This window comes from Polyodon spathula, chromosome 23 (genome assembly GCF_017654505.1).
Source record: "Polyodon spathula isolate WHYD16114869_AA chromosome 23, ASM1765450v1, whole genome shotgun sequence".
NCBI classification, from domain to species: domain Eukaryota; kingdom Metazoa; phylum Chordata; class Actinopteri; order Acipenseriformes; family Polyodontidae; genus Polyodon; species Polyodon spathula.
In genome coordinates, this window is record NC_054556.1 from 21,548,983 (window position 1) to 21,835,272 (window position 286,290).

Here is a 286,290-nt window from a genome sequence, read left to right on the forward strand (position 1 = left end):
GTGACCATGAACAACTCACTCATCAGACTGCCAATTTTAATAAAGAGCCTCAATTAGCTGGATTGAACTGTATTATAATTACTCTAGCATATCGGTGGGGAAGGAAAGCAGATCTGTGCAGTGCTCCTGAGCTCATTCTCGGGAAGGTGCCTAAACAACTCAGGCCCACTGACACAGACACTCCCTCTTAATGTAATCTGCAGTGTGTGCTCAATAATGCATCAAAATGCTTGATTTGATTTGATTTGTCAGAAGAAAACAGCCTAGTGACACTTTCTAAATGTAGCAATTATTTTCATAAATAAGAACTTCTCAGAACCCTAAGATATTGAAAGCAGTGTCTACACACGAAGACAAGAATGAAACTGTATTTTTAAGTGAAAATGTCCTTTTTATAATAATATTATAAGGCTGTGTTTCAGGCCCATTATGGTATATAGAATGACATGGTTTAGCAATATGGTCAGGCAGAGACTATTATTAACCCCAGTTCAGACCGCTTCAGTAAAGAAGCTGGCATTCAAAACGGTTACAATAATGAGCTTTGCAGGTTCAGTTCACAAACACAACAATACTCGGTTTAAAGTTAAAGGAACAACATTGTGCCGTTGACCCCCTCATCGTCATGGGAACCACTAGACTCGGCCTCATTTGTAACACTGGGCTTCCAAGATGTCACGCCTGGGGGATGTCTTCTATTTTTATACTCAACCCTCAAACACCTGGTGAGATCAGTGTCTGCAGGTTAAAAGCTATTTTATCAGCTAAAAGTAACCAACTACATCACAGGCCTGTTATAAAATGACATGCTCCTTTACCCAGTTTAAACTTGTGGTATAACAAAGCCTAGCTAATATTTAGCTTGCATTTCGTAGTACAATTTGTCCTGCTGTCAATTTCAAAGCCAGAGTAATTCCTTCTAAAGTCCTTTATCAGGGATATTGCTTTAAGACCTATTCAGATCATGACTGCCATTGTGTCTGCTCAATAGGGATTTCACTGGCTGCCATGTTGTGGGTAGGGCTGATATTGAAAGTCGTGGTTTAGAGCAAGGGGTCAGGGGGATTGGAGCTTGATTGAGCTGCTTGATATCGTTCCCTAATTCTCTGTGAGCCACATAGAACACACACCTTGCTAAGAGGGATGTGTTATGTTATGGTGTTGATTTTCTATTAGGATATCCCTTAACATACTAACACTGTAGCTGCAGCATCTTAAACTCAGTGACTTTGTCATAGTATTTCAGTATATCCAGACTGGTCATAATTAAGTAGTATCATTGCATTGTACTGTCCAAAAATGTCATTATGCTTTTTTTTTAATTTTTCGCACACTGGCAAGGCAAAGAGCTGCTATACCCAAAATATGCTTGCAGATAAAATAAATTAAAAAAAAAAACTATGTAATTTCACTTTCAGTGAAAAATACAGTTCATATTCCACTGTACAATATTTGTTTTTATTTTTCATCAAATGTTTTGCCTTATGTGGTCTGTTCTACCATCTGGGCCTCCCTCTTTTGGGGGGCATACACCATCCCCCTTCTGCTCGCCTCTCTTGCAATGACTGGCTTTGTGTTTATACTGCAACCATAAGGCTTTCCCTTCTCCACCTGTCGCAGCATGGGGACTGGCTGGCTCACAAGTGTTCCTTTCAGCTGGCATTATAGATTTAACAGAGCTTTGCCAGTGGTGTTGAAGCATGCCAAAGACTGGGTTCACAGAACAATTAGATAACAGACAGGGTGCTCTTGCCTTGATGATGTCAACAGCATTTCTCATTCCTAACAGCTCCTATGTTTTAATGCTTCAATTTGTACAAAAGGAGCTGCAGTTATCTTTGCAGATTGATTGTATTGCTGTTGTTTGGTTATGGACACACAACTTTGTAAAACATGGTGGCCAATTCAACCAGGGGTTAAATCCTGTGGGAAGATTCCCACTTTGAAACTCCTTAACAATCTGAAATGTGAAACCTTTTATTTCTCCAATGCTCTATTATCGAACTGGAAAGGCAACAGAGAGACAGAGAGAGCAAATCAGTAAACAGAACAGCGTGGCTGATAACGAAGGCCAGACCTCAGAAGCACTCGGAGGAGACAGCGAGCCACGGAGACCATGAAGTGTGCCGAGGTGGGCATTGACTACAAGCACAACCCTCCCTGGAGTGCTGACTAGGACATATGACTTAGCTCTCAGCTGGCACGTCTCCAGAGACTTGGCAAACACTGCCAAACCCATGCTGACTTTCACTTAAAGCATCAGCCAGAGTATACAGTACTTCAATAATGTCATTCTGGTAACTACTGCCAAACTACACACAGATAATGAAACCATAATGGCATTGCTATTAATGTTCCAGAAGGACCTGACAAAATGAGAAACAAATGTATTGAATTTGTTATGTGTGTTACACCGAAACCACTGCCTAAGGTTTGGGAAGGGGTGGGGGGAGGGGTTAGCTGCAAGGGCTTAGATGGAGCAGGCTTAATAAGCATTAAAGTAAGGAATGATAAGCAACTGGGTTATACAGTGGAAAATTACCACCAAAAGAAGGAGGCATTGTTACTTTTGTAGAAATACTAAAAAGAAGACTTTTCAGCTAGGACCTTTTATTAATGTCTGATTAAGAGTTACAGTGCACTAAAATGCAAAAACATCTGTTAGCCCATACACCCAGTATAACAGTAAACACTGAGGTAAAATATAAGAAACATAACAATGAAGGTATTAGCCTTTGTCTACTTGACTTTTAAAAACAAGTTTTATTTGGTTATTAGTTTGCGTCAGCTCACATTACTATCTGCTTACAGAGGGGGAGCGCAGAACTCAAGAGTACAATATTTGTGAATTGAACAGAGGCACGTCACTGCCACCAGGGGGAAAATGGGAACAAATGGGCTGGTAAACACAGGACGGCAAATTGCTTTCAATCAAAAGGTGGCAGTCCCATTGTAAATCTTGGCAGTCTTACAGTTGTGTCTCAGCTAATTTGTCCTGGAGATTCCAAAGCATGGGAAAGTGGAGTTCCTTAACAGATTAGGCAACTGGGGACTCAAATCCCAGAGGCAGGCAGGCAGGCAGGCAAAATCCCCCGTCTTTCTCAGAGATCTGCTCTCACGGGCTGTCTCCCCTCTGTCCCTTCCCTCAAGGCCATGAAGACGTGGTGTGAAATAGTTGCACGCAATTACCTGTTGCTTCAGTGACGGAAGCTTGGCTGCTGCCCTGTACTGGCTGGGAGAGAGGGGTGGGAGTGGGAAGTTGTCACAATTCACAGCTCAAGGTTATTCCCTTAATAGCTTGTTTTCTGCCACGGCACATAACCTTCTGTAAAACATCAGCAGCATTAGAGGTCAGGCACACAGACACCACACACACACACACACACACACACACACACACACACACACACACACACACACAGAGCCTTGTTAGTCCCCAAAAGTTATTTTCAAGTTCACACAGTTTAACAACTCCCTTTTGAAGTGAACACTGCTCAGCACATCCCAGAAAAGGATTGACAGCCATGATTTCAATTCTTCTGCTGGATTGCTTGTTTAAAGCCTGCTTCTCGATGGTGGTGACACACAAGGGACTGAGTGCCACTTTAAAGAAAACTTTTGTTTTAAACATGTGCTTCAATTTACATCCTATTCTGTAGGTCAGCCTGACTTCTATGGTCAACCACAGTGAGGCTGAGACCATGGTGGTGAGATAGACCAGCAATTTTTCCTTGACATGTCCTGGGAACAGAGACTTGTTTTACTTCTCTTTACCATGGAACAATCTTTAAAAACTTCTTTTGCCAAAGAAGATTCCCCCCTCAGTATTTTTACAATGTATTTTTTATCTTAACACACCACTTCAGTGTTGTAATTTTTGCATTCTGAATCCTAGGTTTTAGTAACAGTATATAAATGATAACCTTGGATTCAATAGTTGTAGCATGCATCTGCCAGCACTCCACTGCAATAAGAAACACTTGGCACTTAGTAACACAAATACCTGCCCCTTCTGTCACTGTGAATGGTTAACCACTCCATAACTATCTCATGGCACTCTCCACAATACAGCATTACATTTAAGATCAAATTGGGGGGGGGGGGGGGACAGGCTGTTTCTCTTGATCAGACTTCCCTATCTCATTAGGATTTTGAGTCACTGCCCCAGAGATATGTGGTACTCCCAAGGCTGAGAAACGCATCACGCTGGTAATAACATGACACGGCCATGCTGCCTGTAAATGATACCTTGTTTTCTACAGCTTCAGGCTAGCAAGGATTACAGCAGAAACACTAACCTTTTGTCCGGTACCACTGACAGATAAAGTCAACCCTAATGTGCTGTATCTTCAATCAAAGATTTCAGATGTTTCAGATTTTCCACAGTAGTTTGAGTTTCAATGTCAGCAAAGCCATCCACTGATGGAAGTTCTTGGTGACAACCAGAAAGACTAAGACTAAGGGAATGGCTTCCCTTCGCATATGGAAATGTTATTTAATGGCGATAAATCGAGAACAGCGGAATGCAATCACACCTTTTTCAAGTCAAAATCAAACAGTGTCAAAATATTCAACAGTGTCAAAATATTCAATGCAGAATGCCACAACACGATCTACACAGCTGTAATTCTAATTAAAAACTGCATTGCATAAAACAAAAGCGATTCCAACAATAATATGTTAACTGATGAAAGAGCCTTTGGGTTACAGAAAACTATTTTTTTCCACTGTTTTTACTCTTTCGGTGGACTGGGTTATTCTAGAAAGAGACATATGGTAGCAATGAACAGAAATGACTTTTAAATTCAGCGTTCTGTAATTAAGATTTACTTTGGTCTGTGTGGTAACTTCGCACATCATCACAGTTTAATAGTCTTCATGCCCAGTACAAGGTTTCCTTGTAAAAATCCTTTGTTTGGGGGTTGGTGTGTAGGTTGGAACTGTGTGTATACTGTGTTTGGAAGACTGTAGTGAAGGCGAATGCCCAGCCTACGGTCGCTTATTGTATTGTATTGTTTTCTTTAAACCTTTTACTTTGGCCCTTGTGCCTGTTTATTTGTACTTTAGACTGTAGCTTAGTCTCTCCTCTTCCTGCTATTAACATCTTGGGCCGCAGTAGTATCCTGTTACACAGTGTCTCAATGACAGACAGTAGAGCAGTGTTCAGTTCTGATTGAAAACCACTGAAAGTAAATCATAATAATCGTGAGCACCCCATAGAGAAAGCTCAAATATCATATGATGCATGGGTTTGGCAGTGGCCTATGGCAGCAGTGCCCACATAAAAATAGAACTTGAAACGCAGTATCCTACTGAAATATATTTAACAAAATAGTCATTTGGAAATGAGTTTCAGCATTCCAACTAGAAAATCTTGATGCTGGCCACTCTTGACCCAGTAAGTCTCATAGTGGGAGCTGTATATTAAATGACCCCCAAAAGCCTTTCAACCAAATCCCAGTCAGCTGTATCTTTTAAACAGCTACACAGTGGTTTCTGACTCCTCTGAATGTTATTTTGTAAGTCTAACCACAGTTATCTTAATGTTTTTTGTTTTTTTTATCTTTATGCAAACCTGGTGGAGTTTTTGTTATTAAAAACGGTATAAAAACGTAGTATATTTAAAGTTACAAGTTGCTGTCCAGCTTCAATGACACTCAATATTTCAGCAGCTTTGTGGTGATTATACTGATGAAGGCACTAGCTGAAACGACTTGGCTTGTACAGCTGCCTGCAATATGGGCTGTGCTGGCTCATAAACGGCTGTATTTTGCTCACTGTTTCTATTGCTCTGTGATTTTGCAACCAGTCTTGCGTGCCCAGAGAGGTGGGTGTTCAAGCTCCTAGGCTGAGCTCACAAAGGAGGGTTCTGGCTTTTAAAACATTCCGAATGGAACCAGGCCAAAAGAAACGCCCACCTTTGAGGTCACACACCACAGGCAGAATAAGAAGAAGTCTTACTGAGGCATGAGCCACCTGTGTGTATTATATATATATATATATATATATATATATATATATATATATATATATATCTAATATATAATTTATCAGATGTCACGTAATCGTTATAGATATATAAGAAGAAATATTATTGGATGGACTAGATATATACTGAGGTATATATATATCTATAAGGTGACATCTATTATATATAGGTACGCCCCAGTGCAAAGTACATGGCTACACAGAGTAGCTATTCCACTGTACTAATCCACTTATCTGCTCAGTACTATACTCAGTGCCCTGTGGTTGTTTTTAAACACATAACTAGAAAATGGAAAAAAAAAAGGAAAAATGACGAGTTATTTAGATGTTACTCACATGAAATTGTTTTCAAATCTTTTTAAATTCCATATGAATTTGAGGCTATTGTCATCTATACTAATTAGTGCCTGGCTGCTCTGGATCAATGCCTCTGTCATGGTTTTCGGGTATGACATCACTAGCTGCCACAGCAGTGTATCACATTACAAGCCTCTTGGGAAAAGTGCAGCTGATTGGCTCGGCACCTCCCTGTGGTAGTGTCTGCTGCACACGAGCTGGATTGACCTCCCACACTGAAACACTCCACCTTTACTTTCTAAAGATTTTTACTGCAGTTGTACAACCAAGTTTATAATAAAACACATCTGCCTCTGCTGAGCATCTATTGCTCTGCACTGGGGGAGTATAACTCCAGCTGTGTTTTGAAAGCTTCTGGCCAACAGAGAAGTTATTACCACACATAGTCATCTTTCAAAACTGAGACACAGCGTGGGATTCGTTTACACCAGAATGTGCCCCGCAATCCAAAAATTAAACCAACAGCTTTTAAGCACCACAAACAGAATTATCGGCATTCGAACACATCTCACTTAGACAGCTGAATAATTATCTAATCTGCGTCAAAATGCTTGTGTTAATAATGGAATGTTATGCTGCCCTATTAAGACCCATTACAGCTCTGCTTTACAAGCTTGTTTTCCTCCAGTGAGCCAGAAGCACTGGGACATGAGCAGTTCACAAAGGCACCGATGAAATAGCAGGAGGGGCGATCACTGTGAAAGTATAATAAGTAGCAGTGTTTGCAAATTGTGAAGAGAGGAGCTCTTAAAAGAACTGGGAGACCCTGTGCTTCAGCAACTTTGTGACAGCTCTGAAGTGTACATAACCAAGGCTTCAAAAAGCTTACATTGAATAGCAACTTTGACTTGATGAAGTTCCACCATGCTATAGGTTCACTCCCTGTGCATGAAGTATTGGGGCCCACCTGAAGCCCTATGTGCACCAAAAAGAATGTGGGGCTCAGTGGAGACTCTGTGATAGGGTACCTGAGAGTTCATGCAGGCTAGCATGTATCACAATCAACACTTTCAGTATGACACTTTTCACAACTCTTCTGCCAGTACTAGAACAGCCAACTACAGACAGCCAGTGAGTGCGGGTGAATGAACCATACATATATAACAAGCTGTATTTGCATATGTTTTATAGCATGTGCAAACATAAGCTTTCTCATAAAGGCCTTTTCCAATAAAAGTGTCTAAAACATTTCGAAACAGATGTCAAACCCTTGATCTCTCTGGAAACTGCTAACTACCTGTTTGTTACAAAAATTGTATCCTTTTGCTTCTTTGAACATCACACACTTCCTCTGTTTATAAAGCCCTGAACAGTTTTTACTGTTCATAAATACGGTGTCATGCTCTAAATAAAGGAGACTAATCTGGTTTGCCTAATACATAAGCTGTTTGTTCTCCTTGAATCATTCATGGATGACACAATTGTTTGTTGTCTCAACTGATATATATAATGTGAAGCCATAGTAATTTTGCCATGTAGCACTTCTGTGAGGATTCCTCTGTTGTGGTGCAGCTATGATTGCTGACTGCTAACAGCTTTGTTTTGAGGGTGAGGATGGTGGTTTGCAGAAATGGGTTTATGATGAAAAAGAAAGTATATTGAATCCTAAATTAAACAGCTGAATCCGTAGAATCAATCTCTGCACCTGCTGAGCAATGCAGCATTATTTGAAGCAGTGCGATCCATCCAATTATTCTGTCAGTAGATTTGGTAGATTCTTAAGCTATGGCTATAAGTTTTGCCTTTTTCTAGACAGAAAAAAACATAATTTAAATATTTTATCTAACATCATGTAATCAAATAACCTACAAAATTGTATCTCAAAAGTCTACCGGAAGCCATAACAGTATTTCATGTTAGATTTCAAAATGTCTAATTTTCCAATTTTTGTCAGTTTTACATTAAGTATACAGAAAACTACAAAGCGGTATGTAATTCAATATGTTAACATTATTCAGCAGATTTCATTCGACTTTATGAAGCAAAGTTAGTTAATTCTATCGGGTGATAGAAAATCTTTGGGCAGAGTCGTACAGATGTACAAAAAAAAAAAAAGATTCACTCAGGAGGGTACAAAAAATTTCTTCAATCCTAAATCAACATTGTAAAAATATATATGAAAAATATACCTCAATCTCCCTTGACTGCACTGGTGAACTGTGGGAGCTGTATGTTGTTGTCGGGCTGTACCTACCTTCCAGGATGACCTCCTTGCCCGTCTTCTTCAGGGCCTGCACAGCCTCATCGTGGGTGGCCTCCCGCAGGTCGGAGCTGTTCACAGACAGGATGGCGTCTCCCACGTACAGCGCCTCTGTCTGGTCCGCTGCCAGTCCTTTGAAAATCTTCGAAATCAGGATGGGCATCTTGTTCTCCTTCCCACCTGGGAAGACATTGCAATACTGCTGTCAGCCTTGTATGTGAGAGGTCTGGTAATAAAACTAACGAAATTCACTTCACTCTGCACATACGTCAGTATGGAGTCCCGTCAGACACATTCTTCCTGTTAAATCACACACACACGTTTTTTTTTTTTTTTTTTTTTTAAAGAGCTGGACATCTGAAGACAGCAACTTATATTTGCCCTTGCTAGTACCAGTGATTAGGCCTTTGCTGTTTAATTGGTGCTCAAAAAAACTTGTTATGGAAATAAAAGTGAGATTTTCTGGTAAGTGTCAAATAAAGTAAAGCTTTATATTAGGCTAACAGAATTCCATCAATTGTTTGGTTTAAAAAAAAAAGTTTATCGAGTAAGAATTGTGGTTTTAGAAAGATTACACTGTAAGCAACCTCATTCGGACCAGTATTTGCAAAATGCTTATTCACAGCAGTTCACTTTTTTGCAACCTGCTCAATAAGGCCCCACCCTTAAATGTATTTTGGTCAGCTTCGCTTTCACTTCCACTTCATTCTCAACTGTGAATTTGAAAACTATTTCTGTATGTCCCTAAGTCATGTAATTACATACTGCAATTAATTGTAGTAACTGTTCTGACTGTCCCCTTTGCCTTCAAACAGTATCATTCAGAGGCTGTTAACAGCCCAGGTTTAGTTTTACTACAACCTTAAAAATATGTATTTTTTTTATATTGATTTATAGCTTTATGTTTTATAGTTATTAAGTCTTATACGACCTGTGGAATCTCTCTGTCAATCACTTTCACTGGGTTTACAAAACTGCAATAAAACATGAAGGTGTAGCTTAGATAATCAAACATCGTACAGGTCCATTGACAGCATAGTAACAGCAGCCTGCCACTCAACTGAATTACTGAAGTCAAACTCAGGGCAGGACCTTAAATAACGGGAAAAACCAAAGCACAGGTCATATACTAGCTATAAATTGAGGACACAGTGATTGTACTTCGAGACAACAGTCTCCCTTGCTAGTAGAACATCCTCAACTTTTCTTTTTCACTGGGAAGACAGTTCTCCTTGTACACTTGATCCACCCTGCAGTCACTGCCTAAATATAGAATTCTGGGTACTTGAGTGTAGTGCAAAGTTGTGTTTTACCAAAAGGAAGTTATCTAAACTGGTCCTTTAAACCCCTAGCCGTCCACATTGCCAGACTTTGCCAGCCAAACCCCCACATTTGACCTGTAGCACACATGTATTGCTGATTAACATTTAATAGACCATCATTAGTCAAGTATGTATATATACATATATATATATATATATATATAGCATTCTCAGTTAACGCAGGCAGGCGCATCACTCAAGGGAAGGCAATCCACGCACAGGCGGAGAGCGGGCATGAACCCGGGACCTCTCGCACTAAAGCATAGCGCCAATACTGCAGTACAAAAGAGCCGGCTCCTTTGCAAGGAGCGTATATCGGGCTTATGTCTTAGTGTGTGATTATGTCACCTACCAGCCATGCTGCTGCCTTCCTCCATGCATGCTACACTTACGATGTGATATATATATATATATATATACTATAATATTATATATTATAATATATATATATATATATATAATCTGTGGGACCCTACAATGCCGGGATGTGTAAAAAACGAATACCAATTAAGGCAGAATATCTTTTGCCTTCACATACAGTGCTTCCAAGTCCTAGAGATCTATCCCTTCTTCTTAAAGCCAGTAACACTGTTTAGAGCAATAAGATAAAATGATCTTAACCCCAAAAAGTCCAAGCATTTTTAACACAGCTGTCTGTCCAAAACCTAGTGTCAACAGTTCAATATTATCAGTAACAGTGGTTTTAAAGAGCCCATAACTCCTAAAGCAGGGAAGCACACAAAATTGATTCTCTACCAACTACAGCCATTAATGAAAGAGAAAAACCATAATGAGACTAAGACGGAACATGTATTGATAGCAACAGTAAATCACATTCACCACTCAAGAGCCAGCTGAAAGCAGGGCTTTTTTGTAAGCCAAAAAGAGAGTACACTTTAAAAACTGTTCACAGCTGCAGCAATGCAACTAATACTAGTGCAATGCATAGAAGTCAATCAAACATGGAATACCAGTTTTACTAGATTTTGTTTATTTTCTTAGGACTATGCAATGCTTCTAGAAGCATCATAACTCCCCAGCCCTTTAATCTCTGTCTCTCCCAGCATCAGCTCCATGCCAGGTGCAGCTCTGTTGGTGCCAGTGTGAGACCCCAGTCTCTGTGCCAGTGAGCACTCACTAAAATAAATACAACCAGACCAATCGCTCTCATTAACAGCTTTCATCCCTGGCCAGGAATGGCTGTGTTACAGGAGCCACGTGTCAACATTTGTGAAGGCACTGGCAGACGTTCCCCCCACGCCCCACCCCCCAGTATTGTTTCTATTTGTGTTTAGCTGGCATCTTTTAGACATCAGGTTTTGTCATTATCTGACATCATGTACAGTATGTTAGGCATGTTTATATTCTTTTTAAGTGTTCTGGCAGCTACCAGTCCTTAAACATAAACCCCATCACATCAGTTATTTTGGTGACTTTCTACAAAATCATTACCCTCCACACTCCAGATGTTTTTGTTCATTCATTTATTTATTTATTTATTTATTTATTATTTGCATAAGCCTGTTATAAAACTGTTGCTTTTTTATGATTGTTTTTGAGGACTTTTTAATAAAACATAACCACAACAGAAGACAGGAACAAAAATAAATGCATTTAAACGCAAATATTTATATCCTGTGGTTTGTGGTCCAAAGTGTAAGTCAACTTCCCTTAATTGGATAGATTACCACTGTTTGTGCTTCTTCAAACCAACCTACTGTATAGCTTACACAATAACATTACAAAATCAAAGTCCTGCTTAATAATGCCACTAATACAGAAATAAACTACTTTTTCAATAAACTAAAGCATCTAAACTTTGGTCCCAGCATCAAGAAACAGTGACACACAATCCTATAATAATAACACAGTGACTGAGAGGTTTGAAATATTTGTTATCATATTACAAGAAGTATACCTAAATGCAAGCCTAAAGATTTCTAGTAATCTATGATAAAAGTTTGGAGAAGATTGGAAATTCAAGGCAGATATCGAGTTTGAGGATCTTAACTATAATTTCAGCTCATGACAGCATTGGTATTCCCCTCAACAGGTATTACCTACTCACTAATTCATCTTTTGTTAATTACCCAGCTTGGGACACTAACCTTTATTGCATGAGATTTGTGAAGAAAGATTTTACTCTAAATCAGATTGAAAAATGAAGAACAAAATCTGACACTGTCCTTTGATTCATTGCCAGATTGATATAATTTATTGGTGAGGCAAACAGATTATCAGAAAGTATTGAATAAACCAACAGTGTAATCCCATTAGAAAAGTCTGCAGTGATTGCACAGGGCACTTCACTGAGCTGCAAAGGTTCTTGTACCATGAACTGGTCTATTCTAACGTGTGAATATTTTCAAATAACAACATCAGTTAGAAAAATTTAATTAACAGCAATTACTGTTAGCAAAACTGTTAGAACTTTAAGAAAAAGGAAGATTATTAAAAAAAAAACCTGGAATGAAATTAATCAAACTTTTAGTGAAACCACTCTAGCTTTGAGCAGATGCAACTGAGTTCCCGCTGTATACTGCAGAGTGCATGCAAATGTAGCCAGCTTTGTGATTTCTAGTTTAGGCCAAAGTTAGGTGCACCACTGCTGGGATCAAATCTTGTTCAAACCTCCTGGCCCATCAGCATTCACAACTGGAGACCTAGATTCACACGGATGCTACAATCACAGTTCAGTTCTGAAAGAATTTGTATTGGCCTCACTCACATCATCTTCCCAACACCTTGAGCCTGTGAGTTCTGTTTTTTTTTTTTGTAGTCCTTCAAGACTCCAACGGCTTTTATGTTTAATTTTAAACAGACCGATGCTGGCGACTCTTTGAAATAGCTCCTGGTTTGGAAATTTTGAAGAGAAGCCAGTTGTGCATTGCTACCCAGAGGCATGAACCACCCATTGCAGACCTCTTCCAGATGCCCTGTGGATGTGGAGCATATAGTGTTGCTTTTTATTATGTAAGGTGGGCTGAAAGAATCTCTTGCCCACTGAATATCAGAAGCATAGGAAGCAATTCTCTGAATGCTGTTAACACCCCCTCACTCTTACTCTCCACCTCATCTCAAACGTTTTATTGTACATAGATTTCAGTGAGCCTAGTGTGAAAAGGACTGAAGCACCCGGAGCCCCTCACAATGCTTAGTTTAAAATGTGAAGTCTGTGTGAGTAACTGGCAAATCAAAGAAAAAGTATTTCGTTAAAGTACACTGTTTTTATATATATATATATATATATATATATATATTATATTATATATATAATATATATATATATCTATATATATATATATATATATTTAAGAAAAACCGTGTATCTAACAAAATGATTAGATGCTTAGTACTGTGTGCATTTCACGGTGAAATACAGCTTGGTTAGCACTTTGCATGCAGTTGTTATTAATTGGGGTCAAGAGGTCACAGCACCTAGCCGTACATTTTCCACCCCCGTGTAAAGTTGGGTCGGGCACGATTTTAAGAACTGTCACTGGCGACAACCGACAAAAGTTTTCCAGACTGAAACTCTGGGTCATCAACTCTCAATATATCGACAGCCAACTTACTGAGAAAAAACTTAAACAAGAATAACAAAAAAAAGAAAAAAAAAATTCTTCAAAACACCACGGCTCCAACAAGCGAGTTAACCATTGCTTTGACTGGAATGCGTTTTAACGCTTTCTAGTGCGGTGGATTTTTTCTATTGGCTCAGTTTTCAGCAGTAGAGAACAGTCGGCAGAATAATTATGAATTTCAGCTGGTGATTTAAAGTTGTCCATGGGGCACAGACTTTAAGTTTAACATAAACAACCCATGCATTCGCTGATTTGGATTGTGGTATAGATTACTGTTTTTCAGTTAGTGTTTTTCTTGCCTTCGTGTAAAATTAAAATTAGAGATGTTATTATTTTTGGCATGGTATTTTCATAACCTGGTACCGAGAGCTGCAGCTGTCAACCTCAGTCATAGTCCATTTGACTACTTTCCTAAACGTTTAAACCTGTTTTCACCTTTGGAAACAATAATAATAATTGAAAAAAAATAAAAAGTTACAAAAACGTACCGTTAATTACCTTATTCGTGTTATACTATACAATAGTCCTTTAAACGATGTATTTTGTATTTTTTTTTTCTTCGTAGTTGAATATAAAAAGTACTTGTTTAAAGCGTTTACACACGTCTGCAAAGTTTTTCCACCCATACCTTTAATGCTGATTCCCAGTCCTCCAACATCTTGCTTGGTGATTCGCACGGTGCGCTTTATGTTGGTGATTGATTCGGGGACTGGAGAGCTCGAACTTGGGTTATTGGGCTCTCCATTCACCGTCCCGCCAAGGCTAGAACTGGGGCTGTGGCTCACTGGTTCCACCGCGCCGTCCCCGGGACTCACCGCCAGGGTCTCCTCCGTGAGACATGCAAGGACCTTGATCCAGCGATCAACGGAGGTTCGGAGCTCCAACAGTCCGGTCTTCTGAGCTTTCATCCCAGCAGCCATGTTCAACACATTCCTGGAATAACTGCACTCTCTCGGCTGGCAGAAGTGCTGTACGGAGATGGGGGTGGGGGGCTGGGATGCCCAGAGTGAGACATAGACCCTCCCCTATCTCTCTCTCTCTCTCTCTCTGTCCCTCTCTGGCTGTGTCGGGGGGCTGGTGATTATCCTTCCAGAGAAATGATTGTTTTAATAAAGCACTTTTTTCTCTGATTCTTAATTAGAAACCACCACAAGTCTAACTTCAGACGTGACATTATTGCTCTTTCAAAAACTTTATAATTGTTAGGCAGTGCCGTTGCGAACTTTCAGAATATTGGGAGTTCGCACTTTTGAGCACACGTGGGTAAGTGTATGTAGTTTGCATGTAATGCGTATTGTATGTAGCCCATGGATTTCGATCCTGGTGTCTCAAGGTTTCATTAAGCAGTGAATGTATTGTTTTTAGAAGTGTACTTTGAAGTTATAAACACTAAGCTTAAAGCGCAATAACTCGTGTTGTGCATCCGTGTAATCGCATATGTCGACATTATTATTATTGTCAATGTGTACATGCAATTACTAAATAAAGAAAATGCATCGCAACAAATGAATAGCTTATCCTGTTATTAATCAAATGCATAGCGTAACTTAAACAGACCCCCTTTATGGGGCTTGTCTTTACTTTCCTTAGTGTGACCAAATAATGGAATTGTGCGGTTATTTTTAAAAGGGAATATTATTTTTTCTTTTATTTGCATTTGGGATAATTCCCCAATATACTACTGTATTTAGAACACAATAAACTAATACACGGTACAATGTTACAACAACAACAACAAGGTCTAGCTTCAGTTGGACTAACTTTGTAATGAAAGGGACAGCGGGTGTGTAATCTAATCATTAAGTCGTAATGTAAAAGGTCCAAATAGATGACAGGGGTTAGCTTTAATGAACTGAGCACAGGCTCATTGCTACCCACCCTATTAAGGAGTTTGACCTCCTCAACCTTTGATTTTTAAGCATAGCATGGTCTCCTGCAGAGCGCTGTAACCGGGGTGTAGTGTGCCAGAATGTATGACAGGAAGGCTGTGTGCAATGCCCGGCATGTAAGGAACAGCGGATTCCTGAAAGGTAAAGGAAGACTCCCCTCCTAGAAGGGTTCACTGGTAGAGCAGGTGAAAAATCAGGCTGTGGCTGGACCATATATAGATTCCCGGGACCCCTGAGTATCCCTTTCCCTGTCTCTTTATAAGACCTGCCAGTGGCTGCCATGGAAAAGTATGGTGAAATACAAAATGGCTGTGCAAATGTATCATCATGATTAAACTTGTATAAGACTGGTGTCTTCAGACTATTGGTTTTTTGATAAACTAGTAGTTATAGGTATAAAAATAATATAGATTAATACATTTAAAATCTGTATGTTATACAGTAACCTTTTCTAGTTGTGGGAGCTCTACCACCATCTGCTGGCCAGTTTTTTACATCACCTCTTTTAAATTCAGCCAAATGGATAATACTTTGGTAAAGTGAAGTGATCAAAGTGTCTTTTGCACTACATATATAGCATTTTTTATAACTGAACTAAACCTTAAAATACATTTCTGCGTCTAATTAGCCTCATTATGCCTTTCCCAGCCCTCACTGTTTTGTTCAGCTTTTATTTCTAATTAACTTTGAAACATCTATGATGGTAAACCACGTTGCCTCACAGGCATTATAGTCCTCGCAATAAACTCCGTATTTAGCTCAGTGATAAACCGGGCAGTGAAAATCGAAATGCATGTTTGTGCCTTTACTTTTTGCTATTGCTTTTGATAGTGGTGATTTTCAGAATTAAACAGTCTTAAGACCTACTGTCATGGAAATATCGTATGAAGTATTGTTTAAAATGTGGAAAGGATTACAGATTTATCAGCAATCATTTTGAATATCAGATATTTAGCCCTTAATGGAACCCCTTACTGTTTTTTTGTATAGTTTAACAATCGGCCCACGAATAGGCCTGGTTAAGTGGCAGGTTTTAAATAAATAAAAACAGCAGATTGCCGTTGTGATCAGTGTAATATAATCAGAAGGGGGCGCTGTTGCTCTCTTTTTTAAGAATTGGATTTTGTAGACATTACGAAATAACCATATCCACTGATATATTATTATATCAGCCAAAGGTCTTTATTTTTAGGGTTTATAGGTATTATTAAATCACTAGAGTGTCAACATACAGAAAATTAGTATGTGTTTTTGTGGTTGTGGGTTCTTTTTTTCTTTGTATGTTTATGGTGAAGAAAGCGGATATGTTGGTATATTTTATGATGCACTGTGTTTGTTGGTATATTTCATTTGAATAATGTCACGACTCGCATAAATCACTAGAGTGTCAACATACAGAAAATTAGTATGTGTTTTTGTGGTTGTGGGTTCTTTTTTTCTTTGTATGTTTATGGTGAAGAAAGCGGATATGTTGGTATATTTTATGATGCACTGTGTTTGTTGGTATATTTCATTTGAATAATGTCACGACTCGCATAAATCACTAGAGTGTCAACATACAGAAAATTAGTATGTGTTTTTGTGGTTGTGGGTTCTTTTTTTCTTTGTATGTTTATGGTGAAGAAAGCGGATATGTTGGTATATTTTATGATGCACTGTGTATGTTGGTATATTTCATTTGAATAATGTCACGACTCGCACTAACACAAAAAAAAGAGCTCTAATTTCGGAATATCTCTTTCGTGGGATACCTTAGAACTGAACAAATGATGTGTCCAAGCTGTACCTATTAAAATGTCTGCATAGATTTGGAGTTTTAAGTATATCCACTAGATGGCAGCATATGCACACCATGTACTGATGTAATTGACCTCCAGGTTGACAGGTGTCAGGTAACTAATTTTCCTAAAATGCTAATCACCGTTTTTGATTAATATGTAAATGCATAGTGTGCCAATTATCATTTTACAATATTAGTTCTAAGATTCGCATCATAGCTCTGCCCTTGAGATTACCAAACACATTTAATATTAACCCTTTCTTTACTGCACACGTTAAGGTTTTTCCCCCTCTTTATTGTCATAATGGCAAAATGCAGTATATTATCACATAGGAATCATCACTGTATCATCCTGTTTTCTATTGTCCCATTTACAACTCAAAACCACCTAAACCACCATCTAGGTAACCATGAAAAGAAATCAGCAAACAACCATACCAAATTAGACTGTTCCCTGCTGTAGGAATCAATATGAACAGCTTTCATTACTTTCTTCCCAATGCATTCCTCAGACTAAGTATAAAAAGCAGGCCATTCAATCTAGAAGTGACTTCGTTATAGCTGTGGTGGCTCTCAGGTTGATATTGAAAGGGTTGGTCTGTTCAAAGCATGTGATTGCAGTACTGGCCTCAAATAACACCTTTGCCAGGACCCTTATAAGTTTACTGGGGTAAAGCATACAAGAAAGATAAGTCATAGATAAAGCATGGTGAACAAAAGCATGGTTAATGTTGACCTAATCTTATCCTGGGCTAATTAGTACATTTTTTAAATCAATATTTAAAATTGCAAATGTGTTTTCCCTAAAAGGCGTGTCCTGGGTTACTGTGGTGCTCAACTCATATTTAGCATCCTGTGCATCATGTTGTTTCAGCTGCAGGCACTCAAGCTGCCACCCTCTTTAGGTCCTCTAGCCACTAGACCTCTGAACTAAACAGGACTGGTCCTGTTCAATGTCAGCTGGAAACATCTCTGCACATCAGGAAAGCAAAACTATAATGTAACCATATACAGAAGATAACATAGCGTAAGCAGGAAACAAGCTGCATGTAGCAAACTGTAATTAAAAGCAATAGGATGAAGGAATTCGGTCAACTGGAGAACGCAAACGGCGCAACAGAAAAAGCATTATCTGAAGAATTGGTTCCATACTTTCCATCGCTAGCATTACCAGAGAAATCCAATGTTTCAAATCAAAACTGTCTGCCTACTTTAATGACGATGCCAAGAAGAAGATTACAGTGTGTGTGTGTGTGTGTGTGTGTGTGTGTGTGTGTGTGTGTGTGTGTGTGTGTGTGTGTGTGTGTGTATATGTATATACACACATAGGGTGCAGGTCTACTTGGCTGTTGCGCCACCAAAAAATTACAGAAAATTAAAATAACTGTTAATGTAAAAAAGTGGGGCACAATATTCCTAATCTTGTATTCCAGGATTTAACAGTGATCTATTCTGAAGTTTTATATAACATTTGTTATTACATTTTTGGAGGAAAAAGGCAAAATGCTTAGGAAATGTGGCACTTAGAGCCCCATCCTTGTCCAATTCATAACAGCTGCACCTCAAGAACTACAAATGTATTCCATCTGGTCCTAACATAATACTTAAAGAGGCTGTACGAATTAATTAAAAAAAAAAAAGGGATTTTGATTGCTTCCCTTACAAGACGCATCCAGATTGGGGCCATTCCCCCAAGACGGGACAGTTGGGAAGGTCTGGTGATTAATTTCAAACTCCCTCAGAGCTCTCCTCCAAACCCCCTGAGCTGCCATATGGGCTCTGTGTGTCTGAGAGTCCCCCTTCATTGCAGCTTCCTGCTTGGGCTCAGCCTGCTTAGACCAGGCAACATGTGGCAGTGTTGTGACTGTTAGCCATCCCCACCTGTTTCCCAGTCAGATGGAAAGTGGTCCCCCCTCTGCACCTCGCTCTCTCAGGCCAGGGCTGTTCCCAGCCATGACCCTGCCATGCATCCAATAACCCCCCAGCTCCTAGCCAGCTGCTCCCCGGGCACCTTTGCTTGTTGGGATGAATGGAGGGGGAGGTTGCATGATCAAACAGGCCAGTCAACCCATCTGGTCAATTATTATTCCCTTGTCTGGGTCCCCCCTTTCCCTGGTGTAGTAATGACATTAACCATTGGAGATAGCTCCTCAACTGTCATCAGGGGCTCCCGAGACTTACCAAAATGCCTGTCACGTTGGAACCCCCTCTGTTGCTTGATATATATATAATATATATATATATATATATATATATATATATATATATAATATATATAAAATCTGAAAGAATATTGTTTTAAGGGTTGCCCTTTGTTGCATTGTGTTCAGCAGGTTTCAATTAGGTGGTCCAGATGGTGTATTATTTTGGAGTTTTACAAGTTCTTACCTTTTTATCGTTTGTTTTTCATGTTCAGCAGATTTCAGGATGTTTTCAGGATATATATTTTCCTTTGGAAGACGAAACATGATCTTGATAGTTTAGTCTTACAAATGATGTGCAATACCACGACTCAGCAGCAAAGTACCATGTAAAAGACCCTATTAGTTTAATAAAGTTTCTGGATTTATAGGTCTTGGAGATTAAACTAAATGCCTGAAAAAGTGGTTCCATGTCCCTGCAGTAATTATGGGCTTCCAGTTACAACTGATCTAATTCCAATGGACAGGGAAGCCTACAATTATTGAAGACAGAGGCTACATCCGTTCCACTTCAACTGGTTTATGTTAATAAGGAATTTGCTTGCTTGCAGGACCGTGGAGATACCAGAACCAGTGTATTACCCTGAATAAACTACAGGATGTTTTTGTTTAGTCTGGAGACAAATGTTTTAGTGTGTCCCTGTTTCAGGTGCGGCAGATGATCGCAGATCTGAACCCTGTTCATCTGTATTGACCTATAATCTGAACCACTCAAATGCATGCTGATAGAAGCTGTAGAAACCAAACTTTTATCTCATAAATCTATGAAAAGTATGCACAGCATTTACAGCTGTCTCTGTGTCTTTCCTGATATATAGGTATCAAAATCATATAGCAAAGACTAGACAAGACATTTTTAGTATGGTTCATTACGATCAGTACTCCGAGAGAATTGTTAATCTTAAAAGGTTCCAGTCCCAACTGGTTTGGTTTAATGAGAGTCTACTGTTTTCGAATTATAAAAGCCTGATTGAATTGCTTGTTAAAAAACAGCTGGAATCATTTGCCTTTTAAGCTTTAACATGTCAGTGATGACTGGTTAGTTTGTCAAAAAAGTGCAATTATAATGTGTGCATGTCAGGGTATTGTTATAGAGGAAATCAATGAACTGTGACATTTTTGTGTCCAAGACAAATTGCAGCAACAATAAATTCCACAATCAGCATGATGTTGTCTTTAGCTTTATTTCCAGAAAGGTTAACTGAAAACACAACTCAAGACACAACCATTTAATTTACATGCATTTTAAGTGTAACTGTAAAACAATTCAAGGAATTATTTACTTTTCTTGATTAGTACAGTAGCAACCTCTTGATGTGATCAACTGAAAACCCTGCATAACCAGCTAAGACCAGTTTAAACCAATACTGGTCATTATATGTATATTTTCAGTAGAACTGAATACAAAGTCTTAAGCAGCTCCAAATGTGCATTCTCTTTCATAAGCAGTTTATTCACATTTCACTAACCAACAATGTTGTTTTTTTGTGGTTTGGTAACTTTATTGGTTTTAAACGCTTTGAGAATAAAGCTCTAAATGTCTTTATATGCCACTTTTGTATCATTATTAATAATAACTTTTTAAAAGTGCATTGAGTGTAGTCTTTTTTTGTGCACACACTATTTTTAACTAACTAAATTCCCTTTTTACTTCACATCTATATAACTGTTTATAAATGCATATTCTCTGACCACTGACAAAGTCACACACTTTTGCCCTGGGTGGCTACTGGACCACAGGGGGGAAGATAAGGAGATCAATTTTGCAACCGTTCCACCTCTTGCAATGAACAGGGATGCAAATGCAGAGATGGGTTAATGACAGCTTCTGAGGCTCAGAGTGAGTGATGATCAGAGCTCAGTCCACAGAGCCTGTCATGCAGGGTTGTGTTGACTAGTCAATATTAGGTTTACTCCATCATTCCCGGTAAGTAATAGGCCCTGTTAGTGGGTGTTAATTTGTTATTGTAGCTCAGCAGCTGTGCATTGGGCTTGGGAGGGCATGTGGCAGCCTGGCAGTAGAGATGTGTGCGTGTGTGTGTGTGTGTGTGGATGGGGGCGGGAGGGGGCGGGGGGGGGTGAGAGTTACTCAAAGGATCCACATACCCGGTTCGCAAAGGACAACATGTGAGGGCTGGACCCAATCCAACGGCGTCATTCTTATTCAATGGATCATTGTATTTAGGAATGCAGTCACTGGTGGGAATCAGAGGTAGTGTAAATGCGTTCCTGTCTGTGAACTTTTAAAGCAGTTGCTTGTACAGAAGAAGCTCACATGGAAAGCGAATGTAGGTTAGTAACATATATTATGTAAAATGTATGCCATATATTTTGCCTCCTATGAAATAAGACTCAGATCAAGTATGAAAGAGTGTTTTTACTTTGATTACAAGATATGCATATCACAAACCTCCAGCATCAGATAATCCAGACACATTTTACAGATGATAAATTTGGAGAAATATTAATTGGAGAGTTATAATTATAAATACTATAGAAAAGGCAAAGTGAGATACTGGGGCTTAATTCCACAGTGCAAAAATGATAACCTTTATAAAATATTCTCATAGTAAAGGGATAGCAAAGTGAAAGCATGGTAAAGAAGAGGTAAGCATTGTAAAGAATAACGAGGTACAGTATGCATATAAACATGGCAAACCAGGGTAAACTATAGTAATGCAGTGCAGGACCATGAAAAAAGCAAAATTGCTGTGGTACACTTTTTGCTGTGGTCTTTTTAAACTTAATTTCACCTTTTTCATACGAAAGAAACATGACAAATATTGTTTAAATAAAGGTACAACGTACAGATAACATTGCATTATAACTTGAGTTTACTTGTCAGAAGAAAATTTCTTTTGAATAATTGACCTTCCCCCTTTAGGCCGGAAACAGGTATTCCTCCTGGTCTTAAGGAGGTATAAGTTAGGACATGTACACAAAAAATATAACATACTCTACATACAGTCAGACTGTAATTTCCAACACTATATATTAAGCACGGTATGGTAGAACATAAAGTCAGGTATACAGTACAAAGGTATACCCTGAGTTCGTAATATCTGTACCGAATGAATGTACGTCTAATGACACTTCTGTACGTAGAGAGGTAATAGAAACGGACTACAGTAAACCGTGATTTACTAAAAATAGAGATTTCCAGATTGGACTTTTGTCATTTGAAAATTTAGTTTATTTTATTTCTTTATTATTACGTATGTCACCTCTGGTTACAAAAATAAATAAAGAAATAATAATGCTTACAGTGGAGACTGACTCTGTATTTTATGACTCTGTAATAAAAAGACATATTATATATATAATATATATTATATTATATATATATATTGCATTATATCTAGAAAATCAGTATATCGAAATTTATGTAGAGTTTCATTGATAGTACATTTTCATTGATGTTTTAATATAGAGTTTTCAGGATGGACTTCGGTATTATCATCATGTCATATCAATAAGTTTTACAGTGTAATAACTAGTTAAAAACAGTCAAACAGCAATACGTAAGCTAACATTTTCAGCTTTTTGTCAGTTTGTCGTTATGCATATCGAAAACTACAAAGCGGTATGTAATTCAATATGTTAATGTAACATTATTCAGCAGGTTTGATTTGACTGAAGCAAAATGTGTTAATTCTATAGGGTGACGCAAAATGTTTGGCCATAGCTGGAGATTAATTAAATATAAATTCATATGAATAATTAGCTTTGTTTGTTAAACATCAATACTTTGTATTATACATTTATGACAGCCCTTCCCTTTCAAAACAAAACAAACAACAGAGGTGGTATATGGCAAGCTCAATCCCTGGCCATTGAATTATAAAGTGATTGCCCTGGAGCATGCCGGCCATCTGTCATATGTTAGTTTGGTCTAAATGATGTCTGTATCACACAGCACCTGCCAAGCAGACTGTTTGTACATCTTGTTAATTTATCTGTACAAGTGCAGGTGATGGGTCTGCTGTCTGGAACACATGGGGGGCAAACATGTATTTTATTACTGCATTTCATCCTGCTGTCCAATTAAATAAGAAACACCATCTCTTAACCTGTATTGTTCAGAGTTAACCCCTAGTCTCATTACTTCATGTCTGCTATCTATTCGAGGGAACCATCCTGCATGCCCAGCCCCCAACCCCGTAACTGAAAATACTTGACACTGGTCTATTTAAAACTACTGCAGCTAATTCAAAACTCACTTGGTGAGGCCTTGAGATTTTGTGATATTGCATTGCCATTGTTATGGAAATAAGAATGACAGTAAAACTAAACCATTGGTGTGTTTGAAAGGTGCACTGTAGTACAAGGTGTTCACAGAACAGGATATCAGAGGAAATGAAAAATGTACACATTGTATAGAACGATATCCTTTAAGAACAAACAGTGTAATAGCAAATATTATAAAGCACAGTAAATGCAGGTCATACTTTTCAGTCGGACTGTTTATCTTGTGGGCTGCAGCATGCATGTTTTTGGGGAGTGACTGTGTGCACACACCCCTTCAATCAAATATCATAACTAAGAGATGATCTATTATTTAATACAATTATTTAGACATGACCATAAGGTGCGTGTTAAAATGTTTCACAGGGGAGCATGTTTAAAAGAAACAACGTAGGTGGCTGGAGATACATTACCATTCTGTTATCGATTTCTAGCCTTGAAACAGGCATTTGCAGTATAAGCAGAAAGACAGCACTCAGGAAGGGAGACATCACCCAGGTAAAGCAGACACCTGATTCATCCTTTTTGGAAGTGGTATAAATTTTATAAAATGATCGCAATGATGATTGGTTTGAAATTAGGGTGTATGCTACAGAGTAAAATCCACACAATACCAAAATGATTTTAACATTCCATTTAAAAGAAACGCTTGCAAAACCTATTAAATGTAATTTCGCTCCATGGCACATTCTTATACAACTGTTTTTATCAATTTTTCATCATCTAATTGGCACGCTGGTACGTGTATTATGGCATGAGGAGTGCTATCAGTTTTATTAATAATGTGTTTTTGTATGGTCGCCATACAGCGATTATGTCCATAACAAAATAATACTTTGCTATCTGACTTGTCCTCCAAACTGTTTTGCGTGTTTGAAAAATTAAGGATTTGCTTTACATGCTATCATAACACAGCACATGCCAGTCCAGTTCATTATTCACTATGGAAATGAGGGAGAAATTGCAAATGTATATTCCGTATGAAATCAGACGCCTGCGCTTTATAGTACTGGATACAATGTTACAAATAGATATCATATCGGGCGCTGTAACGTACAAGCTGAGATCCACCCCCAAAATAAAATGCTATCTTCATTGTTAGGGTATATAAATAAGAATAATTGAACAGTATGTGACATCGTTTTCTGTAATCCATTGATACAAACTATGTGAAACAATATCAATGTCTACAATATGCACACTGCAGCTTTTAAAAACCTGTAGAGCTAGTTGTACAATACCCTGAATGTTTACTATGTGCTGTATATGCCTTGGAAATAGCTGCCCATATAACTGCTAAATGCAGAGACACAAAAGAATTAATGGGCTTGCTTTTTTTAATAGTTATAAAAATGGATGTTTTCTACCTTAAAAAAATATGTTTATTAGGTTAATAGTCACAAGAGCTGATATAAAGCACAATGTATAACAAATACTGTTGCCTGTGTATTGGGCCATCCTCAAAGCATACAGAAAATACAAATACTACTATATTAATTCGGTATGGATTTAAGGACATCAACACGGACGCATAAAACAAGCCAGCTGTTAATATAGACGCATCTCTTACACTGTATTTGAATACAAGTGACTGCTGCTTCAAGCATTTATTCCTTTCTTCTGTTGCGAGGTCAGGTTAAAGATCCCCTCCCCCATCCACGTTGTGTTGAACCAGTTTCTTGGGGGCTGGGCCGACTTCTGTTGTTGGTTTCCTTCATTGAAATCCAAGGTCTTCAGCTGAAACTGGCAGCACATTGCTCGATAACAGCAGCGAAGCCAGAGATATCGACTGCTACCTTCGAATAGTGTTTACCGTCGCTGGATTCCCCCCCAACACCACGACTTCATTGTTCAGAATCGTACAGGAATAACATGGTCGGGATCCCAGGCACCTATCAATGTAAGCTTTTTTTTTTTTTTCTTCCACAGTACTTTGTATTGCCACTATCGTTTTGCAGTGGGTGTTTGCACAGCTTGGGAATGGGAATGGGAAAGGGAATGGGAATTTTCGTGAGAACACCTGCTGTTGATTTCAAGGACTTTTTGTCTAGCTAATAGAACAAATACGTTTATTATTATTTATTTATTTATTTATTTATTTATTTTAGGGATCACATAATTCATAGTAGACGAATACATCTCTGGCTCTAAATAGTTTAAATTATTATTAATGTTAGTGTCAATATTAATATTATATCGCTGCAATGCATTGTTGGCAATTATTTAGTAGAAATGATTGAATATATTTGTATCAAAGAAATGACAACAGGTTGTATAACAAAGTAACTAAACATAAAAGTGAGGAGGGGTTATTATTGCAACTGTAATATCCATCAACGCATTAAAACATCGGAAACAAACATTAAAGTTTAGTGATTCAATTGTTATGTTTGTAACATGTTGCGTTCCAGCGCTGTTTCATGCTGTAACTCCAGAAGATTATTCATTCCTCTCGCTGTGTAAACAAGGGACTGGTACAAAGATGTATTATGACATTTGTTTACTTGTATAATTTGGCCAAGAGCATTCTTATTGTTCAAGCATTGTGTCTTAAGTGCAGTCTCATATGTGGGGTTTTCTTGTGATTTGTTACATTTTCGTTTTCTGGCTTAAAAACGCATTTGCAATGTTGTTTGTATTCTGCATTCTGGTTGGCTAGATTATCCAAACAGTTCTTGAATCATTAACGTTTGTTCCCAAGTAGGGGCATAACTTGTTCTGGTGCCCCGTGAGCCAGTAAATTCTAATTGGCACATTAAGAGCACCTGAATGTCAGCTTGTGCAAGATCATTTGTGCTTTGGGGTCTCAAGTACACCTATTTAAGTCAACTGATAGCTTGAAATGCCCGGGATCTTGTTTTAGGGCTGCTGCTTAAATATGTTTGGAAGAACCCAACCAAATTCACGAAGGGCTGGCTGAAAGAACCTTGTGGTTATTTTCTCCTCTTGAAAGAACCGAATCCCCCCCTGAATGAGATTAATTGAAACTCTGTGATTCTTTTGACGGTCGATGGTTGTGGATTTTTTAAATGTAGCCCATGGAACCTTTTGTTATGTAAAAGCTCAGAAAGAACCGTTGCCTAAAGGCTTTTGGAAAGACGTTTGTTTTGTTTTGTTTTGTTTTTTCAATTGAAGGATTAATAATCTTAGACACAGCCTAGCACCATCTGGCGTTTACAGCTCTTCTACACAATAACACCAGGCAAACCAAAGCTGGCCATAGAAACCCCCACTTGTCTACTTGCCCAGGAGGGCTAACACACATTCAGGCATGGCTAGTGGGGGTGTCTGAAGCCTGAGGGCATGATTGTATTATTAGAGATTTACATTGTCTCCTGGGCCCATTCACCAGGAAAATGCTATCCTTTACATGACCAGGGTATCGGTGATCATTTGAATTATGGCCAGGGGTCATCATCAGCAAAACAGACCAGTGCCTACCCTATACACCCCCTTAAATACCAAGCTAATATTTATGTATGTTTTGCTCAAAATCACCAGTCTTACTGTAAAATAAAGCATTCTTCATCCCCAAACTGTATTATGTTTCATATAATACATTTACACATTCCTGGTCTAATCTGGTTTGCTGTATCTGAGTTTTTCTCCTTAAATAAGAAGGACAGACAGTGTGCATTTTAGGGGTGTTAGTTTTCATTTAATATCCTAAACTTTTTAGGTTTATTCTTAAAGGTTTTAATGAGAACATACTGGGAATGCCTGAAACCAATCAGAAAAGCCATCGTAAGATGTCCTCCATCACTGTTTATATGGAAAAGACAGTGAAGAAGAATATGCACTTTGACAAACATTTAAATTTGGTCTGCATATTTACAGTTTAATGTTTACACTTGGATAACATTTAAATGTTTCAATTGTAAACTAATAACACCCCCTTGCATTTTTTATATCCAGTTGTTTTTATACCACATTTTAAACAGCAACTTATCCAACCAGAAGGGTTCCTTCAGTTTGCCTTGCTGGCACATTCGTGTGCGGTAAATCGTTTTCACAGGCATTTGACTTCTCTTGGAGTGTTTTTTTTTTTTTTTTTTTAAATGAGACTGCTTCCAAAAGCCTGGGTTTTGGAAAAAGAGGAAATTACAAGGTCCTGCAGGATCACATTAACACGCTAATTGGGTTTGGCTCCACTGTGTCTTCTCAGAGTTGCCAGAAAGCCCCTTTGTCGTGTGTGAGAATTTCATCATGTGTTGGGAACGGTTGCCTTCAAGCGCTGAAGGTTTCGTGACTAACCATACAGCTCATTCGTAACTCCTGCTGGAGATTAATTTTTTTTTTCAAGGGTCATTCAGGTTGAATAGATAGCTGAATGAGTGGATAATTTATTAAAAAGAAGGATCCATACTATTTAAATAATTTGAAATAGTTTTTATATTGCTGGCTGTAATTAATTTGACTTAAAAAAAAAAAAAAAAAAAAAGTGTTAGTAGAAGCTGGTACCTAATTGCAATATTTTATAAAATGCATACCACTTCCAAAATAGCTGAATCAGGTGTCTGTTTTCCCTGGGTGCTGTCTCCCTCCCTGGGTGCTGTCTCCCTCCCTGGGTGCTGTCTCCTTTCCTGGATGCTGTCTCTCTGCTTACACTGCAACTCTAATACGGTTTTGACAGTCCTTTAGCTGTTTGTATTCGCTGACCCAGTCAAAGGTCGATTCCATGGTTATGGTCGTGCTATATTGGGACCTCAGCACACATCAGCAAAGTGTAGCAGGAGTACTGACACAGCCTCACCTCCCACCAGTCCTGTATTAAGAGGATTCACCTGTCCAAGCAACACTGAGACCAGGCCCTGTTGGAAACCTACAGGCAGGAGGTAGCTCCCATTAGAAAGTGATGGAGCAGGTGGATATTCTCAGCATTCTGTGAGAACTTGAAAGAAATCAGAAGGAGAATGTATTGTCCCCGGTGTGCTGATTAGAATCAAACCTTGAAGCAATTGACTGCAGGCCTGCACAGCTGGTTTGTGTTGTTGTCTGCACAGTAGTGGAGGGAGGTGAGAGCATATCCAGATGTGCCACCCTTCCTCTCTCAATCGCCTGTCCACAGGCATGTATTATTGTAGTTACATTCTAGGGGAACTGTGTGGGTCTTGCTCCCTTGTCCCATCGGCTACGCAATCTTGCTACCACGTCTTAGAAAGGAGTTATGCCATTTAACATTAAAGTACTACACTGGGATTAAACTTGAGGAACCAAAGGAAATTCCCTTGATAGACTTTACCATCATAATAAAAATATAGCAAAGTGCAATTATTGCACAGTGAAAGCATGGTGAATCCTATATAAGCATTATAAAGCATATTAAAAAAAAAAGTGGTAAACCTTAGTTAAATTTGGTAAATGCATGGTGTAACCTAAGGAAGACTTATACATACTTTATATGTAATACAAGCTGCATTTTTACAAAGCAGTGATTGAGCTTTATTTGGAACTAGAAGCAAGACCATTGCATTTCTGGGGTTGAATTTCACTCTGTTTGTAGAAAGTGGGAATGCGAACAAAAGAACCAGTCAACAGCCCAAAGCTAAATATAATCTTTTGCAAGCCTGAAAAGACATACTTGAAGACTTCTTCAAAAGAAAACAGAAAGGGGATTAGTAATACACCCATCCCTCCCCCACTCTCCATTTAAAGGTACTTTTTCCTCTGTTTTCAAACAAAGACAATAGTTTTGAATTGCATCTCAGTCCTTTTCCAAAGCTTTCTCATGGTTGTCCTCACTGTGATGGTCAGGATCGCAGCTTCAGGACACTTGTCAAAGGCCAGTGTTTTATGTGAGGTATATATATGTGTGCTGCCTTGTTTAGACTAGAAAGTGCGCTGAAAATGGCCCAGCTGAGGGATCTGAGTTTAAGAAACATCACTACTTTAAATATACTTGTAACATAACTGCATTCTTCATTGTAATAATTTGAGATTGATAACCCTGGTGTGTAAACTGACCTGGGTTGTTTGACTCAATTTAAAGAAATATGGGTTAGGAGAGGTGTTGCAGGGTTTGAAAATGTTTCTTGGAACTGCAGTAAATTGATCAGGGAAAGGGGACTAGACCACTTCTACATACGCCACATGTTTGGCTCCTGGTGCTCAGTAATTCACATTACAATGCCAACTCCACGTTGAAACCACAATGGTGTAAATTTCAAACCCCTCTGATTTATAAACCCTTGGTTTGTATTGGTGACTGGCCCTCAGCGTGGCAATATGGTAACATATTTATACAGCATGCTTGTGTCCGGTGTGGCTTAGTCACAGTAGGGACAGTTCTCCACATTAAAGCACAAAGGGAGAAGTGGGGGTTCTTGGTTATGACCCTCTGGTCCCAAGGCAAGTGCTCTTTTGAAGGAACAGAACAACTGGCTTAGCAAGAAGCAATGATACACAAACTGCATGCTGTCACTGGGTTCATGGTGGCTTTTCACCATGACATCACTGTTCTGGAAATGTAGTGTAAGGTCAGAAGCTTTAAGATCGCCATGGCAGCAAGAATGTGGCTCACACATGAAAATGTTTTATGTTCAGAAAATATCATTATATTGGGAGAGGAATACTGAGATATTCAAAAACAAACGATTTTGTAAATTGCTCAAAATTCCTAGTTCCCTTGATTTGAAGAAGCAATTGTTGTGAACATTATTAAGTGCTTCCAGAAGTTTGACACAGGATCCATTTTTTTCCTCTCTTACTCCAGTCTAGCTGTTGATAAAATGAGAGTATCAGAGCAGGAATAAAGAGATGAAACAAGACAAAATGTTGCTGAACATGGGATAGATACTTGAGTCACAAAATTGCTTTGCCAGAAAGAGCAGCCTTATCTGGAAACCTCTCACTGAGTCCTTGAACAGACCTACAGGCTGTGTCTTGCCACCCAGGTGTTCTCAGTGTAAACTGTAAAGGAGACATCTGTAAAAACAGGTGTGGCTCGCCACAGAACTGCCAGCAGCACAACACAGCTGTGATGGCTTAAGGGATAAAGATCTGCGTTTGTACTCTTGTCACCTGGAACAGAAAAAATAAAAAAAAAAAGCATTGAAAATTGAACTGTGGTGAAATTAAGTTGTCTTTCTGTAGGTGTCAGCCCTTTTTAAAGACTTTTTTATTTATTTATTTATTTAAGTAAAAAACGTTAATATATTCTTGTCATCTCACTAACACTGTAGGCCTTAAAAACATGTTAGGTCCCAATAATAAATCATACATACAGTTCACGTTTTGTGCTTGCAGTGTATTAGGATGTTATGATTAATAGTTTATTAGGAATTGATTATCAATCAGTAAGAATATTTGCTATAATTATGATTTTAACTCCCACCACTTACAGTTTTGTATTATGTCATCATAGTCTAATTATAGATGTAGATTGGTATTTTCTTTTAAGAAACGTCAGTAACAGTCAGTTGAGTACTTCTTTGAAAAGCCTTTTTACCAGCTAAATCCTATGAGAATTCCTTGGTGTCTTTTTTTTTCTACATTCATCCAATGTTTAGCATTCTGAGTGCAGTCAATCAGAAAGTAGGCCTTGTTGTTTACATTCCCTAAAGTTAGCTTCAGTTTTAGGCTACTACCTCCTTGCTGCATCTGTGGGGCTGAGCAGTGAACTTCTAAAGGTTCAGTGGTTACTATAACCAGTTTGAGCCGTCAAGCTGAGTGTATCCCAGTGGTGATAACCTCCTAATCAGAATCCACTAAGACCATGTCTTGACAGCTCCATGCTTTAGTCTTATGCTAGCTGTCGGTCCAGTCCTGCAGTTCAAAAGCTTTTTGTTTTTCTGTTTGCCTGTAAAATAATTATGTAAACACAATACCAGTGACCAAATTGTAAGGAAATATTGGCAAAGCTATGAAAATAAGTCTTCTGCTCTTTCAAAGCAGGAAAGCAAATATGTTTAGTTGCATATTAAAAAGCTTGTTCACCGAACTTTGAGGTTACAGCCTTTGATGCTCTGAGATTGAATAGTAGGGATGAAAGTTTCTGTACCTTGGTCTGAACGTTACTTTCACAAAAAGTTATTTATCGACTTTGCTCACATTACAAGAAACTTGATTGACTTGTGCTGGTATGCAGGATTCTTATTTTAGGAGGAGGGGCTGTATTTACTGGTATCAGTTTCTTTAAATGGAAAAATAAGGAAAGATTTAGCATCCTTTATTTGTTTTTTATTCATTAAACTGAAGAGGAGGGGGAGAACAGCCATGGACTTGGCTTTTGCTAGTGGAAAAAATTAGCAAAACAACCAAGTGAGTGTGTGACCCTCTTTGGGTCTATTAAATACTCAAACTCTCTCCTTCTTTCTCTCTTATACACACACACACACACACACACACACACACACAAACCCCATCCATTCCCTCAAGTGTAACAAGAGATCTGACGGTTTTCCATGGTTGAGTAGGCGGGTCAGATCTTACTTAAACTAATCGCTCCCAGCAGTGCTAGATAGCCAGACTCACTGGAGCCATGGGCTGGGGGGTTTGGAATGCCAGCACAGGCTCAATGCATGCCTTTCATCCAGAGGGAAGGAAAAGGAGGAGGGAATGGGGGCGAGGGGAGCTTCATTTGTTACGGAACTGATGGGGCGATTGACAAGCAATGCACAATGAAATTCATAAGGTTTCTATTGCATTGAGGAGCCCCAGTAGGTGTTTAATGACTGGAAGATAGATTTTGAATGAGAGGAAATAAAAGGCAGCCGGGGCACAGAGGGCAATGGGAGAGTTGGAGGGGCTTTCTATTGAAGTTCAGAAGCCGTATGATGAAGAAATCTCAGTTGTGTTAATTATACGCTCCTAAGACCCAGCTAGTGTTACGACCGACCGGCTAAACTAATATTCCAATGGGAATCATTCATTGTAATTTGCAATAGCAATACAAAGAACACATCAAATGCATAAGCAATTCAGATTTTTTCCCCACAAATAATTGAAACCACTGCAGTGAAAGTGTACTGTCTTTTATTTAGTTTATAGTCCAGCTTCATTGAAGTTCAACATCTCGCCTCAGCTGTTTGTACCAGTTTAGAGTATATTCCCTGCAGTTGTTTTCATGTATGGGCTTGAGGGGCTACAGAACTACTTCCACTGGAAGTCTGTAGGCTTGAAAAATAAATTCTTCTCACCACAAACGACCCGCCGATTAGGAAATGTTTGCCAACATTCTAATTATCCTACTTTAGTCATGCAAATGGGTTCATTCAAATTAAGCGGCAGTCCTTAGCAAATTCGTGTTTTAGGCAGCTAAGGTGGTATCTACAAAGACCCATTGTTGTCGAAACTGATTTTCATGGTGTTGCTGTAATGCTTATTTTGTAATCTATATCGCACCCCCAGCCTGTCTTATGGGACTAACCATTTAAAACATGTAACTGTGTTTAATTGCTGTGTGATTCCTTATGCATGTTAATTAAACCTTCTGGAGATGCATTTCTGAGCTATAGCATCGTCTCATAGGCCAGGACATCCAAAAGCAATAAACAAATGTCTGAGTGCTTAAGTAACACTATATTGAACAGTGTATGAAATCAATCAAGACCCTGCACCAACATTCAGACTCATTCAGCAGCAATCATTACAAACTATTAGCTGCGGCCAGCTTTACACCAAACATACACAAAAATGTGAAACTGTGACAACAGATTTGTCATGTAGGGTGCAATTAAGCAACAATGCACACAGAGGACCAAGATTCAACCACCTGAGAAGTTGGTTGTTGTTGTACATTGTACATCTCACTTGGCATTCAGTAGCATTTAGCTAAGTATTGGTTGGTTGGTGATCTTTGGATCATGTGTACACAGTGCCATTAAGATTGCTCTGTAACATCGGAGTAAAATCTATGTGACATCGTGGTGTGATAGGCTTTCTCATGTTTCTTTGGGGAGACAGTGTCTGTACTTGATATTATGAAGTTGACCAGGCTGAACTGAGAATGAATAAGAGCCCCCCCCCCCCCATTGCAGCTGGATGGACAGCTGCATCCTGGGTAGCTTTAGTCTGATGAACTGCTTTGGAGTGTCAGATTGTGACACTTTCCAAAGACGTCCCTTCTCCAGAGCGGAAGAAGCAATGATGGGGTTCTGTTGTGTTTCTTCATCTGGAAAGCACCACCATCCTGGTCTGTTTTCAATAAGCACAGCAGACCTGGTTGTTTCGACCCAAGAGCAGTCATTTTCTGTTTATTTTTCTAAAAGTAGACGCTCTGAGAGGGAGCATGAATGGAAACAGATGTGCTGGCTTTGTTGGTATACCTCATTTTCTGGACCAGAGGTTTGCTTGCTTTTGTTGTTTAATTCCATACAGCTTGCATTGTATTATGTATTAAAAAAAAAAAGGCAAAGTACTCCAGATTTAGTTGAAGTTTTAAAGGAGGCTCACTAATTTTACAGCTTGATCCTGCTAGTTCTCAGTTTCATAGATGGGTGGCACTAGGAGGTCAATTGATTTGCTTCTTCTGGGTAATCTAGTAGTAACTGAGCTGGGGTTAGTGCTAGTCTATATTTACACTATAGACAATATTGTTTTTGCTAGTAGTTTATGATACTGGGGTTTATTATCAAGATCTGCACAGTAGTGGATCTTAACACCTATACTCTTTGATCCATAAAGTGTTTTCCAATTATTTGCCCACTTTTCAACATTACATACAATAAAAATACAGTGGAATGAAGCCTGTGATAAATCAGATCTATAATTTAGGATGGGGGTATTTAGATCTGCCACTGTTTAGATTATTAAAATAGACCCTACTCTGATATTCACTGCTTTGTTCAGAAACAGCTGGTAACAAAGTTATGGACTTAATTTGAAACCAGTATAGCAAATGACAGAATTAATTAATAGAAATTCAGTTAAGTACATAACATGATAAAGCCATCAGTTAATGCATTTTTCAGTCTCTAGCAACTAAGCAGCTTTGCAGTGTTTAGCTCATTTGGAGCCCTCTTTACAAAAAGGCTAATTAACATTAAGTTATTAATATAGCTATAGCGCAGCAATCTAGAAAATGCTATGTGGCGAGCCCTTTCTTAGACTGCTATAGCTTTCTGCAGTGCTGAAATAGTTAATAAAGGGCTCTTTGATCAGTGGGCTTGGAATTCTGGGATAGAATTGATTTTTAGCTGCAGATGTGTGTCAGCCCCTTCTGGGATGGGGGAAGAAAAACAGCATTGGGGAATCGGTGAAGGCAATGCAACCTCCCCCTACAAATAATGACACCGAGCCTCTCTTTGCATGAACACAAAACCTAGCGCCACGCTCCTCTATTCCCATTAATGCCAGTGGCTCCTCCAACATTAGGAAGTGTCTCTTTGTTTAAGACTATCTATAAAATGATCTTTGTCTCGGCTGTTTTTCTAATTTGCAACACTTCATTATAAAAGCTACCCTCGTAGGAAATCCCAGCTCGAGTATGTCAGGAATAGCAGTGTCACTGCCTCCGGCTTCGAGAGAAGCCCCGAACGAAGGGACTCAAGTGCTGTCAAGTGCGTTTGGGGCAATCGGAGTATGCAGTGCCCTGATTGCACTGTAGACAGAGGAGATCACAGGCATAGAAACAGAAAATGACACTCTGCCCGAGCTGTCTGTGTGTGCAGTATCGGTGTGTTTCTGTGCAATCCAGGTCCAGCAGATGCAATGGGTCTCCCTGGCACAGATGTCAGGCAGAAGCTATGGGATCAAGTGGTCAACCCTGCTTCTTGTGTCTCTAGGATACACCTCCTCCCTGGATGGCCAACCACACAGCCTTTCAAAAACATCACTATTTTAATCTATTTTATCTCCCCTGCATTATGCTGAACAGATTCAGAACTTGGGGCAGTAAATGCAGATAGATGCTGTTTTAATGTGGATAAATTGGTGTTTTGGGGGCTTAAAACACACACTAAATTATTAACACCCAATGGTTATCCTTTATCGATCTGTGTACAGTACAGGCAATATATCTTTGTAATGTGTAGGTACAGTTAACATACCAAACATTGGCTTAACCCATTATATAATAGTATTCAAGCCATTACCCAATGCTTACAATATTAAATCAGTATAATCAACGTATTCCATGATTCATAATCTAGCTTAAAGACCTATTGTGTGAAACATCCTAGATAATTATGTGATGATATTGTAAAGATTAGCTGTGTTGGCTCTCTTGCTAGCAAATCACACGTGCACAGGTTTGTTAATATACTATGCTGCAGGGGTTTATCTGTACTTTGTGCAATGCGTACAAAAGCCATATTTCACACAATCCTCCTCAAGCTGCACCTTGCATCTTGATTGTAAGATTCGGAGTACGATTATCCCAAACCCGACTGGATCAGGATAACCCACAACTTCAGCAAGATACTAGAATCCCAGTCCATGGTGGGCTTTTTCAATGTGTCAAGTGAGAAAAATATAACCCCCTAACAATGAAGTGGTGTCACTTTATTACAGTGGGGGGGGGGGGGGGGGTATCACTGCTGGAATTCCCTGCTATTGGTACCAGTTATTCATCTGTGACTTTAAACACGGTTAGGTCTTCAGTAATGCTAAAAGAAACAAAGTTAAGGTAGACTTAACAACAAAGCTTTCTTAGCTCCAAGACCTCATCATTGAATAAAGAGATTAATAGTGCTGATGCGTACATATTGTATGGAGCAAAACCACCAAGCTAACAAGCAAGTTAAATAACAATAAGGGTTGCTTTTAATCCAGAGTAAAAACAAGCTGGGCTATAGTAGTGCCAGAGTTATGGATGAGATGAAAAAGCCTTTCGAGGCAAACTGTATCACATTGAATAAACTCAGGTTTAACCAGCAGGGTTACAAGAGATCATCAAGATAAGATTCTGCAAGTAAAGAACTGATGCCATGTTCAAAAACCACAGCAGGCCATTTAGATTCCAGAATCCAAGTTGCATGATGCAATAGCTCAATGTTAATATTTTATTACCAAGTACGAAGAAAAAAATATATATATACTGCACCTTGAAATGACATGATTGCTTGGGGGGGGGGGGGTTGTCAGCTTAAATGTACTATGATTTTTTCAAATGTGGTGCAACTTTCATGTCTCAGTATCTTGATAACTTGTATTTCCCACTGAAATATAGTAACATTGTATCCACTGTAAGTAAATAATAAAAGACTCCAAAGCCCTCAATTACATGTCGTGCTTGAGGCACACACGATTTCTAAGGAGGGATTTCAAACCGATTTCTATTCAAAAATAAATAAATAAATGACCACGGGTGTTGGTGATGATTGGAACGAATTTGGCTGGGCTTTTGTTTTGTTTGTGTGTGCCAGAGCAATTAGTTATGTTAATTACCAGGCTGTCGGTAAATACATTAAACAGATTAGCAGCAGATTGGCTGAGATCCATAGAGGGGGGTGTGGCTTGGGTGACATCAGCCTGAGAGAGAGAGAGAGAGAGTGAGAGAGAGTGAGTCTGCTTGGATATCCCTTTCCATCTGGGACCCATCTGTGTTTCTCTGGATTCGGACAAGACGCTCAGACAGTGAGGAGCTTGCATATGTGGGAGAGCAAGCACATGTCTGACATATGAAGGTGTGGGAAGAGAGAGAAAAGAAGCAAGAACCGGCTGGATTATAGTAATACTAGGAGAGGTTAGAAGGAGAGGTGCATCTATTCCCATCTGAACAGAAAACCATTATAGCAGAAATATATTTCAAGATTGTTCACTTTTGTTTTTCTTTGCTTTGACATTCAGGTAAGGGCTTTTTTTTCTAACAAGACTATGTTATTAACAGCTCCATAAGCTCAGCATATGCTTGTTCAATTGGTTTTAGGATCTATTTCTATTCCAAAAAGGATCAGTCCATGTCATTTCAACAAAAATGGTTTTATATTTGGTTTTATATGATGGTGACAATTGCCTATGCTAACATTGCTGTGGCTTTTGTTTTTTTTTCTTCTATTAAGCTCATCATCAAAGTAGATCCATCTGTGTCTTTTAAATCAAACCCATAATGAATATACCCAGGTGAGAACCATGATGTCAGATTCACATTTGCATGATTGCGTTATTGTCAGTCAAGTTTGAATTGCCTTGTTTATTAGTCTCCACTGTGCCAGTTTAAACCCTGTTGGTTTCCTCTGAAGCAGTTTTAATGAACAAAGATATTGTCAAAAAATGACACTGATGGAAGAGTGAGACTTAAATGTCTAAATGACACATAATAATGAGCCCCATTTAGCATCTGCTAAATGACTCATTTAATAACAATAATGAATTTGAACAATAATATATAAATTGCTCTGCGTTAGCACATTGATATCCAGGCCAGCTGGGCTGAATCTAATCTGATCTGCCAGCATCAACTCATAAACTACTGGGATGCTGAGCTAGTTGTCATTTTAATGCTTACTGCTATATCCTTGCTATCGGACCATGGTCATCAATGGACCAGCCAACTTTATTATTGATGGTAAGTGGCACAAGAATGACAGCTTGTAGCTTTATGTTGTAGTGGTAGTAGATTGTTCATCATAGTTAAACCACACCAAAATGTAGAAAGTATGTAGAGAAGCTCAATTAGATGAGAACTGGTGGTATCTGCTTATCTCGGGCTAATGTTATTTGCACTGTTTATTAAATCACACAATATGTTATTAGCAATAGAGGCATTTTAGGCTAGTATTTTATATTATCTGAGGCCTTCTGTGATGCTCAAAACTTCAACCAGGTTCCACCCAGCTAATTCACCCTAATGGGCTGTTATTACTTGTGGTTATGGGACAGAGGGGAGAGCTGTTTCTGTAAGTTTGCTCAGCAGATGTAATAATGGTCTGACTGCTACATTAAATGTGTCAAGATTCAGTCACTGAAGGTTCTCTGTAAGCCTACCTGGTAGTGTCCTTCCTCACTGGCTGTATGACCCCTGCAGCCAGGCTCTTTGTGGTATAACAGCAGTGAAGTCAATTATCAGATATGACCACTGTGGTGAATATTCATCTTGGCTATGACACTTGGGATAATATAGCTGCCAGCGTCGCCTGAAGCAAAATTCCAAGGCAAACCCCTTCCCTCCCAGTCTCTAAGTATTTAACCAGTGAAAGTCAGGGAACTTCCCTGTCCTTAATTATAAATACGTATTAAGGTGTTTCAACCCATTTTACCATATTAGATATATATTTTTATTCAGTTCCATTGTGAGGTTAGAACATACTGTAATGGTTTTTGTTATTCCTATTAGCCCTTATGGCAACTTCTAATGGCTTGACAAAGCATCCAGTAATGACTGCCTCCCACAGCTCTGCTCTATATCGAGGGTTTCACTGTTGTCTGTATCTATTTCTAGTAATTCAGTACAGGATAAGCCCTTTTCAGGTTTTCAGTGGCTTTACCTGCATTGAAAAACTGTGCAAAACAATGTTACATTATTGCAATAGGCATTAGATATTCAGATCAATTATATTTTTCAAAGCAAATTTTGATGTCTTGCGCAATTGAGTTGGTCGCCTGCAGGAATTAACCCTTTAACCTCCTACGGTGCGTGACATTTTATTTCCAGGTGCAAGCAACAACAGTGAAATGTAATCACGCTGCAAAGCCTCCTACATTTACCGCGACAAATTGTGCACGAATGAACGATGGCATGCATTAGCAACAACAGTTGAGACCAGTGTACTGTATCTGAAACAGATGGGGGACTAGGTGGAAAGAGTTTGTTCTGAGGATCATAAAGTAGTACATTATAATAAGCACCAAACATTCAGTAAAATGGCTGAGTGCGCCATCATCTGTCTTCAAGAGGCTGGTTTCTGAGTCTCCATGTGGGCTGGTTTATATGGCCTTGGTGTTAATCGCCATGACAACGGCCTCCTACAGAGCTCTCATTATCTAATGCACTCCTTTGTTAGTTCTCATTGTCTGCCACTTTACTCTGAAGCTGTTCTTGCTCACCTGGCCGTTGCTTAAGCTACTGACCCTTAGCCGTTAATCACCTTTAGCACATTAAAAGAGAAGCGTGCATCCCTGACTTGGGTCAGGCTTTGAGTATGTTTGTAATGCTTTAACAATTATTCGATTGTAATCCTGTACCATATGAACTAAAATAGAGGACAGCAGAGTATCTTAACTCACATGTACACAATGTAAAAAAAGAACATTTTCTAAACACTCTAACCTTTAAAAAATATTTTGAAAACTATTTCAATAGTGTGAGCTGAAGAACAACACATTGCTTGTGGAGCCTTTGTTATAAAATGTTTTGCTCCTTGGTCTGTTATACATCTGTGGTTTTTCTATTGTACATTTGCGACAATACCAAAGGGGGTAATCTGGTCATTAGGTAGGGAAGGTGTTTATCTTGGGATCTAGTCCCATTGGGATGTTCTAGCCTAAAGCAAAGCCAGTGACTATAGCCAAGATAAATATCCACCCTGAAAGTCACATTGATAAATGATTCAAGGCAACAAGTCCTTGTGGTTTGAGCTTAGGAGACGAAGCTAAAACACCTTGATTTTACTCTGACCAGCTGTGCAGCCTGGGTGCAAATTCATTTCTCTTCCTGGTGTACCAGTTAGAGAAAATATGTTCTGACCACAAAATCGTGCTGTAGTGCCTTGCTGAGTGTATTCAAACACCATATAGTCTTATTTATTGGCATACTTCATGCTACTCAGAATAAGTAGCTGTACTTAATAGAGAAGAATTGAATGGTGACTCTTTAAACAAACATTGAGCCAATAAGCAGCACAACATTAAGCCAGACAAGGCTGTATTCAGAAGGCATTAGCACCTGATTAATGCACTTATACCACATTACTTTGTGAATACGTTTCCACAGTGCTGAAAGTGCTGGTGAATAATACAAAGGGCTTCTAACTTCTAAAATGTTGCAGATCATTTTTATTTTAAACTGGGATGAAACTGCTGTTCAGCTTTATGGTGAATAGATTAGAACAATTGGCAGACAGAGATAACTTCAGGTTTTCTTATATATTTTTCAGCAACAGCTCATCTTCTTGCAAAGTGCACACCCACAGACAATGGCAGTGGAATTAGTTGAATATTTCCTTGCAGGAATAACGACTCATTGTAAGTGCTTGACCCATAGTTAATCCCTGCAGTCTGATTCGCAGTGACTATAGGCTACCTGTTCAAAGTGGACAGCGCTGGTTAAAATTAATTTCATTCACCTGCAATGAAAGACAATCTATAGAAAGATTTTGTTTGCTGTTTTGAAAGCCTAATGTAATTCATTCAACTAAGACAACCTTGACACATTTAGGGAAGAGTTGACAAGAGAAGAAAAAATGGGTAAAGTAAACTGATTCTACTGTAGCCTGTTGCTGTGCTGTAAGCCAGTGAAGTAGAATTGTTTGTACTGAAGCGGGGGAGGGGTGGGTTAGGAACAGATGTTTTGTATTGTCAGTACATGTGGACAGACAGAGACCAGGTGCACTTATTGTTAGTGCCGGACTCAATTCTCTCTGCCTTGTACTGTGTCATGTGTACCCTGCCCCCCTTCTCCTTTCTTCCCCCTGACACATTGTCTCTCCCCTGGATAAGAATTTGAAGCCTTCTGTCCCTTTTCTCTGTCACAGGTGACTGTTGGATACCCCAGCTGGCAAGCTTTTGCCCGATTACATCCATATGGTAGAGAGCACAGGGAGTGGGGTGGGGGTGTATCGACAGTACTGACTAAAGAAGAGCGGTTGATTACTTAACCCATTACTGACCCTGGTCTTGGAGAGCAATTGTACTATTAGAATAATAGTAATAAGAAGAATTGGATTATGACTGGTTTTACAAAACCTCTGCTTAATCTAATAAACCCAAAAAGATACAGACGCATTTGTTTTTATATAACCATGTACTTAAAATACACAACCTCAGCAAAGGAAAATAATTCTGCTCCTTTTCCTATAGCTGATAACACTGGTCAATGATATACAGCCATTTCTCTAACGCATGAGTAGCATCGATTCCTTAAGGTCACTGGCATTTACTTGTACGCTTTTTATAGTTTGGTCAGGTTGCGGATAAGGTCAGCCAGATGCTTGGAAGGAGCCGTGTTTTTTGCTGACAGATCCACAAGCTGCTACTCAGCTTGACTGATAACCAAGGGCAATGGGACCCCGAGGTCGGAGATATCCATCTCGGATTGTTCTTTTCCACCAAGTAAATCAGAACAGACTTGCGAGCTGTGCACCAATTCCCGTGCTTCTTTTCATGGTCGTGTTTAAACGATGGGAGTTTAAAACCAACATTGTTTGATCCCTTTTCTGTGTGTGGCATTGGTGCTGACAGGGGCAAAGCAGGGTTCGTACTGGAGCGAGGGGGGGGGGGGGGGAAACAGGGAGCTGACTTCTGCTTTGTGTCTTACCTGAGCAGTCTCCCAGCTGTGTGTCAACAGACTCATTCCACACAGCTATTGGAACCACATGCTACTCGGGAGCCATCCCTGGGGGTTGCTGCCAAATATACACACAGCACAGCTTTACTATGCCCTCTGAAAATGTATCTTTTTAAACACAATTTACCTTCTGCTTTTGTGCTGTGCGGAATAACATAATAGCAACTCTTACAACAACCAACGGATAAAGTATGCCTGTACCCCAAGATTCAATTGTAATTGTTAGAATGCTGGCATTACCTTTAAAGGTAGCAGTGCCATAATTACAATATAATAGGGTACTGCCATAATTCTGTTAAATAAAGAATAGCACAAACTTGTTTTAGCCTGACTCATCTTTTACCATTGATCAACAGCAATTGAAGTCTTAAGCTGTGGTTTTGCAATGCGGGATTTCAGCCAGTAGCAGGCCATGTTTGATTTATTTTTGAATTGCTAAGCCTTGTCTCTTTTTCCCCTCCACATTGATGTTTACACTGCATTAATCAGAAACAGCTGGTGTGCAGAGGAGCTGGCTAGATTGGTAAACATGCTATTCTAAATCAATATTTATCCAAGGTGGACCCAGTTAGTCTCTCATAGTTGGCAGCATTTATTTAAATCATACTCATGGATATTATTCCATTTCAGCGTAATGACAGCGTTCATGGATTGCTAGAGAATACTTCCCTTTAGTAATTCTACTGTTTGCACTCCTTGTTATTGCTGTTGAGTACACTCTGAAGTCAACTTCAGTCATGTACCCAAACAGTCAGTTGTGTATGAAAACTGACACGGCAGACTCTGCAGCACTGCCCTATCTGAAATGCAAAGCAGGTGGGAAGATGGGAGGAAACCCTCTGGCTCCAGTGCAGTACACTCCACATGACTGTGAAAAGGCAAGAGCCAGCAATTGCAAACGAGCTGGGATGCAGATGGACGAGCCGGAAAGCTGTCAAAATTCTCCTCGTGCCACGCAGAGGCACAATGTCCACCGCCACTCAACTTTTGAAACGCACGGGCAGACAACCCCCTCCGAGACAGGCCAGCACGAGGAACAAGCGGCTCTCGCCAGCGAGAGGGAGCGAATGCAGAACGTTCCCCGTAGAGGGTCAAGGAGACCTGAAGGACAGGTGCAGTGGGGCACTTCTATTGTGAAGGAACATTTGAATCGTGTAATGGGCAGTTGAGCCTGTAATGCCAAGAGAAAAAAGTTAAAATAATAATCTGTTGTGACATTGGGGTCCTTTTTAATGACCTAATCACCTGGGTAGATTTCGCTATCTAGAGATTTACAAGCCAAGTGGACCATATTGCATTGGATTTTATTGTGTGCAGAATTAATATATAGGTAAAGGATGACTGTAGCTGGATCTGATTAGATCATTGCATTGTTTTTTAATCTTAGTGATTCATCTATGTGAAGAGAAGAGGAGAGAACCACTAGGATGCAAACCTTTACCATTTTTCAGTGGCTGAATTGAAATGGCAGACCATCTGTGTGAAGCTTATGTGTTTTAAAATGTACCTGTAAAAGGTCTGTGCAAATGCTGTGCATGTCTTGTGCTGTCAGCTTCTCCTCAATACCTAATGATTTTTTCGAACCGTATGTCACTGAATTCTGAATTGCTTAGTAGGAAGGATAAGATCTGCGTATCTGCAACAGTGTGGTGGAAATGCTGTAGTGCATCTGTTACTTCATATTCAATCAGTTGTTTAGAAAAGGATATTAAAGGAAGGATTGCGTTTCTGTAAGATAATGTGCTGCTAAGAAAAGTGTATTCCTAGTATTTTTAGTGTATCAGTCGCAGTATTTTTAAACCAAGACCAGACTGACTGCCCTGTTATTAACCCCTCATCTTAAGCAATACTCTATAGAGGCCTGTATTCATACAATGGGTCACTTCATTAGCACTTATCTAAGAACATTTGCAGTGCATTTCTTGTGTACAGGGCAAGACAGCATCTGGCTGTTTCAGAAAGCAGGTGTATTTTACACAATCACTGCTACATGAAGGGTCTTGATTTTGACTATAAGGGGCTTCTGCTGCAAAAAGGATGAGGCAGTCTTTATGGGACAATAGCTGGAGCTCCTTCAAGCTGATTGTTTTAGTGCCACTGTTTGCTCGCTGCCTGTTACATGATTCACTAAACTCAGAGCAGCATTTCTTCATTGCCAGTCTGGACTCGGTCTTCACCTGTCTTTGCTGCAACCCTGTTGTAGACATGTGACATTTCTGGCCCCTTCAATTTCAGTGTGTTGAGATTTCAGTGTTTGCATTGAGTGTGTGTTTGTGTGAGAAATTACACCAAGGTGGCAAACCAAATGATCATATTGTGCCTAATAATGCTGTAATTATCCTATGGGCAAAACGTTTGTTTTGATTGTTATGATTGTTTTTCACTGTCTGTAAATGAATGTGTCCTATATAGAAATGTAAAATACTGTATTGTGAATTAATTCACACAAGCGTTGGATATAATAGAATAAAATCGCACAGATGAATAATATTTCGATGTTGGTTTGAATAAAATAACCAGTGTAGTGCAGAGGTCAGGGCTAGTTTACAGTCTGCTTGTGTGTCTCCTGCTTTGATTTCAAAGATTGATACCAGGGTTAACCAGAGCCCTTGCTCTGCTCTCTCACAGACAGTGGAGAGAAAAAGAACCCTGCAATGCCTGGTTCTCCTGTGGAGGTCAAAGTCCACTCCAGATCCATACCCTCCGCAATGCCACCCCTACCACCCATTAACCCCAGTGGGCCCAGGCCAGCGTCCTTCTCCTCAACAGCACGTAAGTATTTCAGGGACTGATCGTGTGGTGCTCTGCAAAGGGTTATTTTACTACTTGGTGCCCTTTCAGTTAACAATGAAAGTATTGCAGCGGAATTCTACAGGGCATTGATTAAAAAAACATAATTAAAGAAATGCTATATTTAATGTAGTCTTGCTACAAATGTAAATGTGATCTAGCCACAAGGCATGACATTCATTTTTGGTTTGAGTTTAAATGTATTTTTCAATATGGAAATATGTAAAAACCAGTGTATAGCTGAAACCCATTGCAGACTTCCTTATCGAGATGATAAATAAATATTTTTTTGTGTTTTGCATGGTTGAATTCTATATTCGTTCACCATTTGCTTTGTTCCTGGCAGTGACCAATGGGATCAACCACTCCCCTCCCACGCTGAACGGAGTCCCCTCCCCTCCTCAGAGATTCAGTAATGGACCTTCATCCTCTTCCTCCTCCTCCCTGGCCAATCAACAGCTCCCTGCCACCTGCGGAGCCCGGCAGCTGAGCAAGCTGAAACGCTTCCTCACCACGCTGCAGCAGTTTGGCAACGACATCTCACCAGAGATCGGCGAGAGCGTCCGTAACCTGGTGCTGGCACTCGTGGTGAGCACAGGCCTTCCAGCCCCCTGGATGGGCACTTCTGTTCAACAATAGTAATGAGTAGAAACTGGTCAAATAGTTTTTGTCCAGTGCAACGTTTACACCAAACTGCTAAATCATTAAAGAATGCAAATTGAATAACTGCAGTTAATGTTATGTGTTTAATTTTGATTTTTAATATTGGAGCTGTATTATTTGAATTCCACACAAGTTTTGTACAGACCTGTGTTAGAAAAATGTATGTTGCTTGCAGTTTTGTAATGAATGTTACTCAGGACTTGCCTTAAACAGCAAACAAATACTATTACTAAGGTTATTATATCCCACATAATGATTCTTTTGATTTAAAATAAACAAAAAACAAGAAAAAGAAGTACTGCCAGTGGGACAGTATAATTATCTAAGATTATTATTTTTTCATTTTATCTAAAACAAGGCTGCTGTGTTGTGTTTACTTCTTCAGCAGTGCTTCATCTGATCGTGTTTGTCGGCTAACGCATACTAATCCAAGGCATATTGTTTAGTTTGTAGAAATGTGTCACATTACACTGAACGTTGTTTTTGTGCCGCCTCCCTGTAGAATTCCACGGTTACGATAGAAGAATTCCACGGCAGACTTCAAGAAGCAACCAATTTTCCACTCCGGCCCTTTGTGATCCCCTTTTTAAAGGTACAGCTCTGCTCTATAGGGGGGACCTTGAAGCCAAACTAACAGAACAAAACCAGCAGCTAAAAAGAAATGCACCGATTGGGTTACAAGCCCAAGGAATGGTAGTTAGTAAATGTTAAACCCACCAAGGATATAATATTCTCAGAGATGCACAGATTAATGGCTATCTGTTAAATTCAGCTACTTGCTCAGATACATGGAAACATAGCTCAATATTTATATTTAGGACTGATGCCACGAAACCCACACTGGTTAGACTGTCTGCTGCACTGATGTACACTGTCTTTTGATTCAGTGCGTTATTTATTAGAATCCTGCTCTGCATTCCAGTGTGAAGCCCCTTCTCAGCGGCTTGCTCCAAAAGCTCGGAAGTGTGAAACATTACTATAAAGCTGTTGTTTTCTTTAAGAGGGCACAACGCCATGTGGGATCCATATTGCATTAATGCATGCATTCAGCTCCGAGGGCGCCTTAAAACTTTCTTCCGCCCGCGGATGATGGCTAAATGACAGGCGGCATATGCAAGGAGGCATTAACTGGAGAGCGAGGAAGTGGGTGTAATTATGCACACTGGGGCCTGCTTTTCATTATGCCAGCATCCGTATCCTCTCAGCTCAAGCCTGCAGTATGTCAAGTTGAAGCTGGAAGAGAATAAAAAAAACAACAACCCACCAATGATACTTTATGTGAACAGAATTAATGAGTTGCTTGAAAGCACAGTGGCTGTTCCCTCAGGAATCTTGCATGCAGTGTGGTTTATGGATTCATAATTTAACCTAAAACATTGTGGAGGCGTGAAGAGAAAAGCACGCCATCTAAATCGTCCAGAACCAAACCTTTTAATAATCCTATCTGCAATGTGCCAGAGGAAAGAACTGTAAGCACTTTATTTTAGAGATCAGACAGATGTGGTTTTAGATGTGAATCATACATTTAATTTACAGTAATCTGTCACATATCAGACTGTGGTGGGACCAGAGTAAGGGCGTATATGTAAAAAGGCGGATAAATTAATCCTGTTTTAAATCCCATTATACACAGCTGGAGCAATTACTATATTCACACAAGTATTGTTCTGAGATTGAGCTTTTATTATGGAGTTCCCCTAAATCCCTTGTTTAGATAGATACAGGGTATTAATGTGACAGAGTAGCAGTCTGCCGCGTGGGTGCGTGCATTCACTGCTGAATGACAGGCAGGAGATCGAGACCGAGGTTAAAGTTGATGCACCCCCCCTCCGCAGGCAAACAGGATTTTTTTACACATCAACACATTGAACAGCTCATGTGACACTAACAGCAATGGGAGCGCACGGAGCACATACAACGCGAAAACGTTGTTGGGATCTCAATCTCTGAAACTAATCTTCTCTGTTCAATAATAAACTAACGTTGCTGAAGAGCTTGATCATGGCGGATAAACGGTGAGGGTGGATATGTGACTTAAATTTAGCAGATCCCTAAACATAATTATTTCCTTTATAAATTGGATGTTGCTGGTATTACTAACAATATTCATTTTTCTTACAATTTCTTCGGGGTGCAGTAAACTAAGCCTAGTGTCATACACCGCTGGAATGAATGCAGAATCCGATTTGGCTGGCATGATCCAAGAGATTCACTCCTGTGTGTTTCCACCTGCAGGCTAACCTGCCCCTCCTGCAGAGGGAGCTCCTGCACTGTGCCCGGGCTGCCAAACAGACCCCAGCACAGTACTTGTCCCAGCACGAGCACCTGCTGCTCAGCACCACTATGGCCTCCCCCCCTGACTCCTCGGAGCTGCTGCTGGAGACCAACGAGAATGGCAAGAGACGCAGCCCTGACAGGTGAGACCAGATCCCACTGCTCCACTGGATATTACTGCCATTAGAAACAGCCGTTTTAAAATCGTGTAAGGAATTAAATCTCGTGTCAGGTGAAGCCTGGTGTTAACAGTGGGTTTTTGTTTCTTGTTCAGAGGTAAAGAGAACGGGTTTCATGAGCGAGTACCTGTTGCCATGGAGCCCCCAGCCAAACGCATCTGCACAATCAGCCCTGCCCCCCGCCACAGCCCTGCCCTGCCAGTGTCCCTCCCACTGAGCACTCAGCACCACCCCACCCCTCCCCCCCTACAGCACTACGCCCTGGAGGATGTCACTGGCCCACACAACTACCGGGACCCCCAGCGCCTCCTAGAAGTCAGAGACGCCAAAGAGCGGCCACGGCATCTGGGTAAGAGGGAAGGGGAATGTGGGATTTCAAGCCCTGAAAAAGGGGATCTTGCTTCAGAGCCTTTAGGAGTGGTTGCAGTAGTTAAAGTATATTTAGTTAGTAAGCCTAGTAAGTCATTACTGAAGTTGATAAATCAAGGGATGGATATTTTATAAATCTCATGCGTCCAAACAAAATGAGAACATATTTAATTTCTACTCTGGCTCGTAGAAAAACAGCTTCACAGTAGGTGAATGGGTAGTAACGCATTTACTAGTTTTAAAAAAGGGCTTTGTGATCGAAAGCATTCGAGTCTGCTGCCGTTAGAAACCTCATCTCGGGAATGAGTGGACGAAACCCAGATTTCAGCTGTTTTCATTAAAAATCTTCAAGCATAGCGTCGCATCCACTTATCAGCCCAGGCTGCTGCTTAGACTTGGCTGCCATTCTCCAGCCCTGGCGACTCCCTGACGCAATGTCGTCCAGGCTGCTGCTTTCAAAAGGAAATTATGCCAGCTGACTTCCAGATGTTAATAGTCCAACACATTCTGTGCTGTTCAACGTCTGTCCTTCATCAAGACCTCCTGGAAAGCTGCAGTCCTTGTGTGGGTCCATAATTGAGTTATACTGTGCAGGGTAATTGGCTGCACTGTGCAGCCACAGTAGCAGACAGTATAGCCGAGCAGTTTTGAGCCCAGACCCAGGGGGGGCCGACACAGATATCGTGAATCAGCATCACTCCTCCTGAGGGTGCAGAGTTTTCTGGTTATTTAACTGAGTTTTAACACTTTTTTTTCCACATTTTCTTGTTTTTATTCAGGCACAAACGGGGGCTATCGCGAAGAGCCAATGGACCACAGGCTGACAGAGCGAGAGTGGGCGGACGAGTGGAGACACCTCGATCATGTAAGGCCTGTTGTTTTCACCAAGGGCAGGACAGGAGGAGGAGTGCAAAATTTAATTTAACCCCTTAATGACTGCTTGTTTTTTCACTTGTTACCATGCAACCTTGCATGTTTTTTTTTGTTGTTGTTTTTTCCCACATGCTGTGTTAAACACGCACTTGAGTTTTGCAAACTAGTTTTTGTAACAAATACTTGCTGAAGGGTAGGTTACAGTATCTTGTACGTTAACGCAAAGCTATTTCACGTTATCTAATGCTATCTGTGTCTATTACTAACTTCATCTGTTCTTAGTTTCTGTGTCTACAATTTTGACCAGATTTTTTTTTTCAAAGGTCGTGAAGGTGTCAAAGACTGTGGAAAGCTTTGAGTTATATTATCCGTACAAACACAAAACCTGTATCACAAAAATAAATAAATTAAAGACCATTTTGAACTCCTAATGGCGGGAGGGGGGGGGGGGGATTCTCTCAAAGCACAGCTCCAGAACACATCAGTATAGCTTTAAAAATCAGACTCCACATCTTTCTTGCTGTGATTAATGTCTTGTGTGTTTTGCTTTAGGCTGTCTGCCAGTCACTGTGTATCTTCCTGTGACTGACGGCCCTCGCTGTGTCACTCATATACAGGTGCTGAACTGCATCGTTGACATGGTGGAGAAGACGCGACGCTCCATCGCAGTGCTGCGCCGCTGCCAGGAGGCGGACCGCGAGGAGATGCACTACTGGAGGAGGCGTTCCAGTGAGCACGAGGAGGCGAGGAAGAGCGCCCCCTCCAAGCAGAGCAGCCCCCGCGGGGGGGGAGACAGCGGTAAGGTCCACAAAAACACTGTCCTATTTCAGGGCTGTCCCAAGCTGAACCTTCCACTCCTGGTCTGTGTTCCAAATTCTTTAATTGAACCAATTAAACCTCAATCCAGACCCTGAAGTTGTTAATTGTATCATTTTACCTGTTAAACCTGGAGTGAAATGGGCCTCCAGGATCCTGATTGGACATCCCCTCTTCGGTGTGCAATTTGTCCCACGGTGGCCCCTTGCAAAGCTTGATTCTGAGGCCCCTATTTTTACCAGTAATATTGCGCTATGATACCATGAGTTTCAAACAGGGCAACAGTGACGCTTTAAAATTATTGCATTTTATTAAACCAATCGCAAAAACAAACAAAAAAAAAAAGTCAGAGACAGTTAGAAAGGAAACGTTCCTGCTTTCTGAGCGACAGCCTTCAATTCTAGCCGAACATACCTGCAGCATTGTAGAACGTAAATAGTTTTTTTGTTTTTTTTGTTTTTATTTTTAAATTAATTTCATGTTCAGGCAAGAAAAGCTTCTCTCCCCTGACACTACTGCGACAGGCACAGTCAAAAGCTGGCGCAAGTCAGTAATGTTGAGGTTAGGATTCAGGTTCAGAAGATTTCAATCGTAGATCTAGTCAAGCATCGCAAGAGGGGAGGGCGATACATCGACTGGAAAGGCATTTATTTTAATGTATGTCCAGGTTCATTCAAACACGCAACCCTACGCGTGTGTTCCCCTCACATTTGCAGCACTGCCAGTGCGCGCAAGCAAACTTTTTCAGCGTGTCAAAATTAGTTCATGTTTAAATGTCATACCATTGTTCGCTTAAATTGTGAGTAATGACGCAGCACATACTGACAAACTTGCGCACTGCTTTAAACCCTTACACAATGTGTAGATAAAAAAGAACGGTGAATGAGAAGTCATTCATTCTGGTGCAGACTTGAGGTGAATATACATTTAATACTGAGCCACGACAACGAACTCCATGCTGCCTGGGGCCCCATGCAATTGCATGGGCTAAGTGTTCCTAAAACTGCCTCTATTTCTATTTAATTATAAATTAAATTCTACATCCTTCATTTCTTTTAAAAAAAAATAGTTCATCATTAAATACCTTGATACAGATCCACGTTTATTGTTTTGTAAAAAAAAAAAAAAAAAATGGTTTTGTTAAAATGATTGACTTCCATCCTCTGCTGCCTCCAGCTCAAGACAGGATGGGCCCTCTAGTGGTCATCATGGAGAAGTGATTAATAATGTGCAATGTAACACGACACAAATATTCAAGACTAACAAAATAGTGTTTTTCAAAAAAAGGTGTTGCAACAGGACTAAAGAGCAAGAACAGGAATGTGCAGTCTGTCTAAAGTGTGTGTTCTCTCTTCACAGATTCTCAGCTCACACCCCGGTCTGGTTACGTTCCAGATGAGATCTGGAGAAAAGCTGGTAAGAATGTAAATTGCGGCATATAGCTGCTGTATTGTTCAGGATTAACATTCCCAGAAAAGAGAAATAATACAAATAAATCAGACATGGATTAGTCAACTGCCGTGGCTCCCTGCCGAGTGCCTCTGACCGCTAAAGCCCTTTTCAAGCCAAACTCAGAAAGGGGCCTTTGTATAATAAAATGAGAGTGTCTACATCTCCTATAATAAAAAACATGACAGAAGGAGACTTAATTAAAATAGGCAACCAGGACTAAAATTCCCTGGGATTATATCAGATGCTTTGAGTGCACAGGGTTTGTCTATGAAATAACTAAAGCAGGGTAGACAAGTGTGAACTCCTGCTTATTTAAAACTGGAAAGAAGCGACTAAAAATGAATGTGTTATTTTGAGTTTTATTCCACAGTTGTTATTTTTTTTAAATCAAGCAAAAGTTTTCTAAATCTGGCCAAAATGTCATGGGGAGGGGAATAAGCTCAGTGTATCGCACCAGCTGGTCCTGACGGTAGTTTCTCCCTGTGTAGAGGAGGCGGTGAATGAGGTGAAGAGGCAGGCCATGGGCGAGGTGCAGAAAGCCGTGGCAGAGGCAGAGCAGAAGGCCCTCGAGCTGGTCACGGTGGAGAGAGCCAGGATGGAGAAGACCCTGGCAGAGGCCAAGCGCCAGGCCACCAAGGACGCCATCCAGGTCATCAACGAGCAGGAAGACTCCAGCGAGGTGGGTGTTCTGTCTGAACTAGATTTTCGTGCTGCACTGTGAAAAAAAATGCACTAACTAGCCCTCTGTCTCTATATGGTGAGTAAGAGTAAAGGTTTTTTAAACTTTCCTGAAAGGGGTACAGACTGACATAGTTTTCGTTGTTGTGTTTTCAGAGCTGCTGGAACTGCGGTCGCAAAGCCAGTGAAACCTGCAGCGGCTGCAACGCGGCCCGCTACTGCGGCTCGTTCTGTCAGCACAAGGACTGGGAGAGGCACCACCTGATCTGCCGCCCAGGACTCCAGGCACAACCCAAACCCCCATCCGCAGTGCCAGGCAGGGCAGCGGGCAAGTTCCCAGACAGCGTGGCTACAGCCAGCCCAGCACTGGAGAAGATCACCACGACCGCCTCCAGGTCATCGACACCAGCCTCTGTCTCAGCCGTGGAGACCAATGGACACTAAGACCCTCCGTGGAGAACTGGAGGGTGTTTTTCAAAGCCATTAACTTTTCAACTGTATATTGTCAATGACACAGACAGAATCCCTTTGAAGCAACCAATCATCCACACCTAAAAAGAGAGACACTTTCTTGGGTTTTAGTTGGGACATATTGAAAGGTTTCCATTCCCTCTATTGTAGTATTGTAATACTAAAAAAAAAAAAAAAAAACATGGACCTTCTTTCCTTCAATTCCCAATCCCATGTTAAATAATCATAGCTGATGTGGAATTGGAGGTGAAATGGACAATCCCTTCTAATTTGGAATAGTTGGTTCTCTACCTTCCGTCTGGACTCCGGATTGAAGCAGAGTTAGGAGTTGCAAGCCTCTGCTGGTGAGAATCCAGATTGGCTGTTGATGTCTTCTAAGAATTAGTCCAGAACTGCTGCACTGCAATTCCTTCTTGAAGCCGCTGGCTTATTATTTGTTGTTTTTCTTTTCTTTCACTGTCCTACAGTTCTGTTGGCATCTCAGGAGTATATTGTATATGTTAAATCATTTAAATAAATGAAAAAAGAAATGTTTTGTGTGTGTATGTGGGAGCTTGAATACTTAAACTAAGATTCTCAAGGTGTGTGTGTGTGTGTGTTTGATATCTTGCCAAAGCCTACCTTATAAGAACATATGTTTAAACATCTGAAAAAAAAAAACAAAAAAAAAAAAACTTCAAAAATAAACTTTCAATGCAGGAGTATTCTTAGCCCAGACTTCAGAACAATAAATCTACGGTATATTGGCGGCAATGCAAAGTCCTCACAAACCTGTGTGTGTGTTTTGTGTAAAAAGAAAAATAAGAACCCCTTTAGAAGGAACTTGGCAGCCACCGTCTCTTTCTGCTAAGAAGATGAACAATGAGGTGAGATGGAGATCCAGAAGCTCATTGTGTTCTTATTACAGGGACCGAAAGTGTAGCATCTTAAAACCAGACTTCATGTGACATATGGCAGGTTTAGATTAATATCAGTGTGCTGTGATTATCTGGCTGACAAAGATAGATAACATTTTAATCAACTCTCTGCTGGGTGCAAAGAAGCATTCGGTACATAAGCCAACACTTTTGATGGCGGAGCCAACAGATAGACTTAATGTGTTAATAGGCACATCATCCATAACTCTCAGTAGAGCTGAGTTCAAAACACTAAGAGAAACCTAATAAAATAGATGAATTCCTTTTCTTTCTGTGTTTGTAAGCTTGTATAGGTTACCGTTGCAACTACCTGTGGAAAGAGACAGCAGGTAAGGCAAGTTTTTATAAACAAGTGCAAGAAGATGCACTAATTTGTAGTCAGTTGCTAAATTTACACTTCCAGTAAATACCTAACGTGCAGTTTCTCTGCATGATCAGTTGAAAATCACCACAGTCAGCTCCAGCCTGCATTGCTCTGGCCAGGTGTATGATAAAAGTGAACATGGATTAGAAGAGACAAAGGGACATATTTCCAAAGCATTTAATTAACTCCATTTTTTTTTGAAAGGTAGAAAAAATATGTAAAAGTTACAAACTGAGAAACAAACACCTTGAGAGTTCTTAGGAGAACTGGGGTAGTATTACTTAGTTGATGGGTTCTAGTTTTGTAAAATCAGCATGACATTTTCTAGATAAAGTCAACCCAAGACACTGTTATTAGTTTGTTTAGCAGACTCCTTTATCCAAGGCAACTTACAGAGACTAAGGTGGGTGAACTATGCATCAGCTGGAGTCATTTACAACAGCATGTCACCTGAAAGAAATAAGACAAGGAGATTAAGTGTCACACTGTGCTTAGGGTCACACAGTGAGTGAACCAGGATTTAAACCAGGGACCCTCTGGTTACAAGCCCCTTTGCTTTAACCACTGGACCACACAGTCTCATTTACACAATCTCACATTTAGTACAAAGAGAAGAACAAGAAGATACAAGTGGAAGCTGAGTAAAAGCAAGTTTGCTGGGATTGGAAGCTGGGCTGCCCATCTGTTAATATGTTGCCAGACTGAAGACTGGCAATAATGTATTGAAAAGGAGCTGCTTCATTAGTTGAGCTTTTGATCAGGGATAGTGGATTAATCACACCAATAAAAAACAGATTTAGTTAAACCCGGAGGCAACTGTCTGATTAAATTAATTTAATTAAAACAAAACAAAAATAATAATAATAATAATGGGTTATTCCCTTCACCATCCTGCTATTAAAATCTTCAGAAATGTCCTGCTGGCCTCTGTCCATCTGGGTCCTGTTAATGACCTGTTAATTACTCCTCTTTTAAAGCATTTTAACATCATTACTGAAAACAGACTCCTGGGAACTGAATAAGTGATGTCTACAAATTGAATGAACGCATTTTCAGCAATTCCGTTATTGTGTTTCAAGAAGGTCCAGGCTGCTGCTTGAGTAGTCTCTTACGACTGTTTTCATTGGTTTCTAGCTGGTCATACGCAGTAGTTATTGAGGTTTACATTATAAAGTTTTGTAGTTGGTCAGAACTAGAAGTTGCTGTCATTTTCAGCTGTCTTGGTTTAATGCAACTGTTTTCATTAACATGTTTGTGCATAATTGTATAATATAATATTATATATATATATATATATATATATATATATATATATATATATATATATATATATATAGTACATAGAGATACTAAAATAAAATTACATTCAATTAAGTTTCCTTTAGTATGTCTGAGTTCAGTGCATTGTTGTTTGTTTAATATTTATAGGTCATAGTATATGTATAATGCAAAACCATTTTTATGAGTATTAATGTAGTTACGGTACAGTATAGTTACAATTATGCATCTAGAATATTTGAATGTCTGAGTAATGAGTGTAGTTACCATGGCAGCAAAAGCCTCTAGAACCTTAATTGTTTGTTTTCAAACACACTTTCCCTTGACAAAGGTATGTTAAACATACCAAAACCCTGGGAAGTTGGAACTGTTAAGGGATAGAAGATATTAACAGAAATGAACTTGTCTGTTGCCACGTTCTTATTTTTTCCTTGTGAATCGAATCATGTGCATCGAATTTCGCTCATTATAAATTTTTTCCAACATTGCATCCACTCTTTAATGTGATTGCCATCATTAAACATTATCACCTTGTAATATTTCATTTGTGAAATTGCTCTCTCTCTCTCTCTCTCCCCCTCTCGCTCTCTCTCTCTCTCTCTCTCCCTCTCGCTCTCTCTCTCTCTCTCTCTCCCTCTCTCTCTCTCTCTCTCTCTCTCTCGCTCTCTCTCTCTCTCTCTCTCTCTCTCTCTCTCTCTCTCTCTCTCTCTCTCTCTATATATATATATATATATATATATATATATATATATATATATATATATATATATATATATATATTATATGGCTTCTCGATAACTTTGCAGAATGTAAGACATTTAGCTTCTAACATGTCTCCTCTGCATCTACCGCATCTGCTGCATTCTCCATTTGAATCTATTTGAAATTGATGTTTATATGTGAAATACGTAGGATGGGAACTCGGCTGAATGCCATTGTCCCATTTGTTGCAATTTCAGTCATGTATTATTAACTGGCATATGCATGTCACAGTCTGTTGCACTTGAATTGGTTTGTTTGTAAATGTGCAAAATGAATACAAACACATAGTTGTGCTTTGAAATAGGTGTAGATGTAACTTGATCATCCTGCTGTAATTGGAGAGTACAAATGTGTTCGCAGATTCTCCCCTGCTGCAACAATGCTTTATAGCATTCTATAGACTAGGCCTGGATTCAATCAAAACTATGGCACTACCATAGCCATTGTAATGTAGAACTATGGGGGTGACGTAAACTTTAATTTAATTGAGGCCCTATGAATGATAGATGATACAATTTGTGCTGCTTTTTCACAATCACATCATTTTGATCCTGTTTATTTTTTGTTTGATAACAGGACTAAGAATTAGTTGTGTGTCATTACTGGGGTTTCAACACATTCGAAATTGGATCAAACCCAACATGGTTTGCATTGCCACTTATACAGGTCCCTACTGCCCATAGTGAGGGGTCTTGCAGCTAAATTACACTTCCTGCATCCTGATTGGCTGGAAAACCACCAATGCTTGAATACTTTCAATATCTTTGGAGGTTTACACTGTGTTTTTAGGTTTTATTATCAGTACATTTTCGGACCCTTTTGAAAATTATAATTGCTACCTTCACCCAGTATTCCTGTATTACAAAGTAAACAGTGTGTTTATATCATGAAGGATAATGCAACTGCTCTCCTCTGTGTGTCACAACATGTTCCAAAAACACGTTATTAACGCCAGAATGGAAATCAACACACAAAAAGGAAATTCTGAAAAATAAGCTAGTGAAATACTTTAAAGCCATCTCCCTGCAGTATTTCATTCTGTGATCCTATCCTATTCTTAACCCACGCGTTATTTACAGGCTGTTTGTATGCACTCTCTGTGATTAGACTGTGTTTGGGAACACAATACTACATTATGATCTTTAGAAAGAAGACCAGAAAGGGCAAACTCACAGACCAGAAAGGGCACACTCACAGTTGCTTCACTTAAAAGTTGATAATAAAGGTCCAACAAAACATAATCTATCAACGTTGAATATTGTCTTTAATTGTTACCTGTTGTTACCACACCTCATGTTTCAGACACTGAATATAAATAGAATAATATATATGGGTCAGAATATATTATCACACAGTTGTATTTGTCTCTTGGGTTAGTTTTGGTCAGTAATGTACGATTGGCACAGGTGTCATTTATAACCACCTATTGCTGCAGATAGTATTCTGAGCATGACTCTTTTTCTCGAAGTCACATAGGACTGCATACTTTCAGCATAGTTTTAATAGTCAGCCAAAGGCACATTTTTAAATAATGTAATAAACAGACATGGTTTTAAACTGAAATTAGTTGTGGAATACAGCAGCTTTAAGTGCTAGACACTATTGTCAGTTTGACTTAACAAAGTCATGGGCTTTACCACGCTTGGTGGCACTTGCTGGAGTGTTACATTAACTTTTTAAGCAGATCAAGGACTACATCAGGTTACTGTAATCAGCATCCATGCAGCACTGATGGGTGCTATAAATCATCAATGTTACATTAATATATGATCAGTAATGATGTAAGTCTCCAATAGGTGGCAGCATTGTGCAAGATTTAGAATAGTGTTATCGAAATTTAATGGAATATCTTTTCAAGATATTCCACTTTGGTCCTGAAAAAAAAAAAAAAAAGCATTGTGCTATTTGCTGAAGGCACTCGCTAGAATCTTGTACAATGCATACACAAGCATATATTAGGGACAACCTGCCATATGCTGCACACACTTTTTCTTTCACATGATTCATGCATTTGGACTGTAAAGATGTTAATTAGGGAACAAACCTGAGATGGAAGATCCTAGCGCTGGCCTTGCTGTCACATACTGTCACTTAACAAGCAATATCAGTAACAGGCAGCGCTGCAATGAAATACGCAAGCTGTTATTTGAATACGTTATATTTACTGATATAAAACAGATTATTACTTTCCCAGAGCATCACGAATACTGTTTCACTTCAATCTCAGCTGAAGACTCTGAAGATCAAATCGTCTGTATTGATGTTATCAACAGTCTTCAATCCTGGAGAGTCACTGGAATTCAAAATCCATATTTGAACATAATGTGCTTCATAAGGACTGCACTAGGCAGAATGGTGTCACATACGTAATTATTGACTCTTGATTCAAAGATTTAACTCAGGGGTAAAAATGACTCAGTTTTGCTAAACTGTCATTAGCTGGTAAGTTAGTCTTGAGAATAATAATCCTAATAAATGAATCCTAATATATATATATATATATATATATATATATATATATATATATATATATATATATATATACAACCTTTAGAGACTTGAGACTGGGTAAATGTAGTGACATACCAAGAACAATTTGTGTGACCTAAAGTGACGTACGATTTCCATAAATACTAAATGATTTGACTAAATACGTGGTGGACGAAAAAAAAATAGTATGGCTGTAATAACAAAATGTTACTTTCACTTTGCTATATTCGTGGCTACGCTCATGCTAACAAATCCATTAACAGTTGTTTCACGTACACTTTTCTTCGTTCATTTTTCGAAGTAACAGTCAAAACAAATGTGCTGACTCTACTGCCAATCAAAACACAAGTCCACAGTACAGTATAGAAATCTAGAAACAGGAATTGAAAACTAGTTAATATAGTATACCCTGCAGATTTGAAATTCACCATGACTGCTGTGCCGTGGGGAGTTCTGTATGGATTAGGTGTGTCTGATAACAAAACTAGGAGAGACCAGGTGTATGCAAAAGCTGTATATCAAGATATCCGTTTTTTTAAAATAAACAACTTGATGTGATCCTGAATTCCCAGTGACACAGGCTGTACTTTACACCCCTGCTGGATTTGTCAGCAGTCTCTTACTCCAATAGACTAGGACAGCACGTACTACTCAAATAATGCAAGACAGCTTGGATGCCCACTGCTTACATACTAATGAAAGATGTCTTAGACAGCAGGTTGTGCTGACTTAACACTTGGCAAGCAATTGCATTTATTCAGAAAATGTCTCAATCAGATAGTATTTAAATAAGGGCTAGTGAGCTGGAAAGATGGTTTGATTTATATAATAGTCTTGCATCTGAACTGTGTAACAGTTCTCCCCGCTAGCTGCTGCGCACTGGCTTTCATTATTGATCTCTGTTATCCTGCATTGCCTGTGATTTAAGGCTGCTTCACCTTGGCTGGCGACTGCTGCACCCGCTATCATGGACCCCCTTCATTAGGATGCATGCTTTGATAACGCACTTTGAATAACATATGCAAAATGTTACCTTATTAAAAGACAAATTAAAAAATGCCTAATTACTACTACTGGTACAACACAGATTTAATGTATAAGAGACACAGCAGAATGGATTTTTTTTAGTTTTGTATTCTGAACTGCTTGTCACTTTCAACTGCACATCTTTTATATTTAGCATTTTCAAACAGCAGCGACATGTAATTATGACGTTATAATGACGTCTTTCGAAGCCAGACGTTTAAATTCTTCTTAGCGGTGACCTCTGAAGTGCTTTACGCTGATTTCGAAACTGATCTGGGTTACCGGCGGTGAAGATGCTGTGCTGTATGGGCTTGTTTTGTGCGTATTTGAAAACGTAAATAAATCCAAGCGAGCTTTTAAACTGCAGCATTCTGGTCTCTGAGTCTCCTTGCCAACGCTACTGCGTCACTGGGCCGTATTCTCATAGTGTAATTATCATATTAATTTCTGACATTCAAACAGTGCTCAGCGATAATGTTGCTGTTGCTAAAAAGAGAGAATAATTTTTTTTTTTTTAAAAAAAAGGATATATCGCGCCTTTAAAAGGTTTCACTGTTGAATTTTAAAATCCCATTGGTCCTGGCATGAAACACATTGAATTTTTTTATAGTCAATGTATAGTCACAGTACAGAGTTTGCTTGTAAGTTGCTGTGTAAAGCTACGGGCTTATTTGATTTTGTTAAAACTAAATCACGTTTTAAACCATTCATGATATTAAAGTCAAACCGAAACCATTTTACCAAAACCGTTAGACCGCGTCAGAGGTGTCACAAGGTCAAATGAAAGAGGACGTTGAACCCGACCATTACCAAGAAAAACAAACGTTCACTACTACGTGGCAAAATGAATTACCAAATGGAAGCTGACAAGCGAGTCATGATCACAGACAATTGGAAACTATACAAGAGTGATTTGTATTTCATACAGCCAATAAAAAGAATCTCTTTACATGTATTTACATTTTAGAACTTATTTTCTAATTGAAAAAAACAAACAAAAAAAAAAAAACATTTCTATGACCAAGGACGCTGGAAGTAGGGGAGCTGGGGGTGCTGAAGCACCCCCTCGGCTTTGCATGGCTTCCATCTATACAGGGGTTACAGTTTTGCTCAATGGCTTTCAGCACCCCCACTTTAAAAATGGTTCCAGTGCCACTGTCTATGACTCACAGTAATGCTTTTGACATTAATATAACTGCAAATCTGAGACTTTGTATCCTTATGTGATTAAGAGCATCAAACCTTTTTATAAAGTTGTTATAAAAGTGAACCTGTTTTTATTTAATCACAGACACTATGCCCTAAAAGCCTGGTAAAGTGCAGCAGTAAACTAATGCAGAAAGATCAAATGGATAAACAATTCTTGGAAATAGCATGGTGCTAATGGAAACCTAATGGGTTTTAAATAAATACAAACATGATGGCACATTGTTACAGTACTAAATGCAAACTGTGGTTATTTCAATGTAAGTACATCACTGTTTCAGAATAGTTTTTAATTGCTAATTCAGTTCCTGTAAGGGCCTGTTGACTGTATTCTGGCTGTCATGTTATGACCCAAGAGGTTATAGTAGACTCTAATGGTGTTCAGCATCCAGTTAGGGGATTGAGAGTGGTGCCCTTTCCCTTACCAAGTGATGATCAATGAGATTGTAATGGTGCTGCAATGTTTCGGTTCTTGGGGGCATGCATACAGCAAGGGCAGCTTCAATGGTATAAATGTTATGATATTGCATCAAGACCATTCTGCAATTGCTCAAAATCCTCTGTTGTTACTGCTGGAAAGTGGCCTGCTAATACCCTGGGACTATATATTGTATACAGCATAATACATGGCTTAGGGTGACAGTTTCTTCCAATATAAACCATGAAGATTGCCTTTGGGAAAGTTTTGAAATTTAGGCATTAACTTCTGACACAAACTTCGTAAACAAATTAATGTATTTAATACCTGCCAATAACTACGTCTTAAAAGCAAGTAAGAGCAGGAGTAGAGGACTGGCTGAAACGATCACTGAGGTAGTTTCTAACTGGAATAAACATTATAGACTTGGAATGTTGCATTATAAGGGATCATGCTTACTTTATAATGGTATGCCAATGGTACTGGTTTCTGTAAAGGCTGTGCTGTAAATGGCAGCACCATGCCGCAGAGATTTGAATGACCCTCTCTCTTGATAAGCTCTGGGCAGTACATAATTCACTGCTGCGGCACCAGTCATCTCTATAAGATTGCATTGGGAAAACGTCTGCCAGTGTGACAGATGCAAGTACAGGCCTGCCAATGTAAAATGCATTATTGTGCCAGTGAATAAAAACTTTGCCCCCGTCACAGGCAATACTTTCAAATTATTTTTAATAAACAGTTAGAGCGAGTATTGATTTTCTGTAAGAAGAAATAAACCTTGAGTAACAACAAGACAGCTGAATGGAGAAGCTGAAGCCTTTTAAAAAGCTGTGGAATGGCTGCGCCCCAGTTGGGTTTGTGCTTTAGCTATGTAAATATGCTGCTTGTTATATTGAGAAAAATATATTTCAATCATTTTTTGTAAGGGCTGCATACAAAAATGTCTTGGCATCAGTTCCAGTCCTCAAGCAGGAATGTCCCCTGCATCTGATACTAATACTGAGTACATGTTTACACACATGAACCATTACAGAGCAGGAGTCCAGTACAGTATCATAATCACAGTGTGTTACTGCAGGGTTATCCAAACTGTACTGCTTCATGACATTAGGCATCCTACCGTAGGATCCCTGCCGAATTAATCAAAATAAGGAGGTAGCATTTAGTTCTTACAATTCCCCACTTTTTTTGTTGTATAATGGTACAGAGTGGGCACTGAAAATTAAGATTATAAATGTACAATAGAGCTGACTTCAAGGTAGTAAGTATTGCATTTGAACCCTGAGCACCTAACAGTAGTGTTCCTGTAAATAACATGATTCCTCAGACCTGTGCAGCATTGCTATGCCATTTGGGAATTTGAGTGTTTCTGTATGTACCGCACCCCAGAAAGAGTGTTCTAGAGTCTCGACCACGGTGCACTGTTACAAATCTATTGTCTTACCATTGCTAGCAACTTTTTCATTTGTTTCTGACACAATTTCCTCAGTTAATAGTATTTCCTGTTGTTTTTATGTAATGCTGGGCGTACTGGTGGCACTAAGCACAAGGTCTTACCCAGAGTGAACACAAAAACGAATTAGAGAATTGAATTACAGAGCATTATTGTTTAATCTAGTTTGCCACTTCAGTTTTTCACAGTTTATGTTGGTGGTGCTAACTCTGTATTTATTCTCACATCTGAATGACTACGGTCAGCACTGACAGAAAGAATAGAGATGCACTACACAATTACAATCGCCTCAACTGAACCTGGGGACACATAAATCCCCCATTGTATATCTTCAAGCTAATTAACAAGGTCTATTCAGTATTCATGTTTTCCCATCTCTGTTCCAGCAAACAGTCGTTTTCATTCTTATTGCCTATTTTGTTCATAGCCTCAATTATATCTACAGCCAATCAGTGCATGGATATGGAAAGAGAAGCAGTGGATGGCTGGCATTCGCCCTCATCAACATTTATAGCTGCATAATTGGAAAGATATTTGAAAGCAGCTAGCAATATTTTAAAACACTGTTTCACCAGTTACTGTTATTTGGATTTTCTGGTATTATTCTATCCTTTGCTAGAAATCGAGCACACGGCATGTCAGTGTTAATTAATCCCAGCAGTTAATGCTTAGACACACACACAGTCTCTATGAGTTTGTTTTTGTTATTTTTAAAAGTGTATTGAACATCTTTTAAAATATATATGCCTCTAAAGCCCTTGACTGCCACTTCAGACTTATTGTTTCTTGTTGGGTTTAATTATATACAATTACACTCCATGATTAAATTCATGTTTTAATCTCTTACACACAGTTTGTTCACACATTGATAGGTACTGATTCACTCATCATTGCAGTTTATTAGCAGGTACGGGTGGGGGGGGGGGTGGCAGTTGCACTATAGAAATGCACCCTGAGGTAATCTATGGAAAGCACATAAAAAAAGGGGGGGAGTTGTCGTGCTAAGGCTTGGATGAAATCAGAATTATGGCTGTATCTTAGCAATTGTAAAGTACAGCTACAATATGGCAGCGCCATAAATTTTGTTTGAATTTAGGCCATAACTGATTGCTTGGCCAGCGTGTTTGTTGTTTTAATTTAATCTTAAAGCACTGTTTTAATATAGATCTGTGCTATCACTGGTTGTTTCAAGTGCCCATTAAAAGAAAAGTATTGATCTTATGAACTGGACTGGTTCCACCTGTCACCCTCATTTTTTTAAAAATAAAATCCAATGCTAATGATAGTGCTAGAAGGGAGGGGCTGTAGTTAAATTGGAACCTGGAGATCGTTGACAGGGCCTGGAGAGCCTGCATCTCAAGGAAATCCAGAGGTTAGGCACCCTCGCTGCCTTTATGAATAATGCTTTTCTGTTATAAATGTACTGACGGTACACCTTTAGTCTTAAAAACAATATGGAAGTCTGCATTTTTCTTTATTGGTTCTCATGCGTACCTGCGTACCAGTTATAAGGGTTGCTCACACACAACAACAGAGTAATGGAAGTTGGCAGGTGAAGGCACCAAAGAGAAGGTTTGTATACAGTTCCAGTTTTTTTTTCAAATAGATTTTTTTTTTCCCCATCTGGGGAAAAGTTACAATGTTATCTTGATGGACCGTTCAGCTTGATGAATTCTCTTTTTTTTTTTTTGTATTAAAAATCAATATGAGTAGGATATACTACTGCTATCAAGGCACACTGTAAGAGTTTGTCTTTTTGGAAGGAAATCCTCCATTTGTTTTCATTTGTTTGTTCATCTGCATTTTTGTCTTCAATTAAAATAAACTTTGGCCTGAAAAATTTGGATTTCTGACCCCTTTTGAAACACAACTGGGGAGTAGAGTGACATAGTGTTTCCACGTTTATCTTCACACAATATTTTAGTTTAGTAATCAGCGAGTAGCTTGAAATACTTACTTTGGCAAAAGATGGGAAGTGGTAAGAAGACTGCTACGACTACCCCTGTACATGGCAACAGATTCAATTCTAATGTCAAGTGATGGTTGTCCAAACTAATACCTTAATCTCACTGCTCTAAACCTGTGTTGGGTTTTATATTCTAGATGGATATCCAGTTAGAATCATGCACTTCTGTTTTTCAGTTCCTGAATCTTGTTGGTCAGCACTCAACAGTGGTTTCTGAATTTCTTTCTGTAACAATAAAAAAGACAATGCAATACCATTTGGATAAAATCAAGTTCAATTTTATTAAGCACAAACCAAACCTTAAATCCTGGAAGCTGAAATAGGCTTTTTTTTTACATTATTAAGAGATACTGTACAGCACACAAACACAATTTGTCAAGAGAACATAGCAAAGCAGTTCAGTTTTAAGCATTACAATTTCAAACCTTTATAACTAGAATAGCAATGAGAATGCAGCTATTGAATTCTGAATGGAAAAGACACCATTTTAGAGAGGAATAAAACAATTGTAATGGTATAAAACTAGCAAGAGATTACTCAGAACAGTAAATGAACAGCTCTTTTTTTCAATTAAGTTGTTTCTTGATGGTTTTACACTGCATTGTACCTCTTTGAAAACGTGACTTTGCTTTTGCACGTACTTGGTTTAAATAGGGCAGAAACAGCTCTATTTAAAATCTAACCATATGTTATAGTCCCCACCCTCACTTTAGTGAACATAACGGCACAGTCCAAGAAAGAGGGACTCATTTTACGTCAAAAATTGCATGTGTCCAATATATACCCTGCTTCAGCAAGTTCCTTTTAAATTCACACAATAAACACAAACTGTGTATCTACAGGAGCTTACAGCCTCGCCCTTCAATCCACTAGCCATGCCTAATATGCTAGTAGGGTACATGCACGTTATTTATATAGCTTCAGTATACTTTAGTTGCACTGCACTAAAGATGGTAACTTTGTAAATCAGTTTCTACATCCTTGTGTTCTTTAATAGACATACATTTTGACCTGTATCCAAAACCTGATCCATAGATCTTTCTTTTGTGACAGTTTTTGTATGATTCAAGGAATATAGCACACTGTTTTAGCTGTTGGTAGAATTGTGTAGAATTAGCCATTTTTTTTTTTTGGGGGGGGGGGGGGGGGGTTAATGAAAAAGGTTTCTATGGTGGCTTTGAAACTTTTTTATAGCAATACTGAAGATAAAATAAATGATTTTCAAAACCAGAGATAAATCTTTAAATACAGGAGGATTCTAATAGAAAATGATCAGAAGATGATCATTCAAGAATCAAAACTATACTAAGCAAACACTTTCCACTGTTACAAAATAAACATGAATTAAACGCTCAATTGCTGAAACCCGTGAGGAGTACATATTAGATTCCTACCTCCCTGCTTCTTATTCAGTAAGTCAAAGCATTTGCTAACTTTAAGAGGTCGGACTCTCACAAAACATTCAGAGATAGTCAGGCTTTTCGATTATGCTGATTAAACATTTACTGCAATTAGAGAAAGCTTGCTCAAATTGTAGTATTCACCTGTGGCTGTATTTTGAGCTGTAGAACATGCAGAAGATCCTACCCTTCTAGAATGTTACCATGATAAATTTCCAAGGTTATTTTGCCATTTTCCCATGCTTTTGCCACCGGTATGCTAAGGGTACTGTTGCATATTTTTTTGAGAAAATATATATAAACTAAATATAAGCTAGTACGAAAACCCTGTTAAGTAACCTGTTTTTTTTCCCTACAGGTTACAGATATCACTGATAAGCCTCTTTTTTTTTAATCTATCATAATGCAAATATTTTCAGTTTTATCCTTGGGGGGAGGGGGGGAGTCCAGCGCTAATATTAGATTTTGACTGTTGCAAAGCTAAAAAAAAATTTCTTCTTTAAAAATAACTAAAACAAAAATGAAAATTCAAAGTAAGTTTAACATGTAAATATATATTTTTTTGTATTTCTGCTTACAGATTTTACATAGAAAGTATTCATTAGAAGTATAGTGGTGGCCTTAGCGCTCTCTAGGGGTGCTGCACACATGTTATTCTTTGAATCATTTCAAAACGGGGATTTCAGACTGGAATTTCATTTTCAGGAGCTGTGTGGGTACAGACAGCACAGTCAGTTGTTATTCAGAATCCACCAGGAGGCTGAAATGGAACGAGAGATTATTAAAGTCAAAATCCTTTTGTGTCTCTCTCTGATATACAGGCTCTGTGTCTGATGCTGCATACAAGCTCCATTTTTTTTCCTGTGCAGCTCCAACACTGAATACATGTTTTGCCTATTATGTGTGTTCTCTATCATTCTCTTTTACCGTGCTTTCTAAATAAACAAATAAATATGGGTCCGCTTCTGAAAAGACTCCTAAAAGATTAATTTCTGACATGAGGTAGAGTGAAAAATGGCCACTCAGGGTGTTCAGCTGCTCCCTCTGTAACTGTGGTTTTGTGCAGAGGGGGAACACTTCTAAAACCGCCTGGTGGATAAGAGTCCTACAAGAAAATGATTTTGTTTTAAGATGAAAGAAAATGTTTTATAAAGCCTTGTTTTTTCCACTGCTTCTCATAGCCTACGTTCTTCAGGCTTGTGTGGGTGTACATTGTTGTTTCTTTTACCCTGTTGCTCGAATTGGATAGATCTCATCTATATGTCCCATCGTCTTGTGATTGAGAAACTCACCTGGAAGCAGCATGGTGGTGACAAGCTCAGGGCTCTCCAGGAAGTCAATGACACTGCGCTGGAACATCTTACTAGCATTCGACTGGAGATAGCTGGGAAAGAAGCACAGCCAAGAGGTGGATCAGCACAGTCACAGCCACAGCTTCACTTTGCCGTCATCAATCTTTATTATGAATGCGGTAGGTCAGCTGCAAAGCTATTAATTCCACTATTTAACTGCAGACAGTCAATTGCTTGTGTAATTACACATGTGTTTTATTCAGTAATTACATTTTAATAACACAAAGAGTTAAATAGTGGTTACACTAATCACACAATAAATCACAGAGTTATTTCAATCTAACGAATCACACAAAAGCCAGGTTATTCATTTACCCATACGAGGGCTTGTCCAACACTATCGGGAACACCCCCCAGTCCTTCAGAACTGGCCCTTTCTGTGATGCCAAGGCAGCCTATCAGAAGCAGCATCATTTTGTTGTAGAATTTATTAAAATTCAATCAAAATTCTTAAGTTAAATTAAGAAACAATTGGAGACAAATGTTTTGGCTAGGGCCTTCTGGTACTAAAGAACACACTGACAAAACCATTTGTCTACTTGACTTAGTTACTTATATGTTTAACCTTCTTTGCTATGACTGAATACCCCAGGCTTGTTATGTGGGATTCAAATCAAGATACACTTCATGTATATACTCTACAGAAGGCACTCTTACAGTAGTGCAGTATGACAGCCCACTCCTTTTGACTGATCGGAGAACAACAAGGGATACAATGGAAATATAAGCATCTGCTTGAGAAGGATGTATCACAATGAGTGTCCAACAACCAACAGATCTATCATAAGCTGTGTGTTTAAACAGCCTGTCTCACCATGTCCATGAGTTTCTGTCTTGCCAGAATTCATACATTATGAAGCAAGACTCTTCAGGCAGCTTCTGCACCGAAATACTGGATAGGAGAAGAAGAAATGAGGTTAGGATATTCTCTGGAGGTTTATTACACACTGGAATGGGTAAATGGGTTTGAAATGAGCAGTCTTAAAGAATAACTATGAGCATCTTAAAGAATATATATATATATATAATATATATATATATATATATATATATATATATATATATATATATATATATATATATATATATATATATTTCAGTAGAATTAATAGTCGTTGCGTTATAATATAATGCCAGACAGCAATATACGCCAACGTGGCAGACATCTTAGTCTCTGACTATTTTTAAAGACTCACTGCAAGCTGCTGCTCTGACTGGCTGTGGTGTCAGTGTAGCATTTGAGAGCCTTCCGGAACTCTTCCAGCTCCTCCTCCATTACAGGCATCTGTCTCTGCACCACCAGGATGTTCTGCGAGCAAGTGGAACGGGAGTGGGGATTGTCAGCTTGCACATTGTGCTTTCAGGTAGATTAACTAGTGCGCACGATCATGCACAACTATGCAAGGACTGTGCACCGTTACTGAACCTTTAGCAGTCACACTTCAGTTTAAAGATTTGTTTATAAAACATCAATTGTACAAAGATGTCCTTCAGGATTGTGATGGTGGAACAACAGTTTATTACATAAATAATCTGTACAGTCGAAGGATTTCACATGTAAAAAGTATTTATAATCTTTCTTATAATATCCTAGTTGCATAGTTTATAACTATTTAATAAGATTTATAACACCCTCTATACCCGATTTACAGATATCCTACTAATTATTTGTTATTGATCCTTAAATTAAACTTTTACTGAATTTGCATCAGTGCAAATGTTACTTACATTTTTTGCTTGCAGTGAAGAAAAACATTAATATGTTAAAGACATAAATAGTTTAGGTACAGGTAGGACCAGTCAGGGGCAAATAATCACTCTTCTTATTTATATCTAAATATGTTGCTGTTTTTTTCCATGGAAAAAAAAAAAACCTGAGCGACAATAGTTTAAAATGTTCAATATTTAGGCTAATTAAAAATGGCAGGAAAAGGCACAGAAGCACCGTGACAACTCTCAGCTTTGTAAGAGCCCAAAATGGTGTATTCTACAGACACAGAAGCACCATGACAACTCACAGCTTTATAAGGGCCAGCGATGGTTTCTTCTTTGAGAGGCTCCAGCTTGGGGCTCTGAAGGAAGAAAATAGGAAAGCGGTCAATAGAAAAGTGTTGCTCTTAGCCCTGTGTACCAGTGGTCCTGCATTTTAAAAACATCTTCTAAAAGTCTCAATCACTACTTTTGTGTGCAAAAAGTAAAAAAAAAAAGCAAAAGGGTTCTGCAAAAATAGTACGTTGAATGATTACCAAACATGAAGAGCACAGGAGTCAGTACCAGTAAGTGATGACAAAGAGTCGTGCAGTGTTCACCAACCCTTTAATATAATGTGCTTCAAAGCAAACATACTGCAGCATAACATTGCTTAGATGCATACCTAGCACTGTACTGCAATGGTAGTAGCTGTGTGTGTGTGTGTGTGTGTGTGTGTGTGTGTGTGTGTGTGTGTGTGTGTGTGTGTGTGTGTGTGTTTTGATCATTTCGAATTCACTGCAGTATCAGTGCTTTGGCAGTCCTCCCCTCTAAACAGATGGCCTGTCCTCCTACCTTACACTCCAGCTTGTCAATGAGCTGCTGGAGTCTGGAGATCTGTGACGCCCAATGGTTGTCTGGCTCAACAGAAATCCCTACAAAAAACACAATATCCCTGTGAAAAACTGGTATCTAACCAATAAAAAAAAAGATCATAGAAACATTTGGCTGGAAGCCACAATAACCAATTTGATATGTAGAAAGAAAACTGCATTAAATGTAATATTCAGTTACCTATGCTCTCAAGGGCAAAATTCCTTTAGAAACGCCTCCCCACATTAGTTCTGGACTCCCTCTACAGCAATGCAGCTCCTGAACCAGATATTTTATGAATTGGGTTCCCCTTTGATACAAAAAGCAGCTTCTGGAAAGTCAAGTGATGGAGATCCTTCTTCTAACAGGACCTGGAACATTCCGTTTTTCATGATGGACCAAAACTTATTTCCATAGAAATGGGTAGGTTAATAAAAATAGTTGGATACTGTTTCCCTGCTTTTAGTGAAGAACTTTCTAAGTACTGCTTTCTAAGCGCTGCTAATCCTCTGATCTGAAATGTCATCAGTCTTACAAAAAGGAAATTGCAAGAAAAGAGTTGAAACCCAGCTAAAGAAAAACAAAAACTAAAAGAAAGAAGACGATGAGGGGTTTTCAGCCATGCCGGCTTATGCTTTGCTAGCTGAACACCACAAAATTTAAAACCTCTTACCCATCATCCATTTGATGCTTCACCTGTCCGCATACAGGAATGATTCCAAAAGAATTACAATTGCTTATCCTTCTCTGTAACTTCTCATGTGTTTCAGGGAACATTAGCGTGCTGCTCTGGCCTCAGCGACTCTACACTGTGGGGTACCTGAGGTGAGCATGCCTGAGTAGGGGTCTGTAGGGGACAGGCACACGTTCTTCTGGGTCCTTCGGCCACATCGCCGTCCAGTCCGCTGCACAGAGAGAGCCTCGGTCTTCTTCATGACCGTCCTGCAAGCAACACAAGTAACTGCTCAAAGCACAGTAGGGGTTATCTGATAATGAATAACATGTGGTTCGTTCTCATAGATTCTAATACCCAGGTGTCATCGGATGTTACTCATGTACTACATACCTGAGAGAAAAAAAGAAACTTCAAGCCGTCAAGTATATCTTATTGCATGCTATTGTAATTACAAGGCTTAAACTCCTTCTGAGCAGTGCTTATGAGATTGTGTAAGAACCTGTGCATTCCTTTTGCTGTGGAACCGGAATACAGTTTACCTATGCTTTAGTAACACAGCAGCAGAGCCAGCTCACCTTCCTTTGCAGCTCTGCTCCTCCACCGCCTCCATAGCGCACTCTAGTGAGCCCTGAAGGGACTGTAACTGGCTGGACGTCTCCCGCAGAAGAAACCGCGTCACAAACTGTCTCAGCTGAGAGGAGCTCTGATATTCCTGGGGGGAGGGGGGAGATCACAATTAGTGCTAACCCTCAGATTTGTGATTCTGAGATGATTTAAGTTGACATTGAGAAGAATGACAAGAGGTTACAGAGTTCAATGTGGTGGGTTCTGTGCTAAATCTGGAATACCAGTTTATTCAGTGCATCCCAGAGAAGTATATACCTGCTTGAAACGCACATTTGATAAAAGCATGCGAAAGCACTTTAAGCCCCTCAGCTGATGAGTCCCATCAAAATATTTGAATTAGAACAGAAGGTTTGGCAAAATTATCATTGCACTTTTTGTCAATTCATTTAAATAAAACTGAGCCAAATTCAATAATAGAGCCTATTCTTGATTACGCCATCTCAACCCCATCCCACTGCACGAAATTACAGAAACGCAGTTAACCACATCAAACTCTGCTCCGAAAAGTTTGTGAAACGTTCAGTCATCTAACCTCCTGGATTGAGCCAGCACAGTGCTTTAGAACACGTTGCAGTTTATTAAAACATTAATATAGGACACAGAGAGAAAGCCTCCAAGCCTTACCGTCCCAATTGGTGTGTGTTTCTGGGTCACATTTTTCTTTTCATTATTTGTTGTTCACATACCTGCATATGTTATTTTTGGTTGTCATTTGTCCTAATTAGCCAGCACAAGCACAAACTGGGAGTTAGTTGCGCAGGTTTTTGCACGAGAAAATTACTCAATTTGGAAGAGTAGTATGAATCCTTAATTGACTGGTCTATAACCTGGGGGTGCAAACATTATGCAGCTATGAGACATTGCTGGAATTGCTGCAGCCTGAATGGATAACTTTACATAATTACTACATGATACAGTGTCTCTAGTAAAGCTTTTGAAACAGTTTAACTGTATTAAAAGTGCATTCGTTTGGGGTGTACAGCTAGATTGCAGTAAGACAACAGCCGCAGCTAGAATGCAAGTACAGAGTGGTGTTAATCGCTAGCTTAGCTCTTTAACCTGTTGAAAAACATCTAAACAGCAGCTATAGTCCAATGAATGTGCAACAGGGCTAGTTAAAGTCTGCAGCTCGGTGCTCTGCTGTTTTCTCTTACACAAGAGTCAAGAGTGTTATAAATATATACTATTGCCAGCTGTTTTCCAATGTTTCCGCTCTGTTTTCAATCAGTCTGCGGCTAACACTCTTCAGTTATGTCCCCTAACTTTCCGCTCCTGGAATGCTAAATGATTCTCAGCACAGGCAAATGCACAAAACCAAATAACAAAGGGTTGCTCCTAATTTACCTGTTGCTACGGACGATTAATTCTGCCTAACCTCACCCAGCCTTCAACCAGAAGACCTGAGGCCAGTTGACTTCTGGATTAACCCTGTAACAGGTCACTATTTTCTAAGCCGCCGTTGCTAAATCATTTGTTCTGACCCTTACCCTCCCAAAGATGAGTCTTGCTGTGTCAGAGATTGTATATCACAGCTTGAATAATAGTTGTACACGTTATTGGTTTTCAGTATGCAGTACAAGCCTCCCTGAAACCTGCTTTCTTCTAACTCCTCCCAGCCCATGTATTGAGCGTTCTTGTACATTTCACAAAACAAAAACCTTTCCAACTGCATGCCCCTGCTTCTGTTTTTGAGATTCTCAAGACAACCTCAAAGCCAGCCATTCAAGTGACTTTTTTTTTTTGTTTATTTTGGGGGAACCAGAAAAAAAACAACAGCACACTTATTGGTGCCATTCTATTTTTACTGTACCCTGCTAATGTAATGTTTTGTACAGATTAATGGTGGTACTGCATTATCTCCAGTCTTTTTAAAGGCACCAGATCACAAGTATTCCTAATGAGGTAATAAGGTTAACTACAAACATGAGGTTCCTGCTAATCTGATTATTTTATTTAATTACATCACAGTGCACTGACCTATAATCCGGAGCACGCTGTCATACTGAAATGCATGCTGATAGCAGATGCTAAAACCAAACTTGAACATTTACAGCTGCAGCTGTACGAAACTCAATTACCTTACAAGCCAGTCTCTGCCTTTATAGAGTTTTATAAAATTGTATTTGCTGTGCTGTTCTTTTTAATTAGAAAACATTGTATTTATTTACAATCCAATGGTGCAATGAACACAGCACTATATAGGCCTTTAACTTTTACAAGGAACTAAGAATGTACAAGAAAACTTACCACTGAGATACAATGAATCCCAGTGTAATATCCATTCGTAGGATACTGGTACTGATGGTATTGAAATGTGTTTATTACATTGTGATAATGTTGCTATGTTAAACGATTCAAGAGATTTACACCTCTCTCTCTCTCTCTCTCTCTCTCTCTCTCTCACTCTCTCCTCCAGTCACACCTTACGTGTTTTCCAGCAATCTTTCTGTTCTGAACTGTGGTACGATCATTAACAAGAACACTGCGTCCACTGCTGCTCTTTCCTCATATTAACTACAGATGGTTGAACAAGTACTATTTTTGGTTGCTTTCCAATTTAATCCAGCTATTTTTTTTCTTGCATGTCACTAAAGGCGTAAAAGCGTGAGTGTTCACATTTTTGTCAACTTAACTTTTGGTTAATGCCTTCTGTTGCTTAATGTTTTATAGTTATTGCCACAGAGTTTATGCTTCATTAATTACAAGTTTCATATTCATTCTAAAAGTAAAAAGAAAGTGAAGAGAAAGCTGATCTATTAGTCGGACTGAGGTAAACTACAAAAGTAAACATTACTCCTTCAATCTCCTTTTAAAATCTGGTTACCATGGCAGCTTGACAGATATGGCGTCTCTTGTTTTCAATGTGTGTTTGTAAGACTACAAGCCCCAATTCCGCATTATCACTGTCTAGAATGATGCTTTGATAGCCCCCTCCCTCTGCCAGCTGCTGCATATCAATCTGGAGAAACTGAAGTAAAAGCAAACCAGACAGGCTTTGCAATGAAATCTTACTGGTAAAAAAAAAAAAAAAAAAAAAACCAAGCACCCTCTTTTGTAAACAGCCAGCCACTCTCATCAAGAAGCATTAATGAACATGTTTCACTACATTTTCATAAAAGTTTGACATGCATTATCATGGGATATGTTATTCCTGGGCCCAGCGTTTCAGATGCACATTTTAAAAATGAATGGCGCTGTGTATCCGTTTTGTACTAATGGTTTTTGGAAGAGATGAGTAAAAGCTTTTAGGTTCAAGACAGCTGTTGAAAAATGACTGTAAGGGAGCGGAAACAGAAGATGATTCTGCACAGTTTTTTTGGACAATACTTTGCTTTGATCATATTACAATACATATCAAGAGCGCTAACTATAGCTTCATTGAAAGTATTTTGATAAATCTGCAAGTGTACCTTTAGAGAAGCACTATTTGAAGTACATATACATAACAAAAATAATTCCAGTAAATCCTCCATACCTAATATCTATTGCCATCGATACTCAGAGCAGGTGGGGCTCGCAGTTTTGAAAGGTCATATTGTAACATGATGTGAATGGAATTGGTAAGGCTGTTTAGTCCTGGCACTTAGGAATCTACAGGCAAGCTCAAAAGAAAGCCAGGTAAAGGTAGATTTAGGGAAAAATGATCAGGAGCAACATCAAGGAGAGCCACTCATAAGGACTGCAAACTGTATCAGATATAATGATGTAAAATCGCAATTAAAATGCCATTTGAGCTCTCGGTGGCAGGTGTACAGGATACACTGCAACAGTGCTGCAAAGCCAGCTAGGATTTCTGCTTGGAGGGAACTCAAAGGTGAGAGAAGTGCTTTCTAATTAAAGCTTGGTTGATAACTACAAAGTAGAAACAGCCTATGAATATGGATCAGCAGAAGCAAGGCTGATAAATGGATTTCTGCAGCGCACTTAATGTTTTGAAACACCGACTGTAACAATTGAAGGGTGTTTATACTACAGCTGGAGTCGCGATCAATTAAACGAGAGGCATTTGAGATGACCTTAGTCACATTTTACTGTTTCTAAATGAAAAGAAAAAGAAAGAAATCACATCACATTATGATTAAATGTTAAATACATAATTTAAAAGTCAATTTTTTTTATTCTTAAGAAAATGAATTGCAGTTTTTTTTGTTATTTCTACATGAAATGAAAAAAGAATGAAATCCCATCTTATCACAAGGTTGCGATGTCGACACGCCAACTTTGTTTGCAACAGCAGCCCATGAAAGCAGAGGAGACTCCATCAGCTCCTTCAAGAGTTCAACGTGGTTTACGGAGTTTACACAAAGTCACAGTGTAATCATGTACTCACATACTCGCTGCACTGCACTACTTGAACCTTGCTCTGAAAAGCGATCTCCATTCATCATTTGTATATATACTGTACCTCAATTAAGCACAGTGGTGTCCCAATTAAACTGCATAAATATCACTGGGAAGAACTGTCTCCCAGTTGTATCCCACTTAAGCAGAAATCCTGTTTATCAGTATCCAGATTAGGTCGTGCCGACTGTACCATGATGTAAGCAGTACAATATTCTTAGGAGATCTTTTTCACTCTTGTACAATACTACAATGCACCACTTGTTCCCAATTGTACAACCTTATCAAAAAGCATCCCAATATAAAATAATGAGTGATGCTGGACCGTTAGTTCTCATCCAGTCTTTGCTGTAGCATGGCACATCACCACATTTTCACAGCTATTGTTACTCACACCTCTACTCATCAATATCAACAACACAGGCTTCTACACACTTTACAATGAGAGACAAGCTTTGGAGGGTTTATAAGCTATGAAGGAACAATTTCACAGTATCCTTCAAAAGCAATTTCAAATCTCTGACACTTTTGGCAGGCAGAACAGATGTAAGACCTAGGATGAATAGGTTAAAAAAAAGAGACATCCAACACAAAAACAGATCCGTATAGGAGAAGTATAGAATCGGGCATGAAGGCAATTTAAGACTAAAGCTCCTTTTACAAAACTACAGGGGCTACAGCTGTTGAACTCTTATCAAAGCATGAAGTGTCAACATCAAGATGTGTGCTGCCTAGCTTCAGTCCATGCATCAAAGCTACAATGTAAATGTGGATAAAACAAGCCGGTCCTTTTTCTCAATGGCCATGCCATTGCATTTTCCTTTTCAGATTTATTTTCCTTGACAGTTTCCTGATGCAATCCACTTACTGTTACCATAGTAGCTCTACAAAGGTGCTTTGTCTCATCAGATTTATCACTGCAGCTTTACCAACTTCATAAATAACACTAGGTGTGCTTTTTTAATTCAAATCTGACATGGCTCACTAATCCCAGAGACAGCATTATAAATGAACACACAACAAGGATGCCAACATTATTCTAACATTGTGAATCCAATTTAAGAGCAAAGTGTCTCAGGTAGCAATAAGCACATTGCATTTTGTTCTTTATATTCCATTACTTGGGAGGTTTTGTATTGGCACTAAAACATTCGAAATCGGCTCAGCTAGTGTTACTGTTGTTCTGGCCCAAAGACTCAATGAACATCTATCCTTGCTGAAAGAAATATTCCATTTAAAATGTCTTAATAATGTCATGATAAAGTAAACAGATTTTTTAATTGATCCTTCTACTTATTGGGATCTATTCAATTGATCTAAAACCGTGGTTTGTCTCACTACCATCAATGTGTACCATGGTTATTAATATCAAACATGCATGCAAGTCTCTATAGTTAATTTCAGTCTGTAAAAATACTGAAAATGTCAGTGACAGTCTTTTTAGTGATTCAAAGGAACTATATTCACCGTCGCTTAGATGCCACCTTGAGTCCCATTAATAAGCAAGCCGAAATGTAGCGTTCATAACACTGTTATAACTGGTAACACATACACAAAACATGTTATTAAAAATGCTGCTCTGAAATTAAATAAACCCAATTTCCACTTACCTCTTTGGTTTTGTCCAGAGCTTTTAAGATTGCGATATTCAACTTCTCCAAAGCAGACAGAACATCGAGGTACTCCCCAAGGTGTTCAGAGAAGTAATCTGAAATAGAAGCAGCATGCTCGATTTCTTTTGATTGGTTTGATTGCCATGTACACAGAATTAAAGCTTGCAAATAACAGCTCTGTAAAACGAGCAGCTGCTTAAACAAGAAGACCCAGCAGCAAAAAGGTTTCTTCGTTTCAAAAACTTTTCAGCTACGTGAGGCTGGAGCCTTAGGAAAATAAATAAACAATATCCACAAGGAAATGTTCTTTAGGCTACACACTGGGGAATAAGAGTGACATTGGGAATTAATGTTTTCTCTGACACAAAGCCCTGAACCTGAGCAGCTCTGAGCTGGTAGCTGCATGGTTTTTTTTCTTAATTTGGTTTAGCTGTTTACCCACACTGAAAGAAATTGTACTCTATCTGTACCAAGAATGAATGTGCTGGTGGAATTGTATTTTGCCATGAGCATTTATAACTGGTTCAACCGTACAAGGACTGCTTTATACAGGTAAATGAGGAACACTGTATATACATATTCTCAATCGACTAGCCTAGTGTTACTTGCCCACTGTTACTGAAGGAAATGTCATAAAAATAACAATGTTTTACTAATATATTATACAAACATTTATCAGTATTGAAATAAAAGGGAGCTGTGAATGTATACATACTGGACATACAATGCTTCAAACAGAAATGCATAAAAAGGAAATATGGACTCTGTTAGGTCAAATAGGTTAAAAAAAGGGATTAGCTTGGAGATTGCAGCCATCCTGATGCAAAGAGAAGCATCAAGTAGCTTAGAGTCAAGAGCAGAGTAAAGCCAGGACTGAAATCAACTTGAAATCAACCAGCCTCAGCAAGGGGTGATCCTGCCTGGATAATCAGCCTGTCAAGGCATAGCACCATCTCTGGAGAGCAAGGCCTACAGTAATGCCATCTTCAGAAATTGTCGCAGGTGTAGGCCTGCCACTTAATAAATACGTTTGCTGCTTGGTCTAACATGGTCAGACAGCCACCAGACAATCTTTGACAGCCACTACTGGCATCCATAACTATTAGAAATACCAAAACAAACTAAGAAAAACGAATGATAAACATTAGTAAAAAAAAGTGTTTTTCCTTCCTTCTAAGTTCCAAGTGGTAAAGTGGTCATTTAGCAGTGCCAAATAGTACAATAACTGTCATGTTACTATAACCCTTGTCCACGATTAGCAGCAGCAGCTTTGTAGCTTTACTAGTTAGTTCCTTACACAGTGTTCCCCTGATGAGAGTGTCCCGTTGACCTGCTGAGCCATCAAGCTACTGGGTACATTTATCTATATCTCATTCAAAGGAATGACTCATTCAGTGCTGAGACCGAAAAGAAAAGGTGTGTTTCAGATTAATTAGTTCTGAGGCTCAGGCTCGTTTACAGTTAGAAATTGATTGCACAAAAATCAGCGCTAATTGGATTGGTATTACAAGTGGACTAATTGACTGCAGGTGGTACTAATTAATTGGCTTGTGTAGACATGTAGAAAAAAATAAGATTAATAATTTTTTGAGGCCAAAATAGAAATGGGTTTAATTTATGCATAATTTTTTTTAATATTTTTTTTATTAATCAGACACAACTTCAAAACACTCATATAGGACAGTCTAAGAAAAAACTTACAAGAAACTAAGGGGTTGATTTGATCGATCTATACACTGTCAGAATAAACCCTAGATAGAGACCAACTATCCTTGTTTATCCTGAGATTAAACATTGATGCCACACCAGAGTACTCGCTGGATTATAAAATACTCCAAAAATCGCAGTGGGGTATAAACTGATCAATACAACCCATAAGTCAAATAGACAAATATTATTGCTAATGGTGCTTTGTTAAGAAGGCCTGGGACTCAGCTGGTGTGACTCTGATAAGCAGGGCTTGTATGTTTGCTTTTATATTGACCAGTTTCTCCCTGCTACAGCGACTTCAGTGAAACGAAGAGAAGGCAGAAAATGGGTCAAAACATCACAAAGGAAAATAGTGCACACTTACCACACAGCTTCTCCGTGTCCAGATTGCTGAAAAGGAAACAGACATTAAAAGAAAAATTTAATGAATTGAATCTGTGGATTTTTTAAGGACTCAAGTCTGCTACCAGCTTTCCGAAGGTAACCTTACTTTGAAAGGAAGGCCAAGAAGTCTGTGTGTAAAATCCTCCTGAGGGGCCCTAATGAGTTCCAGAGATGGCAAATCAAGATTTCAGGTGGTAATGCTTGGTGGTGTAAGGTATTAACATAACAGCTTTTGTCTTTTATCAGCCAAAGGGGAAGGAAAGTACTGACTTTGTACCCAAACTGTTTTATATACCCTGGGACAACTTGTGGTCTAAATGGGAATATGTCGAATAACAGAAGAATGTTCTTTGACATTTGTTTTATACTATCAGAATACTCCCTTTCATAGTGTTCACACACATTGATTGCTTTCTTGGTGGAAACCTGTTTACAGCTGAACTGACCTATAGCACTTAGATCAGTTCAGCTGTAAACTGAAATCAGTCTGGGGTCAAAGTTAGGACTTCCACATAAGCCTATTGTTATGTTGAGATACAAAACACTTACGTGTTCAAACCAGGGCTTTCTGAAGTTTTTTTTTTTTTTTTTTTTTTTTTTTTAGACAACCTAGAAAACTCACTTTTTGAGTTCAAAGCATGGAAACTGTATATGGAAACTACAGAGCAGGTACACAAAACAGGAGGCAGAGGTGGAAGCAAGCAGGAGAAAACTATTAAACCTTTGGAGCCTCCTACTCCTGGATTACAGCTGCCAAGAGTGGGGTGGGCTGACTGACAAAGGTTAAATTGACTTTTGTTTCTGATTGTCTTAATTGTAATGCAGGATGCAACCACTGTCTGACTCCTTGTCACTAAGTATTGCTGATCCTCAGAATGTCTTGCTCACAGGGGACGCCTAAGAGCCAACCCCTGCCAGGCTCTGGTACAGCGCGTGCTGGCAGCAGAGAGGAATGTCAGCATCTTTTCTGTCTTTGAAGGGCAATGACTTTAATACTTGTAGAAGGTTATATTTATCTTGAACTTGTGTTAGGCCTTAGACTAGTAGGCTCTTCTACACAGAATATGAAAGTTAAAATAAATACAATCACTTGTATGTAAAAGTATTTTGTTCTCAGAAAAATACACAAATAAATATGCTCAAGATATATTTGGTTTTCTGAGGGAATTGCCTCACATATTGTACTGTGTCCAACGCTGATTTGTAGCCAGGGTGCTAGGGTCAATCATTGGTTTTCTTTCAAGCATGCTTGAAGCTCACAGGACCTCAGTTCTAAATCTCACTGGAGCCCATTTATTGGTCACCCATGCTTTTATGAACAATAAAAGTACCCTGGTCATCCGTGCATCGTTTTAAATCAGTGTTTTGTGCAAATAAGTCAACGTTTAGTGTATTGTGCATAGACGTGATCTCCCAAGCAACACCACATTGAATAGCTATCTTAACCAGGATTGCACTTGAAAAACAATGGGCATAATCATAAGGCCTGGGTTGTGAATGGGCTGTATGATAATGGTTTGTCTAAAGTGATAGCAGCAGGAGAAGGATTGCAATCCACAGCACCTCTCACACAATGAGAGAAACTGTACAGGCCAAAAGATGGATGCTTTCTATTTAAAACACCTCTGACAGCTGGCAATGGAGAAATGCAAGTGTTCTCGTAGCTCTGAGCCTGCTGGCTTGTGTGAACGGATGAATGGGGAGATGCCAGTAAGCTCTCAAGCATGTTGTGTAATTAACACCCGAGGAAGGAAGGACAAGATCGCTTGTCAAGACACAGAGATGGTCAGTGAGCAACCTTCCTCTCTCGAAAGACTGTTCTTTTAATTAAAAAAAAAAGGTTTGCAAATCTTTCCTGCAGCGTCGTTTTCATCCTTATATGGTGTTGGGTGTATGTCTTTAACTTGATTTCTGGCATGAAAAACAATAAAAGCAATTCAGTTAGGGTTGGATCAGCACTTACTTGGTATGACGTCTGTCAATTGTGTAGAACAACTCATGCAGTTCCTCAGAGCTGAGGATCCCATCAGAAAAATATGTCTTAAATTCCTCAAAGGACAACTTCCCATCATCTAGAACAAAAAAGCAAATAGATACAGTATATGTATATTTATACATAAGTTGCAATAAATGAAAGAAAATAGTGTATTTGCTTAAATACAGGTTGTATGGTCATACAGGGGTCTAACTATCTCCAGCATGTCGTACTGTATTTACTCAAAAGTTGCACTTTTTAAAGGTTCGCATTTGGGGGGAGCAACTTGGATTTGAGGGCAACTTGGATTCAGGGTTTTTCAATTAGGGGACCAATTTACATTTGCACATGTCAATTATTGTGGCATGCTTGAACAAGAGCTACTGCACAGAGTAATGCACACTACAGTAATTACTCAAGAGCTGCTATAAGGAATAATGCATACTACTGTAATTACTCTTCAAACAGAACCGCTATATTAAAATGGCTAAGGGTTGAACTTCACGATCATTTTAAAATGCAGCTTTAAAAGAAAAGTCATCTTGTTCGCTGAGGGGAAACCGTGCAACAGAACGTGAATTTGAGGCAGAAAGTCACGTTGGCCAAATTAAACAAAGGGAGACAATAAAACTGACTGAAATAAAGTTAAAGGTAATCTACCCTTTTCCAGCTACCATATACTGCAAGGACTGCCGTACATATTTTCTTATCCCATTTGTAATACAGTTGGTGACAAACTCTTTAATATATGGTAATACAGTGTTTGACTTCAGGGGCGACTTAAATCTGAGTACATGCATAATTTGGCTGACAGAGCTCAAATGATAATATTAGTTTCTAGTGCATATCCGGTAAAGACAGTCATCTACATTCATACAGTGTTTTCAAGAACATAATTGTCTATGCAGATGTGATGTCATGAGGTTAAACAATTAAAAATCTAATACTTTGTTAAGTCAGTTCATTTGTATCCAAGTCGATAGCAGCTGCCTGCTTCTTTTTAATATTAGCAGATATACTTTTTTTTTTAATCTCTTAGTTTTAAAACCAACCCAAGCGGTATAAAATTGACCACTCTCCTCCCATTTTATTTCCATGGTAACATATGTTTTCAGAATTACATCAAGCACAAGCTATTTTCTATCATGGTATGAATCAATATGGTGGACGTTCTGCCACCATCTGTTTTTTCCTGTCGCTTTACCAAATACAAATCTCCCAGGAACTATGTTGCTATTGGTAACCAACTCTGGAGAACTACCTTTCTGTGGCTGTGTTCCTGACGTCTAAAAGTTATTTAAAATTATTTAAATAAAAATAATAATCTAATGAAAATCTATTTAAATTTCCAGTGCTCCTAAATCTTGTTCAGTTTTAAATAATGATTTCTTAGTTTTTTTCTATTTCGCCATCGCAGTTTTATCAAAACAAATTTCCTCTCTCTTTGAAACTTACCTACCACCGCAACCTGTCTCCTCTTGAGTAATATCCCTTAACATGCGCAACACGGTATAATTATTTCCACTCATTCAACCAGCCTTATTTTATCCTGCCCAACTACGCGTTGTGATCTTATAAAGTTAACAACACACTCAGTTAGCAGTGATATCATGATCCAGGACCACCACACTTTGGTCCCCAGGAGTTGTGACGCTGACAGCTTATCAGGATGCAGGCTGTCAGCCTGAACATAACAAGGTGGTCATTTGTGTCAGTGAGACTTTCGATGAGTTTGTTGTTTCCAGCGGTTTTGTCGTTAAGCTCTTGACGCAAATGAATCAGTGCTGGAAATGCAGGAGGGAAGTCTTCTCTGTGTGGTGAAAGAAACAACAACGATACTCGTTTTGTCCTACCTGTCACTTGCATGGTGCGAAAAGAGCAATGCTAAAAAAAAAAAAATCAATGCCGTTTCACGGATATTCATTTTCCTCCAGAGAAACTCGGCAACCAGCAGTGATGTGTGCCAGCAGTGACAACGCTGTGGGCTCATGGGGTTCACCTTTTGCAACAACATCAACAAAAAACACTGCCAAAGATCTTGCCCAAAATTTCTGACATATCAGCAATCACAACTGTTAAATTTCAAATACTGTAGCTACTAAATGTAATAAATGCCATGAATGCAAGGTGAAGGATGGCAATGAACTAGCTGTCATTCATGGCCAAGGGAGAGTCTCAACCACTAAAAAGGAGAGCTTGTTTGCACAAGAGAGTTTTTAATCTCACCTCCCCCAACCAGGGTCACACTCAGTGATAACAGTGTATCACACAATAATGGTCATAAAAGAACCACACATCATGAAAGTAATGCAGTGGGAAATATATAAAACGTAATATAAAGCTTGTGATATTTCATGGAGGAAGTCTATAGTATCATTGATAAGTTCCAAGTACATCGCATTTATTAATTGGTCAACTTACAAGCCAATTACCATTATGTTCCCATCAACCTATAAGGTATACAACCCTACTTCGCAAACTTAGTCCTGCCATGCCTTCGAATTACCACCTCCTCCCCATTCACCACTATCTCTTCCCCAACCACCACCAACCCCCCCAACCACCACCACCACCCCATCTTGGAAAACCTACAGAAACAGTTGAAATACACTGCTATTAGCTTGAATGGATGAGATGACAAGAGGCTTCACAATGATATTAAAGAATATCAATGCACTGCCCTTCATGCAAATGCATCCACTGATATTGAATGTGGCACTATTGTATAAATATGTTTATACAGAGCTGTGTTGTATTATTGATTTCTATGTGTTTGTACAGGGCAGGCATTTGGGAGTGCATACTTATTTCTGTACTGTATACTCATTTTCAGAAAAGAATTAAAACATTGTCAAATGAACTTGGCTAAATCAGGTTGAAAAATGATCAAAGCTCTCTAACATCTGCTCAGATGAAATGATTTACCTTTGAAATTGGTGTTCAGACCTTTGATCAATCACCTGAATGCTTGTCTTTCTGCTATGGGCAAAGTAAATGTTTTTATTGTTAGTGGCAAAAAAACAAGTTGCATTGAAAAGCAATTCCCATTCATTCTGTCTCGTGGAGAATTCCATCCTGAGATCCAAGCAGATTTTATAAGGAGAAACCTCTTCTTAACAGAATGTAGAATCAACATGTACCATACAAGAGCAAGCGAATTAACTTGTGTCAATTTGAGGTCCCAGATTTTATTAAACTAATTAGATCTTCTTGTATTGTTCAGCACAGCGCATTCTGTGTAAAGATTTTACACTTTCCTGTTCAATAAGGATGGAGATGAGATTCACGAACGTAGAAAGCTCTGGAAATTGGATACTCAATACTTAAAGATGTCAAATAAGAAAAAATAACAAGAGCAGAAGATTATTCAACATAAAACCGCACTGTGAACCTTCAGTATATAAGTAAATTCAATATTATACATAAAAAGGGATTTAGTGGGTTTCTAGAGTCACCAAATTGAACATGAAGGACTGCACACTGTGTCAGTAGGGGTAAGAAATCTAATCAAAGCCTAGTAAAGGACTCAGTAACCTGCAAAAAACAGCTCTGAATTTGAAAGAAAACTGCTTCTCACTCACTGTTGCTTTACATTAGCTTAGCCTAGTGCTACAGGTTCTGCAAAAAATAGTACATGACTGTTTTGATGTTTATTCACAGAACTGTGAAGCATATTATTAGATGTTGTTTGCTGTCATTCTCAGTGGTTCTGAGTTCTTTTGCTCTGAGATTGAGTTCTCATTGTTCTCTAAATCTGTCTTCACGTGGCTTCCTTTGAGCTCAGAACAGTCGTCCTCGCTTAAAGCAGGTGACAGTTTTAATTGCAGAGCTGTCACATTGTAACTTGAATGACGACACTTGGGATTCACAAGACAAGCTCAAAGGAGCTCAACAGCAGACTGAGAGAAAACTGACAATAACCCAGAACTACTGAGCATGCTTGCAAACACCATAGAAAGAGCATAGGGTAGCGTAAAAACAAAAAAAACAGGTAGTGAACAGTGTTACTGCTCCCAAAAGGCATTCTTCTACCTACTGTATTATTTAGATTGGATAAACTGGGAGTTTGGAAGTACAGAGGTTATATTCTTACACATCTGTCTAAATAAAAGCTCCCTTCAGCCATTTTGCTCTCTGATGTACAGAATTCTATTCTGTATGCAGAATAGTAAGTCATTCTCCAACTGCAAAAACGCGCTTGAAAAATAAATACATACATAAATACCCTCCCATGTAAACACACAAACTTCATTTATTGGAGGAGCAACCTCTACCAAGTTTCTAAAAATCACAAATGAAGTGATAGTTGCCCTTTACGTGTGGATGATGGAAAACTGTTAATGTTATATCCCTGATCTTTGGAATAACAGGGTCAGAGGCATATTGTCACAGTGCAATATGTGAGAATACTATTATTATTGAATCAACTGTGTGGCTGTAATGCAGCAGGCTCTTGTAAACTATTAGTGTCAACGAATTCCCATGTATCTGGCTGCATGTTGCCTAAAAGGGATTGTACTGTACTACCTTTCCTCATTGAAATCATTATCTCAAACATTGGATGTGTACCGAGCTCGTCATTGCCGCTGCCTCCTGAGTTCTACTGTGCATATCCTTGCAATATTTAGTTCAACATAACTGAGTCTGTTTCCTCATTGTTTTCATATGTTCTGGCTCTCGTAATGGGAAATGCGGCTAATAGCCGAATCAGTGACTGTGAGGGGATCCTTTACTGGGATACAGCACCATAGAAATGCTTCTAAAAGGGACCCACTGTGAAAGTCTATGGCTAATATAAGCAGGGTGGGACAAATCACTCCTGGAGGCTATTTTGCCACTTTCAAAACCTGGTGGCCAAGTGAACTTTTATGGTGGCCAACATTTTCAAATGGGGACAATATGAGTATATTTTGCACACATGTTGCTTTTGCATGCTTTGTTTTCATGTAATGGGTGTTTTTTTTTTTTTTTAATTATCTTTCAATTATGGGAGGAGAACTATATACAATCGAGGTGCCAGAGAACTAACTCCATCAAACTCCAGGGAACTATATACAATAAATACCAGGGAACTCTTGACATTAAATGCCAGGGAACTATTTTCTGTGTGCATAAAATGCCAGTGAGGAACGTATATGCATAAAATGCCAGGAAATAGACTTATATTAATCAAATGCCAGGGAAGACAACTATATAAAAAATCCAGGGAAGTGAACACAGTTCTTTATTTTTCAATTACTGGCTAAAATACTAACATTCTTTTAGCTCCTCCTAATCAGCAGCAGCACAGATACCTCAGCATACCTTTCGTCCCTTATTGATGTTGGGGTGAGGGGAGCCTACCTGCTTCTAAAGTTTTTTAGTTTCTTAATTTTGGCAATAGCCGCCTCTTCCGAACTACAGACAGCGCAGAATGAATTTCCGTTCTACCCTAATTTGACTGGCTGGTGGAAACAAGAAAGGGGGTCTGGTTCCACAAAAGGATTAGCTCTGTGAGATCAACAGGGTGATGCAGATTCTGACAGTTAAGCAGAAAGCCTTTATTACAGAACCAAAGTTCTGTTGCATATCCTGTAAATCCTTAGTGGCGACTTAAGATATTTTTTTACCAGTGGCGATGGTAAAATCTACTGGCCATACTAAAATTGAAGGTCGCATTTGGCAACAAGGTTACCTGATTTGAACCACCCTGAATATAGGTAATAACAGAGAAACAGTAAGGGAAGAGCTGAAAATAGAGATGAAATCAGTAACCATTTTTCCAAATTGAATACCGGACAGGTAATAATCAACAATAATTGATGCATTGAAAGAGAACACTTCATCTTCCTCATGCTTGTGCTAATAAGATATGATTATATACATGAAGCATGAGGTTCCAAATAAGGCATCAAGGTGTTTAATCGATCAATGCATAAATAGTTAACCCTCATAAGGTAACCTGGGATCCATTCGGTCCATGTAGTGTATTGACAAGCCTGACCTTCTCACGTGAATATCACAGGCACCGTAATAGCTAGCTTCCTGATTCAAAGCCCGTTTGAAAGAATTAGAGCTTTCCAATGATGTATTGTATGTCCTGAACAGACGTTCCTAAGTGAAACTACAGCAAAACGAAACTAAGGCTTGAGTCATGTGACATGAGTCAGCTCCTAAGCTTCGTTTGTTGCCTATGACTCGGTCACTTCAACAGATAGTGCTCCAGTTTCAACGTCATTTAAAAGTGCAGGCTTTGCGTTTTCCATTGATCAGGCATGCCTGTATGAGTACTTTCTACCAGCCCCTCATTCAGTGACACACAGCAAATCAGTAGTTGTGTTCAAGTGCCTGTAACTAGGAAGAGCTAGGAACACAGTCAATATACCAAATGAAAGAGGACGCTTGGGGCTTTCCAATGATATCTCATGTGGCACATTCCTAGAATAAACTACATCATCCAGAATACAGTGGTACCTTCACTTGCTAGGGGAGACAGCTGTGCTCATTGGGCGTCATCCATTTTGCATTGCATAAACAACAAATTATACCAAATGATGACTAGAAGTAAAGGAAAAGCAAATTAGTGTTCATATACACATTTTCATTCATTCACTTACTCCAGTTGTTAGTTATATATTGTTTTACTGCCAGGTTACCAGGAAAGTCAGTTTTCCGATGTGTCCTTATGAGGGTTAAAAGCCATGATCAATAATCAAATAACTGTAGCTGAAATCAGTTCAACATGCTGTCTAAAAAATATTAAAAATCTTAACAATACAGCTGAACTCTGTGTAAATCCCAGTCAAAATCCTATTATAATGAAGGGCTTCTATACAAACGTGCTCATATTGCAATATGACTGCTAAAGCCCTGTTACAATGAGTTTGGAAGAAAGAAACAATCACACAGGACTGAAGAAACAGTCAAGGTATTAGTTTCTCTGTTCTATCCAAATCAAATAATCCTGCAGAGCGAATGGCATGCTTTCCTCCGGGGGCCTGAACTTCTTAAAGATCAGAGAGTGTGATTGGTACAGTCTCTCCAAAGTGCTTCATAACTGGAATATCCAAAACACTGACACTGGAAATTACATGTTTTGTATTTCACTACAATTTGGTGAAGATCTGCTGCATTGTATTCCCACTAATGTTTCATTCTCTTAGCAAATTAGCAATGCCAGGGGAAATTCCAATCTATACATATCATGCAAGCCTTTCAAAAAGAAAGCTCTGTCTTTCTTAATCTGTGAAATCTATCCCCTACAGTTATCCCCTAGTGTCACTCCTCCACACATTATTTCAGGATGTAAGCATGCAACCCAACAGAGAATTCAAATAAAACAGTGTTTTGAGCTGATTTCACTAGAATCTGCCCAGAAACAGCCCCAGCAGCCAATCCTGAACATGTGTCTTTCTTTCTTTCTTAGTGATTCCTCTTCAGCAGAGGTGTAATGATACAACACAACAGGACAGCCTTGGTAACCTTGGAAACTGAAGGGCATAACACTGAACACTGCTAGGATTCAAATTCTGAATGTATATGATGCTGTATAGATTTCAAACATTAGCATAAGGAATCCATTCAATATGCAGAATGTTTCAATGTAGCATTATTGTAACAAGACAGTAAAAAAATACCAAAAAGTATTGGAGAATTATTTTGATCTTTGGTTTGATTAGGAAACTACATTCGTCAGAGGTTTTAATTACCTCTTCAAATGATATTTTCCTTGCCACATGCCCTCTGTCAAATTTGCTGGCTCAGTTGAACTGGCTCTTCATTCAACCTCACCAAGGACAAACACTGATGTTGGTCTTCACCATTTGATCTGTCACATTGTATCGGCAGCTCTACTGTCAAATTCTTAGACAGGGAATTGCCTCTCTCAAAAGCTGTCAACAGTAGACATGATGCATTGCAGTTATTGTTTTTTCAGTTTCATGACCCCATCTGTAAATTTGTTTCTTGATCTTAGCTGATGGGCTTGTGCAATGCAGGACTTAAAATTAGAAAGAGGGGCTCCCAGCGTTACACATATAATGTAAAACAAAAGCATGTCTCCATGCTTCAGTCAATTGAAAAGCAATAGTTAAAGATGCTGTTTGATTTTTAAGACCCGAACCATTCAACTCAGTATTGAATCATCTATATGTTTCCCTTGCATTTCTTTTCCAAGTTATGGAAAAACACATTCACACCCAACACACTTATTCAGTGAATCTGGGTCAGTTTCTATAGTAACAGTCAATGAACAATCTTTGGTGGAAACTGTACAAGATGTAAAATTGAAAAAGAAAATTAAATGTACAATTCTAAGGCACAACAGGGTCAAAATACAGGATAATGCAATACATAGCACACACAGTAAAGGCTGATTAAACCTGTTTTGTATAAATAGTGTATGCTGTCCCCTATCAAGAGAAGTTTGTAATATATAAAAGATGCATTTCCCTGTATCCGCCTTGCCAGCCTTATACAGCCTACTGACAATGTTATGGCAGGTGATTTTAATGGACTGCTGTACACCACACAAAGTTTAAGATGTTTGTTCATATGCAAAAATATGAATTTAATAGAAGACTGATAATCCGGTTTAACAAAACAGAATGAACCATTATGGTTCCCAGATTACCAATGATTGATTGTCGTTTCTGAATCGATTCCATTCCAGTTGCTGCTGGCTGTAGTTTAAGAGCTCTTTCTTACCTGTTCTCTTCCATAAGAGAAAATCAGTCAGAGTAAAAAAAATAAAGTCACCCAGACTGGAGAGAAAGGGAGAGAATATTTACCCTACTAGAGTAAATATTCTCTTAATTTTAGCAGCAACTGTTTTCAATTGAGACAGGCTATTCCAAAGCTAAAGTTCAACCAGAAATACTGAGACGAAAACTGTAGAACACTTTAGAAAACACACCAATTAACTTGTCAAAGGAACCCTCATTAAAACCTCTTCTGGAATGCCTTGCTCTGCCTCTTTAGTTGTGAAATAAAAAATATTTTTAAATTTGCGATAATGTCTTAGAGTGCTTTAGGTCCCTGCAGAGTGACAGCATAGGTCCGGAACATTCGAAACAGCATCGTTTTGTAATCTGCCAGGCTTGCGCTGCAGTGGTTGAGTGCTGGTTTAATGTATAATGTTATATATCTTAGTTTGGAGCACAGACCTGCTCATATTCCAGCTTCAGCCTCAAGGAGCAATTTAGGGCCTTTAATCCTCCTCAAACACAAGCGCCTCAATTCATAAATCATTCCACTGCAGGTGCACTGTAGTTCCTGATATTTTGACTAGCTTTTATAGTTCATGTCTAATTACAAAAATAATTGACAAGAAAAACTGACTAACATTAGAATAACTGACAGGGATGAAAACAAGACTCCTAGACTCCACAGTGTCTTGGTAACAAGCTATTAAACTCACAGTAAAATCAGGAATGGATGAAACCGCTAAGCAATGGCAGTCCAATTTTCATCCCTACTTGAGTACAATTCATATCGTATTGATTTAGATTTTTTGAAGCAAGCAGGCACAGTACAGATAGAAAATGATGTCATATTACCAGTAATCAGGAATACTGCAATCTCTCTAGTTTATTTAAGCACTGCTGAGTTTAAAATGGGACTCAGTAATACTCATTGGTTTATCCTTGCTTACACCACAACAGCTTTCAATACAATGAATTACTTTTTAAACCAGATCTCATTTTGGAATCTTAATACAGTTGTTTACTTGAGGTTTAAACTTTCTTTTCCATACATTGGGTTTCAACGTTAATGGAGTGCCGTGTGTTTTTTTATTTTTTAACTCACAAGGATGCCGATTATCAATCCGACTGCTTACTGGGACCTCAATATTTGTGGAATAAGAACAGCACCTCATGAATGTTGACTTTCTACATTTTTAAACATGTAAAACGTTGAGTTTTTCTCTCTCAACTAATTTCGCAGGAAAACCCCAGAAAGAACAAACTCTTCAAGCAAAAATTAATCTTACCATTCTTGTCAGCTCGTCGAAAAATCTGAAACAAAAAAAGAAGAAAAATATTATTATTATTATTGTATAATAATAACTAATCAAGATCAATCTTTGTGTTTTATATCAAGAAGCATTGAGCCTTGATGTACAAATTTACTTCAGTTCCTCCTTATGAAATGTGCAATGTAAACCAGATCTGTAATAATCATGTTCTTACCTCTCGTTCAGCTTTCAAGGAATCTACAATATGATGTCAGCCAGAATAGCACCAAACAATCCACAGCAAAACGAGAATGGATTTGCAGGAAAGCAGTTATTATAATGAAAATGTCTGAAAAGGTTTTTTTAAAACCTTGGTAATTACACTTTTAAACTGCACCACCTTCACCATACCAACATTCGCTGTATTTCAACCCAAGCCTCAATTCTTATGAGAGCATGAACTAGATCTCAGTGGAAGCAAGACACAATTAAAAAAGATCAATCAAGTAATCAAAACAAATAAGAAAGAACTGTAACACGCAAACACACAAACGTGGCAAACCCTCGGCAGACTTTTTATTGTGTCTTTAATGGTGTGTGTGATAGTTGAGGTGAAATAACCTGGGAGGGAAGTGCAAATATAACACATTTCATGAGAGTAAAGAACAGACACTGAGATCTTTCTTTAGACTAATGCAGTACCAGATACCGTGGTCCAAAATGAACTTCATTATATAGACTGCACAACTGAGACGTGTGTAGCAAATGGAAACACAAAGATTAATGGAATTATTTTGTTAGCTAAAATCACTTGAAGAAAAAGGCACTAATATGCCTTTTATGTAATAGTATTGTTCCCTGAACTGTCGTTGAAGTGCAGTACATACCATAATAAGATCCCCCGGAAGCTCTGCATTATTGTATCTTCTCATTCACATTCCTCTCAAGGCCCTGGCTAACATAATTTCTCATTATTAAAATTTTACTACAACACCTGAATATCTAAATTACTAAGTGAACCCCTGATTCACTCCCATATCATCAGCATCCCTATTCACAGTGATGAACCATCCTGAGTCAGTAATGAACAATAACCATCAATCACTGCAGAACACAGGGGTTCACAGTGCAAGCGCTTACATGAACGTTTATTTTAAACCAACCAGTCCCATTCATTCTCAAGGATAGCTGCTGTCAGTCCTAGTCTAAACATAAACCTTCCAGTCCTTCTTTTGTATTAACCTTCAATCAAATACATTGTTTAAATATGCACTGTTTTGCAATGTCTAGGAGACCAGGAGAATCAAACCTACCTTCCCTAGTTTCCTGTCATGTTGCGAGTATTCCTGCATATCTTTTTGATATTTTTATGACCATAACAATGGTCATAAAGCAGTCTTGACTAGTTATTTTCATTTCATATTGGTTATGCATCAGGTCTTCCTGTCAAAATGTCTTCTGAATTGAAGATCGGCGGCTTCACTCCAACCTGGTCAACCAGAAGCATTTCATTGGTTCCCGACTCTTGGATCCCCCTTCCGTAGTGTTTATTGCAGTGTAGTTTGGTCTGCTGCTGCTAGCAGTATTTGCAGGTTTGTTTGTTTCTTTACACCCTTTTCTTGGGCGCAATTTTAAATCAAGAATTGCCACCGAAATTTACAGCTTCATTGAACAGTATTATAATTTACTGCCTGTGACATTGGCTGCATACAGTTACATAATCACAAACAACTTACTTGCCTTATTACAATTACCATCCGCTTTCAGCTTACCCTAGCTAAATGCTAGGATCATAGCCTAGAGTAATTAGGGCGTGTTTTGGTACAGCAATTTTATATTGTTAGACGTTAACACAGTTGCATTGTCTTATCGGTATGCTATTGTACAGTTTTGTGAAAACATGTGGGGAGCCACAAAATCAGTGGCCACCAGCTGTACAAACATGGAAAATAACAATGAGTCAGTAATTGCTATAGTAAGCCAGGGACCTTTGCGAATAAACATGATCTGCTTAGCTGAACATTGTAACAATTTTTCTTTATAACACACAAGGCAATGGGTTACATAAGAAGCAATGCCGTTGAATTACACTTAATTACATAGTGTGAAAAAGGGTTAAAAATGCTGAACAGTGAGTTCAGAGCAAATTGGTTATTCTCTTCAACATAATCACAATGTATTCTCAGGTTCTGACTCACTAATCAACTGGGCAATACAACCGTTCTCTTTCAGTACCGAATACTTCCTGGAGCTTGCAGTAACTGTTGAAAAATCTCCAGCTGAGTGGTGATTGCCTGGTCTTGTAACCAAGAAAGAGGCTGGAAAGGGGGAGGTCTTTCTATAACACAGTTCCAGGGAAGTGACATCAAGCTCATTACATTTCCCTGGCTTAAAAGCTCCTCTTTATTGATTACCTAAACAGACCAGAATGTGCAAAAAATATTAAAAACCAATTAAGATTCTGTGTAAAAAAAAAAAAAAAAAAGATATTGCAGGACTATGCATAGCAAAGTGGATCACAATTGCACGTAATGAGTTTTTCTGGATAGTAAAACGATACTGAGGTCATTAGATGCTGTTCAAATAGCTCAAATTAAAGGTTTGTCAGGTCATTAATCACATTTAGCTTCTGTTCTTTACCTTATAAACTAAAACCCATTTCTTACTATTGCAAAAGCAGAGGCAATATGTATGTCTTGAAATGTTATCTTATTATCAGAACAGTTCTTGCCACAAAATGGTTAGGACACCTAGGGTGTAATTTTACACATGAAATAGAGAGCATCAAATTATATTAGCTCTTAGGTATTAAAGCAAGATTAATCTATTATGGATGCAAGAGACATGTGGTGGTGAATATGAACAATTTTGTCCTTGAATTTCCAATAGCCAGCGATAGATTCATCCCATTAGGTCCCCTGTATGCCTCATCATAATGAATCTAATACGCAGTTAGTAGCTATCTCTGGCAATTATGTATGCGTGAAAAACTGTTAAATATTATCTATTTTTAAAGCTAGAAAGGACTTGCTAAACAACGGCCACTCAAACAAGCAGGATATAAAACCAAATTGTCTGATATTACTGAACTGAGCATTTTTGATAATCACCAAAAGACTTAGTGAAGACCTTTACCTTTGTTTGACAAGCCTTTGACAACACAGAAAGAATGAACAGTGCAGACAGCAAGGGTCCAAAAAGGAACCCAAAAGATGTATTACTAAATCCATACATGTGCCCAATATAGTGAAACAGGGCCAATAACCCGTGTCATAGAGCATTATTCCTTCTCTGTGTCTGGGCATCATGACAAAACAGTGACATTTCTGTGCACAGTACCTGAAAGACTACCACCTCTTCACTAGGACCTCTCAGTGTTATTGAACTCAAGATGCTCCTGATGTACAAAGCAAGAAATAAGCTTGACAACTACTCATTCAAACAGATCTTATTTGCACAGTGGTAGAGACAATGTCACACGGACCCTGAGGTAGCCCATTCAAGCCCAGCCTCAGTCAACGACCATGAAGAATTGATTTGTGCATAAGCCGTGCTTGTACACACCTGCCCACTCTCTCTTCCATACTGGTGTAGTTTGAAATGCTCACCATCACACGGCTGTCAGCACAAGCTCCTTCAAAACTCTCACTCCACTGCTCTCATACTGCGATGCCTGTCAGGGAGAGTATGATAAATGGCAGCTTCAACTGATGATGACACCAATTTGTGCTTTTTGGTGTCGCTTTGTTGTACCGTGTTTTTTTGTTATTATGCACCCAACTGTCTATCGAGTACAATGAGGTAAGATTTCAAGATTTCACTTCATTCATGACCATGCGTTACAGTGTAATTAATGATATAAATGATCTTTGAAAACTACAGCATGTCACAACAATTTGAAACCCTGATTTAGCAATGTTAATGTCAATGGCCTGAATTATTAAATGGGTCTCCGTACAGTAAGAGGCTACCATTCCAATATTCTCATTACATCAGTATCTTTGACTCTTTTCCATTAGAAAACCACCTGAGTGTGTCTAACTGATCTTTCATGCATCGTTATAGTAAATTAGGCCTTTACAAGGATTGCAGGCCACATAGCAATGCTATTGGCTACTGAAAACGATAAACTCATGAAAGAAAATATGTTGAGTCACAGCTGTGTTTTGCATCCGTTTTCTTATATCTCCCATCAAACTATGTGAGCTCAGAGCTGTGCTCTTTTCTCTCGCTCACTGATATCAGGACGGATGGCATCTTCCCAAGAGTATACTGCTAAACCCTTCATCTGTATGCATGTAATTTAGGAGGCTGGGGAATTCTTCAATGCAGGCGTTCTCTCTGCCTTCCTGTGTCCTACAGTCTTTATCTCCCCTGCAGCAGCTTATTAACTTTAAACAAATCTCAGCACAAGCTGCTCCTTACTTGTCATTTGTATCCCAAATAGAACACTGCACTCGGGGGGAGGCTGGGGCCGAGGAATTGTTTTAGTCCAAGCAGTTTTAACCCCTGAGATAGCAGATTTCACAAATAGAGGAAGGATTGCCTAAAATGCTTTTAAGATTTACCAGATTAGCGGATTAAAAGTACAGTATATAACACAATGACGGGTGGAGTACCGATTTCTACAGCTCTGCAGATTCACAGTGAGTTAACATCCAGTATTGACATAGGGCTCTGTATCACAATCACAACATGCTTTAACATTGGGTATGATGTAATGTTCATGGTAGCTGAGTCCGTTCAGATTACTTTTAGCAGGTTACCAATTATAAAACAGGCTGCACTTGAGCTCAGATCAGTGGTAGCTTGGTCATATGTGGTTCTACTCTGTTCTGATGCACTGCATCTATGTGACAGCTTGAAAGCTATATAAAGCAACTGCCGATGCTGATGGGAGATAGAAGGGTTAAAGATCAGGAAGCCTCTGCCAGCCTCTGACCTTCTAGATAGCAGTGGAGGGTTCACAATGAGAACGTGTGGAATCTGTCATGGGAGAGGGAAGGTGGTGGAGCCCAGATGACTAACCTGCCACGCAGTAGCAGGACTACTGATGTACTTTGGTGCAGTGTTGAGAAGACGATCACTTAGCATTACCATAGCCTGGTTATAGCCAGTGTCATAGTCCTTTGTATTTCATGAGCACTACAGCCAGAGCAAACACCATCAATACAATGTAAATAAAGTTTTTCAATCAGACATGACTGTTACTATAATGAGACTAAAGCTTATATCTGATTAACAGCATGTGTCATGTGTTGAAACTAAAATGACCAATACAGTCTTATGAACCCTAGGAACTAACAGTGATAATGTTTAGAAATAGATCATTTTTATTATTATTCTGGAATTAAACTACACAGAAGGGCTGTGCAAATAAATATTGTGGTTGTTTTTTTGAATAACACGCAGCTCCACCCGGTGGTCTTGTGTTGTCTACTCAGGTTACTTCTTTTTCCCTCCACAAAGCAGCTTTAGAACTAATAATAATAATAATAATAATAATAATAATAATAATAATAATAATAATAATAATAATAATAAAGCTAAATGTTGAAATAAGAATTATGAACTCAACTCAAAACCAAAGATATGCATAATTGTTTACAAACTGTCTACAAGCTAGCCAATTTACACAACGATAAATTCCAGTAATTACACAGTCAGCTATTTGCGTCACACTGAATAAATCCTGCTTACATCAGGTCCATCATTTAAACTTTTTCGGATGTTCAGATAGTGTTTTTAATCTTTCAGAAGTTTTACTAAAAGCACCACCTCCTTCATTATTCTGCACTTCTACAGAAATAGTCTTTTACCCAACACCTCATTCTAGATGACTGCTTCTACGCCAGCACATCCCCCACCTCAGAATGTGAGCGCTGCAGTCACCTACAGGTTCAAAGCATTTTCACAGTGGGATTTACTTAAACAAACAGAGCCGGCAGCTGCACCTTTAACCACTCTCCATTGTCCTCTTAGAAATGAATTTCGATGGGTTTTGTTTTGTTCTACTGGGGCAGGGTTTTATTATGTCACCAGTGTTAGGAGTTATTTTTGTTATATAATTTGGTAATGCAACAAAAACCAGTAACAGAAATTCAAATCTATTTTTTAATGATCAACACATGATAAATGTCATACTTTTTTATGTGACTGGCATTTGTTTTGTAATAACTTTACAGAATGAATATTAAAGTTGGCAGCTTTTAATTAACAAAAAAAAGCATGGTTTTTTTTTTCTGGTTGTGATGTCTACAGTTGTTTTTTTGGGGAGGTCTGTACCCCTCTTACAGAAATACCGCAAAAGACATTTTGAGTTTTTTTGTTTTGTTTTGTTTTGTTTTGTTTGTTTTTTTTTAATCAATTTTTTGTAATACACTTTCATAGTAAAACAAAACAACAAAAAATAATAACCATACCTTTAAATGCGTTTGTCATTATTTTAAAAGTTTACTTTTGTGCGTAGCCTAAAATCGATAACCAACAATAAAAACAAATGTATCTAAAATTCGCAGTGAGTCGCCTATTTTCATATGGGTAAATCCGTAGGTATGACATTCTGCCTGCAACCTTACAGTACCGATACTACGAGGCTATTACAGCAGTGCGATAATAAAGCACAGTGCATATACTCACATCGTGGAGAATGGAAAGCCCTTGGCTTGGGGTTTTCTTCTGCAGCATTTGTTGCTGCTGCTTGGAGTGCAGGTGCTGCTGTTTTGCAGACTGGAGGCACATCGTGATCATCTCGGTGCATGCCATCATTTTTAAAAAATGTAAAGGGAATAGTTCTTAAATAAACCTTGGGTCACTCCAGCTCCAGTGAGACAGGTTATCTAGTTGACAGTATTCAATGCGTGTTCAGACACCCCGGATACCGCTTTAATCAGATGGGGATCGGAGTCTGCTTCCAAAGGATGCTGAGCTACTGAGCCGATGCCGTTTTTTACAGCCAAGCAACTTTCCTTAGTTAAAAAGGAGCCCCGCCCCCTCCAAGACAGCGCTCTACTCATTGATATACATACAGTACAGAAGAACCGATTCTGCTCCACTTTAACGGCTCCACCTAGTGGTCATTAATGTTGAAACCTATTTAGGTTTTTCAAAAAAATAAAGAAACAGATTTCGAACTTGCATTGAAATAGTGCTTCCTCAGTCAAACAAATCATGGAAAGATGCATAACATAGCAGCAGCTCTATAGATTACCCAACAGAGCTGCCACTTATATTTTAGCAAACTGTGGAAGAGGAGGGTCAGAGAGAGACTGGGAGAATGTGAGGGTGATGATTAAGCTATGAAGAGGCAGTTTGGATCATGCATTTGGATTTGCCTACTTGCCATTACGAAGACAATAATACAAACGTGCTTTGAATGTTTTAAAACGACAAGCTCCTGTGAGTTTTAATATGCATACTGCAACTTTCTGTAGGCCTGTTCAATGTGTTTGCTAGGGCATACTCCAGGATGAGAGTGTTTCAAACACATGGTAACCACATAAGCAAGAGAGGATGAGGTGACGTCTACTGGGACAAGATAGACATAAATACTGGAGTCAAACTATACCAAATATGTTCTTGATCTCCGATCTCAACCTGAGCCTGTGATTTAATGAACCCAGCCTTTGCAATTGAATCCTGAATCAGAAATTCTCTGCCTGAAAACTCTCTCACCTAGTTGACACCACCTGCCCAGTCTGAATGAATTAGTCCTCAAAAAAAGAGGGGACGCCAAATTCTCTGCCTGGAAAATAGTCTAATATATTTTATTTTAAAACATGGAATTGTAGTATTGTCAGTAAAAGTGTATTTATTTCAGTTTGCATCTGCCACACTTGAGAGTTCTTATTCAAGTGAATCTGTATGAGGGTTTAAAACATATTATAATGATGTAATATTATTCTGGTTTGTTTATCATCAGTTGTCAGCGTCAACAAATTGTTTGATCATCCTCCTTTGTTTCCTGCATTCATTTAGACTGGTGATTTAAAAATAAATAAATAAATAAATAGAAATAAAAATCCACTGAATTTTAGATATGACTGCAATCCTAATTGATGTACAATTCTGCATTTCTGAATCCTGTTAGACAAAAAGGAGGTGTGATACCTTTTATTGGACTGACTAAACAATAATTAATCTCAGGCTTTCAAGACCTCAGATATGTTTTGTTCGGGTGAAAGTAGGAAAGAGAGGTTGATGTTTACATTCAAATGTGTCTTCAGAACTTTACAAAAATAATCCATTTTGAATCTCTACAATATTCTAATACTACAAAGAATTTTTTTTGTATCACAACACACCAGGTGTGGCCACACAATAAACAAGCAATGACAATGACAAAGACTAAATAAATAAATAAATACATAAAAATAATTTTATGAATAAAATGCAAATAAGGAAAAAATGGTAACAGTATGTACTAATATATGACAAAAGGAAGAATACAATAAAATAAATACATAAGACAATACATAAATATATAAAAATAAAAACAAAAAGATAAAAAATAAAAGTCTTGTATTTATGTTGTAATTTGTGCACTTTCATTATTACTTTAAAGTTTTCTTTTTGTTTATTTGTAATATTCTAGTGTGCATTGCATTTTGCTTAATACCTTAACACTAACCTATATATATAATATATATAACACTAAATATATATATATATATATATATATATATATATATATATATATATATATATATATATATAGATAGATAGATATATTTTACAAGTTGCAATGAGGTGGTAAACCAGTATGCACACAGTCCTTTGTTTTTTGTCCTGTTGCATACATTTTACTTAGTTCTCCTGTCGTTCTTACAATTGCCCTTTAAAATCTGTCAGATCATGCACAGAACGGTTAGGCATGGTCGCCAATAGGACTGCTTGCAATTTTGTTACTGGTGATAATGTGCCTGTTTAGAGTCATCCTGTTACAAATATATTTTTTTAATCTTGCATCCGTGTACGTCATTCTTACTGATGTCACCTTTGTTCTAAATAATTTAGTTAAATGAATGCCAGTTACCCACAAATCCGCTTGAAATTTCAATACTGTTAACGCCACAATTCATAATTAACACACAACAGCGAATTGCCGCCAGATATTTACACGTTAGTGTATTCAGATGGAACGTACAATCTGTACATTCTAGTCTGTATTTTCCTTTTTTTTTTCCTTAAGTACAAAAACGCCTAATTTTACCTACATCTTTAAGCATACGTCAAATCAAAGGAGTCGAAGGGCCGACTTAACCAAAACCAATAAACAACAGATACAAATTTTCCTCAACCAATCGGAAAACCGACTGCTGGTTTCTGTATCCAATCATTTGGCAGGAATAGCTTGGTGGAGGGTTGGGGGATGAGCTTGCAGTGCGTGCGCCGCACTTCACGTTTGTGACGTGAGAAGGTTGCGAAGATGGTGGAAGTTTCCTCCTTGGGCTGAACTGGAGTGGAAACCAAAACAAATCGGAATATACACGTTAAGCAACTATAAAGGATTCGCGACACTTAATAACATCTCCTGGGACACGGGTAAGCGACACATTTGTGTTTTACAGCATTACAATTCGATGTTCTGCGTTTGTTGACTGCGACAATGGTTTTATGTGTACTAGTTCTAGTACTACCGGTAAGTAACTACGAGTCCGAAGTTCCCAAACCGGATTGGAGACTCGAGTTAAGCTAAGAATACCTCTAAATAAGCGTGTAGCATTTATGACGATTTTAAAACTACGTTAAATTAATAGGTGGTTTTCAAAATAGCTGTCATCCATTGTATTTTACACTTCGGAGTACTGACGTACAATGAAGTACATCACAGGTCTGTGTCCCGGAATCTAGTCAGTATAACTTAGGCGGTTGAGTTTAACGTTATTAAGATACATTACGAGATTGTTGTTTTAAAATGAAAGAACAGTAATTTGTGTGGTACTGACGGCATTCTAATTATTGCATAATTATTTATATTGTTAATCTTGGCTTTTAGTGCAATAAGATAAGACTGAAGTCTGATATTTACAAGTATATAGGTTCAAAATAGTAATACAAACACTGCGTAGCATTGTCTATTAATTCCTGTTCTAATGTTTCAGTTAGAAATAATATTTGCTTGTGTTGCATTGTGCGGTTGGGTTTCTGCATATTCAATGATTTCATTCCCAAAGGAGAAATCAACAACATTTTGCTAGAACAGCATACTGTTCTTGTGTGTGTTACATGTTCTTGTGTTGATATGAAAATAGTGTTTGTTAAACTAGGATCAGTGTATTTGATTGTTATTTTCAGGTTTTATTGTAAGCATAGTTAGACAGTCAAGTGCTGTGTGGATTATTAAACATAGCCTGGTAAAACCTAGAATGGATCAAACTGTTATTGACGCATAACAGTATACCATCGGATACTCATGAATTTTTGTGGAAAAAGAGGGGGGAGAGGTACTGAAACATTAAAATCTTTTCCAGTATAACTCAGTGGTATTAGTCCATGTTGGTTTGTGTCAGCTCAGGAGCTGTTCCTCTGTTTGTTGTTGATGATGCATGACCACATGCAGTGAAGAAAGGCATTCCAGTGTAGAGCTCAGAGACTGGGTGCATAGTGTTCACCACAGTGTAGCAGGACAGTTGTGGTGCAAACTGGTGACCCTGCACAACCACTGTTCAGAATTCTTTCACACAAGCCATTGGTACAATATTATGAAGAAAAAGAAGAAAAAAAAACAACAACTTTGAAGATCATTGCCACCTATTGCTGTGTACAGTTCGTCTGGAGTAAATTGCCCACATTAATTACATACATGGAAAATAAATACATTAATGTCATTTAAAAAGTCAAATAGTTTAAAAGTTTAGATGTATGTATTCCTAACCACAAAGTAGCCTATGTCTACATGTATACAGTGGATATAGGTTGTGCAGAACTGCTTTTGCATGATGTTGATGACTTCACACTATGTAACACAATTTTTGTTCCTGGGTAGTAAGTGTTATTTCCTAATTGTTTATGCCTCAAAAGTATAGAAAATGGCTATTATTCCCCACAAACTTTGATTTTGTGACCAGGACAGTGATATTTCAGGTAAGATTTAGAAGTGAGTAGTTTTTCGAGATTTACGATTATACTGTAAATCCAGTATAATCGTAAATCTCGAAAAAATACTCACTTCTAAATCTTTTGTAGTCATTTTTGTATAACTTTAGTATAAATACATGTTAATTTGGATTCATGTGTTGTTTTTTTCTGACTTTATGTGAATGAAAAGACACACATTTGCCCGTATTCCCATTGGAAATAGTGATATTTTGAAATATCACTGTCCTGGTCACAAAAGCAAAATTTGTGGGGAATAATAGCCATTTTCTATACTTTTGAGGCATAAGCAATTAGGAAATAACACTTACTACCCAGGAACAAAAAAAAAATAAATTGGTTACACGGTGTTATGTTGTTTTACTGGTGATGTATAATATTATGGCAACATCTCATATCTTTATATATGAAATTCTATCACATTAAGCTATTGATTGTATTGTTAATTATCTTAACAAATGAACAAACGTGGCACCCTTATTCATGATTCATTATTCATAGAGGTTCTTAAGACATCCTTATTCCAGGAAATACAAAAAATGGTTCAAATTCCCCAGATGTCTTTAAAATATTCTTTGTTTTGTCATGCTTCCAGGGACTGCTGGTGTCACTTGTACTGTTGTGACCTGGGTATGTGTAATGAGACAACGTGATTTCCCTTGACAGTGCTATAGTACATTTTACATTTAAATCCCACATTTCATAACTCCAAATGTGACACTCAAAGGTCACTAATACTGCAGCTGTATTGTGGCTTATTGAAAGAATATATAAAAAAATATTTCATAGAGATCCAGCGACTGATGTAAGAGTGGAAAAATTGAACAATTGGACAGACAGTTAAGAATATGCGCTTCAGTATTTTACTGTACTTTAGGTGAGTGAGTGGGAGTATTTCCATAGTTCACTTGTTTTCACTGGAGATGGAGATTGAGATTGAAGAAAATCTTTCACTGTAGCCTATATGTAATGGTAAATTATTAAGCTTCCCTGTGAGGGGAACTTATTTGTTTTTAAAAGACAGGTACCGGCTTTTCAACTACGAATATCACATAAACTAAATGACATACAGAAAGACAGTCGGAGTGACAGATAAACGGCCATATACACTGAGATTATGTCATTTATAATAAAGGAGGTCTTTAGCAATTTCTGTAAAAACTGGACAAGCAGTTCTTATTGAAAATGTGAAGTGCTACAGACCACATGCTTTGACGTGACAGCTGGGTTTAGAAGTCATTTATGGATCCACTTAAGTAATGAAAATCTGCCACTGTTCAGAACATTAAAATAGAACCCAGTGTCTTACAATTGGTACACAGCTCTTTTTTTTATGATTACCAGGAGTGAAAATGACACAAAGTTTCCACCTTTGCCCATATGATACTTTTCTTTTTCTTACTATCCATTTTAATAAATGCTTACAGTACAAACAGTGAGCTCAGGTTATCCCACCCCATACTTTATGCCCCAGGTGATGCTTGTTTTTGTTCACTAAACCTCCTTTTTCTAGTTTATTCTAGCCCTAGTGCAAGAAACCCAAGCAGACATGCCACTCCAGTTGAAATAGATTTGGGGTTTTTTATGCACGCTATAAAGAAGAAATTGACGATGATTTTCTTACATGCAACGGTGCACAGAAACTGCAAACATCAGATAAGACATCGCTCTCTATTGTAGCTTTCAGAATAATATTGGTGTAGCACTGTTTAATGTAAAAATGTGCCATGTGGCATGCATCTAACCATTCTGGTCTGTTTGAAATTTCTTGTGAAAACATTTTGAAAAAAGATTGTGCTTTTGGATCATTCTGCACTATAGTGCAGTTTATAGTACTCATTCATATAGTTGGATCAACTTTTGAAAATGTGTCACTATTGTTCGTTTTTATACTTTCAGAGTAGAATGTGAAAGTCAGTATACATGCATGCCTGTTTCTCGGCTAAATAATGACCACACTGTAAGCAAGAGAACTGTGGTGTTGGTTTGCTGTAACATGAGCCAGATCATTTTAACCACTATGACATACTATTTCGTGCACTGTAGAATATACAGGTTTCTTTTTAACTTTTAGTTTACAATCAAAAAAACATCTCGTAACAACAACCCACATAATCCACATACCTGTACTGTATACCCTAACTTTAATTAAATGGAAAAATCAGTACAGGTTTTGTTGCATACATGTTTGTGTGAAGATGCGTCATACATGAGTCATTTACTCTATGGGTACACTGACTCATGAGTAAAGGCGAGGTTTCCTTAAAAATCTTGGTGTCTGTTTATTTTCCTATTTGCTTGGTTTTGGGGAGCAATTTTCCAACATTTCATTAACTGCAACAGGTAGTGAATTCTGTAGTAAACAGTATGGTTTATTGGTCAAATAGTTAAATAAAACCATTTTTTTTTTTTTTTTATAATCTGTAAAATGATACAATTGGAGAAGTTTATCACCTGTCTAAAATACTGTGAGGTATTTCCCATCCCGGTGAGATGGCTACTTACTGGAGATGGACAATAATTACATTTTCAGCTATTGAGTATCATCTGTAAGTTATCACGATAATCATGATTATCAGCAGAAAATATAATATAAAAAAAGATTGTAATTTATCAAATTTATGCTTGAGCAGCATGACAACCGCCAGTCTAAGTCATTGAGTTTAGAAGAAAAAAAAAACTAGAGAGTGTATGCGTCGAGTTTTTAAATTGCTGGTAGTTGCCCAGAACAAAGTGATTATAAAAATATACCTATTGTAATTTGTATATTATTAAATGATATAGTTTTCCTATTAAATAATATATATATATTATTTCATATTTAAACATGTTAATTCGAGAATATTTACTTTCATAATAAACTACCTATCCTTCCATTAAAAGTTAACACTTTGCTATTTATGCATCTACCCTTTTTTACAATAGCAATGCCATGGGAACAGATACACACACATACACACACACGAATGGTGCTGAGCACTCACTTATTTTTCCCCATGCAGGGCATAGGCAGTAGCACTCATGTCTTTACTGTAGTTTAAAATAAAGAAGAAACAGAAGCAACACCTCGTTTAGGCTATAGTACATGTTTGCCATATGTTGTGTTTTTTTTTGTTTTCTTTTTGCAAATACATTCAATTTACGTACAGAAAAAAAACAAAATCCTGTGTAAAAATGTTTAATAGTCAAAAGTTCCACTTTTCTACAGTAACTTTACATGAGCTAGCGTTTTTTTTTTTTTTTTTTTTTTTTTTTTTTACATGCAACACTGTGTTTTTATGTTAGAAAACCGGTTATGCTTTGCCAGTGTACTACTTATTATCAAAATGAAACTGTGACGTAAAGTTAAAAGCTTAAGCATATTGTTTAAAATCAGTACTTAACTTCTCAGTATACGCAGTGCTCACACAGATCACGTTTTACACCTCAGGCAGTCAGTTCTGTGCCACTTACTGCTCAATGCACAGCCTCTTCCTGCTTCATTGGGTCACGGACGATAATTATTTTTCAATGTGATAAAATTATCGCTGCAAAAAAATTACTGTGATTATCGATTTTATTGATACTAACTAAGCTAGTTCTAACCCTACTATTTACAGTATATCTCTGCTCTTATGCATTCCAGTACAGTACTGTATAGGTTACAGTAAGTTACAGGTACAGGGTCTCTTCATTTTATCCTTCAGACTATGGGTTTCTTTTGCAGCATTCTTTCATTTTGCAGTTACATAGTAACATAATTATTGACCTGATTAACCAGTTTTGTGTGGACAGCTATGCTTTTTTTGGCATTCAAGGACCAAGGAAGCATGTACCAGAATTTGTTCTGTGGAATGGTTATAAATAAACTGTGGTGACTTTCCCCTTTCTTGTTTTGTATCACACACTGTGTACATGTCAACACCAGTATCACTTAAGTTCCATTACTTGTGTGTTACAGTAAAAACGATCGGTTTCTTTCTGTCAAGTTCCTTTACCGTTGTTGTCCGGTAAAACCGAATGTCAATGATATATTTCACACACTTATTATTTTAACTTCATGGTTTCCAGACTATTTAATGAGAACTGCCATGCGTTTCCAATCATGACCTCCGATACACAGCTCCGTTTCAGATTGTAAACACAACATGAACTGGGGCTTTTTATTGGAAAACGCCAAAGGAAGAGGACACTACCATTGCCAGCGCCGACTTCATATTTTCATTGTTATGGAAGTCCCTGATAAAATCTAAGCTATATTGTTCATGTGACTTTTTGCCTTCCAGATCTTGAGATAGTGGCCTTGTATGTGGTGCACTATTACATTGTACTTTGCAGAAGCCACCACTAACATATTTCCCTATCTTCCTCTACTTTCTTTCACTTTTTCTCCCTATTCCTACTTGCTTTTCCTTTGCAATGTCTGTGTGACTAGACAACATTTAACAATCTCTGACCTGTTCACACCTGAGCAGATCAACCCTGCACGTTCAACTTCTTTTCTTGGTAGAACTGATTTAAGAAATCTGTAATTCCTTTAATACCCAACCAAATAAAACAATCCTTGAAATTTTGCAAAGAATTTAACAAGTTATCGTTTTGGTATTTGTATAGAATTTTATAAAACATAAGAATTCCTTTCTCAGTTGAGCAGCCGTTCAATATTAGCATCATATTTTAATTAGTTGGTGTACATGTTTGTTTTATCGCCTCACATGGTTTATAGACGCATTTATTGTAATTACTCTTACATGCAACAATACATACATTGATCATTTATTAAACGTGTGTGTTTTCCCCTTCTCTGTGTTTAGGTTCATTACCCAGTCCTGCACTATGGCCTGCAGTGGTTCCAGATCAGGTTCTGTAAATGGGCTTACAATGAAAGCACAGCTTCAGATCACAGGTGGGATTGTAATAATACACAGCAGTTAATGTTTACTAAAGTTATTGTCCTTTTCCATTTTGTAATGCCTTGGTGCACTAGTGCATCAAAAGACTTTGTTTATTATTCATGAATACATTTGAAAAACTCTTAGATGGAGACCTTTTTTCAAAAGTTCCTTACAGTAAAGCAGGTTTTATTGTAATGCCCAAAATTTTAAAACTTAAGAGTTTAACTTAAGTGTCACGAAATAGCCTGAACCAAGTACATCATGGGATATTACTGTAATTACCAAACTACTGTTTTTTTTTTTTTCTTTTTCGTTTAATTAAACAAAGTTTGATACTTTTCCATTGATATGTTAAATGGAAAGAGAGGAACAGTAACTCATTGCAAAGAAAGCATGCATTTGAGAAAAGGTTAGAATACACATTATTAAAATAAGAGCAAGAAGAACCGGTTTTCCACCAGAGTGTATAAATCTTGACAAAATTTGCTGGGCCAATGCACTTTTCTCCAATTAGAGACAAAATTAATACTGTACTAATTTGTTTCGTGTGTTTGTGTATGAACTCTTGCATTTGGATAAATGTCACATGTCGGGGTATCTCAAGCAGTCTCTGAATTCATTTGTTTGCAACCAAATGTTGCACGTGCCCAAATTATTCCAGTTGTCGAATCCAATTCCACCACGGTTATAGCTGTTGTTTAGGCTGCTATTCAAGTCTAGTATTTATGTAAAGTAAACACTTTTGTGCAATGTATTCTCAAACAATTCAGAAACACTTTAGATGCATTTTAAAATTTGTTGTAGGAGCGTTTTAATTTAACATTTTGTTTTACTATGTGGGTGGCTCTGCTAGGAATAATCATTTTGTTTAATTAAAATTGTGGTATTTTTAAAAACATTTTAAACAAATCGATGCAAGTGATTAATAATGAGATACTGTGCTGATTTGATGTATGCTAATTACTGTGTGAAAGCAAATCCAGACTATTACATACATTTCCAGGCTAACTTAACTTTTCATATAAGAAAAGCCATATGAAGACACACACACACACACACACACACACACATATATGTGTGTGTGTGTGTGTATATATATATATATATATATATATATATATATATATATATATATATAGTACTGTGCAAAAGTTTTAGGCAGGTGTGAAAAAATGCTGTAAAGTAAGAATGCTTTCAAAAATAGACATGTTAATAGTTTATATTTATCAATCAACAAAATGCAAAGTGAGTGAACAGAAGAAAAATCTACATCAAATCAATATTTGGGGTGACCACCCTTTGCCTTCAAAACAGCATCAGTTCTTCTAGGTACACTTGCGCACAGTTTTTGAAGGAACTCGGCAGGTAGGTTGACCCAAACATCTTGGAGAACTAACCACAGTTCTTCTGTGGATTTAGGCAGCTTCAGTTGCTTCTCTCTCTTCATGTAATCCCAGACAGACTCGATGATGTTGAGATCAGGGCTCTGTGGGGGCCATACCATCACTTCCAGGACTCCTTGTTCTTCTTTACGCTGAAGATAGTTCTTAATGACTTTCACTATATGTTTGGGGTCGTTGTCATGCTACAGAATAAATTTGGGGCCAATCAGATGCCTCCCTGATGGTATTGCATGATGGATAAGTATCTGCCTGTACTTTTCAGCATTGAGGAGACCATTAATTCTGACCAAATCCCCAACTCCATTTGCAGAAATGCAGCCCTAAACTTGCAAGGAACCTCCACCATGCTTCACTGTTGCCTGCAGACACTTATTCGTGTACCACTCTCCAGCCCTTCGGCGAACAAACTGCCTTCTGCTACAGCCAGATATTTCAAATTTTGACACATCAGTCCAGAGCACCTGCTGCCATTTTTCTGCACCCCAGTTCCTGTGTTTTCGTACATAGTTGAGTCGCTTGGCTTTGTTTCCACGACGGAGGTATGGCTTTTTGGCCGCAAGTCTTCCATGAAGGCCATTTCTGACCAGACTTCTCCAGACAGTAGATTGGTGTACCAGGGCCCCACTGTTTTCTGCCAATTCTGAGCTGATGTGATTGCGAAGGGAAGTAAGCATGATGTGTCTTTCATCTGCTGCAGTAAGTTTCCTTGGCCGACCACTGCGTCTACTGTCCTCAACGTTGCCCGTTTCTTTGTGCTTCTTCAAAAGAGCTTGGACAGCACATCTGGAAACACCTGTCTGCCTTGAAATTTCTGCCTGGGAGAGACCTTGCTGATGCAGTATAACTACCTTGTGTCTTGTTGCTGTGCTCAGTCTTGCCATGGTATATGACTTTTGACAGTAAACTGTCTTCAGCAACCTCACCTTGTTAGCTGAGTTTCGCTGTTCCTCACCCAGTTTTATTCCTCCTACACGACTGTTTCTGTTTCAGTTAATGACTGTGTTTCTGTTTAGTCACTTTGCATTTTGTTAATTGATAAATATAATCTATTAACATGTCTATTTTTGAAAGCATTCTTACTTTACAGCATTTTTTCACACCTGCCTAAAACTTTTGCACGGTACTGTGTGTGTGTGTGCGTCTATCTATCTACCTATCGATCTATCTATCAATCTGCATGAGAAAACACCATCTTGGTTGTATTGTGTAATCAGAATGTAAATCTAACTTTTTCTTCTTTTTCTAATATGTAAATATATACATTATTTCTCAACAGTACTTTCAGCCAAGCTGAAAGAAAACAAAAAGAACTGGTTTGGTCCCAGTCCTTATGTGGAGGTTGTAGTGGATGGGCAGTCGAAAAAAACAGAAAAATGTAACAACACCCACAGCCCCAAATGGAAACAACCTCTCACTGTGTAAGTTTTGTTTTGCAATTTAAAGGAGCCCTTACTACAGAGATTTGCCTTTTGAAAATCAACACGCCTGTCTGTTTACATCTCTTTTATTTTCCCACAGAATTGTAACCCCGTTTAGTAAGTTGTACTTCAAAGTGTGGAGTCATCAAACATTAAAATCCGATGCTTTGTTAGGAATGGCCATCTTGGATATCTGTGAAACTCTGAAGTCCAACAATATGAAAAGTAAGTGTTTTAGATAATATTGCAGAAATGGGGTTAAAAAAAATGCAACCCACAAGAACAATTACAAAAAGTGCAGCAGGGTTGTTTTCCAATTATTTAAGAGAATGGTGTACAGTATTTTATACCACTTGTAGTCCCTTAAGTCATATACAATAAAACCAATACAGAACCCACTAGAAAGCAAATGTTTCTTTACTTGTAAAAGTGTGACAAATGTATAACTGCTGTAGTCTCCATGAGAAGACTATTATCTTTTTAGAAAGTATCACAGTGCTTCATGTAAAAATTGCAGGTTGTTTTAAAATTTTCTGAGCTTTGAGTGTTCCTGCCAAAGTTTAAAATTCTCTCTTGTGGCAATTTTTATAAATTGTGTTATTATTTTATTTATTTTGCAGTTTAGAGCATGAAGTTTAGCTCATGAAGTTAGGAGGCAGGAAAAGGCGGTCAGTATTTAGAAATAAAAGAAACATCACAAAAATATAAATCGATAAATGAATCATTACACTGTCGAAAGCACAAGCCGAAAAGTTTGACTATTTGAGTTAGAAGTTTTACAGTGTAGGTATAAACCTGTATAAAAAGAGGAATAAAGATGTCACAGATTGCTCCTTGCTTCTATGTTTGTTTTTAATGTTCAGTTTCCGAGGTGGTCGAGACACTACAGCTCTGCAGCGACAAGGACCCAGCAGACGTCGTTGGAGATTTGTCTGTTTGCCTTGATGGGATGCAGGTCGATCCAGAAACGTTTACATCTGTGGATATCAGCACCCTAGCCCCAAGTGAGGACATTTCCAAACATCCCGTTGTATTGCATGTTATTTCTAGCATACTTGAAGGCTACTTTTAATATTTTGGTTTATATGTGTGAGGTTCCCTCATATAACTGCTTCAGTTTTTGTTTTAGCCTCATTAACTGTCCTAGACTTATTTCCAAAAACAGATGAATCCCTAAACTAATACTGGTATTTGAGTCTGATGTTTCTGCAGAACATATGCAGACTCAGTGTTCTTTTCCTGTGTGTGGCAGAGCAAGAGCTCTGCCTGCAAATAATATTGGTGTATTTTGGTGGTGGTTGGCAGGGATAGGGTTAATTCCTGTCCCTGCCAAAAGCATGTGAGAATGTGGCTGCTCCTTAATCCTTAGTGGTCCATTTATTCAGCGCTTGTCAGACGCATCAGGTCCAGTTTATTTTCACACACTCTGTTTATTTTACACGCACGGTTTAAAATATACTTTTTTTTCAGAGTAAAACAGGTTTAAAAGGCACTGAATCGTGAAAGGACACTCAGTACTGTATCTCCAGCCAAGCCCCGTACCTCTTTACAGACAAGCATACGATAAATCCTCTCCTCATCAATTGTTTTATCACCAAACTCCTCAATAATGCGATCCAAGTCATTATTTTATTACTATAACATCTCAAAAAGCTCTGTAAATGTCTGTGATATTCTTTGAGCGCTGGATGCAGAAGCAGCTACCTCCTTTGTTTATGTCCATGTTATCTCTGTGGTGCATGGGGCTATCAGATACACCCTTTTTTATTTTATTTTTTATTTTTTTCGGCTTCGTTCGGTTCCTGTCGGTCTTGCTTGGCCATTGAAAGGTTTTCCGGCAGTTGCTTTTGCCGGCGAGAAACATGACTAGAAACCTGTGCTTTACGTCTTTTGGTGATGTCGGACAGAGTCCGACATCGGACTGGAAAGGGAAAATTGGAATGTTGGACCTGGTCCGACACAGGACCGCAAATGGGATATTTGTTGATAATTGGAAGCAGCCACATCCTATAAAAGGAGAGCCCAGGGCTCCATAAGAGAGAGGAGTTTGTGAGTTAGTTTGTGTGTTGTGGTTGTGTTAAGTAGTGAAGGCGAATGCCCAGCCTATGTTTTTGTATTTTGTTTTTGGCCTGTTTGTTTGTTCTTGTGTTTTGTTTGTATTATTTTGTTTATTAAAAGTGAATGTTAGCGTTTTCACTGCAGTTTATAAGTCTTTGAGTCTCTTACCCTGTTGCACTGTGGTTTAAGAAGACAGAGGTTTTGTAGCCAGTCCCAGGTAGCTTGCTAGAGTGTCTTGTTCAGCTGATATTGTGGTAATTTAACACCAGCATATAAACTCATGAAATGCAAATTGACAAAGAACATGCACATAATGGAAACGCTTTTGTGAAACAGAATTATTTGCCCAACACTGAGATGTAGATTTTGCTGTGTACTAAAAGTAAATTACCTTGTATTTTTCTAGGAGTGCTTTTCTTGGTTAGAGATTAGAGCTTTATTTTGTTTGCATTCTTTAAATTCTTTATATGTCCTTTTCTTTGTGTTGTGTGTGTTGTTTGTTTTTTTTTTTTTGTTTGTTTTTTAGGTACAATGCAGAATGGGGATTCACAAAGAAACAGTGGTGTTTTTAGGTAAGACATTGTTTCTGCGATAATTTATATCGAATTATGTTTAAATAACAATACATTACTGAAATCAAAAGATGATAGGCAGCAGTGTGACCTATATGATTCCATGTCAGGAATCCTAGAACCTAGTTCGAATCAGGTTCTGGACGGAAAACAACTTGAAGAGTCATCAGTGAATTACCACTAATGATTCAAATGTTGTTTTGGATTGGTCCAATTAAATAAACTCCCCCACCCCCCCGAAGAAACTTTAACAAGCTTACAGATACCCCTGGAAAGTTCTTGAGCTGAGTCGGGTGTTAGTTGAACAATCAGAATTCTGGTGGTATGTGTAATGATAAAGTGCACTGAGGGAGGGAGGGGGTGGGGGGGGAGTATGCTTTTTCCAGTTTGTCCTCCTTTTTCTGAAATGTGCACTAAAGTGACCAAAAGCATTTTGTGTATTCTAGGACAAGCAGAGACGCTTCTCCCTCAACTGAAAGCATTGAAGACATGGTTGCCATAAACGATGGGGCAGTGAATGGCACAGATTCTCCATCTCTCTCAGTAGGAGGTTCCAGACCTCTGCGCCCCCCCAGACCTTCTCGTCCTCCACCACCAACACCACGGAGACCTGCCTCGTCAGGTACCTACCTGCTGACACGCTGCGTGGAGCCGGTTTTATTAACAACGGAAAATACTGTACTGCTACAGTTTAAAGATCAACAGTAAACATAATATTAATCAATTTTAACTGTTTGTTTTTCATTAAAAAAAAAAAAAAAAAAATGCTTGAATGAATTCTTAGTGAACTTGGCTTATTGTACCTAAATTCTGTATGTGCCAAGATAGATAGATAGATAGATATGTGTATGTTTAATTCCTTTATATTGATTGTAAATGTATGTTAATTTTTCTTCCAGTCTCTACCAATGGGACTTTGTCCATCACACCTGAGAATTTGTCTTCCAGTGATCTCTACAGCTCAGAACCTTCTGTGAGTCTTGTGGTGCCCTCACCTGGAGCTCCCGAGTTACCACCACGTAGCTCTACATTACCTGACTATGCGACACCGGGTGCTGGACCACCCAAGAACTCCACTACAAGAGTCAGCCCAGTCAGTACGGGACCTCTCCCTCCTGGGTAAGGGCTTAAACTCTCATGTGGAGAGACGACACAGGCCTGAATCATTATTGTTGTGATGCAAAAAACATTTTCCTGTTTACTTTTTGTAGATTTTCTCTAGATGTTTATCTTTTTATAGCGAGAGAATTATCCACATACTCCTGTCATAATTTGTTTTCCCCAAGTTAGTGCCGAATTGTTTGGCTTCTGTGTACTGAATTTTGCATGTAATATAAACAAGAATTCTAATGAACACACTGTGAAAGGCACTTACTGCGCAGTTCCAAATGAATATTTATGAGTTGTGATGTCATTATCAGTCACTTTCTTGCTGCTCTTTTGTTGGCAGTTGGGACAATTGAGTCCTTTTTCACAGTTAGATGTAGTGTCATTTGAAGGAGGTGGTCAGATAAATATGTAAACTTGTAATGTGTATTTAGTCATTGTTGCTATAGAAACGACTTTCCATTATGGGTTATTTGTGGGGGAAATAACATTCTGTTTATTTAGTGTTTTTGTTTTTAAAAGATGGGAGCAGAGAGTAGACCAGAATGGCCGTGTTTATTTTGTAGATCACATTGAAAAGAGGACAACCTGGGAAAGGCCTGAGCCCCTGCCTCCTGGGTAAGCAATGGAATGTCAGATTCTGCTTTTGGGGTATTCTGAAATGGATACCATTTATACCAAACTACACAATGATATCTTGGTCACAATTCTTTCTTAATAAAGGGGCCACAAGCTTGTGTTCATATTTAAGAGTATACCCTTTTAATGTCATCATACAGTATCTATTCAATCATATTTCTTTGTTTCAAAACACTTTAGGGGTGAAAGGGGCAGTGTATAGGGCTTGAAGATTGAATAGGTTGAGACGCTGAGCACAAAAAAGGTCGTATAATGATTTTCAGTGACATGAGGTCAATTTTATATACAGGTAATTCTGGCCTGGAAAATAGTTTTTACGTGGGCTTTTTCATCTGCGTGGCTATAAACCAGTGGTTATTAATACAGGTTAGACTGTGTGTGCCATTGTTTTAATTTTGAATTAGTTTCTTACAGTATTCATTGTCTTTCCCTCTTGCAAGCTGGGAACGCCGTGTTGACCCTATGGGTAGAATATATTATGTTGACCACATCACCAGGTCAACAACCTGGCAGCGCCCTACACTAGAGTCTGTGAGGAACTATGAGCAGTGGCAGCTACAGCGGAACCAGCTGCAGGGAGCCATGCAGCAGTTTAACCAGAGGTTTATAGTTGGGGTAAGATGGCGACTCCTTTCATATTTACCCTTGTAATAATGTAAATCTGTCTTCAAAGTAGGTCTAACATGCTAAACCTATTCCTTTTTTTTGGGGGGGGGGGGGTTTGATCCTTTATGCAGCAGGATCAAGTATCAGCTGCACCGAATAAAGAGTTTGATCCACTTGGGCCTTTACCACATGGATGGGGTAAGACATGACTTAAGTTTATTGAGTACTTTTCAACATTTCTTTTTAATATAAACTGTACACCTTGTGTCTGAAAGCTTCAGTTCAAGTACCCCTTTACAATTTTCACTTTACTGAATGGTACCAAAGTTGCTATAAAAGACATTTATTTAATATATCATTTGTCACAGTAGTTTGGGATTGACAATCTGCTGGTTTAGGACAGAATACCAAAGAGTAATTCTTAACTTTTAATTACAAGTCTTTGGCTGCACAGAATCAAAAGACTGTAGTTGGGAATCTCTTTGTAAACACATATTCTTTTTCTTTTCAGCATAGCTATTATAAATAGTATGCATTGTAAATGTTTATCACTTTAAAGTTGCCTTCCCATCTCGGCATAATTGTGTCCTTTTAAAATGTTTACCACATCAGAAACTGTAACCTCATGATAAAACTATAATAACTAATAAATTCAAAGGACCCTAACTTTCTGTGGCTTGGCACTTTCTGTAGACTGGTTTCTTCTTTTAAAAAAAACAAATTATACATCCATCCATCCATCCATTTTCGAGAAACGAGAAGACAAAAAAATATCCTGGAGTAGAGCTATAAACAATAACAACATTGGTCTGATTTTGTTTGATTTTTTTTTTTTTTTTTTTTTTTTTTTTTTTTTTTTTTTTTTTTAAATAGCTGTATGTATATGTTTGTCTACTTTTTAATATAGAGAAAAGAACAGACAGTAACGGCAGAGTGTACTTTGTTCATCACACCACCCGCAAAACCCAATGGGAAGACCCACGAACCCAAGGGTGAGTATTTAAGAATTGGAAAGGTGTTATGGTAACTACTGCTCTATATTGACTTGCAGTCAGGTAGCCCTGCAAATACAGTAGGCACACTGTGTATACAAAATAGTACTTGACTAAACTGTTGATTACGTTGCTTCTTACGTAATATAATATCAGCCTATTTTTTTTTGAGAAGCAAAGGGCTTTGAAACATTGTGAGCTATATTCACAAAGCATGTTCATCTTGTGTTTATTCAGATGTGGCTGTTACACATGTGCAAATTTGTTCAAGCATCTTTGGCTAAAGAGCTTACAGTGACATGAAACTTCTTAAACGTCCTTTTAGATAGATACGGTAAAGTGTTAGTTTTGCTATGTTAGTGCAGATACAAGTATGCATACAATATCAGTACTATTTAAAAATGTTACCACTATTGAAAGTTAGTTGATTTGTTTCTTGATGCAGCCTTCTGAATGATAAGCCATTGCCAGAGGGTTGGGAGATGAGGTTTACAGTTGACGGTATTCCATACTTTGTGGATCACAATAGAAGAACTACAACGTACATTGATCCTCGAACTGGGAAGTCATCCCTGTGAGTAACATTGTAGATGAAGTGCATCAGCAAGCTAATCTAGGTGGGACAGGTAAAATCCCATGTGATTGAACACTCCACATATATAAACTTACAGATACAGGTTTGGCTTTTATCCTAGTGCATATTGTTGTTTATTTTGGAGTGTATGGTCTTTCTAGGCATCTACAACACTAAATCGTGACAATCCATATCACTCTATGCCCTGGGTAGTTGCCGTGTTGTTGTTATTGGAGATCACCCAGACTGTTATGTTTTATGTTTTTTTTTTTTTTTTTTGTTTGTTTTTTTAGTGGATTGATCTGAACTGGCAGATCAGTACCCAGAAAAGAGCAAAAGTTATACCAAACATGCTTCAATTCAGAGACTTTACATAGGTTCCTATGATAGTCACAAAAGTTTTAGCTTTAGATATTGGTTTCAGTTTGATATAGTTAACTAAAATCTATTTTGTAGATGCATTATTTGTTTCTTTTTTGTTTTGTTTTTGTTTTTTTCTTTAGAGAAAACGGGCCACAAATTACATATGTACGAGACTTCAAAGCAAAGGTCCAGTACTTCAGATTCTGGTGTCAGGTAAATACATTAATGGTGTTACTCGCAGCATGCCATTCACGCAGGACCTGATTGCTCCAAGCACAGACAAAAAAGGAGTACAAATTATTTGATCTGTTCCAGTCTAAGCCAAGTGTAACAACAAACCCTGAACTTGCAATTCTGGACTGAACTGCATTTCTTAAGTGTATTTGTTTATATTTCCTGTAAGAGTCCATTAATAATTTTACAATTTTAATTAAACTACTGTTAAACTTGATTAAAACCTTTGCTTAAAATTAATGTATTTTGCAGCAACTGTCGATGCCTCAGCACATAAAGATCAGTGTAACAAGGAAAACACTATTTGAAGATTCATTTCAACAGGTGAGTGACATGTAAACAAGTTCTATAATGTTTGTGCTATGCCATGTGGAATTCTACTTGGCTGTTTCATCTATGAATTATTACATGTTGCCATGGCTTTGTGTTTATCTCCTATGGTCCACTCAAGATTATTATAGCGTATTTATTGCTGTACGATTATATCCATCTTAGACTGGTTTACTTATAGCTGGAGTTTAAGATTTCTCACCATGGGGGGGAGCCAGTCTTAAGCTTTCCATTCTACACATGTGCACTATTTCACAAAGTAGTACTACAGGAGTATAAATCCTTTGTACTCTGTGACTTTCTGTTCAAATTGAATGATTCATTACTACACTGGAAGTTTTTTATTTGGTGACTTTAATTTGTGACAAGTGACATTAAAAACTTTACCACACCTATGTGCATAGATTTATTTATATTTATATAATTATATATATTTATTTGTGTGTGTGTGTGTGATTTGGGGTGGAATTACATAACTTTCTTTATTTATTTGTTCATTTCAGATAATGAGCTTTAATGCACAGGATCTTAGAAGACGACTCTGGATTATTTTTCCAGGAGAGGAGGGTCTAGATTATGGCGGTGTGGCGAGGTAATTTTATTTGTTAATTTTATTTATTTAGTTGTTTACTCTTTGGATCATTAACATTGAGGCTGGTTATACAGGTAACTTGTATGACTGATCTGCCAATCTGGGGTATTTCCAGGGAGTGGTTTTTCTTGCTGTCCCATGAAGTGCTGAACCCCATGTACTGCTTATTTGAATATGCTGGGAAGGACAACTACTGCCTGCAGATCAACCCAGCCTCCTTCATCAACCCTGATCATCTCAAATACTTCAAGTTCATCGGCAGGTTCATTGCCATGGTGAGTGGGGGTTTTGTTACTCTTCCCCATGAGGAGCATGCTTTGTTTTTAGTTGGTTGCAGCTATGTTAACTGCTTATAACCCCAGAAACCTTTTTCCAATAAACCTAAATATCGCATCATATTTTTTTTTTTTTTTTTTTTTTTTTTTATAGAATCAAAATCATAAGGTACCCTTCACTTTGACTTGTGACCTTAGATGGCTTCTATACTGGGGTCATACTTTATGACTTTTTGGTTTCTGGGTGATGCAGACCTAATACTAGATTTATATTTGCACACCTGTCTTCTGTGAGTGGAACTGCAATGTCTTGCCCATTATGAAAATATCAGAACCTGTGACACCAAAAACGCTGTGTGTGTGTGTGTGTTGAAGCACGGTTACTTGTACAAGCAAGTGACATATACTTAGCAATGTTGAAAGTATGTTGACAATCTGTATATGAAATGTTAATGCCTTCTTTTCATCTGAATGAGGCATTATTGTACTGTATTTACCACTTTTCTCTTCAAAATGAGTTTCTTCCTTTTTTGTATGTTCACCTAACAGCATTTACTTCAGATCTATATAACTGTATATATATTTTTCAGGCTTTGTTCCATGGAAAGTTCATCGATACAGGATTCTCCTTGCCTTTTTATAAGCGCATACTAAACAAGCCTGTGGGACTGAATGATTTGGAATCAATAGACCCTGAGTTCTATAACTCCCTAATCTGGATAAAGTAAGTTGTGCCAGAGACCTTTTGCTTTTTAACGTCTTGGCAGAAAAGTATTTTTTGTCAGTTTTTAATACCACATGTTTTGCTTTTCTAGGGAAAACAACATAGAAGAATGTGGCCTGGAAATGTATTTCTCTGTGGACAAAGAAATTTTAGGCGAAGTCACAACTCATGAACTGAAAGCAGATGGCAGCAATGTACTGGTTACAGAAGAAAATAAAGAAGAGTATATCAAGTATGGATTTTCTCATGCAGCTTTGTTTTAATGTTTCTTTAAATATAGGAAGGATAAAGTTAACTTTGCTTACTTCGTGTGTGTTTTGTTAACCGTCATATAATAATGTGATGTGGACAATGTAATCAAATGTTTTATTTTTTTCTGTTTTCTAGGCTTGTAGCAGAGTGGAGGTTGTCCAGAGGTGTGGAAGAGCAGACACAGGCTTTCTTTGAGGGCTTCAATGAAGTTCTCCCACAGCAGTATCTACAATATTTTGATGCCAAGGAGCTGGAAGTAAGAGGGATGAGTAGAAAGGGTCTATAGTGGTGAAAATGCACATTTAATCTAAAATACATTTTTCTCTTGTTTTGTAGCGGTGTATTGATATGTAAATTTATGAAGATACTCCTTTTTTATCGTGTGTTAAAAAAAATTAAAATGTCTGCTAGAACTTTTTTTGAATTTAGTGTTTGATTTTTCAAATGGAGCGTTGATTTGGTGTGTAAAGTTAGTTTTGCCGAGTCTGCCCTGTCAAAATGCTACCACAGATTGCTTGTTGATGTCTGTTTGACAGTACTTATTCATCTTTTAATAAACTACAAATCACATCTGATGTCTTTTTATATGTTCAATTTTTTATATACACAGTGAAATTAAAGTGGCTCATAATATTTTACACAAAGGTAGAGCACCCAGTAAAAACAGTTTGGAGAACGCTAGAATGAATCGGTTTACACCAGCAGTGAATAATGTCTGTGAATGTTTATCATAGGTGCTTCTCTGTGGAATGCAGGAGATTGACTTGGCTGACTGGCAGAGGAGCACAATCTATCGTCACTATACCAGGAGCAGCAAACAAATCCTTTGGTTCTGGCAGGTTTGTTCAAGGGGAAATCATAATTAATTGGTCATCTATTTAGTTTTCCTTGTTTCTCAAAGGCACTTTTTTGTGCCCTTTTAGATTATAGATCTTTTGTATGCCACTTTTTTGTTTTGTTTTTGGCATGTAGAAATACTTAATTGAGGGATACTAACTCATTTAAAATGGGTATACACTAATTGTGCCTCCAGACTGGAATGAAACTTGTAGGTTGATCCAGTGAAAAGAAAAGAATTGTGCCGTTTTTGACACAAGGCAGTGGGGTTGACAGTAAATTAGATAAATTCAGCAAGAAAAAAAGTGGATAAAATGATATTTTATTCTGGTTTGTGTGCAGCTTTGATACCCCTTGGCTTGAGTGGCCCTGCAATGTGTTGATCCTCCTATTTTCACATGTTTGTTTTGTAGTTTGTTAAAGAGATGGACAATGAGAAGCGAATGAGGCTGCTGCAGTTTGTCACAGGAACATGTCGGCTACCAGTTGGAGGATTTGCTGACCTGATGGGTAAGAGTGAATGTATAGAGTCAGCTTTTATGTTATTTTCTAAATGATTGCTAGCACTGGCCTGCTGTTTAATACCACATGGCTGTTCATTTTTTAGGGAGCAATGGCCCTCAGAAGTTCTGCATTGAGAAAGTGGGAAAAGAAAACTGGTTACCAAGAAGTCACACCTGGTGAGTAAATAACAACAAGCACATTCAGTGATCTAATGTACTGGAAGTAGCTCTGTGGTTTCTGCTACCATGAAGCTTAAATAGTATCGCAAACTATAATTTGAAATCAAATTGTGTTTTTTCATATATAATAGTATATATATATATATTCTATATATATATTATATATATATATATATATATATATATATATATATATATATATATATATATATATACATACAGTTCTGGAAAAAAATTAAGAGACCACTGCAAAATTATCAGTTTCTCTGGTTTTACTATTTATAGGTATGTGTTTGGGTAAAATGAACATTTTTGTTTTATTCTATAAACTACTGACAACATTTCTCCCAAATTCCAAATAAAAATATTTTCATTTAGAGCATTTATTTGCAGAAAATGACAACTGGTCAAAATAAAAAAAAAAAAAGATGCAGTGTTGTCAGACCTCGAATAATGCAAAGAAAATAAGTTCAGATTCATTTTTAAACAACACAATACTAATGTTTTAACTTAGGAAGAGTTCAGAAATCAATATTTGGTGGAATAACCCTGATTTTTAAGCACAGCTTTCTTGCGCCTTGGCATGCTCTCCGCCAGTCTTTCACATTGATGTTGGGTGACTGTCACAAAGACGACTGGAGTGGGTGGCGTCAGACCAGAAGCAGGAAAATAAACAAAACAGGACAGATGAGTTGAAATGATGGTGGCGCTTGCTGGCGCCGGTTTATTGAAAAATAAAACAGGTTTAACAAACACAAAAACACAGGACACGGCACTCTACGCCAAAATTAATAGACAAACAAAAACGGACTAACACTTAACAAAACGGTGCATGGACACACTGACAAACACGGTGAGTTGATAAATTAACAAGTATCGTGCTGGTCCCACCAGCACGCAATAGCAATTGTAATTCTCCTACTCTCTCTCCCGTTCTCCACTCACCAAACACCCAACCCCGACTATGTGACAACGTGCATCTATATATACTGTTGTGCTGGGATTCAATTACCGATTAATTATTCACTTGAATCCCAGCACGTGAATTAATAAAGTGCAATTCCCCGTGCTCACATATTACTACATTTTACTTGCACGTGAAGTGCTGTGCAATCCTCGTGCCTAAATGCACATAAACATTTTAAACACTTGTGTTACACAGACCCGTTTATATCCCGTGTACCAATGTCTATACGCCAACATTTAAACACACCACACGCAACACATAACAGATAATATACACAGGGGCGGGCACTTCGTCACAGTGACTTTATGCCACTCCTGGCGCAAAAATTCAAGCAGCTCGGCTTTGTTTGATGGCTTGTGACCATCCATCTTCCTCTTGATCACATTCCAGAGGTTTTCAGTGGGGTTCAGGTCTGGAGATTGGGCTGGCCATGACAGGGTCTTGATCTGGTGGTCCTCCATCCACACCTTGATTGACCTGGCTGTGTGGCATGGAGCATTGTCCTGCTGGAAAAACCAATCCTCAGAGTTGGGGAACATTGTCAGAGCAGAAGGAAGAGAGTTTTCTTCCAGGACAACCGTGTACTTGGCTTGATTCATGCGCCCTTCACAAAGTGAAGCCTTGCTGAAACACCTCCAGATGAGTCCAATTTTCAGCTTTGCCCAACACCTGGTCGTCTAATGGTTAGACGGAGACCTGGAGAGGCCTACAAGCCACAGTGTCTCGCACCCACTGTGAAATGTGGTGGAGGATCGGTGATGATCTGGGGGTGCTTCAGCAAGGCTGGAATCGGGCAGCTTTGGCATGAATCAAGCCAAATACAGCAGGACAATGTTCCATGCCACACAGCCAGGTCAATCAAGGTGTGGATGGAGGACCACCAGATCAAGACCCTGTCATGGCCAGCCCAATCTCCAGACCTGAACCCCATTGAAAACCTCTGGAATGTGATCAAGAGGAAGATGGATGGTCACAAGCCATCAAACAAAGCCGAGCTGCTTGAATTTTTGCGCCAGGAGTGGCATAAAGTCACCCAACATCAATGTGAAAGACTGGTGGAGAGCATGCCAAGGCGCATGAAAGCTGTGCTTGAAAATCAGGGTTATTCCACCAAATATTGATTTCTGAACTCTTCCTAAGTTAAAACATTAGTATTGTGTTGTTTAAAAATGAATCTGAACTTATTTTCTTTGCATTATTCGAGGTCTGACAACACTGCATCATTTTTTTTTTTTATTTTGACCAGTTGTCATTTTCTGCAAATAAATGCTCTAAATGACAATATTTTTTATTTGGAATTTGGGAGAAATGTTGTCAGTAGTTCATAGAATAAAACAAAAATGTTCATTTTACCCAAACACATACCTATAAATAGTAAAACCAGAGAAACTGATAATTTTGCAGTGGTCTCAATTTTTTCCAGAGCTGTATATATATATATATATATATATATATATATATATATATATATATATATATATATATATATATATATATATATATATATTTTTTTTTTTTTTTTTTTTAATATTTTATCTCTCTCAATTCTAGCTTTAACCGTTTGGATTTGCCACCATACAAAAGCTATGAACAGATGAAAGAGAAGTTGATGTTTGCAATTGAAGAAACTGAGGGTTTTGGGCAAGAGTAGCTGCTCTGTACATCCATGCAGCACCACATCATTTTAGTTTCTTGTTTGTTTTATCTTTTTTTTGCTTAGAATTTTATTATAATTTTTTTTAAATGTGTGTGTGCTGCTGTCGCAATATTTCAGTAGTTGTGGCATGTAATCTTACCTACACTCAAATCAAACATCTTAGGAGTTTACCCTTTAGGTTTGAAAAACAGAAAGTATAATAATGGCATTGATTACACAAGCACATAATCGGGGGTTAAACGGCATTTGACAGGGATGTCAGTGGGAGTGGAGTTGTATTAAAATCTTTATAACACGCATGCCTGTACAGTTGTTAAATATACTTTAAGCAACAACAAATATGTGTTTTAGTTACTCAGATTGTCTTTGATTCCCCAGCGTTATTCATTTTGTCATTTTAAATAACAAATATATAATTTAGGGAATTCTGCAAGGATAGGCATGTTCTTATTTTTACGTGTTCATATGTAATAAACATGGGAAATGATACTGTAACCATGTCCCTCACCTGTTAACATAGCACAGTTACTAAATTTTTACAGTTTTTGCCAGAGTGAACAAAACCAAGATACATTTTACTATAGTAACATATACCCTGGCATAGTTAAAGCGGCTCTATAACAGCATACAATGTGTGTTATTTCTCTCCAAGCTTGGCATTGGTGAAAATGTACTTGAGCCAAGAGTGATGTTCCAATTTAGAAAATCATATTTCTCTGATAAACATCTTTCATCAGGGCATAATTTGTCTTGAACTAGTTCAGACATGCCTTTATTGGTCATGGAAATAAAATCTAAATATTAAAAAACCAAGCACAAAAATGAATGTGTAACTGTGTCCCTAACCTTTTTGTAATGGGGTACCAGTAATGTGTGCACTATTTGCTGTCTTAAAGTGTTTATATAGTACAAGTTGACTGAACTGTTTCAGTACCATGTTAAGAACTTTTGAAGAATGAGCTTCCTATAACTGGGGAATTGTTTAACTAAATTAAGGATGCATTTAGTTGAGGGTGCATTTTGCTAAACTTAAAGTTCACTTCAAGTACTTCTGGAGTAATCGGACAACATTTGTTTTTGTTTTTGTTTCTTTTTTTTTTTTTTTAAGAAATTCTTAAGAACTGACACAGCAATCTGAAGCTGACTGTCTCAATTGTGTCTCTAGGGAAGGTGCTGAAGTATATTTGGTCTTTCTCTTAAAAAAAATGAGACATACTTGCTGAAAATGTAAGCATGCAATTAAAAACCCTTTTAGAGCCCTCAGTTCTACATATTTTGGGTAACGGCTAACTTATAAATACTAAACATTTAGATAGTATTTCTGTCTACATTTCCAGTTTCTGTTCTTCAGCATGCAAATTGTTTACCCTAATGTGTATTGCTGAAGTCTTAAACCCATCAGACTCCAGAGTTCCTAAAAAGATATGCTTAGTAGCTTGCTTTTTTGTGTTTGTCACTTAACTTTGTTTAGTTTACTTTATTAAAATGTAAAAACAATATCTAAGAAAGGCTTTCTGCCCTATATTTTTAAATATAATTAAAATAAATCAGTAAGACAGCTGGAGCTCTAGTTTTATAGAGCTCGGCTGTTTTGAGTTATTTTTATGGTGTTAATTAAGTTCCCTAAAAAAGCAAAGCTTGTAAATATTAGTTCTGTCTGTTATAGTTCTGTATGCCTGAGAAATGTTGAAACATATGTCCCAGAAAATGAAAGTCTACACTCCTTTATTAACCTTGGAAACGAGCTAGACTTATCAAGTAATGGGGTCGGAGCCATTTTGCACATTTACCCACTTCCCACAGAAAGTCCTGAAAAACATATTTTTAATGACCTCCCCATTTAGTGAATCCATTAGAATGACGTAGTCTAAATCTGTCTGCATTGCTCCATTTACTTCATTTTCTAACTCTCTTGCTAATTTTAATGTTTGTTTTTTTTGTGTGTTTTTGTTTTAAAATGTCTTACATTTGCTATAAAATGGTATGGCTATTTGAGTTATATAGTATGTGTGTGCTTAACAGAAGATTGAGACACTGGGGTATCTGCTGTTCTTGTTTTGTTTGTATAGACTTTATATCAATTATATACTCAGGTAGACTTTACAGATTCTTTCAACAGCTTTCAAAAGTCACTCAGGAACAAAATTAGAAGATGCTTTTTAAACTCTGCAATAAGTTTTGGCTCCAGGCCACACGATAACACTAGCACTGGTGGGTTCCCTGTTTTTGGCACAGGATACAGGGCACAAGATTAATTGCTGCTGGTGATGGGAGCCTTGTATTGCTTTGACACTGCAGGTTTTGTGCTTGTTCTGTGCCACCACTGTCTGCGTTGATAACACAGCGAGGAGACCAATCAACTGGTTGATCTCTTTTTGTTTCTGCATTATACAAATTTCTGAGCAGAAAATATGGAAGTACATATCGCTATTTGGTATTAGCAGTTTCCTTCCCAGTGCAAGCTGATGAAGCCATGTTAATTTGCAGGATTGCTTTCTGTACTGTACTGCAGATCAATGTATGAAATAACGCAGTGTATGTGTAAATACCACATTCATTTGTGGAATAGACCATTGAAACTGTTGAAAAACTTGTGCAAGTGTTACAAACACACTATACAACTTTCTTTTAAACAACAAAGAATAGGTATGAATAATGAAAGTAACCATATTATACAGTTATACAAGACCTGATTTTAATCTAATAAGGCTAGCTGAGGCTTAAATGGTAACTTGTCATGTGAAATATATATTTCTGACAGCAAATTGTAAAAGTAAACTTATGTTCATGGGTATTGGTACAGAAATATTCTTATTTATAATGGATAAAATGATATGATTCATTCATTTTGAGCTTTTTTTTTTTTTATTAAAGATAAAAAAGAAAATGATTAACTTGATAGTAGATGAAATTGTACATTTAATTATTTTGTAGTGTTTCATGGCATTTCAAAATAGTTTTTAAAGCCACATCAACAGAATATTTCCTTTTGCAGTCATAAGCCAGAATGGATGTGATACAGTACTTACTTATTAAAAGGATAATCAGAACTGTCTGTTTCCCTTTTAAAATGTTTTCCTTCTGTACTCTTGCCCTTCTGTAAAATAAGCACTGATGGGGTGAACTTTGCTAATATCCACTTAAATTGCTGTGTGTCTACAAATAGGGTATTGCAAAATGAAAGTTGCATTTCCTTTTCGTCTTATATCACCTATTCAAAGGAAATCAACTAGATTTGTATGTGTATTTAACAAACAGGAAATTGCAATATATATATATATATATATAGTATTTAGTATGGATTTCAGACTATAAATAATTACATTTACATGAAACCTGGTTGAAGTGAAGACCTAAAGGGGAGAAGTATACAGCCATTCAGGAATGTTTCATTGCAAACTAAAAATATGGAGACAAAGAAGTGTCAATATTTTTTTTCCTTTGAAAACGTGATAAACTTTCCCTGTGTGTTAAATGAAGGCTGTAAATCGTGTTAATAATGAATTCTGTGTAATCTTTTCATTTTGTAAAATTGATAATTTTAGTAAACTGGGGTAATGGTTTTAAAAAAAAAAAAAAGCTATTTAAGGCTACTTTTTAAAAATGCTTTTGTTTTATCTGTACAGTAAGAAAATGGGTGTAAAAAAATGTTTAAATCTGTTTAGAAATATAAGAAATGAAACTAAGGGTAATATCTAGTGTCTTTTTTTTTTTAATGTTTGTGCACAAGTACATGGGCTCCCTGGTACATGCATGTAAGTGTGCCCAAGCCAGAATTTGTTTGTAAGTGTATTATATGAATTTATATATAATTACTTGTGCGTTAGGATAACTGGGTTGGTTTTAGCATAAAGCAATTGAAGTGTATTTGTTAAAATAAGTAGATTTTAATCTTTTGTGCAGGGCTATGTGGGTTTGATTCACTTGACTTTGTCCCTTGAAATGTACAGTGATTAAAATATACTTCCTCAACCTCTTTGATAAATAATAAACATACAATAGCTACATTACATACACTTTAAAAGTAGATCTAATCATAATGGGGGGAAGGAAATGGGACAAAAATTACTAATAACTAAAAGATAAAATGACCTTAAAAACAATTTAAAAAAATCCCAAGCTAAATGGCCTATAAAATATCTGTTTCTATAAAAAGTACTAAACTGAACTAAATTCCGCATATCCATGCCACTAGAAACAATAGGGAAGTTTTAGTGTTTATCTAGGACACACTTATTTATTCAGTGCACTGAGTTTTTGTATTTCCTTATGTAAAGTTACAATGCAACAAAATAATTTGACACATTTTACAGCTGTATTTACTCTACCGATGTTCAACAAAGAGCAGATTTTATAATTTAATATGGGACCACATCATTGAAGGATATAATTTAAAATATACAGTGTATATTACATTGTTACTGTGATTTTAAGACACTTTGTTTATTTTTTATGAAAATTACAGCATGTAGAGGTGTATGGAGAAGGGAGTTCCTCACCTCTGGCGAGTTTTTGGCAGCATATCGGATTATTTTTATCAGTTTGGGGTCTTGTTCCCTTGGGTGGAACATCAGTTCCCACCACCCACGTAGCACTGTATCGGGTTCAGCAGCGCCTTCCTAAGCCATTGTTTGGCTACGTCTGTGAGGCGTACCTGAACCCTGCCATGGTGCTTGCCAGGAATTTCACAGATGCTCTACATCAGTGGTGCTCAACTTGCCCTTGAGATCTAATCCAGTCCTGGTCTTTATTCCAACTAGGCCCTAAATTAGTTAATTGCCTCTTAACAGCTTCAATTAACTACTTTGGCGCCTGCTTTGAGTAAAAACCTGGATTGGATCTCAAGGGCCAGAGTTTAGTGCCACTGCTCTACATTGTCAAACAGAGCCTGGCTGCCTTGGCAGGGACAGCATTTCCTTTTCCTGGCTACTCCAGGGGACACGGAGTGTCATGGCTATGGAGTCACGCCGGTAAGATCCTTTTACTGAAATAGTTGTTTGTTAAAAACCAAAAGCTCTATACAGTTGTTCTGAACAGCGATGGATATAAACTCTGTTAATCATTTTTTCTAATGTGTTTAAAACCTCATCCCACAGCTACAAAGTACCTGTTCTGCCTGAAGACGGTGTTTTTTTTCCAGACAGGAGTCCCACAGGAAAAGGATCTCAAAGAGTTCATATGAGCCGACAACAGGGTGGGAACTGAAATGTGACTCTGCAACATCTTTTGAATAGTGCTGTTTTCTATATCTCAAACCCAGCCCATAAGCTGCCAGTTAAGTGGATATGTTTGTCATATTTCAGTGTACAGTAAAAGAGATGCATTATGCTCTTCTCCCTGTCAAAAATGATCTACTACTGTAAATACTACTGTATTTACTTTTATTAACTACTGCGTAAATAGATTTTAAAAAATCCTAAGACTTCTGTCTCCAGTTCCTGGTAACATTGTTACATCACATAAACTAGCGCTCTTGTAGTTTAATTAACCCCTGAAGTCAGTGATGGGTTACAACCTTATTGTATAGTTTGGTATACGTTATTCCTTACATAACATGTAGCTCTTACGTGCCATTGTTCTCATCCCAAGACAACCTTGGACCTAAAATCTGCTATGTATTTCCGGGCTTCTGTCTTATGCCAATTTAGAATGTAACAATATTCAGGACCACCACTTAAAGGATATGTCTGCCCGTTAATGCTAGCGTTCACATGTATCCATGCCATTTAAAATAATCATCTAAATCAATTGAAGACATAGAAAATGTGTTGTAGTTTATTTTGTATTTCTTACTAGGCAGTCAGTTGAAATGTGACATGAGACAGTAGATTAAACAAATTCCCATTTATTTTAATTTCAGGGTTTTTTTTTTGTTTGTTTTTATAATGTAAATGATTTGCAAATAAATATCAATCATGTCATGATAAGTGCAACTCAATATAATCACATCGGAACCACATTCTGTTATCAGTAGCAGCAATAACCCATTTAACTGCTGCAACAAAATAAAACTAAAAAAATGTGAAATATGGAAAATGAGCCGAAGAATGTAATAAATAATGCAGATAAAAGCTGTAGAAAAAGGTATGATTGCGGCGTGCGTCTGTTTTATTTTTTGTACACTTTTGACTCTAAAACGTTTTAATATAAAACACCCTGAATACTGTTTGCATTTACAAGTCCCCAGTGCAGCTTTTGCTGGCAGGATTTACCAGTGTCTCTAGCAGAACCACACCCAAGCTTTTCATTATTTTAAACCTGATGAGAGGTGTCTTGGCTAAGTGGTTAGCCCTCTCAACTCTCTAAGCCAGGACGCTGCAGATTGCAATCCTCACTGAGGATAACTTGGATCTACCAACCTGCCTGCATGATGCACACAAACCTCCTTGGAAATGGGTATGTTAGATTGTACTCAATTAGTCTGTGGAATGCAGAATGCAAGTGAACAGGATGGTTAGTTTTATGATGTAATGGTCTAGTTTTTACAGATCTCAATTAATCTTGGATTACCTTACCTAAGGTAACATTAGAGAGTCCAGTATCAGTTCCCAGCCCCCCACTCAGTCTACAGTCTGTATATACACAGGCACCGCCATCATGGCGACATCTGGACTGGTCTGAAGTTCAGTCAGGTCTTCATTGCTCCCCATATCTTCCGAACCGTCTGGAATGTCATGCTCTTCCGTGTCATCATCCACCCCCTCATCTCCCACGACTATCGACAGCACAGTCTGGGGCGCCAGCATCCCCTCCTCCTCCTCTCCCAGTTCCGGACCCGTCACCTTCCCGTCCTGTCCAATCACAGCCTGGGACAGCCCTGCCTCCTCACCAGTCTGGGCATTTCCTCCAACCTTCCTGGAGCGGGGCTGCTTCTTTTTGGCTCTGCCTTTGTCTGACCCCTGCTTCTCTGGCCTGCCCGCCTGGGGGCACTTGTGGTCCCGGAAGTATTTCTGCCGGGTGAAGCCTTTGTTGCAGGCAGGGCAGCGGAACTTGTAGTTGTCTGTGTGCGATCGCTGGTGCTCCAGCATGTGGGCCCTGCGGCTGAATGCCTTCTGGCAATATTGGCACTTGTAGGGCTTGATGCCTGAAAGACAAGACAGACAAAACTGGGTACCATAGCACAGCCCAAAGAGACACAATGGTTCTGTGGGGTGAAGTACACTTTTTATTTTGTAAATGCGATCAAGGAAACTGAAGAAATTAAAAAAACAGCTTGTTTTAACCTTGCCTGGCTAAAACAGGATTCCATCTTCAGTAAGGAGCACATAATATGCTAAAGTGTAGTTTTCAAGTAATACTGTTTTTTTTTTTGTTTGTTTTGTTTTTATATCAACCTTCAAATGAATCTCATGATTGTGCTCTGAGCCAGACAATGCTCTACCTTCCCCAAGATGTTTCCTTACCGGAGTGGGAGAGTATATGTGCCTTCAGCTTGTCTGGTCTGTTGAACTCTTTAGTGCAGCCTACATGCGTTCTGTGAGACAAAGCACAGGGGAAAAGATGTACAAAATGTGTACAATAAAAAGAACACAGTAGGATCAATAAAGATTTAGGCTGCTGTTCAACTACAACCACTCACCCAATCATTTTCCCTCTGAGATCTAGTAACTTGTCCCAGTAGAAGCCAACTCTGTTCTGCTTACCTGAATGGGCATTTGTATTTTTTAAAGGGCTCGTGGATCAGCATGTGCCTCTTCACTTTGTCCTTGCGGTTGAATGGGGCATCGCATACGCTGCATTTATAAGGCTTTTCTCCTGCAGATCATAACATTTGATTTGTTACTCCAAAAGCAACATTTAAATAGACCAAATCTGAGATGTACACAACTTAATGTGCTGGAGGCTCTCCCAATCACTTCATCCATAACCTTTAACACAATTTACTTTAGTTTTTACTACCAAGTTTCTTTTTGATATTACCAAGAGACTTGTGCAGTACATACGTTCCGAAAAATGTTTGAAAAATTCAAAGTCACCGGAGTGAATGCGGGTATGCAGTTTGAGGTAGTGCTCCGTCTTGAAGAACTTCTTGCAGATCTGGCATTTGAACTTTCCGCCCACCCCGTGCGTAGGGAGATGGCGGCGAAAGTACCTTTCACACGGGAACACCTGGATTCAAGATGACAGGAGCAACACAATCACTCACACGTTTTATATTCCATAAACCGACCCGAAGCTTGTTGATATTCGTTGATCTTACTGTCAGCAGTACCAGGATGCAAGTATCAGGTGCTGAAATGTTATTAACAAATGGCAATGGTTTGTAGTCCATTGCTAATTTTGGCTGTGTTTTTACAATTTGGAATACTGCAAGCTACGCCCCCCTCTTTACTATATTGAACTGCGCTCTAATGTACTGTTACATTGTACCCTGCTTTACTGTGATGTTCGGTACCTTCTGGCAGTGGGGACAGGGGAAGTTGTGAGAAGCTGTTTGAAGATGCTGGTCCAGCGCCTCCTGTGTTGAATATTTGCTCTGGCACTTCAAGCACCTAAAGATACAACAACATTGCAGGAATTTAACTGTACAAGTCTCTTACTTGTCGATGGACCTCTGGCATATGATGTTTACACATGCTGCTGCTATCAACTGAACCTACAGCTGGAAACTGATCCATGCATATTTTATTATGGGTCTAAAACAGTAAATAGATTCAGTTGCACATTTTTTTTTAAAAAGATGGTGCGTTTGGTAATTCAGTTTCACTTGTACCGTGCTGTCACTTCACGTAACTGCTCAGTTTATCCATGTTAAATAAAACAAGAAAGCAAGGGATTAATACAATTACTGTACTGGGTTGTTCTTGGGTTAACACGCACAGTGCACTAAACAACCTGTCAGATTACTTTGACATAACGTAGACTGACAAAGCATGGGAAGAACTGTTTTGTAATGCAGTTTTGTAAATTGCCAAATACTGTATTAGAGTACCTTGTTTTACAATCATTGTCACTGATTCTCTTTGTATAGTATGCTAGCAGTCCCATACTTCGGTGTTTTAGACACTCCTGGACCTGGCATAGTTAATTTACAATGCCTTGACGTTAATAAAACAACTGCAATGCAGTATACCGACTCCCTCTGAGATACCATATTGTTACATATACAATGGACCCCAGGAACCAATCAAATCGGATACGACAGGTTCTGCTGTTAACGTAACCCTCAGCTCCACCTTAGTTTTTAAATGAAGGATTTAAATGAACCACCTATCTTTCCGGCTCACCTGTAGAAGGTGGGCTCCTTGCGAGGGCTCTGCTGCGGAAAGTAGTTATGGGAGTACTGGTGCACGCCCAGCTCGAACAGCGAGGTGAAGACCTTACAGCACAGGTGGCAGCGGTACGTCAGCTGCTCCTGGTGGCTCTGGATATGCTCCAGGAAGAGCTCCAGCTTCTGGAAGGTCTGAGAGCAGGGCTTCGCCACACACTTGTACACCTTAGGAGAAAACCGACACACCCCAGTCACCTTTTTCTTTTCTGCATTTCTAGTTTAATCTTTCTTTTAAAATCCATCACTATATAGAGGACAGTAAATCCTAGAACAGCATATAAAATGTCATGCAAAAATGCTGTTTCCCCATAAGGTAATTTTCCTTAACAGTAAGCGTTTTGTCAGTTTTTCCCCAGCGCGTTCCTGCTGTGCCCACACCTGCTCGTCCTTGTGTTGGGTCATGTGTGATTTGAGCTGAAAGTAGGTGTTGAACTTGCTGGCACAGAACTGACACTGGTAGGAGCTGTCTATGAGGACGACCCTCTTGTTCTCCGCTTTCCCTGCAGGGTTGAACTTGCCATCCTGGCAGTCTGCCTCCACAGGGGCATTGCTGTCTGTTTCTTCACACTCACCTGCAAAGCAACATGGCTCCATGAATTACCCCTCTTTTATGGTACATCTAACATCTGCAATTGTGTTCCTACTAGAAATTAGTTATCCTAGTCTTACTGCAAAGTGCTGAAAGACCTCAGGTGCTTTATAAATGTACATTGTCAGCACAGAAAAAGTTACTTATAAAAAGCTACAAAAAACAACAAACTATAGTTCAGACATTGAAAGAGTTGCACCATCGTGTTTCTCAGCTATATGGCGCCAGCAGTACCTGTGTTCTCCTTCTCTGTCAGCTGCTCTCTCTCCTCGCTGCCGGTCACCGGCACCACCCTGACAGTGATGGGCAGCCGGGAGACAGTGGTGCCCATGCCCGAGGGCCACACCTTGTGGGTCTGCATGTGCTTCTTCACGTTGGATTTCTGAGCGAAGGCACGGCCACACACGATGCACTGAAACGGCTTCTCCCCTGTGTGGCTGTGTTGAGACACGGGGCACACAGTCATTCCACATACTGACAGACTGAATAACAGGTTAGTCACCAAGAACCAGAACAGCATATCTAAGATACCACTTCTTGGTTCATCTCAGGTCTCAAGAACATGTACCAGAAGAATATTAAAAGCCAACATGCTCTAGCATTGCTTTTATATCAAATATATAATCCTCATAGAATATAATTTAATTCAGAGAGCTGCCGTTCAATTGTCGTCATCCTATTGCAGATTACCTCCGAATGTGCTGTTGTAAATCGAAGTTCTTGGTGAATGTTTTGTCGCAGAAATTGCACTTTAGCTTCTGAGCCTTCCATTTTACTGGGACACCTTTAAGAAAAAGAAAAAACAAACTTCATAAAGGGGTAGCTATATTCAGTGAAGTTATTAGAAGATATAGTTTATAGTGTGAAGTTCACATCATTATTACGCAGATGTTTCTTTTTCTCTGATGCACTGCCATTACTGAAAACTTCACTGAACTCAATGGTATTCATTTCCATTCTGTTTGCACCAATGCCATGCCTTTCTTCTGATTAGTGTAGGGTGACGGATTAGGAAGTTGTTTCCTGATACTTTTGAACATTACGGGAAAACAAATTTGACAGAACTATTCTCATACCTTCCTGTCCATCCACATTATTCTTTGAGGGCCGAGGCTTGGCAGCCTGATCAAAGTCTGGCAGCTCTCCAGGGTTGCTGTTGCTCAAGCCTGTGGAGAAGCTGCTGGTTCTGGTCTTGAAGCCTTGCTTCCCTGGACTGTAGACCGGAGGTGTGTTGAAGGCAATGCTCTGCACACACTGACTGGGGACCTGCACAAAAAAAATCAACCAGGACTGTTCATACCGAGTTACCTCAAATCAATACTTAAACCCTCTCTACTCAAGAATACCCTACCTGTAACTGCTGGAACTGCTGAAGACCCAGGGTCTGGACCTCTGCTGTTCCATTCCCTGCCATGGGGGACAGTGTGCTGTAGATCTGGACCACAGCGTTGCCGGACTGCGAGGAGAGTGACAGAGGCTGGCTATGGGGTGGGCCGTGCTGCAGGTAAGATGAGCCTGTGTGCATGCTCAGGTTACTCTGAAAAACAACCACGGGTTTCCTGATAGTTGAGGGATTCAAAATAACTCTGCGCAGCCTGACTTTCTTTTATCAGCAGATGTACCTGAACAGGTGGTTGCATGGCAGTCATGGGCTGGTCCATCGAGGAGAAGGCAGAGATGGCTGACATAAACGCATCATCGCTGACTAGCACATTCCCCTGGACCTGCGTGTGAGCGAGAGGCGACTGGGGCACTGTGATGTAGGTGGACACTTGCTAAAGACCAAACACAGACAACCGGTCAAGATGTACCTACTGTATGATCTACCACATGTACTGGATCAATGGTCTAGGACATCTGAACCTATCTATTTCAATACCCTCCACTCTTACAGATTAATTCTCTGATGTCTAAATAAAAGTCCCTTACACAATCACTTTTGTAAGGACAGTTAAACAGCCATGCAGAGGGTGCTTTTACTTAGGCAATGAGTAAAGGGTGCAAACAGCTGACGTGGAGATCACAAGACTGACATGTTTCAGACAATGTTTTTTGATTACTACAGGCATTATAAAACTGCTTGTTTCACAGATTAGCACATCTTGGACAAATTTATGTTACCTTAAGTAAGAAAGTCCAAGATTAGTGCTAACGCCGTTTGTGAAACCAACCGATGGGTATGTTTTAACAAGACAGTTAGTGCTGCGCTTGTAGAAATCCCCCTGCAGGTGTCTCCGGTGCTTGAAATAAAGCCTGACCTGACTGCTGGAGGAAGGGTTCTGCTGCACAGAGCTGATGGAGGGGACGGAGGTGTACACATTGCTGGTGGCCAGGGAGGGTGTGTTGGCCTGGCACTGCTCCCGCTTGTGGGTCATGAAGGCTGGCAGCGAGTTGAACTGCTTCTTGCACTTCCCACACAGGAACACATCCTCATCGTCTGTGGACAGAGAATGGAAAAGCAGCATTCGTAACACAGCATGTACCGCGCCATTCCACTCAATTTGTAACAATTCATCTGAAGGGTTGAACTACGAAGTCCTGATCAACAAAGCAGAAACCATCAGAAAAAAAAAAAAACCTAGATCCATCTAGAGGTTTGCTTAACATGGTTTGTAGCTAAAACAAAATCCCACAAACCATACCTGTCATGCAATTCAAAAGTCTTAAACACGCTAAGAACAATTCCATTCAAAGGGTCTTAAAACACGGTAAGAAACACAGGTCTAGAAAATGTGTTTTTACATTGAAAAAATATCTACTGTAGTTTAAAGACAGTTGCCACTTTGTTTTCACTGGTCACTTTCTAGGTCATTTCACCTGAACAGTGTCTACAAGGTCAAAAAGTGTTACTGGCTGTAAAGCTTGTCAGCTAACAGGTAAAGAAGCTGGTTGATTAATGACAGAAAAGCATTGAAGGGGTGGGGTAAATGATGCTTTCCAGGGGAAATGATCTACATAGTGAATGGATGAACATAACAGGCATTTACTATCAAAAAATATTTGTTTTATGATATGCACATTCAAATGTTGTAGTTCGTGTCCTTTGCCTTAGCCGTCAAAATACGACACAGATTTGTCAGACCCAATGCGTGTCAGGTGACCCGCAACTCAATTTCAAGGGCAGTGGCCCTTAATACTCTCAATCAATGTATAAATAAAGAAGTTAATTCTTTCATAGTCATGTGACACACAAAGCTTGTAAGCCTTCCAGTACTCACCCATTGGCTGAATGGCAGAAGTGGCCGAGACATTCTGATTGGCTGGGTCTGTGACTCCACCCTGTCCGTCCAATAGGGATTGAACAGCCAGGACCGTCTGATTGTCCAACCCTGGGAGAGGAGGAGACTGTTACCCTCACAGCTCTCAAAGCATGCTATTGTGCTCAGCCAATGAAAATGCTACTTTTTTCATGATTTCCAGTAAATTCTTTATTAGTTTTATTATTATGAGCAGCGGTAGAATTTTAGAAGATAAGTATTCAACATGTCTACATATTTACAGGGCCTTGCTTTTAATACACCTTGAGGTTGAAGAAAGATATTCATTTATGTTATTGTCCCTGGGTTTAGAAGGAAATGGGCTGCTACATTTGTTTTCTAAAAATAAAACTATAAAGTTAAGGGGAAAATAGCAAGTATTAGCTATGGGCAGGAAAAAAAAAAAAAAAAATAATAATTAGCTCTGCTAGCTCAGGCACTGCAGCCTAAGGTAGCAGGGCCCTGTGTGCTATGCAAAGTCTAACATTAAATTTTATTAAAAGTTAATTATACTGTAAAACAATATGCATCCTGACTTGGCTATTCACCCATCTGTAAAACTAATATTATGTACAAAAATGCACACTGCTATAGCAAATACAGCACTACCATTACAGTAATTTAACATTTTTATAAAATGTTAAACTATAGCGCCCTCGTGTGGAAACACATAGCCTATGTTCATATTCTCATTTTAAAAAAAGGGAATGCTACGACGTTTTAGGCACCGCTCCATCTGCCGCTTTTCCAACAATATGCCTGTCTCCTCCTGCCATTTCCTGAGGCACTTTAACGGCTGTTGTCGCAGTAACACCCGCCCCCTCTACTAGACCACTAAACACTCGAAATAAAACTCCAAAACGCCAACACTCGCACCCAGGACAAAACCATTCGTTCATTCCCACCCTACTGCAGCGAATACCTTATATTTCCGTGGAAAATGACTTTCTTTTCGAAGCCACAGTCACAGATACAACAAAACATCACTTTCCACAATTTCATAGAGCTCTGTATCAGACTGTCTCTCTCTTGAAGCGTGAAAATACCCGCATTGCATGAAATAAGAAAATTGGGTATAAAACTAGGTTTTGGCGGTTTTAGTAATAAAAGAGCATTTGGGGGAAATGTAGTTTTTAATTACCTTCTAGGGCTTCAAATATAGCCTGCGCCATCTTGATATGTGTATTGGCATTCTGGGAAACGAGTAAGTAGCAATACCGGTGCTTGCCAGCAGAGAGAAGGGTGCTTAGTAAACTGTGTTATTTGAACCTGTTCAAAAATGCTATATTTTAAGATAGAACGATAAAGTTGAATAGAAATCCTTTTTTTTTTTTGGGATTTAGCAGTTATTTTTCAAACAACACATACAATTAATATGTTACAAACTATTTACTGTATTTTACAGAAACATTTAATATAAATAACAATGTTTCGCTATGGATTTTTCTTTTTAAAAAATGTCACTTTTAAAGAACTGTTGCCAACATGTTTGCCATTTCTTAGGACCTGTACAGATACAGGTATATATCAATCACATCTACACTTCTAAACATCGTGAAAGCCTGATACAATACCCAGAGAGGTACCGTACAGCATATTTAAAACAAGGCAAACAATGGTACATTTTATGATTGTTGACTTAAGTGGCCTTAAAATGACAATATTGCAGAAGTGTATTGTTAAAAAATAGTTTTCCTTCAGGTATGAATATAGGCACCAGAATGGATTTTTTCTTTCGGTGTCGTGTCCTTTTTTTCTACTTCAGCTCCAAGTATCTTTAGCAGGTAGTGTTTTTAGAGTTAGCTACACAATTTAATTGCATGCTGATTTCCTGTAAATATAATGCTGAATATGGTTTTGAAGTTGCTAAACAAAGCTAATACAACAGGGGTTATATTTACAAAGCTCTTCATTGTCATCAGTCCATTTTTAAAAAAAATACTTAATGTACCCAAGTTGCCATGCTATTTGTATATACGTTTTTTTAAAAGTGTTTTTTTTTTTCTGTATCTGTATCTGTTGTATTTATAAGCCTCCAAGATTTGGTAGCCTCCTAGTTACTGACATCAGTGACCTCCCAGGTGACACCCTGCACCAGAGATGTGGTGGACTGATGGCAGTCGACACACCCTGGATTCTGGGCTGTCCAGATCGACCTTTCAGTAATCTGACCAATCTGCAGAGCAAGGTCCAGACTAAGGAAGATTCAGAGTGTTTCCCTGCATCATAAGAGACACAATGCTGCTCTCAAAATCACAATGCAGCATCACATTTTCATGTCAGTGGCCTGCCAGCGTTTTCAGATTTGCACCAAAGTGTTTATATTTTATTAATCATATGTTATTTGCATTTTAGTAGCACAATGAAATGTTGCCATTTCTTCCATGGCCCAGCATAACAGATACATGTAGCATGCAAAAGGAATAACACATGTTTTGCATATAAACAAAACTGGATTTAATTTAAGGACAGTGTCCTCAAGTTGTGTCTTAATTGTATTTCATACTGGTGTAAAGAGCTTTGAATGTAGTGTCCCTGTGTCCCAATCATAATATTGTTTGGAAGAAAGTGCAGTGTAATTATAAAGAGCTAAGGGTTCGATTTGATCAACCTGTATCCCATTGGCTATGAACATCAGGATTTTAGGCAAAATCATTTCTAAGCGACCTCATACACTAAACTTTGCTGGGGTAAATCTGTAACTGATTAATGCTATTGAATAGATACAGTTTTTATAGCGGTGCAAGCATTGTACGTGCTGGAAAAACATGAGGAATAGTCTACACGGTGCAGGGTTTGTGTTGCTGTTTCGCAGGAGAGCGCGCCCCATTGTGGTCTTACAACGTCACTAAGAACTTATGTTCACAGGACATCGTTTCCGAACGTGGTATTAGTTCAGCTGTTCCACTTTTATCAGTTTAGTGTTACACTTTCTGCTGCCCCTCCGGATAAAGCGTACACAATGGCAGTTTCTGACCTTTCTAAAACTCTAATTTTCACGATAAATAATATTTTACAACAAGAGAAGTACAAGACTGCATTGGCTGTCATCAAAGGGTTCAGGAATGGAGCCGTGTAAGTATAACTTCCGTTATAAATGTATTACATTACTTGAAAAATGTACAACTTCGCTATGTTGAAAAAATGGACGATAACTTCTTGTAGTGTTCATTTGTTGACATTTTGCACACAGTCAGCAAAAGATATCGATAGCAAGTTGCTTTACATTATTTTACACACACACACACATATAAACTCAATTTATTGTACAAATAATTAGCAGGTAAAACGTGAGCGTATTCATGCACAACTGGTAACATTAGAGTGTGTGTGTGTATATGTATGTGTATTTCTTCAACCATCATTAAACAATAATAACCAGCTTAAAACCAGTGCTGGGCTTTGCTGGAATCAGCTACTGTATTCAGTTGTTATTTTCTTTTTTATTATTATTATTTTTTGTTTGTTTGTTATTACTAATTGTTTATAAGAGATTGATATGTTTTGCGTAATGTAAAAACTGCTTGATGTTGGTTGACAAGAGGAGGTAAATGTTAGGCTGAACATGTTATTGCTCATCTTTTCTCACTGGTGGAAGAACAGGTCCTTTAGTTATAGTGAAAGGTATTACCCTCTGAAATGCATGGGTGGGATTTCGTCTTAAACGATTTCATATATCTGGATAATTGATGTTTTCTCTCCAATGATTCAGATACGGAGCGAAAATCAGAGCACCACATGCCCTGGTGATGACGTTTCTTTTTAGAAGTGGGAGGTAAATATGCCAGAGGTGTGATAAGACTGGATAGGGTTTTTTTTTTTTATTTTATTTTATTTTCTTTTAATTGATGTTTAACAACAGAACTTAGTTGTGTAACACTTGATTTGTCATTACACTATCTTGTCACACAACAGATATATAAATAGTCACTTATAGTGTTCTAAAAACAACACATTTGATGTTGGAAGATTACAAGCATTTAGTTTTCATTTAGAAATTTCATTTCTCAGAGACACCTGGCACCTTCAAATGAAAGCTTTAAATATAATCTTTGAAAAGGAATTCCTGCGCATGTTCTGACCTGGTGTCCATTTTAGGGCACACATTATTATATATTATTAGTCTGTTTTTATACAGAATAGCACAACCTTTTTTTTTTTTTTTTTTTTTTTTTTTCTTTCTAAAAGCATGACACAGAAAGCTATCAAGGCCAATTACCTGTATAGATTGAATTTCACTGTGGCTGTCTGTACTACATTAATCATAAACCACAGCAAAATAATATGATGGGTTATTCCACTCAGCCTTCAGTAAATATTATTTAGTAAATATTTTTGAGACCATTCCTGATTTAATGTTAAGAGCCTTAATTGTTGTGTTTCCTTTGCCTGTACCAGCCTGAGAGACAAAGTGAAAGCCATTGCCCAGGCAACATACACACACTCTCGGAACCTGGCCTGCTTCGTGTTCAGCTACATGGGACTCCAGATCCTGCAGCAGCGGCTCCAGGGGAAAGCCTGCCAGTCCCATTCCTTCCTTGCAGCCTGCCTGGGAGGGTGGCTCGTCTTTGGGGAGAACAACAACATCAACAGCCAGGTGAGGAGCAGGACTGCTGTCTCTGTCACTCTCCCTGCTAAAATATTGCCAGATGGTCACATTCACTTGCATCCCATATACAATACAATCTAAAAAGTCTGGTAGCTACAAATATTATTTTTAATAGATTAATATTATATGGTTTTTGCAATCTGAGGTTCTGGGCTCTCTCTCTCTCCAGTACTGAACTACCTGAACAGCCTTCTTCATTCAATTCAAATCATACTGTATGACAATATAACCTTTCATCTCTGCCATCTCCACCTACTCTACAAATATACATCTATAGAGAAAGAGCAAGAGTAAGAAAGAACCCAGGACCACTCACAATAATTACAAACATCATAAAAAATAAGAACATGGATAAAAAAACAAAAATCTATAAAAATGCCATTTGATGTTACTTGCTCTTTTGTATTAAATAATAAAAAATAATCTTGTTTCCTCATTACAATTCCTCTTGTAAAGTCTATTTCCTTCAGTGTAGTTTTATAAAGTTTTACCTTCTCTCCAGATAAACATGTACCTTTTGTCCCGGATCCTGTTTGGGCTGTCGCGTCTAGCTGTGGAGAAAGGTTACATCCCCCAGCCAAAGAAGGACCCCTTCCCCTTGTTCGCAGCACTGGTCTGGGGCATCGTTCTGTGGCTCTTTGAGTACCACCCCCACACTCTGCAGCCCTCGCTCCAGTCCTCCATGAGCTACCTCTACCACGACAGCAATGTCTGGCACGATATCTCTGACTTCCTTATCTACAACAAGCCCAGAGCAGGGGCGCAGCAATAATGGAGCCTCGACCCCTTCCTCTCAGGAGAACCCACATACCAGGATGCTATCCTTCCAGACTGCAATGGAGATAAACCAGCCTTTGTCCTGGAGGTACTGCTGCTGTATTTTGAAGAAACAGTTAGTGTGGGACTGAAAGCTGAAGGTCACTGTTAGCAGGATTTGATATAGGAATTCTATTGCATAGTGGTTTTACTATGAACGAGCAACATGCTTTTTTCAGATTCAAGTGTGGTTCAAAGTGAAACCCTGAGTAGCTAAAACTGATATGCAATGTCTTATTTTTAAACATGTTTAATGACAGTAGTTTTTATTTTGTTTCAAATATCTTTCTGTTCGTCTTAATGGAAACTTAATAAAAAAGAAAAAATCTAAGTTCCTAATCTGATTGTTGGTTACCAGCTTTATTGTAGGTGCAGTTTTTTCTAATGCTTGTGATCCTTTTTAAATTATATTTTAATTTAAATGTATTAAAGTGAACTGTTTAATAATATAATCATATTAACTGAATTAGCTCACTGTTCTTATGTTAAACAATTGAAGTTGAGAAGGTTTTTTTTCACTGTTTTAGGACCATTATTAGAAAACCTAAATAGGGATGGAAATATTGTATGGCTGTTTGAGCCATTCCAAGATTTACTGTGAATATAATTAGACATCAGTTTACTCTCCTAGTTTACTGATGATGATCAACTTCTACTACTATACGTTGTTTTTTTTGTCTTTTTTTCTATACTCCTAGTGACCTGGCATTTGTATGAATAACCCTGGATCAAACGCATGGATGTACTGAATACTGTTGAAATCAAAACTTAATACTCTAGTTTCACGTTCAATATGCATATTACTTACTGCGCTAAACAAATTGTAATACATTGCTCGTGTGAATATAAAGGGGTTGAACTAGCGGTAGACGATATATTTATTATTTTCTTTATATTATATATGGATGAGAACCTCTGATATCAAGATGGCAGAACAGTGAATGTACACATCCTAGAGGCAGGGGATGAGTTCAAATGCTGTATATAGATGTGAGTTTTTTATTGTACATTTTAGTTCTGTTTTATTGCTTCTGTCACTCACCATTAGAATCACAAAATAGCTTGAGCCGCATTGATTAAACCTGAGCTCAAACATGCATACTATACTTGCACTGGCTCAAACTGCTAGGCAACTTCTGTGCAAACATCTCTGCAAGAAGGTATAATGGGCCATCAACTTCTTAGTAGAAGGATCATAAATAAGATCGGATAGTCTGTCTTTGTCAATATGAACGTTGCTTGAGCATGTCTATAATAGGTGCATTGAAGTACTGGTAGAATTAAATCTATTATTACCACAAGATGTGATGTCATAGTGGGACAATGCCAACAATTGCATTTGTCATCGATTTGACAGTGTTGACTGTATCATTACTGTATTGTACAGCACAGAAACTGTTTGCTTTTTTCCCTAATCCCAACCATGTTTAACACGTATTTATGATTTGTTTAATTTATTTTACCGCTGGTAGCATTTCTAAATACACACTTTATATTTGATTTGAATTATTGTAAAAAAAATACTGTTATCTATTGGGATAAAATAAAAAAAAAATAATTAAATCTAACGTTGTAAACATGTTCTAAAAATGATTGTTGAAAAATGTGTCTTCAGACTAGAAAGCGCAGAAACGTGTATTATTGTATGAAGAATACATTGAAATAGTTTCTCTGGACCCTTCAATACGCTTTGATGCTTTCTATTGAAGTACAGTACTCTCATATTGGTGAATTTCCCCATTTTGCATACGCAATTCAGAGTTACAACTTAAACTAATTCAAGCTGAAAAACGCTTGAACTAGCACTTTTATAAAGTTTTTGTTTATAATTTATAGATGTATACTTATGTGATCAACATTCAATCAATGCTATTACTGTGATCTTTTTAACCAGCCTATATGGATGAGCTTAAGTAAAGTGAATTCAGAGAAGCTTCCTAATATGGATTTAAGTGCTGGGTCCTCCCTAGCAACAGCATTTGAATGTAATACAGGCAGATGACTGGACTGTTCTCTGCAGCAGGGGCTGGTGGCCTTATCAACATGTCCACCTGGTGTCTTCTTATGGGCGGACAGTCTAGTCTGTAAGGATAGCTCTCCCGGCAGGGCGTAGCAAAGTAGCACCACAGAGGGCAAAGTTGACTAATTGATCCAGTAAGACCTGTTCAATGTGTTTCTGACTTGCCGTTTTACTGGACTTTATATTAGCACAGGAAGCAATGGTTTGCTTTCGTTTTCAAAATGTTGAAAAATACATTTAAAATGCCCCAATGGCCTCGATGGTTTAGGTAAGACTTTATTCTTGTGCAAAGTTTGCATTTCTTATAATATGTTACGATTATTGTATTTATAAACGACTATTACCTTGTGAACAACCCCTTAGACGTTTGGGAACAAAAAGGGCTCTTTTCCCCAGAGAAGGGAGTAGAACACAACCCAGAATAATACAACGACCGACATTAATTCTCTTCCTATTGGTTTGTTAGTAAAGTACTGGGCCAATTGTGACCTTTAGAAGGTTCTTGGCGACCCATGATTAGTGCACAGAACTCTCTATCAGACCACCAGAACGCCGCTTCCAACCTATGTCGTCACCCTGGGAGGGATTCATCTCTGGGCCAATGGCAGTCCGGCGCTGTGTTGGTTTCCAGGAAGGGTTCCTGCGGCTCCGCTAATCAGAATGAGCCAGGGTCACATGTGCAGGTTTCGCGGCAAAAAAGATTTGGCGCGTAAACCCCTGCGCTTGCCGGATCAGCTGATGCAGAAGAACAGCACAATAACAACAACACAGCTGTGGAAGGGGCAAGGTGATCGGCTCAAAAACATAGAGGGTAGAAACTTTTATTCCCTGGACAGGTACCCGCCCAGGAGAGCTCAGCCGGGGTTCCCGTTTGGCTTTTTCTCAGTCTTCCTGGATTGAATGCCTGACAATGACAAAGTGGATGCAGCCGGAAGCGATCGGACGGATCAATATTGTGGTGTAAACTCTACTTGAATGTCCAGATCACTTTTTTTTTTATCCTTGTATACAATACTATAAATATTAACCATTTCTGTTAAATATATGGTACTGTATGGTTGCAGGAATACTTTTCGCATAAGTTTTTGGAGACAGGAAATAAACCAAAATGACTGAGATAAATTAACAAAGAAGCACCCTAAATCTGAGCGAAGAACAAGCTCATGTTCATTATGTATTTTGTACAGTTTACTAGCGGTCTAAATATGGAGACATAGTGAACCAGCACTAAGTAAAGCCAGGGGAGCTAACCTTAACAATATGATTATAAAGCAACACGAAAACTACTCTGCAAGTCGGACTGGTTTGATCTCTCTGCATGCTTGTGCATTAACCTGTTCTGAACCGCTTCAGCAAAAGCAGCGAATTGTGCATCAGAATTAAAATGATATTTTCTGCTTATACAAATCGTATTTCATAACGCAGAGGCCGATTTAGGCAAACGTAAACTGGTTTAGCAGATTGAAAGACACTTTGTAGTAATATATTATGTGAGCGCTGGGAATAAGAAACACACGAATTAATGTTAGTGATACTATTAATATTCGAATCCCAAAATGACCCGAGTTCCATGGACTGGGAAAGTGAAACTAATTTGCAGGCACTTGCACTGCTAAATGAAGAAACATTAATCGCGTTTTGAACTTGCAATACTTGACATTATAGGACCTGCGAGAAATGTAATCATTGTTTTTGAGGGTTTTTTTCAGTCGGGAGGCATTTGCAGTTAGCTGATTTGCCATTTGCTTTTGTATTTTTATAACCGCAGTCACAATTTGCTACGATGTTTTAAAAGAAATTGTGCTTCATTTATTTTAAATTATGCAATCAGATATTCTGTGATAAAAGTTAAATGTATCTCTTAACCACAGCTTGGTCTGCTTTTATTTGTTCTATGCGTTGTAACGCATCACGGGAAGGAGGTGTTTCCTAATTCATACTTTTAAAATACGCTTTATTTTTTTGATACCTCAAAGTTGTGTATACTGTACAGATACAGAGATGTCCAACAGTTATTGCAGCCCACGAGCCGACTTTTAACAAACACAGAACAACAGAGACAGCTTTGCCTTATTAAAAAGAACCGCTGACGGGCCATGTCACAACAGCTTGTATCGGGGCAGACCTCGGAGGATCTTTTGGCTGATTTTGAATCAATTTTAGAAGCCGGGGGTATCGAGTTAGACCAGCAACAGATCGTGATCATTTCGACACCCGGAAATGTGGATTTGCACCCCGCAACCTCCGGTACGGGCGGTGAAATGTTGCTGTTCGCCACTCCACAGGGCCCAAGACCTGGGGATGGAGGAAGGAGACCCACCTTGGGGAGGCCGCCGGTAAATTGCAGCTTTTTCATTTTTTTTTTTTTTTTTTTTTTTTTACCCCCACGCCGTAGTAAGAGTACATGCTTTTCAACACGTGTGTGTTCTACTACAGCAGATTCCAGCACACATACAGCACGTTGACTTATTTACTGTATTAAACAGACAAAAAACGAGTTGCACATTAAACATTCAACATTCAACATTCAGTATTGTCACTGACTACACACGTACCTTTTAATATTTTTGCTGTTAACTGCAATAAAGGACACAAAGTCACTAATATGAATTACACTAAACACTTCTTTTTTTTTTTTTTTTAAAGTATGGGGCATTGCAAGCAGGAGCTGAAGGGTACTTTACTGCTAATCCCGAATGACCCTAAACTTTGTGATTCACTAAACCGATTAATATCAACATGTAATTTGTTAAATGTCCACTAGGTGACTAAACGTTGTGTTGTGCCTTTAAATACATTTCAAGAGTCTGAGGAATTAGTTTGCATCCCAGGTGGTAATATAGGGCCCTATGTCCACAACTTTACCCACTGTTTAAGTAGAGTACTGTCATTGAAAAGTTTATAAACCGTGTCTTTGGTTAAGCATTCAGCTGCAAAATGTGAAATTTGAAAACAAATGTGAAACTCCTAAACAGTTTTTAAAGGGGCATTGTTGACTGCAAACTTGATTCAGAGTGGGTATAGTCCATAAAAAAAAAGTCCATAAGATAGGCCTGTAGTACAATATGCCGCAACCTGTAGACAAGATATCATTATGGGTTCCCCCCTATGTAAGACAGGAGTATTTCACACTTTACAACACCATGCTGAAACTTAGCATCTCATGCTTGCATATTTTGTGGGCGGCAATATAGAAACAAGTCAATGCCACTGTTGAGTACGTAGCAACATAATAATTGTAGTCACTGTAATCTGAATGTGAATGTTTTGTTAACCTGACCTGTCCTTGCAGGTAAAAAGGAAGCTGGACCTGGAGACTGACCACCAATACGTGGCAGAAACCAAGCATATTCCGCGAGGCAGGGGCCGGGTAGGAGAGCCAGGTATGCACTAAATAAGGCAACCTCATTTCAAAACTCTCATGTAGCACAGAACCAAGCTAAGCCTGCAACAGAAATTAATGCAACATGCCAGCTGTGTGCGGAACCCAAAATCGAGCCCCTGTCCTCCCCTTAGAATGCATACATATTTAACAGGAAATCCTTTAAAAGCATGATTTTGCATTGGTTATTTTAAATCTGGCTAACTAGCTCTAAAGAGATACCTACTTTACCCTAATGATCTGCTCTAATTGTCCTGCTTTCCCAACCTATCTAAACTTGGAAACCTGCCTTTAATCAGCCCTGAAGCAGTAGTGTAAAGACAGAACAAAACTGACATCTGGGTAAAAGACTTCCACGCTGGTTTGGGAATGTTTCCAGATGAAAGCACGGGGTCCTGAGCCAGCTGTGTTGGTGTGTTACCCTGACATTCTCCCTCCCCAGGATTGAAGTCCCCCGGTGAGAAGTCCCGCTATGACACCTCCCTGAACCTGACCACCAAGCGCTTCCTGGAGCTGCTGGCCCAGTCCCCCGACGGCGTGGTCGACCTTAACCTGGCTTCTCAGGTGCTGGAGGTGCAGAAGAGGCGAATCTACGACATCACCAATGTGCTGGAGGGGATCCAGCTCATCACCAAGAAATCCAAGAACAACATTCAGTGGCTGTGAGTCTCGCCCGGTCACAAGCTGCTTCCCCAGTGTGTAGTCCCTGACTCAAGCTCACCTTTAATACTATATTGTAATTCAGAGATCCCTGCAGGATTTATGCGCGCTCATGTTAAATAAAAATACAAACACTGAACTTGACATTAAAAAGCTGTAGGTTGTAAGCACAGTGTCTCTATCTTTCTCTTTCTCAGGGGCAGCCGTCTGGATGGGGTGTCTGGTGCCCGGTGCCAGGCGCTGGTGAAGGAGGTGAGTGATCTGGGAGAGACAGAGCAGAGACTGGACGAGCTCATCACAAAGTGTAACCTGCAGCTGAAACTGCTGACGGAGGACCCTCAGAACAAAAAATATCCTTCACTGAACTAGCCGGTGTGCATGCAATCCTGGGGCTAATATGTTTCTTAACATATTCAACGTTAGTCCAGCGCTTGAGTGGAACTAGTAGCAAGAATATAGTTTGGTTTCATTTCCTCTTCAATTTTTATCACAGTCTACTTCATTTGCAGGGGTTGCTAAAATTACAATGCGTGGCTTTGTTGTGTCCAAAACTTCCGTTCCAGGGAGAAGTTTGAACTGGAGCGAAAGCGTAGACGCTAGCAATGTGGTGGTATGGATCCAGTTATCTGGAAACTAAACGCTTTCGACCTTGTTGCCAGTCTCCTTAACCACTCGCACGTTGGCGTACGTGATGTGCCAGGACCTGAGGAACACAGTCGACCCCCCGGACCAGCTGCTGATGGTGGTGAAGGCCCCTCCTGGAACACAGATGCAGGTCTCGGACCCCAGTGAGGTGAGGCGGGGCGAAGCAGGGGTTCTGGAGCCATTACCCAGTCTTTCCACTTTCCATTTCGCATTGATGCCTGGTTTCACACATCCCAATTAGAACGAATACTGGACCACCTATTAAGTCCAGGATTACTGTGTCTGTTTGAATATGTGTGCCATTTGTTCTGTACTGCAGGTCATTGTTTTGTGTTTCATTTATAATATTTTGGTGCCATCTACAGGAAGAAAGTTAGAATGACACATTAAGTTATGGAAATGATTTGTTCTGCACCCCCCTGGTGGTCAGTGTAGTATTATTACTGTACTGTATTTTGAAACTGTCAAGCTAACCCCTTCATTGCTTTGTCTTCAGTAGCTCATTAACATTGCAAAGCTCCATAGGTGTATATTGTGAAGTAGTGTGTGATAAATTAGCAGTGATAGGAGTTGACTAGCAAAGTTCTGTCTGTTTAAGATTGTTTCAGTTGTTAGTATACACCCATGACAAACATTTCAGACATAGTAGAAATTTGGGTGTTAGTAAATATGTATATTTTTATTATTCTGATTAAAGCAACCTAAAAAAAACAACAAACACAAAAACACAAGTGCTCTTTGTATTTCAAGGGGATGCAGATTTCTTTGAAAAGCCCCCAAGGCCCCATTGATGTGTTCCTGTGCCCAGAGGATGGGGTAGGAGTCTGCAGTCCTGTGACTGGCAACAGCCCTTCCAAAGCAGCCAATCAGGATCCACTACTGCATGCCGTAACCCCAGTAACCACCACAGAATCCCCGCCCTGCAGATCCTCCCAGGAAGTGTCATTGGCTCCCCTGTTAATTGCAAGCGGACAAGGTGAGTCTCTAGTTTTTAACATTTCATCAGATTTGCAGACTGGAGGCACTGGGGTGTAATCAGATCATTTACCCATGCTGTAAAGTTTCCTCTGGTTTCTGTAGCATACAAAACTAAAGTACAACAAAGCGTATAGTAGCCAGTCTTTTCATTTTCATTTAAAGTAAGAGACTAGAAATCCTAAGTAGAAGGCAGGGGGGTATGGGTGTGCTGCCCCAGCGCGGCTGCAAGGGGCTATGGGTGTCCTTCCCCAGCGTGGCTGCAGGGGGCTATCAGGGTCCTTCACCCCCCCAGCACAGCTGCAGGAGGCTATGGGGGTCCTTCCCCCTCTGTGCGGCTGCAGGGGGCTATGGGGGTCCTTCACCCCCCCTGCGCGGCTGCAGGGGGCTATGGGGGTCCTTCACCCCCCCTGCGCGGCTGCAGGGGGCTATGGGGGTCCTTCACCCCCCCTGCGCGGCTGCAGGGGGCTATGGGGGTCCTTCCCCCCCCTGTGCGGCTGCAGGGGGCTATGGGGGTCCTTCCCCCCCAGCGTGGCTGCAGGGGGCTATGGGGGTCCTCCCCCCCAGCGCAGCTGCAGGGGGCTATGTGGGTCCTCCCCCCCCCCCACCAGCGCGGCTGCAGGGGGCTATGGAGGTCCATCCCCGCCAGCGCAGCTGCAGGGGGCTATGGGGGTCCTCCACCAGCGTGGATGCAGGGGGGGGGTATGGGGGTCCTCCCCCAGCACTGCTGCAGGGGGCTATGGGGGTCCTCCCCCAGCGTATAAGTGTGTAACTTACAAAGTAATTGCAAAATGTTTATAATTTTAAAAACACAAACTTGTCTTGGTACACATTTCAAAGTAAGTAAAGTCCACGTATTTAAGCAAACTGTTCGGTTTTGCAATAATTTATTGCACAGAAAAAAGTGGAGAAAGAAAAACCGAACGAGACACCAATGAATCAGAAATTATATTTCAGGCACAAAACAAACAATGTCCCATTGATAACATAATACCAAGTGAGCCAGAAGAGAAAAGTGTGAAGCAATTTCTAAATTAAAGATATGAAGCCGTATTCATTGGTAGTAAATTTGAATACAGAAAAGGTAAGCCATAAGCTCTGTTTTGTTTTCTATTATTTCATGTATTCCATTTTTTCTTTTGCATTTTATACAAAAAAAACCACCAAAAAAACTAAACAAAAACAAGACCAATTTTAAATTGGTAAAAATATTCATGGAACCAACCAGTGCTTAGTTTCAGTCTTCCCAAGATTCTGAGTATACACCCTTTCCCACGGCACCGTTCTCATTAACAACCAAGTCAGACAAAGTGCATTAATAAATCATTTTTAAAAATGCAATTTTGAGCCCTGTTGATTTTACAGTTTTCAGAAGTTCGTTTCTGTTTCATTTTCTGTAAGAATGAATGCGATTTCTACAGCAAGTTGTATTTTTTCTTTCGTTTTAATATTTTTTCAATTAACTGTTGCTTGATTAAAATAAATGCCAATAACAATAAATAATGTATTGGCATTTACTTGAACACTGGAGTTGAAAGTCCTGTACATAAATATCAAGTAATAGGTACATGAAATGGAAAAACATGGAAATGACTTATCAAATAGAAAAGAGTAATGTTGAAATGGAAAATCACTTTGGTCTACAAATTACACTTATATACAATTTATATATATATTATTTCTTACTCATTTTATTAATACAGATTAGCATAAACCGACATACTACTTCCTTAGGCAATTAGCATGAGCTGCTAAAGGAAATCTGGTGAAGCTTCCCTTTTTGGCTGGTGCTTGCTGTCTCTCACAAAACACTGCAGTACACGGTTTGCTAGCTTTAATTTGTATTAAATCTGAAACAAAAACACATTGGAAATGTGAAAAAACACCAAGTTATCAAAAGTGCCCAGCCATTTGAAGTTGAGATATCAAACATAAGCCAAGTTTCAAGAAACCATTGGGGCAACCTTGCCCCGCACCAAGCAAATAGGCACAACTGTAAAACCGATGGGGGCCAAGGTTGCCCGAATTGTTTCTACTAACTTGGCTTGTGTTTTTCATACAAGTGCCTTTTATTGTGCCTGAGAAAGCTAACATCTTTAGCATAGCTAACATCTTTCGAAATACTGCTTGTCTCAACTAATCATGTAGCACTGACAGTAACCCAACATGCTTGCAAACTGAAGGTTATAGTTTAAAATCCAACACGCTTTTTCCCATACTTTGGCAACTTATTTCTCTTACTGTATGACAGGTATTGACTTTTTTTTTCTACAGTTTGCCTACGAGTGTTGGGAACTACAAATGTAAAAGTGAAATGGTGCTTTTAGCTGATTTACTTTTGCTGCGCCAATACCTAAACACATAAACTGTCCTTGCTGTGTAGAGAGTCTGGCAGTTCTCGCCCTTTGCTGATAACTTGGCACAAGGAACTACTATTCCCCTCAATTAATTCATTAAAGTATGAATGTTTATGTAGAACCCTGGAAAAGTGTAAAATTTATTAACATAGATTGTATACGCTCTGTATAAGACTTTGAATGTACTGTTGAAGCACAGTTTTTTGAGAATGTGTCGCCACAAGAGGCACTCAGTTCGATGAGCCAACTATACAGCTGGTGAGTGCGTAGGAGTGAAAAGTTTCAAAGTGAAAGCAAATGCAGAGTTAACCCATTCGTTTAATGACTACACTTTGTATACTGTGTATCTATGTTTGCACCATACCTTTTAGCTCCCTAAAGGCCTGGACACACCAGCGCTTTGCGTTGCATCATTTTGTTTTGGTTTTTTTTTGACAGCCAGTAGACCATGCCACACCAGCGCATCAATTCCCTTTTTCCCAGGTGAAAAAGTACTTTCTAGCATTACATTTAGCATGAAAATACCCCCCCCCCCCCCCCCCCCCCTCCACTGCTGCTCTTACCTAATGAACAAAGAAAATATGACTGCTTTGGGAAGATGTATCAAAGCGTGACATCAACAAAAGAGGAAGAGGCGATTCATACCGTACATTAAAAAGGGAATTTAGATAGTCTTGTAAAAGAAAGAACCTTTGTCTTCAATCATTAGTAATACTGTGCCTATTTAAACATAGATAGGTAATAACAGTATGTGTTTATGCGTATGTGTGTGGGTGTACTTTTTATCTGTATCTACATGTTGTCTGTATACAGTCAATACTAGACCACAGTTTTACAGCAACTGATTATGCAGCAGTACTCATGATCTTGTAGCTGATAGTGATTTTTCATTTAAAGACTGAATCAGGAAAACAAAGCACATACAAATAAAATAATCAACAATCATAATTATAATTAAATGTACAATGCAAATAATTGTTTCCTGAATTAATTAATTATATGCTAGGTTTCAGATCGATCTTCTAAGTCACTGCATAAGACATTTTACAATGCTATAACATACTCACTGTATTTTGTATACTCCCAAGTAAAAACGGTCTTACTTAGAAAAGGTTGTTTATTTAACAAAAAAAAAAGTTATACAATTTCATAACTCTGTTGTATGGTTACTGACTCGGGTATATCGCCAACGTCGCTTGTAAGTTCGAAACTGATTGGTCCATCACGATTCACGGTGTCCGTGGAAACAAAACTCCGGGATTGAAATGAGAAGGCCGAGAAGCAGTGTAGTTGCATGGGTGTTGATCTTAATAATGTCTAGAAACTAGAATATTCGATATCGTGGGAATACAGAGAGTCTTGAAGCTTTGCGGCACAGCTAGGGTCTGTGTTCAATATCCCTGACTTCACAATGTTTATTCCACTATGATCAGTGTTATTCACGTTGTAGCAGGTGAAGTAGCTAGTGCAATGCTACTTCCTGTTAAGTATCTTGTGTGTAACGAGAGGTATCTATGATGGATATATCTTGCTGCACACTGATAAAGGCAATGCTGATCCGCTTAAGTTTTGCCTGAGTAACTTTGCTTTTTCTATTTTTTTAAACCATCACTTATTTTTCATTTCCCTACAGAGCCTCTGCTGACAGACGCTTTATCTCCATTGAGGGGGCTACCTGACTTTGGTAACCTCTCGCCTCTGATGTCTTCCAGTTACCAGCTGGATAGGAACTCTGAGGATTTCTCCCTTCCATTGGATTCCTTTATCAACCTTTCCCCGCCCCAAAATCATGACTACCATTTTGGATTGGGGGAGGGGGAGGGTGTGAGTGAACTGTTTGACTGTGACTTTGGAGACTTGACCCCGTTGGATTTTTGAAAGATGTACAGAATGGGGAGGGGGAGGGGTAATGTAATGATGCTTCTCTTGCTGTCGTTTGTTTCTTGCTTATCACTTCATAGTCATGGCGGTCCCCAGCTCTCTTCTACTTGGTACACCATTTGTCTGATTGGATGCTGAATAAATAGACTAGTCCCTTGTTGAGTAGCTTGAAACTGGGCCAATCACAGACTCCGACGTTGTAATGATCCATGCCTTTTTCACAAAGTGGTGGTGCCTTCCACAAGAGTGATCTATCCTGGCACTCAAACTCTTGCTGAATATTTCTGAGGCTGGTTTCCAACACTGCCAAAATAGTCCGGTGGTTTTGTCTGCAAGTTCTTTGCAAAACCAATTTCCATTCTTCTAATAAACTGCCATTTTGTTTGATTAGCAAGCAATCAGTTCAGATGCACCTGAACCGATTTCAGTCACTTCACAATTAAACGTGAAGTCAAACTTTAATGTTAAAGATTATGTTGATTCAAATATCATTTTTATGTATCTTTTTTCACATTTGATGGTGTTTGAAGTTTCTAATTGATACTGGTTTCACTTGCTCTAATGTTGAGTAATTATCATTTTCCACACTTGAGCTTGTCTGGAGAGTTCTAAGTAGTGTGACTCAGCAGCTTTCCTCATTCCATTTAAATCACGTGACCATGCAACCTTTCCACTGTACCAACCACACCCACTGCCTATATCTACATGTAGAGCAGGTGGGGCTGGCAGAGTCAATGTTACATGATTTGAATACAATGAGGAAGGCTGGCATTTAGGATTCTCCAGACCAGGTAAAAGCAGATTTAGAGAAAACATAGAACTTAATAATGGAGCAACAGAACCTAGAAACAGTCAGAATTATTTCAGACCCTGCTAACAATAACATCTCAAGCTGCATGCTCTTCACTGTGACCAAGGCAATGTTAGGATGTCATTAAAGGAGCTGTGTTTTGGCAGTACTATGTTTGGAAGGCAAATAACTCCCCTTTTAACTACAGTCCAAGCTCATTCCAAAAAGACACAATGTACTGTCTTGTAGTAATTGTAACTGAAATCCTGTTGCACCTTGTCTTTTTAGAGAGTGCTGAAGATCATGAAGTCTATCTTAATTATATAAAACAGAGCCACCTTCTAAAACTTTGAATCCTGCTCTATCTCAGCCTCCAGCATGTTTCTAAGAGCTCAGACCCCTGTGCGGGGGGGAAACTGCAGCAGGATTAATAGTTACAGGACTATAGCATTCAGATCACTAAATGGATTGCGAATGCAAAGCTATAAACTGAAACTGGAAAGCATAGTAAGTGGTCACTTAAAGGGACCTTGTTTCTAAGAAGAAAGAACAAAAGACCTAGGAATAGCTTTTATATATTTATTTTGTAATAGTTTAGTTTCTCTGCCAAGATTCAACTTTTTTAGTTTTTAATTGGTAGGACTTCATTTAAATCTTATGCACAGAGGTTTTTATAAGGCACTTTTTTTGTACTGTGTGATATCAGTTTGTTTTTGAATTTGTTGGTTTATATTGTTTTAATTATTTAATCTTGGGCATATTGATCTGGTGATAGAGTTGCTTATTGAACGAATAACTTAAGGCTGTTGTGTCCTTAAATACAGCAATGTTTATATTTTCCTATGGAGTTTTTCTTTTGTTGTTTGACAGAGCCATGGGATAAAGCTCCCATCTAACGAAGGCAAAGATTATCAGTTTATTACTTTTGTAAAATTAAGTGGTAAGATTCATGTTATGCATTTGTGGAAGTCAGATTTTTACAATCCAAAAAAAAAAAAAAAAAAATTGAAAGTTTTAAATAAAAATACAGTTGTGTATGAATGGATTTAAAGACCACATGTTTAAAGGAGAAAGTAATTAAACTTCAGTGCCTGGATGTAAAAGAGGAAGCTAGCTAGCTTGGTCGTTGGATCGGAGGACAACCAGTGAATCTGATCTCCTGAGCTGTTTGGGGAATTGTAAGGAGATATTCCAAATTGGGGAGAAAATCAGGGGTAAAATTATTGGGCACACTAGATAAATAAAAATAAAAAAAGTGCTGGTAGTAATTTTATGTTCTTATTTTCAGCTGTGTGGCTATATCAACTAAATTGTGTAATCTTTTCACTAAATAGACAGAAACTTTCACCCATCTAGCCTGTGTTACATATGTCTATTGCGAGCAACTAGAACTGGAGCATCTCCCAAACTCCAGTCAAAGCACCTTCACACAGTCTTCTAAAAAGATTTGAGTAATATTAATATGAAACAGTCTGAATCATTGCTCACACAAAACTCAACGAGGGCTACCTCCGTTCCAGTCAGCCCAATCGCCCTGTGGACTGGCATGGAACTGGATCCTCTTGGAAACACCGTGTATTTTCTAAGTAAACTTGATCAGTGATGTCATGGGAAAATCATGCTGAACTGTGCTTTTGGTCTCGTAGAGATTTCTAATGCAGACACTTCCTGCTCCGTTGTGGTTTGCAGTCCTGATCTAAAAGGCTCTTATGAAAGCGAGTTAAGAATTTATTCTAATTTAAGGTTCAGAAGGAACACAACCAGCAAGTTGGACCAGCCCACTGTTGACCAACAGTGTGCTCTTGAAAAGCTGTAAGTTGGACAAGATTTCAAGTTAATAATTTTGTAGTGTGCCGTTAATTTGGAAATGCATATTAAAAAGTTGTAAAACTTACTTAATCACCTAGATGTAGAGCCTATTTATTATTAAGTTTTGTGTTTTTTTTTTTTTTTTTTTTTCTTCAGTGTAATGCTTTGTGGTGTCGCAATCAGTATCCTAGGCAATCAATTATGTTTTTTATTTCTGATAGTATGTTTTCTCTTTTTTTCTAACACAACCTAGAATGCTTTCATTTTAATATGCAATGGTTAAGAAAACCCTGAACACACTCTCTACAGGTCACGCTGGGTGATCGTGTGACCACAAGGCTGTAGAGCACAGTGTATACAGAATCTGTCAAAATACAGTTGATGCAGACCATTTGGAGTGATATTAAGTGGGGTGGATCACTGGTTAATGTCACACTCTGCTGAATATTAAGGAAATGTAACAAAGTGATATTATCAGAAGCTTGTTTCCATCGGCTCCCCCTTATATTGCGGTCGGGACATTTCAATCTAATGATAATAAGTGGGATGTGGTATTAACTGGAGCGATATTCAGCAGGGTTGACTGTATCTCCTGCTTGTTTGAGAACAGGGGCTGAAACTTTGGGAAGAAAATGACAGTGACTGGAGAGCCTCCAAAACAAGGCATTGGGAATCCTGAAGAGGTGGTGCGCTATTTAAACCTGCTCCTCTGCAGCCTCATCTTCATCATTGGGATCACCGGGAATGGGATTGTCATCTGGTTTACCGGCTTCAGGATGAAGAAGACCGAATTCAACATGTGGTTTCTCAACCTGGCAGTGGCAGACTTCTTCTTCATCCTCTGTCTGCCTCTTCGAATGGTCAGTCTCTTCTTGCGCCGCTGGCCCTTTGGTGTGGCTCTTTGCAAAGGGTATTACTTCCTTTCCACTGTCAATATGTACACCAGTGCCTTCATCCTAGTAGCCATCAGTATTGATCGCTGCATCGCAATGGTCTACCCGCTGTGGCATCGTAACCACTGACCAAAGCAACTCGCTCAATAGGTTAGTCAGTGCCTGTGGGTCCTGACCTTCGCCATGAGCCTGCCTTTGGCTTTTTATTCAAAACTTAAGGAAACCAAAAAACGTTTCTAACTGCTTTGTGGATATATATGTTGCCAGCAATGTTTGGGACGCGCAAAACAGCACTTCTCGGGAGGGACAACAAATGCTAGCCAATGTTTTAGCGGTCTTCCTGCCCATTTTCATTTGTGGCTTTTTAATTCCCCTCGGAGTCATCACCTCCTCCTACTCGGTCATTGCTTACAGGATGAAAACTGAGCGGCTCCACTTCAGTAACCTCTACAGAGTGCTTGCGGCCGCTGTGCTCTCCTTCTTCATCACCTGGGCGCCATGTCGCATTCTTGGGATAGTCCAAGTGATTGCCATCTACTCCGTAAGAAAGGAAGTCCTCCAATATTTACAACCGTACCTCCCTCTGGCCTCGAGTACTGGCTACATAAACAGCTGCATCAACCCCGTCCTGTATGTGCTCCTCAGAAAGGAGTTCAAAGACAAGCTGTGGGCTCTGAAGGAATACATGCTTAGAAGATTGCGGGGGACAAAAGACTCCAGTAACGTGACCTCTACTGGAAGGGAGCTTAGCCTCAGCCATACCTGTACTCCTTCTAACCATCTGTATACTGTGAGCTTGCAAGGAGGTAAAACTGTGAATAAAGGCTCAGATATTAACAGCAATAACCAGGCTTAGAAAATATTGTTATAACATACAAGCGCTCATGCAATAGTTAATGCTTCTGAGTGTGTTTATGAAGGGATGTTTTTGTGTTTAATGTGTAACACTTTGCTCTAAATTGTTATTGGCACTTTTTTCCCTGAAACAAATTTAAAAAAAAAACAACACCAATTACTGTTTGGATTTTGGTTATTATAATGCAATAATACTGCAATCGCACATGTGATGAAGTTGGAGAACACATTCAAAGTACCCAGTGATGCATTTGTAACATGTTTTAGCAACTTTCTGAAATTTCATTTTTTAATTACACAAACAGCACATCGTCGATTTGCACGGAGCCAAATGCTTCAGCAACAGCCAAACTTCCAGGGGCATCTACACATAACCCTGATTCTAAACTGAAATCACAATATAATCATTACTTTTTACTTTCTCTGTTTTGTAACATTAACATAGAGGTTCCTTCTTCCAAAAAACTAGGAGTTATAGACTGTTGCAGATGCTTTGAAAGTACAGTGCATGTTGCATAGTGCATTTTAAACAGCAACTCGGTAAGGAAATATCATACTTGTAACTGACATATTCATGTTTAGAGTCACTGGGTATATCCTTTTTCGGTTTTGGTCATTACATCCTGGGGACAGAACTTAAAAGCCCTCCTGTGGCCTTTTATGAAGTTGTCAAACATGCCTTCTCTCTAAGTACACCTGGTACACCAGAGTGTAACCATTAATCTGTCCCTCCTGTAACACTTGACCACCTCAGTGGATGTAAGAAATACCACATTCATATTTCTTACTGATGTATGCCTTACAACCAGCAAGAGGGTGTTGCAGTGGGGCAGGTTAACGGTTACACTGGTGGTGTACCAGCTGTGCTTAGAGAAAAGATGCGTTTGAGAACTCTGTTGAGGCCAGGGAGCTTCTTCAGATTGTAAAACAAATAAATAGGATGTGACGACTGAAACATAAAATTATATACAGAGTGAATCAAAGCAAGAAGAGGAATACATTAGTTAAGAAAATTATGTATTTAGTGCAATTACACCGGTGTGCTCCACATACATTAAATGACCTGTAAAGCTATCCTTTGATATTTTTGTATATAATTTTGTGCCTTCACTCTGTTCAGTGCATGTCTTTTCCACAGCATTGAGGCACTGAAACCACACTGTTGTTGAGATGGTTGTGGTCGTGTTTTAAGAAAATTACATTAAACCGCATTAGAGATACTTCTTCAAAATGATGAAGACTATGTATCCTTGTCCTTTAACAGCTCCTGGGATCTTCCTACTAATATATCTATTCATAAGACCAGATTCATCTTGTCCGAGTGTCATTTGCTTTGCAGGTGTTGCTACTATGAATTAACAGCAAATCATTCAGGTTTCTTTAAATAATTTGGTTCTTCATCACAACAGTTTGATTGCTAGGATTCCAAATGCTTTAACTGCTAATGTATTATTAATATATAGCAATAAGAAAAATAAACCCAGGTAAGAAAACACACATCATTTCGCGTCTAAACAAAATACCTGCATAAACATCTCTATGTAGAGTTTTCAACTTCTAACCCAGGTTTTATCTGCAACACATAAAGTGCTCCAGAACAATGATAAAGAAATACATACGAGTAAGGGAAATAAATATTGATTTTAAAACCAACGCTGTGCTGTAATGCCAACCCTGCCCATTTAGAACACAGAAATTAGAAAATGAATACACTGTGGGTATTTCATTCACAGCACACATGCAAAGATAGAAATATAATTAGCATGAAATTGCCTGGGCCAGTCCATTATCAATTAAGGTAAATGTCTCCAAAGCTTCAGTCCTAAATGTAGGAATTCCCAGCGCCTGAATCTATATTTAATGGAGTTCTCTGTTTCCAGTGCTGACTTTGTTTGTCAGACTTTTCTATCCATTAATTATATTCTGTTACATTTCCAGACATGCACCTTGTATATTTTGCCACTGTATTTTTGTTTGTGAATACAACCTTCAGTCATGCCTAGATAAAAACTTACAATCTGAAAAAACTATTTTTGTGATCACACCAAAAAAAAAAAAAAAAAAAAAAAAAAAAAAAGAATGTAATTGTTTGTGAAATACATAATCTGCCCCCTGGTTAAACTCACTATCTTAGCAGTGCTACTTTCTTGCCACAGTCCTCAAAATCTTTCAGGAAAAGACAGAGTTGGCTGCCCTTGGTTGATCGTTGAAATGAATAATAAAATAATGTCTCAACCACTTATAAACTTACAACACTTTTGTTTGTCATGTAACGCATCACATGTAATCTCAGTATGCATGTACTTCAGTAATGCAAGATTGGTCTTGATGCTATCATTGCAGCAGCAGGCTCTCAAGCCAAACAGGACTTTGACATGCTCTAAAAAAAAAAAAAAAACACTGTGAGTTTTTTTTGTTTTTGTTTTTTTCTAAATAAATGTAGTAAAAATGTCTCAATTACAAGACTAGTGATGGATGATTTATAAAGTTACTTGAATATTATTGCACAGGAAACTTTTTCTCAAAATCCTAGACTGTGAGCGCTACAATAAAGAGACCATGAGGTGACCAGCGGGTGTCTTTTGTAGGGTGTTTACATTGCGCTTCACAGATTAGTGACATACATCATATGCGTTATTAACTATGACGGCTGATACTGCAGCAGTAAGGGAGGTAAGGTTCAATAGAAGGATTTCACACGCTGACAGAACTTCCCTCCGGGTGTGGCTTGGCTTTGTTAAGTTTTGACAGGTTAAGATACTTTTCTTTTTTGTGATCTTTCAAAATATACTAAGGCAAGCTGTAAATTTGAACAAGGAGACAGGCAGCTTTGAGACACTTCTCTTAAAAAAACAAGCTCATTGTGTCCAGGCTTTCACAGTCTTATGCCTCACATTTCTTTTTCAGGCACAAAATCTAAACCTGACCAATCAATACTGCTGATTTCATTGGAGTTTTCATTGCTTTAGTTTACAGCCAGTTGAAAAGACTGACTTCTCCAACTTGTTACTAAGTATTACTCATCTCCTATCGATAGTCTGGTGTTAAGTTTCTCCTTAGTGATTGCTGTTAACGGCATGCCAGTGAAGATAACAGTTCAATGAAGCTTTGGGAATTCCGTCCACAGTTTCAAATCTCTCACTGCAAGCGTTGAAAACCAGTCAATTAGTTTGTCGCCCAGACTTCTTGGTTACAAATTGCTTGTAAACTGAATAAGTCATTCAGAGTTGACTTGTTATTGAACGACGGTTAAAGTTTTAAGGTGTGATTTCAGGATAAGCTAGGTGGTTAACGAGCTCTATAAGATCAGCTGAAGGGGAAACTGACCAAAAGTTCAACGTCTACTAAAACCAATAACAACAATGTAACAGGAGCTCTCAGGGAGAAGCAAAGTGTTGTAGTTATACAACTCTGGCCACCAGAGAGCAGTGTTGAAACATCTTTTGAAAAAATTACAATCTGATTTTGTGTACGTTGAAGAATCTAAAAGGCTATACAGTCATTAATGATCAAAGAAAAACAATGATGTGGTTTTCCCTATACACAATTTAACTGTGGATGCCAGCCTCGTACGGGGAGGGCTGTCTCAGTGTGTCCTATATTCAGCATTGCGGTGTATGGATTCGGTGATGTGCCAAAGCTACTGTGTGTTAACTGACAATTGGATCCCACAAAGTTTTGTGATCTGCACATTGATTTAATTAATCAAAATAGGGCCCACTAGAATGCTTAATCAGTCTATTTTGCTGGTTATGGTTTTGAAATGACAGTATTTCTGAACAGATTTACTGTGGGGTATAACATGTCCCGACTATAAAGCTCACAGTAAAGAGGCTCGCGCTGTATAAAGTTTTTTCTTATTTCTCTAATTAAGTTGACACACCAAAAAATTGAGAATTTTAAAAGAATACACCCTTACGGAAGTAACCTATAGAAAGTCCTATAAAATATCCTATAGGATTTCTTTAAAACCTTTTTAAATCATATAGTACTACTGTAGGGAGACCCTTTTGAGTACTATAGGAAGATATATATTTTTTTAAAATAATCCTTTAAGAATTCTCTAAAACCATTTTAGTTCCATAATGTCCTACAGTACCACTATAGGATCCTATAGGACATTTCTGTAAGGGTCTGTAAAACACAATTGAAAAAAAAAAAAAAAACTCTATTCTGCCCCGACGCAAATCAACTTCTTTCTCGTTGTCTTCAACGTCTTGAGAAAGACTTCTAGTCGAAATGACTAGTTTCAGTAGTTATATATGCACAACTGCTGAGTGTTGTATTGCTCCGGATGCACTACTTACTTTGTCGCCCGCCAGAAACCTCACACCTGAAACCCGCCAGTTAGCGTCAGCTGAAGCTAAACACACAGGACCGCTGCAGAGCGCATGAAGCGGTGTCACTAGCCTCATTCCGTGTGAGAAACTATGGCTGAGAGCCCAGTAGGTAAACACGTCCAGTGCTGTAACTGCTAGTACCAAGCTCCCTGGCTGTGTGGCATTGCAGTTTTCATCCAATATTTGCGATTGCTAAGGTAAACAGTTTGCCTTCTCCACCTCGTCCTATTGCAATGTTAGAAAGGTTTGCAGAGGGTTAGTGCTTAATTACTCCCTTGAGGAAACCTCATTCAGCCGTGCAGCACAGTGGGTCAAAGTCTTTGGTGCAATCAGAGAGTGGTACATCGTGCCTTTCACGTTACAGTGTGTTTGTGTGTGTGTGAGCAGGTGCTTTCTTTGTAAATGAAAATTGCCTGTTGTATATAATGTAACACATATATTGTTCTACTCTTCATGTTAAATTTTAACAGTTTGTGTGTGTGTGTGTGTGTGTGTGTGTGTGTGTGTGTGTGTGTGTGTGTGTGTGTGCTATAAATAACCTGCTGCTGGTAACAGTACAGACCACCGCCCTGTTAGAAATCTAAACTAAGGGTGGCGCTGGCATTTAGATTAGCAGAACCGCTTGTGCTGTTTGAAGAAATGTTATTGGGCACGATTTCCGTGCAGGGTTTTACCATCGACTAATAGGTAGTGTACCGCATTAGCAACAGCACATCAACAGCGACATGCTAACTGTAATAATCATCTAGGGCTTTCTGAGGGTTAAAGTCAAAAGCAAAACCAGCACAAGTATTGTATTGACGTGCCACAACCGGGTCACCAGTATGATGCTGTGCACCCTGCATTTAAATCAACGATTGCTTGCGCGTATAAGTGACTCTATGTTTGGTTGTTTGGTGTTGTTTTTAACACTAACTTGATTTTTTTATTTTTTATTTTTCTTATTTGGGTGCTGTTTGATTTTTGATTTTCTGGCTTTGGAATAACTTCTTGGAATGACACTGTTTATAGTATATATCACATGTATGAATAATAAATATGGTATTCATATACATATAGAGGGCATATGGTTATATATAAATTAATTTATATTGCTTTCATATAATGCAGAACAATAAAAACTTCAAGCGACTCACAAAAAAGCCGGCCAACTGTGGAGCAATTTCTCACTGATGCCACGGAGGGGCGCTGTTTACTTATTATTATACATCCTAATGAAGGCAAGAACGTCGCATCACAGCGCAGCACTTCTAAATGGGCCGTGAGGAGTTTGTTCAGTAAATAATCCATACTGCACCTCATTCTTCTCTTATCATTTCATTCCTGTTCTACGTGTCAAAATACTCCAGCCAAAGTAAATTATAGCTTTGTGTGTGTAAGTACTGCACGTTGACTTACAATGTTAACTTCTGCTTTGTATAGCTAATCGTTAACTGAAAGTATATTAAACCCATTAAACAATACAAAAAATAGTGTTGTTTTGTTTTGTTTTTAAGTGATTTCATTTGTTGAATCATTGTACTCGTTTTATTTTTCTGCACGGGTCTCGACCCTTTCCTTTATTAACTTGATATTCTTGCTTGAACTGTATGTTTATGTACAGCTATGCCCAAAAGTTTTGCATCACCTAGAATTTTAGGATACAGACATCATTTAAAAACAAGCAAAAAAACAAACAAAAAAAACAAACAAAAAAAAAACAAACAAACTACATGAACATAATTTAGATACTTGATTTAACATCATGTAATCAAACTGCAAAATGATTTTGCAAAAGTCTACCGAAAGCCGTAATAGTAGTACAGTATTTCATGTTAGATTTCAAAATGTCACATTTTTCATTTTTTTTCTCTGTTTTTCGTGAAGTATAAAACTATAAAGCGGTATGTAATTCAATATGTTAACGTAACATTACTCAGCTCGACTTTATGAAGCAATATTAGTTAAGGCTGATGCAAAACATAAACCGACTACATTTGCAGTCATATATATATTATATATAGATATATATCTATAATAATCTATATATATATTATATATATGCTAGACGATGGTCTGTCTTTTACATTATATAATGTAAAAGATTACAATATGTACACATGTGTGTATATCTATATATAATATATATATATATATATATATATATATATATATATATATATATATAAATGTAAAAGACAGACCGTATCACATACGCATTAGAAACGCGTTTCATATAAACACACAGTAAAATAAATACACAAATAAAGCGTAACCCCATTGCAATTACATTTTCAAATAACATAAATTAAATGTGTGTTGTTCTTGTTGTTGTTTTGTGAGCTACTGGATGCCTGTATATTCTAAATGACTAATACCGTGATCCTACTGAAAAAGAACAAATCATTTACATCAAGTGCTTACGCATTTGCCAATAAAACTACAATTTAAAATAGCTCGCATTCTGCTATGGTATAAAAAAAGAAAAAAGAAAGATGATCAACTTTTAGCTTCGCTAACAATTCATTTGGTAGTTTCTATGCTGATTGCTAGCGTGCTGTGTACGGTTTATCTCAACATGGTTGAGAGCAATATTCGTTTTGCTTGGATTAAATATATAATGCAAAACAATTAATTAGATTTGGTTTAGTAGTGAAAGGACAGAGGCATAATCTAATTGATTTGCCTTAATCAAAGTTTATTATAGCTGTTTTTTTCAGAGCCAACACATTCAGATTTCCAAATTAGTTTCACAGTAAAGGGATTTTTTTTTTTTAATGTAAACATTTGTTAACATTTTTTCCTCCTAAATAAATGCAAAATTGAATAAATAAATGAATAAATAATTTAGTGCAAATAATTAAAAAAAAATTATATTTAGCAATTATATACAGGTTTGTTTCATAAAGCAAAAGAATAAATATACAAAAATATTTTAAATGACTTGCACAACCTTTGTCATGTTAATAAAACAAAAATATTAACCATTCACTTACCACTATAACCGCTGTTTGTAATAATAATAGTAATAATAATAATAATATAATAATAAATAAGAGACTATGTACAATACATCATTTAAGGAGTGGTGGTGATTTTCCTGAATCTTAATATCATACGACACAGATTATAAACACCTTTCAATTGTTTTAGACTCTTTAGACATACAAAAAACAATAAAAGTATTACCAAAGTAAACACTGTAGTGTAAAGCCTATAATACTGAAATGTGTTTATAATCCGTATCGTGAGATTTATGTTTCATTTAATCAACACTTTCTGCTTTAATAGAGGTCGCTATCTGTTTTACATTGTCTTATGATTGTCAGTGTTTTATGGGGGGTTTTTTTTGGGTGGGGGGGGGGGGTTGCCCAGGAACAAGACCCATTTGAAAAGTATTGCAGTAAAACATTTGAAAACATGTCACAATATAGTACATGGCAGTAAGTATCATAAAAAGTACCATACACAAACCATAGGGCTAATAGTTTGGACTTGTTTTTCCTGGCAAGGATGGTGAGTGTGCGCTCCATGGTGATTTTGACTTGAATGCATTGCACACAGATCAGTACAATACCGATAGTGGCTGTAAACAATCAATTGCTGTGCATTTGATCAGTGACAACATTTTTGGTGATAGGAGTTCTTCCCAGCTCTTGAAAGATAACTTATAAAAGCCTACTGGTGCCTTGGCTGGTCTATTACAAGTTTGAATTGTGCCTACACCAACATTTAGATAGTCTCCCCTCTGTTAGGACACAATCACAGAAGTTATTTAAAAGTACGATGTGCACATTTCATGAATCAAAGTAATCACAAGGGCTTTGCTGGCTGGATGGGGTGGCCATTGCTTGACCAACGGGGTTTGGGGTCAGAAGGAGTTCAGAGAAAGCAGTGAGGGGCTCTTCAGCGCTATTTGCGCAAGCTGAAGGAATAAAGACTGTGCTAACATTGGGCCAGTGAAGGTGGCTGTCAAGGAGAGGTCATTGTTAAAACATGTCACTCACCAGGTAACCAGAGCTTACAATGATTGAACAAGGGTTACATTTGGTTATAGTTCTGTCATGGTTGCCACTAAGAGCTTTTGACATTTAAGCCTTTCTTTTTTTTCTTGAGCGTTCTTGTTTTGTTTTCAGAGGTTAGCCAATCTTCTTATCCAAGTCAATGGCAGGAATACCCTGTCTATAAACATACATTATGTAACACTTTACGATGGCCATAATCCAACTGTCATTCCATAGGATGTTAAATATGTGGGTTCACTGCACACAGCGTTGTCTTTTTGATTGATTTTGTTTTATTTGTAAATACTAAAAAGAAATGAAATAAAAAGTTTCGACTAGAATTATTTTTGTAAAACATGTTTCTTATACAGCAAATGACCCATACCTATGCCCATAAAAGGAAACAGACACTTTTTTAAGAATAAATGAGGATTACTTTAAAAAGAGTCTATTCTCGTGTTTCAAAAGGCTCTTGACCCTCCAGTGAATGTTTAAACACAGGACAAAACACTGAATGGCTGCGATACACACCATTACAATACTATCAAGACTTGAAAAATTGGGACTAACTAGTAAATGTTAACCAACAAGAGAAACACAATAGCTAGTAAACTTAAAGACAGGACACGAACAAACACAAGAAAAGAACAAGAGCAGACAAATCACACAGATGCATTCGGGGGAAAGTGTTTGTTCACTTAAAAAATATGGACCTCTAACATGAAGCTTAATCATCTGTCTTCTTTTTTCTTTCTTCCTTCCTTACAGGAGGCCAGTGTTCATGACATTGAATGAAGGTCGTTTTCAGCATGCTTGATGGATTCAATGTGTGTCAGACAGTATGGAAGCGCTGCCAAGGAGTCAAAGTCCCAAGTTTCCCAATCCTGTGACAACACCAAAAACACAGCCCCTGGGCCGAGCCGCAGTGTTCAGGGACGCACTGTTATTTATGGCCCCTGCGTGTGTTTTTATCAGGGTTAAAGGTTAGAAAAATTGTCCCATTTTCAGCTGATGCTGGCAACAGCTCTTGCATTACCCTCTAATGATGTGAGGCTAAACAAACATCAGAGGCACTAAACTGTATTTATAACCATGATTGTATTAGGAATTAGCAGCATTGCAGCCCAGCGAGAGAGAGAGAGAGAGAGAGAGAGAGAGAGAGAGAGAGAGAGAGAGAGAGAGAGAGAGAGAGAGAGAAGCCTGCCGCCAGCAGATCACTGTAGGGTCATGTTATCTGAGCTTTGCCATGGAGCCAAAAACCGGGGCTGGGGGGTGTGTGTGAGTATGGTGCATTTCATATGGTAAGCCTCTGTAACCCATTAAAAAGAAAAAGTTGTAATTCACAGTTCTGGATCGTAGTTCAGCTATGAATTACCAGCGGACAGCAGAGAAAACACCATGCTGGCTGTTTTTTTGGGCCAGCTTTAATGCTAAAAGAAAAAAATATGCTCGTTTTTGTCACATCTTGGTAGGTTCAAAAGTGCCCCCATTGCCTTTGTTGTAATCAGGAACTACCTCCAGGTGACAATTGAGGTACTGCATGTCAAAATGCCTGTGAGAAACTGTTAATACTGTAGTACCATTCTACCATCCTTTATTACAGAACCATTGCCATTGTAGACCCTCTGTCAGGGCCTGCAATTCTGGTGTGTTCAAGCATCAAATCTGACTTTTTATAGCTTTCTTATCTAAGGAAACAGGTGCTGCCAAACAAATTGGGTTTCACACAATCACCTCAACGTGGATGACAGTTTTTTTTTTTTTTAATTCCCTCAGTATATAGTACAGTGTTTATTGAAAAAAAAAAAAGATACGGAATGAACCATAATGCATTTCAAAGTCAATATCGTCATGTTGGCTACATTTGAAATCAGCTGCTTACAGGCAGTTGACATAAATCTGAAGAGCTGTAACGGCAAGGTCTGTATAAAGTGAGTGCTGTGTGAGCATGCTAGCTGCAAAAGGAGCAAGGCGTGGTTCCTTCCTTGCAGAGAAGGTGGAAAAAACATCCAGTTAGCTGGCAAAGTTTGCTTGTATCGTAGAAGCAAAAATGAGCCAGGTCCGCTAGTAAATTAATCCAGTGCAGGCTCTCCCTGGAATGGTGGGTGACTTTTTAGAAATATAGGGCAATTAACGTTCCCAAGGCCAGCAGGAAAATATTTTATCAAATTCTGCATTATTAAGCAATTACACTGTATTGACCTTACACTGAGAGAGAGAGAGTGTTTCATCAGCCCACAGGGCCACCAGACACCAAGAACCTGAACTGGACAGAACGGTTCCTCCAGGTCACTGCGCCTCCAAACCGGGTCCAAGAAAATACATGTTTTCAATTATTTTTGTAGTTGGATGCTGCAATTACAAGGCTTTTAGCTCTTATGTTCCCTGTCGGCTATACAATTTGATTATTAAAAAGGCACTTCGCCAACATAGCACTGCTGGGACAAAATTGTCCAAGCATGTTAAAATGCTGCATTATCCTTTTACTACCACAATGATCAAAGACTTCTGGAGTTCATATTAAGTGGCAATTCAGGCAAATAGGACCCACGTACAAGCTCCTCTTTGATCGGGGGTTGAAGACACTGAAATGGTTTTCAGTAAAAAAAAAAAAAGGAAATGTCATTGTCTTGTGTTCTACAACTGAAATAATCAAATACATTTCTGGAGCATTGCTATATGACCTATGATGAGCATACTGAATAATGCACCTGTATTTACTTTCATCCCAGAGGTGATCACTGTTGTCAATCAGTCACTTCTGGGGTACAATAAACTGTGCTGCCTTGTTTATTTTGGGATCTGTATTGATCAATACATTTGCATGGGATCTACTGTTTTTTTTTGTTTGTTTTTTTCGTGTCATTAATTAATTGTAATTCATTGTTTTTTATTGTTAATACTAAAAGTGAGCCCCTAAACCTTACGTACCCTAATTAATGAATCAATGTATTTTGCAAAAGCTGTGAGCTTAATTTATTAAAACAAGCTTTTTTTAAAAAAAAAAAAAAAAGTGAGTTTATTATTGTTTTATTTTTTTTATTTTTTTTAAATAAGACCAAGTCTTGCCAAAACTGTACATGTTAAGTACCTTTGCACAGGCATTCCCATACTTTTATAAATAGTAAAACCTTGAAGAGTGAGGGGAAGAAATAAACTCTGCACATTCTGGCGGCAAACAAACTGGGTTCAAGGACATTTTCATTAGTCCTTATCTGATCCTTCCCTGTGATTTATTTCTCAGTCCCAATCATTAGAGCCAATTGCTGTTTTAGAGGTCTCTAACTTAGCACTAAGAGCTGTTTTACCAACAGTCAAGTGTGATGTCATTCACGTTACAGTAATGTACAGCTAATAGGACCAGGTTGTATTGACTTGACAGGGATAGATTTCTCTGCTGTGACTTCTGTCACAGCTGAGGATTGTAATCTTTCTTTACCCACCATCAGCTGTTCAGAAAAAATGTGTTCTACAGTAAGTAGGATGCACTGTATAATTGCAGCTGGCTTTTAGAAGATGCTTGACACAAGGTAATGCTGGTTTAGAATGCACACAAAAACCTTTGAAGTAGTTCCTTTATTTAGTAATTTGCAGTAATTATCTATTGAAATATATAACTCTTGTGGAAATGTAATGTAAGAAGTGTACTGCCATTCAGTGCATTGCTTCCAGTAAGGCAGGGCTGTGGCTAGGAACATGAACAGAATCAAAGAATCAAAATACAGTTCTGACCCAATGTAAATCATTAGGGCCAAATTTAAAGCATCACAACTGTAGTGCAAATACAAACAACACTAGGAGGCGTATTAACGGCCCAAGTGAGATCTTTAAAGTGTCATTCTCAGGACTGACAGAGCGCTGATTTCATTCAGAATGCTATGACTGTTAAGTGCTCAGACTGGCTCGAAGAAGCCAGAGGGAAAGCTATTCTGAGAGCATGACAGCAACTGGCTGCATTTCTCAACCAGACTCAAGTGCCATCAGACACAATGTCAAATTTGGACCCCGGTCCTGTGTTATGTCACATTGGATTATTTTAAGAAGGGAGAGGCTCTGAAACTAATAGTGAGCAGAAGATTGCATATTACAGCACAGTGTTCCTAGGTGTTGGGCTTGCTACATTCTTCCACAGTAAGGTCTTCTCTGCAGCCTGTCTTATCAGAGAGCAGATTTTGTTTCAGCTTTAGTAGCACAAGTTTCCTTGCTCCTTGAAATCTGCTTACCACTGTATCCCACTCCTAGCTCTCAGTGACTCCATCCTTCCTGAAATAGCGTTCCCCAGACTGGAAGAGCAGTCTGTGCCGGGGGGGGGGGGTGTATGGACAATTTCAGTGACACCACGACTGGACTCCTCACCACAGTTGCTGCTCATTCTCTAGTTCACCCCCTCTTAGCAGTGTAATTGTTCAAATACAGTACAGAAGAATCATTGAAAAAGGAGCTGGAATCTGTGTGTCTGGCCATACAGCTTTGACTGTTGCCAATACATTTTTATGTCTTGGCAATGTTCAGACTTTTGTTTATTTTGTTCACTTGTTTCTATTGGGTTTAAGTGTTAGTTAGAAGGACAATCGTAAACAGGTTTAGATTTTGTGCAACTGTATCAGATTCTCAGAGATCCTTACTCCAAGTTGTCTTTAGGACAGTTTTTTTTTTTTTAATTAAAGGAAAAAAAAAAAAACACACCGAACAATAACCAAAAGCCATATCATTTAGTGGACTGTTGATTATTTCCTATTCATTTTAGAATTGGTATTTTTTCCTTTGCATTGAGAATCTGGTCAATATGTTTCAGACTGGTTTTAGCTGCATGAAGGACTCTGTTATGAGTGCCTTGAATGAAGGCAATAAACTAAACCTGATTTCCTGCGCTACCCACCCACTTAAATCAGCTCTGCACGGCTCCTGACCCAAACACAGTGTAATATACATGCAATTAACTAGGCAAATAGAGTACTTGCCAAATGAACTTTATCGCGTGCAGTGAAAGCAGAAGATCTTACTGAATGTGCATTATGGGTGCATCTGTGCATGAAATGCACCAATAAAATCATTAACTTTATTTACAGTTAGAGGCCATTTATGTGCCATTTTGTCTATGGGCGTTTAACATCAGTTCATGGAACAGGTCAATTATATACTTCTATATTTGCTTTGTTTCAATCAGTATGCTCTTTGCAATAGCCCGCCGAATGCCAGTTCACCCTTCTGTTTCTAAGCTTAAAGTTTAACCGTTGCTGTTCTGACAACAAATCACAGCATCTCCACATGTCAGAGGCACCTTGAGGACTCTTGTAGAACAAGAGCTCTCTAAATATCTCATAAAATCCTGACCAGGGTTTCACCCTGCTTCACTCACTGTATGAAAAGAAGCCAGTTACATAAGAAGGGCTGCATTGGTTTCTTCACCTATATGCAACGAGACCCTGACACACATTTTCATTTGTGCCCATCCATGTGAGAACTTAAAGGTCTCAGCATGAAATTTCTGTCTGTTTTTGGTAATAATGAGTATTAAAGAATTAAAACAAAAGCATTACCAGTGAAGAAGATACCGTGAAAAAGGAAATAAAAAATGCTTCAAGGATTTACTGATCTAGCTCCTCTGACAGCAAGATTTTCAACAGGCTCTTGCTTTGTAATTTTCATTTGTTCCTACAAAGCGAGTTTCTATATGTACTTGAAGTCTTGTTTCCACCCACAGCTGTGATTATTTTGAAATCAGTCCAATTAGATTCCTTTGGCAGCACAGCAATGTTGACGAAGTTTGAATTGGACAACTTTATGTCCTTCCATGCGTTGACTCTGCAAAATCCGATATATAAAAGTATACTGCAGGGCTACCATTTTGATTTCATCCAGGGCAATGTTAACTATATATACACAAGTACTGTTTAAACTGACAGACTGAAGCTAGATGTTACCAAGCAGCAAGGTCAATGAAAACCAGTGGACAAACACTGGAAAGAAACCATCTAGAAAGGATTTCTAAAAGAGTTTGCAGCATCATTTAACAAACTTTACAGAACAGGCACAAAAAAAAAAAAAAAAAAAACATATATTTTATTTTCTGTGTAACAGTTATTATGATGTCAAGTGAACTTTGCACATCAGAGTACAATATCTGTTTTGTATCCATAGCAACCAATCTTTGTTGTCAAGCCTCAGACTGATTAAGAATGCTGGGGTTGCACAGATATATGAAGCATTACAAGACTAATACACAGAGAGCAGTGTAGCACTTGCAAGGGACAATCCATATTTAACTGACTGCAGCCAGAGTTATCAGAGCAAGATCTGTGAAGCTGGTGGCCTGGACACATGCTGTCTTCTTGCATTCCCTCTACTATGGGCATTGCATTAGGTGGTCCAGATGGTGGATTTGTTCAGTTTTTAAACAGTTTATGATCAGTTTTTCGTCCTATGGATTGGACCAGTGAGCTGGGAGTACTGTATTATATACTCTTATATACAACCTGGGTACAAAACACAATTATGCATCTTTTCTTCTAACTCTTCCTGTACTGAGAGTGAGTTAGGAGCTCTTCCAATGTCTGGCGAGTGTGCTCCAGCTCAGAGTGAATGCAGAGATAACAGGGTGACAGTGTGAAATGAAACACACAGATAGGAAGCCCGCAGCAGGCAGACAGGAGCCAGGCTCTCCTTGTGAAAGATTAGTCAGACTCCTTCTCCCAGGACCTCCGCATTCCCACAAACCCTGTCTCCCGGTCTCGCATGACTCATGACGTGAGCTGGGCCTTTATTATCACACACGTCTTTTAAAGACTTAAGAGAAGACAGTGAGATTAGGGCCTTTACTGTACAAGTCTGACTGCAGTCCATTGCATAGTTTACAGTGGTAAATTCAAATGTAATTACATAGCATCAAAATGTGTTTTCTATGGAATATTATTGCATTACCATTTGCCTGTCTTGATAAAATCCATGCTGATTTACTTTGCTAAAAAATATTGGCATTAAATAAATGCATATACAGTAGTTTAAGTACCAGTTTGCATCAAATAGAAATAAAGTACAAATAAGTGTAACATGTTTCTAAAACTTCTGACAATTATTCCACTTATAAAGTTAAAAAGAAGCTTTAATATTGCAGGTAGGAGTATTAACATTGTATAAAGTTTTATTTACATAACCAAAGTGGACTTATAGAGAAATGTACTTGAATGTCTTTTTAATGGAGAAATGGTTCACTAAACACCTCATTCATAAGTATGGAACCAGACAACTTTAAGTAGATAGATAAATAATATTATGTCAGGTACCCTTATGAAATATGCTGAAACCATAAATTATCTTTACAGAATAATGGAGCTGGATCGGAAGGAAATAAGTGTACAGTAAAAGTTACAGTAGAAAGGTCTGCCTTTGTTTAAGTCCTCGGATCCTGTTTTATGTGCAACATTCTTTGTTTATCTTGGAAACAGCTACTGGCATGAGTGCAGCAGATAAAAAGACAGTTTTGTTTGATTGGACTGACTCTGCCCCACTGGGCTCTAGCTGAACCTTTCCAGAGACGTTGGGGTCAATGGTAATAATCTGATCAGAGGGGTATCAAAATCCTGCCCTAATCTTCTGGCTGTTGTCCCCCAAGGTGATTTATTACCCCACTTAATAACATCACTAAATACAATGCAAATACAGTGGAAGCAGGTCTACATAGTGGGTTTACAAGTTAAAAGGTGACAGGATTTAGAGCCACTCTGTTTAGATCATTAGCCAAAATCAATAGTCTGCCAAACCAAGGCACCGTGGTGAGCAGGCACATTTCAAAGAGCTGTGTGTGTGTGTGTGTGTGTGTGTGTGTGTGTGTGTGTGTGTGTGTGTGTGTGTGTGTGTTAGTGTTTACAAGGTCAGAAAAAGTTAAAACAGTAAAAAAATAAAACAAAAATGAAAAAACCTACCTTGTGAGGACACTGGCCATGTCCCATGTTTAACGATATATTTTGAAAAAATTGTTTTTAAAGACAATATTCAATCCAAAAGTATTGACTCGTAGTGATCTATGGCCCTCTGCAAAGTCCTCGTGACAAATATAGATAAACGTGCGCGTGTGTGTGTGTGTGTGTGTCCAAAATACAATTAAAATCAATACATTTCTCTTCTTCAGGGCTGTAGTGAAACTATCTGCTCATCACTGTTTGTTAGTTTATATTTGCTTTTGTCAGACATAGTCAACTAGTCCCTGACACTGTTTGAGCTCTGAGGCAGCCCTTATAAGTTTTTGGTACCTGTTTGCCGGCTCTGTTTACTGAACAAATCTCTGACCAATTTGTCTCACTATTGAGAGGTGGTGTAACTAAGTAATTGTCAGTTTATCACAGGGAGTTGCCTGCTGGCTGTAGCTGCCTACTGTAACGCTAGGCTCCAGGGGTCTGCAGTGAAAAATGTGTAGGTAATATTCTCCAAGGACAACTTGACCGAGGATGTGGGAGACAAGTACATGTACAGTCCGTCACAGAGGGTTAATATATCAGAAAAATAACACATTCTTCAAATCCGACTGTCCAGAGTTAACTGAGACATAAAAGAAACTAAATTCGGTGACAACCATAAGCCTCTTTCAGTGTCTTCAATGTTGAACAATTTATCATTCAGAAAAACTAAACGTTTCTTTTATTGTTTCTAAATAATGAGACCTGCAAATATTAAGATTTATAATAATTATAATAAGTTCTAAATATATTATTATAATAATATATAAGATTATTATATAATTATTATATTATTATATTATTTAATTATTTATATAATTATATAATAATCGTCGTCAGTATCACTGAGCTGAGCGCAACAAACCAAAAACAAAAAAAACCAAAACCAAAACCTTGGAAAGCCGAATTACAATCCAGGGAACTATTCAAAGCCCGCACTTGTATTGCCCTGTATTGGGCATTCGCCAGTATACTGTGGATCTCTCCCCTGCACTTCTTGAAATGAGTACCTTAATATATTCTGAATAATAAAGAGGACCTTTATCTACATGGCAAGGAGAGGGAGGCTGGCCCTCTCTTTTCAATAATCTTCCTTGGAGGTCGCCCACAGCCAACTTTGATTAGCCTCAAAACTATAAAGCAGTATGATAATATAATTTCCTCCTGAATTGCAGTGAAGTAATCACAGGTTCATCAATATTTATACAAATCTCTTTTGCAAGCCTACCCCCAGACGCGTTCTGATGCTCGCAATACGAACCCACTTGTTCCAAAGCCCTGCTCGATATTGTTTATATGTTGTTTCTTAATAGTTCTGTAATATTGACCCCTGGCTATGTTGAGAATTATTATTGCGGTTCAAGGCACATCTATTCAATTGTTTAAGAGAGGGTTTATTTCCAGTTTTTCAAACCATGTTTAGAATATCTCTCCAAAAAACAGCTCTGAAAAATACTTGATTATTTTATTTTAAAAGCGGCATTTACCAGTTCGTTTTTTTCCTTTGGAGGTCCTGGCATAAATATAGTTATGAAGGAGTAATTTAATCTAATGTTACAGAATGGTATAACATAAAATGTAGACATTTGCGGAAAAATCTATCAATTCGATTTAAAAACAGTATAGAAACTACATAAAAGTTATCTAAAAATATGGAATTTGAAAGGGAATAAAAAAGATTAAACTTGCAGTATGGGATTTAAAAAAAAAAAAAGTATCGTAGACAAAACTGCCTCCTGTGTGGTTTAGATATTTATGCTATGTGATTTTATTTGAAGACCTCGTTTTAAAACAGGCAAAAAACGAAACATTGCTATATTCATTGCTACATAAATCTTACTAATAAATAACCATTTGTTTTCAAACTGTACATTTGCAGACGAACTTGCGTGTACATCATTTGCACCCAAGCCTATTAAACAAATATCTTTTTCTAAAAGCAAATTATCCTACAGATTAAGACATATTTTAGATGCCGACGAGTCGATTCGGTTGAAGCACGCTGATGACGTTTTCTTCCCAAACTCTGCTATGATGTATTTGACTATTATGTATATGTATTTATTTAATTTACTTACATTATAAATGTAATCTTATGCTGTACAGTCGGTTTTTGCAATATATCAGCTAGCCCATCCCTGTGTTTGATTAAATTATTTTATTTAGAAAAGTAACTACTGCAGATACACTATCTAATTAAAATAAACACACAAATAAATTAATCTTGACTAAAAATGATACGTTGGTCTAATACGTATATTACTCAAATCGCAATAATAAGAGGGAATTTATTTGTAGCAAAATCCACTATGATATTCATCCAAAAATAATCCTTCATTTTAAACTATTTCTTAGAAATTATAAAGGGTTTGATGTTAAAGGGGTGGCCAAATGATTTGCATCACCTAGAATTTTAGAATTGATCATTTTGGAATTTGGATATTTTATTTACGTCAGAAACTGCAATATGTATCTCAAAAGTATATGGAAAACTGCAAAGCGCAATGTAATTCAAAATGTTAACATACTCAACCGGTTTGATTGGACTTTAAGAAGCCAAATGTATTCATTCTATAGATTCAAAACTCCACAGAGCTATTTGACAGTTAATTTAAAATCAGCAGCCTTAGAACCATTTTGGAAATCTAAACCTTTAAATAAAGAACTTTCTAAAAAGTAGAATACTATTTAAAACTATACGTTTGTCATGATTATTTAAACTTGTTTTTTTTTTTGTTTTTTTTGTGGGTGTGTGTGTTTTTTTTTTCCTTTACAAAACATTTGACAAACGTTGCACAGAAGCACGGTTAATTTAATAATCATACACTGTAGAATCTGGAAAAATTGTTTACTAATTTTACAATATTAGCCAGTCAATAACGATACACAATATTTCAAAATTGCTGTGTTCGGGTTTTGTGGGCTAAATCCTGCTCACGCTTCCCATTGGATGATCAGCCATTGATCGCGCCACCATTGGCTGGTCCTCGAAAGGGGGTTAGGTACACTTTCAGGGTATGCAGCATCGCCTTGTTGCATTTCAACGAGCAGAAGCATTCTTTAATTGATTGTAGCTTCACACTCTGTTGGCTGGCTTTATCTGTTTTATCTTTCTGTTTAACGACATTGACAGATACACAGGTAAGGGCATAGAGGCGCAGAAGAGAAAGGGCTTATGATTGCCCTGTTTTCTAACTGAAGCTCGTAATTGGTAGGTTTATAGGTCTATAAAACCTCCCAGACGGTGCTGGTTTATTTTATTTGCTCTGTACCAAGCATTAAAAAAAATCAAACTGGTAAGTTTAAACATTTTAGTTGACATGTTTTGTTATAGCCTAATCACACTACCTACACTTTTAAACAGACGACCACCAAGAAGAAAGGGTTGCATATATTGGTTAGATGATAGGCAACAGATAGTTCACTTGAATTTCTTGTATATTTGACCTTATATAGTCCTATAATATGTGTAATCCTTCAAAGCTCGTGCTTCGGTTTTATGTGCACTCTGTCAGAAATTTAACACCAGTAAACACATTTAAAATCATGATTTATAAAACGCTCATGCTAAATATCTTTAAATTTATTGTTTAAAATGAAAATAAAAGTATCTACACAAGATAAAAACCATCACATTTAGGCCAATGCATTCCATTGTTCTTATTAGCCTATATTATCAGGTTTACTGTTTTCATTCTTTAAAACATTTTTTTTTTTTAAATCACCCAGAAAGCAGTTACCAGAATTAGCAGAATCCTTTTTATAAAATATGCAACTTAATACAATCTGATAAAGTCACTTAATGAAATTAAGTTAATTTAATCTGGCGTTTGATCAATACATTTGTTTTAAATTATAACAAGTATATAACACATCTATATTGATTATTATTATTATTATTATTATTATTATTATTATTATTATTATTATTATTATTATTATATTATTATTATTATTATTTCATTTAAAAAGACAGGTTTTTTTTTTTTGTTTTTTGTTTTGTTTTTGTTTTTTATGTTGCCCTGGCCTTACTGTAAATGTTTTCAGTGATTTTGCGGGTTTGCCAGGAAATAGTGTGCCAGACAAATTGAAGAAGAACTTGTCTCTGATCGAGAAAGTAAAGAAAAAGTAATAATGAATCGTGCAGACAGACGTGTCCTTAATGATTAAAAAGAACTGCGTTACCAGCTGCCACACTTTGATTCTAGTGCTTTTTGGTATGTTGTCCTTTTTTTCCTCTTATGCAGGCAGGACTAACAGGTGACGCACAAGGTAAGAATTGCCTTGTCACCTTCACGTTAAATGGTATGCGTCAGTATATCTAGCTTTACGTTAAGGAATGTTGTATCATGTTTTAAATTGCTGAAGTATTTCAGTAATTCCTTCTCAAGTTTGTATTCTAGCATGGGTCATTTCAACTCAGTTGCGGGTAAATGTAATTTACAACTTGGCACAGTGCCACGAATAATGGCTTCACATTATTGCTCTCATCCCTATGAAAGGTAAGCCACCAGCAGTGTTGCAATAGGCCCATGGTAAGCCCAAACCAATACGCCATTTTAATATTCTGAAGCACGTATTCGTTATGTCATCACTGTTTTAAAATATTAGCCATCTGGATTTTTTGCAAGATTTTAACATTTCAGCAGTGGTAGAATGAAAACAAGCATTCACCATTTACAGTCTGATGTGTATGTATGTGTAATTTATATATATATATATATATAACTCTAACATTAAATGTTTGCAAACTATATTTGTTTTTGTTAGTTGCATATAATCTTTTTACCATTCGGTCGAAGAATTGCAACATTCATTCATGCTTACCCTTCGGCCCTCCACTCTAAATCAAAAATCTACTATCGCCATGTCCTCTTATGATGCAGTAATTTCTTATCATTTTGCTTTCATTGTTGATTAAGAAGCTACTAAAATGTATCAGCCCATAAAGCAGATGACTATAACATTCCCCAAACTGTAGAAAGCACAGTCAGAAGTCCTAAGGATGGTTTCCAACAGTCCGATTTTATATTTTTCTCTCACTAAATTTTGGATTACTTTTTTTGTACGATAAAACTATTTTAAAATGATTTTCAGTTGGATTTGCACCACGAAAAAACAGAAAGAAAGAAAGAAAGAAAGAAAGAAAGAAAGAAAGAAAGAAAGAAAACTGAAAAAAAGACCGTGAGAAAAAAGTGGTTACTTTCAAATAATTTGTTTTTTGAAATAGTAACACGGTTACTAAAAATGTTTGTTTAAAATTTATAAAATTTTCCTTTTAATTTTAATTTGGGCCCCCCTCCTTCCTGCAAAATCATGTAAGCGGCATAATTGTCCTTTTTAGTGTGATTTTATCAGTTATTATATTGCTTAATATATTTTAAAATATAATATTATATATCTTATAGTTTTATATATATATATATATATATATATATATATATATATATATATATATATATATATATATATATATATAAGTGTGTGTATGTGTGTGTGTATATATGTGTGTGTATATATATATATATATATGTATATATATATATATATATATATATATATATATATATATATATATATATATATATATATATATATATATGTTATATATATACTTTATATGGTATAAGAGGTTTGAAAAAATGACTATAAGAATATTTAATCATTTTAAAATCTTTGATTTTTGTAACAAATTCTGTGAAATAAAAACATTGTAAACAAATATTTAAGACACTTGCTTATTCTGAATAAGATGAATTCCAATGAAAACAGGCTACGCTTTTTGAATACATTTCCGTGTGAAAGGACAGCATACAAAACATCGAGGTGGCAGTGAACAATCGGCTACAGAATTACAAAAAAAAAAAAAAAAAGTCGGTAATAGTTGATTTGGATCAATCCTGTAACATTCACTCCAGATGAGAGTCAATTTCAGGTAAACACCCATTTTTTTCCCCAGAACTCAATCTTCCACCTAGGAGGGGTCACGTGGCCCTGCCCATACAAATAATAACTGGCTGTAAATTGCTGGAGCCAATGCAGGGAGAACCCACTTCAAATCTGAGATTATCAGCGAAGGCAACAGTTGTTTGCTTACAGATACAGGAGTTTTACAAAGAGGATCGTATACCTGCTGATCCCCATTTACTTTAACCGGACAATAGCCCTGTTCGCTTTATTGCTTTGGTGTTGATGATTGAAAAAACGTTCTTATATCTACAGAGTTTCTGATCTTACTCTGTCTGTAAGTATCTGCGAGTTTTCTTTTAGTTTTTTGCGGTATATATATGAAGTGAATTGCTTATCTTTCAGATGCCCTTATCTGCTAAGATAGTGCAGTGATGGGTTTTGGATGAAATTGTATTTGTGCGAGTATATTATCAATACATTATGTTATGTGTGAGATGTGATACAATAATATAAGTACGTGATATGATATGAATGTAATGTTATCTTTTGATGATGAAGGCAGGTATGCCTGATTTTGTTTCACCAGGCCATATTCTCCTTTGCCATATCGAAAACAGGAGGAGGCATTTGTGCTGAACTGTTTAAACTGTTTCCACGTTTAAAGCTGCACCTTACTTGTTAAATACTATATATATATATATATATATATATATATATATATATATATATATATATATATATATATATATATATATATATATATATATATATATATACTTTTGTGGCTAGATAGTATGCTGTGTGTATTACCAGATTTTTAAATGAACTGAAAACTGTTGTCAAAGCATATCGTAGCCTATTGTCTCTACATTGTTAATAATAATCAGTTTATGTTCTACTGGTAGCGGTTTGTGCATTTTTATTGGTAGCCTATACTGCGCATACAAAACAAGCGGTCACACCCTTTAGCACTGCTTTTGAACACGAGCAATATAATATGCATTCTGCACTTAGAAGTCACAAAAACTTGTGCTCAGAAAGAAGTTGATTAGATTTAACGTCCATTGTCTGTTTCGTTGCAGGTATTAATGAGATTATAATCACTGGGAGAGAGTTGTTTATTGCGGCTTGACTTTAAAGGGATCCTTTGTCTCAAGTGCCCAGACCGTGTTGGATTCCATTCTAAATCGAGTCACGCACCTGAGCGGGGTGGCAGTACTTTACCAATTACTGAAAAGGATACCAGGACAACAGAAGGACCTACAAGTTAGCCCGACGACAGCAGAATGTATCCGAGCCTGGCGTTAGCACCCAACCATGGACAGTCTGCTTACCCGCACGACACGGGGAACTACCTCCACTCCTCCGCGAGCTCACCTGTGTACGTCCCTACAACCAGAGTGCCTGCCATGCTCCAGACGCTGCCGTACCTCCAGAGCTGCGACTCGGCACATCAGACTCACCATCTTGGCAGCCACCACGGCTGGGCGCAGGCGGGTACCGATACAGCCTTTAACCCGGGAAGTCCACACGCTCCGTCCGGGTTCTCTTACCCGCACAGCACCGCAGTCAGCAGCAGCACCAGGGAAGGAACGTACCAGAACCCGCTGGTGATCAGCAACAGCGGCAGAACGGAGCAATATGGTAACGCTTTAGTGCGCTCGGTCAGCGGAACCTATAGCCCTTACCCGACTTACATGAGCCCGGAGGTTGCATCGTCATGGGCACCAACACACTTTGAAACCACCATGATCCAAAGTCTTCAGAACAGGCGGTCCAGTTTAGGTAAATTATTATTATTATTATTAGTAGTAGTAGTAGTCGAAGTAGTATTTTTTTTTTTTTATTGAACTAGCAGTCTTGCCTACATCTGTATTGTTTAGAGTATTTTAAAAAAAACCTGGTGTGCTCAACTAAGCCACTGTACTGGCAAATTGCATTGCTAGACATTCCTTGAATTGTTGATAATAGGTTGTGCATTTTTTACATGTATAAAAATGACAGTGTGTTTGGGTTGTTTCAGACATAGGAACGTAGCACTGCATAAATCTATTCTTGAGAAGTATATCGTGTGGAATTGCATGCTAGATGTATTTATTAATTTCAGAGCAGTTTAACTTAAGGATAGTGCATATATATGCTGTGTGTGTATATGTGTGTGTGTGTGTGTGTGTGTGTGTGTGTGTGTATATATATATATATATACAGAAACACACACACACACACACAAACATATTCCTACAGAGAGCTGTTGATAAATAGATAGGATATGGTACCACCGAGACAAGCATGTAAACACAATTGTAGGTTTATGTGAGTTTGTGTATTTTTTTTTTAAATCCCTTAATCCATCAGCAGCACAAAGTATGAACTGTTTATAATATATTACCCTGTGTTTAATGTGGGACACAAATTGCAAAACTTGAAACTTTCAAATATATAAATAAATGCAATTCACTAAATCAGCTCAGCTGAAAAATGAACCCTAAGTGCTGTGTTCTGTGGATCAGGACCTGTGTGCTTCTACATAAATTACTTTGTTTAAAACAGACCGCGGTTTTATAGCTTCGCGTCTTTTAAGTTAGTTATTGAAGTACATCTACTTGCCTCGCGAAGAACAGACTCGCGGTCTCCTAATTCCATTTCTCCCAAACAATTCGCAAATAACATCAATCGGCGGGTCTTTCAGGAGACAATGAAATCCGATCAAGCGTTCAGCAGTAAATCCCACTGATGTGCAATCCACACAAATCTCAATATAGAAGACCAGGTGTTAGATCACTTTTATTTATTGATATATGTATTATATTGTTGCTGTTTTGGGAATTAAACAGAAAAAAAGCAAAATGGCGTCAATATCAGATTTATTGCTGTGAATAAATCTTATCTTTGTAGTAATGGAGAGTAAATTGAGACCGAAAAGCACCCACAGAGGTTTTTTTTAAAGAGTTTCAGAGTTTTGTTGTTGTTGTTGTTTAGTTTCTTGGCGGAGGAGAGGTTAGGGTAACATATTTATATAGCCTACGCCACTTGCCACGCACATTACAGGTGGTGTCCCAGTATCCTGTCCTTTTTACGTTTGCTACACACAAATCTACTGTTTTTATGTGGTCTCAATATAACACTTGCCGTAATTATGTAATTGTAATTTAACTACCGCTAATTAAGTTTTAAGGGATTTACAATGTTTTAAGTGCAACGGTGTTTTTTTTGTTTTTTTTGTGTTTAGTTTCTGTTTTTGTTTTTTTAAATCTTTTTTAAACTGTAAGAATCTTATCAGTCTATGGTCAACTGATATATAATACATATAACACTCTAACCAGTATAATGCTAGTATTTGTTATTTACAAAGTTATAAAGAAAGTTTAACCTCACATTTAACTACAATACACCTTTATATGCAAAACGTGTTGGTGGTATCCGCACACAATTGAAATTCGCGCTGAAAACAGTAAGCTAAATGCTCAGCCATTCGAGTTGTTTAAAGAACACAGAGACGTTATTTTAATGGGGCCTTTTTTTCTTTTCTTTTTTAATGTGCTCTGTACATCTGTATATAGTGGATTACGCTCTCTAAACGTTTAAGTGCAGAAGAGCTGACCCCATCCATTCCCCTTGCAGGGAATGGGGTAGTCTGTCGTTTGTCAGTGTTGCGTCGCTTCAAGGTGTGATTGATATTGGAAACACTGGATCACAAAGACATTTAAATCACCAAAAGACATTCCATCAGTTTCTTGCCCCAGTCTGCCTGTCGCCACCGGCCAGCATCCCAAACCCGCTTTGATTGAAATCAGGACAGCCTCCCCAGCTCTTCATTTGCTACTATCAGCATACAATAACAAAAACAACGATGATCTGTTTTTGCTAGAGACCTCGCTCTGCACGCGTCACCCCATCAAATCGTTGCTTCATGTAGCCTTTACATTATTATGTTCGCTGTCGGTCTACATACAGTTAGATATGTGTGTTGTATAAGCTGCAGTATATCTGATATGAAATAGACGATATCCTATAAGCTAAATACTCCGGTTATTAAAATATTGTAATCTTTTTTGTTAAAAAAAAAACCGGTGATTTAATCGCACAGACAAATCTTATTCCCATCATGATAAAAGTGCTTGCAAGTTTAAAAATAAATAAATCAATAAATCAATAATACATTTTGGACAACATTCAATTTTCAGATAATAAACATGAAAAACTATAGCCTATACCCATACTGAAATGACAATAAATCTTAACTTTGTTTTTGTTCCAGACTTGTGTATATTAGCTGATAACACGAAATAAAATAATACTACTGACCTTATAAATCATCGTAAAACACTTGTGCTATAATTTGAGGAGAAAGAAATGTGAGGTGGTATTTGATTTTCCTGCTATAATTGGATTCCCTTTAAGCTGTAGTCTATACTAAATAAGCCGACAAACACTCCGCCCCCCTCCCCCACATAGTTTAATAACTGTAACAGAAAATAACATCAACTGGTATATTATTATTATTATTATTATTATTATTATTATTATTATTATTATTATTATTATTATTATTATTATTATTGTTATTGTTATTATTGTTGTTGTGTTGTTGTTGTTGGTTTGGGATTTTTTCAAAAAAAAACAAATAAAAAAAGGTATACATTATAATATATATATATATATATATATATTATATCTATATATATATATATATATATATATATATATATGTAATATATAAATTTATTTTTTTTTTTTCTAAAATTTTAGATCTAATGGAGGAATTTCCGGGCGAGGGCCGGGCGAGGGTCGAGAATGTGTTAACTGCGGCTCCATCTCCACGCCGCTCTGGAGGAGGGATGGCACGGGCCACTATCTCTGTAACGCCTGTGGACTTTACCACAAGATGAACGGCATCAACAGACCCCTTATCAAACCACAGAAAAGACTGGTAAGATACTGCACATTTCTCATTATTTTTTCGCATAATAATAATAATAATAATAATAATAATAATAATTCTAAATCCGTGACAGTATATAGAATGTTAAACAAATGCAGAACGGAAATAAGAGATGCAACTGTAGTCAAATATTAATTTTCAGGCAGTGAATTAATCTAAACACACCCTTAATAAATTGAGTCAGGTTTAGATTGTACACACATTTCATTTACAATATAAAGAAAAAAAAATCACGGTCTATGACGAAGAAAAGGTGACGATAGGAAACCCATTACACAAACCAGGGTCAACGACTTCCTTAGTGGCTCAGATTTGTATCAAAAGAATACTTAGATGGCCTTGCTGAGTAATAACCCACTTGAGAATTAGCAATACATTATTTTAGCTTTTGTCCTAAAAATACCTTGTCCTTGAAAGGTTGTTATAGTAAGAATATACAATAACCAATGTTCTGAAAAAAAAAAAAAAAAAAAAAAAATTAAAAAAATGTGGCGGGTTCGGTTTAAAATGCCACCGTAACTACCTGACAGCTTATCTTTTTCTCTGAAACTAAATCAAATTAAGCAATCGGAATTTAAAAAGAACTACTAGGGCAAACGGTCCTAAGATTTATTTAATAAACAATTTATATCAAAACAACAATATTACAGGCGTTTAATTTAGTGCTTTGATTTTATGTTGCCGCAGAGCCAGCACATCTCAATTGTGCGAGCACTAATACAGAGACCTAAATAGTCCATCCATACTCGGTAAAATATAATAACAATAAAAACGATACCATTATTCCAAACAGTTACTTTTTCCAAACAATTGCCAAATGCTAACAATACCGACCGAATTTCTTTGTAATACATGTTTAAATGGCAATAGCCAATAGAAAAAAAATAAATAATCATGTTGCATATATAACAAGCAACAAAAAACATTTAAAAAAAAAATGAACAGATGACACTCGTCACTAGTTGTTGTTGGTCAATTGAAATGGTTATTTGCCGTTGTGTTGACCAATAACCACGTTTTATAGAACCGGTTTTGAAAGCCGTGCCGTCAGCGTACTGTAGTTTTACTGAACCCTCGTCCTAACCTGTGTGTTCTGTTGCTTTCGGTCCAGCAGTCCTCTTCCCGGCGGGCTGGGCTGTGCTGCACGAATTGCCACACCACGACCACAACGCTGTGGAGACGGAACGCAGAAGGGGAGCCGGTGTGCAACGCTTGCGGGCTTTACATGAAACTACATGGGGTATGTTGTGCATGTTCACCCCCATATAATATGCATTGTATTATTAACAACACTGTAAATCTTGTGATCATTATAAAAACAGATGTTTTAATTTGGGTCTAGCTGCAGAGGTTTTATGTTGCTGTGTTTCTTTTTCAGGTTGCAAGACCCCTGGCTATGAAGAAAGAGAGCATTCAAACAAGAAAAAGAAAACCCAAGAATCTGAACAAATGTAAAAACTCCACAGGTAGGCTTTGTTACTGGCACTAAATATTGTATACTACAGGGTTACCTAAAAATAATAGTGAAAGCAAAACAGTGTGGGCCTGATAAGCAACAAATACTCTTTCAAAGGTAGCCTATTTATTTCATCACAAAGCTTAGTCAACAATGTTCAATAGTGCTGGGGGTTATTAATTCAGTTTATAAATATTGGTGACTTTTGAATCTGCATTCACTTTTCTTTTGCTTCTTTTTATTACTTGAATAAAAAAAAAAAAATCTTTCTTTTTCTGCAGGTTCCTCAGCTTCCAGTACAAACTCACCCCCTTTAATAACTACCTCTGAGAGCGCCTCCACTATAAAAAGTGAACCCAACATGTCTGCCTCCCCCTTCTCAGGCCAAACGGTGGCATCTGGTACTCAGGTACGCTCACATGACATTGTCTTTAACATTAAGGAGTAGTTCTGGTAACATTAGAAAGCTGATTTGCAAAACTAGCAACTAAACTTACTTCCGTTAATTATGGTAACATGGTCTTGGAATTATTGAGTTAAATTAGAGGCTGAGCTGTGTAATCTATTAATAAAATGGCTTGTGTTTAAAATGTGTGTGAAGCACTCACTGTCTGCTGTCTTTTGTGTTACAGTAAGCTTATCAGGTTTATTTATTGCTTCCCTCAGGCACCGGCTCACACAGACCACGGACATACAGAGCTGAAGTATGAGGATTACCACTTCACACCATCCTCCATCGCCCAACAGACCGGACTATCTGTTCCTGTAAGACAGGATTCATGGTGCGCTTTGGCACTGGTATAAACTCTGACCTTCCAATGTGTGATTCTGGACCAACTTTCCAACATGCGTTATTGATGGACAGCATTGAAGAACTACCTATGGACTTGAGATGATGACATAGCTGTTGATTTAAATGTAGTTTTTAACTTTTCTAATTGATTGCATCAGATCACGCGTGACTAAGAACACATTTTATTTTTTGGAAATACTTAAAACATTACTTTGACCTCTATGTGGTACTTGGTTTCTATAGAAATCTTAAAACTCAGTTAAAGTATAAGAGAAGCATTTTTCTAAACCAAAATAACACTTTTAATTAAAATAATAAATGATTAACTATTTGGCTTCCAGTGATTTTCATTTATGTATGGCAATCTTTAAGTGCAATGACTTTCACTTTAAAAAAAAAGGCAATACTACAAATTTTAAAATTGTATGAATATGTAAACATTTAATTATCTGCTGTATTTTAAGTTGTTTTATGTTTTATTATATTTAGAGTTCAGTTTTGGGCGCTCTTCCAGTTCTGTTTCAAAAATCATGGGGAGTGTTTCAAAAATGAAAACAAAACATCAACACAAGCTTTTCACAGTAAAAGTTGTTGAAAAAGGGGTAAATGTGCATAATAAAAAGATTTCATAAGCTTGTAGATTTTTTTTTCTTAATTGTTGTGCTAATTTGGACCCCTTGAAATCCTTATTTCTATGTATTCCATCTCCTGTTTAGTATCCAAGTAGACCCCACCTGTTCAGAATTTCACAGCCGCCCATAAGACCCTGCAAACAAAAAGCTACAGTTTAATAAGGAATCAGACTCAAACATTGTTAAATGAATTATAGCGCACCTCAATATTATTGCTCTCAAAGAACTAGGGAAGGGTGTCAATCACAACATCTATATGCAGTAAACTGCCATTGCTCCAACAACCAATCTAGGGCGGTTCTTGTATTTTCAGATGACCTGTAGTACGGTTTAAAACTGGTGAACCCACGTGTTCATCTCCATGACTCTATAGCTACTCTAGAACTGGCTAATCTTCATTGTTCGTCATAACAATTTACTGGGCCAGAATGCTGTTCATTTTTAATCATCATTCGTTTTTCAATTAAAACTCATGTCTCATGTCAAGAGCAAAGGCGCTGCACAGGTACTTCTAGACTGCATTTCTAAAGCAGGTCTGACAAGAGACATGCTGTACCGAAGCTCTGCTTTGAAAGGACTACCAGCAGTGCAACAACAGTCTCATCATGCATATCCACCAATTGCTGACCTAAACAACTGACAAGAATGGAGCACACATAGGAAAAAAATTTGCTTACTATGAACTGGGGTGAGTACCATAATAACTTAAATAGTACCTATCTACCTAATCTACTGATTACATATACTCCATGTTTACATCTTCTTTACAGAAAGATCAATATAAGCAGTGTTTCCCACACAGGTCACCCACCTGTGCCTGCCTCCCTGTCTAGGGAATCTGATTCTACCTGAAGTAATATCTGGGCAAAGGTCTTGCACCAAGATGATTTTATAACAGTAGCACACTAATATTGTGGAGCTAGAGGCTGTACTTTATACCGCTGTTAACTAATTCATCCCTGTCATCACAGACTCCTAATCTTCGTACTGAACTGCTGGAGCTTGGATCATCATCTTGTTTACAACAATAAAAGACCATAAAATAACCAACCTACACATCCCGCATTTACACCAAAAAATATCTCAGTTAAAAAAAAACATAATGCACATGTAGTTTGACATGAAGATAGTCAACTTAATCATTTTACTTAAAAATACCTTTCCCTATTCTGCTGTCGATACACATAATTATTACTCAAGCGTGTTTCATCAAAGTGCCTACCAATACACAGATTACTTAGCCCAGATTGAAAAGTTTCTGACTGTATGCAGAGATCAATCTCCTCCACTCCATTGAAGTAGATAAATACTATTGTTCCAACAAAAGCACTGCTTTCAATGTCACCACTTCAAATGCTAAACACTTTTTATAAGTTAGTCTGGGGTAGTTTTGTTTGCATGCACATTTACATAGAATTGCCTGTGTTTAAGTGGATCAGTACAGTGTAATCATCTTATAAACACATTCGATTCACCTTTTGCAGAAAAGCTGTCAGTCCTGTGCTTTCATAACCGTACATTCAAAAAATAAACAGACCTGACTAGCAGCTGGCAGACCTCTGCTAAATAAGTACAGACAGCCTTGCTTGTTTAATGAGGACCTGTGCACTGATTAAACCAGGCCTTGAGTTGGTGGAATGCTGCTTAATCTCCCCTCATATTCTGTCAACTACCCAATTTGCAGCACCTCTTATATCTACTGCAAGCATGTGTACATTTAATATGAACTCTCCAGTGGCCAGGCTCATTCTGGAACTAGACCCTATACCTGAAACCCCAAATCGTAGATATGGATGACAGCAAAACATCATGTATTGCGTAGGGAGGCTGTGAGGATAGCAAAGAAAAGCATTGCATCATATGTGTTAGACCATTTGGGTATTATGTGGTTAAAGGTGGTACTCTAGTAAGGTGGCTATTTTCATAATTTTCAACTGCAAAAGTCTTGATTTAGTATTGTAACTTAAATTTATACAATGCAAACACAATATATTTAAAATCATTACACAAATTAGAAATTATAAAAAAACAAAAAACAAAACAGACTAGCTCCTCGAGAATGTGGGAATACTAAATAAGATCTTGTCATAGCGGTTTAAAAAAACATTTCAAATGTCTTTTAAAAGTCTTAGGTAAGTAATAGGGCACTGTAATTTTTTTTTTTTTTCTCAAATTATGAATTGCATCAGTTTGTGACAGTTGGCTGTTAATCCCCGCACGACAGCTACAGCAAATGGCTTTTGTTCAGCTGCCTGTGCTGTGCTTTCAATGATTAATGTCTGGCTTCCTTTTAAAAAAAAAAAATGATGAGAGCCTTTCCGAGCTGTCTGAAGCCAGGTCTGCGCCTTTAAATTCGTAGCTTCCTACAGGATCTGCTGTTGATGGATTTAATATGCTTTAATTAAAAAAAAATAAAGTAAATAAAACTGTGGGCTCTAAACTGTCCTGCACCGGGGTTATTGAAATAGAACTATTTCCCTAGGTCATGCTCTTTGTTCTAGTAATTTATCCATCACATTCATTTTGTATCTTTGTAGAAAACAGGATATAGTTTTGAACTTAAAATAAGATATATTTTATTTTACAATGTCAGCCACATACTCACAAAGGTGCTGTCAATAGCAAGCCTTTGGTGCAATGTCAGTGAGTGCTAGGTACCACTGACTTATAAGCTCCAATGTGACTATTAATTGTACGTGTATAAAGTTACTTATATATTAATATCTTCGATTATATGTATAGTATATATAGAATAGTAGCAATATATACTACATTGCTTTCGAACAATCCATATATATATATATATATATATAATAATCCTATACTTATTATTATGCAGCCAGGTTTACGTCGGTCATTCGATGGGTGGTCCTTGCTTGTGTTTTGTAGACAGTTGGGCAACCCGACGTACAGAATAGACTTATCGATATATAGAAATGCACGTGAACGTCAGTATAGAGTTTGCGTTATAAATCAGTGGATGGTAAGAAAACTAATTAAAATTCCGTATTGCAGCAACAGAATTCAAACTGTTCAGTGGTGTGTTTATTCTGCATAAAATAATGTCTCTTACTATGGCTCACATACAGGAAACTGCCCGTAATAGAACATCTTAGCCTTGTGTAGATGTGTCCAATTCTGCTGCCTCAGACTCTCTCTCTCTCTCCTCTCTCTCTCTCTCTCTCTCTTCTCTCTCTCTCTCTCTCTCTCTCTGGTTGTCAAGTATAGTTATATAATATTTGATTAGAAAAGAGGATCACACGCATAAGTCTATATCTAAGTTTGAACAATATATATACTATATATATATATATACCTATATATATATATATATATATATATATATATATAGATATATATAGATATATTATAGATAATAACTGTTAGGGGACTAGATATATATATATATATATATATATAGATATAGATATAAAATTGCAAACACATAATACCGCTTCAGTGTGCACATTTATGAGAACACCTCAAGATTTGTCATTTATATCCTTTATATACCTACCTGCATGAAAACCTCTGGGTGTGAGAATTTCAATTTCAGGTCAGTAATCAGTGCTGCAGAAAGAATACACACTAATGTGTGAAAATGTTAGAACATAAATTGACTAGGAGCTCTTAAAATAAACAAGTTCCCTGGAAACTAGACGAAGATCCTCCCAGGAGTACTCACCAGAAATGCTTTAATTAGGCATCTTAAACAACTTCTAAAAAACAAAGTATATGACATTTTACTTAGATTTCCAGGAAGCATTTGTGGCTATGTGTTCCTTTTTAGGGAGTGGTTAACAGGTCAAAACAGAAAGTACTGATTAGGAAAACTGATTATCTATATAATATCTACCCGTATTGATATATATCATATAGTTATCTAATATATCGATATATATATATATATAATGATATAGATATAGAGAGAGAGAGAGAGAGAGAGAGAGAGGTAGAGAGATCTAGAGAGAGAGAGAGAGAAAAGTGTTACAACGCAGAAATAAAAAACTAATTAAAATTCCGTATTGGAGCAACAGAATTCAAAACTGCTCAGAATGAAACAATGATGCTGCATAAAATAATAGTCTCTAAAAATACCTTGGCTCACATACAGGAAACTGCCCGTAATAGAACATCTTAGCCTTGTGTAGATGTGTCCAATTCTGCTGCCTCAGACGGTCTCAGAATTTGCATTACACATCACTCTTCATGTGAACAACCTGCTTCCAGCATAACACTGCTTTCCAAGTAACCTGCTCTGGTTGTCAAGTTTAGTTAGGGTTAGGGTAAGGGTTTGAGGTTAGAAAAGAGGATCACACGCATAAGTAGATTTAACACTAGGTAAGTTTGAACACAATTTCTCAAAACCTATACTGTACTAAGCCATACATAGTGTCGTTTTCCTCTCAGGTCCTTTAATGGCTTTTAGTTTGCTGCCAAGATTTTATAATAAGTGGGAGTAACTAAAATGTAATTCATTATGAAGATTTATTAATTCAATTTATTAAAACAGTTAATAGTCGCAGGTAGTGTAACCTATTTAACCTCTGCTGGGTTGCCACCCAGATAATGCAGATTATTATCAGATTCAATGAAAGAGCTAATGGAGCTTTACAGTCAGCCTGCCTTTTGTCAAACAGCAGACCATCGCTGTCGAGAGCTGCAGCACATCATGCCGGTTCATACCCAGTGACCCTGGTGCTTAACACAACAAACAAGATCTTCAATCTGCATGACAACAGAATCTCCACTGTACTCTGGGGCACTGTCATGCTACAAGGAGACCCTCATTCCATCACATTTTGACAGATCAGCCTGGTCTTCCTTAACGCTGAGCACTGGCAGGTTGGGCCTCGATATCTCTGTATGGAAAACACAAAGTAACCAGGGGGAAAACAAGATAAGTTGTTGTCCTTTAATTTAGTTATGTATCTGTATCTGTCACATGCACTTACACAGCAGAAGAATATGTAATATTCGACCCTTCTCACAAATATTCAACCCATGAGTTATTAAGATAATGTTATTTCAATCTAGAGCAGTTTCATGAATATCAAAAAATATTTATTAACATATACAGTACCTGCTAAGGTCTCACACATCAAAATACACCCTTGGCTTGAAGGTGGCAACAAAGATTTTAGAAGAGAAATATCCTAAAAAAAATCAAACAGTTCGAACAGTTAATAGTTCACTTTAATATCTGCTTAAATGGTTTTGCCTGAGGTTAGTTTTAAGGTTAAAATATTAGAAAATGACTTGACAATACCTAAATAATTGCTTTCTTTGTATTTTTTTGTGTCTTATAATTTATAAAGATAATACAATAACATAATCATTGGTAATCCAACATATTATTTTATATTACCTTCTCTTCAGCTGTGGCATATAAAGGTTGTTAGGATGCTATTCAGAAAACTCAAATGATTAAGTCCTTTGGTCACATTATAACTTTAATGTGTAAGTGGTATAAAATAAACATTTGTTCTCAGATCCTTCTCTTGATAAGCAAGAAAGTGTGATTTGGCACAATAAGTAGGGGTGCTTGCCCGGTCAGACATTTCAGAACAAGATAGGAAACATATTGTATCTTGATAAAGTCCATTTAGGACTTGAAAAGCTGGAGCAGGCTATGTGCTGGCTCAGGCAGTGTTTGCAAAAGCACCCTGTGCACTTTATCTAAAACAAAAGCCCTTTTATGTGCATCCCATCGACAGCGTTTTGATTATTATTATGAACAGAAAGTTGCTCAGCTTAACAGACAGGGTTCATTGTATATATCGCTGTTTAAGGGAAATGCAATAAAGAAAATGAAGTCAAGAGTAATTTAAGAGTAAAAGGAAAATGTAAAACTGGAGATTAGAGCATCCATTTTTTACCTCATTAAATGAAATAAGTCATGTCTTATCAGTGTAAAAATGACACTGGCTGTAGCCAGGCATGACTGCAAGTTTGTTCTCTTAGCTGTGCCTCAGTCCTGAGATGAACGCCCTGCCTCTCCTGTTCTGGGTTGACCAGTTCCGGGTTGAGCCACTCTACTTTGCAAAGCATTCTGGGATGCTTGTACATGGGAGATGTTATATATATATATATATATATATATATATATATATATATATATATATATATATATATATATATATATATATATATATATATATATATATGTGTGTGTGTGTGTGTGTGTGTGTGTGTGTGTGTGTGTGTGTGTGTGTGTGTATATTTACGCAAAGACTTCTCAAGGGACTAGAAGTCTGTACAAAGGATTCCATACAAATGGCACACAATAAACCAAAGTTCATGTCAATAATAGGAGATTAGCTGGCCTTATGTTAACATAACTCATTGGGCAAGTACAGAGGTATATTAATAACTTTTTACTTCATTTACTTCTGGGAAATACATGTAATAAATGGTAATATAAGACAAGACAAATATACATTTTTACAGCTCTTGTGATGTGGTTTGAGGATGACATTAAAGTCCTATTGTAAAGCATCTCTAATTGTTGTGGGAAAATGTGTGTCTCTATTTAGTCTTTTTTTTATTGGGCAAAATTCATTAAGCATTTCATCCTGAAATAAAGTTTGCACCATTTTTTTTCCATAAAATGTTTTTATATTGCAGCAGTATCCAATTAGACCATCATAACGTTGCCATGCCATTCCAGTGTCATTAATACATCATTCGCATTCTGCTTCATTCTGTAAACACTGTCTTCAGTCCACCCTATATTGAATCAATGTTTTACCATTTTCCTTGACCTTTGTATAAGGTTTCCTGCTGAAAATGATGCATTGCACAGTTGTTATTAGTGCATGTGTCAGGTCAAGCTATTCTTTCTTTTATTTTTTTTCCTTTTTGTGAAAGAGTGCCAAGGAAACAAACATGATAAAATGAGGAAGCTGTTTATATTTTTAAACACACTGTGGAGCACCAGAAGAAATTCCTTATTTCAGAACATGGAACTATATCCTAGCTTTAGCTATTACTCAACAGACAACTTAACTCGGAATTATAGGGGTTGTCTTATACAGTATTTATGAAATGGTCTGCTGTAAAACCCCTTCGCGAGCAACTAATATGAAATACATTTACAGAGTCCTTTAAATAGCTAACTTAAATGGCTACTTTTTGTCCTTTAACATTAAAATTGGTTCTGCCAAATTTTATGTTTGTTAAAAAGCACTCAAAATGGAGGCAACAGATCAAGGGATATACAGTACAAGTGATCTGGGATAATTATTGCAGCTAATGTCATAAATCAGCCATTATTCAAGCAACAGAGATCAAGGTTCAGAGAATTTCTGGGGCTCAACAACTAGTTGACAGAGTTGGTTATTAATACTGCTGGAGATGCCAAGTACCAAGGTTGCTGTAATAGACTGATGTAACAAACATTTCTAACTGTGTTTATTTGTGTTCAGTGTTTGTTTCAGGAACTCTCGCTCTTTTCTAGAGAATGAATAACCCATGCAATAAGCGATGGAATTGCATGTGTTATTTTCCTCCTGAGTGCTCGTGAGACTGCCTTACAAAAATGCTATAATAATGTACATTTTATAAATATCTCAAGGAATGGACAATGGTTTTTTTTTTCTGTGTAGCTGTCATGGTGTTTGTGTGTGCAGTGACAGCTCAGAGGCCTCTCTCCTCCCTCGCTCCCTCTGACCTGTCCGTCACAGTTGCTTACCTAGGCTCCTGCTGCTCACGGACTCAGGAAGACTGGAGCCGAGTCCCCTGAGGTCAAGTCCAGGCTGTCTCATCCGACTGCTCAGCATGCCCACTTCTCCTCATTTTCATCTCCTCTACTGTACATGCACGCAGTCTGTAGGAACCAAAGCATAAAATAACATCATCATTTCACAATGAATTTCATTCATCAGGATAGTCTTCCATTAGCATACCAAGTTCAAAACAGTCAAATGTAAGTACAAAAACTATTCTGGGAAACCCTAAACAATCAGATTGGCAAGGAAATGCTTTTAAAGATTTGTCGGTTTTTTGTTTGTTTGTTTACAGGTCCCAACCCTGAACCCTATAGGCTTAATTGAAAACTGATTATTAAAGAAAAGCCTCTTATTGCATGAGCAACACAATCGCTAAATTAATAATGTCCACCCAAAAAAAGAATCAAGTGAAAAAGTCTTCCAAGCAATTAGGGTGCTCAGTTCAGACACAGTAGCTATAGTAATACAGTGTAAAATAATATAATAGATACCCAGCCCACGAGAGGTCAGCCCAGCTGCTCACAGATTGAAAATCAGCTTGTATCATATGGCATGCTACACTTTATTGTTTTGTAATACAGTATATAGTGAAAAACGAATCTGATTAACGAGTAAAGCTAATCGTGTGAACAGTTGCAGGCAGGAAAAGTCTATCGGATGCTTCTTGCAAACTCACAATGAATGACTCTGAAAGTGTTGATCTCTAGGGCACACTTATCAAATGTTTATGTTTTCAGTTTTCCAGACTGGGGAGTTAAATTGCCATTTAGTGCTGAAGGTGGCATTTTCAAACAGGTTCACCGTCTCTGTCAAATCAAACTCAAATTGAGGCATATAATGAAAATGTCACCAGTTGTCGTAGAAACCAGGTTGCTGTAATGCAATAAGTAGTATGTCGATTGAGGACCAGTGAAGGACTCACAGACATTGTATTTCAGCGAGTCCCCTTAATTAGCTTATCAACATTACGACCATCTTTGCTTGATGTCCAGGAAATTATGTCTGTCAGTTTAAATCAGAATTGTACGTGAACCATAAACCAGAAAGTGAGAGACATTTAAAGGCTCCCTTTTGATGTCAGCTCTGTTATTGCATTAGTGGTCCTGACTGAACTCCACAAAGAAAAGAAAGGAATCCATGTTTTAATTGATTCAGCTGGAGACTGGAGATTAAGAGGCAAACAGCAGCTATAGTTGCATTAAATCCAGCCCCTGCAGATCAGACAGGCTTCATCGTATCATTACTGAGCTGGACAGAGAGAGGCTTCTAACATATTTACGTTGGAAGCCCTCATTTCACCAGCACTTGTTTTATTACTGATCGTATTTCTGCATTCCTTGCATAGCCCACCTACTTGCACTGCTAGCCTGTGTTGAAGAACACAAAGACCACAATCACCCGTTTTATTCATATATCATAACTTAATAGCGATTACCAATGACTTCTTTCCACACTCTGTTTCAAAAGGGCAATGCTTGCTGTAATTCATTTGCATTGTTTATTTTGCAGTATGATGACGAGGTTGTGGGTGAAGCACGGGTTTATCTTGTAAAAGTGAACATTAATGTAGCGCTGATGGAGGGGGCGGGGGGTGCAGTTGTGACTGATCATTACCAGGTACACTGATGCCATTGCCGAAGCATGTACAACTTTTCCATGGCCACGCCTTTGGAAACTATTACACAGTGTTCGCAGCAGTGTCTTTGGGTAGCTGCAGCCCTGTTAACCCATTCACTTATTTGTTATTCCCAACACCTTTCATGAGCAGCGCTTGCAATCTAAAAATGCAATCTACTGTACTCAATCAGATTCTTTATTAACCTGCAACAAGTATTGCCAAGCCTTTTATTTCTTGATTTATTGTGAAAATACTTCACATGAGTCTCCAATGATGTACTTGTAGTTAAGCAAAACCAATCCAATCAAAATTTTACTTTGGTATGTCAAAATGCTTTTACACATTCAGATTTAGCCCTGATGCACAGCCAGGATTGAACTGCAGGAGAAGCTAATGAATTATCTCTGCATTACATTCATAACCAGCAGCTTTTTCCCTTTATTATCCTACATTATGTGCACATATACATTTTCTTACCTTTTTTTGGTATTAGTTACATTATCACCGTTCCCTGAGTTTATTGTGTTAAAGATCTTTTGGTCCTTTGCTTGCGTTTTGTCAACAGATATTTCAGTGAAAAGTTGCCGCAGCTTCATGGTACCCAATCAGACCATGTGACCTACACCAGGGTGCAGTAGAGTTTGAAATATTCATCCAGGAGATTCTGAGCACAATAACAGTGGTGGCAGAAATAATGTTAATTAGGCTAATAAGGGGTAAGATAATGTACTGCCTAGCAGTCCTTTAAAGGGTGTTTTATTGCAGCGAATCACACAGTTTATCACTACTGGCCCTGTTGCAATATACAGTATCGTTTACTCAGCACTGTTCAGAAACATCGTCACATCAGTCTGATTTATCTACCTAGTACCAGCTGATACTATATGTTCTGTAATTTTAGGAGTTAAACTCCTAATTAAAGGGGCTGAGCTACATTTGTTTTCCCCCAAACCAATGCCCTTTGTATAACCTTGCTCAAGCCATTTATTTTACTCACTTTAGATGAATTGGACCTATTAATGAAAAAAAGTAGCTAAAACGCTCGATCTCTGTACGGGTGATGTTACGTTGACAGTTGGCTTACAGATTTGTAGACAGGCTTGGTTTCTGTGTGTCCTGCAACTTTTAATTGTGATTGGTTTCATTTTCCTGTGGGGGATCCTCACTGTTCAGTGAGAAGTCATACATACAGTGCAACAGCAGCAGCCATTTAAACAAGACATAACCCGTCACCTAGCTCACTCCTAAAGGGGCAAAAACAAGTCCCACATACTTTTGTAGAATATATAATAGTATATATATATATATATATATATATATATATATATATATATATATATATATATATGTGTGTGTGTGTGTGTGTGTAATATATATATATATATATATATATATATATATATATATATATATATATATATATATATATATATATATACACAAATTATATTTATTATTATTATTATTATTTATTATTATTATTATTACTCAGAAGAACAATTTAAATTCTGGTTATGATGTTATGATTTATGTTTTTAAAATACAAAAGGTTTTGTGTCTTTCACGTAAAGTGCCATTTACTTAAACTGAAAATGAGAATACTTTGTAGGTTCAAAGTGGTTTCCAAAACGCTGGTAAAAAACACTTTGAAACATTTATTTATTTGGTTTATTTATTTATTTATTTATTTATTTTAAACAAAACTAGTACCAAACAATGACAAATAGGGGAGATGAGGTTTATTGTTAATAGTTACATAACATTATTACATTTATTATTCCTTTACAAAAAATGGTTTCAGCTCATTTCAGTTCTTACACATTGATACTTTTGGCGTAGAAACAGCATCATATATGTACAGCTCTGGAAAAAATTAAGAGACCACTGCAAAATTATCTGTTTCTCTGGTTTTACTATTTATAGGTATGTGTTTGGGTAAAATGAGCATTTTTGTTTTATTCTATAAACTACTGACAACATTTGTCCCAAATTCCAAATTAAAATATTGTCATTTAGAGCATTTATTTGCAGAAAATGACAACTGGTATAACCGAATAATGCAAAGAAAATAAGTTCATATTAATTTTTAAACAACACAATAATAATGTTTTAACTTAGGAAGAGTTCAGAAATCAATATTTGGTGGAATAACCCTGATTTTCCATCACAGCTTTCATGCATCTTGGCATGCTCTCCACCAGTCTTTCACATTGATGTTGGGTGACTTTATGCCACTCCTGGTGCAAAAATTCAAGCAGCTCAGCTTTGTTTGATGGCTTGTGACCATCCATCTTCCTCTTGATCACATTCCAGAGGTTTTTAATGGGGTTCAGGTCTGGAGATTGGGCTGGCCATGACAGGGTCTTGATCTGGTGGTCCTCCATCCACACCTTGATTGACCTAGCTGTGTGGCATGGAGCATTGTCCTGCTGGAAAAAACAATCCTCAGAGATGGGGAACATTGTCAGAGCAGAAGGAAGCAAGTTTTCTTCCAGGACAACCTTGTACTTGGCTTGATTCATGCGTCCTTCACAAAGACAAATCTGCCCAATTCCAGCCTTGCTGAAGCACCCCCAGATCTTCACCAATCCTCCATCCCATTTCACAGTGGGTGCAAGACATTGTGGCTTGTAGGACTCTCTAGGTCTCCGTCTAACCATTAGACGACCAGGTGTTGGGCAAAGCTGAAAATTGGACTCATCAGAGAAGATGACCTTACTTCAGTCCTCTACGGTCCAATCCTTATGGTCTTTTGCAAACCTCAGCCTGGCTCTTCTTTGCTTCTCATTGATGAAGGGCTTTTTTCTAGCTTTGCACGACTTCATCCCAGCTGCCATTTGCCATTCTTTTTGTAGGTCACTTGATGTCATCCTGTGGTTGCTGAGTGACATTCGAATGAGTTGGCGGTCATCCCGGTCAGTGGAGAGTCGTTTTCACCCTCTGCCGGTCTGTAGCTTTGTTGTCCCCAATGTGTGCTGCTTGACCTTGTTCTTATGAACCGCCGTCTCTGAAATTTTAAGGATGGAAGCAACCCGATGCTCACTGTATCCCTCTGCCAGTAAAGCCAGAATTAAACCTTTCTTTTCCTCACTCAAAACTTTCCTTTTCAACTCTTTGGGCATGGTCAATAGTTATTTTTTGATTCCAATTACTTTTGAGGTACTACTAGCACTGTTTTGCCATCCAGCTGGTCCTATTGCAAGAGGATAGTGATGACCACAGGAGTGGTTTTTATACTTTTCCTCGTTAAATAAGATTTGGTTCAGGTGATCCCCTAATCAGTACCTCATTCAGTAGAATGAGGTGTGCCTGTGTTGGAATTCAACAGACACTGGAATGGAATGGCTGCCATACATGTAGAGATGTTGATTTAAGAAAAATTTGCAGTGGTCTCTTAATTTTTTCCAGAGCTGTATATATATATATATATATATATATATATATATATATATATATATATATATATATATATATATATATATATATATATATGTCAGGGATTAAAGCCACCCACCTTGCAGGCTGTGCACCACAATTGTAAAATGATCCTAACGTCCCGCAGGTTGATTGTTAAACAGGGGTTGTAGGGGTGCAGTGAGTTGAACTGAGTCCTTTGAGAGCTTGTTATTTCACAGGGATGGTTCTCATTGTTCTAGTCTCTGTTAGACAAAGGGTTAAGTAAATGTTTTGAGAAGATAAGGTCCCCCCTGTTGACAGCCAGCAGGCTCCACTGGCTTGGGCAGGACAGCTCTCAAGCTGTGATAAATTAGGAGGGCACTTTTTTCAGAAGAGAACTGGTAGACGCCAGGGCTGAGTTGAGAAACAGGGTGGCAGCTGTTTGATTGGCAGCAAGGAAGGATGTGTGTGTGTGTGTGTGTGTGTGTGTGTGTGTGTGTGTGTGTGTGTGTGTGTGTGTGTGTGTGTGTGTGTGTGTGTGTGGGGGGGGGGGGGGGGGGGGGTCTGCTTAATGGTCCTATTACCTGTAGCCACTATCTGCAAAATAAAGACTGTGTGTCTAGCCGGAAAACAAGTCTTTATTTGCTTTCATGATTTCACAAGCAATTTCCATTTATACAGTCCATTACATTGAGCAGAATCAGTGATAAGTGTACCGTATAAATGAATGTCTTTGTCTGTGCAGTGTACAGCAATATTCCCTGTACACACTTTTCTGTGGAGAAATACAGCTAAAACAAATCAGTGTGAGTTATAGTCAGTATATTTTATGCACAATAAATCTATTTCTCTATCTATGTTAGTATTCTAGAAGCAGATCTTGAATCTGTGAATGCATTGTATTGTTATTATATATTGGACACAAATTACATGTAGCTTTGTTACTTGAACAGTTTTACATTTACCAAAATGGTTTTACAAGTTCAGTAATGATAAATCACTACCCTGCAAGAGTCCAGCTAGCTCAATAAACAGTCACTATTTCACAAATTATACAGTTATTTAGAAGAAGCAAAGGATAAAAACTTCCAAACATGTTCAGGATAAGGACCACACTCCTGCCCCATGACCGTTATCTGAAAATTATACGTAGCTCTCATAAACCTTTGGGGTCACTAATCACTTAAATGGACAACGGATTCACACAACAGGTATACTGTTAATTAACCTTTAAAGGAGTTTCTGCAGTATATAGTACAGTACTGTGGTAATTACAGGCCATGTTAAAAACTCAATCAGTGCCAACTACATGATCCAAATATATGGAAGCTTGCAGCCAAAACTCTTTTCTCTAAGGAAAATTACAGAATGTTATAATTCCTTAATAGAGGACTAGAGTGACCTGGGGGGGGTGGGGGGTCTGTATGTGTATACAGTACAGTAATTAATAAGTATACAATCAGACATTTAGTTTAGGCAGTCAAATAAACTGAATATCCAGTGACAGAAAGGTTACACTGTCAAACAGTTTACAAACTGCAATTCATTCTCTACCAGAACCAGTATAACGTGTTGTATGAAGAGGTGCTGTGCTTTTTCACACAGTGGATACTGTTAGGTTTTTAAAAATTCAAAACCCAAATATTTTGGAAATAAATTACACTGTTATAAAATAAAAGCAATAGCTGAAATGTGTGTTTATATATATATATATATATATATATATATATATATATATATATATATATTATATATATATTCTGGAACGGCGATAGATTTTTAACATTTTATTTTGGAAACAAAGTTCAAGTACAGTCACAGTAATGATGAATGTGATGATTATGTAGTCCTAAAATAGATAGACAATTCTGACACACTTGACATAGTCTAAGACTTTTTTGAGGAACTTTTGAAAAGTCCTCTAGTATAATGAAGTGAAAAGCGATCATTTACCACCAAAAATAAATAAATGTTTCAGATCTGAAAATGAGCAACTCATACATGCTCCTTTATTTTCTATGATTAACGGTTAGTTTTTATTTCCAGATAAAAAGGTGTAAATTCAACAGGTTGTGCAGTATTGCATCACACCCTTCTGTCGCTGATAATAGAGACCCCTGTTGGTGGAACAAGGTAATGGAAGATAAACGCTATTAATCAACAGTGCAAATAGATCACTTGGGGGCCTGGACGTAGTTTCATGCCTTGTTTCCACTAAGCTTCTGCCTGTTGCATTAACATTGCACTGCAAAAAAACATTTAAAACTGTCTTGTTTGTGCTATTTTTTTAGTTTTGGGTTAAAATGCAGAAAAATCCTAACAAATCCACCCCACTGTGCTTGTTTTCCAGATTCGCTTTAAAGAGATGGATTAATTGCCTAGGGAATAAAATCAGACTGCTTGTAACATCTGTATAGATTTCTCCTAGTTTGGCTCTGCTGATCTGCCCACATGGGATCGGCTGGGTCCTCTCTCATGCTGCTTGGCTGTCTTGTTTAAATGATCTCCATGGGTGATAATGATAAGCAATTCCAAGTGTTTGCTCAGACTAAGAGGCATTTAATTTGAAAAGGGTCAAACATCATGTCACATCTTTAAAGGCTTATTGGGTTTAATTAATTTATCTCAAAGACAGTCTTCTCTTGTAGAGTATAGAATCCAGACCTTCATTATTCAGAGATGAACCCTGGTAAATTACTTATTTAATATATATATATATATATATATATATATATATATATATATATATATATATATATATATATATATATATATATATATATATATAAACACTTTTAATGTGTAAGAGGAGATGGTACATTTGTTTTTCCCCTAAATTAAACTTAAGTATGAAAATTCAGTGTTAACTTTATCACAAAAAACCATGTTAATGGTGAAACATGTTACCAATGGCATTTTCCCTGACTAAACATATAACGGCTATATCAATTACAGTGCAATACAATAACATGCTAACAACATACAACATATAGGTTTCCTATTTACAGATACCTTGAGTACTCAGTTAGACATCATTTAAACCAATGCTATGGGATTATTTAGAACAAGATTATAAATATCACCAGCTGTAAACTGATATGCTTAAACATGCCATCTGAACCCTTTAGTAAAAAAAAAAAGAAGGATATTTTGAAAGGGAATGCATTTGAAAATGCATTGATCTATTACCCTGGTCTTTAAAAACACACACACACACAAACTGGAATCTATTGGATTATCTGTACCTCTTATTTAAAAGTGATTTACAGCCTGCATATTTACAAGCTGGTACTTCACAGCCGGGTGTGAACCATCAGATCCCCCGACCCTAACAACACAACTATCAGGGATATCAAAATCCATACTGAATTATCTCCGGACAACATTATATTCTGTAGGCCTCCCTCCGTTCCAGCAACATGCACCAAGCTATAACTCACTAATGCGTCTCTCTTCAATTCAGTGCCATCATGATGGCAGAGTAAGCCGGAAATCCCTTTACTCGGGACACATTTACTAAGCTTTCACACCAGTGTAACGTGAGGCTACTATACTTCAGCAGGACTGGTATGAAAAAACTTAGATGTACACAGGAGCCCTAACTCTAACATTCTGAGTTGTTTATTTCCATTTTTGTAACATAACCAGGTGCATTTTGCATACCAGTACTGTAGATTAATCTCAAATTGGGTTTTATAAACCTCAGTAAATCTTCTCCACCCCTTGTAAAACCAAAGCATGACTTTTTCTGGTATTTGTCAAAAACTAAGCCTGCACTCATTTTCTGGATTAATTACCCATTAAGTCTTTGTATAAAAAAGTATATAACTGTATGATTATACAGTACATGATATTTGGTTTATGAAGTGCAGGCACTTACTAATATAAAGACACTCTAGCTGGTCTAGTCTACATAACATATGCATATGACAGGCAATTAGATCTGAAGAGCCACTCCTGTCCTCATGGTCAAAGAACCCCAATAAAGATGTCAAAATATTCAATTGCAATGAGATCCACTGATAAAAAAACGTAATGGAATCTTGAAAATAATAAAAACAAACCTGTAGAAAATGAGTTTTGAAGCTTACTTCCTCTAGTGGAATCTGGAAATGCATTGTCATACAGAACTTTGAGAATTCATTCAGTAGAACATGTGAGGAAAGCTTCCCTCATTACTCAGCATGGACAATGTGCACTTTACATGGGAACCTGGAAGTCAGGAAGGAAAGGGCATCAATATACTTATTGACAAGCAATTCAAAATGAAACAAACCCCTTTAAAAGCCCAAAGCACTAAATGACATGCCTAATTTAAATAGGGAACAGAACACTTATCTAAAATCCAAAATAAAATTATATATATATATATATATATATATATATATATATATATATATATATATATATATATATATATATATATATATATATAATGAAAAGCAAAGATTTTTTTAAGACGTAGTTCATTCTGCGTGCAGGACCAGGTAGCTGCATAACCATTTTCAGATGAGTTCACAAACTCCTCTTACAGATATTAGTGTGCACTGCTGTCTGCAGCACAGCAAAGGTTAAATATGTTTGCTCAGGGTTAAATGACCTCGGCATCTGTATTGATTTTCAAACACATGAAAGTGTGGAAATCAAACTACACAGTAACTTATAAAGAGTCTCACATTATGTTGGATAAATATATAAAAGCCCTATTTTAATGATCAATGGTAGATCCGCTTGTTCTGCAGACAGAAATACATTTATTTAGACTGGAAGATGTTTCCACAACCTTGGTACACACAAAGACCCTTCAGCAAAGATTTAAGGGACTGGCACATCACCCTCGGAATGAGTGGCACATGAATGCTGTGGCTGCATTCTAGAAGTTAGAGCAGACAATAATACTATAATTCTAAGTTATTTGTTTACACCAGGCCCAGGCAATTCCAGAGTTGAAGACTGACTGTTGTGTTTAATAAAACAGGAATGGATAGAATCTACTGCAAGAGGAGGTAAAAAAAAAAGACTAAGATGATCAGCTGGCCTCTTAAGAGTTTAGCCAATTCGAACAATACATCCCTTCTTGTTTCAAGGTGACAAGTCTTGAACAGCGAGCAGGGTCATTTTTGTTTCTAAGTGTGGTGTTTTTTGTGAAATAGCTGAGCCAGAAGGGGAGAGAGAGAGAGAGAGAGAGAGAGAGAGAGAGAGAGAGAGAGAGGTAAGTAGGGAGGGAGGGAGGGAGGGAGGGAGAGAGACATGCAAGGTTTTCTCCTTCTCTTATCAGCGGCCCTGGTCAGTGTCCTGCTGTCAAGGTCTGAGGTAATTTATGTCAGAGCTCAGAGGCACTTATCTCCCCCCTCCCCCTGCCTTTCCCCCTTCAGTGACTGGCTCGCCCTGTCGCAGTCAGGCTGTCTCCTCTGCAGCCCACCAGCTTCTTCCTGCTACAGACGGCAGACAGAGAGGGGGAGAAAGAAAGAAGGATCTGGATGCACACCATTGCCACCCTGCAGAAGATACAAGGGTGTTTCAGAAAAAAGACATTGCAATGGGGAGGAAACAAGCTGGGGGTGCGATGTACAATGTTCTTCACAGTTGGTTCACTTCAGACTGACATGTCATCTTTTAAATGTGTACTGTTTTTGATTCAGCATTTGTGCCCACATTACATGGACACATTAATAACTATTTACTATATCAGGGTTTCAGATAATTACTGCTCTAGACTCCTGTGGAAACAATACTGTAGCTATAGTTTAACATCTAAGGCATCTCTCAACACATAGACACTGATACCCAACTGCATCCAAAATATACTACACAGTTCATTAGGTTTTCTAGTGTGATTAAAACACTGACGTTCAGCTGATTTTCTTTTCTCGTATTTACGTCATTTGCAAGCTTATCATCTGGCCCTCTTGCAAAAGAAAAAATTGTCCAAACATTTCTTTGGTCTGCAGCAATATATAGTTCCATGCTGGAAACAAGATCTCAAATATAAACACTTTATAGATGCTTAACAGTATTAGAATAGTGATTACAACAAATTTATTGTGGGGATGAAAGTTTTACTTACAACCCCACACGAAAGCAGCCTTATTGTTTTGTTTAAAGACAATTGCCAACTGGAATTTGTGGCTTTTCAGTTAGTGGTACAGTACTGGCTAGTAAGATACACTTCTCTGGAGTTTCTTCAGGATATCTTGAAGTGATTCATAGGATTTTCAATCACCAGCTTCTTGCACAGTGGTGCACCAGCCCTGAAGCACAGTGGCTCCTCTGTCTGAAAGAATTCATGTGTTAAAGAATAAAAGATATCTAAAAGGTATTTATTCGGTCTTTCAAGAGTCTTAAAAGCCGACCGGCTTCTGCTTAGTCTCCCTCGTTTCAGTGACAATTGTTTATTAGTTTGGAAATAGCTGGAATTGATGTCAAACATTCAAAATGCCGAGAAAAGAAAATGTTTATGACTTTTTATCACGGTTTATTTAAAAGTGCGTGTTTGGCAACTTAACATTAAATTTAACACAAAAAAAGGACCACACAGATTCCGTTATTGTAATTACAACACTGATTTATAAGGTGTTTAGTAGAATTAATTTGATTGATGGACAGTTTTGCATGACTTACAAAAAAAACTGCTCTTTGAACCCGTGGCCTAAGTTATAGACTAATTAAAAAAGGGGAGATTCTCTTTAATTAGCTTTAATTGGGAACCAGATTATACAGTAACTTGATTTGTATAGTATCTGCCTTGTCATAATACCAAACAGTCAGATTCTTTTTTTCCATTACAGATATTTTCAGAGCATGTCCCCTGGGAGGTTTTTTTTTTTTGGGGGGGGGGGGGTAAATTCCGTTCACTGTTCCTGTCTTATTGACATTTATAAATTTATCAGTTTAGCTGATATAAAGTATTTTCAGATGGCCAGTCGGCAATTCAAGCCAGCTATTCTTGATCAGCACAGTCGTCAACAATGCTAAACGATCCAGAACTGAAAATCGTAAAAGAAAAAAAGAAAAGAACTAGAATGATGGCATATCTATAGCCAAGCACTGTGCAACAGGTAAATGCCATTAGACCTTTCCTCAACAGCCACTCTGCCACTCAGTCCCGGGTCTCTCTTGAGCCAAAAACTACAATTGTGACAAATATTGCTTTCGTAATTAATATGCACCAAGCTCATTTCACCCTTGACCCAATTTCTCAACTCTAACCCATGGCCATTCCAAAACAATATATTGTGCCAAATAATGTGAAGATTTTTTTATATGAGTGGCGAACAGCCCCCCCAATGATGCCTTGTTAGGTTGTGCTCGTCCCTGTATTCTGGCACTAGTTCTTCCGGCTGCACTATAAGACATGATCAGCTGGCGTGGGGTGAATCGGCTTGGAAATAGCTATATCTGGGAGGGGTCTGTGCTAATTTGGCTTCATATTATAGGTAATTTGGGTTTGTCACAAGGGACACACATGTGGGTGGTCTATGGCTGCTTGCGGTGATAAGCATGGAGATGAGAAGTGAAGACATTACACCAGAGCAGAGGGGTGAATGTGGTCTGCGGACAGCTGCCTGTGCCGCACATCCAGAATGGAGAGTGAAAGGAATCAGGCCCCAAGCTGCAGTGATCGTTTAGGTCTTTCACTAATGAAAGCACCTTTGAGGGACACGCCTGGGTGTTAACTACCAAACTGATACCCTGCAGCCGCAGGACTGGTCAGGAAGAATAATGAAAAGGGTTAAAAATAAAAAGCTTGCTTTATCGTAGCTTAATCTGAGCACAGTAATTCCTACACACTACTAGAAGCTACAGTCAGCGCCTGAAATGCAAATCAACTTTAAAACCCGCTTTGAGGACCTGGTAAGAAGACAGTCCCTTTTCATATGGTTTTGCTGAAGGCTGCTGGGTACTTAGTTCACTTTCTTCAATTACGTAACTTCTGTGCACTATTTTCAGACTGTTTTATTTTTCTTATCTGTTTGTAGAGTGTAAGAAAATACAGCCCGCACTGGTAATGCATTAAAATACAGCTGCATCATTACACTCTTACAATCTGCTTAATATCACAGTACTCTGAGCTGTAAACATTACATTACAGTGCAGTGGACCCTTCCTTTAGCTTCTAAATGATCTTTTCCTATCCAAGCCTGCTACATGGCATTGCTAAGAGGCTTATTAATTTCCTCTGATCATCGGAGGCTGCATGACATGATAACCAGAGGGCTCTTCTGGGATGGAAGGCATCTCTTTCGTCTCTCCTCACTGTTTACATCAATGTTCTTTTAATTTAAAAGCAAAACTAAACGACTTCCTTTTACTCCGCTAATAAACCCATCCCCTACTTCTGGATTCTAAGTTAAACCTTAGCGTAACCCTCCTTTTGCGGTCTAGTCTGGTAAATAAAACGAAAAAGAGAGAAAAACGAAAGAAAACAGGCTCGCATTCACTCGCAATTCATTTTGGCAATGTTTTGAGGTAGCTGCCGGACATCTTTGTTTGAACAAACTGAAGAGGATATATAGCCTCCCGTTACTACCACAGGAATTACTGACGACCACAAAGTTAAAGAGACAGTGGCGTTATAATAATACTAACTAAAAAAAAAAAAAAAAAAAAAAGCGAAGGGATGATCAGTATTACAGAACGCAGGTGTAATGTGCCGAATATTCAGAATGCAATAATAGTAATCAAGTGGTTTAGATGTAATGTGTTTAGTGCCCAACAGATGGCTGTAGAGCCATTAGCATAGTTTGACTCCTCCCTCCCGATAAATACACACACACACACACACACACACACACACACACACACACACACACACACACAAACACTTTTAATGTTTCTATCCCCACCTGCTGGTGGTTCTATAGTAGTACATGGAACCGTAGAACAATCACCGGGACAACTGAAGCTGCAGCCCCAGCAGCAAAGTCTTTCCATTGGAAATGAAGTTAATGAAAACCAGGGCCATTTGGTCTTCATTGAGGCACGTTTTTGACTCAAACACCATGATAGTAACGAGTGAAAGTGTGAGTTTGATAATTTGCTTTAAACACAGAAAAAAATATATCCTAACAAGTAAAGTATTGTTTAGTTGATTTGTTGACCAAAGGGAGTGCAGTCTCAGGGTATGCTTGAGTTTTTAGAGATGTCACTGCTTGCTGAATGTGTTAACAGACGGCTCGGTTCAGCAGCGTTGATAACTTGATTCTTCAGCTAATTCTGCTGTGAATTTAATAATCTTTGTCTTAAACTGAAAAATAGATGGAGATTCAATTCCACTATTGCTTTTAAAATGTGTATTTATTGGAATTCAGGTGTGTTTTGTTGTACATTAGGTATATTTTGTTGGGATGTGTTACTGTTTATTTGCAGTGCACATTGGTCAAAAAAACAATTTCAAAGAGACCTGATGTTTTTTTTTTTTTTTTTTTTTTTTTTTCGATTCGGTTTGAGAAAGTGAACGGCACCGTGGTTACTAAGAGTGGCTGACTGCAGTTGCTAGATTCAGACGCTGCTTATAAATCAGAAGCTATGAGCTGTGGTGTGATTTAAGAAGTTGGTTTACTCCTCTGCTTCATGCAAGACATTTAGACTCCAGAGCACAAAGTGTATGATCGTTTATAAATGCTTCACTTACAGCAGGTCACAGTCGGGGTGAAAGAGCTTTTACCTCCGGGCCACTAAATCTTCCTGAAGAAGGGAAGGGGAATGGGGAGTGGTTAGCAGCTGCCCACTTAAAGACTGGGGATCTTGAAGGATTTTTTTTCCTCCCTGATCACTGCCTACAAATTCCTTGTGATATATGTTACCCTAATGCTTTCGCCCAACTCAAGTCCAGAACTATTATTGCAAATGAAGATGGATACCGTGCTCTTTTGCTGCTGTGGTATTTCATTGGCGAGTCCCCCCTTTCATGTGCGCGACTGACGTCAGCGTTATTTATAAGACATGATTGTAACTCACGGGATCCGGAGAAGTGTTCCCAGGATGAGGCCAGAGAAGTTGACAAGGTTATCCCGCTTTCTTCAAACAGCAATTAAAAAGTCCTTTTTTGGCTTTGATTTGTCGAGTTTTTTTTTTTTTTTTTGTCAGCAGTGTGATCCATTCTTAAATCCCGTTGTTTCAGGCTCTCCTTCAGACAAAGTCATTCTAGTTTTACTTTACTGTTTCAAAATGTGTTTACAAAAGTGTAAAGTGTATAAATAGCATGATGACAGCTCACTGAACCGGTAAACAGTTCTTGGGTTTGGTGTATTTCTACGACGTGCCACAGTTTGTGACGAAAATGAGAATTTGACTTTTTCTTTTTTTTAGTGAACAGACACGTTTTGCCACTGACTTTATTTATTTTGTTCAGCCACTGGTGACATGACAGCCTTTTGATTAACGAAGAATATTTGCAAAACAAAGCTAAGTTAGCACTTATATTTTTTAAACATGAAAAGGAAAATGTTATTTTAATGTGATGGTAGCTACATTCCAAACCTCAACAGCATTATTTCAGGAACAAACTGCGTGAGTTTGGAAGGTCATGCAAGCCCACATCAGATTAAAAAAAATACACAAAATACAGATCAGAACAGAAAACAAGTTTAAAAAATCGCTAGGTAAATAATGAAGGACATATAAAAAAAGAAAAAAATGCAGTTTTCAGTAATCATTGACCTTTACATTTCACATTTCATTATTTAATCTGGAGCTAGAACAGGGAAGTGTTATTATTACAGTACAACAGAATGCAAACAATTGTGTGTTCAAACCAAGGCCGCCTACCCAGTACTGTTTGTTTGCACGCTTGCAGAACAAAAATCCTTTTTAACACCTCCTGCTGTTTCATGAATACACTTATTTTTATATTCGGAAACCTCTTAGTCTTAATGGCCTTGGAGTAGAACCGTGGGTTATGCTTCTAGGGTGTCACTCTGCTGTTCAAGCACGTGTGAACATAAATAAAACCCGGAAGGCTAAAACACTGGGTTTTAGGTAAACAAATGCAACAAGAACAATATTGAGCATAGAAAAAAAGAAATCCCCACTCCCCTTTTCACTTGCCAGCATGTTACTGTATACAGCAGGAAAATCACTTCCAGTTTTCCCCTGTGCAACATGACCAATGGTAGCAATGCCACTATAGAGCCGAGTTCCTGTCCAGGTGGCATAAATCACAGCTTGCCAGTGTTTTGACAGTACCGCTTATTTAGGCTGAGGGTGGTCTGTAAGGCTTTACTTTCTCCAGTGAGTTTGTGGTCTGTTTGGAGCATGCCTATCTGACGAGTGTAAGATTCAAATGTACATGTGGTTATTGCACTGAACAATACTCAAGTGTATACTAGTTAGCTTTTATGTTTTTGGTTTTTTTTTTTTTTAGTTTTTTTTTTTTTTTTTATTGTTAATGTAACATTTTAATTGCCACAAGTGGTTATGTGGCTCTTTTTTTTTTTTCTCAGCTAAAATCAGAATATAATTAAAATCTGGAAAATCGGAACAATCCAATTGATGTATTTAATAATACTAAAACAAACTAAGACAATACGTTTTATTTAATGCATTTTAAATCATTTCTATTATAAGTATTCCTACTAAGGCTGTCAAGTGATCACAAAAATTAATTGCAATTAAAGTCGCGATTACAAATTCTAATCTTTGTTAATCTTGGTTTTAATCACATATTTAATTGACCAAATTATTGCATCCATCTAATTTAAGTTAGTTTTATTCCTGATGATATTATTATTATTATTATTATTATTATTATTATTATTATTATTATTATTATTATTATTATTATTATTATTATTATAAAGTTCTTATTACTTATAAGGCCTTACATGGTCTTGAACCTTCTTTGAAGATGCTGATCCCATATGCCCCTGCTCGTTCCTTAACATCGGTAAAATCTTCTGACAGTCCCTAAAATTTGTTTGAATTTAGTTATGCCACTCGTCTTTGGAACTTGCTTCCGATTCATATGAGTAATGCTTGCACAATTGAATCTTTCAAATCCTGTTTGAAAACGTATTTGTTTGGGTCTATTTATTTATAGCTGGATTTTTAAACACAGACTTTTTTCTTTTTCTTCTGTAAAGCGCACTGAAATGCTTGCATGAAGAGCTCTATATAAATTTAATTATTATTATTATTATATTATTATTATTATTATTATTATTATTATTATTATTATTATCCAAAAAAAAAAAAAAAAACAGAATAAAAGGAGTCGGTTTATTACTAACCTTAATGCATTTAGATTACACTGTACATTTTTAATCAGTATCATTTAAAAGAGTATCCTTTATTTACTGATGTTTTTCATTGCTGTTTAAAAAAAAAGTGTGATGTTTTATTAATAACTTAAAGTTGTCTAAATAAAACAAAGCTTTCACTGAGTAACGGTTATATTCTCGAGGAATGAACATTAAAAATATATTTATATATTATATATATATATTCTATATCTATATATCTCTATATATATATATATATTACCACTGACTATTACCATCCATTACGGAATGAATTACGGTATGCCAAGAGGGTCAGCCCTTCCATACTCCGCATTCTTAATAAATATTTGTATCTAAAGCAAGTGTGATTGGTCCCCAACTACTGAAATGCACGTTAAAAATAAATAAATAAATAAATTCTCCAAGGAAATGAACACGTTAATTCCTATATTTACTACTATAGATTTTTTTATACTTGAAATCACTTCTTGCACAAATCACTCAAGGAATTTCTCAGCAAACCGTTAATACTGTACCTACAGTACATATTTTCCATTGTTGCCTGGCTTTTTAATCTACAACAATAATGGGGTTGGTTGTCATGAAAGCCACAACCAGCAGGTGGAGGCAATGTTCTGGGCTTTTTAAAGGGGTAAAAAAAAAAAAGGTGAGAAAGAGCTCTGTCCACTGGGAATGAGAGAATGTTGTAGACTTTGAGCATCTGGATATTGGGGCCTGCTTAGAGCCCCCAAAAATGGGATACTACTCATGAGTCTCCCTGGCCAAGCCTCCATTTTAAATACAAGCTAGTTCTCAGTGCGTTTACTATTGCAGGTTAAATAATAATAATAATAATAATAAAAAAAGATTATCTGAGATGTAAATGAACAATATTGATTAACTGGGGTGGAACAAAAGAATTAGCAGCAGAATTACCAAAGGCGTTCTTCCCCCTTCTGAGTTCTGTTGTTTGCTTGAGACCACAGTTCCCTGTTGCCTAGTCATTTACACTAGTAAGTCTTAGCTGATGGACTGTCCTGGCATTGTGGAGGTAAGGTGAAAATCTGCTAACAGCTCCCTCAAGCAATACATTGTCACTGCCGCAAACAGAATGTAAACATTACCTGTGGACTAACTGAAACTGGTTAGGTAAGTATAATAATAAATGGTATCCCTAACACAACTACGTATAAAGCAATGCCTGCTTGAAGCGATCTTATCATAATATCAACATGTAAAGGGAAGTGGTTTACAGTACTGACAATGGCTGAAGTGGCATTATAGTTATTGTTCAACGGACAGTTTCTGGGAACTTTGCAAATGAATTCATTTGTTGGGATTAACATGAAAAGCAAGACTAGAGTATCATAAAACTGCTCCCTCCGCCCTCTCACCCCTCCCATTGAGGTCAATTAGCTGAATAATTGATCAATTTTTATTTTATTTTTTTCATGCAGTTCTTTACTTCACTGAACATGTTTTCACTTGGCAGTGGTCCAAGCAGCTTGAATCTTGAGGAGGAGGTTTTTGGAATTAGGAGCATCAAATTGAAATAACCCATGTTATTATCTTGTGGAATGTGCCTACAGATTGTGTTCTGGCAGGGGTAGCTTCCCCAGCTCACCTACATGGAAGAAGGTCAGCCAGTTCAATTTGCTGAGTCAGTCACTTCAGTCTGAGATTTGACCTTACAAGAACACAGTCCATCTCAGGTCCTGGTTGATGATATAATAAATACAGTAGAAAAGTAGAAATAGATTTTAATGCAATTAAAATAATATGTTTTTTTTATTAAAATAATGAAGTCTGGGGGCTCCCGAGTACCACATCCAGTAAAGGCGCTCTGCGTGTAGTGCAGGATGTGCCCTATAGCCTGGACGTCGTCGGTTCGAGTCCAGACTATTTCACTGCCGACTGTGGATGGGGGTTCCCAGGGGGCGACGCACAATTGACCGAGCACTGCCCTCGACCCCTGTAGATTGGTCGGGCGCCTCTGGGCTTGCCTGTCAGTCGCCCAGAGCTGCAGTGTCCTCCAACGCTGTTGCTCTGGGTTGGCCGCATGGCACACGTTTCAGAAGACAGCGTGTGTTCGTCTTCGCAGCTCCCGAGTCAGCGCAGGTGTGGTAGCGGTGAACTGAGCCAAAGTACAATTGGCCATTTCAAATTAGGAGAAAAACGGGGTAAAATCAATTGGCGAAAAATTTTAAAAAAATGAAGCTGTGTCTGTCACTGGTAGATCAATGTGGTTCCTTCTGAAATGTTCACATCACATATATTGTCCTGTATATTGTCTAGTTTTCGACACAGTAGCTAGAAGTTCCTGACTGTTTGTCGCTAAACACTGGCTTTAAATCAAACCCAGTGCTTTCAGTATATCACATTAATAATAACTTATTATGTTCATAAATTGCTAATCAGGGCTTAAACTGTTCCAACAAAGATATAGACTGGCGACTTGTTTTACAAAATGATTTATAGCTTCAGACATTTGCAATGTGTAATCAACTCAAAAATGATCTCTTTTGAGCTCTAACTAACCACTTATTATGTACATAAGTCACCTATTCATCTGATATTGGAATCAGTGGAAGAACAGACTTGTATTCTCTTTCCTATCTGCATCAATAACATTACATAAACATTTATACAGCGATATTTTAAAAAGCTTTTTGCAGTCAGTTATAAATCTTGCTGCCCTTTGAAGTCTTATCTTTTTTAGGTTAGTAAGTAAGCAGACATAAGCCATGTTTCTATAGTTTTGTAAAAACTAGGTCTATGCCATTACAAGTTCTATATTCAGAACTAGCAGACAGGCACAGAGGGAATATTAAGACAGCATGCATCTTCCATTGTTTCAGCAGATCACACAATTATCAGACTGAGATCCCTTTTGCAGTGGCTAAGTGCTTCAAATCAAAGTCACAGCCACAGAAAGTTTAACACAGTCTCTAGGGGTGTACCACTACTCCAATCTCGCGATAGGTATCAGAATATGCAGGTTGTGATATAATATGTATCTCAATGCATATGATTGTCCCTATTGGTTGTTTGTATGATGCATAATAAGATCATATTGTCATTTAATGATGGACCATTCTGTTAAAAGACTAAAATGAAATGTGATAGGGAGAGAATGCTTAAGTGGTCATGAACTCCCCCTTCATTAGGGAGGTCCAACGCATGTATCATCCACACTTACTGTGTAGTACAGTACAGTACGCTGATATGCCCATGGTGTATAATCTGTTTGCTCTTGCTATTCTTGAGTTTTGCACTTTCCTGTAATGGCAGCCACCTTACTCTCCGGTCCCTTTGTAATCAGCTTTTACCTGCTAAACTCTTGTGACTCATCACACCCAGGTTACATTACACTTAAGCATATGTCTCGGTACAGTTTCAGGTAAGAAATACGTCGCTCCCTGGAACTGAGATGATAAATCCCTCTCTTTGTATAAATTGTAAACTTATCTGTACTGCAGCATACTCTGTCAGTCATTGCCTCGTGATGCAAAAGTATTGTCTGAATTATCAATAATGCCCCCACTTGAATTAGGTTGAATATACCCATGGTTTACCACCAGGAAGCTGTGAACAGACGCAGGAAGCCAACTTTGTGGGGAGAAACTCGTACCTCAGACCTTACCACGGCCGTTATTGAACCACCAGTCTCTAAGAGCTGGGAAGTGTCTGGCGCAAAAAGGGTGCAACCATGTAATCTGCCTTTCACATAGGAAGTCTGGGCTCAAATCCCACGCTGGTAACAAGGGAAACGAAGCACAAGCTGGCACAACGAGACTGTTTGAGAGAAACAATTATGACATAATTAATAATAATAATAATAATAATAATAATAATAATAATAATAATTAAGAAGTAAATTCAGTATGATTGATGGGACAGTCTGCTCTAGTGGAGTGCAAAGGGAAAAGAACAAAATATGCCCCAGGACTTCCTGCCTGTATTGGATAATGATGCCACAGGATTACATTTCTGATGTCTGCAAAGGAAAGCACACAGTGATCTCCAGTAGGAGTATCATCTTGTGGAATACAATTTAATAGAAGAGACATTAACACTCTTCTTAGATTGGAAAGGAGAGAAATAGCCCACTTTCAGAGACTGGAAACATCCAGAGCCACATATTGCAGCTGGAAAGGCTCTACCAGACAGACAAAGGGACACTTAATGATAAATGAATTGCAAAACAAGGTCACTGTTGTAACTTATATCAAATATTTTTGAAATACTATACTATCTGCACATTAATATTATAGTTTTAATTTTGCAATAATGATCACCTATAGATGGTGGGTTTAGGTTTATATACGAATTGTGGTGAGACAGGAGCCTCGCAAGTGTAAAAATGTTTGTTTTGTGGCAGGGACAGAGTGGAAAGCCTCCCTGCCAAACAAATTGCTTTTGTTTAATTATTATTTGTTAATTGTTTTGTTTTTTTTTTTGTTAATTATCACCTGCACCTGGCTATCATTTTAAATTACAACCAGGTGCAGAGTATTAAAAGGAAACAGCCAGTCTGCTCAGGGCTGCTGCTGTTGTTGTTGTTGTTGTTGTTGTTGTTGTTGTTGTTTCTGTGGTTTCTGTGGTAGCTGTGGTTTCATTTTTTGTTTTAGTTTGGTTTTTTGGTGTGTCCCGTTTGGCTGTGGACAGTCCAGAGCAACGCAGCCCACAGCCTGGCCAAGTATTGTTCTTTATCTCCCTCCCTCTCGCTCCACCTTGTCACATGTTTTCAAAACCTGTTTTTATCGTCAAGGAAGGCTTTCTCAGGACTTGGAGGTGTGTCACCCCATACAGTATATTTTCTGTACATTTTTGACATACTTAAGAAGGTTGTTACTCTATAACCTAAGTTTGGATCACAAAGTTGAATACTATCAAACCGGTTTATTTTGGGGGTTAGGTGGGGGGCAGTTTTGTACTAGTCAGTACAAAACTGTCATTCATTGTCATAATACAAGTTCCCATATTTGTCAAGCAGACACATGTGACACTTTCATAATAGCCATGTTAGTTTATTTTATTTTTGTTATTGTAATTGCATTTCAAGCTGCTATTGCATTTGAAAATAAAGGATGTTTGTTAAAATGCAATTGTTTGTATAAAATAATTATATGCTTACAGAATAATCAAAATCAAAATAATATTGGGACAAGTATATTTGATAATGATCTAACCAGATATTGTCAACATACTAGAAAGTTAAGTTGGGGGGAAAAAATCAATCCTCATTTCTAAAACCAGTCCAGAAACCAACTCTTGCTGCTGGACTCGCAATACACAAGCATATTGGTGCTTAGAAATAAATAAAACAATACTAATACAAATACAGTATGGGTGAGACGAAGATAGCCCATCTACATCAATTGGAACTAGGTCTGTAGGCACTTCTAAATGCAGTAGTGCCCGAAAGCTGTGAACTAGTGCCAAGTGATGTAAATGGTCTATCATCTCACCCATATGTTGTTGTCGTTGTTGTTAACTATTGTTAGTATTATTTCAAATCCCTAGATGTGATAACGCTAGCTGCAGGTAATGTTTAATAGTCATGTAGGAATATTTCAGTTTTGTAGACACAAGACACCTCCCCTGTTGCATTGTTCAACAATGCACTTGTGCAAACAACGTAGTTTCGAACCCTGCTTTTCAAGTTTAAGAATCAGGAAATCTCAGAAGCAGCAATTCTAATGCAATGACGGTTGACTTGTGGTTGCCACCCTGTAATTAGCACAGTTTAAACTAAAAACATACAATACCACCAAAAACACATATGTTACATCATAGTTGCTCAAACTCCTGTTCGTTAAGATCTATATATATATATATATTTTAATATCCTTACAAGTTCAAATTGAATAGCTAATTGGAATTTCTCATGATGGTGCCAGTATTACCATATCATAGCATTGCCCCTGTGAGCACACCTCAAGTTTAAGGGAGCTAAGGAAGCAGTTCAGAGCTCATTCAAACCATGCCCATTGAGACCTACTGCAATTGTGTTGAACTGCATGGTGGTTTAGTTACATGTGGAATATAAGCCTGACCACAAGTCAAAGCAAGTTGAGAATTATGACAACAAATCACACTGGCTCATGGATTCAAGTCCCGGTCTCCACCGGTGAAAGGCTGATTATTTTTTTTTTTTTGTCTTTTTGTTCAAATGCAGCAGCTAAAGTTAAAGTAAAATGACTTCTTTAGATTTCATGTTACTGATCTGGTTCTACTGGTTTGTAGGGTTACTGCAGAGCCAGTTCTGCAACTTCCAACAGGCTCTGCCTGAGCTCTGCATCTGTGTCTAACAAAGGCAAACTGCTTGGGCAAGTTTCTCCCTGGGACCTGAGCGATTCCCTGAAGCTCATTCCCCTGTGTGTTGGGCTCTCGTGCGGGGCTCTAGCGAAATTCTCCTGGGCATTTCTCTTTCCACATAGCATTTTAAAGACCGGAGAACCGGGAGTGTGAACTTTGAAACTAGGAAGAAAGAAGTATAAGGTAAGCATTGCAGTCGTTTCCACTTCGTTCTCTCCTATAGAATGTGATCAATGTGGCTAGCCAGCAGCCAGGAAGCTATGTGCTGCATTAAGCTGTGATGGTAGCTCCTATGAAACACTCAGTTATAGCTTGCGGTGTCTGTCAGAAGACATACAGATAAGCTTTGTTTTTAGAGGTGGGTTGCAGAGTGAAGGTGGATGGATTGTATAACTATTTGTACATTAAACTTCAAATGATATTTGGAAAGCGCAAGGAACTTAAATATTATAATGTGTCCCCTTGACACATTAGGTGCCTTTGCGTTCTATATTTCGTTCTATAATGCACTGTACAGAAAGGTCTCAATGGAAAGTAACACATGAATTCACCAGGGCATTTCAAAGGGGTCCTGGCAAGAAATAGCATTGTAAAATCTATAAATCATTCATTCAGGATAAAAAAAAAACAGTTCAAACAATCATAAAAACATGAATACAAATAAAAGTATAAAGAGTCAAACCATTTCAATACATGATCCTGGTCATCATCAATATTTACAGGATTTGCAACCATGACAGACATATAATAAACATTTGAGTGATTTATAAAGGTATTGACATATAAAGGCATGTTAGCCCATATTAAATCAAAATGTAGGATTTTTTAAAGTAGGCACATCATTTGATCTTCGCGCATAGGTAGTTACATGTCTCTAACAGAGATGTAAGGTAACTTGAAACATTTCCAGTATATCTTATAGACTAAACCCAAAAAATGTGAGCCTTCCATTCTCCAGACTGAGCCACCCTAACATTTCATAGAGAGTACAGTGGTGCTGGTTGTAATCTCCTATTACAGATGGGAACCTATAGTGAATATATAGTATAACAGGGAAATCATTACAAAATTACTGTGGTAAACTTTTGAAGGGACTATATTGAACATTATTTCAATGAAATTCAGTGCCGTGTGAGATGCTCACTCATTGTCACTGCCTGTGCTCTCCCTGCTCTGTGGGTGTGCAGTTCTGTCAGTCCAGCTCCACAGCTGCTTATAGAAGGTTATATAAGCTATTGTGCGTAAAGTACAACCACTTCTGGGTAGACATGCGCCTAGGTCACATGACAGTATATTGCAAAACATGCAGCTTCTTGTTATGTCTTTGATCAAAATATTTAACGGATCCTAACTTGTAAGATGTTTGGTATCTTAACCTAAGTTGGAAAAAAAGCTATAGAAATATGAGGCTGGCATACAGTAACCACACCCATATCTGCTCAATCTGGTAAAAAAAAAAAAAAAAAAAAGAGACTTTGCCTTCAAGCGAAATATTAAAATTGACAATGCACTCTAAAGATAAATACAGAGTGTGTATTTGAAACAGGGAAAGCACACATTTTGTGTTAAATCTCTGGTTTGTGTCACATTTAACACAAACCATGTTGCTTTGCTCGACGGATCACGTTATCCTTAATGGAACACATTCTTTTTTCAATTTAACACTTTTTTAAAAGTAGACTATATGCCATAAATTGAAGTACATCATAAAAAAATGGATATTTTAGTCGAGTGTTAAAAAGATATATTATTAGTTTTGTACAGTATGTTTCTCTTCTTGTACAGTAAATGTCATCTCAGGCATTTGACAGGGCAACAGACCCACAAAGCGCAGCTCTCAAATTGTTCTGTTGTGTTCCATGCCTAGGATGACGTCTGCATTTCTGACACACTCATCGCTGTTAATGTCTTGTATGTGATTTATAATACAAATTAGGAACTGTATGAATATGTTTTCTCCATTGTTCTGCTCAATTCCAGTCCTGTTATATTAAAACAGCCTTCTCCCTTTTGCATTAAATAAGTATTTAAACTCATACTCATAATTGCCTTTAAGTATTTGTTGGCAGGCATTAAATAAATCCATTTATTAAAGTATTGATTTCAAAACAAGAAAAGCTGCCCTTCCCTCAGCTTTACAACTGAGTACCAATCAGTGGCCAATAAGTTCCATGTTGTGTTTTAAAAGCCGATTGGAAGCGAATCATCCTCTCATCTGGAGTGCTGACATTTTTACCAGACATTTTACTCAAGAGGCAAACGGTTAAGCCACTCCCTTCTGACTGAAGCAAAAAGGAAGCCTTGGGCTTCTAACCACAAGAACCAGACAGGCGAGTTTTGAGCAGTCCGGTTTATTCAAAGAGCTTTGAAGGTTGCTCTGTACATTATATGAAATGACTCGAGTTCTTGAGTATGAGGCTTTAGAAACACCTTGTCTAATGATATAGACAGTGTATAACAAAATACTTTATGTGCACAAACAAAAATATAGTGTATCCAGCGTTGGTTTAAAGAAGGGTTTTATTGTTCTTCTCGATGTTTGTGGTTGCATGAAGGCAGTGGTGATTCATCTGCACAGTTAGATGTGTATTAGTTCAGTCAGTATTGTTATGAACCTAAAAGACACAATGCATTCTATTTACTGTCACTTGACTTTACATTTGCAGTCTTGAATGTTTCCATCAGCATGTGTTCACTTTTAACCTTACAAAGTGGAATGGTTTTGAAGGAATGAGTCGACAAGAAAAAAAAAACAGAGCTGATTTGTGTCCTGTCATTATCATGTACTTTGGTGGAATTCAACTTTATTTACAGACTATTCTGATGACGTGAAGTACTCACATTTATGAACATTTAATGTTGTTAATATGCAATCTAAACATGCGTTATTTTCATGTTATTACCAGTTTCAGATTGTGATTTTAGATAATAACATTCTATTACAATATACTTTTAACATATATGTTTCCATAACATTTAATAAGAATGGTATATATATATATATATATATATATATATATATATATATATATATATATATATATATATATATATATAGCTATCCTGTGGTTAACAGTAGGACAGTATCTAGAACTGTGCTATACTGTATGTATTTCTTAAGTAACAAAATCTTGCCCTTGGCTTGACATTACAAACATAGGCACGATTGATGCCACTGCGACATGGTATGTGATCTTAACCATCCTTAAATTCTGTTTCTTTTATTATTTTTACTATATTTATTACTAGTCATTTTGTATTGACCAGGGTATGGATTATTTATCGCCAGTTACATAGAAACTTGGATCTCAATAATACATACTTTAAAGAATCATTTAACATACTTTTAAAGTCAAGTCAAGGCTCACAACCACTGTTAGAGATGTTGCTTTTTATAACATTGGAAACACAAAATAATCAGGTTCATATTTAAGTTTTTTAAATGTTGGACACATTTAGATTTAATGTAAATCAATGGAATTCACCCTGGGATACAAGCTGGCTTGTGAGCACACTGTTAAGGGGATTCATGATTGCAATAGCTTTGTACATGTCTCTAGTTATATCTATGTATGTGTTTGCTGTTGTGATTCAGGGATACAGGATTTCTGGTGCTCTGGTACAGTGACAGACAGCCTTGGTTTTGCCATGCCTATGGGCAGCTTTGACGAGCTGCACAACCAGCTCCGGGAGCTCCACGAGAAGGAGATACACAGTATGGTGTTTTTATTTCATTTGATATTGCATTGATCTGCTAGAGAGATAGGGGGCACCATGCAATATGTGTCAGGAGTTCAAACACAGTTTTCATTTAGCGTGGGGGTCCCCCTTTGTCCCAGAGTAATCTTTGAGTAGAAGCAAGGCTGGGTAGGTCTGTGACACCAACTCCAATGAAAGGACACTCTTGCACAGTTAGCAGAGCAAAGACAGAATTAATTAAATGTAGCTATCTTATTTTACTCATAGCCTCATTCTAAAAAATAAACTAGGGTGTCAAACTTCCCCAGAATTATTATATTAGAATCATACATTCCAATGCACGTTTTCTTTTTTTTCTTTTGGTCATTGCTCTCTAGGTTTGCAAGCAAAGGTTACAGAGCTGACTATGGAAAAATGCTGGTGAGTGCACACCTTCTTTTGTACATCTACAAAACACCATTAAAGGCTTAAACCAGGGGTTGACCCAATGAGAAAACATATAAAATAATAATAATAATAATATATTTTACTAAACAGTGACTCACAGAGAATAGAGGATTTATTCAAGAAAAACCAGCAGCTACGAGAACACCAGAAGATGCTTCATGAGAATGTCAAACTGTTGGAAAACAGGTCAGTTTTCTCCCCTTCTGCAAGTATCAGTCACGCTGGTTATAAACAACAATACAACCCTCTCTAACTGTTAGGAGAAGAGTGGATCTCATTGATGACGTAGCGGTTCTTGTTGAATATGATTCAATATACGGTACGGTTCTTCATTTATATAAAATACGGTTCTTCATTTACATTGATGAAGAGAGGGCAGCAGGGTACCAGGCGCAGTACAAAGAAATGACCCCGAGTTCTCTGACGTGTTTCTGACAGGTTACGAGCCGGTCTGTGCGACAGGTGTACTGTCACTCAAGATGTGGCTAAGAAGAAGCAGCAGGACTATGAGACGTCACAACTACACAGTCTCCAGCACATTACCATTCTGGGTATGACTTTGAACTGATTCGTGACTTTAGCGTCACTACATTTAGCCCCCACATACATATGCCAACCTAATATACCAGATATGAAATAGGAACGTCTTGTTGAATTTGTGTTTCCTAGTCACTCTATTATAATGCTAAACATAATGAATAAGTGTCAGTCTTATTGGGCACATGTTAAAGGACCGTATTTGGTGAGGGGCCACTTAAGACAGACCCTCTTACCTTTTTAACATTTTGCTGACCGTTTGTAAGCTGGGCAGATATGCATGAATTGGTCCTGAACTCACTTTTACACTGCACCTGCTTCTATTGCTAACTGCAATCTACAGTAATAAACTGTGAAATATTAACTTATTCACTGCTCCGTGTTTGTTTGCTGTTTCTACAGTCAACGAGATGAGCGTGTTGAAAAAGGAAAATAAAAAGCTTCAGGAAGAGGTCAAGAACCTCAGAAGCATGCTGGAGTAAGTGCTATGCTGTTATGTTTGTTCCCCTCAGAGGCTAGTCCAGCTGGGAAGCACACTGGGTCAACCAGTGCATTCATGATTCCGTAGCTCTGGCCCAAAGTCTTGCATCACCCGATACAATTAACTCATTTAGCTTCACAAAGTGGAATGAAACCTGCTGAATAATGTTATGTTAACATATTGAATTGTGTACCGTTTTGTAGTTTTCCATATACTTGCAATTGGAAACTTTAAAACTGGCAATTGGAAAATGTAACATTTCTAAATCTAACATGAAATGTAGTACTAATATTGTGTCTTCCGGTAGACTTTTGCGATACCATGTTGCAGTTTCTTTGATAACATGAACATAAATAAAAGTAACAGCAGTGGTACAACCTTGGGCCAAGATGGCTGCCTTTGCATAGGATAGGGACAGAGATAGGAAAAAAAAAAAAACATTTAGATAGCTGAAACTTGGGTACTTAGAAGCGTTTTGTTTAAATTATTTAGTTTGTTCCTGTTTTATTTTGTTGTGTTGTTAATAAAAGTGTGCAAGAAAGCGTTAAAATTGCATTATCTGAGTCCGGGTTTGCTACTCCTGCCGCTGGTCAGCTTTGACCACACGTCACTACACCACAGAGATATTCAAGTTATTTCCTAAAACAGTTTTCAGCAGTATGACGATCAGAGAATATGTTATTTGAGATGTCGTCTGTATTATGGTGAAGGGCACTTCCAGGTTGTCTCAAAAAGAAGCATGAGCCGTACTGTTCAGCACCTGCAGTGACTTTATTTAAACATGTACATGTTGTCCACTACTTATGGTAGCAGTCAACCCATAAAGTAAATTGTCTTTTTAACTTATTTTGCTCACAGTGAAATGAATGGCAGACATCCCAAAGCTCAAGTCCCAGGATGCAGCTCACAGACAGACGCAGCTCTCAAGCTAGTTGCCACAGCGCACAAAATCAAACAGACGTTGGAGGAAGGGGTTGTGAGGCAGCAATTTCCCAACAGTCTTGAGAAAAGACGCCAACAGCAGCTGTCAGAGGGTATGTGACGTGTTGCAGTTCTGGGTCAGGATAGATGTGGGGACCTTGTCAAAAGGGAAATGGGTAAATGAGGTTTTTAAAAATACAAGAGTAGTTTAGGACTTCTGCAGAATACAATGTCTGGTCTGAACATGTCTGCACAGTATTGGTTTTTAAGATACATGCAGATCTGTAAAGCTTGTAAACGTAATCTTTGGACAGTGATTCCATACTGGGCTGTCTTTTGGTTTTCAGGAGGGACGTCTGGATATAGAAAGCCAACAAGTTGGAGCGGACATGAAACTCAAGTAACTGTAATTAATGTATTCATTTTCAGCATGCAAAATTATTATTATTATTATTATATATTATTATTATTATTATTATTATTATAGTCATGCATTCTGAAGTAAGATTAACAAATAGAATTTGGGGTTATTGTTTTTTTATCACTCAAGCTTTTTTATCATCAAACAAATAAAATTTTTTTTTTTTTGTTCAGGTTGATAGCATGCATCAGAAAAGCAATCAAGAAAACTGAGAGTAAGGTCTTTGACTCTCATTCCAACACACACACACACACACACACACACACACACACACACACACACACACACACACATATATATATATATATATATATATATATATATATATATATATATATATATATATATATATATATATGATTGCAATGATTTCAGCCCTTTATCACTCTCCATCTATTTATATATTGAACCAGGACATTTATCCACTGTGACCAAGGCCTTGTTTACAAGAGGGTCCAGGGGGTCCACTAAAAGCCTCATAGCCTGTAGCTTTATAATAAGATATCTCAACCTCAATGGTCTAGTACTTCAAATTCTTAACCCTTTACATTAAGGGTCATATCACAAGCATTTGCCCTTTTCTATTTTTTGCCGGCATCTATTTTTACACCAAGGCAGGAGGGTCATTAAAGAGCTGCTATATGCGTCCTTGTTATTTGCTAGTTCAGAAGCATTTGAAGTTTGCAGTGGACTGAATGCTTTGTGAATATGGTCCTTTTAAGTATGTTCTGCCTGTGAATGTCTTCAGACAGTCTATAATGAGGCTGCTCTCATCTTCTGCTCTTTGTTTTCAGAACACCCAGTTGGTTTCGAATCAGCTCCACCGAACCATTGCAATGATGGCATCTTGCATGAGAACAGAAAATGCCAGAGCAAGCCCAGGGGCAGAGAACAGGAATGAAAGCAAGGCAGGGTATGTCTTTACTGCACTTTATTGTTCACATTCCAATACCAAGATGCTTTTATGTTGCCAACTGCTGACACATTGTGTTTTCCTCTATCATTAAAATTAGGACAACCTGTTCTGTAATTTTCTTTCTCTTTTATTGCTTGAGACTCTTGTTACTTCAGATTATGCCTGCTTTGTTGAGTATTTGACCATGGAAATTGTAAGTGACTTAATGAGGTGTTCTCCCTGTTTCCCAGAGTTAAGGGTTCAGAGAAGCCTGAGAGACATGAAGTGGTTTCCTCTCCAGCAGTTAGAATCAGGATCCCAACAGAAGAGAAGCCCCACATCCTCAACTCGCAACAGGCTTACTGTGCTCACAGTGAACAGGCACTCCGACTCAAGCTGGACTGGAGTAGTAGAGGTCAAGAAAAGCTTGTAGATCACAAGCCTGCAGTGGATTGTTATGAAAGTGTTTACAACATGAAGGGCCGTACTGAGGAGTGGACTGTACCACAACACTTCCATGACGACGCGGACCCAAAGAAAGGAATGATCAACTACGCAAGTCCAGAACATTTCTGGCATGAAAATAAGTTTTACCAGTCGGCTCCCAGTGGTCTCAGCAAAACCCACAAGGGTGAAAATAATAGGACTGATGGAATTCTGACACTGGAAGACAGAAGCAGGCCTTTAAATTACAATAGAAGTGATCAGAAGACAGAAACGGCCGAAGCACCTTTAGATCTATCCGATTGCGGGAAATCCAAAGATCAGGGCCTTCCCAGCATTAAGGCCGAGGCCGGAGCAGAAAGCCCAAGATCCACGTTAGAGTCAAGGGAACTACAGGGAGCTGAGTCCAACAACTCGTCCCATCTTAGAGCAGTCAAGCGGTCCCATAGTGACACATCATCCAGTGTAGACCCAGACCAATCACCAGTGTCTTCTTACTCAGTCGGCAGTCATCATTTCCATCACGCAGACGATGGAGACAACGAGGACAGCTCAGTAAGTGTCTTCTCTTTGTGTGAAGGCTGGTTAAGCAGAAATTGGGGTTATGGATTAAGGATCAAGTAATGCCATCTGATTACATCTTAATAAAGACAGTTATTAATAAATGATTATTGCAGTGTTGTTTTTCTTACAAACTACCAATGGAAAGTTGTGGATCTTGTTAAAAAGTAATTATAGGTTTAGAATGCTTTTAATGCTTATGCTTGTCACTGTTGTTTATAACATCTGTGTTTTTAATAAGACAGCAGTGAAGGACCTACCTAGGCAAAATAGTGGTTTATTACACAAGTTTATTTACTTCTTTGGTGAGCATGGGTTATTTTACTTTTAATTTGTTTTGCTTAATCTGGCTTAAAGCTGAAATTGTACTTTCAGGATCAAAATGAAGAAAATTACGTTGGAATTTCAAAACAGTCAAGAAAGGAAAATGAAGAAATGAAGCAGAGTTTAGGAAAAGCACTTTACCCAGGTACAGTATGGTCTAAGTGTTACAGTTCATTTATCCCGGTACAGTATGGTCTGAGTGTTATGGTTCATTTATCCTGGTACAGTATGGTCTAAGTGTTACAGTTCATTTACCAAGGTACAGTATGGTCTGAGTGTTACATTCATTTATCCTGGTACAGTATGGTCTGAGTGTTACAGTTCATTTATCCTGGTACAGTATGGTTTGAGTGTTACAGTTCATTTACCCAGGTACAGTATGGTCTAAGTGTTACAGTTCATTTATCCTGGTACAGTATGGTCTGAGTGTTACAGTTCATTTACCCTGGTACAGTATGGTCTGAGTGTTACAGTTCATTTATCCTGGTACAGTATGGTCTAAGTGTTACAGTTCATTTATCAAGGTACAGTATGGTCTGAGTGTTACAGTTCATTTATCCTGGTACAGTATGGTCTGAGTGTTACAGTTCATTTACCCTGGTACAGTATAGTCTAAATGTTACAGTTCATTTTTGAAACTTACTATAGAAGATAACTCTGATCGTTAGTTTTACTTTGTTCCCTTTTTTGCAGATTTTCTCTACAGCCCACGCAGGTACTGGTGCCCCATTTCAGGGCTAGTTTCATTGTCCTTCTTAGATGTCCTTCTAGTATCTGAGTCAATACAAGACCAAAAGATTCTAAAGATGAAACCTTTGCATGTGTCTGAAACAAGCATGAATGTACCATTTTTTTTTTTTTTTTTTTTTTTTAAAAGACATTGCAGATTTGCATTGGTATTAAGATGGTGATTACTGATCATGAAAAATGTCCTTTTCAGTCATAGTCTTGACAATGCTGAAGACAGAAACAGAGGCTCCAGAGTCATCAGACAGCAAGGTTGGTATTTGAATGCTGTCTGCTTTCAGTAAAGCTGCTCCCAATCTCTACTAGCCAACGTGAAGAGATGGCAAAAGAGATAAGCGGTGTTATTTCCTGCTATCAGCAAGTAGGGATATTTATAATTTCCATAATCTGATTCTGTTTTTTTATGAAAATATAGGAATCATTTCATAAATTTAATTGAAAGATTTATAAACGTCTTTACTGATGTCTTTGTCATCTACACGTTTTTTAAAAACTAGTTTTATTTTAGTACTTCTGGAAGTCTGTAGTGAAAGTTGTGCCCAGCATTTCAAAACCAAAATGAAACAACACCAAAATTAAGAAACATTCCACAACACACTCCACATTAGAGTGTAGGCTTGAAATTAAATAAGCAATGATTCATACCTAAGCCTAGCATTAATTAATAAGCATTTTCATTCTGAATGATCATCAATGGGAGTAAGTAATGATTGTATCCTGTACTGATGCCTGGTTCATATAAACCCAAATGAAAAATAAACTTTTTAAAAACGTTTTAAAAACGTTTTGTATAATGTCTGTTATGAAGTGTAACCCTATTTCTTTTCTATAACCAGAGGGGTGCTGCTGATGAGTCTGAAGAGCCAAATTGCTCCGAAGGCAACAAGAATGGGAAGGAAAGAAAGAAAAGGAAAAGAGGCGAGGGGCAGGACAATGTAGGTAAGAAAGATGTTACAAAGTACCACTGATAGTTCCTCTTTATTTTCAAGGGAGAAAACAACCCTGTATGATAATATTTTGAACTATTGCATGCTTATAGCTCTTGGGCACAGCTTTGATTCTAGCAAATAAACTATAGAAGCTGAAGTACATTTTAGTGTCACTGTAGACAGCAGTAGCGCCAATATTCCCCTATAAATCAAGGGGCCAGGTAACGACACTGACAACCTTTATGACGTTTGCAACATGAGTTGGTTTGGTTATTCTGTTCTTCAACAGCATGTGTCCAGTTAAATGAATGTTGAAATCCAGTTTTGGCCCCTGTGACACCAAATCGCTTACTCTCTCACTTAAAAATACTTAAAGGAAGACCCAGCTTACTTTGTACCGATGCAGGCATGTGCAAACATGCCTTGTCCGTTTTTTAGAAATCCTAGATGTGAACCAACACACCTGTCCCATTTATTTGATTAATTGGTATTTAAAAACATGAGGACACAATACAAACGAAGGAATTACAACCCCTGTCAAACAGAAAGGGTATTTGCCATCACTAAGTGGTGTAAACAGTACACATGTGTTTGCCTAAGGTGATGCAGTTGAATCTCGATAACTTGTGATAATACAAGTCATTTAAAAAAAATAAAACAGGGAAGAACACAAATTGTTCCACTGAGTGAGGGCCTAGTGCCAGAGAAACGCATTTTTAACACCTGTTTGGTCAAACATAACAGCACTCGGAATGCTTGCACAGGCAATCATAATGACTACTGATTAACAACCTATGCCCCATTATGAATAGCATGCATCTGATATAGGGAGCAGAGTTTCATTCAAACATTGTTTGACATTCGTGTTTGGATTGCTGAACAGGGATTTCCTACAGGTTACAAAATACTGCAAATCGGCCCCGATAAGGTCCACTGTTGAAGTACTTTGTGTGCACATTCTCTCATGCAGAGATAACATTTTTTCACTAAAAGAAAAGCTGCTGAAGGGCATTTGGCTTTTTTGCCAAGGGCAATATATGGAAAATTAACTATTGGGCTGCTGCTGCTGCTTCTGGTCTCTGATTGGTTGGGATAATGGAGGCTATTATCTTAAAAACCTCCCAGGTTTCAGTCATGCAATGGCACTGATAAGTTCATCCTAAAACTATGACTGTAGGTCACAGTGACCTTATTTATGTGATACGTAACAGGCAGCAGCTAGAAGCCTCCCTTCTCTCTCAGTCAGCACTCATTTTCCCAGATTTTCAGATTTCCACCCCCAATCCTCACTGCGAAATGACCTCATATGATTGTGTATACTTTAGCTAATGTTCTTGGGGGTTCTAGAACCTAAGTGAAAAATGGGTTCTACAATTGGAATAACCTGATATAAAAGACCAAGTCGAACCAAGTCAAACACTGTAATCACATTACCTGTAGCCACGCTCATAAATACAACGCTACATATCAATGATGACTCATTAGTTTTTTGGTAACCACAACAGTTAATAATAATACATGCATTAATAACCAAACCATCAGAAGGATTTTCTGCAAGGAAGAGTGCCCCCTGCTGAGCTACCAGTACCACTTCCTGCAGCTCTCAGTATTTGGTCTTTCCTCCAAGTACTGACCAAGCCAATCTTTGCTTCATAGTGCCTCTTTTCCACTGTACAGCTGAGCCGCGCCAGGGACATACCAAGCCCTCACGGTGTGGTAATGGAGAGCCATTATTTTTTCCACTGCAGAGCCGAGCCATGCTACCGACGTCACACGCAATGAACGACAGTTGTTATTAATAATTGTATTAATTAACTCAGTTTGCCAAAAGATGAGCAAACAAATGAATAAACTAATGGTACAGCTGTATCTCGCATTGCTAGATTTTGTAAATATATTTAGGAATGTATTTATAATCCACAATTAGTTCAATTAGTTCTGTTGAAAGGGTAAAAAGAAGGTTTTACAAATATGATTTCTCAAAGATATCCCGTTTAAGGACAGTTGTTGTTTTTTCTAGCTGTTTTTTGTTTGGGTGCTGAAAAAAAGAAGCAACAAGAGTTGTAGTTGTATGTATGGTACACCTGTACAGAAATTAGTTTGACTGTTTTTGTAAAGAATTTTAGAATTGTTTTATTTTTGCATTTCGGATGTGCCAGTGGAGAAAAGGCCTGACAACTTCAGAACCCTTACTGGCATAGCCCCAAGTGCAAAACTACTAATGGTACTATAGAATGATTTAATTCCGTCTGATTGTCATTATTCAGGAAAACAAAGAAATGTTGATAAATATATTGTCCAGTTGATTTATTGTCTCATGATGTGAGATTAAAAATGTCAAAAGAGCAACACATTCCTATGTAATGTAGCAATATATTAAAACGATACAGACAACATGGGGCACAGAAGAGGTAAAGTTATGTGTGTCTTGTAAACTTTGCAGGGTGTTCTGTAACATGGCATACACTTCTATTGTCTATGGGCAGGCCTCCCGTGTACACTCTGGAAAGAAGCAACAGCAAACATGCAATTTCGTTAAAAAAATGATATCTGCTGTTACCATGACAGGTGAAAGAAATCTTCCACTTTAGTTCCTTTAAAGCTGGCCCCTGTTATTTGCAGTAATCTGCACTGCAAACATGTTGGTGGAAAAGGCAGTCACCGCCATTCCTGTCAAATCCGGTTCCTAATACAATTAACTCTGTGTTTACGCAGTCATTTAAGGAATGGTAACTGAAACCTAAACCCTGTACAGTTCCAGTTTTCACCCTGCTCTAGTATTATTAGCACTGAACCTACAAATCTGGTTATACTTGTAACAGCTACTCTGTAGCACAATGTGACAGGTGTCTCATAAAATCCATTGTGACTGCTTATATAAAACAATGATGTAAACCCAACTGTATTAATCAAGCTGGAATTCCATCAAGGCAGGTTTGGTGACACCGCGAGCAATGAGAGGAAACTAGTAAATGATATAATTTATAGAAAAAGAAAAACTTGCTATGTATCATAATCATATTGCGGTTTCCCTTAGGATCTTAACCCTTCCCTGGTTTGTTTTTGTCCACTTGTAGGTAGAACACTTCAAGGACAGGCTTATTCTGTATTTGTTGAGCCCTTAAAATAATCCAACTTATTCTATTCTAGTTGCTTAAATCAAGGTGAATTCTAACCCTAAACTCAGACTTGAGTTGAGTATTATGGGAAACAATTGGCAAAGCTTTTCTTTTGTACACTACCATCTAGTGGACTGGCTAAATAATGCAGCTTTACCAGAGATTCCTCTCTAGTCTAATGCATTTCATTACACTATGTAACACAATTTTTGTTCCTGGGTAGTAAGTGTTATTTCCCAATTGCTTATGCCTCAAAAGTATAGAAAATGGCTATTATTCCCCACAAACTTTGCTTTTGTGACCAGGACAGTGATATTTCAAAATATCACTATTTCCAATGGGAATACAGGCAAATGTGTGTCTTTTCGTTCACATAAAGTCAGAAAAAAACAACATATGAATCCAAATTAACATGTATTTATACTAAAGTAATACAAAAATGACTACAAAAGATTTAAAAGTGAGTAGTTTTTCAAGATTTACGATTATACTGTATTTAGTCATTTTTGTATTACTTTAGTATAAATACATGTTAATTTGGATTCATATGTTGTTTTTTCTGACTTTATGTGAACAAAAAGACACACATTTGCCCGTTTTCCCATTGGAAATAGTGATGTTTTGAAATATCACTGTCCTGGTCACAAAAGCAAAGTTTGTGGGGAATAATAGCCATTTTCTATACTTTTGAGGCATAAGCAATTAGGAAATAACACTTACTACCCAGGAATAAAAAATAAAAAAAAATACATTTTTACACAGTGTTATTCTTGGGAAGGATAAAAAGCATTCTATACTGTACAACTGAAAATAGGAATGCTTTTGAGTTATTTTCATTTTCATTATATTTTTACACCGTGTAGTAACACTGAACTGAGAAAGCTGTTGTAAATATTTTCCATTTGCTGGTTTTTCATTACCAACAAATGCAATAACTTTGGGCTGTATTGCTACATTCATCTATTTTGTATCCTTGGTAAATTAAGTTGTATTCCAATTGCTAAAATATCTTAATATTTTACAGCTTTGGACTGAGGAGACACATTCTCTATGCCAGTAAAGAAAGTTAGCCCTCGGAAATGGGAGCTGCCTTCATTCTTTCCTGTGGAGCTACAGTCTTGTTAGCATTTTAACTCCAGAACGTCCATTTCCGATATCCCCTGTGTTTGTCTCTGCATAAGGAATCATCTGTTCTGAGTGTCACACCTATGCAACTATTGGAATTCGATATGCTGTATCTGGACATCACCATGGATACACCAGAATGGGTTCTTGAGGGGCCAAAAGCCAGACTTACAGTATGCCTGCCATAGCATAAATTCAGGCTCCAGACAAATTGGTCCAATGAATTTACTTGCCTCAAAAGTGTCATAAATGAGTTTATTAATTATTGTAGTTAAAATGTACATCAATGTGTTTTACATGCTGTGTGTTGAAAATCTTATCAGGAAGTTTCAACTGAATGTTTGTCCAAACAGTCTGTGGTGATGTGTTACCTACTGTTCTTCATGTGAGAAAATGTAAATGAATTTCCTCTAAAGTCAATGCAGACACAATGGATCTTATTTATGAAACTTTAAAAAGGATTAGAAGTCCATTCTCTTTTTCCAAAGCACTGTTTAACCTCAGAGCATGTCCATAAACACTATTCAAATATAATTCCTTAAAACAATCCTTTTGTGAATCGGGCCCAATATTTCTATATGTAAATAATAAAAAAAAGAAAATCTTCATACTGCATACTTTATTTATTTATTTATTTCATTTAGTTGTCTCCAATTTTTTTTACCCTGGTTATCTCCCCAATTTAATGTGCCCAATTATTATGTGTATCCTTGGCTCACTGCTTGCAACCTCCCTGCCCACTTGTAGGATGGAGGCTGGAGCATGCATCCACAGCAAGGCCACCAAACCTATAGTGCTGGAGGACAACACAGATCTGGCATCTCCACTGCAGAAGCACAGGTGCCCTATTGGCCACAGGGGTTGTTAATGTGTGGTGAGCATGGATTCCCCTACCCTCCCTACCTGGGCAGTGCTCAGCCAATTGTGCTCCACCCTAGGAACTCCTGATCATGGTTGGTGCAACCTGGACCTATGGGGCACATCCTGCACTCCATGTGGAGTGCTTTTACTGGATGCGCCACTTGGGAACCCCCCCATACTGCATTTCCAAATGCAAACACATTTTGTTTTACAAAACTTCTTCAAAAGCACAAGTCCTCTAACAATACTTCATTCATAATTAAACAGAAATGTAGCTCTTTCTCTCTCTCTCTCTCTCTCTCTCTCTCTCTCTCAAGTTCATGTTAATGTTAGAAAAAAAAAGCTTGTCTGTGTGCCATTGTTATTGGAGTGCATATAAACTATTAGAAGCAGGTCAGACTTAAAAATAAAGTCTCCCCTATCTTTAAATCAGTGAAGACTATTCCGCACAGAAGCCTATAACCTTGGTCGAAGCAGGCATCTCATTTAATGAACTTGAAGATGAAATCATAGTTTTTAAAGAACTAAACACAGAGAATTTTGGTATAGCAAAAGAAAAAGTATGCCTTTTGACATGATTATAGTTAAAACTAAAAAAAAAACACTATTGCATCTATTTGAGTTTTATTGTAACAAAAACTGTAAAAAAAAAAAAAAAAAAAAAAGGAGAGTCTACTTTGCTTGAGAGTGAATCCATAGTCAGGTTTATTTAGAAAAGAAGTAAGCTTGATCCAAAAGTAGTCTTTAAGCTAAACACATGTATTTCAATCTAGTAAAAGTGTAAATGTTTTATTATAACAGAGGAATTGTTAAGTTGAAATATAAGACAATAAAGTATAAACTGGATAACAACTGAAGCAAGCATTTCATTTAAATTAGAAACTTTGTCTACAGTATCAGTTCTTATGAGGAAGGTACTGAATTTAATTGGGATAATGCTAGTTGAGCCTAAAATACGGAGGCTTATGTATTGCAAAAGAAAAAGCAACTGCTGGACAGAATTACATTCAAAACTAAAAAAAGCCATGGTATTGCATTGATTTAAGTTTTACTGCAGTAATAAACAGATGTATTTATTTACAAGGAGACTGTAGAATTTACAAGTAAAAGAATTAAAAGTTTGTCTCAGGCACACAATAGAATTCTGGAAGGGCATTAGGATATAAGCTTTTGCTTATCTGAAAAGATACCAGTCCAAAGCTCTCTTGAATCTGGCCAATAAATGACTTAATGCGATGAATTTGGAAATGCGCTTACAGTAGAGTTTTATATTAATTAAAAAAACTAGCCTTGGCAGGTAAACAGGGTGTCTGAAGCCTGCTTGCACAAAAAGCAAAAACTAGTCCTACTCAAGTATCACTCGACTTATAAGCTGACATGATCCATGCTCTGAAGAGTTGATTGCTGTTTTATCATAATAAGAAGTTTGTTATAAGACAGTTCTTATTTATATTGATGCATTGCTACGAGGTATAGCAATTATATTTTAGCTTTAGACAGTGATATATTTAATATTTTAGGATGCACCTGTGGGTTCTTTAACTTTTTGCATGGCTAGCCTAAGGGATAAGCATATGACAACCATACCTATATTATTGTATTGTAATGTATTAATGCTGTTAAACCTGTAATGGGACTGGATTGCTCAATTTGCCTATTACTTGGGATTTGCTGTGGCCTGCAACCACCCAATCCACTTTTAAGCATTTAATAAACTGAAGGAGCACTATTACTGCTCTGATTCATTAAAACTTCAAATTAAATTTGTGTTTGTGTGATTTTCCTGATTATTAAAAAGTTGTCTGGACATATAGCACATCAGGTGCACAAACAAAACCACTTATAGGACTTATAGGACTCTCTCTCTCTCTCTCTCTCTCTCTCTCTCTCTCTCTCTCTCTCTCTCTATATATATATATATATTATATATATATATATATATATATATATATATATATATATATATATATATATATATATATATATATACACTACACAAAAATATAAACGCAATATGTAAAGTGTTGGTCCCATGTTTCATGAGCTGAAATAAAAGATCCCAGAAATTTTCCATATGCACAAAAAGCTTATTTTTCTCAAATTTTGTGCACAAATTTGTTTACATCCCTGTTAATGAGCATTTCTCCTTTGCCAAGATAATCCATCCACCTGACAGGTGTGGCATATCAAGAAGCTGATTAAACAGCATGATCATTACACAGGTGCACCTTGTGCTAAGGACAATAAAAGGCCACTCTAAAATGTGCAGTTTTGTCACACAATACAATGCCACAGATGTCTCAAGTTTTGAGGGAGCGTGCAATTGGCATGCTGACTGCAGGAATGTCCTGTTGCCAGAGAGTTGAATGTTCATTTCGCTACCATAAGCCGTCTCCAACGTCATTTTAGAGAATTTGGCAGTACATCCAACCGGCCTCACAACCACAGACCAGGTGTAACCATGCCAGCCTAGGACAAACAGCTGATGAAACTGTGGGTTTGCACAACCAAATAATTTTTGCACAAACTGTCAGAAACCGTCTCAGGGAAGCTCATCTGCATGCTTGTCGTCCTCACCAGGGTCTTGACCTGACTGCAGTTCAGCGTCGTAACCGACTTCAGTGGGCAAATGCTCACCTTTGATGGCCACTGGCTCGCTCGGTTTCAACTGTACCGGGCAGATGGCAGACAGCGTGTATGGCATTGTGTGGGCGAGCAGTTTGCTGATGTCAATGTTGTAAACAGAGTGCCCCATGGTGGTGGTGGGGTTATGGCACGGGCAGGCATAAGCTACAGATAACAAACACAATTGCATTTTATCGATGGCAATTTGAATGCACAGAGATACCGTAACAAGATCCACCACCATCACCTCATGTTTCAGCATGATAATGCACGGCCCCATGACGCAAGGATCTTTACACAATTCCTTAAAGGTGAAAATGTCCCAGTTCTTCCATGGTCTGCATATTCACCAGTCATATCACCCACTGAGCATGTTTGGGATGCTCTGGATCAACGTGTACGACAGCGTGTTCTAGTTCCTGCCAATATCCAGCAACTTCGCACAGCCATTGAAGAGGAGTGGGACAACATTCCACAGCCCAAAATCAACAGTCTGATCAACTCTATGCGAAGGAGATGTGTCACTCTGCATGAGGCACACCAGATACTGACTGTTTTTCTGATCCACATCCCACCTTTTTTTTTTTTTTTTAAGGTATCTGTGACCAACAGATGCATATCTGTATTCCCAGTCATGTGAAATCCATGGATTAGGGCCTAATGAATTTATTTCAATTGACTTATTTCCTTATATGAACTGTAACTCAGTAAAATCTTTGAAATTGTTGCATGTCGCATTTATATTTTTGTTCAGTGTATATATATATATATATATATATATATATATATATATATATATATATATATATATATATATATATATATACACACACACACACACAAATATATATATATATATATATATATATATATATATATATATATATATATATATATATATATATATATATATAGTATTACTTCAATTTGGCGCTGCAGCGTTTATTTTAAATTGATCAGAATTACTGCCTCGCTTAAAAGAGGCCAGTCTTTATACAAGGGCGACCTTTTAAGTACGGGAATTACAATTGAACTAAAAACAAAACAACAAAACCACCTATAAGAACTTCAGAAGGACCGCTGTTCTGTATGTAGTTTATCTTGCATTTTCTTTCAGAACTGTACTACCATAAAACAAAATGTGCTTACTATATGTGTATACTGTGATTTGTAATTTCCGTGCTAGATTGAGGCTCCCGTCTCTTCGGGGGCGTTACATGTACATAGTCAGTGTTGAGCGTTTATTTGTTTACTGTGTGTGTGTGTGTTTTTTTTTGTTTGTTTGTTTGTTTTTTGTTTTTGTTGTTGTTGTTGTTGTTTTTTTAGTAGGGGGAGAAAAAAATACCTTAAAGTTTTTTTTTTTTTTTTTTTTTTTTTTTTTTTTTATTGACAGCAGCGTTTATTCGAGGGCGGTCTAAAAAGCTGATATACAGTATGACTGCGGCATCAATACGAGGCGTCTTTAACTCAAGGGCTGCGCCAAAAGTTTAACACTTTTTAAAATTTGAAGGCACATTTCCCTTTGACAACTAAGGGCTGTAGTAATAGACGTTGCAGCATGTGCTATACCAACAGGTCAGAACGTTCTCACTTTAGTCACGGGGAGTGGGAGTGGGAGTGGGAGTGGGAGTGGGGGGAGCAATGTTTCATGTCTTTTAATAACTTAGCGAGCTGCTTTACAGTACTGCAAGTGTGAAAGTAACTTGTGAGAGCTACCCAAAGCAACAAATAATATTAATAATACACTACAGCTTGTGCTGTTATACTTACAACAATATGTACAGTATGTAAATAGAGGTACACTGCTTAAATACAGCAAGACAATTAAATGCTGTACTTCATTACCCCTGCTTTGGTAATGCACTACCGCTATCATCAGCTTTGAATGTGGTTCCACTCCATTTCAATTTCATATAGACTTCATTGTTCTGGGAGCATAAACAGAACTGCAAATGCACCAGGTATTGCTGGGAGCGTTTTGGGAGATGGATCACTTGCTACATACACATCATAGACATTATAGAAACTATATATTATAAATAATAACAACTCAACCCTTCTACTTCTTGTTACAGATTTCTCTAACTTCCAGTATGTTTTATCATGCGTACTGGTGTTGCATGAGTTAACATCTCTTATATAGTTAATACACACAATGTGTCAATACAGACAGCCCTGCTTCCATGAACACATCATTATAAATGGTGCCCATGTAGGAATGGGCACGCATCTCGACAGGACAATTAAAACCCTTAAAGACATATTGCTTCAAATAAGTGCTGCCTTGCCCACACGCCCCCAATGCTGGCCCTACTCTGGATTGACAATGTATGAATGTGATGGTGTTGTGTTGGTGTTTACCTTTTTTTTTTTTTTTTTTTGTACAACTTTATTTTGTAAACCCCTGGATTAGTGGTAGCCATACTTATGGCACACTTAAGGGTTTTTCTAGGGACATTCTTCAGAGCAAAACATTGAGGATATCAAAATAGGGCAATATATAAAGTCTTGTCCGTCTGTCCTTAAGACACACTCAAATGTGTGTATGTCAAACTCAGTCTTTATACACATTTATTAGAACACCCCATTGTTTCGATGGTTTAGATTTGCTGTGCATTTCTTAAAAATGTGTATCAGATTTCTGACTGTGAGCTTATTCTGTTTGATGAACCTGATAATAAGTTCCATCATAGTTGAATTCCTCCTTCTCTTCTATATGTGTATCGCCTGTTTTACAAGATGGACAGAGGAACAGACGAGGAAGACCGTACAGCTTGTTCTTCTCTTTCTCTTTCTCTTTCTCTGTTGACCACGGACTCTTCTATAACTGGTCTCCTGTTTTACACCAGTCTTAATCCGAGATTGCAACGTCTCTGTTCACCAAGAAAATGAAAGTGTTATAAAGAGTTATAGAGACATAACTACTATTAAATCTTCTATAAATATTTTTTTATTATAAAAGAAAAATTAGCTATCCATTTTACAGTATATATCTTGGTGGTGAGACAGACCCCCAATGTGATTCTAACACTAGTTTCAATGCAGTCATTTTTTTTAGTTTTGGAATTTTTCCTTTCCTCAGTATTCAGTTGCACAGGGGGCAGTAACTACCCCTGGCTCATCTGAAACCACACGTCATAAATTCAGCTTTTTGAATACTGGCAAATATTAATGTAATATCGATCTAATGAGAAATTACAATATAGAATGATATTATGGACAGGTATCCCAAACCAAAAATTAGCAACAATTTATGTAGACCAAACTAAAGGTTTCTTCCGCTTTTTCTAAAAGGAATTACACACGTTTTGCATGTCAGAAGTTTCCAAGAAGCAGTGTTGCACAGCGCAGCAGGAATGCTATCAGCAGAGAAGTTGTACAAGAGAAGTGACTTCAGTAGATATGAATGAGCGAAGAACATCAAATGACATTTGGTTTTCAATGTCAAGTTAGGACAAAAGAAATAATTCTGAAATCACACTGTTGCAGCATTAAGAAACTCTTGAGAAATTATGTTACATCCTGAAATGAAAATGACATAAATCCTTATAGGGGTTCCCTTTGATAACATCTCCAACACTAAAAAAAATACAATAATGAGTGTTACTTAATTTGCATGAATGGTATTAATATATGTGTTTTTGAGTAGTTTTAGTGCTGTCATCAGTATGCTTTTACATATCACTGATGTGTATGGCTTTGTGTCAGCACTTCTATATTTCATGTCCTGTATTCCTGCAAATGTGCAGTATGAGACTTCCTCATTATACAGGGGAGACTTCTCTGCTGTTAACCTAGTGTTTGCATTCTAGGCCAGTGAGAGCTGCAGTCTACAAGGACAGCAAGTCTTGTAAGCCAAACATACCTCAACTGATTTTACGTATGCTGGATTACAGTATCGGCCTTATTTCAAAATGCGATAATTCACAAATCAAGTTAATTCCTGATAAAACTGCACGTGCATTATTCTTTACTGTACAAAGGCCTTCACGAATACATCATTTTCAATACAGCCCTTTCTCTTTATTTTGCTATCATCATCAGACACACACAAAAAAAGCATGAAAACCGCAACTAGGGAATCATTTAATGTTACTCATACAGGAAATTAAATGACTTTTACAAGATACTGTCACCATTGCCTAACAATGAATGAACCAGATTAATGAAGGCTCTAATGATGAATTAATGAGGGAGGACTGCAGTCCACTCAGACAACCAATGGATCATGCAGCCCAGATGTGGACAATTACAATGCATGTGACACACCTACAGCCATTCATATCACTCTTGCACATTAGAAGTTATCAATCAAGTAAATGTCTGCATTGCAAAATTTACAAAATGAGTTGGCCCTCGCTAGCAAAATAGTATACGGTGGAAAGGTATCTTTGTGGCTAAGTAGTACTGAGGTTCCAAGGACACAGAATGCAAGTGCATCCTGTACTGTGCCTCTCAAACCTGGGGTCCTGAGAGACTCACAATATATATCTAATAACTAATCAACATTATAAACCATGTTAACCAGTGTAGACCCAGAGCTGGTCCCTCTGCAGTGCATGAGGTGGGAAGAATGCAGCAAAGCTCAGTGTGAAGCCTCTCAACCAGATACTAAACAGAAAAAAGACACAATTTTATTATGATTGAAGCCAGTTCCCTAAAGATGGAAAGTATCTTCCTGTTCTTCATTTCTAGATGCCAGCCAAAGACAATGCTGCATATTGTTTATTTATGATGGTAAGTGCCAGCGCTATCTAGTGAACACAAACTAAATAAAGTTTCCTTTTGTATTGCTGGTAATGCAGAGGAGGTGTTCACTAGATGGCGCTGACACTCGCTAATCTATAGTAATTGCAATAGTAATCCCACTCGAAATAGTTGCAAGCATCACAAAAACTACAAAAATGTCACTTAAAGCTACATGTTTGTTAACTAACAAACAAAAATCTTGTCATTGAAACTGCTCTAGTTGTGACCAGAATAATACATAATACCCTCCTTCACCCACACACACCCCTATATAAATAATAATAATAATAATAATAATAATAATAATAATAATAATAATAATAATAACGTGTGTGTGGGGGGGGGGGGGGGGGGGGGGGGGGGGGGTATTATTGTTAAATAAACATACATAATAAACATGTAATATATAAAAAATTGAACGTTTGAGATAACAACGTTTAACGTTCAATGATTTTGCTGACGAATTAAAAAAAAACAAAAACAACCGAGGTTATCAAACCTAAGTGAAATTACAGTACTGTAAACATAACAGGGCGGTACAGATTGAGTTTCAGTCAAGCCTAAAGCGTTACCCAGTTTGGACTTCCTTATGCATGACTGTAGCTGGCGTCGTCGGTCGCTTGCGTTTAGCTGTGTTTTAAAATTAAAAAATGGACATTTTTACATTTATATGAGAACATTTATCATACACACCTCGCTCGGATTTGTCTGTGTTTAGACGTGCCTGAGTTCTATTGCGTTAAAAAAAGGTAAGTGTTGCGCTTTTTTTCTTTTGACAGGATGCTGTAGTATAAATTAAGGAGCCGTTACTTAACATGTAACTTTACAGTATAGTGTATTATAGGAAATAGCCTTCAGCCCGTGGGTACATATACAGAAATGAGTATATAACAATAACAAAATTACAATAAAAACACATTTTAAAAAACTTAAATAAAAAAAAGTTAGTATGTGTTGTGATCCGGTTTCAAGGGATATTTTTAACTGTTCAGTATTGTGCGAGAGACAAGAGGAAGCAACGACTTAACGTGTTTGCTTAACAAACTCTATATATTTCTGATATTTCTTTACTAATATTATAACAGTATTATTTAAAAAAAAAACTACAGTGGGTTAGTATTATACTTTACTGAAACGTGATGCAATGCTGTTAGCGGGTTAAGCCTTTTTTTAATGTACTGTTTTTTTTTTTTTTTTCCAATATAAAATATATTTTTATAAATCTTATTTTTTTCCATTCTTAATTAGATACAGTATATAGTTTACGTTTTTTTCTGTAATATACTTTACTGTATTCTGCAGGCGACAAACGCTTAATTAAGTGTTTAATAAAGCACTTAAAAAGTGGCGAAAACTACGATAGCATTGTTGTTTGTTACTTGTTACATTTTAAAAGTCGCTGGTAGTTAGGTGGTGCAAACTTGGTTGTATATCGGTTGTCTTTTTGTGCACTTCATTTTTTTTTTATTATGGAATGTTACTTGATTATATGCTGATAGCAAATGAGGAACCTGCAGACAGAGGCACCTTTATAAAACCCACTTGCACTTGCTGAACTGCTGTTCCTGACGCGTGTTTAACCCTTTGGAGTTACCGATAGTCAACATACCATTCTGTGCTGTTAGAGCTCCCTTAGGTGAGGTCCCTGTTTCTGGCTGGCACTGCAAGTTCCCCAAACCCCAGAATCTTAACTATTGCACATTGTCATCAATCTGTTTCATGAATGGCAAGCTTTAATACAAAAGGGGTTTGAGAAACATTTAGTAGTTTATCCCTTATTACATTAACAGGAAAAGAAATCAGAAATTTGACATGTGTTTTTATTGTGTACAGTATCTAGCAGCTTCAGGCTAAACCAATGAGAATTGTAGCATTCTCTCAAAATGAAGACAACATGAACCATGCAGTATGTGAGCTGGTTTTGTATCCATTGGCATATAAAGGACAGGTTCTCAGACCAGCTGTATAATACAATACAATTTCCATATTCTTAATCCCACGGTGGCAGAGCTGAGGCCCTGTGTGGCAAAATGTTATCCAGGCAGCAGTAGTTCCGTTGCCCCGTTTGATCTGATTGGAGTGGATGTCGTGGGCCCTTTGCATGGCACGGACTCAGGATAGAGGTTCATTTTAGTAATACTGGGCTATGCAACCCATTATCCTGAACAATACCAGTGCACAATCCATGGCAAATGAATTGGTCACAGCATTTGAAGTGGGATAACACCCCCTAGTCTCCAAGGGGGAACTGCAGAATGTGGCTGGATGTTAATTGATTAATTGATGATCAGTTAAGCCCAGCACTGCCACTTGTCTTGCCCATGCATTGATCTGTCACTCCCCTTACTTGCTCCTGTACAGACCTGTTTATCAGTACCAATCCCGAGCTGAGTTACAGAGTTATGGATTCAAGGTCATTTTTCTATTGGACAACACTGACTTCGATTTACCCAAAATGTATAATTAACTAAGTTTCATTTTGACCTTGAATGAAGTTTCATTTCTGCTTCCTTGTAATACTCTCTGGGGTGAATACACACTTTAAAATGCTCTTAACCTGTACTGTTTTTTTTTTTTTTTTTTTTTTTTTTTTATGCTGGTATATATAGTGCTATGTTTCTGTTCTTTATTCTTTTGTTTATTTATTTGACTGGGCTTTGACTGGTTCTTTCATTCTGGGTCTGGGTTAAGGCATCCTAAAATCTAATGCAAAAAATAAGTATTTCTCACAGCCAGGATTTATCACACTTTCTAAACACTTAAAAATATTTTATTTTGCGGAAATTCTTTTTTGAAAAAATGTGGTCGCTATAAAACCAGCACCTTGTTCTTGCCAGTTCAGTACAGTTAAAGTCCTCATAAAGGTTTACCACAGTAAAAGCACAACTCATTGTAATAAAACATATGGAAAGCATGGTAATGCATAGGTAAGCATTGCAAAGACCCTCAAGGTATAGTAAAGCATAATAATAAACATATCAAGCCAGGGCGGTTTATGGTTTGTATAATCATGGAAGAAGCATAGTAAAACTGCTAAATTACTGTGCAAAATTACCATGGGAGACTTTTATAAGGGAGGTTGAATGAGCTGCAAGTTTCACTGTTGGATCATCAGCTCATTTCATGGTCACGCTGGACTGAGAAGGTCCGATACATTCTACTGTAAGTTTATAATTTGTGCTTGTTTCTGTTCATCACAAGTGACAATGAGTGTTGCTAAATCCTTGCACTTTTAATAAAATGTGAAGCATTTGTTTTGAAGGTGTCAGCTTTGTTAAATTAATTAATTTACTGTCAGAGTCACTCCCATTTTACTCTTTCAGCACTGCAAAGAGTGAGAGAGGTCTAGGAAAAACACTCCCCTCAGACGCTTGTTGCAGTCTCCACTCAAAAGAGCAGGCCAGACCTTTTGATTGAGAGATAGCTCAAATGAAATGATCAGTGTCCTCTGTGTGGTTTTTATTATCTTGACGTTTTCGTATACTGTAATCGAGACACAATGTTCTGTATGTGTAACTGCAGCAAGGCAGCGTTTCAGTGAATGTTGGTCAGCAGCAGGAAAACAGACCCAGAGACAGATGCTGCAGTTTAAGCACAGTGTCCGCTTTAATTTAACACAAAACAAAACGAACACAAAGAAACATGAGGGCCAACATAAACAGTTCAAACAAACTAACTCAGGACATAAACACTGTTGTTTAAGCTAGGCCTTTTCCTTCACTAAACACTTCACAATCACACTCACACTCACAATCACACTCACAATGACATTCACAATAACAATCACACACTCACAGCACACTCACAATCACACACTCACACTCACAACACACTCACAATCACACTCACACTCACACAATCACAATCACATTCACACTCACACTCACACACTCACAATCACACACTCACACTCACAGTCATATAGTCACCATCACACTCACAGTCACAATCACACTCACATTGACACTCACAATCACACACTCACACTCACAATCACTAGCACACACACAAACATACTCGCAATCACACTCATACTCACAATAACACTCACACTCATTTCAAAATCTAACATGAAATACTTTACTACTGTTATGGCTTCTGGTAGGCTTTTTTTGCGATATCATTTGATTACACTATGTAACACAATTTTTGTTCCTGAGATTTACGATTATACTGTAAATACAGTATAATCGTAAATCTCGAAAAACTACTCACTTCTAAATCTTTTGTAGTCATTTTTGTATTACTTTAGTATAAATACATGTTAATTTGGATTCATATGTTGTTTTTTGTTGACTTTATGTGAACGAAAAGACACACATTTGCCCGTTTTCCCATTGGAAATAGTTATATTTTGAAATATCACTGTTCTGGTCACAAAAGCAAAGTTTGTGGGGAATAATAGCCATTTTCTATACTTTTGAGGCATAAGCAATTAGGAAATAACACTTACTACCCAGGAACAACAACAACAAAAAAAAAATTGTTACACGGTGTTACATGATGTTGAATTGTTTTTTTTTTGTTTGTTTTTTTTAATGATGTCTCAATCCTAAAATCCCCCAAAATTACATGGCTTTCTAGGGTATTGGACACGGTAACTGGGCTTATTCCATATATATTTCTGAGATACAGTACGTTCTTCACCACGGCCTGCAATACATGATCTCTTTCAACCTAAACACATCTGAACCTCAACGAGAACTAAACAGTGTCAAAATGAGTTCACTAAGTTTCCCAGTCTTAGTGCAGAACCTGCAATATAACACAGTACGTTACATTTTTTTTACGGTGCCTGCAAAACAATTTTAAAAAGTCCCGTTGCGTCCCGTGCGTCCTGTCCCGTCCCCCTCCCCCTGCACGTCCTTACTGTCATAGATTCAGCGCAATGGCAATTTAGCTGAGCCAGGTTGTTTTTTGGATTTTTTTGTGGTGCTTAATAGGGTCAGCGTTTTAAAAGTTAAAGCGAAACAACAGAGATGACTATTTACAAGCGGATTCTCGTGTCACGTCAGTTCAGTGTAATCTGCATTACAAGGTTGAGGTTCAGTTTGACAGTCATGGCATAGATTTATCACAGGAGTTTTTATTTTTTATTGGTTGAGTTGTTTGTGATAGTGGCTGCGGAGTTTGGCTGGTTATAATAATGAAAGGAACATCTATTATAATTTTCTTAAAATTAAAAAAAAAACACCTCTGTTTTTATATTAACTTAAATGTCATATCAACTTATGTTACCACACAGGAAACGAAATAGCAAGTTAAGAGCTTAACCCTCAAATCAGCAATATTTTATCACAAAACATACTCTTTCAGGTTTTATATTTCTTTTTTAACTGCAATGTTGTAGTTCTTATTCTCTATTAAGTGATAGTTGAAGTGTCATAAATACGTTTTTATTAATATGCAGTTAACCCTTTTCTGAAGTGTAGTTATGGGTTAATAAACAGTCAATGGATATGCCATGCTTGTGTGTATCATTAGACTACAACTGCAGTTCATATTTCATATGTATGTTGAGTATGTTTTTTGAGACTTGATAGTTTTCTGCTCCAGTAAAAAATAAAAAATAAAAAAAATACAAAGACAGGTATGTAAAGCTGCATCAGATAGATTACAATTTAAAATGCTGTTATTATTACAATACTACTAAGTGTAGCTGCCTTGATTTGATCTTACTGTGGGAGTCAGGGAGCGATCAAGATGGTGGTGGAGAATAGGCACCTTTTTCTGAATTTGGAAGTTTTTCAATGAAATGTTAATACAGGTTATTCCACACACTGGGGTGGTTAATGACATTGGATTGCTGTAGAAGGCCATATCGTGTTCATGTGTTATGATACGTGTTATTGATGGAGACCTATAACATGAAAACCACCTAGAATGCCTTTCCTTTTACATTTAAAATTAGTAATAATAATAGCTGCATACATGTTTGCTATATGTGTTGGTATTTAGTTTTTTTTATTGAATTTTTGTTTTAGCTGATTCTCTTGTAAATATCTTTAGAATAGTTTTGGCTGGGATATAGACTGTGGCCTCATGATTGCTGTTGCTGTATCCACACGGAAAGAAAGTACATTTTCAAGATTTTTTTTTAATGTTTAAAATAGAATCAGCGGCATCCTGACAGCCCATTGGCAATGAGACGTTGGTTCCTGCACATCCCTCGATCTCAACTCCAGGGATCTTTTCAATAGGCTTTATCTGTTTGGCTTTTTTTTTTTTTTTTTTTTTTTTTTTTGCAGGACGATGGGGTGTGCAAAATCAAAAGAGGAGCATGCGTCTGGCAATGAGAAGATCATGAAAACAGATTCAGTACGTAAATCCCAACAAGCTCATTATGTGAAAGATCCCACATCTGGTATTAAGACTGTAAGTAGGAATCTGGGAGTGGGGACGCAGGGGTGGGAGTGGGGGGTGAGTTGATGGGGGAGAGGGAGGGTAATGTGTTGCATCTTCTGGGCTATCCACCTGTCAGCAACAACATGAAATAACTGAGTGGCTTTAATCATTTCATGTCATTCTTCAGAAATCTTAATTGGTAAAAATGTGTCACAAACAAATAATTCCCATTTCATGTATTTTGTGCTGTATTCAGAAAATGAGCTCTTTCATCGCAAAGACACTTGCAAAGACCTTCAAAGCCAGTATTCAACCCATCCAAAAATGTAGTATCCTGTAAAACTGAACTGGACCACTGATGTAATATAATTGCCACGTTCATAAAATTCTCTTTTTTTACTAACACCTGATGAACAATCATAGTGACTAACACGACAGGACTACATTGACATTACAGTTCAGCTTTGCTATGTGTACAGACAATAGATTCATAACACCCAAATGAAATAAGAAACGTTTGCTTGCTAGTAAAACAAGTCCAATTGTAACGGTTCTTTTCTCTTTTTTTAATAGAACAGAAACAGCTCATCAAATCTGCCATGTACAACAGATGGTAAGTTTTGCTGACACACATCCATAACACTCAAACAAACGCACACTGAAAAAGGACTAGCCTAAATGTTTGTATACTTGACTTAGTTTCTTATACATTTGACATGCAGTGCAGCAACCCTTGTATCTTATTGGATGTGGCTGTTGCACTGTTATGAACAGACAGTGGTGAAAGTTTAAGAGGATAATGAAGGATCAGCAGAGTTTTATCATTCATTCAGCCCCCATCTGTTTCCCTACTGGCACATGAGAGGATATCACTTTACCTCCCTAATGATATACAGTAGGAAGGTGTTCCATTTTAGTTAGAAACTGGTTCTGCTATGTATGAGTGCTTATTTACATGCCTACAGGAGTACACTAAAAGAAGATACTGAATGTTTATTTTTTCTGGGCTCATTTATGTAAAACAGAAAACAAAGATGCAATCAGATTGTTTTAAAGGCCATGTATCAAGCTGTGGTATCAGTTCACACAGGTGCTTTGAATACGATGGTGGCAGCCAGCACAACTCCTAGCAAACATGGTTTGTGGTTTAAATTGGCATTCAAGACTTGTTATACAGCTGGTTTGATTTCTACTACCCTCTCACTCCCACTTCTTCGTGTGTTTGTTGCTTCTTACTTTGCATTGCTGTCCCAGTGTCCATATAGTCATCACTGTGTAGGCCTTTACCACAAATGACCGCAATGGCGACGTGGTAGAAAGTCAGATAGAGCAAATGTCCAGGACCTTACTGAAAAGCAGTAGGATGGCAAGGCTGGGTATAATGTGCTGTCCAAAACACAAACCCCACCTGTCAGCGTCTACTAATTCACGTTTTTACTTCTTTACATAAATAGGCAGAACCTTAAAGACAACACACTGAAGAACCAGGCTGCATACAGTAACGGCATAAAAAAGTAAATCCAAGCTAAGTCCTTATAAACAGTCCACAGTAAACCCCTCAGTGCATTCCTGGCCATTGACTTATCATGTCCCTGCTCTTTTACATGGTTTGTATAGAGTGTATTATCATAGAGACTTGGCTTGGGACCAGAGTGCCTTCGCGAGATACTGACCCTCATACAGTATGTGCCAGTTTGCTATGATCTCATTTGTGATTTGGACAGCCGTCCTGTTAGCAAAATGAACAGTTTTTGGCAAAATATGTATTTAAAAATGTCTAGCTGAAAAAAAGGGAAGCTGGTAGGAAGTGGCGGGTTTCAAAACCATGATTATTTTTAGGTATAAGCACTAAAACTGAGAATCTTTTTTTCAGCTCATTCTTAATTCACATGAAATTATGTTAAATTCACCCTGACTTGAACTATATTACTACTACTACTACTAATAATAATAATAATAATAATAATAATAATAATAATAATAATAAATGTTTTTCAAACGCACTGTTGTGTGACAGATAATGTGTGACTGCATGGAAGAATTATGATAATAATACCACTTAAACTGCTTCATGAATTAACTGTAAATTACTACTGTCAAAACCTTGCAGGTGTTATGACTCAGAAATCTCATTGCTTTCTCCTAAATACAATGTTGTTTAGTACATGTGATACCCAGTGGCACTGGAACTATTTTTAAAGTAGGGGTGCTGAAAGCCATTGAACAAAACTGTTACCCCTGTGTATGATGGAAGCCGTGCAAAGCCAGGGGGCGCTGCCGCACCCCCAGCACCCCTAGTTCCAGAACCCCTGGTGATACCATACAATTAGCTGCTGTATACATTATTATTAAATGGTATTTTATTCTATACCATTAGAACACAAGTTCCAATCTTGTTTCCGTTGACAGTGAGTCATGGTCTTACCTTTGCCTAGCATTAGGGTACCGCTTGCCAAAGAGGGTCTATTCCACCTGGAGATGTGTCTTCTTTCTCTTGTTCCTCAGGTTCTGAAGAGGTGGTCATCGCGCTATACGACTATGAAGGCATACATGACGGGGACCTAAGTTTTAAGAAGGGAGAGAAATTAAAAGTCTTACAAAAGTGAGTACTGCTGTTTGTCTGTTGGAGGATTGGGTTTGAAATCGGATATTACTATCTGAAGATGGGTCAGTCAGTGATATATATATATTACAAGCACAGAATTCCTGAATTATACAGGGACTGTGCTGTGTGTGTTTGATTTGATTGACTTACTGAGCATATTGCATTTAATGGCCTCTTCCCTGTGACTCAAAGTTTTGTGGTTTGAGTTTGGCAGGTCAATACTCATTACTTTACTATAGTCTTCACAGCCATGTGTCAGAAGTACCAGTGGCAGACTGACTAATCTGTGAACAGGAGCGATGACACTGTTGTTGCTAAGTACGTTAGTTTTATCAGCGTCTGGGGTGCAATTTTCTTGGTTACTTCTTAAAATATATAGTTATAGTAAACTTTCGTCATTCAATTCAAGGAACAGGAAATGGTGTTTTTTGCAACAAATTTTTTTTTCATCATTAGCAAACTATAGAATTCTTGCCTGTCAGACATAAAATGACCAGATCTGAGATCCGGTGTGATACTGTACAAATGAAGTCCTGGGAAGTTGTAATCAGATTTAAGTGCGAGCACAAACCAAAACTATAAACCAAGTCACACCACCTCAGGAATCAAATGCAAACATGCACTTCCTTTTCTTACCACAACTTTATTTTTATTTTTATGGTGGTTGTGTGACTGTTCAACTGAGACACTGCAGTACAGTAACAGTACTCTTTCTAAACTCCTCCACTGTGGAATCATTTGACACTTTCATCTTTGTTATGATACTGGTTGTTTCTCAAAGTTTCCTTTCATGATAATACTTATCTGCAAAAATGTTGTTCCCATCACAGCATCAGCATGTGCACAATATAAGACTGACTGCCATTGCTACATCCTATTTAGTATTACAGTAGCCTGAATGTGTCTGATTTGTCACATGGCCTCCCTGCATGAACCACATTGCTCTTTATAGAATGCTCAAGTAACTCTTCCCTTTGCGTTGCAGGTCGGGTGAATGGTGGAGTGCCAAGTCTATGAGCACCGGGCAGGAGGGCTACATTCCCAGTAACTATTGTGCCAAGGTCAACTCACTGGAGAGCGAGGAGTAGGTGTCACCCCTGCTAATGGACTGTACCCAAGTCCTGTCACAATACCCATCTATATGTATCATCATACTATTCTTTGTGCAGTATAAAGATCACAGGATATTAGGATCAAATGAGGCATGTTTTCAAAGCATTTACTCCAGTGTTCAATGGTCTACCTCACTTGATCATGTTACTTGTTATACAAAGAAGGTGCTTATTGCAAGTAATATTACAACCAACCTACCAGGTATCATGACTCCAGGTTAGCCCCAGCGCAATTCCATGTCACTCAATGTGCAAGTTTAAGGGATGGCCAAGTAGAGAATTGTAAGTGCAGTAGTTTAATAATATAGAATGAAGATCAGGCTTATTTCAGTTTAACAGAGTGAACTTGAACAATTAAGAATAAGCTGACTGGCTAGTTTGACTTGCTGTCTTAATTACAGCCTGCATTGGGAGTACATGTTTTACAAGAGCCTAGTGGGCTCAGTGGTGAAAGTGTGCAGTCAAGAGTTTACAAGGAGTGCTAAGAATATATGGGCATCTTGGTAATTACTGCGTCTGCTGTGCTTTGTTATGACAGTGCTGCTGCGTGACTACAGGAAGTGTTTGCAAATTAGATGGCTGATATTAATCAACTCCTACATAAAAACGTCAAACCCTTTTCCGCCCTATATGACTTAGCATTTTAGAAATCCATATATATATATATGTTTACATATGTTTCCAGACACCAAACTTGGTGCCGAAAAAGTACTGAAACAGAATGACTTGGGCACCATGTGATCCAGAGGGTTACTCTGGTGCAGCAAAGGGCAGTTCAAATGCACTGAATTTGTATCAGTTTAATAATAAATAACTGCGTATTTACTTCCTTCAGATGGTTCTTTAAAGGTGTTAGCCGTAAAGACGCTGAAAGACAGCTTCTTGCACCTGGAAATAAAACCGGTTCCTTCATGATCCGAGACAGCGAGACAACCAAAGGTGAGTTCAATGGCATTGCCTGTCATTCTCTCTGCCATTGGGATTCAAACAAAATGGCACACTTTTGATTAGGAAATGTCATAAGGAGTTCTGGGGAAACTGTTATCACCTTGTGAACTTCATGAGCCCTGTAATTATCACTGATGTGCAGTAACTATAGAGGACGGTTTCAGACATGTATTAGATATTGTTAGATGATTTCTTATCAGTCTTAGGAAGCACCAAGGGGTGCTGAATGTTTTTTGTGCCTAAAGTAAGTGACTTTTTCAAAGGAATCGCCTTTATGTCCAAGGTTTGCCTCCCTTTATCATAGGCAATACCTACTGGTAATTGTGTGACTAAATGATCTTGATCTTTCTGTCCAGATGCCCTAAGTGTTTTCTTAACCAAATCTGAAATATTGCCTGTCTCATGATGTCCCAGGCTGTTTTATCAGTTTCTTTGTTACAGTACGGTGTTGTGTCAGTCCTGTTTTTATCCTGATCTGTATCTTTTTTTTTTTTTTTTCACTGGCAGGAAGCTATTCACTGTCAGTCAGAGACAGTGACACCCAGTCTGGGGACACGGTGAAGCATTACAAGATCCGAACACTGGATAATGGAGGCTTTTACATCTCCCCGAGAATCACATTCCTCACCTTGCAGGAACTCATCAACCACTACAAGAGTGAGCACTGGCTTTGCCAATTGACTGAATGGGGCTTGGAGCTGCAGATCCACATTGCTATAATCTGAACACATCCAGCCTTCAGCTGGATATTGATCCTACTTGTATTATCCTCCACAGGTTATTTATTGACCATCTTATTATCATAACTACATACAGTAGTCAAATGAAGTCTGCAGAAAAGCAGGTTTATAAACTCAAGGGAGATAGCACTGAGCTCTGCCACTAAATAGACCATACACTTTTGCCATTTTAGTCAAGCTGGCCTACAGCACAGGAAGTGATTAGGTAACAGGAAGCAGCAGCAGCAAAAAAAGAAGAGATCTTCTGCTTTATAAAATAGTAGAGGAACAAGGGATAATGTTCTTGGGGTTAATGAAAAAAAAAAGATTTTAGAATTTGTTTATCACACCTTTATACCGAAGCTCATTAGCGCCACAGTTAAAATAATATTTATTGCTCTTCTTACGAGTTAATATTGGGTAATTTTGCAATAATATTGCGTTAGTCTGAGATAGTTTTCATCAGCGATAAAGATGTCATAATACAGCAGAAGTGAAGTGCAGCTGAAGTGCAGTTCCCTAAACGTGAAACAATGTGTTTCCATTGGTGTCAGTTTGTGCATGTCCGAATGCCTAATTTAGTTAAAAATAAATAAATAAAAAAAACACATTCAGTTTTCTATAACATATATTGTAGTTTTTGAAAAAATATTGTTACTGCAGTAAATGAAGGCATATTTTCATTCAGCCCATTTCATGATCACATAGATTAGGCCAGGAGTTTTGTGTGTCTGGACTCCTAGAGACAAAGAAAGTAGAAGCAGGGACTGTCTTACCTATACAATAAATACATTGTATTGGTTTATCATTAAATACAACCCATTTTAAAACAAAATGAAGAGAATAGTGACATGACTGCTGTGAATTACCCAAATTATCTATTTATTACAAAATAACGCAATATTATCTCGTAATAACGCAATCATTATTGTGAAATAATGCAATATTAACTGCTAATAACAGAATAAATATTTTATATCTGTGACGCTAATGAGCTTCCCTACCTTTTAACCAAACAAAACATAACAAAAGGTTATGTTTCAGGTTGATAATTCACTATCTAGAAGCCCAGATAAAAAATGCATGTTCACTCTCTAAGATGCTGTCTAGGAATTCAATACGATTGTGACTGGTAAATGAGAGAGCTATCAGCTGTGTAACTTACATTCTTCAGCGACCTCACACTGGTTCCAGTGCCTGTATCTTGTATTGGCTGGCTGATTCATTTATTAACTATAAAAGTTGCCTGGGATGTTTATCTACATGTTTATCGCTCTGCCTTTGGATTGTGCTGTAGCACTGTCTTAAAAATCGTCGTATGCAAATTAAATTTTGTAGAAATAATTCACACATTTCTTATTGAATTCATACGCAGTAAACATCTGTTTAATTACATGCATTACACTTGTTCGTATTAAAACACCATAACATGAGTTTCCCATCTACTGTACCTAGAGAACTGGTTATCCAAACTGAGGAAACAACATTCTTTGATCGTATCAGAACCCTGGTGTTTATGTGAGCTGGTGTTCTGTTGTTTGACTTGTTCAGCTGTCACGCTCGCAGTCTTTATCTTTGTGGGTGTTGTTTGGGTGTTTAGGACAGGGGGATGGTCTGTGTCAGGCCCTGACGGTGGCGTGTATCAACCTGAAACCTCAGAAGCCATGGGAGAAGGATGCTTGGGAGATCCCGAGGGAGTCTCTGAAGCTGGAGAAGAGGCTGGGGGCAGGCCAGTTTGGGGAGGTGTGGATGGGTAGGTCAGGCTTTGAAAAAAGCTTCTATTCACACATTGACTTCCTATGTAAATGTTTTGATAGAAGCACAGAAAAGACAAGGTATGTAAGATTTTACAAAGTTTCTTTTTAGTATGAATCTGGATGAACCTCCTACAAGTTTACAACACAGCTGGTGTTGCGTTTGCCATGTTAGTCTTCAGGGAAGTTCATCAGTTCCCCACACTTTTCCTTGTGCAGTGCATTTAAGTCTACAAGTCTTTTCTATAATTCTCTGAACTTTGCTTTCACAGTTTTAGGTACAGTGCTATTTTTGTACTAAGGTACAGAGCTGTACACTTGCTATAAGGTCCAGGCAGGTTGTTCTTTGAGACAGGTCTCTAACGCTGGCTTGACTGCACTTTCTGACTCCTCCTCTTCTGATCCTTTGCCTTCAGCCACGTACAACAAGCACACGAAGGTAGCAGTGAAGACGATGAAGCCAGGGACCATGTCAGTGGAGGCGTTCCTAGACGAGGCGAACCTGATGAAGATGCTGCAGCATGACAAGCTGGTGAAACTCAACGCTGTAGTCACTAAGGAGGAGCCTATCTACATCATCACTGAGTTCATGGAGAAAGGTGGGTGCATCGCTCCAGCATGCGTCTGTCTGATCATTGCATTGAAATGAGGATGAACTGTTCACAGACTTTTCATTTACAGTCATTATATACAAGTTTAAAAAATAAATAATTAATAATAATAATAGGGCCTAACAGTGAAATAACTTCTTCAATTTTTAAAGGGGTTGTTTCTTGCTAGGTTTAAAGTCCCACAAGTGTTCTGTGCTTTTCTTTTCTAATAGACACAAATATGTTAAGAATGGCTGCTGTCGTACAAGGTTACTCATGGTTCATGGCCACCATTGCACAACTACTTGTTACTGCACTGCTCAAGTTAAATATACCCTATTGTATTAAACCGCCTCTGTGTCATGGCTATTGGATACATTCTGGATACAAGTATTGAGTCATAATGAATAGGGTCCTAACCCTAAATATTTGTGTGGTAGCACACAACCTAAAGTAGCGATAAACCACGTTTATAAAATCAATTGTTATTGGCAACAACTTTAATTCTAGATTTGCACAAGTCTCAGCTAGAACACTGTTGTTTAACAGTGCACTTCCTGGTGCCTGCTTCTCACTTCCTGTGCTGTAGGTCAATTTCACTCCTATGGTTTGGCTGCAATCAGACCATCCTATGTACAGCCCAGGAAGTGATTACATAACTTTGAAAGCTCAATCAAAAATATGAATATCATGTCATTTAAAAAAATCAAGTAAGGATGTTTAGAATGCTGAAAGGGGTGCCAGTGATACAGTAAGTTGTCCACAAGTGCGATTTGAAAGCCTTGGCTATCACTCCTTTGAACAGTACATTGGTTCATATCTGAAAGAGGTTCCGCTTTCATTATAGTTTGTATGACTTGAAAAAGACAACATGCGTTTTAATGCACACGAAGACAATGACATTTGCACATTTTTTTTCCAGAAGATAAAATAATTCTAACTGAGAAAATAATACAAAAATTTAAGACTGCTTACAAGTCTGAGTTGGTTTGTTTTTCATTTAGTCATTTTACTGGGTCGAGTTTTGATAGCCAAGTGAACCAATTAGTCTTCTTTTACTTTTTCTATTGGCTAGTGTCTTCCGTTCTGTGTAATTATGTGATGCTCATATAGCAAGTCTGTAAACCACATACAGAAAAAACCTCACAGTAGAGGAAGAAAATAGCACATAGCAGACTTTTTTTTTTTTTTTGTAGCTCTAAACATCACATAGAAAATAAGTTTCAAGACAAGATTACCATTTTTTTTTACTTATAAATAACATAAGGCAGTACACATTGTGTATTGGGCCTAATTCACTTGATTTATTGAGCTATTGCATTATGCTGTTGTACGGTAAAGGCTTAGAAAAGTATAGCATACAATACTAAAAGCATTGTAAAGGATGCATATTGCAGCATGAGAAATGCATGGGAAACCTTAAAATCACTGAGAAAGCATTTGTGCCACAGAGCTATACTGTGTTATCACTTTTATTTTCCCAAATATTTGTTGAGCTGACAAAGTCAGTGAATCACAAATGCTTCTGAATTCTAGACTGGTAAAGCTGTTCTGACAGACTGGAGGCAGTTTACTTGGAGAAAGGAAGTCAGTACGGGGTAAAATTATGATCCCGCTGAATAAATGGGTCATGTTTGATTTTACAAAAGGGAACAACTGTAAATAAGTGGTAAATAAGTTTGCAAATGTTTTTTTTACCAACATTTGAAAATAAAAAAAAATAAAAAACTTGCTACATTTGTTAGCTTGTTATATTATAATTTGTTCCATCTGCAACTTTTTCCCATTATATAAAACTGCCTGTGTCATGTCCCTGCAGGCAGTTTGCTAGATTTCCTGAAAAGTGACGAGGGAAACCGGGTGCAGCTCCCTAAACTGATTGATTTCTCTGCCCAGGTAAGACATATGGATTGCTGGGCACTGTATAAATGGGGCAGGATGTAATTTTATTAGGGGAAATCTTTTTTATTCTTTGGTGTCATAGATAGCATAAGTGTTATGGAATGGTTTCGGAATTCAAAGATCTTTACACACACTGTAAAGCTGATCCACTGAAGAGAAGATACCTCGCACAGCAGCACTCTGTCTGGATTCAATAAATGAGTGCACATAGTTGTCATCGTTTTTGTTATTGGCTGTCACGAGGATAGCTGTGTATTAATCCTAGGGTTAGATCTGCATCACTTGTTTGATTCTCTGCCTCATAATGGATCACATTGAGCTATTAATGTCGGATAAGACATCACCAAAGGGAAGAATGTACAGTAGTTCCCTCTTAATAAAAGTACCTATGTTGCTATAGCAAAGCTTTGATGCCATTTAAGTCAATACCATGGCTTTATAGGTGCTATCATTTTGATGTAATAAATAGATCCAAGCTAATTAACACATTTAAATGCACTTTGTGGAACATGCAAGTTTTTGGTCTCTTCAACAAAAAAGAAAACATTTAATATTAAAGGACCCAGTAAGAAGAATCACAGCCCTACGCACACAGCGGAACAACCACACGCACACACACCCACACACAGCCCAACACCCTCACGCCATAACACAAATGGCTATGATATTGCTCTAATTTTCCATCAACTGTTAAAAGGGCTTTTTACTTCTCTGTCAGTGCAGCTCAGTCACATTGGGGCTACCCTCTAAACACAGCTAATTATGTTGTTTTGACCTTAGTCTTACCACGCTTGTGTTTCCTTTTAATAGAACACAACCGCATGACATCTGCCGCAGCAACAAAAGGTGACAAGAAAATGAGTCTGCATTGATACAATACACACAGTGTTCATCAAAAACAATAAGCGTCTGTGTCGTGCGTCGGCCTGCGTTTGAATATTCAAATCTCTAGAGGCCGAGTTGAGCAGGATAATTCAGCTTCAGTTATGCTGTGGTTTAAACGCCATACAGTTTTATGATGTGAGAATCATTGCTTAAAAAAAAAAACGAGTGATTTTCAGGGGCGCGGTTCAGCATGAACAAGGGCTCGGCTTTATATTGACCTCAGACTCCATATCTAAGGTGCTCTGTGTATCTCTAAGGTCTCAGTAGTTCAGCTTGCATGCTTCTGGAGAACAATTTCTGCTTCCTTTTCTTTTAAAGATCACCCACACTGGAGTCTGTGTTCCTTTGTAGTCCAATCTAATCTATGAAGGGAAATCTCTTGCCATTCCAGAGCCCTTGGACAAATTATTTTAGACATGTCCAAACATAATACTTTTAAAATCAAGAGAGCTCTTCATAGTTCAGTTAGACAGTAGGACCCAGGTGGGAGGAAATTAAATCTATTCTGCAGTGATGTATCCACAGGTGGAGGGGCCTGTGCACATACATTCCCACCTTCCTTCACACTCTACTTTTGCATGACATTTAGTCTGATTGCCAAATTAGATTAAACTTTGCATAGACATTTGTCACAATAATTCTTTTTCACATGCTGTGAACACTTCCGCCACACTGCTCTTAGAGATCATGGTAATCTATGGGAATAGCCCTGTTAATGTGTTACCTTTAAAATTGATTTATTAAAAAGACAAACAAAGCTTTGCTGGTTTAGCTAACTAATGAGACTTAGGTGCACCCCTTCATTGGTTCAGCCACATGCTTACAGTTCCTGTAAAATGCCAGGTCCTGATCTCTTGCCAGATTATTTGAATGATCCTAAAGACAAGACTAACATGGGCACCGCACCCCTCAGTTTTAACACATGCAGTGTCAGTAGTGAGTTTTCCTTCGTGCTATTTCCCACTGAGTCCCGTCGATTGGTGTGACAAGTTGTAAGTTAATAAATGTGTTGATAGAGTAGCCTGTATGGCCCATGCAGTTCCAGCTGCCTCTCTGAAATGGCAACAGCTTTTGAGCTTTAATAAAGCTAATTATAACAATTAAAGAATAGGTATGCAAAACTTCCCTAACGAGAAAGGAGAAGAGGAAGTTATAAAAGCAGAACTTTTTTGTGATTAGATTGTTTTTGTGAAGCCTTTACAGGGAATGGCTTCAGCGAGCACCTGTTCTCAGAAGTTTTCACTACAAGGGAGGGGGTTATGGGGAGGGGGGGGGGTCATGTTTAAATATAAATAGACTTCCTCTAACTGCTTTAAATGTGTTTGAAGCAATTATAGCCAAAGAAGAAAACTTTGCTGGGCTACACACTGGGATGCACACCCTTCTGTGTGTCGCATTTTAATTTGAGCTTGCCCTCAGCTCCTTGGCATTCCCTGGCCCTCCTTCAGGGTCTCATCTTGGACACTGGTGACTCAGTTTATTTCATGTAGTCAAATAAAAACTGATGAGTAATTTTTTGTGTCTGGTGATTGTGTTATAACTGGCAGGTGTCTGTGTCAGATGAGAAACACGCTAGACCTCAGCAAGACTCATTCATGTCATCTTAATATTACTCAGAATGGTGACACTAAGCAGAGTTGAATAAGGGTGCCTGTTTTAATGAGGAACTTGGAAGTACAGCCAAGTTGAAGACCATTGCAGTGTCCTGTTTGCTGTTTGGTTATACATTAATACAATAATACGTTTTTTCCTCAAAGTGCTATTAAGTGGGGTGGGAACCAGTGGTAGGACTGATCAATGTGACTGCATCCCATTATATTCAATATTCAATGTGGTTATAATAAGCAGTGGGTGGCATTAACAGGGTCAATATCAAACAGGTTTGCCTGTGTTATGAAGAGACAATAGAGAAGCATCTGTACAGAGAGGTGATTCTTGAGTTCAGTCTGTTGCTGAAAGTGGAGGGGAAGTTCGTTCTCTGCTAAGAATGTGGAACACAGCGCTCAGCTGCCAGTGGTTTATCCTCTCCAATTTCAGAATATGTTTTCTGTTTGCAAATGTTATTTGGAAGAATGGTGCTTCACCCTTTTCCGTTTGCAATTTGTGCAACTAGAGATTGTCAGGGTCGGAAACCTTTGAGATAGGAATCTCTCTGTCACAGGGTTCTGTGCTTAGCTCAACCAGAGTGAAAAGATAAGAGGACAGGGTTTACATTAAATTTATGTCTAGACATAGTACATTGAACTATATTGTGTATCCGCAGTCCCCCCTGTAACACCAAATCCATACACCATATCACTTACTAGAAAGTGTTACACATGTAAAATTCATAAGAAAACACTGGGGGGAGATTATAGAGCAAAGGTCCTCAAGTTATTATTATTTTTTTTGTCTTAATATGGATTGCCAATTAAAACTCAGGAAACAACAGATCACAAGAAAGAAAAACAACACTGCATGTTCGGCAGTGCTCAATTCCTAATTTTTGTCTCCAGAGAGTTGCATTTCACAAAAAAACAGCCCTATGATTTCCTTTACTGATAGAAATGACAACTGCCAGATGAGGTCAAAGCTCCCTGGGGGGGGGGGGGGGGGGCTGATTTAGGTAGCGTGTTGCTATAGCGAACAGCCACGCCCACACTAACCACGCTGATAATGTCAGTTTGCTGGCTTGTTCCCTTATAAATGTTTCCCATTGTATTTCTGTATGGTATTTGTGCACTTTACAAATGCTTTTCCCATAGTTAAACTACGCATTTAACATAGATAACTCTGGTTTGCCATGTTTTTTAATATGCTTTAGCATACCTCTCTGTGCTTTACAATGCTCACCTAATGCTACACCATGCTTTCACTGTGCTTTATTACTCATGCCTATGCTTTTACCATGGGACACTTTTAGAAGGATTAATAATAATAATAATAATAATAATAATAATAATAATAATAATAATAATAATAATAATGTAAAGAATGATGTAGCAGCTTAAAGTATCGGTATCATCCTGACAGAAAGCTCAGACACCCATACCGATGAAGCACTCAAAGGTACATTTAGAAATACTGAACAACATTCTCAAAGGAACTTTGCAAGTTCAATTGATTATTATTTCTAATGAAAGCTCAGACAACAATACGACAGTGAAGAGAATTAATTCATTTGTATGTTTCCAATATTAGCACTCCCCGCCTACTTCCAAATACATTGACTCCTAACATCCTGTTCAGATTGCAGAGGGGATGGCTTATATTGAGCAGAAGAACTACATCCATCGGGATCTGAGAGCTGCCAATATTCTGGTGTCCAAGTCTCTAGTCTGCAAGATCGCCGACTTCGGGCTGGCCCGAATCATCGAAGACAACGAGTACACGGCCAGAGAAGGTAAGTTAGGAGAGCTGTGCCGTAACAAGAACTTACAGAACTCGTTTAGTCAGTCAAAAGGCTGCATTTCATTCGCCAGTCAATAAACAGCACGTCCAATGATCATATGGAAAGGGCTTTAAATCTTACCTCAATCCATTCGTCCCCGCTGTACGTCAGAGTTCACCTCCACCTCCCCAGCCTCCATCTGTTTTTTCGGCCTTCTCTAAAGGGGAGGGTAGTTATCCTGCCCCCCTGCCCGTGACTTCTCTACAGTCAGCCTCTCCACTATCAGCAAACTAAATTATGGACAGGGGTACCTCGAAGGGCGAGGTCAAAGATGTAATGAAAATATGTATAATGTTGTATTCGTTGCCTAAGCTTTGATACATCTTGTTCTCTAACGCACGAGTTTTCCTGACTGAGACAGCTGTGTAACGTCAGTTCTTTCATGTTTTCAGGTGCAAAGTTTCCTATCAAATGGACAGCTCCTGAAGCCATTAACTATGGCTCTTTCACGATCAAATCTGATGTCTGGTCCTTTGGCATCCTCCTAACAGAAATCATCACGTATGGACGCACTCCTTATCCAGGTCTGTACATCACAGAGTTAATGCATTAAACAGCGGCTCTGCTGTTTCTCCATTAATGAACTGTCAGTGGTGACAGCCTACATAGTATTACCGCCAGCCTTCTAAATCTAAAAGGATGCACATATCATATAGGGCCAGGTTGGCTGGGGTTATTTTCTTGTGGTATACGGTATTAATGTTCCAGAGCGATGTTTTGTGGTTTGATTTATAACTGTAAAAAATGTGGTTTACTGCAGGAAGGTGTCAGAGAAAGTGTTTTTGTGCAAAAAAATTCTGGCTTTCCTTTGTTTGAGAAATCTAATGAGGTGTTCAGGGAAGTTATGCTCTGTGGAATGAATAGCTTTGTAGTAGCGGTGTGCTTCCTGGTTCTGTACAATGTGATTGAATTAAGCCTGTTTCTGAACACACCTTTTATAACTCAATAGATTTTTTAGAATTGTACCTGTGTGGTTTACAATAGCAGTCATGGTAGTTAAAGTAACTGCATGCAAATACAGTTTTTGATATTATTCATTAATGGATTTGATTTGAGCCTTTCATTTCCATTTTGTTTAAATCCGACAGGCTTATGTAGAACTTACTTCATTTTATTGTATTTTATTTTATTTATTTCTTAGCAGACACCCTTATCCAGGGTGACTTACAATTGTTACAAAATATATCAGCTGTAACTCTGAGGTGGCTGCATGGCAGGCCTGCAGAGTGAAAAAAAAAGCGGTCGGGTGACGGCACGTGTTTCGGAGAAAAAAAAAATTTGCTTATATGAGTAAAGTCCAGTAAGAACACATAGTAAGTACGATGAATGGATGAGAATGATTTCAATAAGAGCAATTACAAAAAATGTGAACATGGATACCTATAAGATTCAAGTCAAACACAAGATACAGGAAGTAGTTATAACTAAGAGCAGTAGTAGAATATGGCAGGGTATGGAGCAATTCAGTGCAACTACTAGCTGATGCAAGTACTGGTAGAATTGGTTGCCATATAGTCCAGTATAGTCAAGTGCTGTCTGAACAGGTGTGTCTTCAGCTGTCCTGATGTCCGTGGGTAGATCATTCCACCACTATGGGGCAAGGGTGGAGAAGGAGCGGGCTCTGGAAGCAGGGGGGGTGCAGCTAATCTGCTGGTGGTGGAGGAGCAGAGGGGGTGAGAGGGGGTGTATATCTCTGTATTACAATATTTACATGATTCATTCTATGGGTGTGAGTTTTTCAAATACATTTCAACTGTTATTGAAAAGAACAGCACGTCACTAGCACTAGCCTCGTTAACTCAGAGGGTTGTTGTCATGCTGGTTCCCTTATTTCCTTATAAAAGTTTACCGCTGTATTTTTTCTCTTTTGCCCTGCTTTTCCTGTGGTTTATACTATGCATTTACTATAGTTTACCCTGGCTTGCTATGTTTATTAATATAATTTACCTTGCTATTCTCTACAATGCTTATGTATGCTTTACCATGTGTTCACTATGTTTGATTGTTCCAGTCAGTCCCTGAGTCAGGTGTTTTTTCTTCTCTCAGGGATGTCAAACCCGGAGGTGATCCGGTCCCTGGAGCGCGGGTACCGCATGCCACGGCCAGAAGCCTGCCCAGAGGAGCTCTATGAGATCATGCTCAAGTGCTGGAAGAACAGACCTGAAGACCGGCCCACCTTCGAATACCAGCAGAGTGTGCTGGAGGACTTCTACACTGCCACTGAGAGCCAGTACCAGCAGCAGCCTTGAACGGGAGAGCAGGACACCGAATTGAAAGGAATACTTACTGGTGGAAGGGGAGGGCTACAGTAACTAACTGATAACTCCATCACACAGTGTGCGCCACTTTCTAATAAGACAGATTCAATACAAATAAAATAAAATGTGCAAGTCGAAGGTTCATAGCTTTATTAAGTGATTTTTTTTATTTTTTTTTTTTACAAATATTTATTCTTTGTTAGTTTTATTGAAAATCATTTGTTGTAGACTATTGCTAAAAATGACTAACAATATTTGATCCCTGAATATATTAGATAAAGGGCCTAACTGGAAAAACAAGTTAACTGAAGGGATGTTTTGTGCAGGTTTATTTTTTTTTTTTTTTATTATTATTCTGCTTAGAAAAAGATCGTGGCACAAACTTTGCACTGGAGAAAGGTTAATCAAGCACTTCTGTTTCTTGTTTCTTGTCTGAGATAAAAAATTATTTTTTTTTTAAAAATTTAAAATTAAATCAGTCAAACATAAACACTGACAAGTAACCCATCAAAAGATACAGGGTTTGATCCCCAAAGCCGATTGCTCCAAATCATCATAAGCACTATTTTTCAGAAAGAAAATTTGCCTCTGATAAAGTTAACAATCCATTTGTTATAGTGCTGTGATTGCTGTTTTTGCCTTGCAGACAAAATGTGTGCTTATGGAAATTTGCAGCATGTAGCTTTGAGAAGTTAGCCCATAGTTGTTTAATATATTTTTCTTTTACTTATGAGGTGCACAGTTAAACCTGGCTACAAACCCGCATTCAAACTCCTTAAGCACTAATCCTCTCAGGGAAAGACTTAAGTGTGTGTGTGTGTGTGTGTGTGTGTGTGTGTGTGTGTGTGTGTGTGTGTGTGTGTGTGAGAGAGAGAGAGAGAGAGAGAGAGAGAGAGAGAGAGAGAGAGAGAGAGAGAGAGAGAGAGGTGTCATATCACAGTGCCAGCAGATCTCAGTTTTTACTATGAATGAAAATTCTGAGTTTAGGGGGATTATTGGAATAGATTTATTGAGTCGCTTCTGAAAAGTGAAAACATAAATACTGAATCTTGGCGCTAGAGCAAACATTTAGTAAAGCTGTTCCGTTTGTGCTTCGCTTAAAGACAGCTCTGTAAATATCTGTCTCAGTTCAAATGTGCGTATTTATTCATTTCAAGTAATTTTACCAGGACAGCTCCCTGCAGATTCAATTCGGTACAGTGATATCGGAATTGTCCAGCTTGGGGATACACCAAGCTTTGTTTTAATTTTACCTGCAGAAGAAACATAATGTCAAGGGAATTAATTCAATTTTTTAGTTTCCATTTTGAATGTTATTGTAGCTCATGTTTTCAGCATTCTTAAATGGCAGCTGGTTACTGACCTATTTGCTGGTATGTGTATTAAGGGCTAGGTTGTAGGAATGTGACTAAATCTGTGTACCCTTTTGTTCCTAAGTATGGCCTATATTAGGCCAAGGTGCTTCTTTGAGTTGTGGATTAAGAGAACTGAGCCAGGCTTGGGTACCTGAGTTAAAACCTCTCTTTTACATGATGTCAGTGATGATGTCACATCTCGTTGCTGGTCTCTTGGTCTAAGCCAGATCCCTCATGGTTGAAAGCCATGGGGATGGCTTTCTTCATTTGTCATAACATCCATTAGCCACCGGGGGGAGTCCACCACACACGAGAAAGTCTTGGTAACAGGAAAATTAGGATTGCCAATCATCATATAATACTATATAGTGTGTGGTCCTTATACATAAATAATGCCAAATGAAGATTTTTACATTTTACGCAGATTCCTTTTGAAGAAAGTTACTGTGCACCTCTATCTCTGTATTATTGTTATAGTTATTGTTATTGTTATTATTATTGTTATAATTGTTATACATACATTAATTGAAAAGACCTTGCACCCTGTTGCTCTTGACTCCTACAGTGGTGTTACTCTTCAACTCTAGAGGTTCTTTAAGCAAACTAATACTGTTCTGTGCAGGTATTGCAGCCTGTTCTTTCCTGCAGTTATAATTAGGCTATTGGACACAGAGCTGCAATATTTTGCTGCAAAGCGTGCAGTGATATTTTTCTTTTTTATTATTATTTATTCATTCTATTTGACAGATTATACTACTGTACTAGGTTTGGTGACATTTTAAACCCTTCCCATAGCCAATAGGAGGTACCATGGACAGCCAGGACAGATACTTCACATATAGCAACAAATGCCACTGAGATTGTCAGTCTTACCCCCTCTTTTACCTTTTATGATGACTCCAAGAGCTGTGTTCTGCGGCTCAGACACCTGGATTTGTATTATTTTTCTGTTGCTCAGTCCAGCTGGCTGCTGTCTTGCTTGCTTTCTTTGGTTCACGTGTTGTTGAGAATTCTCGTGATAGTAATATCAAGTCATATCAGGAATGCAGGCAGCTCAAATCAAATTGAGCTGCAGATTGGCAATATAAAATCTGGGGCAAAGCCAATGTCATTACAATCTACTAGCCTGTACTCTTCATGTCTGCTCCTGTGCCGTTTGATAAATCTGTATTTTAGTTTCCTTTTTATGTCACATTTTGGAATAAGCCATTAGTTAAATATCGAAAGAGAAAAATTAGCATGCCCTCCACCTGAAAAAAGGGCCCATGGCCAAAACATAATGTTGAGGACCACTGGCGTAAAGTCATCACTTAGGAGACTTTTGAATCAAAAATTGAGCATCACGGGATGTGATAATACAGGAAAATGCATCTTTAAATATTAAATAATTTATGCCTATTCCATAGCAAACTAATAAGTCAAGTGAAAGCTGAACAGTGATGTAGTGTTTGCTACACACACACACACACACACACACACACACACACACACACACACACACACACAGTATGTGTGTTATGGTCCTTTTTATATGTATTTTGTACTTTTTTAACCATAATGTAATGTTATGATTATTTTGTAAATGTTGTATTTAACAGTTTCAGCCATAGACGCATTGTACTTTTCTGTGTAACAATGCTTCATTGATTTTGCAGATTTGCTTATTAAAAAAAAAAAAGAAAGAAAAACATGACTTCAATGGTGTGATTGTGGTGTGTGTTTAAATGGAATTTACATGCATTCTCTTTAAGGGAACAAAGCATAAAGGGCAAAGGAGAACCTGTAACAGTTCCACTGAATAACTAGGCAGAAACTGATATACAGTATATGTGAAAGGGGATCCGAACTGTTGAATAAGAAAACAAATATTGATTATTATTATTATTATTATTATTATTATTATTATTATTATTATTGAATTCACACAAACATGCTATACTGCAGGCAACTTCCTTCTAGTAGGATAAGTAAGTCATTGACATCTTTCATCAACAATTCTTCTGTACTGTAACACAGTCATTTTAAAGGGTTAAGTTATTTACTTATTAACAATGGTAGTGTTTTATATTGCTGTATATGTATGTCACATGAAAATCACAACATGCTCAATACAACATTATGCTTAAAGTAAACCTTTTTGTTTTATTATTATTATTATTATTATTATTATTATTATTATTATTATTATTATTATTATTATTATTTTGATAGAGCGGTGTTGCTCGAGCAAACCAGCAGCCAAGTCCAATTGCTTAGTCCCCTCCACCTATGATAATATGTGTTAGATTATTTCGGGGGAATATTCTTATTTTTACGCTTTTCTGCAATTGTGACTGCCGCAAGGCTGACACGTCCAGCAGTACAGCAAGACTGTGTAGGTAGGAGATGCAGTAATGTATGAATTATAATTGAGATCATTGTTTCCTTCACCAGCGTATTGGGCTGTATACCAGACAAAACATTATATATCATTTAAATATTTTTTTTTTCTTAATAAAGGCACCAATAAATATGCTAATTAGTAGCTAGTGGGTGACAGAGATTATAGTATTTATTAGGTTTGTATTCTGTGTAAACGCAACAACAACTGGGCACTGCACTTATTTCAATACCTAAGACCAGAGGAGATGGGTCGTTAATTGCTTTTTATGCAAGTGACCATGACTCCTGCAAGTTGAAGTTCAGCGAGAAGCTCACTTCATTTGTTATCACTACTTCCGTTGACGTCACGAATGACACGTGTATCCAAGATGGCGGCGGCGGTGGTAATGGCGAGCACACATTGTTTTCTTCGTGTTTTTATTTTGTAATTGTTCTTCCTGCATACTGTTTCTAATAGTTATGAGTGAAAATGGCGTCGCCGTTGCATCAAAAAAAAAAAAAAAAAAAAAAAAAACGATGATATGTATTATTAGTCTTGACTGTTTGACGCAAAAGGCCGACCGGTTTCTTGTTTCCTGTTAAAAACGCTCGAATTGATCAGCAAGCACTTAATTAATAATGGCAATGTAATAATAATAATACGTATTCTGTATGCATCGATACATTTTATTAATGAGAATTCGCGGTTTAGTATACCGGTAATTAATATATAACTCTGTAGATCTTGCCCGGTTGTGATTTCTGTCTACATTTGTTTGAGCTGTACTCGTGAAAATACCAACGCCTCTTTTGTAAAACTGACATGTCTTAATAAAACAGGAACAAAAGTATAGAATGAACGACATTCTGTAAGCTGTATTTTATATTGCATACCAATATACTAATGCATTTAAGTTACGGATTTCCGAGTTCCCCAGTACGGAAAATAACGATTCTTGTTCAGCTGCACCGGTATTGAACGTGTAATCTACTGTAGTATGGGCCATTCGTTACCTTTTTAAAAACATTTTAGGACTACAAGAACGAATACTTTACAAGTAAATATCAGTGGTCTTAAAATGTACTAGGCAATACGACTTTCTTTCCGGTTAAATTATAACCTATGATAAATCTTGCCTCTGAATCAACACCATAAGCCAGTCTTAATTACACAGCATCTGTCAGCAGTCTGCAGGGCAATAGAAAATCTCATACGCTAACAGTACAACTTTTAGATATAATTTATTTAATGTCGCACAGTACCTATGATTGATGTATACACTAAGAGTTGATGCTAAGATAGTTACACTGAAATTACTGCAAAGAAATAGCTGTAAAGACATCTGCAAGTTTAATTAGGCTTAACAAAAAACTGAAGCACAGTTGCACAGGGATGTCGTAACAGAATTTGAAACTGGCAATGCCTGTTAGCAGCCAGCAGAAGGCTTTCCTACAATACCCCAACACCTGGACGAAGATTTGATTTTAATATACAGATTTGATTGATACATTATTATGTATTCATTGACACATTCCAGTACACATATCTAAGTGTTGTACCTTAAATGCTGATACTTTGTTAAATTTGCCACTGGCAACTCCTAGAGGGAGAGAGAAAAAAACATGTCAAATTCTGGTGAAACTTGCTAAAGATATTATTGAGTGTAATCTTGGGTATATGGGGGCTATGTCCGTCTGCCTGCCTGTATGTCTCACTTACATTTTTTCATGTTTCTGGGGAATACTTTATGCAATTATGATAAAACTTGAAAAAAGCATTCTTTACAGAATCTGGGTATATAGATGTAGCCATTGTCACACTAAGATTTACATATATCTAAAAAGAGGTTACATTTTATCTGGACAAACCAGCAGCGCAAGAGATGGAGACATTTGGCCTTTCTATATGTCAGATATATTTTTACAAGAGCATGTGAATGTAGGTCATGGTGATCTACTTTTATCATTGCATTTGTGGCTTTTATTTGGAGTAATGGCAGGGGAAGAATATATTACAAAAGCAATTCAGTGTTAGTTATTAAGCATTAGCTTTGATGTCTGCTTGTAAGACACTGCCTGTGTGCATATCTATATTAATCTCAGCCTGTTACATGTAATTAACACTAGTAGTCTTTGCAGGATATGTTTTCAGTACACATCTCTGGCAAGTCATCATTGTCTCTGTCTCTGCTGTCACTTGTCTGTAGTTGTTAACTGAGTTTGTCTTGTTCATACTGTACCCTTTTGGACGATCGTACAAAAAATATTATGTTAGTTTTAATTTTGAAGAGGGTATACTGGCAAACATAACTTGTTATGTTTATTTTCAGGAAATGTGGACATTGATGGTGTTGTCCATTCTTCATTCTGCCAATGCCTTTTATGTGCCAGGAGTTGCACCAATAGACTTCCACCAAAATGATCCTGTGGAAATCAAGGTAGGAAATGAATATACAATCAATAGTTAAACCGGCAGCAAAGTGGCTAACTCATGCTGGGCTTGTAAATTGTCTAATAAAAACGAATAACTAAGAAACATACGTCTTGCAGTGAATATGTTCTTGAACTTACTCAAGCAGCTTTCGAATGGTAAACTAGCTGAATCAACACCAGTGACTCTCATCTGAGTGTCCTCGGCAGCTTTCAATGGACAGCTATATGAAAATAATTGAGTAATCGATTCACACAGCTTTAGTGATTTGGCTAAAGGATGAAAATGCACATGCACAGAATAGTCCAGGATCGTATCTCTGTAGTGAACAGTAATTAGGCTAAGCATTTGTCTAACCCGTGCTCTCTTATTTCTGCAGGCTGTTAAACTGACTAGCTCACGGACACAGCTTCCCTATGAATATTACTCGCTGCCGTTCTGCCGGCCAGATAAAATAGTTTACAAAGCAGAAAACCTGGGTAAGTTCAGAGTTGGGTCTTTCTCAAGGTCAGTTGTAAGTTTGTTTTTGTGTGAGTTGTGTTGAAATCAATGATGTCTTCTGGCCCAGGGACCAGGTGTGCCTCATTTTTTACTAACCATTTCAAGAGAGTGTATATCCTGATTTCCTTTAAATGAATTATGATGAGAGAAACCCCTTTGTGATCTTAAAGGTACAGCTATAGGTAGGGTTTCAGGTGGACATGTATTGTTAAAGGCACTGTAAGCAAAGTGGTTAGTGCCGTCTGAGCAGTTTTGCCTGCCAAAGTGGAACAAGAAGTCTGGTTGGTATCTTGAGACAGGATATACAGTACATATAAACTTGCAGTTCCAATAAATTAACTTTTGAATATTATTTTGTTTTATGTGAAGTGAATGAAACTTATGGCAAGGTTTAAAAATAAAGTTTTAAGTTGTGATTTTGTAAAGACTAATCTGATTTTGTAACAGAATGCAGAAAATTATTAGTGCTGACCTCATGTTGATTAGCATAGTTGTGTTCTGCAGGTGAGGTGTTGAGAGGAGATAGGATTGTCAACACTCCATTCAAGATTCTCATGAACAGTGATAAGAAATGTGAGGTTCTCTGTGACCAATCGAACAAACCTGAGAAACTGTCACTGGAGAAGAGTAAGCTGGTTGCGGAGCGCATCAAAGAGGAGTATTACGTCCACCTGTAAGTGATAACACTGGATTATTCCTGAATACCTGTTGGTTCAGATTTGGGATTTCAGGTTCCTAGATCTTTGTGCATTGTTGTGTTGATTTTAGGGCTGCAACAATTAATTGATGCGTCGTTTGTTGATCAACTCTGTTCTTAAATTTTACCGAGCTTCAAATACATTAGGGTGAATCGATGCATCGAATTAATATCCAGTTTTAAGTCTGCTCTTGCCGGTTTGCATTAAAACCTAGAGTATGTGTGTAGCTGCTTCTAGCGCTAGTACGGTAGATTAGCGCTTTGCTAGGATACATACTACAAGCCTACATTACGTGCTGGATAAGACAAATCAGAAGTAGGCCAAGTTTTTTATTTTATTTTTTTATTTAACAATTAAGGCAACACTTTTTTTGGTTTTGTTTTTATCTATTAAATCTATCAATTACCTTTTGTTTCAATGCATGTTGTTTGGATTATATGGCAATATTATTGAAAAAGAAGCTGAATTTAATATGATAGCTGCATTAGTCAGGGTTTGTGAGATTAGTTCAAATGCTCTGCTTTTGGTCATAAAATGTAAACCATATAGAACAACCATAGTTCAGAAATGACTTCTGTTAAAATATAGAATTTATTATTACAGTGTTAACGTGATGTGGACGCACGCATATTCTTTTCAGTTGTTAAATGCTACTCCTTTGTATTTCTTTTTTAATAATCGGAAGTGTTCTAAATTTGAATGCATGTTGTGCCTTTTTGTTTAACTGTTATGTACCAATGTGTTTTTAGTGATTAGATATTCTTTTACAAAAAATAAAGTAACTTCGATTATCGCTGATAAATTTCTGTACGATAATCTAGTACGAAAGTAGGGTGCATATTGCACCTCTAGTTGATTTAATAAACGTTTTGCTTTGAATACCCTAAAACGCATATTGAGAGAGCAATTAATTATGAGAAATACCAGTAAAGAATGGCCAAGTTGAGTTATAAAACTGCATCTTTATATTTAGAAAACAAACAAAACAGCTGTATTGATGGTTCAGCAGACTTCCATGTTCATACATTTTGATTCTTGCTCTATCCTTTTAATAGAATTGCTGACAATCTCCCTGTCGCTACACGGTTGGAGTTTTACCCAAACCGGGATGGTGAGGAGGAGCAGAAGAAAGATGTTCAGAAGGATGTGCAGTTTGAACACGGGTATAGGCTGGGCTTCACAGACAACAACAAGGCAAGTGATCTGTGAGACATAAACTGAAATATTTTGTGTGGGAGTCTAAAGTCAGCATTCCATGGAGAAAAAAATGTAAAACTCAACCATTGTTTGCACCAGAATGCTTGGTATAAATAAATGAATGTAAACGTTAGTCTGTGTAATTACTTCCTCTGCTTGTGGAGTCAAAAAAATAACATAGTCTCCTCAAATAAGAAAGCAATCTCTTTTCCTGTTAATGCCGTCGTAGGAGAATTATTGCGGTAGGAGTGCAGTAGTCAGGATGCTCCGTTGGTTTAACCAATTTATAGCTATAGAGCATTGTAATCATTATTACTGTGCTGAATTCTGTATTTTGTTTTTCTCCTCCCCAGTTCTATCTGCACAACCATCTGTCGTTTATAATTTTTTACCACAAGGAGAAAGTAGAGCAGGGAGAGGAGCCCACCTTCAGGGTAGTGCGCTTTGAGGTTGTGCCACAGAGTGTCAAGTGGGAAGGTAAAGTCCTGCTGTTATCGTGATTTCACTTTTTTTGTGGCCTGTGCAGATACTGTTATGATATTGCATGCTGTATTTGTTGTACTGTGGATTTGTGAGAATTCCACTTGCATTATTTTGGTAAATTAGTCAGTAATGCTAGTTCAGCAGTTTCTGTTTTGTTAATATAAGGTGCAATGGAAACTGATCAAGAAAATTGTAATAAACATTCAGAATCAGCCTTCCATGCAGGGCTAGTAAATTGTAGCTAGTGCATTAAAACATGTTTTTAAATGCCAGCAAATGACACGGCAAACTGGAATAAGCAGCATTAGATGGTTTACCCATCAGACCTTTTCATTTTACCCACACTGCACAACTGTCCCCCCCCCCCCACCTCCAGATCTAAAAGCTGATAAAGGTTTATGTACGTTACCTGAAGCCAGTGGCTCTGCTCCTCAAGAAATTGACCCCACCAAAGAAAACGAGGTTCTCTTCACCTACTCTGTTCACTGGGAGGTTAGTGCACTGCTGGAAATTTGCCTAGCAATAGTAAGCATTATGAAGAAACCAAGAGATATTTTAGGAAGCTGTTTGCTTATTGTGATATATCCAGAATCATTTGGCCAGTTTAAACTCCATGGATATACGGTACAGAAATAGCAGAATGAACAGTGTTTGATTTTTGCTCTGTAGGAGAGTCTTGTCAAATGGGCGTCCCGTTGGGATACATACCTGACTATGAGTGACGTACAGATTCACTGGTTTTCCATCATCAACTCTGTGGTAGTCGTTTTCTTTCTTTCAGGTAAGAGGGAGTTTTAGTGCACGTTCCATTCGTCGTCGGCTTCTTGTATTTGCTTACTGTAAGTGTGCTGAAATATTATAGTAAACTTGCGTTTGTAAGTGGTAACATTTTATTTTCAAATTATCAGAGGCATCAGGTGGGCTGATGAGGCATTCAGTGTTCCTCTGTTTAACAAGTTGTTTTCTTTCAGGCATTTTGAGTATGATCATCATTCGAACCCTAAGAAAGGACATTGCTAACTACAACAGAGAAGACGATATTGTAAGTGACATGCTCTCCTAGTTTTACTGAATTTTTACGTATACATTTGCTATCCAACTAACAATCTACATGTAGTTTTAAAGAAAATATTAAAGCATTGATATATAGTGTGTGTGTGTGTATATATATATATTTTTATATATATATATATATATATATATATATATATATATATATATATATATATATATATATATATATATATATATATATATATATTCATTCATTTTCAAGTTCTTCAGATGAACAGTGGATTGTGTGTGGGACTAGTTTGTGTGTGGTGGTTGATGATATGTGTTTACTGAACAGGAGGACACAATGGAAGAGTCTGGATGGAAGAATGTCCATGGTGACGTGTTCCGTCCACCGCAATATCCTATGATTCTCAGTTCTCTGCTGGGGTCTGGCATTCAGCTCTTCTGTATGATACTAATAGTAATATGTAAGTATGTATTGTACTGTATTTCCTTCCTAAGAATCATGGGGAACAGTGTTGTCAGATGAACAGTATCTGTTAACCTTTCACTCGCACGCATGAAGAATGTTGGTGCTTCTGCTCTGCCATGGTAAAAATGTTAATTTGCATCATCTATCAAGTAGACTGCTGGATTGATTCTCACTGCTGACCTTGACTGGGTTCAAACTACAAATGCGAAAGCATCATAGGCTCACTGCCCATCTACTGTGCCACCCAATTCATATGTTATATAATATTATTTTGTCCTGCTATTGCCAGTTGTTGCCATGCTGGGCATGCTGTCACCATCCAGCAGAGGAGCCTTGATGACAACCTCCTGCTTCCTCTTCATGTTCATGGGGTATGTGGTAAAGTGCTTTGTGAATTGAACTCCATGCCGTTAGCGCTGAACTGCCTTTCTTTAAATCCTTTAATGCAATGCGATTTTATAAGGTAAAGCAACTTCAACAAATAAAAAATCTGCTGATGTTTATTTCTCTTTGTATTTTATTTTCTCTCCAGTGTGTTTGGAGGTTATTTTGCTGGCCGTCTGTATCGTTCTCTGAAGGGTCACAGGTGGAAGAAGGGAGCGTTTTGTGTAAGGTGTATTTTTTTTTTTTTTTATTTACGCGCAAAAGCATAAAATGCAGATTCTCACAGCCACTTACTAGTGGATGCTAAATACAAGGTAGTACCCATTTTTTAAATTTTGTTTATATTCTAACCCTACGCCTCCATTTTTAACTAAATATCATGACGTTGCATGGGGAAGATCTTTTTATTCTTTGTCATGTAGGCATCACTCTAAACCTATTCATGTGCATTAGTACACGGTCTTGTTCCTCGAATGGGCTGCGTCTACACTTCTTACTTTTTTTCTTCTAGACCGCCACCCTGTACCCTGCAGTCGTGATTAGCATCTGTTTTGTTCTGAACTGCTTCATCTGGGGAGAGCACTCGTCTGGAGCGGTAAGATTATGTTCCAGCACATGCATTCAGTAATAGTTTTAACAAGGGAATTAAGCATGAGCTGAATGGGACCTTGCCTTTATAAAACTTGTGTTAAACTAAAACCATTGCACAAGCTACTGTGTGTTATATTTTTTTCTTTTAATACTACATCATAAATATGAACGTTGAAGCAACCAATTATGGTGGAGATTCCTTTTTATAGGCTAGTGCCTTAGTACACAGTTTGATAAGCGTTTTCTTTTCTCTTAAAGGTGCCTTTTGCTACCATGGTTGCCCTCCTGTGCATGTGGTTCGGTATCTCCATGCCCCTGGTCTACTTTGGCTACTATTTTGGTTTCCGCAAACAGCCTTATGATAACCCAGTCCGCACCAATCAAATTCCCCGGCAGATCCCAGAACAGAGATGGTACATGAACAAGTTTGTTGGGTAAGTTACATACATTTCGAACTCTGTTACAATATATGTTCTTTTTTAAATGTTTAATTTTTTTGATATTTGATAAAGATCTAATCCTACCTTTTTTTTCCTCTTTAGAATTCTTATGGCTGGTATCCTGCCCTTTGGTGCAATGTTTATTGAACTTTTCTTCATTTTCAGTGTAAGTTTATAAAAGTGTGTATGTGAGAGATAAAAAAAAATCTACAATGTATCCTGTATGAAAGCCTGCCTGTAATGGCATGTCGGCTCGGCTTGCTTTTCTGTGTCTATTAAGAACAATGTACCCCTGTTATGCACTAATATTAGGATGTCTAGTGTTTAATCTGGGGTTGTTAAACTGCCCATAGCTTTTGAAGCATTATTCCACGTGTTTCCCTGTCGATTCTTTTGCAGGTAAGTTGTAATTGCTGCTTCCTACAGGATTTGATTGCATAATATAAGCAATGTTATTGTTTCCCTCCTTGTAGGCTATTTGGGAGAATCAATTTTATTACCTGTTTGGGTTCCTGTTCCTAGTGTTCATCATCCTTGTTGTTTCCTGCTCTCAGATCAGCATTGTAATGGTTTATTTCCAGCTCTGTGCAGAGGTAAGCAATGCTCTAATAACTAGCTTTGTAATAATGAAGTATTTTATTTTGTCTATAGTTAGTTTCCATTTTGTATTTAAATTGAATTAAAAAAAAAAATTGTGATTTTATAGCAGGGTCTGCCTGTCTTAACGCTTTTACAAGTTTAGTAAATAATTATGAACCTGTGTTAAAGTTATTTATGGTTATTTCACTCATATATGTAAAATGTTTAAGAATTGGTTTGTCTCTCTTGAGGATAGGTTTGCTACTTTAAAAATACTACTGCCTTTGTCTGTTTTAACCTTCTCTCTCTTTCTAGGATTATAGATGGTGGTGGAGAACATTCTTAGTCTCTGGAGGATCAGCTTTCTATGTTCTTATCTACGCTATATTTTATTTTGTGAATAAGGTACGTCAATTTCAAAATTTCATTTATTGTTAGTTAACCCACACATTTGTGCCATTTGCAGCCTTCATTTTGCCATGGGCTGCTGAAACCATGCGGATTTGTTTAGCATGTGAGCTTTGAATATATTTATTTAAAATCTAAATTACTTTACTGATTCTTACAATTATTTCCCCTGTACACACACATTGTCTAATACACATACATGTTGCAGTACTCTATGAAAAAATAAAATCACTCTATTAGAGAGCTGATGTTCATGGATTTTAAGAAATGGTCCCTAATCTGACACTTTTCACCTTTTGTGTTTTTGACAGACTAGCCCTGTATTAAACAGATCAGTAACAATTCTTATTGATTTTTTTTTTTTTTTTTTTTTTCCTGTTTCAGTTGGATATTGTAGAGTTCATTCCATCACTGCTTTATTTTGGATACACAACCCTGATGGTCCTCTCCTTCTGGCTGTTAACAGGAACGATTGGTTTTTATGCTGCATATATGTTCATAAGGAGAATCTATGCCGCTGTCAAAATAGACTGAGTGCATAACCCGAGCACAAACCTGTGCGTATACTTGCGTGAGGGGAGGACAGCCAATTTGGACCTCTCAATTCAAATTCAAACGTTAATTTTCTTTTATTGCACAGATCATGGGACACATGGGATAAGGGGGTTTCAAGTCGGCAGAAGATATCATTTTAAATCTATTTTGTTGTTATGATTTTTTTGAGTTAACAATTTACCCGTTTACAAAAAATACTACACTTTAGATAGTACTTAGAGCAGGAATGGAAAATGGGTTGTGTTGAAGCTACTCTTATCTTCTTTGTTTTTCTAATTCTGATGAGAGATAACCTTGAGTGCCTGCTTGTACCAGGTTTCTGGTCCAGTGATCTTTTGCAGTTGATCTGTACAGAGACTCACATGGTTGTTCAACTGTTAGACTAGCATGCAGAGTGGTTAAAAGGGACAGATGATGTAAGGTTTGTCATATTGTCTGATGTACATGTAATCCAAACAGACATGCTGACAACCCTTACAGAGTATACCTAATACAAATGTTGTGACACTATGTACATCAATTGAATGTTTTTACTTTAATACTGCTGTTCCAGTAGTAACAAATACAAATTAATATAGTTTTTAATAAAATAGGATTTACGTATAGAATATTTACAAAGTTTACCTGTGCCTGTTCCGAATCCATCCTCTTTATAATTTGCTATTTAAAGCTTCAGGGCCATTGTTCCCTGACACAACAGGAACGCTAAATCAAAATCAATATGTGTTCTAAACATCTGGTTTCGCTGTACAAGAGACCCGCTGTTTTACAATTCATGAATACATTCATAAGCACCTAATGCTGTCAAGAAAGGTATGTAGATTCTAAAGTTGGGAGCTGTTCATACATTTTAGGGGGGCGGCAGCAGTGTGTGACCAAGGAATGCTTGTACATAACATATATATGAAATGTAAAACCAGTTCAGTATAATTGATAAGAGGTAGTAGCGTCATGCAGTCCTGCCATGTATATGGACAGAAGCACCTGAGAGGTTAAAGAGGAATATGAGAAATGTATGCAAAATTTCTTGGACTTCTGGGGGGTAACTTTTTTTGTGTGTTTATGTGTGTGTGTCATGCATGTGTATATTTTAGTAGATGTTTAACCTTTTTTTTCCCCTCTGGCATACATGCAAACTGATGTTACAAGTCATGTGCGCGTAATATATATATATATATATATATATATATATATATATATATATCATATATATTTTCACTCCCAAACACATGGAACAGGATTAGCAATGTCTGTAAACAGTAAAACAGTGGTGTAAGCATTTATTGGTTCAGCTTTTGCATTTCCTTTTGTACAATATAATAGTTTGTTACCATATGTGGCTTTCAGGCTTGGTTCTGAATATCCCCAAGTCTGTCTGTAAAAACCTCTCAACTGGTACGAGGCCGAAGTGTTTTCTACCTATAGCTCATGCGTCACAGAAGCTTTTTTTTTTTTTTTTTTTAAGTAAATGGATTGTTGATTGCCTGCTGGTGAATCCTGTCAGTCAGCACATAAAACACACACTCAGCCTGCAAGGTTTTTCCTTTCTTAGCCTTAATTTAATTAATTTTATGTACCTCCTATTAGAATACTGCACTGATACCATCCAGCATTTAGGAAGTTAGACAGCAAGGTTTGTTTTTAATTTTAATGGATAGTCCCTTTTACACTGTTGCACTGATCGTAAACACACACCATTGGTAATTTTATAGCATCAAAACCTGTAATGTTTTTCATTTGCTTTTTTTTACAGCCACTCAAGCTGGACACAGATATGCAGGGGAGAGGGGGAAGCATGTATAGTTAGAACAATACAGGGAGTGACAGATCATGGGGTAGGGAATGCTATAGTTGCCAGCCTGAGCATGACTTATTTTACAAAGTCTTTGGTGTAATCCTAAATAAATGATGCTTTGTATTATGTTCACTCTTCTCAGGCGCTGTATGTACCAATCATGTCATTGTTTTCAGACTGCATGTTTTTTTATTTTCTTTATACAAGAATGTGAAGTTATAGAATGTATAAAATAAAAAGTGATGAATATTTCCACTTTGGATCAGCTTCACTTAAAGTATCATTTACTAACTTTACACAGGCTAACTGCTATTGTTGCAGAAGTAGTAACTTGTACAGATATGCTTAGCTGAGAAATTCTTTAAAATGTATTCATGATGAAAGTAAACTTTAAACAAACTACAATTTTGTAAATTGGTGGTCATGGCTATGGTTAAGACTGCAAAGGGCTTGAGAAAAAAAGATTTATTAAATGCAGTAAAAAATAAGTCAGACAAACTAAACCATAGGTTTGTATTTTAATCATTTAAAGATAACACAAAAGTACAACACTGTACAATAAGTAAATATGTTTGCGATAACTTTTCTTTGGATCACCCAATATAAAAATCTGTCATCTTACACTGCAGCAATGATTACATATGAAACCTTAAGAAACCATCTTTTTTAAAACAAAAAAAAAGAATTTTTTTTGTCTGAAATACTTTTGTACATTTCCCAGTAGTATGTAAATACAATGCTATATAAAAATATAGTGAATAATGAATGCAAACATCCCATCTCTCTTTAAATGAGGCAGTAATACAGAATACAAAAGGTAAAACGACTTCTACATACTACAATAGACACACAAAGAACTTGGAATGCAGGACTTAAGCTTTAAAAAAAAAAAAAACACACTGACACTAGGTATTTCTGATTAATTTCTCATCATATAGCCAAAACAATGTCAATGCACTGTCGGAAGATTTTCATCCTGCAGTTATTTATTCCTTTCCCAATGTGTTCTGTACCTACTAGTACAAATATGGGTTGAGAGTAAGTGCAGTAGTAATACAACCTAACCAGCAGAGGGTGCACTAATGTAAGGTAATACTGGCAGGTATACACAGAGATCCAGAGACTAGGTCAGTACAAATACAAGTAACGGGCAGAGCCTACAGAAAAAGCACATACCAGTCTAGGGTATTGTCCATAGACATAGGGCATGTATTATAAACACAGCAAAGAAAAGCATGATGACAGTACAAGGCATAAAAATGTATTAGCACCTACATGTCAATTGGTAAGTATTAAGGCAAGCTTTTTTTGGTTTTATAATGAAATGTTGTTAGTATTACTAATGCTTTAATACGTGTGGACATTTTACATTGCATGTGTTCCAGTTGCCAAATACATTGCAATATATATTTTATTATTTCTTAGGTTATTTTTAAAACCAGAAGTGGATTTCATTTGTTGGAAAAGCTTTATGCACATGTCACTGGTGTCGACAGGTATTTCTGAAAACCAACACATTCAACTTGTGAATCCTCAAAGTTTAAAAACTGGAATGCATCATCATTTCCAGGTAAACAACACTCCTGAAGTTAATCTGTAGCTTAAGCTACAAAATGTGGCACTTTTTGGTAAGGGCATTTACTTAATACAAAAAGGATTCAGACAGTTTGGTCTTTGGAAGCTCAAAATTGGCAACAATGCACTGAAGACAATGTAACTCACACCTGCACAAGCTTCACAAAGTTCTAAAATGGAACAAGTTAAGCAAATGGAACCATGATTGGTTTCTAGTAGATCTAGTTCTTGATTCTGTATGATAAGTTGACAGTTGTAACAGACAGCTTTTTTTGGCCTAACAAAACAGGTATGTTTTAAAACACGGTAACACTGAGACATGGGTATTTCTGTCTTGAGACGCATACTATACCATTCCGAGGTTAATACCCACGTTCTGCTTTTCCAACCCCATATTTGTACATGATACTTATAGTATACAACTTAAGGGACAGCAGATTTGTTCGTGGGTTTTTTTCCTCCAAGATACACAGAAATCTGGCTTTTTTTTTTTTTTTTTTTTTTTTTACAGGCATTTCTTTGCTTTAGGCTGTCAATCTGTCAGTCTGGTACTTCCTGTATCAATCTCCCGCACGGCTGACACTCAAAAAAAAGAAAAAAAAACAGCAGCGGCACATTGTGTTTATCAAAAATACTGTTCTTATTCTACAAAAAAAAAAAAAAAAAAATCTATAATGGCACTTAATAGTACACATTGAAAAAAATAACAGGTTGTATGTAAAAGATACCCCTGTTTACAGGTTTTGAAAGTGCTAGAAAACAAAAGACATTTAAAACAAGCCATGGGAGGAAAAAAAAAAAAAAAAGTCATCTGCCACAATACTGGAGCACTCAGATCAGAATCATTAAACTAACATGGGAAAACCACTTTATCCATGAGAAACAAGGGATATAAACTCAATTCTGTAGCTGGTGTTGATTAACTGTGTGTATCATTTTAAAACTACAGCATGCAAAAATAGTAACAATATTATTATTAATTTAGTTTTTCCTCCCAGGACTTGGTAATATACATGAGGTGGTGTGTTGTGTTATGAGGTCCCGTTTAAAACAGCACAAATATTAAGAAACAAAAGCCCCAATTAGTTGTTTATACTTCGATCCAACAATAGAAGGGTCTACTTATAACAAACGATAGTGCAGTTTGCCATTCCATTCAACTATTTTTGCTGAATCTAGGAAGAAGCCAGATGAAGAACATAATGCTGAAGGCAATGTGTATACCCAATTGTGCTGATAACTAGCAGAGCATTTGAATTGTGAGCAATTTTAAACTTCAGAAGAGAAAGTCATCATCATCTGAAGTATGATTCCAAGAAAGAATGTAGATTTATTCTCAGGATATTTTTGCAGCTTAAAAAAATAATAAAAATACTTTCTGTAATATGTTCATAAACAAAAGGTAACAGTTGCTTATTTAGTAAAAAAAAAACAAATAGTTTATATTAGAAAGACTTATATAGAAAATAGTTACAAAATACATAAGAAAACAAATGAAATGGCACATGCTTTACTAACACGAACACAGCAGTACTAGGATCCACACGTCCATTGTAATGAGTTAGGCTAAATGTCCAAAAACGATTTATTTTCATTGGCTTCTCCTATTCAAAAAAAAAAAAAGGTTTTAATGGCAATGGGCTGGTTTACCTTGCACTCGAATCAGGATCTGTTTGTAAAAGCCACCACTTCTTTCATATCTGATCCCTTAACCTGGTAATCCAGAGTAGTTCTGATCTGATGTAATGGGGCACATGGCAAAAACAGCAGGGAGGTCAAAAGGATCAAAGATTGCTAAGTGCATTAATTCTAGGAATGAGCAATATTATACATAAAGAGGCAAGGGTTTTCCCTGCTCGTGGCTTTTATCCGAGACACATCCCTGCCTTCAGGAGTACACACCAATGCTTTCAAATCCAGCTTGCTTCTGAAAAACCTTTTGTGCTAGAAATTAGGTTATTGTGCAGAAAACCTTGTTAACTTTAAATTTGTATCTTAAAATCATTTGAACAATGCTTTCTGTTGTTCCTTTGAACTACAGCACGTGAATTAATTCAGTATCACGCAGCATCAAGGGCTTCATGTGTATGCTTCACTTAAGCGATGTCTACAGATTACTATTGGATGTATAAAGTAAATGGCAGTAAAAAGGGGACCACTGCAGTATTTCTAGATTTTAAAACCTTGGACAGCACTCCTTTAACCATCTAAGATTACCAGGCTCACTAATTGGAACCATTGTTTCAGTCCCTTGCAGGCCGCAGATAGCAAGACAGTTGAAGTAAAAGCACTTCTAGTCCAAAAGGGTGTTGTTTTCCGAGTTTAGAACAAAGTCTTATTTATTACTGTAGACCTAAATCACAAACCCTGTTCTTTTTTTTTTCTACAACAGCTCAAATATAACTGAAAACCAATACTTAATCTAAAATTCAGATCAATAAACTGCAAGTCATACAACAAAACTGTACAGACACCAAATGTCAGTACTTTATACAAACTATCTAGACTTAATTTCAATGAAAAAAAAAAAAAAAACGCAATATATTTTTTCGTACACGCCAAAGAAATTCTTAAAACATTTTACTATTCACATATACCAGGGTTATTATATTGAATGTCTAAAACCGACTAGAAAAATTATTATTATTATTATTATTATTATTATTATTATTATAGCAATAACAACAAACACTTTAAAATCAGGGCCAACTGTGACTTAAACAGATTTGAAAAATGAGTGTTAGAAGGAAGACTTATTTATTTATCTGCAATAGATATATCGGGAAAGTATAACATGGGTAATTGAGAGTAACCCAGATGTGACTTATCAGGGGCTGGCCGGACTGTTTCGCAGATTGTCAAAAACTGCCTTATGAAATGACATCCCCACTTGAGATGTGGTATTATAGTGGTTCAACTAAGTACACGTCATGAATGTTGGGGGTTAACAATTTCTGAGGCAACCTTATTCATTGTTTTTTTTTTTTTTTTTTTAACTGCGTTGCTCTACAATTTAAAAATATTCAATATGGTGGTTAAGTTTGCTGTTGACAGTAATAGTAACCTATGGATTATGTTTCTAAGCATACGGTAAATTGGAGGTCATGCAACACGTTTGGGTCTCTGGTATGGACTGTAGGCTGCTATTCCTTTGGGTAGCCATTGCAGGAGTATTGCATCATGGTCATAAATGGCAGTACAGTTTTGACACACTCTACTGGAAATAATCAATATTAAGCTGCCTTGGTAAAATTAGTAAGAGCTTTCTTGCTTGTCGTGGACAGACAGCCCACTTTCAAAATGACCAATATAAAAAGTTCAAAGGATTGCACAGGCTTCTTTTTATTCCTTTCTGCTTGTGAAGGGAATTGAGTTTCATTATAATTTGCTAAAGACTGTGCAGAATATTTGAGCTTGCGTTTAAAACCTGGTTCAGTTATGCTTTTTGCAATAATGGGGTGTCTCGAAATCAGTCCTGTTCGTTTCCGTTTTTAGTAGACAGATCAAACCAAGTCAAGCTAGCGCCATCAGTCCCAGTTAGGGCTGTGCTCTGCTGGAATAAATCTGTGTCTACAACTTTGAGCACCTAATGCAAAAAATGCTAGGGGTAAATGCTATGCCTCAGACTGATCTAAAACAAACATGCATGCAAGTAGATGGCAGTCAATTCATGTTACTGTTAATTACTGGAGGAAGATGAGTAAATGTATGACAATTTTACAAACATTACTTAAATATATTTGTGTAATATCTTGTTGCAGGTCAGATTTTTTGTTTAGAGATGTTAATTGTTTGGAGCTTTCATAAGCAAGTTAATTGGCCACCACTATGAGGCCAATGTTACATTGTGGGTAGTTCAGCAGCAAGGATGTATGTTTTTATCACACAGTTTGCACCCTGCTTTTACAACGGGTATGCATACTGTATGTATAATTAGAAGTCTGCATGTGTGGACACTTTCAGTGCCATTTTCTGCAAATGAAAAAAAAAAAAAAAAGTCTTTTAGCAGCTTTTAAATAAGTGTACTGTAGCTTTTATACCAAATTAAAATCACAGACAGAACCCTACCCTTTTCCAACAGGAGCGCTCTCAGTAATGGTCAGCCAGTGACTGACTGTATTGCAAATTTTACTCCAAGCAAGCATTGGGGAAATGCAACAGATCCAATCTGCAGTGCTCAGAGGAGAGACTATCCATTATGCTGAACCCACTGAGGAAAATCAATTACAAATCAATATTCCGCAGCACAAATTAAGTGCCAATATATCTGTGATGTGTGTATTTTAAAAAGCAGAAATGTCCTTCAACAAACCAGGGCTTACCGGCATAAGACACTGTATCTAGCAAAGCAGCACCGTTGCACTGCAAATGAGTTTGTCAATACAGTCACTCCACGTTCATAAGCCTCTTACTGTATAAGACTACTATATTTGGCCTCCAAATAGATTTGAACTTACAATTTCAAAAGTAATCCAAACAGGAGAGGGTTTAAATGGAACTGGAATGAAGTTACACTATGATGCTAGCACTCTTCCAACATTCACAAATGTTTATTGCTAGCATTAGTTACCTGACACTGACGTTCACCTGAAATTTATTTTTACCATCTGTAGTTATGAAATACATTTTTTTACCATCATGTTCATTCCAGTTTTCTCCTTGGCAGTATTTTATTTAAATGCCTGTTT

General features: G+C 37.8%; 11 protein-coding genes across 18 annotated transcripts in view; 8 read left to right on the forward strand and 3 right to left on the reverse strand.

Moving 5' to 3' along the window:
- Positions 1–14,438, reverse strand: part of LOC121297716 (alpha-1-syntrophin-like) — a 22,577-nt gene extending 8,139 nt beyond the window's left edge. The window contains exons 1-2 of the mRNA XM_041224165.1: positions 14,080–14,438; positions 8,540–8,725 (exon numbers count right to left, since the gene is read on the reverse strand). Of these exons, the coding sequence (XP_041080099.1) occupies positions 8,540–8,725; positions 14,080–14,371 (478 nt within the window). The 5' untranslated portion in view covers positions 14,372–14,438. The remainder of the gene's footprint in view (positions 1–8,539; positions 8,726–14,079) is intronic.
- Positions 14,439–25,193: 10,755 nt separating this feature from the next.
- On the forward strand, positions 25,194–53,441 carry LOC121298283 (protein CBFA2T2-like). 3 transcript variants are annotated; one of them, XM_041225323.1, is made up of 11 exons: positions 25,194–25,466; positions 44,577–44,720; positions 45,085–45,326; positions 45,904–45,993; positions 47,637–47,818; positions 47,950–48,203; positions 49,003–49,088; positions 49,714–49,894; positions 51,272–51,328; positions 51,853–52,043; positions 52,199–53,441. In XM_041225323.1, the coding sequence occupies exons 1-11, from the start codon at positions 25,439–25,441 to the stop codon at positions 52,484–52,486; spliced, it is 1,743 nt and encodes a 580-aa protein (XP_041081257.1). In that variant the 5' UTR covers positions 25,194–25,438; the 3' UTR covers positions 52,487–53,441. The 3 variants fall into 3 exon arrangements, with proteins under 3 accessions (XP_041081257.1, XP_041081258.1, XP_041081259.1); XM_041225324.1 differs by lacking the exon at positions 25,194–25,466 and adding an exon at positions 37,048–37,294; XM_041225325.1 differs by lacking the exon at positions 25,194–25,466 and adding an exon at positions 37,506–37,567.
- Positions 53,442–66,296: 12,855 nt separating this feature from the next.
- LOC121297831 (N-terminal EF-hand calcium-binding protein 1-like) lies at positions 66,297–97,909 on the reverse strand. Its single transcript, XM_041224349.1, has 13 exons — positions 97,610–97,909; positions 91,007–91,031; positions 81,025–81,133; positions 79,042–79,067; positions 76,965–77,062; positions 70,962–71,098; positions 70,531–70,652; positions 69,693–69,772; positions 69,167–69,220; positions 68,345–68,457; positions 67,963–68,040; positions 67,089–67,180; positions 66,297–66,556 (listed from the first exon to the last, which is right to left on the reverse strand). The coding sequence occupies exons 1-13, from the start codon at positions 97,736–97,738 to the stop codon at positions 66,528–66,530; spliced, it is 1,092 nt and encodes a 363-aa protein (XP_041080283.1). The 5' UTR covers positions 97,739–97,909; the 3' UTR covers positions 66,297–66,527.
- A 2,468-nt stretch (positions 97,910–100,377) lies between these two features.
- LOC121298016 (E3 ubiquitin-protein ligase Itchy) lies at positions 100,378–127,196 on the forward strand. 5 transcript variants are annotated; one of them, XM_041224704.1, is made up of 24 exons: positions 100,378–100,513; positions 106,861–106,952; positions 109,621–109,762; positions 109,863–109,987; positions 110,626–110,766; positions 112,347–112,392; positions 112,839–113,014; positions 113,292–113,511; positions 114,022–114,117; positions 114,579–114,753; positions 114,876–114,942; positions 115,652–115,736; positions 116,182–116,310; positions 116,814–116,886; positions 117,160–117,231; positions 117,741–117,829; positions 117,945–118,104; positions 118,695–118,828; positions 118,920–119,060; positions 119,216–119,336; positions 119,815–119,919; positions 120,331–120,427; positions 120,525–120,597; positions 123,119–127,196. In XM_041224704.1, the coding sequence occupies exons 2-24, from the start codon at positions 106,883–106,885 to the stop codon at positions 123,216–123,218; spliced, it is 2,637 nt and encodes an 878-aa protein (XP_041080638.1). In that variant the 5' UTR covers positions 100,378–100,513; positions 106,861–106,882; the 3' UTR covers positions 123,219–127,196. The 5 variants fall into 5 exon arrangements, with proteins under 5 accessions (XP_041080638.1, XP_041080639.1, XP_041080640.1 ...); XM_041224705.1 differs by having other exon boundaries at positions 114,879–114,942; XM_041224706.1 differs by lacking the exon at positions 114,022–114,117.
- An 86-nt stretch (positions 127,197–127,282) lies between these two features.
- On the reverse strand, positions 127,283–137,518 carry LOC121297781 (zinc finger protein 341-like). Its single transcript, XM_041224278.1, has 15 exons — positions 137,483–137,518; positions 136,303–136,413; positions 135,343–135,521; positions 134,707–134,859; positions 134,436–134,621; positions 134,161–134,350; positions 133,775–133,868; positions 133,319–133,521; positions 132,874–133,067; positions 132,452–132,660; positions 131,620–131,716; positions 131,201–131,333; positions 130,868–130,979; positions 130,628–130,698; positions 127,283–130,308 (listed from the first exon to the last, which is right to left on the reverse strand). The coding sequence occupies exons 1-15, from the start codon at positions 137,511–137,513 to the stop codon at positions 129,785–129,787; spliced, it is 2,487 nt and encodes an 828-aa protein (XP_041080212.1). The 5' UTR covers positions 137,514–137,518; the 3' UTR covers positions 127,283–129,784.
- Positions 137,519–139,254: 1,736 nt separating this feature from the next.
- LOC121297746 (peroxisomal membrane protein 4-like) lies at positions 139,255–142,215 on the forward strand. Its single transcript, XM_041224219.1, has 4 exons — positions 139,255–139,416; positions 140,054–140,116; positions 140,740–140,938; positions 141,453–142,215. The coding sequence occupies exons 1-4, from the start codon at positions 139,304–139,306 to the stop codon at positions 141,720–141,722; spliced, it is 645 nt and encodes a 214-aa protein (XP_041080153.1). The 5' UTR covers positions 139,255–139,303; the 3' UTR covers positions 141,723–142,215.
- A 2,284-nt stretch (positions 142,216–144,499) lies between these two features.
- Positions 144,500–156,342, forward strand: LOC121297708 (transcription factor E2F1-like). The gene is made up of 7 exons (XM_041224155.1): positions 144,500–146,122; positions 147,079–147,169; positions 147,611–147,830; positions 148,026–148,178; positions 148,507–148,621; positions 149,224–149,449; positions 153,439–156,342. The coding sequence occupies exons 1-7, from the start codon at positions 145,883–145,885 to the stop codon at positions 153,681–153,683; spliced, it is 1,290 nt and encodes a 429-aa protein (XP_041080089.1). The 5' UTR covers positions 144,500–145,882; the 3' UTR covers positions 153,684–156,342.
- A 23,741-nt stretch (positions 156,343–180,083) lies between these two features.
- Positions 180,084–188,261, forward strand: LOC121297807 (transcription factor GATA-5-like). Its single transcript, XM_041224315.1, has 7 exons — positions 180,084–180,552; positions 181,301–182,003; positions 184,964–185,148; positions 186,275–186,400; positions 186,539–186,626; positions 186,898–187,025; positions 187,283–188,261. The coding sequence occupies exons 2-7, from the start codon at positions 181,505–181,507 to the stop codon at positions 187,418–187,420; spliced, it is 1,164 nt and encodes a 387-aa protein (XP_041080249.1). The 5' UTR covers positions 180,084–180,552; positions 181,301–181,504; the 3' UTR covers positions 187,421–188,261.
- A 37,223-nt stretch (positions 188,262–225,484) lies between these two features.
- LOC121297713 lies at positions 225,485–234,608 on the forward strand. The gene is made up of 9 exons (XM_041224162.1): positions 225,485–225,525; positions 225,760–225,812; positions 226,007–226,052; positions 226,628–226,746; positions 226,980–227,727; positions 228,109–228,202; positions 228,998–229,056; positions 229,641–229,743; positions 233,877–234,608. The coding sequence occupies exons 2-9, from the start codon at positions 225,802–225,804 to the stop codon at positions 233,885–233,887; spliced, it is 1,191 nt and encodes a 396-aa protein (XP_041080096.1). The 5' UTR covers positions 225,485–225,525; positions 225,760–225,801; the 3' UTR covers positions 233,888–234,608.
- An 8,201-nt stretch (positions 234,609–242,809) lies between these two features.
- On the forward strand, positions 242,810–267,615 carry LOC121297688 (tyrosine-protein kinase HCK-like). Of its 2 annotated transcripts, none has more exons than XM_041224130.1 (13): positions 242,810–242,961; positions 248,461–248,587; positions 249,131–249,170; positions 251,063–251,159; positions 252,148–252,246; positions 253,110–253,213; positions 253,730–253,879; positions 255,542–255,694; positions 256,112–256,294; positions 258,105–258,181; positions 262,301–262,454; positions 262,895–263,026; positions 264,549–267,615. In XM_041224130.1, the coding sequence occupies exons 2-13, from the start codon at positions 248,465–248,467 to the stop codon at positions 264,749–264,751; spliced, it is 1,515 nt and encodes a 504-aa protein (XP_041080064.1). In that variant the 5' UTR covers positions 242,810–242,961; positions 248,461–248,464; the 3' UTR covers positions 264,752–267,615. The 2 variants fall into 2 exon arrangements, with proteins under 2 accessions (XP_041080064.1, XP_041080065.1); XM_041224131.1 differs by having other exon boundaries at positions 248,461–248,530.
- A 1,225-nt stretch (positions 267,616–268,840) lies between these two features.
- LOC121297687 (transmembrane 9 superfamily member 4) lies at positions 268,841–280,365 on the forward strand. The gene is made up of 18 exons (XM_041224129.1): positions 268,841–268,880; positions 270,807–270,914; positions 271,287–271,386; positions 271,913–272,081; positions 273,162–273,300; positions 273,657–273,780; positions 274,163–274,278; positions 274,456–274,567; positions 274,758–274,828; positions 275,138–275,270; positions 275,565–275,646; positions 275,808–275,883; positions 276,171–276,254; positions 276,509–276,684; positions 276,793–276,856; positions 277,164–277,283; positions 277,585–277,674; positions 278,062–280,365. Exons 1-18 carry the CDS (start codon positions 268,848–268,850, stop codon positions 278,209–278,211), a joined length of 1,947 nt encoding a protein of 648 aa, XP_041080063.1. The 5' UTR covers positions 268,841–268,847; the 3' UTR covers positions 278,212–280,365.
- Positions 280,366–286,290: the final 5,925 nt, after the last annotated feature.

What these genes read in the sequence shown, in the direction of transcription:
- LOC121297831 (XM_041224349.1), bottom strand. Translation starts at nt 97,738, where the DNA reads ATGATGGCATGCACCGAGATGATCACGATGTGCCTCCAGTCTGCAAAA. An exon ending in ATTGACAGACGTCATACCAA is followed by an intron (nt 79,068 to 81,024) that starts GTAAGTGCTGAT and finishes TTTCCTTTTCAG; the next exon opens with CAATCTGGACACGGAGAAGC. An exon ending in CTCAGGCATGCTCACCTCAG is followed by an intron (nt 69,773 to 70,530) that starts GTACCCCACAGT and finishes TGTTTTTTGTAG; the next exon opens with GGATTTCTGTTGAGCCAGAC.
- LOC121297713 (XM_041224162.1), top strand. An exon ending in TCAAGAAAACTGAGAGTAAG is followed by an intron (nt 226,053 to 226,627) that starts GTCTTTGACTCT and finishes CTTTGTTTTCAG; the next exon opens with AACACCCAGTTGGTTTCGAA. An exon ending in GAGACAACGAGGACAGCTCA is followed by an intron (nt 227,728 to 228,108) that starts GTAAGTGTCTTC and finishes TTGTACTTTCAG; the next exon opens with GATCAAAATGAAGAAAATTA.
- LOC121297688 (XM_041224130.1), top strand. Translation starts at nt 248,465, where the DNA reads ATGGGGTGTGCAAAATCAAAAGAGGAGCATGCGTCTGGCAATGAGAAG. An exon ending in AGACAGCGAGACAACCAAAG is followed by an intron (nt 253,214 to 253,729) that starts GTGAGTTCAATG and finishes TTTCACTGGCAG; the next exon opens with GAAGCTATTCACTGTCAGTC. An exon ending in TGGACGCACTCCTTATCCAG is followed by an intron (nt 263,027 to 264,548) that starts GTCTGTACATCA and finishes TTCTTCTCTCAG; the next exon opens with GGATGTCAAACCCGGAGGTG.
- LOC121298016 (XM_041224704.1), top strand. Translation starts at nt 106,883, where the DNA reads ATGGCCTGCAGTGGTTCCAGATCAGGTTCTGTAAATGGGCTTACAATG. An exon ending in TTGATGCCAAGGAGCTGGAA is followed by an intron (nt 119,337 to 119,814) that starts GTAAGAGGGATG and finishes TGTTTATCATAG; the next exon opens with GTGCTTCTCTGTGGAATGCA. An exon ending in AGGATTTGCTGACCTGATGG is followed by an intron (nt 120,428 to 120,524) that starts GTAAGAGTGAAT and finishes TTCATTTTTTAG; the next exon opens with GGAGCAATGGCCCTCAGAAG.
- LOC121297807 (XM_041224315.1), top strand. Translation starts at nt 181,505, where the DNA reads ATGTATCCGAGCCTGGCGTTAGCACCCAACCATGGACAGTCTGCTTAC. An exon ending in GAACAGGCGGTCCAGTTTAG is followed by an intron (nt 182,004 to 184,963) that starts GTAAATTATTAT and finishes TTTTCTAAAATT; the next exon opens with TTAGATCTAATGGAGGAATT. An exon ending in CGGTGGCATCTGGTACTCAG is followed by an intron (nt 187,026 to 187,282) that starts GTACGCTCACAT and finishes TGCTTCCCTCAG; the next exon opens with GCACCGGCTCACACAGACCA.
- LOC121297746 (XM_041224219.1), top strand. Translation starts at nt 139,304, where the DNA reads ATGGCAGTTTCTGACCTTTCTAAAACTCTAATTTTCACGATAAATAAT. An exon ending in GGGTTCAGGAATGGAGCCGT is followed by an intron (nt 139,417 to 140,053) that starts GTAAGTATAACT and finishes CCAATGATTCAG; the next exon opens with ATACGGAGCGAAAATCAGAG. An exon ending in ACAACAACATCAACAGCCAG is followed by an intron (nt 140,939 to 141,452) that starts GTGAGGAGCAGG and finishes CCTTCTCTCCAG; the next exon opens with ATAAACATGTACCTTTTGTC.
- LOC121297708 (XM_041224155.1), top strand. Translation starts at nt 145,883, where the DNA reads ATGTCACAACAGCTTGTATCGGGGCAGACCTCGGAGGATCTTTTGGCT. An exon ending in CCACCTTGGGGAGGCCGCCG is followed by an intron (nt 146,123 to 147,078) that starts GTAAATTGCAGC and finishes CTGTCCTTGCAG; the next exon opens with GTAAAAAGGAAGCTGGACCT. An exon ending in AAGAACAACATTCAGTGGCT is followed by an intron (nt 147,831 to 148,025) that starts GTGAGTCTCGCC and finishes TCTCTTTCTCAG; the next exon opens with GGGCAGCCGTCTGGATGGGG.
- LOC121298283 (XM_041225323.1), top strand. Translation starts at nt 25,439, where the DNA reads ATGGTCGGGATCCCAGGCACCTATCAAT. An exon ending in GTCCTTCTCCTCAACAGCAC is followed by an intron (nt 44,721 to 45,084) that starts GTAAGTATTTCA and finishes TGTTCCTGGCAG; the next exon opens with TGACCAATGGGATCAACCAC. An exon ending in AGCAGGAAGACTCCAGCGAG is followed by an intron (nt 52,044 to 52,198) that starts GTGGGTGTTCTG and finishes TTGTGTTTTCAG; the next exon opens with AGCTGCTGGAACTGCGGTCG.
- LOC121297687 (XM_041224129.1), top strand. Translation starts at nt 268,848, where the DNA reads ATGACACGTGTATCCAAGATGGCGGCGGCGGTG. An exon ending in AGTCGTTTTCTTTCTTTCAG is followed by an intron (nt 274,568 to 274,757) that starts GTAAGAGGGAGT and finishes GTTTTCTTTCAG; the next exon opens with GCATTTTGAGTATGATCATC. An exon ending in ACAACAGAGAAGACGATATT is followed by an intron (nt 274,829 to 275,137) that starts GTAAGTGACATG and finishes TTTACTGAACAG; the next exon opens with GAGGACACAATGGAAGAGTC.
- LOC121297781 (XM_041224278.1), bottom strand. Translation starts at nt 137,513, where the DNA reads ATGGCGCAGGCTATATTTGAAGCCCTAGAAG. An exon ending in ACCCTTCCTCCAGCAGTCAG is followed by an intron (nt 134,860 to 135,342) that starts GTCAGGCTTTAT and finishes TTTGGTCTTTAG; the next exon opens with CAAGTGTCCACCTACATCAC. An exon ending in ACATATACTCTCCCACTCCG is followed by an intron (nt 130,309 to 130,627) that starts GTAAGGAAACAT and finishes CTTGTCTTTCAG; the next exon opens with GCATCAAGCCCTACAAGTGC.